Here is a 288,358-nt window from a genome sequence, read left to right on the forward strand (position 1 = left end):
GGAAGTTCCAGCTCCAAAATTAGCGCGTCTGGACATCACCAGAAACAGAGCTCTCTCAATAGCAGGACCACACCTTTGGAAAGCTGCCTGAAGCAATTTGCACAGCTTCATCTCAGAAATCCTTTACGAAAGCATTGCAGGCTTACCAAGCCAATATGAATTCTACTTAATCAGTTTTTTTAAACGTTTTTATTGACGTTGCACTGTTATTCTGTATATACAGTAATGTGAAACTAAGGTTATGCATGTGTTGATGAAGTGTACAGGTTATAAATTTTAATAAATAAAAAAATCACACACACACACACACATATATACAGATACCCCCGAGAGTGACACATCCCCCCTTCCCTTCCAAGCAACCGATTCACCTTGTGCCCCATCTTGAACTATGAATGAGAGTGGGATATAAATCCATTTATATGAATAAATAGCTGCTGGCCCACCCCTCAATATCTGCCCCCTGCCTCCTTCCATCCCTTCACTAGTATCTGTTCCACCTTTCCTCCTCCCCTGTCTCCTTCCCCAATTTCTACCCAACCTGCCTTCCTCTTCATCATTTTTCTGTATGTCTTTCCTCGCTCCCTCCCCTGTGCCCTACCTATTCTCCCCATGCCCCCCTCTCTTCTTCCTCCCTTTTGCCTGTCTCTCCCTTCCTCCCTGTCTCACCGTCTTCCCTCCATGCCCCCTCGCCGTGTCTTTCTCCCTCCCTCCATGTGTGTTTCTCCCCGCTTCTTACAATTCTGTGCTTCTTTTCCCTCTACCCTCTGTCTGTCTCTCTTTTCCTTCCTTCCTGCCTACTTCACTTCCAGGCCGATACAGTACAGTGCGCTCCGCCACGATTAGACGCGCTAGCTTTACCCCTTATTCAGTAAGGGGTAATAGCGCGTCGAAAACGCGCGTCCAACCTCCCCCGAACCTAATAGCGCCCGCAACATGCAAATGCATGTTGATGGCCCTATTAGGTATTCCCGCGTGATTCAGAAAGCAAAATCTGCAGCCAAGCCGCACATTTTACTTTCAGAAATTAGCGCCTATCCAAAGGTAGGCGTTAATTTCTCCGGGCACTGGGAAAGTGCACAGAAAAGCAGTAAAAACTGCTTTTCTCTGCACCCTCTGACTTAATATCATGGCGATATTAAGTTGGAGGTCTCGAAAGTTAAAAAAAAAAGTTTAAAAAATAAATAAATAAATTTGAAATCGGCCCGCGGCTCGAAAACCGGACGCTCAATTTTGCCGGCCTCCGGTTTCCGAACCTGTGGCTGTCAGCGGGTTTGAGAACCGACGCCGGCAAAATTGAGCATCAGCTGTCAAACCCCATGACAGCCGCTGCTCCTGTCCAAAAAGAGGCGCTAGGGACGCGCTAGTGTCCCTAGCGCTTCTTTTTGCCGCGGGCCCTCATTTGAATACAGAATCGCGTGCACAGGAGAGTGGCCTGTGCGTGCGCCAGTAGAGCGGGCGTTTGCCCGCTCTCCCGCGACTTTTACTGTATTGGCCCGTTAAGTAGTTCTTGGACTCCTGCACCCCCTTCCCCCCTCCTCAGCCTAGCCCACAGTCATGGGAGGGGAGTGAGAGGGCCCTTGCTGATGATGATCTGGGAGGAGCCAAGGGAGCTGTATCAGAGGGCTGCGCTGTGCCCCACCTCCATGTCTCATGGCTTCCACTCAAAGCATGGGTAAGGAATCAGGGGCGGAGCCAAGGGGAACAACAACATTGCTCTATGCTGCGACAGCATGCCAGTTCTTTTCTGCCTCCCTGCCTCAACTCAGGAAGCACTGCAGGGGAAAGGAGTGACTCTCTGACACAGGGAGCCTGCTGCTTTAATTCCAGTGTCTTCTTAGAACCAGGCTCATTGGGAATCGGGTGGGAGTCAGGGCTGCTTGGTTGGGAGTGAGGGAAAAGGCCTGCAAAAGCAGGAGTCTGCTGCTGAATGTGGGAGGCTTGAAGGCTCTGAGTAAGGGAAGAGCTGGAAACAGAGGGAGGAGCAGACATACTTCCAGAGAAAAACACTGGGGTCAAGAGTTATGTTAAAGTTTTGCAGAGTTTGAGGAAGACAAAGGGATAGAATCCCCAAACATTTCCATTCAATTTCTAAGTCAGCCAATCCACGCTTACATTTTTTTTTTTTTTAGTTCGCAACCCAAAGTATTCATTTATAGGCACAGACAATAAAAACTTTAAGTAACACTATGCATTGAGTTCTCACTTGAAAAAAAATGCTTGAGGGAGGGTTATCTCAGTATTTGTGCCCATCACCCCTAAATCTTCTGTCCAGGAATGCTAAATACTTATGAAAGAGCACCTCTGTAGATTGTTACATGCCAACATTTCACAACCTGATGCAGAATAACAAAATCCAGATGGAGTGACCTAAAGGAGATAGTATATTCCTATGAAATGACCTGCATGAGGATCAGATTACAAAAGTGTAAAATCAAAGCTATTTTACCAAATGTTTACTGCTTAATAAAAGCCTCATGCATTTTTCCCCATATAATAATCATTGCTCACAGCCAAAAAAGTGAATTTCATATTGCTGAGAGAAATGAGAAGTCTCTTAACACAGCAGGTATTTTTTTTTGTCTGATTTGGAAATACTGTATTTGCAAATTTTAGATAAGAAGTTTGTTTGTTTCGCCTAGAAGCAAAACTGCTTCTAGGCGAAAGGTGCAAAAGCCAGATGTTTGTGCAGCTGTAAGCACTCCCCTGGATTGAGGACTGTTTAGTTTGAGCTGGGATGTTTTCCGGCTTGGGAACTGAGATTTCGTGTATGGGTGTACGTGCATGGCTGGTTGTTTAGTCCCAGGACGCTGCCCCCAGATATGAGGTCCTCTCTAACAAAGTGTATTTGATCCTGGGTAGGCTTCTTGGACATTTGGTGCACAAGCTATGTGAAGTAATCTTCCATGAGTGGGATAGCCGCAACTTATCCAAGTAAGTTCAAATCTGTCCATCTAAATAGCAGGAAAGATGCTACTTAGCCAAATAAGTTGAAATTTAGCTAGATAAGTGTGCCCAACTCATATACCTGCGTATTTCCAATTTAACAAGAATACACGCATAGATTTTTATTGCATTAATTTGATGCCTTTACCCCTTTAAGTCAACTTTTACACATGCAAGTCAAGGGATTTTATAATGTGCGTGGCAATGAAATTACCAGTAGAGATATACAGTCATATGTAATGAAATAGGAAATGAAGACGAGATTTCCTATTTCGTTGCATTTCTTGAAGTAAAAAAAAATGAAAGGGGAAGTGCATAACTAGAAAAAAAAAAAAACCCGCCACAACCCTTCAAATTTAAATAAATACAAACTCCCCCACCCTCCCCGACTCCTTCAAGACTTGGTCCTTGGTAGTCCAGCAGGGGTCCTGGGAGCAATCTCCCGCTCTCGGGCCGTCGGCTGCCAGAAATCAAAATGGCACCGGTGGCCCTTTGCCTTTAGCATGTGAGAGGGGCTACCGGTGCCATTGGCCGGCCCCTGTCACATGGTAGGAGCAAAGGATGGCCTGCGCCATTTTTTAAGATGGTACCACCCTCTACTTTAACGATATTTACGATCACCTCATCAGATATTGAGCAGAATTTAATATAAACAAGTAAAAGACATAAGTGCATCACTTTGGCAGGTTTTAAAACAGCAACATATTTATGTAAATGTTGGTGCTGCCCCAGAACGCCCCTAGCATGACCCTTTCTTACACGTGCAAAGTTATTCACGACCCGGATTTACACATGAAAGTCGCAGTTTTGAAAATATCATGTATTTGTGTGTGCGCTACTTTATGCACACAATTGCTAATTTTTGTGTGCAACATTTGAAAATTCACCTATTAGATTGTAAGGTCTTTGAGTCAAGGAATTATTCTCCCTGCATTTGCTAATAATGTTGTAAGACACTTAAGTATTATTTGGAAATGTGGGCCAAAACTCCAAATAAGAATAAAGGCTTTTCCCCTCCTCCTCCTAAAGCCGAGTCTATCTGCATGCTGACCCACAATATTGCAAAACCAGACCTGAGAGGCAGAGACCAGAACTGGCATTGTGTTTATAAGACTTACTTTCTCCGTACATAACTTTTATTTCTTTTCTATATCTGCACATCTGTCAAGTGGGAATGGCTGAGAACTGAGTTTTGAGCATTACTGTGCTGGTAGGAGGGTTTCAGAATGAGATGGCTCGAGTGGCGAGGACCGATTTTTGAATCATCATTGACTCACTCCGATGGCTTCAAGTTTTTTCATATTTTATTGTCATTGTGTGAAGTTCTGCTTTAGTTGCATGCATGTAAACATATAATAAGCACATGTTATACTCCCCCCCCCCTCCAAACTCATATTCTGGGCTTCTTTCTCCAGGTTGATGTTTATTGACAGCCCTCAGATTAATATTGGGCTTGGCACTCCGTGAAGCCCTGGATAGATCTCGCATTACTGCAAAATGTGTTTCTTTCTTTTTATTATTCTGTCACCTTGATCGTTTCAAAGTGGTTTGATGTGGTACAGAATGTTTTAACAGAAAAAAACAAAACACAAAAGCTGTGTTGGGCCGGGCCTGTGGCACAGGTGACTCTTGCCCTCAAGCTGGCAGGGTTTGGATGTGCTACAGAAGTGGCACACCTGAGCCGAGGATGGGAGAGAGAAAACAGCTGCTGCTGTTGCTAGTGCAGCGACGCCTTGAGGCTGGGGAGGCTACCAGAGTTCCTGAGCATGCTGTCCGGGGTGGGGAAAGCTATATGAAGACGGGTAAGAGAGGGATAAAAAGAATGTAAATGCTACCATGTTGGGAGCATGTGGCACAGAGAAGTGGAGGAGGTGTGAACACATACAAACAGAGGGGAGAGGGAAAGGTGCGAAGGCACGCTGGGACGGGTAGGAGTGGAGCTGGACTGGTGACAAGGAAGAATAAGTGAAGGCACGTGGGTGGGGTGATAAGGCTGGGAGGGAGAGAAAAAAGTAACCATAACCAAAACATCTCTTTTGAGACTGATGTACAGATTTTAAATAATTTATCTTGGTTTGGGGGAGAGGGACATTTGATTTTTCTATTCCAGTGGCCCATAATTCTATAATCTGGTTCTGGCTGGCAATCAAAAATCACTTCTAACTAGGGAAGGAGCTGCTGCAGTGAACAGCTCTATTTCCCATGTCAAAATAATTGCCTTTGTGTTCTTTTTTTCCTTCCCAGATGCAGGTTTCACATTGCTACCAAAGCAGCTGTTTGACTATTTACTGCTAAGAAAATGTGAAACAAAGGCCTGTTTCTAAACTGAAATAGGTCTTTCTTTTTCTTTGCTTGTTTACATGCTGGGTCTATATTCAGTATCCAAGATTCGCCTGGATTCTGTCAACACATTGTTCAGCTTCTAGTGTTATCCACCATCCATATTGCCCGTTGCCAGGATCACAGCTGCAGTGGCTACTGTTATTTACATTGGGGCTGATGCAATATTTGTGCAGAGAATGCGGGCGCTCGGTGTTGAGCACCTGTTTTCCCTAACGCGTGCCCAGCCATCTCTCTTGGGCGCGCGATGCAATATTTTAATTAGGGGTCACGCAAAAAAGGAGGTGCTAGGGAAGTTTTGTGTGTCCCTAGCATCTCCTCGGCATTGGGCACACAGGAGAGGTGGCTGTCAAGCAGGTTGGGAAAATGGATGCTCAATCTACGAGCGTCCGTTTTCTCCCACTACTGGCATAGACATACACAAGATCCACAGCCTGGACTGTTTATCTTGTCTGTGTATATTGGGTGTCCAGTATTTTTTTTTTCTTTTTACAAAAACATTTTTCTTTCTTTCTTTCTTTTTTTTTTTTTTAACTAAATCTGCTTTATTTGGTTCCTCCTACTTAGTATCGCTACGATACTATTAGGAGGAATCATATTTTTTTTTCAATGCGTCCTTCAGTGTGGCATAAACTTTTCCACATTGCAATGGGTGCATTGACCATGCAGGAAATTCAGGGATTAGCTAATAGCCTCATCTACATGGAATTCACATGTGATGAGCGCTATTAGCTACACAGCGATTTGGACACGCGTTTTGGACATGCTAACCCCCGTATTGCACTGGGGATTATGGATGCGCGTCAAACTATGCACTAGCCGCTGAGCATGATATTGCATCGACCACTTAGAGAACTATTTTATGAGGAAGCAGGCAAGGAGGTGACTCCGATATCGGTGCTCAAGTTCAGCTTGTTAAAAACTAGATGCACTCAAGGGTTTTCTCCCATTTTAGGCCTGATTCATCAGGGTGTTTTCCCATAGACACAGAATGGGGGAGGGGAAGCCTAATAAATCAGGCTCATGCTTAGTACATACGTCCCTTAATGCTCAACAATCAGAGCTAAACTGCCCCATTATTGATATCATCTTAATTTAACTACGGTGGTTCTCTTACATGGGGTCATTTTCAGCACTGCCCAAGTTGATGCAACGTCTGCAGGTACTCTGTGGACTTTGCACCAGTTCTCAAAGGGAAAGCACAAAATATTTTCCCTTTTAAAATGACCCTGGGAACAAGTATCCACATATATTAGATATGCACCTGCTTTTTGGGTGTATAACACCCAAGGCAGGGCACATAAAATATGAAAAGGTGCTGAGAGATTCCAAGCATTTGGGGATCTGAAATGTGGTCGAACAGATGGAATAGTGGACTGGGCTCAGAGGGTTTTGTTTACTGGGCAGAGAAATGTCTTCCCTTTGAGGATGAAGAGATCCCCCCTCCCCACCAAATTATTTGGCTTCTTCAAACTTACATCAGATCCTTGACAACCTCCACCTCAGGCAAACCCAAAATATTTCAGTACACAACTTTGACTAGTGGTTCCAATAATGCCAAAGTTGATTAAACAAACATAGGTTGCTTTCTAACAATTCAAGTCTCTACCCTGCTTCCACAGCAAAAGTAGGCAGACAGTAGCAAAACCAAACAGTACAACAAACTCCTCAACATAGGAAATTCATTCATGGCAAAACCAACAGTTTATCAGTAACAAGATGAGTTTGGGTACTTGCCAGGTTCTTGTGGCCTGGATTGGCTGCTGTTGGAAACAGGATGCTGGGCTTGATGGACCCTTGGTCTGACCCAGCATGGAAATTTCTTATGTTCTTACTTACTCCATTCTTGCAAGTGCGATAAATGACGAGACTCTGAAAAGCTGGCTGTCCTCTTTGGTGGTGCTCCCATGATTCCTCTCAGGGGCTCTTCTAAAAGAAACTAGGTCTTACGTTTAGGCATAGAGTTTTGTCATTACTCCCTCCATGGAAAATATGTATTGTCTCTACAGGGAGCAAAAACACACAGCCACTCAGCTGAGAGCTAGAAAGAGACATACAAAATGGGCTAGAAAAAGGGAACACACCCCCTGCAAGTCTCACCTTTTATATCAGTAGATGTGACCATATGGCATCTTCAAGACTCAATACAACTCATCTTCCATGGGTAGAGGTTAAGCATACATTAGGTGGAGGTTAAAAGGTGGAAATATTAGTGGCATATAGACCAGAATTAGGGCCTGGGCCACACATGGGTACTTTTTGAGATAAAACATGGTTCTGAAAATGCAAAACTACGCATGCTGTTGCCTTCCATGACCTAACTCAGCCCCAAGCTTGCCTGATTTTTATTCAGGGAAAGACTAGGCAATTTTCAGACAACCAGTTTACCCAGATAAATGGCTTCTAAAACTTGCCTTGATTTTTCAATAATCAGCATCAGCTATGTGAGTTTCTTAAATGTCAATTTTTTTTTTTAGACTAGGTTGAGCAATTATGTATAAAAAAAAACATTAAAATGCTTGCTATTTTATACATTTTTCTACAATTTCTTATTCTAGGAACGATGACTCCCTCAGTTGCACTCTGTGCTTTTAAAAGCTTCCACTCTTCAGCAGACACTCTGTAGATGTATTAGCTGTGTGCCAGAAGCGGCGGTTCCTGAGAGCATGCCAGTGCTCTGGTTTATTCAGACCTGTAGTTGTGAGAAAGATTATACAGCAGACTTTCAAAAATGAAAAAAAAAATTGGAATGAAACAGGCATAAAGAAGGGGACAGGCACAGATATTCCTGTGGTTAACTACCATCCGGGTAACGCAGAATGGTCAATGGAAACATTTTGTCTTGCACTCAAGTTCTAAACCCTAAGATGGGAATTAGTATGCAAGAAAAGGAAAAGTTGCAAGTGATATTTTCCACAATTGGCAGCTTCCTCAGAGGATTTGGTTGGAACTTGGAAAGACTGTAGTGGTCTGAGAGGCAAAATCCATGAAGTATCTTAGTTTTGGCTTTTCCCTATAACAGCATGCCACTGAGAGATGTCAACCATCTGTTGACCTGGAGATTGCTAAATGACTTCCTTCCAGCTTTCCAAACAGTACAATGCTATTAATTATTTTAAAAGATTCTGCACTTTTCAGATGGCCTCAGTTAAATAATTTGGGAAAAAACAAAAAAAACCCCAAGCCACCATGCAGGGTTCACTCACCTTAAAGAGTTTGCGCCTCCATTTGGCAAAAGCATCCCCTAGTAACTTTTCTTGAATATCTGTTTTCATAAAATGGGATATTCATCTGTTATTCAGGTAGTTTTTATATGCTGAAAACATATTTGGGCCTCCAAAAAGATATGCACAATGTGCAGGAGGCGGAGCCTGCATATACTCACCATCATCCGATTCTGCCTTCTGTTTTGCTCACAATTAACAATTCACTCTCCTAGCTATAGGGGTTTTATTTGCCTCCCAGAGGTAGGAGTAAATCTAGCTCGACTCCCTTTTCCCTGAATGGATCTCCCACTCTATCCCACAGAAAAACACATGATTTCCCACTTGTTTCTTTTACTCTCTCCTAGTCCATCTGAAAGAAAGCCAAAACAAATGCTCAGGAAAATGGTCTTTTTTTTTTTCCATTTTGGTGCCATTTCCGCCCTCTTTTAATGTGGCAGTCCCAATAGCACCACTGCACATCACAGTGCTTGTCTCTTGAAATGCAGCACTTACACTTCCTACCTACTGCACAAACAACTTCACATGCTATTTGCAAATGTCTCTCTTTTCCCACCAAATTCATACCTTTTTCTCACATTTTCACCACCACACCCCATCAGGACCTGCCCAGTACCCTGGCACCCACGTTCCTGCACTTCCACCCAGCACTCAGGCCTATGAGCCAATAAGCCTACCAAATGACCACACAAAAAAGTAATCTTTATTTGTGGTCTCTTCCCAGAGGCAGACTCAGAGAGTCCTCTCTTTGCCTCCAGGAGGGGCTTCCTACGCCACTCAATGCTCCTGAATATAGAGCATCAGCATGCCTGGCTAATAAAGAAACAAAAAAATAAAATAAAATAAAAACAATCACTATGGATGCCTCCCAAGCAAATCATCAATCAGTAGGAAGGTACTCAGCACACCTTCAACAGCAGCATCTCTTCCTTTACTATAGCAAACCCAAATGAATACATACATGTGTCTGCTGATGGCATGACTAGTCTGCAGGATACTGGTCCTTTGGAAAGGATATCGTGTGCTTTGGGTAGTCAGAGGAAGAGAGAAAAAGGGAGACAAAATTACAAGAAGAAACTTGAAGAAAGAATGAAAAGGCCAGACAAATAGAAGAAAGCAAATACACAATGTAACCAAGAAAGGCAAAGAAAAGCAGCATGACAGACATTACTCAGTATCTTCATATAGCTTTGGAATCCTGGACTAGCCCCAAAATCCTCAACCAATTGATTAAAAGAATAAAACACACCTCATACGCTTAATCCAACAGTTAATCTATGAGAATTAGTTTATGCCACAATTATGCATATTAAGAGCTGAAGGGACTTATTACAAATGTAGCTACTATAGCAGGCTTCCTAGCATTAGAGACTAGGGATGTGAATCGTTTTTCAACGATTAAAATTATCGTCCGATAATTTTAAAATCATCTTAAATCGTTAAAGAACACGATACAATAGGAATTCTAATGATTTATCGTTAAAAAAATCGTTAATCGGGGTAGTGCGCACTAACGGGAGTTAGTGCGCACTAACAGAAAATGATACAAATTGACACTTTTCAGGTCAGTTAGGAATGAATATGTATTCCTATTGGCTGGCTGCCCTCTTATTTATTGATGTTACCAAGGTTCCCACTGAGGTGATGGTTGGGGGGATGGGAAATGGAAATGGTTGGTAGCTTGACAAAAAAAGTAATGTGATCAGTCAATGTGACTAGAACTTGTGCCTATCCCTGATACCGGGAGTGTTGTGATCTTCCTGCACACAGTTCCCTAACCCTGATACCGGGAGTGTTGTGATCTTCCTGCACTCAGTGCCCTAACCCTGATACCAGGGGTGTTGTGATCTTCCTGCACGCAGTGCCTATCCCTGATACCGGGGGTGTTGTGATCTTCCTGCACTGAGCAGGGATACGGCACTGCATGCAGGAAGATCACAACACTCCCGGTTTCAGGGTTAGGGCACTGTGTGCAGGAAGATCACAACACTCCCGGTATCAGGGATACGGCACTGCGTGCAGGAAGATCACAACACTCCCAGTATCAGGGATAGGGCACTGAGTGCAGGAAGATCACAACACTCTCGGTATCAGGGTTAGGGCACTAGTGTGTGCAGGAAGATCACAACACTCCCGGTATCAGGGATATGGCACTGAGTGCAGGAAGATCACAACACTCCCGGTATCAGGGTTAGGGCACTAGTGTGTGCAGGAAGATCACAACACTCCCAGTATCAGGGATATGGCACTGAGTGCAGGAAGATCACAACACCCCTGGTATCAGGGATAGGGCACTGCATGCAGGAAGATCACAACACTCCCGGTATCAGGGATAGGGCACAAGTTCTAGTCACATTGACTGATCACATTACTTTTTTTGTCAAGCTACCAACTGTTTCCATTTCCCATCCCCCATATATTGTCAGTGGGAACCTTGGTAACATGAATAAATAAGAGGGCAGCCAATAGGAATACATATTCATTCCTAAACTGACCTTAACTGACCTGAAAAGTGTCAAATTGTATCATTTTCTGTTAGTGCGCACTAATCGGAAAAACCGATTTTTTAACTAAAAAATCGTGCCAAACACGATTTTCTTCTCCTGCCAGACGATTTTGATTGTTAAGACGATCAAACACACGATTCACATCCCTATTACAGACTCAAGCACTACTACGGAGCAATTTGCCTTGGTAAATATATTCTCAGGTATAGAGAAAGTTCTAGTTATCACCAATAGCATTCAAAGTCATTGATTATAAAGCCCTAATTATTCACCTGAAGGACCATGGACTTACAGGCCCAGTTCTAGTCTGGTTCAAATCCTTCCTCCAGAACCAGGCCCAAACTGTATTGTTGGGATCAGCATTATTACAACCCTGCACTCTCTCTTGTGGAATGCCACAAGGACCTAACCTATTCAATATCTAGATGGTCCCCTAGGTAAACTTATCAGAGATTATCAGAATGCCAGTGACAAAACTGTTGCCAACCTGAATGCATGCCTGTGGAAGACCTATGAATGGCTGAGGGCAAAATAAACTGAAGCTAAATCCACAAAAAAACCGAAGTTGTGGATATGGAAAAATTTCCCTGGGTACTTAGATTCCATGGTGACTCTCAAAGGGACAATTCCATCTTTCAGCTATTGAGTCTGCAGTTTAGGATTTGCTCCAGACTCCAATCTTACGCTGGAAGCTTAAGGACAAGCAGAATCTAAACCAGCTTTCTTTCAGCTCTGCCAATTATGTTATTTCCATCCCTTCATTTTCACCTTTGCTACACTCATCCAGGCTTGCATGATTTCCTGCCTGAATTACAATGAAGGGAAAGCTGGAGATCAGCTGGAGTCTACCTTTACAGTATGCCTCTACCATCATATTCTATATCTATAATAAAGTTAGAAAGTAGAGAACTTAATCTTTTTGTTAAATAATTGGTGTAAGAAAAATTAAACAGAACATTTCAACTCTGCTCCTTCAATAATTTCAGCCTAATAGAAATAAACACTACCTCAGCCTCCTTACAGTAAGGCAGTAGTTAGAATTATAAATCTCTTTTCAAGTAATACATTGGACTTTAATATCAATATCTATTCCTAATTTGTATTTCTAAATGTTTATGCTGATTTATTTGATGTGATATTTTCTCTGAATGTATCTATATTGAAATTGCATTTAAAATTAATTAAAAAAGAAATAAAGACTGCCATTCCTGAACCTATGATCCAGATGAGAGCTTTAGCTGAATTTGGATCATCTCTGATAATTAGCACCTCATCTAATCTCCCCCTTTTCTAGTTGAGATATCCTCCTTTCTGATATTTGATTGAAGCAGTAGGGCAGTTTTAATATTAGCAAATTCACTGCAGAACCAGGGACGGTAACTTTGAAATAGTCACATAGGTGCATATGTATGCCCAAATGCCAGCTCGCACCTAAGGACATGGCCATATTATAATATATGCACATATATGCACACATGGTATAAAATAGGTTGTACACGCATACATGTGCTCACAATTTTATATGGACACACGTGTGCTGACAATTACCAGTTTCCCCAGTTTGTTCCCAGTTCAGCCAGGTAAAGGATAGGAAATTCTTAACCCCTTAGTTAATTAACCTCCCTTTTACCCTGTTAGCCCCTACCCTTAAAACTCGACTGACTAGCCTAGTTTTTTTTAATTTTAGGACTTGCATGCCATCTATAGCAGAAGTAAAGTTATGTGGTAAGGGACCCCAGAGCGGGCTTGTGTGCTTAAGTATTTACACGTTGGGGTAGATTTTCAAACCAGTGTGCGGGTGTACATGTGCGCGCACTACCTGGTGCACACACATGTATGCCCGATTTTATAACTTGCGCGCGCAAGGGGCTTGCGTGTGCCGACGCCCGCAGGCTTCCCCCATTCCTTTCCCCACCCCTTCCCCCTCCAGTCCTACTCTAACCTCCCCCAAAATTGATGTCAAACTTTTTGCCACACTGTGCATACTCAGCACGCCCTATAAAACGCAACACAGGGTTTCTCTTTAATCGTATAACATGGAATTAGATATAAATGAAAAAATAGGAGAAACCCAACTCTGCGGGGTGGAGGGCGGGTTTTGTGAGGACTAACATCCTGCTGTCTTCTGAGAACACATGTTACAAGTAAGCAATTCTGCTTTCCCAGAGGACAAGCAGGATGGTAGTCCTCACACATGGATGAATCTCTAGCTCCCCAACATAAAACGGGACTAACAGACACCCAAACATGGTGCCAACAAACACAACAGTGATGCTGCTGGTAACAGATGGGGAAACAACCTGAACCCAAACAACGGGCCCTAGGCAAGAGAGGGTTGGGTTCTACATCTCAAATTCCGAAGGACAGATTGGTCAAACCTACTGTTGTGTCAGCCATCCCTCTTCAAGCAACAGTGAGATGTGAAAGTGTGGAGAGAACCAAGTGGTCCCTCCACGGGAACTGCTCACAAGTGGGCCACCGATGCTGGCATGGCTTGTACATAATGAGCCTTAACATGACCCCCAAGATGTAGTCCTGCCTGGATATAACAGAAGGAGATGCAATCTGCTAGCCAGTTTGATAGTGTCTGGCAACAGCAATGCCCAACCTATTCCTATCAAAAGAAACAAAAAGTTGGGTGGACTGTTTATGGACTTCTATTCTCTCCAGATAGAAGGCTAAGACTTGCTTGCAGACCAAACAGTGTAGAGCTCATTCACCTTGGTGCGAATGGGGCCTGGGAAAGAATATCAGCAAGATGATGAACTGGTTAAGATGGACATCCATCACCACCTTAGATAGGAACTTAGGATGCATACACAAGACCACCCTGCCGTAATAAAACCCAGTGTAAGGTGGTTAAGTCACTAAGGCCTGGAGCTCACTGACCCTGTGCACTGAGGTGTCGGTCACCAAAAACATGACCTGCCACATCAGGTACTTCAGGTCACAGGTGCGCAGCAGCTCAAAAGGAGCTTTCATCAGCTAAGCTAACACTATGTTGCGGTCCCAAGACACAGCGGGAGGCCTTAGGGGAGGCTTCAATTGAAGCAGGCCCCGCATGAATTGTCTAATTATAGGCTATACAGAGATGGGCATACCATCTACACCATGGCAGTAAGCGTCACGTGCACTGAGATGAACCCTAATGGAGTTGGTTTTTAAGGTAGCTTCCGACAGATGTAGAAGGTAATCAAGCAGTTTTTGTGTGGGCAGGAGAACAGATTAGGGCCTTCTAATTACACCACACAGAAAACCTCCTCCACTTCAGTCCACAGGACTTTCTAGTGGAAGGCTTTCTAGAAGCCAACAGGACCTGAGACAGATCCTCTGAGCAATCAAGTGGTTACAGAATTAACCTCTCAAATCCAGGCTGAGAGCGATAGCGCCTGGAGATTGGGATGTTGCAACCTGCCTCGATCTTGCCTAATGAGATATGGGCAAGTCCCCTGACTGATCGAGATTAGGATGGACAACTCCTGTAGGAATAGAAACCAAACCTGTCTCAGCAAACAAGGGGCTATGAGGATCATAGTCCCCTTGTCCTCACAAAGCTTCAAGAGAGTCTTCCCCACTAAGGGAATTGGAGGATATGCATATAAAAGACCCTTGCCCCAATGTCGGGCCAGGGCTTCCAAGGCTGGATTGCTGTCTGTCCTGTACAGGGGGCAGAACCGAAGCAACTTTCTGTTGCAAGGGGACACAAAGATCCACATCTGGACTCCCCCAGAGATGGAATATCCGATTCGCAACCCCCTGGGGTTCAGGAACCATTTGTGGGGGTCTGAAGGCATGAATCAGTCTGTCCGCTAACATGTTCTCCATCCTGGCCAGGTACATGGCCCTAGGCACCATCACGAGGGACAGGGCCCATGACCAGATTTAAAATGCTTCCTGACACAGGAGATACAAGCCCATTTCTCCCTGCTTGTTGACATACCACACTGCAGCCTGTTGGTTTGGATTAGGACAACTTTGTTGGACAGTCGATCTCTGAAAGCCCATAGCTCATATCTGATCATCCAGTACTCCAGGAAATTGATTTGGCAACAGTTTCCTGGGCAGACTAGAGACCCTGGGTGCTGAGCCATCTACATGAACTTCCCATCCCATGGTGGACATATCCATGTTTAGGACAATTTAGGTTGGATGACTTTGGAATGAGATCCCCCATTCCAGATTTGAAAGTACCCACCACCAGGACAGATCCCAGAGGGATGATGTGATTTCTTTGCATTCCTGAAGGTTCTGTGAGGTCTAGAGCCACTGTGACCTCAAGGTCCATTGCACTCTGCGCCTGTATAATCGTGCCAAGGGAATGACATGGATGGTTGTGGCCATATAGCCCAACAACCTCAACATGTGCCAGGCTGACACCTGCTGGCTCTGCTACGATGGTTGTTAAAGTGATGGCCCTTTGATGAGGCAGGAAGGCCTTGGCATGAGCCATGTCTATCAGGGCTCCTATGACGTCTAATTGAAGTGATGGGCTGAGATGGAACTTCGGGTACTTTATGATAAACCCTAGGTGACTCCAACACCTGGTTAGTCAAGCGCATGGACTGGATGGGTCCTGCCTGAGACATGTTCTTTACCAGTCAATTGTCCAGATAAGGGAAAATATGCACCCCCAGCCTCTGGAGGTGCACCGGTACCACATCCAAGCATTTTGTGAAGACCCATGGGGCTGACGTTAGCCTGAATGGCAATACTTACTGGATTGGAGATACATTGAGATCTTCCCCAGTCACCGGAAGTGAGAGTTTGCATCCTTCAGACTGAAGGAGCATAGCCAATCCCCTTTTGCAAAAAAAAAAAAAAAAAAGGGGGGGGGGGGAATCAAGGTGCCTAGGGAAACCATCTTGAACTTTTCTTTTTTGACAAATCTGTTCATGGCCCTTAGGTCTAGGATGGACAGAGTCCTATTTTCTTTGGAATCAGGAAGTACCTGCAGTAAAATCCCCACCCTCTTTGCCCTGGTGGAACAGGCTTGACCAGTCTGGCCATTAAGAGCTCTATTAAAGTACCTCCTGATGCATTAATGACCCCCCCCCAAATGGACTCTTGAGGGCAATTTGATGTGACACTCAATATGTTCAATCAGATCCCTCATCCCGGGTACAGGCAACTGGACTACGCTCCTATGACCCACTCAAAACACCATCCCTGGGGAGGAGGAGGATTATACTTCCTCTGGCAAAAGACTTCCTCTGTTCTGATCTCACCACCCTCCTAGCCAAGGAGAACTGATACGGAATGCTAGCAGAGAGTTGGTGGAGGGTTTCATGGTCGTCCACGAGCTGGGCCACTGCATCCCTCACCTTATCGCTGAAGAGATTCTCCCCAGTACACAGCATGTCAGCATGTCGTTCCTGTACCTCTGGTAGGAGATCCAAGGCCCGCCGTCATATCATTCTTTGGGTGCCTATTCCTGCTGCAGAGAGACCTCGATGCCATCTCAAAAACATCATTGGTCACTCATACCTTGTGTTTCCTACACCACAGGTCCTTATGCACCTGCGACGAGGGTGTCCTGCTGCTGCTGAGGCAGCTGCTAGGCCACATCCTGCACCTACTTCCATATGAGGTTGCTAAGGCCCTAACAGAGTGTGCTGTCACACGGTGTTGTAGCAGAATGCCTGCTTGCTGGTAGCAAAATTAGATACAGTCCACTAACCAGGAGGTAAGGGTCTGTTTTCCCACTGGATTTCCCAATTTGATGTTATCGAAAGAAACAAATAATTGAGTGGACTTCCTATGGGCTGACGTGCGCTCTAGATAAAAGGCTAGGGCACTTTTGCAGTCAAGGGAATGTAGAGCCTTTTCTCCTGGGTTTGAATGGGGCCTTGGAAAGAAAGTAGGTAAGATGATGGATTGATTAAGATGAAAATCCGACACTACCTTTGGTAAAAACTTAGGGTGTGTATGGAGGACCACTCTGTCATGCAGAATTTTAGTGTAAGGCGGGTAGGTAACTAATGCCTGTAATTCACTAACTCTGCGAGCGGATGTGATAGTGAGAAGGAAAATCACTTTCCAGGTAAGATAGCAAAGATCGCAGGAGTGAAGAGGCTCAAACGGAGGTTTCATGAGCCGTGCTAAGACTACGTTAAGGTCCCAAGCAGGGGCCGGAGGACGCAATGGAGGTTTCAGGTGGAGGAAACCTCTCATGAAGCGTGTGACTAGGGGTTGTGTCGAAATAAAGACATCTCCCATGCCGTTGTGGAAAGTGGCTACCGCACTGACATGAACTCTTATAGAGGAAGTTTTCAGGCCTGATTCTGACAGATGCCAGAGATCGTCCAGAAACTTTGCGGTGGAACAAGTGAAGGGGGTCTATGGACATGGACGTGCACCAGACCGTAAACCTTTTCCACTTAGAATGATAAGACCATCTTGTGGAAGGTTTCGTGAAGCTACCAGGACTTGGGATACCGACTCTGAAAGGTTAAGGGGTTGAAGTATTAACCTTTCAACATCCAGGCCGTCAGCGACAGGGCCTGGAGATTGGGGTGGCATAGGCACCCGTAGTTCTGAGTTATCAGAAGCGGATCCTTCCCTAGAGAGATGCGCGGCAAACTGATAGGTCCCTGAGGATTGGGAACCAGACTTGGAGTGGCCAGTGAGGGGCTATCAGAATCATTAAGCCCTTGTCCCTTCGTAACTTCACAAGAGTCTTTGATATGAGTGAAAGTGGAGGGTATGCGTAGAGGAGACCGCTGGACCACAAGAGGGCAAAAGTGTCCCTCGGCTGTGAGTGGCGGCTGCGAGTGAGGAAGCAGAATTTCTCTACTTTGCGGTTGTGGATGGACGCAAAGAGATCTATGTTTGGATACCCCAACGTTGGAAGATTGTGTCTGCTATCGTAGGGTTATGAGACTATTCGTGCGGATGGAAGGTTTGACTCAATTGATCCGCTAGATCATTTTTCACGCCCGCCAAGAAGGTCGCTCTGAGGTACATCGAGTGGGAAAGAGCCTACGCCCATATCTGTGCAGCTTCCTGACACAGAAGGTAGGAGCCCATTGCCCCTTGCTTGTTGATGTACTACATCGCTACCTGGTTGTTGGTTTGAATCAGGATGATCTTGTTTGAGAGGCAATCCTGAAAGACACTGAGGGCATATCTGATCGCTTGAAGTTCTAGGAAATTTATCTGACGTTTGGCTTCCTCTGGAGACCAGGGACCCTGAATCTGTAGGCTGTTGACATGAACCAACCTAGATTGGAGGCGTCTGTCGTTAGGATAACTTGAGGCTCTGGAATCTGAAAGGGAAGTCTTTGAAGGAGATTGGAGAGCTGCATCCACCAGGCCAGCGACAGGCTGAGCTGCTTAGTAACGTGGACAATGCTGGACTTTGGATGGTAAGCCTGAGTCCACTTGGACTTCAGAGTCCACTGCATGACTCATGGCGAGGCGTGTCATTGGAGTGACATGTACAGAGGATGCCATGTGACCCATAAAAATGAGGAAATGCCGAGCTGTCGAATAACGGCGATTCTGGAGGCATTGTGCGAGGGATATGAGAGTATGAACTCGATCCTGAGGGAGAAATACTTTTGCCTGCATTGTGTTCAGGTCGGCTCCTATGAAGGATAGGGTCTGAGACGGAACTAGGCTGGACTTGGGGTTGTTGATCAGAAACCTGAGAGACAGCAATGTATGGATAGTTAGACGTAAGGAGGCTAGTGCATCCCTTTGAGTCGGAGCTCTTATCAGCCAATCGTCGAGATAAGGGTAGACATGGACGCCTTGACATCTCAGGTAGGCCGCGACCACTATGAAGCACTTGGTAAAGACTCAAGGAGCGGATGCTAGGCCGAACGGTAGTACCCGGTACTGAAATTGCCGGGGGCTGACCAGGAATCGAAGGAATTTGCAGTGAGACGGAGTGATTGAGATGTCTGTATACATGTTCTGCAGATCTAGAGACCAAAGCCAATCTCCTCTTTGTAGAAGAGGCAGTAGAGAACCCAAGGTCACCATCTTGAACTTTTCCCTCTGTAGATATTTAAGGCATGCAGGTCTAGTACTGGATGAATGCCCCCCTGACATTTTTGGGATGAGGAAATACCTAGAATAGAACCCTTGCCCTTGCTGGGAGAGGGGCACTGGTTTTATTGCCCGGGATTTCAGGAGGGTTGAAACCTCCTCTTCCAGAAGAGAGGAGTGGTTGTATGATCCCCACGTCGGCCAAGTTGGGGAGATTGCTGGTATGGACAGGAAGCTGAGGTGGTAGCCTTGGATCAATACAGCAAGTACCCACTGATCCGAAGTGATCGTGTGCCATATGTTGGTGAAGGGCACAACAGACCACCGATGGGTTCGGACGGTAGAGGAGGTTGGCTTATGCTCTCCGAAGAGTCAAAATCCAGCAGCTGGGCCCGGTGGAGGGGTTGGCTGAATCTTCTGAGGCCGGGATTGTCTGGCTTGACCTTTTTGATAAGGTCTGGAGGGGCAACCTCGAGTAGCAGGAGGATAATATCTCCGTGGCTTGAAGGATGGCCGCTTAGAATCACTTCGGAATGTTCTCTTAGATGTGGACGGGAATCAGTAGGCACAGACAAAAGCTGGCGTAACGTCTCATGGGGGTCTTTGAGCTGTGCTACAGTCTCTTGAATTTTGCCCCCGAACAGATTATTACCAGCACAGGGCAGGTCAGCCAATCGGTCCTGTACCTCTGGGCTCAAGTCAGAGGACTTTAGCCAGGTCCACCATCGTGCACTAATTCCTGCTGCAGACACCCTAGAAGCAGTGTCAAAAATATCATAGGCAGCGTGGACCTCGTGCTTGCCAGCATCTAGATCCTTCTGAGCCAGAGCATTTGGCTGATCCTGAAGCTGGTCGGGTAAAGATTCAGAGATATCCTGGATCTTCTTGAACAGGTCTCTGTTATACTGGGTCATGTATAACTGGTAGGAAGCAATGCGAGAAATAAGCATAGATCCATGGAAAACATGACGGCCAAATGCGTCAAGGGACCTCTGTTCTTTTCCTGGAGGAATGGAAGAATGAGGTTTAGAATGTCTTGTTTTTTCTGGGCTGACTCCACAACCACAGAATGGTGATCCAGCTGTGGTTTTTGGAAGCCAGGGGCTGTCTGTACATGATAGGTGGCATCCATTTTTCGATTTACTGGTGGTACAGAGCCTGGATGCTCCCAATTTCTCTTCAGCAAGTCCTGGAGAACTTCATGAACAGGTATGGACAAGATCTCCTTGGGTGCATCTACGAACTGCAGTACTTCTAGCATTTTATGTCTGGAATCCTCTTCTGTCTGAAGTTGGAATGTTATGACTTCAGACATTTCCTTTATAAAATTAATAAAGGATAGGTCTTCTGGAGGAGAATGTCTTCTCTCCTCAGGGGGAGACGGCTCTGAAGGTAGATCATCAGAATCCTGGGAAGAATCATCGGTCCATGGATCATAAGGTTGACCACCGCCTCCCATAGATCTCCAGAGGGGAGTAATGGTGCTATTCCTGAAGGATCAGGCCTAGGCATCGATGGCGGCACTGATTGAGGACGATGCGGTATCGATGGGAGAATAGGCACCGATGGAACCAGTGACATCAACGGGTGAATTGGTGGCAAGATGGCGGTATCGGTATCTGTGTTTCTTCATCTTCTGGCGACAAAGGTATCGGCATGGAAGGTGGTGGACATACCGGTATCCTCGTTTCCACCGGTGGAAGAGCACCGATCAGAACATCCAGTCTGCCTGTGAGCACCATGGGTATTGGGTCGGTGACTGGGGCTGGCATCGTGTCGGCACCAATGGAGGTTGAAAGCCCTGCAGTGCTTTACCAATGGCCTCTTGGATCATCCGATCCAATTCCTCGTGGAAGCCTGGGGCATGTAACCCCAGCTCTGGAGTGGGAGGCAATACTGACGTAGCCGGAGGGTCCACCAGTGAAAGTGGAGTTGCGGCTCCCTGCATCAATGAAGGTGGGGAACGCCTCAGTGATCCAGTCGCAGAGGAGGATGGGGCCTTCTCTGGATGGGATTTGTCAGTGGCTCTGTCGACGCCAATGCAGAGGGCTTGCCTGGATCAGCGGACTGAGCCTTCCGATGATGCTGTTGACGCTTTTCATGATGTTCTCCTCGGTCCTTCTCCTGAGGTGATGAGGAAGAATTTGACACCTTCGGAGTAGTCTATGCTGGTCAGGCAGCACCAGTGTCCCGCTGCTGGCGAGAGGTTGATGGCACAGGCTCATACAAGGTCGAAGCGGTCGATGGAGTCGGAGGTTTTGACTGAAAAAGAAACTCCATCTTCTCTGAGTGGGCCTTTCGGCCCTTCGGTGTCATTTGGGCACATTTTGTGCAAGTTAGGTCGTCATGGTCGGACTCCAAACATAATACACAAACCCTATGTGGGTTTGTGATGGGCATTGTCCAAGGACAGTTGGGGCACTGACGAAAACCCGACGCCATGGCTTCGACAAAAATTTAGCTGCGGTGTGGTCAATGGCCAGTAGGTCCTGAAGGGAAAACTCGATGGGAATCGACCACAAACGAGGGTAAAGCCTTACCTTTTGACCGCGGAGTACGGAATCGATAGGGGGACCCCTATGGGGTAGAAGTTTTTGAAAATTTTGAAAGAAGTTCCGTGAGGAAAATTCTTGTCAGGAATCTCTAGAGAGCTCCTTAACCTGCGTGGCTACTGCTGCGCGGAAAAAAAGAGACTGAAGGGGGACCCCTGCTGGATGCAGGGTTAGTGCCATGCTGGGCATGCCCAGTAGGTGCCAGTCATGTTCCGTAATTGGGCTCCATCCTGATGATGTCACCCATATGTGAGGACCACCATACTGCTTGTCCTGTAAGAATAGGGAAATAAATCATTGGGGGAGGGGTGAAGAAAATAAGCTGGAATGACTGAGAAAGAGGAAGAAGTGGAGATGCAGGCTGGGCTGAGGAAAGTAAGAAAGAGAGACAGGTGGAAGGGCAGACAGACAGGCATGGAGAGAGTGGTAAGTTAGAGAAGACGACAAAATGAAAGACCACAAAAACATTTGGAAAAATATGAGATCAAATAACATTGAGATGGAGAATAAGAAAAGAAGGGCCACACAGAGAAGTACCATAAATTACACTAGAGACAGAAATAGGTTATAAACTTGTTTATTTCATTTTTTTCTGAGAATTGTTTTTTTATGATTTTTCCCACTTAAACCTGAGAGTTTGCCAAGTGATCGGAGGCTCCTCACTTGTTAATATCTGAGGGAAGTCTCTTCTGAGGCTATATCCCTCAGTTTGTCTGCTAGCAGGGCTGTCATAGTAGAAGCAAGCAACTAGCTTCCCTTTTTCTCCAAGTGCTTGAACATATCACCTCTGTAATGTGCCTAAGCTCAGACAGTCATATTGGGCAGGAGACTCACTCCAGAGTCTACTGCACATCATTAAACAGTCCTACAGCCAAGTGCTTCCTCAGTACTAATTAATTCAAATTGTGTTTGGTTCTTAAAATCAAGTTAGACTTCTTGGCTCAGGCTTGGCTTGGCTATCTTATTTTCTGACTTATTTACCTCTAGCTCAGAGCCAGAATCATCGATTCCTTCCACTGAGCTGGGCCCTGGATCATGCCATATGATGTGGCAGACCTCAGAGAGATCAGATTGAGCTGGGATTGCTGCCTCTTCCTGCCGAGCTGGGCTTTGCATCCTGTTTCTTAGCAGCTCAAGCTACTGACATCACAGGATGAAGCAGCCAATTACTGGGCAGGGAAGAGAGTCAGGGGAACAATGTATAAGAAGTGCAACATGAGACAGAGTAAGAGGCACAAAGTGGACACAAAGGCACACTGCTCTTCTACTGTCAGCTGGGCTCCAATTTCACTACTAAACTAGGAGAAATGCCCATCAAAGTTATTCAATTAGCCATCATTACTCAGATTTAATTTAATTGGTGAGTAGGTGATGGTAAAGCCAATCAACAGCACATCCGACCAGACAGAGTATTATAGGACCTCAGTCTGTGCTGGTTAAGTTCTTCTTTTGCTGAAAGCTTTTTTAACCAGTGCTAAGGTAGAAACTGATGCATGGATAAGCAAATTCCATCTTAAACTAAGACTAAGTTCTTGTAAATTTTAGGCTGCTTGATCTGCTCTGTACTCTTTATATGGCAACACAAAACCAAGTTTCGCACATTTGTCTTGGCAGGAATTGTGTACGTTTAACATTTTGTTTTAAGAAACTTCTATCACTGCAGCAGCAATACAAAAGGCAAGTAATAAAACATCTGTAAAATACAATGATCTAAATATATTTCCAAATAGAACAGATTTAGAAAATGCTCTTGAAAACATGCAGTGATGGTTCACATCCTGTTAGAAATTATAACTATACTGCAGTCTCATTAAAGAGAAGAATTGTCATTAGTCATAAATATAATATATTTAAATGCCCATTAAAATGTATCTCTGCATTTACATGGCACCTTTAACTAGAATACCTTAAAAAAACCCTTTTAATAGCATTGTGCATTTGATTTCAGGGATTGAAAAATCTGGATTTTATACTAAGTGATCAAGTCACTAAATGGCATGTGAAAAGAATGAAGTATGTTCCAAAAAAATTGGCATTTGCTGTTGATTCGTTAAGTTTAGATGTACAGGGCGCACAAGGTAAAAGGGCCATGATAAAGGGAGCCTGTTAGCATGGGCAAACTGTCAAACTCCCCAATGCTAAACAGTCCAAAGTGCAAGGGATGGTTAGCATGGGTAATCCAACATTTGCCCCCTCTCCCTGATACAAAAGCAGCTCCTTCAAGGTCTGGCCGAACCTGCCCCCTTCTTCCCATGTAACAAAGCCCTATCTGGGGGCACCTAAATTCCCTTCCTTTGCCTAAAACAACAAAATGCCCCTCCAAGGTCCATTAATTATCTTCCCCTTTCCCCTCAAATACAATAAAAGGCTGTAGGTTTTCATCTGTGTTAATTTGTTAGCATTCACACTAAATCATGGCCTAACACAAAGTGCTGGTGGCCCTTAGTGACTAAGCTCCTAAATGTGTACATAACACTATTATGTAGAGATTTTGTATTGGTGCTTTTATGTCATTTGCAGAAGTTGGTATCCCATGGTTTCCTTCAAAGCTGCTACTGAATCACCTCAGTGTCCTAAAATGGTTTTGATACTTCACCTGAATAATTTTATATTTCTCACAAATGAAGCATCGTTAACAGTTGTGGGCTAATTATAAAAAAGTAATTCCATCTCAGCCACTAAACATACATGCAACAAATAAACATAACATAATGGCAGATAAGGACCATAAGCCTATCTAGCCTGCACAAGGTAGAGCGTCAATGCACTGAAATCATATCCAGAAGTTTGACCCCTTGTTCAGGAGAGGCAGTTCACTATTATTTGATGGAGCACCAACAGTCTCAAAAAATACAGGGAGGAAGGCTTTCCTTCAGTTTAAACAGGTAGTAGCTTTAAGAGCGTCTTTCTTCTTAAAACTCCCATGCAAATGCATTATTGTAGTATCAGGGGACTGGGTTTATTTTCTCTGGCCCTTTACATCTTGAGTAATTTCTTTTGGATGAGACTGAAGTGAATTGGATTTTTCCTTTTGTTTAGCTATGTGTTAGGTTCTAGAGATTTGGCTGTTAAGATCTGCGCCAGGCCTAATCTAGGAATTTGTTAATTTGTTTTTTTTCTTTTATTTCTTATGTTCCCTTCCCTTTAATGTGGACTATACATGTAATTTTTTTTTTATAATATTGTGTTTTTTGAAATTTCCTGGATTAGTAACTGTTTTTTGCATGTTTTCCGTGCATCTCTCATGTAATATTTGAAATGCTAATAGTAAATTAAAAAAACATTTACACAGGATGAAAACATAAGTTTAGTTTATAAAAAAAAATGTAAACACCCTATATTATTTAATCAAAATTCTTGAAATACATGAACACTGCTAGAAAACGTTAGGATTCCTTATTATTATTAACAGTTTAGACTTCGCTGGTATTAAGGAACATTTTGAAAGAAAAAAAAGGTTATAATACATATTATATATTAGGGATATTTTTATATTTGACATTTTCCAATTACTTTCAATGCTTCTTGGTGCTTAGTAAAATCATATTTGATACAAAAACGCTAAAAAGAAAACAAATTGCAAACAGATTTTTTCAGACTTATCCAGGAAACTGCCAAAGGAAAAAAAAAAACCTCAAGCCTTGATTATTTTTTTTTTTACACTGATGAAGGAAAAAATGCATGTAAAAATATTAGTGTAGCAATAAGATTCAGTTTTAACAGAACTAAAAATTATGATTCCATTTTAATACATACACTGCAATTTGGACATTCCAAAAATCATCATTTATCTTATCTCCTCTTTGAAATACATCCAGGTTGAATTTTGGTAAGCAATGGCAAGTCTCTGCTCCACGCACACACGATAACCTGAGCTTCAGTCCCCTCTGAGCGGAAGCCCAGACAGCTAACATAAGAAAACAGATCAGAAGACTGGCATGATGTGTTTCTCATAACGTCCAAAATTTGTAATTTAGTTTAGAATGAAATGTGCAGCCTGCTTGATCATGGATGCAGCTGTGTTTAGTTCTTCATCCGTTTGTTCCACCGTTACCACTACCCTAATACTGTGAAATACAAAAAACAATAGATGTTATAACAGGATATTGTGAAATAGTAACTATGTGAAATATTCATGCATAGGCATAAGAATTACAGACTACCATATCGTCAACCCAGAATGCTCACTTATGCCCAAATTTTCAAAGGCTCACGCATGTAAAGTAGGGTTTACCCACGTGGCCGGAACTGCATTTAATAATGGGCACGGCCATGCTCTAAAATCCTGGTACATGCACAAGTACCGGGCCCTGAAAAAGGGGTGGGCTGGGGGCGTGACTGAGGCCGGCTGGGACGGCGGCCATTAGCTGCTGTCCCGGGGAAGCGCATGCCGACAGCCAGCCGGCACGCGGAAACTAATTCACTCCAGAGAATCAGTAAGTGGTAAGATAAAAAAAGTTTTGAGTAGCTAGGTAGGGGTTAGGGGTCAGTGTGGCGAGGGGAAAGGGAAGGAAGGTTAGGCGGGGGGGGGGGGGAGGGAGCAGACTGGGAGGGACCTGGGGAGGCCTGATTGCATTGCTGTGCGTATTATTTGAAAATTCGCCCCCTGCACATGCACGCAGCCATCTGATTCTATAACATGCACACGCCGGGAACCATGTGCACATGGATGCACGTGGTCTTTTTAAAATCGACCCCTTAAGAGGGTAATTTTTAAACTGGCGCGTAGTCGTACATGTACATGTATTCTTTAGCCCACGCTCAAGGATGCATATATGTGCACGTTATAAAATAGCCTGGCCGTGCTCATGTGTGCTGAATTTTAAGTGGGCGCGCGCCTCTGCGCACAAGTCCTGCATGCCAACACGTTAGCCAGTTTTACCAGTTCGCTCCAGTTCGCCCAGTTAACAGCTAAGTCCTCCACCCCGGTTTTATAGCCTGTACACCCCCAATTACTCCTGACCCTTTAAACCCCTCCAAAATGGCTTTTTATATTTTTTTGCATTTACAGGCCATCCATAGCAGAAGTAAAGTTATGCGTCAGGGGGCCTCAGTGCACGCCAGGTCGCTTAAGTATTTACATGCAAATTTCTGATTAAAGTCCTGAAACGTCCATGTACTGCCTATGTCCCACTCACACCCTGCCCTTTTTTTTGAGAATTCCGAGATGTGCGCGCAGCAGCATTTACGCGCATATCCAGGTGGCTCTTAAAATCCGCTCGGCGCATGTGAGCCCGACATATTTGCATGTCCCCTAATTAACGTGTGTGTAGGAATTAAAATTCATCTTTTATTTTCAGCTGAAGACATCACCACATCTCTGTTTTTTTATTCCCCATTTAGTTTGAAGGTCTCCTCAAACCCGATTCTCACCAGTGCCGTGTCACTGATGATCTATGAATTCAACCAATTGAAGGAGACTTGCAATACAAGTAGCTTGAAGAGCTTTTAGAAAAGGGTTACTTGATCTAATATAGAAAGAACCATTATTGTGCATGAAATGCCTCACAGTATAAGAGTGATTAACCATCTTTGAGCTATTAATTGTTTTCAGGCTTGGTTCCATTATGCTACATACCAAAATCTATATTATAAAGTTTACTGCTTAAAAAAAATCCCTCTCGTGTTTTTTTTTTTTTTAAATAATAAAACACAAAACATTTATAAAGCAGAGGAAAGTAAGAGGAAATGAGGGAGAACGTGTAATGTTCATATTCTATCTAACCAATTCAGGTTGTAATAAATAGACCCTTTCAACTAGAATTTCTGTATTATCTGTAGAAACTATTCCTCTCCATGCCAAAATCTGATTTCTGTGTTACAATAATGAACTTTGCCTTCAGCTTCAAGTTTATTTCTATAAGATGAAAAAAGGGAATATTATGGGACTTAATAATTGCGGCTCTTGTGTACCTTCACTAGTAATGCTAATGGAAAAAACTCAGCTGATCTAAACAATGACAAATAGCACAGGTAAAGAAAAGCAAGTTTGCTTACTGTAAACGGTGTTTCTGTAGATAGCAGGATGAATTAGCCATGCTGTCATGGGAATTGTCCATCAGGGCCCGGGAGGCGGAGCTTCAAAGTGATGTCAGAGCTTTGCTCTGAGGCTGTGCGTGGTTTCCCGCACTGGAATTGACTCTCCTCAGTCTGTGATAAAGCAAGCATGGTCGTGAAGGCGAAAGTAGACTTCTCAGGGAGGAGGGTAGGTCAGCATGTCTAATTCATCCTGCTATCTACAGAAACACTGTTTACGGTAAGCAAACTTGCTTTTTCCCGTCGATAGCAGGGCTGAATTAGCCATGCTGTCATGGGAGTCCTAAGCTCCACATCACGCTGAGTTAAAGTGTATTAGTCTTTGTATGAATGAAGCGTGATGAAGGTTAAGTGACAGTCGACTTAGTTCAATCTGTAGATAATGACTGTAGAATTGTTCTGCCCAATTTGGCGTCTTCCGTTGTTTGCTGATCTAAGCAGTAATGGGAAGTGAATGGTTGAAGAGAGGCCCACATGGCCGCTTTGCAAATATCCAATGGTGGCACTTGTCTGAGATGAGCCAGTGAGGCCGCTACTGCATGCACCTGATGCGCAGTAGGGTGAGAAGACAGTTTGGACTGATGTTTTTCGTAGCAGAATTGTATACATTGAGTAATCCAGCTAGAGATGGTGCGTTTAGCTACTGGAAATCCAGAAGCATTCGGGTTGAAGGACAAAAAGAGTTGCAACATCCTGGTAGGTGAGTGGGTTCGCTGCTTGCCAATGCTCTCTTGCAGTCAAATGTATGCAGAAGTTTCTCTCTTTCGTTTTGATGTGGTTTGGGAAAAAATGTTGGAAGTTCAATTGATTGGTTGAGGTGAAATTGGGATATCACCTTTGGTAGAAATGACGAGTGAGTGAGTAGGCGTACCTTATGATGATAAAATTAGAGATAAAGGCTATAGTGTACTAATGCCTGTAATTCGCTCATCCGGTGAGCCGAAGTAATTGCTGTCAGAAGAGGACTTTCCAGCTAAGAAATTTGATATGCGCAGAGTCCATCGGTTCAAATGCAGGTACCATCAGTTATTCCAGAACCAGGTTCAGATTCCAGGGTACTGGAGGCTTGGAGACCAGAGGTAAAAAATGTGTTAGTCCTCGGACAAATCGAGAAACCATTGGGTGAATTGAAATGGGTTGACCATTATGAAGTCTATGGAAGGCAGCTATCGCACTGAGGTGAACTCGGACCGAAGCTGTAGCCAGACCTGCGACGTATAAGGTGTGCAGATAATCTAATAACATGTCCGGTGCACATGTGAGCGGGTCAATACCATTGGACTCGCACCATGTTGCGTACCATTTCCATTTGAATTGATAATTACGTGGATGGTTTCCGAGATGCCAATATTATCTCTTGTACTGTGATGGAGAAAACCTTGTTCTGATAGAAGGAGCCGCTCAACCTCCAAGCTGTGAGATGTAGAGAAGCGTGTAGCGGGTGCAGGAGGGTTTCCTTGCTCTTGTGAAAGAAAATCTTCTCGATCTGGTAACCGAAACGGTGTTTCTGTGGACAGCCGAAGAAGGTGTGTGTACCATGGTTGACGAGGCCAGGTTGGCGCCACGAGTATCAGGTGCATCGCGTCCTGCATGTATTTTTGTAGTTGAATCGGAGGAAACGCATACATAGGTGGTTCCGTCAGAGTATGAGAAACGCATCCTGGGCGTCCCTGCATGGGCTTGGCCACACGGAGCAGAAGCGAGTCACTTTCCTGTTGGATTCGGTGCCGAAAAGGTCTATCGATGGCCTTCCCCACTTGTGGAAGATGGTCTCCGCTACTTCATGATGGAGGGACCATTCGTGTGGATGAAAAACACGACTCAACCTGTCTGCTCGAGTGTTGGCTATGCCTGGTAGGTAAGTTGCCTGCAACTGAATTGAGTGACAGTTGGCCCATAGTAAAATGGTGAGGGCTTTTCGGCAAAGAATCCATGAGCCCGACCCTCCTTGATTGTTGATATAAAACATGGCCACTTGATTGTCCATGTAAACCATGACGCAGTGACCTTGAAGATGGGAAACAAAGGTTCGCAATGCGTAACGTATCGCACGTAGCTCGAGGAAATTGATCTGATATGACTGTTCCTGCAGAGTCCAGAGGCCTTGAGTCTGGAGTTGCTTGAGATGAGCCCCTCAGCCCTTGCGGGAGGCGTCTGTGGTGAGGACTGCATTGTGTAGCAACAGAGTGAATGGAGCTCCCTTGGTGGGTGTCTGCTTTTGTAACCACCAATCCAGCTCTCTGGTCATGGCTGTTAATGATATTTTCCATGTTAACGGTTGAGAATGCTGTTTCCATTGTCGCTTGAGATCCCATTGGATATGTTGCATGTGTAGTCTTGTGTTGGACACCGCATGAATCGATGCCACCATATGCCCCAAGACTGTTAAGACCTAGCAAGTGGATGGCGACTTGGTGGTTTTGAGTTGCCTGAAGAGCTGGTGCATGGTGTGTCTTCTGTCATGCGTCAGGAAGACTGTTTGGTTGTGTCCAGAGAGGCCCCTATGAATTGGATCTTTTGGGTAGGTTGTAGGCTGGATTTTTGGTAATTGACAACCAGTCTTAATTGGTTGAGGCAATCGATTGTGTCGTGGAGATGTCGCAGATGTGGGGTGGACGCCACAATCAGGCAATTGTCGAGATAGGGAAAAATGATGATTCCCTGTTGACGGAGGAATGCCACCACCATTGCCATGCACTTTGTGAACACCATGGGTGCTGTCGATAGACTAAAGGGAAGTACTTTGTATTGAAAGTGCTGGCTGTTGACTTGGAATGACAGGTATTGCCAGGAGGAAGGATGCATCAGAATATGAGTGTACGCATCCTTCAGATCTATGGAGCACATCCAAGAGTTGGGTTGGATCAGGGGTAAAATGGATTTGAGAGAGATCTTGAATTTTTCCTTGACTATAAATTTGTTGAGGTCTTGGAGATCCAAGATAGGACAGAGATTCCCGGACTTCTTGGGTATGAGGAAGTAGGGGGAGTAGAAACCCGTATTCTGTGTGGATGGAGGGAGGCAGCAAATTACTTGTTGCTATAATAAGGAAGTCACCTCCTCCTCCAACAGGGTAAAGGTTTGACCTGTTCTCTCTGGATATTAGGTGAGGGAGGGGCGGCAGGCATGGGAATGGAATTTGATAACCTTGGCGGACAATGTCCAGCACCCACTGATCCGATGTGATGTTCTCCCATTGCTGGACGTGTGAAGTTATACTTCCGCTAATACCAGTTGTGATGGCGGCATGGCTATTTTTAAAAAGACGAATTAAGTTTAGTTGAAGTCGTCGATTGTTGAGTTTGGGGACGTTGAGATCACTGAGGACCCCTGCGGGTCTGGTTTGGTTGGTTTTGCTGACGTGGCGGAGGTTGATATGGTGGTGGGAGATACAAAGCATAAGGTCGATATGCCCGTCGTGAGAAAGGTTGCCGTCTGGGTGGGGCATAATATCTGCGCGACGAAGTGTATAATTGGGGTGTAGTGAAAGATTGTACTGCTATTGATTGCTCCTTGAGCTGGGCCACTGTCTCCTGAAATCTGGTACCGAACAAATTGTCGCCTCTACAGGAAAAGTTGGTCAATTTGTCATGTACATCTTCCCTGATTGAACTTGTCTGAAGCCATGCCACTCGTCATGCTGCAATTGCGGCTGCAGACGCCCGTGAGGAAGTCTCAAACCTCTCGTAGACTGTTTGTAGCAGATGTTGTATGGCTTCTTCAATGTCTTGAATCGGGTTAGTACCCAGGGAAGATTGGTCCAGGAGTTGTGAATTGTCCTTGATCCGTTGTACACATTCAAAGAGATATTGGACAATGTAGAATTGATGGTGGTTAATGCGGGCTGCCAGCATGGTCGCCTGGAAGGCATGCTTCATAATTTCGTCTAAAGAATGAAGATCTCTACCCAGGGGAGTCGCAGAATGTAGCCTGGACTTTTTCGCCCTAGTCATCGCTGATTCAATGACTATAGAAGCATAAGGTAATTGTGGTGGAGTGTAATAAAGAGATTTTTGATTCTTATATTTGAGGTCGGTTTTCCTCAAGACTGCTGGGAGTGTGAAAGGGATCTCCCAGGATTTTTCAAGGACTGTGTCAAGCACTGAGTGCGCCAGCAGTGAGGTAGAATCCGTTGGAAGGATGAAGATCTTCAATAATCCTAGGATTTCGACCCTAGGGTCTTCTGAATATTGAGAATAAGCATCTTACCCATTTTCTCCAAAAATTTGGGATAGGTGATATGTTCCAGCGGGGAATAAGGTTCTGCAGGTTCCTCTGCTGGGTCGGAAGGATATCCGGTGGAGGAGTCAGGAGATGGCGGTTGAACCTCTGGAGATCGTGGCACCTGTATTGGTACAGGAGACAGGACCAGAGGTGAAGGTGACCTCGGGCGTGTTGAGTGCACAGATGGTTGTGGAGATGCTGCTTCACTGCTAGGGGAGTAGGTGGGAAGCTGGAATGAAGCCTACATGACCTCAAAGAAGCCTGATAAAGCTTGTGACAGGTTGAAGAAAGCTTCCTGTGTCAGAGGAGGCATGGGTGGTCGAGGCGGTGCTGTTGGACGGCTTGTCGGCACCACCGCCAGCAGGATATCAGAGTCTGGTGCAGGTCTGTGTTTAGATGTGTGTGATACCTTGGACAACTTGCTTTTCTTAGAGAGTGGCTCTTAAAGTACATCTCCCGTGGAACGGTGCTTAGAGGCCGAGGACAAGTCCGAGAACACTTAGAGCGATGAAAAGGATGACGAGGGGGGAATGGGAAGTCATCAGAGGGACCCTTTCCTCTCCAGATTTTGACGATTAATCCGGTGACCCCAGTCCCAGAGACAAAGGAGCGGGTCCCCGTGAGATGAGTGGGGCTGGTCTAGTAGGATACCTATGGATTGGTTGCTCCCTGTCCCTCTCTGTCTTCTGTGCGGGCGGTAAAGGAGATTGCATCAATGGTCTCGATGAGGCAGTGCGAGGTGTCGACAAATGCGTCGTCTGCGTCAAGTCCTCACCCCGTGTAAGATGCAGTATGCGTCGTCGAGCGACATGGCGTCGGTGCCCGGGTTTTGTGCCTCGATGGCGGCTCTGGCTGCGTCACTGTAGCATGTGTCAGAAGGTGCGTTGGCGCCGTGGTCGACGCACAGAGTTTTTTCCTTCGGCTCCAACGGTTTCGGCTTGTGCGCTGTGTGCGAAGGCGTCGTGCCGATCTGTGAATGAGGTGGTGCGTCGTGCGTCGGGGACTTTGGCACATTGGGTTTTTCGTGAGTGTGCGCCCCTGGCTTTGGCTGTCTCTCCGACTCATCCGACGCTTCCCGGCTACGGTGTGCTTTGTGAGTAGGGTCCCGACCCCGGGGCATCTCCGACTTGTTCTTCTGCCGGCGCTCACCTCCAGGCCTGGAGGTAGAGGATGCTCAACGCTTCGGCGGTGGCGTTGGGACGGTAGGCCCTGGGGAAGAGCGGGCTTTGAATGGTGGGGCATACGAGGGGCATGCTGAGGTCTGAAGTTCCACGTGCGATCCAGCGCACGGAAAAACAGACTGAGAGTCGATTCCAGCACGGGAAACCATGCGCAGCCTCAGAGCAAAGCTCTGACATCACTTTGAAGCTCCGCCTCCCAGGCCCTGCTGGACAGTTCCCATGACAGCATGGCTAATTCAGCTCTATCGAAGGGAAAAATCTTTTAGAGAAAATACTCAGATAAAGGTGAAATTTAAAAGCCCCAAATTAGGGAATGCACAAATATGTTGGGCCGGCGCCCATCGAGCGGATTTTAAAAGCCGCCCAGATATGCAGGTAAATGTTGCTACATACACAAATGACATGATCTGGGCAGGGCATGCGTGTTCTGGCGTTTTAACCTACAAAAACATTGCGCGTAAATACTTACACGCACTATTGTCCGCTAGGGTTCCCTGCCACGTAAATTTACTTCTGCTACAGATGATGTGTAACTTCTAAAACAAATTTTAGGTACATCAGCGGGGTTTTTAATGGTTGGGGCTAACAGGAGGGGAGGGAGGCTATTAAACTAGGGGGTTTGGAAGTCCTATCCTTTAAATGGGCAAAATGGGAACTAACTAGGAAAATTGGCAATGGCGTTGGCGTGTGTCTTTTAAAATCCCCTCACTTACGTGGTAGAAGCAGCATTTGTCACACACACAGGGGCATGTCCACTGACAAGTGAGCGCACGGTGTGTGCGGTCAGACTATTTTATAACATGTACGCATATATGCACCGTGTCCCTGGGTGTGGGCCGATGAATGTGCACACACGTGGGTTGGTTTAAAAGTTACTGGCATAGTGAATTTAATTGGTATAAACAAAAATCTCAATCAGCAGGAGAAGCAGCTGTGGATAACAATAAAAAAAAAAAGATCATTTCACAATTCTTATTATAGTACATTTACAAGAATCTATTCCTGTCTAGATGCTGAACAAACTAATTACGCAGTTTCTATCGTGTACCTCCTGAAAATCCTGTGAATGGGGAAACGATCGGGATTAAAAATGTAAAATCTTAAAGGCAACCTACTTTTAAGGGACAGTGATTGAATTTTAATATACAGGATCTGGTGCTGCCTGTTAATAGTAAAACTTAAGAGACGAAGAAATAATTAAGGTAGTACAGTGACAGCCACTGACCAAGGACATGAGGTAACTGAAATAGGTGAGAAATGTGATGGCCCAAACTCCTTGTTTTGCATTAGGGTGGGTGAACTTTGCTCAGTTCATTCTTAGTTTTCTTGCCTTTGAGTTGTTGCTTTACCCTTTCATTGTAATTCAGCAGGTTTTCTTTATTTCCACTTTAGTTTCTTTCATGGTATTTCTCCCTCCTAGGAGTAATATTAATTTTTGGTGTGATGCTTTTTTTTTTGTTGACTTACACATTCTCTCTTACACATCCCATTTCTGTTCCCCCTTTCCCCACTCTCTCTTCCTCCATTTTGCCTTTTATTTGTTAAGTAAGCCTTTATTCTTGTGAAAATGCAGTTCTAATCCTTAGTGTTCCTTTGATAGCCTTGGTTAATTTTTCCCATAAATATTTTAATACATCTGTTTTTGTTTTCGATACACCATATAACCACTTCTCTCATTATTGCTTCTGGTGGTTGTTCCTCTGTTTTTGCTCCATTTAACATTTTTTTTTACAAGGACTAAAAGTAGGATGTGATGTCATGCCGAAAAGCAGAGAAACAAACAAATAAAATGCATTAAGAAAGATGTACTGAAAGCCATGTATTTCCTGAACAAACCTTTAATTGTATTTTATTGTAATCTAGATATATTTCCATTAAAATAATGCAAAACAGCAAAAAAACAAAACAAAAACAGTGTTCTACCAACCTAGGAGGAGGGAGATATTTCTCTTCTTTGTCCAAATAGCGAGCCTGAGTTAATGCAATTTTTCTGTCCATGCACTAGAATAAAGTAATTTATATAGAGAAAACAATTATTGCTACAATCATAAAGCCAACATTAATATAAAATAATTCAAATCAGCTAATATTAACTGAATGGAAAACATTACAGCAAAATAAATGGAATTGAACACTGTATGGGGCCAAGCGCACTGTATAACCCGCAGTCGGACGCGGGTTAAATAGGCGCTAATCCACCCCCTAATGCAATAGGGGGATCAGCGCCTATTTAACGTGCGTTCCACGTGGAGTGAATGAGATAGCGCTCGTTACATACAAATGCACATACAAATGCATTCACTCCAAAGTACAGAAAAGAAAGAAAAACTGCTTTTCTGTACTTCTTTAAAAGTTAAAAAAAACAAAAACCCTTAACCGCAGCATTCGAAGACAGATGCCGATATGCTCGGCGTCTGTTTACATAACAGGCAGACCGCCAGTACCCGCAGGGTCACGTTAGCAAGGAGGCGCTAACGTCACGCAAGCAACCCTAGCGCCTCCTTGCTAGCGTGACCCCCTAATTTGTTTACAGCATGGCGCCCCCCCTTGCGGGTGCCATGCGCATGTTAAGAAAGCGGGCGCTGAAAAGGCAGCGCCTGCTTTCCGTGTGTATTATAGCATTGGCCCCTGTGTGTGTCAGCGGCAAGGAAGGGCGGAGTTGGGGGCTAGGGAAAGTGGCATCAGGGAGAAGGACTGAGAAAAGAAGAAAACATAAATATATATTAACTCATTCATTTATTTTCAGGCATTCTAATCTAGTACTTCTTTTAAATAAAAATTAGTTTGAAACTAAAACCCTGTCAAGCTCAAATATTAAACTACAACTATATGATGTCATTCATATGCTGCTCTGTAACCATTAGAAGTAGATTTAAGTTGTATCATCTTATCAGCTAGGATAGTGTACATCCAAAATCTTTTCTCCACTCCCAGGATAGTCTTCTGCCTGCTGGGAGCTGTCGGGCATTCAGAAAGCAACGCATAACTAGACTGGCATGTGGCCTTGATCTGCCGGATATCAATATTGTAATAACTGTCTATATAATAGATCTCGTGCCAAAAATTAAGGCAGAGTTCCTTTCATCCAGATTCCCATTATCCAGAAACTACCGGTTCTTCTATAATCAGTTGCTCCAGCCGGCCTTTTTGTGTGGTTCATGGTTTCAGATCAACTGTTTTAATTTCAGGGTGATCTGCAGATGAAATGTGAGAAGCACCCTGAGGTTCAAACAGCTGATCTGAGACCATGAACTGAGTGGAAGGGAGAGGTCTTGGCAGTCAGCCAGAACAGGTTATAAAAAACCTGGGTCGGATCAGACCAGGGAGAGAAAAAAAGGAAGCGGCTGGCAAAGGGGGAAACTCCTTTTTCTGGGAAATTTATTTTATCCTGAATGGCCTTGATAGAGACCATTCCAAATAAAAAGGTACTCTTATAATAATAACTTTTGAATTAGAAAATATTTCCCATGGTTTTAACACAACTACAGATGAGTATTTTAGCATAACTTTCATTTATCTTCCACAACAACAGAGAAAAAGGACATTTGTTTTCTTTAAAGTGTCTTGGAATTCAGTTCAACCAAACTGTCAAAAATTATTTTCTGCTTTATAATAAAACTGTGGTTGTATTTTTCAAATTGTCTCAAAAAAGCATTCACCACTTACTCAAATTTCTTTAACTAAATGCAGCATTAAGGTAAGCATGATATAGGACTGTCATATCACCAGCTCAAGGCTTTCATTGGTCAAGCAAACTTCTTGCTGGAAAGTGGCTCATTTTTCAATGTTTCTAATGTTTTTTAAATTCATATGAAAACAATTACTTTCCTTTTAAGATTTATCAAACTTACATTAATACTGCATTTAGTTAAAAAAAAGATTTGAGTACGTGATGAGTGCTTTTTTGAGATAATTTCCTTGTGCATTCATTTCTGACTCTCCTTTTGATTTGTATTTTTCAAAAGCCATCTAGGGAATGCAACTCCCTCGATCCCCTTCTTCCAGTACACATCACACTGACACCTCTTGATAACAAACCCTCATTTCCAGCAAACTGAAGTCTTGGCCCCCAATAGAATTTTGATACGGTATTAACTACCAGCCAAATTCCAGTGTAAAAAATTCCCTTTGGAATACATATATAAGTTTCCAGCTTGTTTTGTTTTTTTTCTAATGAGAGACTGACTGCATTTCACTTGTCCATGCATAATATTCACAACTTACATAATCTACAATTCCCTGCAGTAACTTCATATCTCGCTCTCGGGATCCACTGCTCTTTTCCAGCTGTAGGTGAAACGCTGGAGAAAATGATTCACCCACTACACGCAGACCAGAAATGCTGAAACAACCAAATGTTTCATGTTTATACACACATACAAACATATGCATGGTTACTTGATACTCCTTATGAATAGTTTATGAACTGTAGATTTGTATAATTACACAAGGTCTTAAGACACAAACAAGAAAACACAAACCAGCTTTCAAATTAAATAAAGTTGATACTCCATCCATAAATGCTGGCAGTAAATTTTTCAGATGGGCTATAAACTGTGCTCAAAGGATGCAGGACAACTTTAATTGTCAATGTCTGTGTACCAGTAACTGCAATACTGAATTCCAAGTACTATAATAGTGTGACTGCTCCTTTATAAACAACAAAACATATACAGACTTAAATCAATCAGGTCAATGGAAACAAAATTCTGTTCTTATCAAAACAGTTTCAGAAAATTATTAAAGCTTGAAGATCAGGACTTCTGAAGCATGTCCTGAGCAGAATTTTACATGTGTATATGCAACAAAAATATTTTATCTAATATATTCACAACTTACTTCAGTGAAGTAAATTTAATGCACAAAAAGTGTGCATCTATATAAGGGCTTCCCAAACATGTGCTGGTCACCGCACAACCATGTTTTCAGGATATCTACAATGAAAACGTATGAGGGAAATCTGCATATATATTGGATCGCCATGCCATGCACATGTATCTCTTTATTCACTGTGAATATCCTGAAAACGTGACTGGATGGATTAGATAACATTTTCTTTGCCCCTATCTTTAATAGAACACAACTCTCACACACAAGAGGTTATGTTAAACAGTGTTCACCATCTGAATACATAAATGTTGCTTAGTAGATATAGCAAATGTTGCTTACCTGTAACAGGTGTTCTCAGAGGACAGCAGGATGTTAGTCCTCACATATGGGTGACATCACAGGATGGAGCCCAATCACAGAAAACTTCTTTCAAATTTTCCAGAACTTTGACTGGCCCCTACTGGGCATGCCCAGCATGACACTAACCCTGCAGCCAGCAGGGGTCCCCCTTCAGTCTTATTTGAAAGCTACAGGTAGTGCTGAAAAATAAAACAACAAAACGTTACGAACCCAACACCGCGGGGCGGCGGGCGGATTTCCTGAGGACTAACATCCTGCTGTCCTCTGAGAACACCTGTTACAGGTAAGCAACATTTTGCTTTCTCACAGGACAAGCAGGATGGTAGTCCTCACATATGGGTGAGTACCGAGCTGAGGATGTCCGAACAGCACCAAATGTACCCAACGGCGTGCAACAGGCACAACAACTGGGGTGGAATTTGGTAGAGGGCATCCTGAACCCCACCGGGCAGGCGGAAGGGTGTTGGTACGTCATGTTGGAAACGGGTTACGCAGGACAGACTGGCCGAAGATGGAATCTTGTCTTCCAGCTTTGTCCAAGCAATAGTGGGCTGCGAAAGTATGGAGAGAACGCCAGGTGGCAGCCCTGCAAATGTCAGGAAGCGGCACCGATCGTAGGTGCCGCTTCCTGACATTTGACATTAAACTAATTAATAGTTTTATTGTTAATGAAGTTAGCATTTTATGTAAAAACCATTCTGTTTATCGTTTACTGTGTTTAAACTGTTAATCTGTTATATGTAAAGCTGGTTGCTAATTTATTGTTTCACTGTAAACCGAGGTGATGTATTGCTATACGTACCTCGGTATAAAAGAATCCATAAATAAATAAATAAATAAATAAATACTGAAGTCGCCATGGCCCTCACAGAGTGTGCTTTAACACGGTCTTGAAAAGGAATGCCTGCTTGCTGATAGCAAAAAGATATGCAGTCCACCAACCAGGAGGAGAGAGTCTGCTTACCCACAGGTTGCCCTAATTTGTTGGGATAGAAAGAGACGAAGAACTTAGTGCTCTTCCTGTGGGCAACTGTACAGTCTAGGTAGAACGCTAGAGCCCGTTTACAGTCAAGGATATGCAGAGCCTGTTCCCCTGGATTGGAATGGGGCCTGGGAAAGAAGGTAGGTAGTATGATGGATTGATTAATGTGAAACTCCGAAACTACCTTAGGTAAGAACTTAGTGTGAGTGCGGAGTACCGCCTGGTCCTGCAGGAGTTTAGTGTAAGGCGAATAGGCAACTAGGGCCTGTAACTCACTAACCCTGCGAGCAGAAGGGATAGCCAAAAGGAAAAACACTTTCCATGTGAGATATTTTAGGTCACAGGAGTGAAGAGGCTCGAATGGTGGTTTCATGAGCCGACCGAGAACCAGGTAAAGGTCCCAAGAAGGGGCCGGAGGATGTAAAGGGGGCTTGATATGGAGCAAGCCTTTTAAAAAGCGTGTTACGAGGGGTTGCATCGATATAGGAACATCTCCAACACCTTTATGGAAGGCGGCTACCACACTGACATGCATTCTGATGGAAGAGGTCTTTAGACCTGATGCTGACAAATGCCAGAGATAGTCCAAAAACCTTGGGATTGTTTATTTATTTATTTAAAATCTTTTCTATACCGTCGTTCAGTGTACTACCGTCACAACGGTTTACATAGAGGCACATATAGTAAATTGTACATGTATATGTACCTATTATAAGTAGAGGGGGTGCCTTGTAGTCTCGGTAACAGTCTCGGTAACATAGATTGGACAGGAAAAGGGATCAAGGGACTGTGAAGAGCACCATGATGTGTACTGTTCCCATTTATAGGAATAAGATTTTCTTGTGGAAGGCTTCCGTGAAGCAATCAGGACACGAGAAACTGAATCTGAAAGGTTAATTGGTTGAAGGATTAACCTTTCAACAACCATGCCGTCAAGAGACAAGGCCTGTAGATTGGGATGGCGTAGGCATCCGTCGTTTTGAGTGATCAGATGCGGGTCCGTTCCCAAGGGAATGTGCCTGGGATGGAAACATCCTGAAGTATGGGAAACCACATTGGCGTGGCCAGTGAGGTGCTATCAGGATCATGGTTCCCTTGTCCTGATGCAGCTTCATGAGAGTCTTCGAGAGGAGAGGAAGTGGAGGGAATGCATAGAGCAGACCGGTTGCCCAGGAGAGGGAGAACGCATCTCTGGGCAGAGCGCGCTCGCTCCGAATGAGAGAGCAGTAGTTGTCCAATTTGTGGTTCTGAGGGGACGCAAAGAGGTCTGTCTGGGGGTATCCCCATTGTCGGAAGATTGAAGTCGCTACCGAGGAGTTGAGAGACTACTCGTGCGGTTGGAAGACGCGACTCAGTTTGTCTGCCAAGACATTATCCATTCTCGGTAAGTAGGTGGCCCTGAGGTACATCGAGTGGGAGAGCGCTTCCGCCCAAATCTGTGCAGCTTCCTGACACAGAAGGAAGGAGCCTGTGCCTCCCTGTTTGTTGATGTACCACATGGCCACCTGGTTGTCCGTCTGAATTAGGATGATGTGATTTGATAGGCAATCCTGAAAAGCTCTGAGAGCATATCGCATTGCTCGAAGCTCCAGGAAATTTATCTGGTGTTTGGCTTCCTCTGGACACCAAGATCCTTGTGTCTGCAGATCGTTTATATGGGCTCCCCACCCGAGGTTGGAAGCGTCGGTGGTGAGGATGAGTTGAGGATCTGGCACTTGAAAGGGCAGTCCCTGGAGGAGATTGTTCTGATCTTTCCACCAGGCGAGAGACAGATGGGAGTGAGTCGGTGATGTGGACAATGGTCGACAGAGGCCGAACAGCTTGAATCCATTGTGACCTCAGAGTCCAATGCATGAGCCTCATGGCCAGGCGGGCCATTGGTGTGACATGGACTGAGGATGCCATGTGTCCTAGAAGGACGAGGAATTGGCGAGCTGTTGCTGTATGCTGAGACTGCAACTGGTGAGCGAGAGAAACGAGGGTTAGCGCTCATTGTTGAGGTAGAAAGGCTTTTGCCTGCAAGGTGTCCAAGTCTGCCCCAATGAACGACAAGGTTTGAGATGGGACTAAGTAGGATTTTTTGTAACTGACGAGAAATCCTAGAGAAATTAGAGTGTATAGGGTCAAGTTGAGGGACGACCGAGCGGCTTGCTGGGTTGGTGCTCTGATTAACCAGTCATCCAGATAGGGGTAGACGTGAACACCTTCTTTCCTGAGGAAAGCTGCGACAACTACGAGGCATTTGGTAAAGACTTGTGGTGCCGATGCTAGGCCGAATGGAAGCACTCGGTATTGGTAGTGCTTTGGGCCTACTAAAAACTTGAGGTACTTGCGATGAGCTGGAGATATCGCAATGTGGGTGTATGCGTCCTGAAGGTCCAGAGAGCAGAGCCAGTCTCCTCTTTGCAGAAGAGGTAGAAGTGAGCCCAAAGTTACCATCTTGAACTTTTCCCGTTGAAGGTACTTGTTGAGAGCACGTAGGTCCAGAATTGGACGAACTCCCCCGAATTTTTTGGGGATCAGAAAGTACCGGGAATAGAACCCTAGGCCTTGCTGTGAGAGTGGGACGGGTTCTATTGCTCTTAACTGGAGAAGAAGGGAAACCTCCTGCTCCAGCAGGACAGAATGGTCAGATGCTCTCCACACTTGCAGAGGTGGTGAGTCCGGTGGAAGAGCAAGAAAGTTTAGGTGGTAACCCTGAGCAATGATTACTAGCACCCATTGGTCGGTTGTGATTGATTGCCACATGCCGTGAAAGTGGCACAATCGACCTCCCACTGGTATGCTTGGCAGAGGAATCAGGCTGCTGCTCCCCAAGTGAAAGTCAAAAACCTGAAGCAGGCCCCGGCTGAGGAGCTGCTTGCGGCTTTTGCTATTGGGCCTGGCAAGGCTGAGGTTTTTGATAAGGCCTCGTAGTTCGGGACCTTGTTGGTGGAGGATAGTACTTCCTTGGATGGAAGAATGACTTCTTAGAGTCCTTCCTTAAGGGGTGTCTAGAGGGGAAGTCAGAAGGTATCGCTGAGAGCTGTTTAAGGGTCTCATGATGGTCCTTTAATTCAGCCACTATTTGCTGGATCTGTTTACCGAACAGATTGTCTCCTACACATGGTAGGTCAGATCGTCTATCTTGTACTTCTGGTCGAAGGTCAGAAGATTTGAGCCAGGCCCAGCGTCTTGCCGAAATGGCAGTCGCAGACACTCTAGTAGAGGTGTCGAAGATATCGTAAGCTGTTCTTATCTCATGCATTCCTGCCTCAAACCCCTTGTTGACAAGGATTTGAAGCTGTTCTTGGAATTGGTCAGGCAGGGTTTCAGAGAAGTCCTGAATCTGCTTGAAAATGACCCTGTTGTATTGGGTCATATACAGCTGGTAAGAAGCAATTCTGGAGATGAGCATGGCTCCTTGGAACACTCGTCGATCAATATTGTCTAGGAACTTGTGTTCCTTAACATGAGGGGTAGATGAGTGAGGCTTCGTCCTTCTTGCTTTCTTTTGAGCAGATTCTACCACAACTGAGTGGTGGTCGAGCTGGGATTTTTGAAAGCCGGGGGCTGACTGTACTAAATAGGTAGTGTCAGCTTTTCTATGGACTGGGGCAACGGATCCAGGGTTTTCCCAGTTCTTTTTGAGGTCAAGAAGAACTTGATGAATGGGAATAGACGTGATCACTTTAGGGGCATCCAGGAACTGGAGAAGCTCCATCATCTGGTGCCTGTCATCCTGCTCCGTCTGAAGCTGAAAAGGGACCAAGTTAGACATTTCCTTCACAAAATTAATGAAAGAAAGGTCCTCTGGAGGAGAACGCTTTCTACTTTCAGTAGGAGAGGGAGGTGAAGGTAAGTCATCGGTGTCTGTGGAAGTATCATCACCCCAGGTGTCATAAGGATCAGCAGACTGACCTATAGGACAAGAAGGGGGTTGGATACCCGAAGGCCCCGGGTGAGGCTCCGAGAAAATCGAAGGAATCACCGGGGACGCCCTGGAGGGCATCGGTGCTGGCATTGAAGGCATCGATGGTGCCGATGTGTTTATCGCCCCCGATGAATGAATCGGTGGCGAGGGACGACATAGCATCAATGGATGAGGCAATATTCCTGATGGAGGAATGCAGAACGGTGTTTCTCCACCCGATGAAGCTGTCAACGGGGAGCGCACCGGAGCCATCGGAGACCCAGGAATCACCGGTGGAAGGGCGGTCATGAGCGCCTCCATCCGGGATAGCAGCGGTGCCAGCGCTGCTGAAATCGGGTCGGTGACCGGTTCCACTCTCGGTGCCGATGTCGGTGCCGGAGGAACCTGGAGCCGTTGCATCGCCTTGTTGATGGCCTCCTGGATCAGCTGGTCCAGTTCTTCCCGGAGACCTGGAGCAAGCAGCCCCGGCTCCGTGACAGAAGAGGGAGGCGGAGGCACAGTCGGAGGGACCACCTTTACAGGCGGAATCGCGACTCCCAAACCCCGATCGGGTGAGGATGGCCTCGATGTCCTGGTAGCAAGAATGGTCGGTGGCGGTTCGGACGGTGGCAAGGTCGATGACTTCGCTCCCTCGACGGTCCGAGACTTACGATGCCGATGTTTCTCCCTACGATCCCCTCGATCTTGAGGGGGAGTAACGGGAGTCGATGGCGGACAGTCACCGGACGGTGGTCGATGCTGGTGCGACTTAGACGGTTCCGATGACATCGATGCGATGGACGCTGTCGGGGTGTGAGCATGGAAAAGGAGTCCCATCTTCTCCATTCTGGCTTTGCGACCTTTTGGTGTCATGTGGGCACATTTGGTGCAAGTCAGGACATCATGCTCATGGCCTAAACACAGCACACAGACTCCATGAGGGTCTGTAAGAACATAAGAACATAAGAAATTGCCATGCTGGGTCAGACCAAGGGTCAATCAAGCCCAGCATCCTGTTTCCAACAGAGGCCAAAACCAGGCCACAAGAACCTGGCAATTACCCAAACACTAAGAAGATCCCATGCTACTGATGCAATTAATAGCAGTGGCTATTCCCTAAGTAAAATTGATTAATAGCCATTAATGGACTTCTCCTCCAAGAACTTATCCAAACCTTTTTTGAACCCAGCTACACTAACTGCACTAACCACATCCTCTGGCAACAAATTCCAGAGCTTTATTGTGCGTTGAGTGAAAAAGAATTTTCTCAGATTAGTCTCAAATGTGCCACTTGCTAACTTCATGGAATGCCCCCTAGTCCTTCTATCATTCGAAAGTGAAAATAACCGAGTCACATCTACTCGTTCAAGACCTCTCATGATCTTAAAGACCTCTATCATATCCCCCCTCAGCCGTCTCTTCTCCAAGCTGAACAGCCCTAATCTCTTCAGCCTTTCCTCATAGGGAAGCTGTTCCATCCCCTTTATCATTTTGGTTGCCCTTCTCTGTACCTTCTCCATCGCAACTATATCCTTTTTGAGATACGGTGACCAGAATTGTACACAGTATTCAAGGTGTGGTCTCACCATGGAGCTATATAGAGGCATTATGACATTTTCCGTTCTATTAACCATTCCCTTCCTAATAATTCCTAACATTCTATTTGCTTTTTTGACTGCTGCAGCACACTGAGCTGACGATTTTAAAGTATTATCCACTTTGATGCCTAGATCTTTTTCCTGGGTGGTAGCTCCTAATATGGAACCTAACATTGTGTAACTACAGCAACGGTTATTTTTCCCTATATGCAACACCTTGCACTTGTCCACATTAAATTTCATCTGCCATTTGGATGCCCAATCTTCAAGTCTTGCAAGGTCCTCCTGCAATGTATCACAGTCTGCTTGTGATTTAACTACTCTGAATAATTTTGTATCATCTGCAAATTTGATAACCTCACTCGTCGTATTCCTTTCCAGATCATTTATATATATATTGAAAAGCACCGGTCCAAGTACTGATCCCTGTGATAGACATGGTGCGAGTACAGTCCGGGTACCGACGAAACCCTGACGCCATGGCCATAGAAAAAAAATCGAGCCGTGGTACAGTTGACGGCCAGTAGGCCGCGAGGACCAAACTTGACGGTAATCGACGGAAGATGGTCAAAAACTTACCGGAGTACCGCGGCCTGAGAAAAGTTAGAGGAGGGACCCCTGTGGGGCAATTTTAAATTTAATTAACTCAGTGAGGAAAATTCCTGTCAGGAATCTCTTCAGAGCTCCTAGACCACGAGGCTACTGCTGCATGGAAAAAAGAAGACTGAAGGGGGACCCCTGCTGGCTGCAGGGTTAGTGCCATGCTGGGCATGCCCAGTAGGGGCCAGTCAAAGTTCTGGAAACTTTGACAAAAGTGTTCCGTGATTGGGCTCCATCCTGTGATGTCACCCATATGTGAGGACTACCATCCTGCTTGTCCTGTGAGAAACATTTTATTCACTGATTAGAGAGGAGAGGTGTCAAAGCCAGGAATTAATTATGGACACTCCTTGTAAATATTTTGTTCATGCTGTAATCCAAATTTGGTTTAAAATAAGGTTAACCCTTTCTCTGCTCAGGTTTCTGCAATCTCCCATGGGCAAATTAATTTTGTGCTTCTGTGCAATAAAGAGGGTAATTTTCAAAGGGACTTCTGCAGGTACAGTGGTGCTTTACTCACAGAAATGTCCCTATTGAAAATTGCATATCCGATATTCACAGAATATTCTGTGCACACATTCTCAAGCCGATGCTATATCAGTGCACGTTAAAGGAGTGCTCTTGATTGAGCGCCCACCTTCAATGCACACCAATCCACCTCTCCAGGGCGCCCAATGCAAAAAGCAAATGGGCTGCGACAGTAAAAAGGAGGCACCAGGGGAAACTGCACACCCCTAGCGCCTCCTTGGCAGTGGGCACCCAGGAGAGGTGGCTGGCAGCTGGTTAGGAAAAAGGACACTAAAATTGAACACCCCTTTTTCCTAACCTGACCCCCTTTTAAAAAAATTTTTTTTTCCTGGGACATTATAATTTTGTTGTTCCTCCAACTTAATATTGCCACAATACTGAGTCGGAGGAAGTACATAAAAGCAGTATTTTCTGCTTTTCTGTATACCTTTTGGGCTCCGCCAAAATTATTGTCTGCTCCGGGCAGGTGTTAATTTTGGTGAGTAAAAATGTGCGCCTTATGTTTTTCTAATTCTATACAAATTAGAGATTTAAAAAATTGATGAAACAGTTCCCCCCTCACCCCCAAGATTTTCCTATCCATAAATCCCCCATAAGCTGTGACAAAGATGTGGAAGTAAAACTACTTTGCAGTAATGATGCTCCAGTTCAAGTGGAGTTACTGGTGAAGATACTATGCAGAAACAAAAACTGTTTTCTGACACCCTAGTTTTTCTAGCATATGAAAATATAACTTGTGCCGGGATGCTTAATTGTGAAGATTTTGATTTTATAGAAAAAAAATGACAGAGTTGGTATGTGACTATTTATAGATAGTCTGGAAAACACTATTGAGCATTTAAGATCCCACCTCACTTTTTCCCTGTAATGCTCAAGGCTAAACAATAAAACATTGTCACCAGTTATTTTTTCTGAAGCTAGAATAAAGTACAATTTCAGAAATAATGCATTTTCCTCAAAAATGTTTCTTTCTTAGTCATAAATTCTCTTGAATTAGAAGAAAGGAGTGGAGTAGGAGGACTTTTCAATAACAAATGCTGCAATTTAAAGGAAGGTTATATGTAAGAAATGTCTTCCTGTTGCAGACTGCACCTTCAGTTCCTGAAACCCTTACCTTGTCTAGCTTCAGAAAACATTATTTGTGTTACAGTGCTCCATTCTGTAGATACTAGTTCCATGAAAAAAACAAGCAAACCCCAAAGGCTTCGTGTCTGAGGCTATTCTGAAATGGTCTGGGAATCACTGCTGGCTTTTCCCAATAGAAACTATCTCTGCACAATAAGAAATACATATTACAAGTTATATTTTCTGAAACACTAACTGAAGATTTTAGGATATGGTGAGATATTCCCTTCCAAAGTAGACTTAACTATTAAAAAATCCCCCCCCCCCAAAAAAAAAAAAACCAAAACAACCCTCTTCCAAATTTACAGCATTTAAAAAGCTTGATTCCCCCCATTCCCACATAAGATTCAGAAACCCAGTAATAAGTGGTTTACAGTGGGCTTTGGCAGGATAAGGCCTGTGACACAGAGACACCCTCTCTTCCCAACTGTGCAGCCCAAATGTTCACCCCCACTTCCACAGAACATCCAGAAACCCAGGAATAAATGGATTACAGTGGGCTCTGGCAGGACAAGATCTGTGACACAGACACCCACTCTCTCAAATAGCACTGGTACAAAATGCTTTCTCTGTACTGGAAAATAAAGATGCTCTAGCAATGGAGGCTGAAGTGGTATCTGCACCCAGAAACCCATAACACTATCAAAAGTCATAATAAAAACGCCATTTGCTGGGAAACTCGATCAGAGGCACTAATTTGGGAATTTATATTGAGGGGAACACAACAGTTAAATGCTTTCCAGGATCCTTAGCTGGTAGAAATGCTAACCTGATAATCACTGCAATTAAAGAAGAAAGTAAGGACTCTGAAATAATTATCATCATTCATCTGGGGAGCAATGAGCTTGCTAGAAAAACAGTATCCAAACAGTACAGGGAGATTTCCACACTCTGGGGAAGCAGACTGGGCACATGGCAAAGATTATTGCCTTTTCAGACGTGTTCATGTAAAGGGGAAGGAAAGTCTAACTCATACAGATAACTTCAATACATGGCTTAAGGAAGGTAGACTGGGATATATTGGGGGCTGGGTCCATGTATGGAACACTTAAAAGCTATGTCCATGGCAGGAAAAAGGATCCTAAGTGAAAGTTTCAAACCATATATCATTTAAACTAGAGGATGGAGACAGCAGAAGGAAGTCTGAATGTCATCCCCAACAAACAGAGGAAGTGGATGGAAATATTAACAAAAATCAACTCAAAAGAGCACAAAATGTGTCCAAGAAGAGCAGCAAACTGAGGGGACCTTTCACATGGAATGCTTTGAGCAGGCCATTGCGGCAAGAGGAAAAATACTGCCTATTTAGGAAAAAGTCAAAGGCTGAATTTTTAAGTAATTTTATATAAAATGAGCATTGTTTTATTATTGTAACTGCTTATTTGGTTTATGCTGTGTATATTGATTATACTCTGCACTAATCATATATTTAGAGGTAACAGATTTATAAGTGTCATGAATAAATAAATACGTGCTCTTAGGGTAGATAAAGCCATTGCATTCTTTCGCGCCCGCTTCCCACACGCCAGAGATCCTCCCGGAGCCCATAGGAGGCCGCAGATCGGCACTTGCTCCCTCTCCCAGCCATGAGGAGTTGACCAGCGAGCCGACCAGGCCCGCGATTGGACCCCGCCTTGCCTGCCTTCTACAACTGAAGACGCTGCCTACCTGCTTCGTCAAAGATGCGCAGAGGGACAGAACTATTAAATTGCGCCGGTGAGCAGCAGGCGCTGCGCGCCAAAGGAGCGCAACCAAGGGGCCTGCCCCTTAGTGTGCCCCTTTGTGCTGCTCCCTTCGCTCTCTGTTCAGCCCACATTATTTTTTTTTGCCCTTAACCCTTGTCTCAGCTCCCCTGCCATCCTCCCCCAACCCCTCCCCTTGCCCCCTCAACACCTACACATTTCCCCACTATCCTAAACCCCTAACTTCCTCCTGGAACCTCACCCGCCTCCCTGCTCCCTCATTGAACCACGCCTAACAAACCTTCCCCATTAAAACTCCCATCACCTGGCCATCCTTCGACCACCCCTCCCCCCCACCTTCTCCACTACTCCCGTACTAGTCACTACATACCACTGATTAGCCACAACCCTCCTATCATCTTACCTCCCTATACCCCTCCGCCCAATCTCTCGTGCACAGGCACCAAGACCACCTCCAACAACCACCACAATCCATCATCCTCCAGGGTTCAAGATATCATGGAAACAAAGCAAATCCTCAAAATCAAAACCCAATCCCATGCCCACAAGAATCCTTCTAAAAGACTAGCCATTCACCCCAGATCATTAATCCCAATTCTGATATCCCCTATGACCCAACTGCTTGGCCTCACTGTTTTCTCACTAATACTATTCAACGCACAATCTCTTGTAAAAAAAAAAAAACTCCAATCTTAAATGACATCTTAACAGACCACAAGCTCTACATTTGCACCATCACTGAAACATAGCTCAAACACACAGACATAGTCTTAACTAACCAGCTTCCGACTCACCTCTATGACATCTCAATTCCCAGGAGGGGGCCAGCTCTTAGCCTCAAAGAGAGCATGAACTGAAGCTTCAAAACACACACATACAACCCCAATTTTGAAATAGCCTATTTTTAAATCTAATCAACTGCAAATTTGTCTAGTATACATCCCTCCAGGACTTCTGGAATGCAATACCTCCCCTCTAACTGAATTCATCACTGAAAATATTGACATGGAGACCCTTGCCATCATACTTGGTGACTAACTTACACGAGGACACCTTTCCCCCATCCCCCAATGGCGAAGCTCTCCTAACCACCCTAACAGCAATTGGATTCAAACAAATCATAGACTCCCCTACTCACAAAGCAGGTCACACCTTAGACCTAATTTTCATAAACTCACACATACAAACCTCTAATCCTCTTACTTGCACACCTGACCCATTGTCCGATCACACTCTCATTCACAAAAATTTCTTCATTAACAAAGCAGACATCCCCACACCCAATCACACATCTACAATCCAATTCAGAAAAACATGCAAGTCCGACGACTTGATCGAAGCGCTTCCAGCCACATTAAACAACCTCGACTTAACTGACACTGAGTCTGCTCTTTCAACATGGAATGACATTACAAACAATATAGCCAACAAGCTCTGCCCTCTAACAACCAAGGAAATAAACCCATCCCATCGTAACAAAAACGCATGGTACACACCCAAATTAAAAAATATGAAACACACCCTCAGAAAAATAGAAAAAAAATGGAGAAGTAATCGCACCTTCCGTCTTCTAACCTCCTATAAAAACACAATTACAGAAATTACACAAAGCACAATTACACAAAGCACAATTACAGAACTACAATTCTCAAAACTAAATGTGATTTTTACGCAAAGAAAATACATGATTTCCAGTTCAACCCTAAAACCCTCTTCTCCTATGTAGCTGACCTAACAAAGGCAGCCACCCCTGCAATATCCGACATTGAGTCCAAAACCAAATGCAACGAGCTTGCCCTCTTTTTCAAAGACAAAATCTCAAACCTAATGTCAATGTTTCCCCAACCACCTCAGACAAAACTACCCTACCCAAAAACCCACACGCCTCCCTTAAAGCATTCAAGAGTATTTCCTCCTTAGAAATAGAAACTCTCATTAGAAAAATAAACCCCACATCCCACCCATTAGATGCAATCCCAATAAAAGCACTAAAAGCTATTCCAAACATAATATCCAAACCCATAGCCGAAATCATAAACACATCCCTAGCCCACGGAAATGTTCCAGTCATGATAAAAGGCGCCCTAGTCAAACCCCCAATAAAAAAAACCTCATCTAAACCCCTCAGATCCAGCCAACTTCCTTGCCGAACCTCTTGAAAAAGCAGTAAACAGACAATTTACCGAACACCTAGAAAAACACAAAATTCTATACCCATCCCAATTTGGATTCCGCAATTTCTTCAGCACGGAAACCCTACTTATCTCACTCTATGACACAGTTCTCTTAGGTTTAGACAAAGGCCAATCCTACATCCTAGCAATGCTAGATATCTTCTCAGCCTTTGACACCATTAGCCACAGGATTCTAATTGATAGACTAATAGAAATTGGCATAAATGGTAACGCTCTTCGATGGTTTGAATCATACCTAGAAAACAGATATTACAAAGTCATAATTGGCAACAGTGAATCCGATCCCATCAAACTCACCCAAGATGTACCACAAGGCTCCTGCCTATCCTCCATACTCTTCAACATATATATGCTCTCCTTATGCAAACTACTAGCCGACCTAGGACTCACACATTTCATATACGCTGACGACGTCAAAATCCTAATCCCCATCACTGAATCCATATCCAAATCACTCCAACTATGGGAAACGAACCTAACCACCAACCATCTACTCACGCAAATGAATTTAGCACTAAATGCTACCAAAACCGAGCTCCTAATACTATGTCACAAACTAAACAACAAAATACTAGCCGACAAAACCTCCAATCAAACCAAACACCTAATTACTCAAGATGTAAGAAACCTTGGTGTCAATCCTAGATAGCGAATTAAGCCTTAAAAAATTCATAAACACAACAATTAAAGACTATTACAAATTACACATTCTTAAAAAACTAAGGCCCCTCCTGCACTACAGTGATTTCAGAACAGTTCTCCAAGCTCTAATCTTCTCCAAAATAGACTACTGCAATTCATTATTATTAGGGCTCCCTGCAGCAACTATCAAACCCCTGCAAATGCTACAAAATGCCACAGCCAGAATCCTCACAAATACCCGCAAAAATGAACACATTACCCCTATTCTAAAAGACTTCCACTGGTTCCCAATCCAATGTAGAATACACTGTAAGAGTCTAACACTCATACACAAGACTCTGTAAAACAAAGACATACTCTGGCTCATCTCCGCCTTCCATTTCCAAAGCCCATGAAGAAACACCAGATCCGCCAATAACGGAACACTACATAAAGCCACACCCAAACTTACACACCTCACCTCAACTCAGGATCGAGCAATATCCCTTGCAGGCCCCTCTTTATGGAACACCATGCCACAAGATCTAAGGCTAGAACCAAACACCCAAAACTTCAAAAAGAAACTGAAAACCTGGCTGTTCAAACAAGCCTTCACATGACCCCCGCACACCCCAACAGCCACCCCCAAAAAAGACCCCTCACATACTCTATGCCCATGCATAAAATACTTGCTCTCTTCCCTGAACATGATCATTAAGATACAACTATCTATTTACTGTTTACTTTTTCCTATTATGTTACACTACACTTGTTAGAATTCTTTTTAATGTTGTTCCTCTTCTCTGACCACCCTCAAACTCCTCCCTTCCTCTATGACCTTACTGTAATTTATCTACCCTGAAACACGGGTAAGCTTTTAAGAAATGCGTTCAGATGTAACTTCCTTTCAGTTTCCGCTTGTTGCAATGTGAACTGATGTGATGTGAAAACGAATGTCGGTATATAAAAGCAAATAAATAAATTATTTGCTACTGTATTTACTAATGAGGATATTGGGTAGATATCAGTTCCGGAGATGGATTTCAAGGGTGAGGAGTCAGATGAACTGAACCAAATCACTGTGAACCTGGAAGATGTAGCAGACCAGACTGATGAATTAAAGAGGCGCAAATCACCTGGACCGGATGGTATGCACCCCAGGGTTCTGAAGGAACTAAAAAATTAAATTTTAGATCTATTAGTTAAAATTTGTAACCCTTCACTAAAATCATCCATTGTACCTGAAGACTGGAGGGTGGCCAATGTAACCCTAATATTTAAAAAAGGCTCCAGGGGCGATCTGGGAAATTGAGCCTGACTTCAATGCTGGGAAAAATAGTTGAAACTATTCTAAAGATCTAAATCTCAGAGCATATAGAAAGACATGGTTTAATGAAACACAGTCAACATGGATTTACCCAAGGGAAGTCTTGCCTCACAAATCTGCTTTATTTGTTTGAAGGGGTTAATAAACATGTGGATATAGGTGAACTGGTAGATGCAGTGTATTTGTTATACTCCTCATGAAAATCCAAAGTCCCTCATGAGAGGTTTCTAAGAAAACTAAAAAGTCATGGGATAGGAGGGGATGTCCTTTTGAGGATTACAAACTGGTTAAAAGACAGGAAACAGAGAGTGGGATTAAATGGACAAATTTCTCAGTGGAAAAGGCTAAACAGTGATCTATACATGGACCGGTGCTTTTCAATATATTTATAAATGATCTGGGAAGGAATATGACGAGTGAGGTAATCAAATTTGCAGATGATACAAAATTATTCAGAGTTAAATCACAACAACCTCAAGGGAGGTGAGAGAAGCCTGGGCAGAGCCAGTGACTGAGTATTAAATTGGGGCAACTCGAGGAAATAACTTTGGGAAATGTCTGGACTGCACTGAAAGCTAATTAAAAGTCTCTGAAATTAATAGCTCAAACCACAATTGAAGCTAAAAATCAGACGAAGATTAACAATAATTTGATTGGAACATTTAACCTTAAGATTGAAAACCATGAACAAAGATTTTTGTAAAGTCTGATACAGTAATCGGGAAACGATTGGAAAGAGTTGAAAATAATCAATGAATATTGAACTTAAGGATAATAAATTTTCCTGTCGTCAGAATGATACCACCAGCTGAATTATTCAAAATATATATGAAAGATTTTGAAAATTCCTGAGTCAGCGCTACCAGTGTGCACTAAGGCATACTATCTACCCCAATCGGGACCTGAGGGTGAAGAGAGGCATAATCCATCTATGGATATTTCCGAATTGTTAGAGTTGTCAGTAGATACAGAAATTAAATAGAGGATAGTAACATTTGCATTTATATCTGATCGTAATTACATTTTGAAATTGTTCTTATGGAATAGATTAGCCTCTTTTTATGGTGCTCAAGTCTGGATATATCCTGATGTGGTTAAGATAACACAGCAACATAGGAAAGAGTTTCTAGCAATGAGAGAAAGGGTCCTTAATTTAGGTGCCCGATATATTTTAAAATATCCAAGCAAATGCTGTGTTAGATATTTAAATACCTAACTATGTATTTTTCGAGCCAGATCAATTAAAGGAATTTCTGTTGGGCTACTCACAAAGAGCTCCCGGAGAGGGATCGACAATAGTAAATAGGCAAGCTCTCCTATCTTATACTTATGTTGTATTGCTTACTGCTTTCGCTTAGAATTCTTTTGCCCCCATAATTCCTATATTTAGGTACATATCCTTAGTATGATAAAGTACGTTTTGATGCCTGTAATGTTATAAAATAATATGAAGGATTATAACCCGTATTCCATTTAGAAGAATTCCATGTAATTATGTGAAATTTGAAAATTAAAAAAAAATCTCATGAGAGGTCTAGAACGGGTAGATGTGAATCGGTTATTTACTCTTTCGGATAATAGAAGGACAAGGGGGCACTCCTTGAAGTTAGCAAGTAGCACATTTAAAACTTTTTCTCTCAACACAATTAAGCTCTGGAATTTGTTGCCAGAGGATGTGGTTAGTGAAGTTAGTGTAGCTGGGTTTAAAAAAGGTTTGGATAAGTTCTTGGAAGAGAAGTCCATTAAGTGCTATTAATCAAGTTGACTTAGGGAATAGCCACTGCTATTACTGGCATCAATAGCAAGGGATCTACTTAGTGTTTGGATACTTGCCAGGTACCTGTAGCCTGGATTGGCCACTGAGCTTGATGGACCCTTGGTCTGACCCAGTATGGTAGTTTCTTATGTTCTTAATGTATTTGTGCATGATTTGCCATATGTGTGCATGCTGCTTGTTATATTTACATGCATTTTATAACCTGCAGACATATCTACATAGGTTATGAAATACCTGAGTAGATTTCACACAACCGCGTACACGCTTATTATGGGCACATGCACAAGTGTATCCCCTTAATGTGGACAAGTGGAAAGCGATGCACATAAGGAAGAGCAACTCAAATTATAGCTCTGCAATGCAAGGTTGCACATTGGGAGTCACAATCCAGGAAAAGGATCTAGATATCGTAAATAATATTTTGAAATCTTCTGCTCATTATGTGACAGCGGCCAAGAAAGTAAATAGAATGCTAGGAATTATTAGGAAAGGAATGAATACCAAAACAGAGATCATCATATTGCCTCTGTATCACTCCATGGTGAGACCACACCTTGAGTATTGTGTGCACTTCTGATTGCCACATTTCAAAAAAGATATTTAGAAAAGGTAGAGAAGGGCAACCAAAATGATAAAGAGGATGGAAAGGCTAAAGAGACTAGAACTCTTCAGATTGGAGAAGAGACAGCTGTAGAGAGATATGATAGAGGCCTATAAAATAATGCATGGAGAAGAAAGGGTAAACGTGAATTGGTTGTTTACTCTTTCAAAAAGTACAAAAACGAGGGAACACACAATGAAGTTACTAGGTAATACATTTTATACAAATAGGAGAAAATATTTTTTTACTTAATGCATAAACTCTGGAATTTGTTGTTGGAGGATTTGGTAAAAGTTGTTAGTGTTCCTGGGTTTAAAAAAAGTTTGGACAAGCTCCTGGAAGAAACGTCCATAAACAATTAAGATGGATATGGGGAAATACAAGCGCTTATCCCTGGGATAAGCAGCATGGAATCTATCAAACTTTTAGGATCTTGCCAGATACTTGTGACCAGGATTGGCTATTGCTTGAAATAGGATATTGGGCTTGATTAATCTTTGGTCTGTCCCAGTATAGCAAATCTTAGAAAGGGATTCATTTATTTAAGTGTTTTATATACCGTCATTCCATGTAAGAATCACTAGTTCATAACAGTGTACAGGTTTGACACTCATAAATAAATGGTGAAATACAGTGGGAGGCACACATATATAGAGGTAGTAAACTAGGTAATAATTTAGAGGCAAGGGGGCCCTTCAAGGCAGATACAATATAGGGTAGTATAAAAGGGTTAAAGGGGGTTAGTGTTATGGGGGTATTGTTCAGGACATATTTTTGATAACTGGCTCATGGTGAATTGGAGGTTTCTGTCAAACAGTAGGCATTTTTTAATAGCCAGGTTTTCAACTCGTTCTTAAATTTTTAAATGTCTGTTATTGTTCATAGGTTCTCTGCATAGAGTTCCATAGTTTTGGGCCAGCAATTGATATCGCTCTCTCTCGTTTGTGTTAAATGAGAGTTTCTTCTGTTTGGGATTTCTAGGAGTCTTTGTTTTGCGATCTGAGCATTCGTGGGAGAATATGTGGTTTAAATATTATTCCCATTAGATTGTTGTTCTGATTAAAGTTATTGAATATTATTGTAAGTACTTTGGAAATTATTCTTGATTGTACAGGAAGCCAATGCAGGGCAATCAGAGTAGGGGTGATGTGGTCGTATTTCCTTGTTCCAGACAATAGTCTAGCAACAGCATTTTGTAGTAGTTGCAGAGATTTTAAGTGACTAGTCGGGATGTATGGCATAACTGATGCATAAGTATTGTTACATATATAACCCCTTTCTACGCATACACATATTCTGTCATTGCTATTTCTTGTGTTTCCATTTATGGATTGCTCCTGCAACAAGCTTGAGGATATTTACATGAAAATGAACAAAGATATGCCAACAACATAACATATAATCAATATAATACGAATAATAAAACACAATAAACTAATATGTAAAACCTACCAGAACAAAGAAGGTCAGACAAAACCTCTAGGATAATTCTACTTGAGAGCAAGTTGGGCTATACAATTCTTATATAAATCAAGCTCTATTTTAAGGAAACACAACATTAAAGTATCCTGCCACAAGTTAATTTATTGCTTTCACAAATTGCAAGCAGGCATAAGCATTTATTTATTTTTAAGGAAAACTTGGTTTCCCCAGTGGAAAAAGTACTTGTGCAGTAAAGAATTCCACCACAAGTTATTTTTATGAAATTAAGACTAAATTTTGCATACAGGTATGACAACTTTCTGATGTACAGTTTTGTTACACATAGCCCCTCCTCCCCTCCCCCAAACCAAGAATCATCATGAAGTGTAGTAAATTAAACACAAAGTTCAGTTCAGACAGGTATGGGTGAAAAACTATTAAAACTGGGAAAGCAGAGTAGCTTACCTGTAACAGGTGTTCTCCTAGGACAGCAGGATGTTAATCCTCACATATGGGTGATATCATCAGATGGTGATATCACATGGGTGATATCATCAGATGGTGATATCATCAGATGGAGCTGGTATGCTGCTATACGTGCTACCAGCATGGACTCTTGATAGACCTTCTTCTCTAAGGTGTCCAAGAATCGTTGCTCCTTTCCTGGTGGGCAGAAGAATGAGGTTTTTGTTTTTGAGCTTTCTTTTGAGCGGATTCTACAACTACCAAATGATGAGGTAGTTGGGGTTTCTGTTACCCTGGAGCATGCTGCACTAAATAAAAGGGCAAAATACTCTGATAGACAGGCCCTGTTGGCATATAGACCTAAAAAACAAGAACCCAACTTAGTGTGTGTGCTTAAACAGACTACAGCATTTCAAGCTATTGCCAAGTCCATTAGAACACATTGGCACATATTGGGCATTCATGATGTGTTTCAAGAACCTCCAATGATTGTTACCTCTAGGGGTAGCAACATCAGAGACTATCTAGTACATGCCCAGTCACGTACACCATTGAACCGAGAAGTGGTTGGACATTTTAAATGCAACCAGTGTGGCCATTGTGACACTTGTATAGAGGGGGATGAGTGGCAAGATCCGGTGTCTGGTTATAAAATCAGGAGGAAAACACACACTACCTGCAATTCCAGCTATGTAATATATGCTTTATGGTGTAGTTGCCCTAAAGTATATATTGGAAGAACAACACGAAATATAAAAATCAGATTGAATGAACGTAAATCTCGATTACAGACACGGACATTAACTGCTCCAATAGTTCCACACTGTGTTCAAAATGATATTCGTTTTCACAGATAAAATGGACTATCATAGATCAAGTAACAATTTCCTCGCGGGGTGGTGACCGCAAACATTTATTGGATGTAAGGGAAGCTTATTGGATTTTTACTTTGGATACACAGTCCCCAAGGGGATTAAATGAAGATCTGGAGTGGAATACCTTGTTGTGAGATTATGTTAATTCGTAAAATCCACGTAAGCACGCTGTACAGCATCTTTGATGATTGGTCGAATTTGAAGCAGCTTTGTGTGAATAAAAGAGAAACACCGCTTTGGGCTTTAAATTAAAATGGCGACCATGTATTTGGCGATTTAAAGTGTGTGAAGACGCCGAACAATTTTCAAATGGTGGATTAAAACTGCTGTCCCCTGATGAAGAATCCATGATTCGAAACGAGGCCTTGTCGGGATATGGACATGGAGTTAACAGCTTAAACGTGCACAGATAAGTGATGGGAAAGTTCCCTGTTGTAAAATTGAAAAAATCATGTGTCTGCGTTACTGAGAATTGTTCCGGTGCTTGTTGAAAAATAGGAGGTTCAATGAAGCCCTATTGCGGGTGAAAAAAATCCCTTCAAAAAAACCCCTAAACACAGATAAGTGACGGGGAGGTTCCCAGTTGTAAAACTGCAAAGAAATTGCGTGTCGGCGTTATTGAGAATTGTTCTGGACTTCTTGAAAAATAGGAGTTTTGAAAATAAACCCAATTGTGGGTGGAAAAATTTTTGAGGAAAAGTTTTAAACTATTTTTCATTAAATTCAATCACGTTAAAAATAGAAAAAATATTCACGGGTTGGAGGAGGTTGGTTCGTGATTAAAAATGCCATACATTGCTGGATACAATGAGATGAAATTATATGAAACCTTCCTCTTCTTCCCCAAAAATTTTTTTTTCACCTTGGTGGTGAATAAATAATTGTGTTTGATAGTGGTTTTGAAACAATGAGAGATTTTTTTCTCCTGATTGCAAAAAGTCAGAAAAATTCATTGAACATTGATCTAAGGTGATATCAGGTTATGTGCACTAAATAAGTGGCATTTGTTCTCCGATTCACTGTTGGGACTGAGCAGGGATGTTCCCACATTCGTTGTTGCAATTCTAAGAGGACTTGATGGATTGGGATAGCCATAATTTCCTTCGGCGCATCCACAAACTGCAGTACTTCTAGAGCCTTATTTCTAGTATCCTCCTCTGTGATCAATTCAAAAGGGAATTGTATCTGCCATTTCTTTGATAAAATTTGTAAATGACAAATCTTCTGGAGGGGATTTCTTTCTCTCCTCTGGTGGAGAGGGCTGTGATTGCAGTTCCTCTGACTCCGTGTCCATGTCAACATCCTTCCAAGGTGTATATTGAGGATGATAAGGGGAGTCTGTGTCCTCTGGTTGGACATGATGCTTTGATTTAAATGCAGCTTTTGTTGGGATGTGTTTTGGCATCGTTGGAAGTGAGGGCATCAATGGGGAATCGATGGGCCTTGATGGCATCGGTGGAAATCGATGCCTTGTATCCCCCGATGGACCTGGATGGATTGGCATTGATGTATCTTCGAAAGGCATGAGGATGTCTTCGGAACTCGATGTTGATGAAGCCCTGATGGTCCTGGGGCAGAATTGGAGTCTCCACCGTCCTCCTCCAATGATCTGGGAACCGGGATGGCTGGAGTCACCGGTGGGTGTATCGGCATCGATGGCGTCGATGGCTGCATCGATGGGATTGTGCCGGAGGAAAGGCTTGTAGTAAGGCATTGAGTCTATTCAGCAAAGGCTGAAAAATTGACTGTTCCAATGCCGGTACCTATGGCACTGTCAGAGGCTGTAAGTTCCTCAAAGCCTCGACGGCGGCCTGTTGGACTAAAGTAGTCACTTCTTCCCTTGAAATCGTGGCAGTGTCCACTGCCACTGGGGAAGGTACTGCTGGCGCTATTGGCACTTCCACGATGATTCGTGGTGGCACATCCTCTGACACCAAGCCCGGTGGAGAGCACCGCAGTTCCTCGTGTACAGCCAGTGGAGTTGGCTCTAGTACATGGACCTTCTTAGGCATCGGCTCGATGGATTTCGATCCTGACGTCGATGGTTTACCATCCGCTGGGCTGATGGATCGATGGCGATGCCACTTCTTTTCCCCGATGACTCTTCAATACTGAAGACGATGCTATCGATGATAACGATGGTGCCGGTGACGGACGGTCATCAGCTCGTGTTTCACCTCGATGTTTAGTTACTGAGGGAGGTGTTTCTCTTGGGGACGATGTTGACGATGACGATGGAATCTTTTTGAACAATTCTTCCATCTTATCTAAACGGGCATGCCTGCCCTTCGGTGTCATCTGGGCACAGGTTGAGCAAGCCTGGACGTCGTGGCCTTCTCCAAGGCACAGAACACATACATAATGTGGATCAGTAATGGACATAGTCCGGTTGCAATCCGGACATTTTTTAAACCCAGAGGCCATGATAAAAGTTATGGCCTAATAACGGTCGATGACCGGCGAGAATCGACGGTGAGGTGACCGGAATCGATCAAAAACTATCTGAAAAATGTACTCACCAAGACTATGTCGAAGGGAGACCCAATTATGAGAAAAAATGTGACTGGAAATGTGAATGAAAAAGTTTTCTTCCCTTGAGAAATGTGAGGGAATTCTTTTTCCAGAGCTCCTGAACTGCTTTGCTACAGCAAGGCGGAAAAAAAAAAGAGACTGAAGGGAGACCCCTGTGGCTGAGAATATCCTGGCATGCTGGGCATGCTCAGTAGGCCCACAGTGCCAGTCAAAAGTTTCTAGAAACTCTTGACAGAAGTTTTCCGTACCAGGGCTCCATCTGATGATGTCACCCATATGTGAGGACTATCATCCTGCTTGTCCTGGGATAAAGACTGATACTTCACGCATATCCAGCATAGCTCTCTGCTTCAACAGCAGGGGGAATGAAGAAAGTGGATCTATATACAGACAACAACCAACAAGGACTGAATTACATAGTCTGGGTAAACAAATAAGCATGGGTGTAGCTTGCTTATTGCAGCGGTTAATACCCCTAACTAATTAAGCTAGATATTTCACTTAGATGCAGTTCCAACTCTGCTCTCTACATTAATGGTGGGGGTGGAAGGGAAATAGAACAAAAGGTTACTAAGAGCCAAGAGTAACAGATAAGTATGAGAAGAAGAAAAAAGTGCAAAGCTTGCTGGGCAGACTGGATGGGCCATTTGGTCTTCTTCTGCCGTCATTTCTATGTTTCTATGTCATTTTGGCCCCCCCCCCCCCCCAAAAAAAAAAAAATCTTCTGTCTAGAGATGTCACTGATTTTATGTGACCTTGAGCATTAGTACAAGAAGGATTAAGGGGGAGATGCTGGAAAGGCACACAAATGCATTAGCCCCCGGGCACCGGAGACCCTTAGTAAGCCACTGGGTGCAAACCATATGGGGCTGCAAGCGGCGGCAAAGAGGAGTGGAGATTTGGTGGGCCGCGAGCAGTGCCCAACCTGCTCGCGACCCAGAAAACCACACAGCCAGTTGCGTGTTCGAGAATGATGTAGGAGTCGGGGCCGAGACTGGAGGGAGGGAGGGGGCGCGCAAGGGAGAAGGCTCGCCTAGGGCGCCTAATCCCCTTGTACCGGCCCTGCACACCATTATAAAAGTGGATCTCGTGCCCAGGAGAGGGAGGCTGGCTGGCAGGCAGGCAAGCAGGCAGGACTAGTACAATATATTTTACTGGAGGTAAAGGGGTTAAATTAACTTCTGATGTGGCACTTCAGCTTGACTGCAGTTGTCAGTTTGCTTCTATAATGTCACTGACCATTATGAAGACATCTAACTGATATCAAACACATTGCATTGGCCACAGATGGTTCGTTGCACAATTGCATTCCTTTGTCCTTAGTACTTTAGCAGCGGCTAAGTACTAAGGATAAACAAATGCAATGCACGTAATTTGCTGGAATCTTGTTTAATCATTATTTAATAACTAGCATATAAAACCTTTATTTTAGTATCCTCAACCTAGATCTAGCTAATGCTACTGACTCTGAATCATCTTCCATGAGAAGCTCATGAGGCCTTGGTTTGAGATTTATTGCAAGGCTTCTCAAATCTCTCCTATTGACCCCTTAAGGCAGTTGGGTTTTCAGGATATACAACATGAATGTAATGAAAAGAAAAAACGAAATATCCTAAGCCTCTAATATATGCACATTTATCTTATGCATATTTATTGTGGATATCCTGAAAACCTAACCAACTGTGTCACCAGTATAGGTCTGGGATGTTTTCATTTAAGGAAAAGTCCTATGAACTCTTAATTGGGTTTATGGGTTAAGATGGGACAGGGGCATAATTGATCATAAACCCTTGTGACTAACACCTGGAGGATGCTCCATTGATCCTGTTTCCTCCTAAGAAGTGACCGCCACCAGTCAATAGTTCTGGTACAAAAGTGACATGCACAGCTACTGCCTAAAACACTGCCAATATGTGATGTTTCATCATGACAGATGAACTACAATAACTTATATCAATGTGACTAATCTCAAGGCTTACCTTTGAAGAATCATTTTAATAATAAACCAATCCAAAATAAAAATGTGTGGTTGCTTTCAAAGGCTAGGTAATCTTTAAGGCCTGAAATTTACTTCCATTATGTGCCCATGAGAAAAGACTTAAAAAAATATTAAGCTGTTAATTTCTGCTTATTTCTAATCTAGCAAGTAATTGTTTGAGAGAATGTAGCTCACAGAACACAAGCTGTGCTAAAATTTACACAGCAGGGCAAGAATTCTCACAACAAATTTTTTGGTGGCCACAAAAGCATCTGTTGGTGATTGAATTTGAGAAATGGTTCTAAGCAAAACAGAAAAAAGTAGACAGATCAGCATCCTCAATGTTATACACAAAAGTACATGGGTCACTATCCTAACTGAAAACAAATGGAAAAGCTTATGCTAGGGGGGTCAACATACCACTACCATTACACTGCTCCTTAGAGCATGGCCACATCTAGAACAATTATTCCATGTTTAACAAAGCAAAATTTCATTTCTGAAATTCTGAAACAGCTCTATAAGTTCACACAAAAATAACTGCACAGGAAATCTCCTGAGACACATGGACGATTTCCACGGCAATCGGTTTGAGATGTCAGATCCAAACTCTTTCCAGGATTAAAAACAATTGTGCTCGTTAAGGGGGAAATTCTCAAAATGCCCACACTGCTGCAAAGTCTGCCAGAACTTTTCATGTAGGCATTCCAGGGATACCCAAAGCACGGCAACTGCATAAAAAAACATAAGAATGAGTTCAGGGAAAAAGTTTTGAAAATAGGGGTTATGGTTATAAGTGCTTCTCCATTATTAAAGAAAGTAAATGTATTCCTTTTAATTTAAAAAAAGGTGAAAATTTAGGAATATATATTGGAATACAAATGAGATTTTGAAATAAGAACTGAAGTGAAAGCAACAGAACCAAAGATTAAGCGTTAGCTAGCACATCTGCTTTAATACTAGCACAAAATCTATTTGTTTTGTCAACATATAAAATAACTATATCTATCTATATCTATACACACAAACACAAAGTGTACCAAGAAAATGTAAACATAAAATTCTATGGAGCTAGTCAGGTTAATTCAGGGGTAGGTAATGCTGGTCCGAGTGCCACAAACAGGTCTGGTGTTGAGGATATCCTGAATAATTTATTCATGAAGTATGTTTGCATATTCATTGTGGATATCCTGAAAACTAGGCAAGCTGATGGCACTTGAGGACCAAAGTTGCTTTTACTCCTGTGCTAATATGTTAGAAAATATAAATCTTAGCAGGAAACGGTGATGCACCCAACCATCAAGATGTCAGTCAAGATAAAAGGAGGAAGGGTATACTCAACTCAAAATGTCCATGGTATTTGCAAAAAGTGCATTTTAGTTTTATTAAACAGTACTTGTGGGCATGTTACTGTTTATCTTATGAACAGAAATCCCCCGACACAGGCCGTGTTTCGTAAGAACTGCATCAGGAGGGAACCTTACAAAGCCAAAACTTCTCCGGTCAAATAATGATTTAGATGCTAAGCTCTTATCTAAAACAATTAGCAGTCTGGCTGACATGGACCAGGGTTTCCAGTGTCAGGGGGGATCGTTGACTCCTGTACATAAGATATTGCCTGCATGCTGTCATGCCACAAAAACTGTTTAATAAAACTAAATGAACTTTTTGCAAATGCCATGGACATTTTGGGTTTTCACCCTTCCTTCTTTTATGTTGACAGAAAACATAACATCTCCATAAGTTGACCCACTGCAAGTTCCAGCAGATTTTGTGCAATACCAGGGGTCAAGTTAAACTCTGAGGCAAAAGAATCAGTTGAAAGCTTTTCTCTGTTATTCCATTAACTAAATATGGTAGTCCCTTTCATAGTTGACTATCACTCAGATGCTCTCGCCTATAGCTGGAAGCATCTCGCTTGAGTCAGATATATCCAATATCACAAATGATAGCTTGGACCATGAATCAGTTTAGGAGGAAGAATGAGAAGGTCCGACATGCTGCAACTTGGCATTTCTTCAAAGCCTAAAAAATTGACTTTTCATTGCTTTATACTTTTTCTTTTAAGTCTCCACACTCCCTCCCCCTTTATCTCTATGCTCTTGTCTCCCTATTTCCTGCACATTTAAGTTCAGTGCTGAATAGTAGGTACTGTTCTTTGAAATGTCCCAGGAGTCACAAGGCCAGTCTTATTTGTAAGAAACAGGAACCTCTGATTTCACTTTCTAAAGTTGCATTGCTTTAAATAAAACGTACAGTTTTCAGGGACTTAACTGAGAACATTAACTTTGTTTAAACACACCACTATAAGGAAAGCAATATGGGGACCAGATTTGGTGTTACAGCATTATGGAAAAACTTTCCTACAAACAAATGATTGTTAGGGAGCAGTGGGGTCTGTGCAAATGTCCCTGACTACCTCTTTTCCCAACTCCTCCCACCAATAATCACACTAAAGTGAGAGAGAGTGTGAGTGTGTGTTTGTGGAGGGGGGGGGCTTCAGTAGGCTTGTTTCTCCTTTGCCTTTTCTTTTAAAAACAAAGCAGAACATGTGTAAGGTAAAGGTCGCTTCAGGTTAATCAGATTTTAAATGCCACCATAAAGCATTCCATTTGACAATGAGCTTGTACATTTGTATATAGGAGGAGAAGACAGATCCTACCCCTTAACTGTAGGAAGATATAAAATTTAATTTCTTGCCTGTCATGCTCTAACTCTTTCTGATGCTTTCTAGTAACAAGATATTAAACTTTTGCAGTGAATTAGGAATATGATTTACTTCAGAACAGCTAGCTCTCTGGCATACTATAATGTTCTTGCAGTCTAATATCTTGATTTACTAGGTTTTTTCTTTCTCAGACACAGAATGGAAGAAAAGACTCAGTAAATAAAGACCCAAGTTAAAACCAGTGTTACTAATTAGTAAATTAAGATGTACCTTGGTCCGAATGGGGTTATTTGAATCTATACTCCTCCTAAGTTGTGTGCTATACAGAGCAACTCCTAGCACCACACATCTGCTCATGCATTTCCAGTGCAAAGTCCATGCAACAGAGTAGATTTCCTCTTAGGTAAAACAGGACCTAGATCATGAAAGTTTAATGATGATTTTTTTTCAGAGAGCAATTTGGACCATAAACACAATCAAAACTTTCCTATCTATAAAGAGAAAGTAAGTAAGAAAAAAAAAGTGTAAATGTTAACATATGTCTTTAAAAAATAAATTGTGATATTTTGGAAGAAGAACTCTTTGCAAAATCTTGTTTTTCTAATCTTCACTGATATGCATTACCAGGGTCTAGTCAAAGTAAGTTAAGCATAAACTATAGCCACTGTGTGCAGACATCATGAATATTAAGTGCAGATATCCTGAAAACTAGAACTATTGTTGGCCTGGGGGGTGAGGGAGAGGGGGGATTGCAAGTGTTTGACACCTCTGATCAAGATTAAACTCTCAAAACGTATTGCCATGAAGACTTATTGCTCGCATTTTAAATACATGCACTGAAAAAAACAAAAAATGAACTGTGATAAGAGAATTCACAATAGTACTAACTGTGCACTGCTCCTCATTTCTAACCTAACAAAGAATTGTGCAGTCTTGTAAATCATGTCAATATTATCCATCACATGAATTAAGGCATGATGAAAACAACTTTTCATCAAATGCTGTCACATGTAAGTATTTAGGACTGTTTTCCAAAAGGTTGTTCCACATTTTGTTTAGTCTTTTTTTTTTTTTTTAATTCTAAAACTAGGGTCCATATATACTGGAACCTTCTCTGACAGTTACACGGTGTTAATAGCCTCAAAAATGTTCAAGTTCACAGAGGTGTGACCTCCTTTTCCTGAAATCATTCTACCTGTTCTTCCTCATAATGGGTTCTGCCAGACATTTCAGAATTTGAAGGGCAATATAACCCCAGCTTCAGAAGAAAAATGTTTTGGAACTCAAAAGCTTCCCTAACGCTTCCTGATGCTTTTTCTAAGCATTCAAACAATGAAAAGCAGATGATTTTTTAATTTATTTTTTTTTAACAATGTGGAATTTCTGCTATGAGATGGAAGTCTCTTGTCAAAGGTCTCTCAGAACAGAAAGCTTTTACGGTAAGATCTTAGACTCCCAGTGGGATGTTTATTTGACCTAGGAGCGGAAAAATGGAAATCCCACACTAGAAACAGATGGATTTCTCTATGTTCGAGGATGCAAATGAAAGGAGAGGAAAAGAGTATTAATAATAATTCAATAGCTGTAGGAATACACAATGCACTCAAGACTGTTGTGATGGTAGTCTAAGCACAAGTACTATTTATGAAGGCACTTTAGGAACACAGATTTAGTGTAGTAGATGGACAAGTAAAAATTTGGATTAATTAACCATCTCTGCGGTCCTGTAAGCTGACTTTCTAAGGGAAAACGCCATCTGATATTTCCCTTTGAAAATCCAGAGGCACCTAGTGCTGTGGGGATTCTTTACCCCATATGGTCTGCATGTGTAAAATATGCAGGGTAAGGCCAACAGAGGGATTTCAAAATGAAATACCTTCCCTAACTCCACGCCCTCCAGAGCTTCTCCTTTTCCCTACAGAGGGGCCTTCTCTGAGGATAATCACCTGTTTACCTGTGGAGAATCCCTCTGAAAATTCCCCTCCTGTATAAAACCTTTTCCTTTCCTCTGTCAAATGTTTTACAGATTGTTCATCAATGTTTAACTCAGGGTTCTAATAGGAGAAAGTGTGTTCAGTTTTGAAGGACAGAGATGGATTTGATGTTGATGAACAAAGCTGTTAGGATCAAGATATAGAGGTTCGGTGGGGATAGGGGAAGACAACCATCACTCTCATATTTAGGCTTTGAAGCAATATTGTGAACAGGTAGTGAAAAGCATGTAAATGCATGTCAGACTCAGCATTTTAATGTAAAGCATAATGCATCTTCCACAGTGTAGGCAGTATTCTAATAGTCATACTGGAGAGAAAAATGGGTTCTCTGTAGGCAACTAAACCTTTCACTGGACCAACTTAAGAACAATCTAGAAATACTACAGGACATGAGCTTCTTAGATCACAAGTCCTCCCTAAAGTGTCACATCTGAAAAAGGGATCTATATGATTTATTCTTATGCTGGTCGCAGTCTACAAAGAATCCAGTGCAAAAAAGAATGTGAAGCAGTTTTGGGCTGACTTGACCCCTTCTTTGTTGCTTACTATGGAGCGCTTTAACATAAGAAAGTTCTTGATGTCTCTGCCATATAAATATATAAACACTTTACAAGAAATATGATTTCCATTTTAAAGATTGTATACATTTTTACATATCAGGTATCAAGAACTTTTAACTTTATTTCCTAATATAACTACCATGATTTTACGATTTGTGTTTTGATATGCAGAAGACTGGCTACCTTTTCTCTTGGTACTGCCTACTTTATTCCATTTGTTAACAGACATTTTCAGCAATCATATATAGATTTAGATGCAGATATAGTTTGTAACAAAGCATGGGTGGGTAAACCTTTTGAACTACAGTCCCCTTTCCATTCAGGCAATTGGTTGGGGTCCCCAAGATATCTTACTTCACACACACACACACACACACACACACACACACACATATATATATATATATACATACACATACACACAGTAGCTTGCAAATGTATTTGACTTCCTAAAGGTCAGCAGATATGTGGATTACACATGACACTTATATAGATTGTTCCAGACAGTATGTTTATTGCAAACCAGTATGCTCTTAAAGTAAATGTTCAGTCATAATTCATTATTTCTCTGCATTTTTTGTAAAATAAAATTAAAAACTGAAAAATGCTTGCATAAGTAATTAACCCCTGTGCTGTGGAACTCCGAGTTTAAATAGATGAAAGATGTTGCTCTAACAATTGGCCTCTACCTGTGAATCATTAAAAAAGGTCAGCTTTTCTGGATAAAAGACCCCCTAATTCCAGTACCATTGGTCAGACTGCAAAACTAATAAGAGAAAATATTTTAAAAACTAATAAGAGAAAATATTTTTTTACTCAATGCATAATTAAGCTACATAATTCTTTGCCAGAGGATATAATGAAAGCTTTTAGTATAGCTGCATTTTAAAAAGGTTTGTACAAGTTCCTGGAGGAAAAGTCCATAACCTATTAATAAGGGAGAGTTGCAGAAATTCACTGCTTCTTTTTGGGATAAGCATCTTGAATTCTACCTAACCCTTGGGATCCTACCAGGTATATGTGACCTGGCTTGGCCACTGTTGGAAACAGGATACTGGGCTTGATGGACCTTTGGTCTGACCTAGTATGGCAAGTCTTATGTTCTTATGTAATCTTAAAGAAAGCTGTGAAAATTTAGATCAAAGAGCATTTTAAGGAAATTAAAGATAAAGTTACAGATATTCACAAGATAGGAAAAGGTTACAAAATAATATCCAAGTGCTTTATAGTCCCAGTGAGCACTGTTTGATCAATTGTGAGGAAATGGAAGCTGCATCATACTACCTAGACATTGCTTAGACAAGGTCGTCCCTCAAAACTCAGAGTGACAGCAAGAAGGAAACTTGTGAGGGAAGCCACAGAGGCCAACAATCACTTTGAAGAGCTACAAAGTTCAGTGGCTGAGACTGGAGTGGAGGTGCACCAGTCTACTCTATCAAGAGTTCTGCATACAACTGACCTGCAGGGGAGAGTGGCTAGAAAGAAGCCATTACTGAAGAAAAACCACATCCAAAGCACGTCTGGTGTTTGCCAGAAAGCAGTGACCCAGCTAAAATGTGATATATGGTTTTGGGGTCAGATGAGAAAAATTGAATTTTTTTGGCCAAAATTCAACATGCTATGTGTGGCGCAAACCTAACACTGCCTATTCCTCAGCAAACACCATCCCAAAAGTAAAGTAAGGGAGTGGCAGCATCATGTTGTAGGTACGCTTTTCTTCAGCAGGGACTGGGCATCTTTTTAAATGATCTGGTGTGCTTTTACTAGTTTGGCAAGATCAAACTTTACTGATGTATATCAGTGCTGGATGCAGTCAGCTATCTAGTTGGAGAGAGTGCACTTTGACAGATGGGGCACCCAATCAATTAGGGTCAATGGAGATGAAATGCTGTGAAACCTAATGATGCAGCAGATAGAGCAGCTTTTAAACTAAAACAAGGGGGAAAGCCAACCGTTACTTAGCAGTGAATGGTTCGGAAGAATATATCTTTGAAGGATACTAATGTAACAGGAGAGTTAGGGCATCCCAACAGAGAGGTTCCAATAAAAGCAAATGTAGTTCATGTGCGTATAAGAAAAGAATTACCTGAGCTAAAGAATTCCAAATTATCCCTATCAACTGAAAAGTAGGTTGTTAATACAAACAAAAAACACACTTTGAAAATGTCTGTATGCCAATGCCAGAAGTCTAAAAAGTAAGATGGGAGAGTTAGAGTGTATAGCAGTAAATGATGGGATAGAAATAATGGACATCTCAGAGACCTGACGGAAGGAAGATAACCAATGGGACAGTGTTGTATCAGGGTACAAATTATATCACAACGATAGGGAGGATAAACTTGGTGCGGGTGCGGCACTTTATGTCCGGGAGGGTATAGAGTCCAACAGGATAAAGATCATACCAGAGACTAAATGCTCAGCAGAATCTCTATGGGTAGAAATCCCATGTGTGTTGGATAAGAGTATAGTGATAGGAGCATACTACCGTCCACTTCGCCAAAATGGTCAGATAGATGATGAAATGCTAAGAGAAATCAGGGAAGCTAATCAATTTGGCAGTGCCGTAATAATAGGAAATTTCAATTACTCCAATATTGACTGGGTAAAAGTAACATCAGGACATGCTAGAGACAAAGCATGTCCTGATGTTACTTTTACCCAGGATTTAGTGAGAGAGGTAATGGTGGTGGGGCCACTTGGAAATAGTGATCATAACATGATCAAATTTGAACTAATGCTGGAAGTGGGACAATATGTAAACCTACAGCTCTAACACTAAATTTTCAAAAGGGAAACTGATAAAATGAAGAAAATAGAAAAAAATTGAAAGATGCAGTTGCAAAGGTTGAAAGTGTACAACAGGCATGGACACTGTTTAAAAATACAATCTTGGTAGCACAGTCCAGATGTATTCCATGCATTAAAAAAGGTGGAAGGAAGGCCAAACTATTACCAGCATGGTTAAAAGGTGAGGTGAAAGAGGTTATTTTAGCCAAAAAAAAAAAAGCTTAAAAAATTGGAAGAAGGATCCATCTGAAGAAAAAAGGAAAAAAGCATAAGCATTGTCAAGTGTAAAACATTGATAAAGCAGGCTAAGACAGATTTTGAAATGAAGTTGGCTATAGAGGCAAAAAATCATAAAAACTTGTTTAAATATATCCAAAAAGCAAGAAACCTGTGAGGGAGTCGGCTGGACCATTAGATGACCAAAGGGTTAAAGGGGCTCTTAGGGAAGATAAGGCCATTGCAGAAAGACTAAATGAATTTTTTGCTTCCTTGTTTACTAATGAGGATATTGGGGAGATACCAGTTCCGGAGATGGTTTTCAAGAGTGATAAGTCAGATGAACTGAACCAAATCACTGTGAACCTGGAAGATGTAGTGGGCCAGATTGACAAACTAAAGAGTAGCAAATCACCTGGACCGGATGGCATGCATCCCAGGGTTCTGAAGGAACTCTAACATGAAATTTCAGATCTATTAGTTAAAATTTGTATCCTATTATTAAAATCATCCATTGTCCCTGAAGACTGGCTAATGTAACCCCAATATTTAAAAAGGGCACCAGGAGCGATCCAGGAAACTATAGACCAGCGAGCCTGACTTCAGTGCCGGGAAAACTGTGGAAACTATTCTAAAGATCAAAATCACAGAGCATATAGAAATACATGGTTTAATGGAACATCGTCAACATGGAATTACCCAAGGGAAGTCTTGACTCACAAATCTGCTTCATTTTTTTGAAGGGGTTAATAAACATGTGGATAAAGGTGAACTGGTAGATGTAGTGTATTTGTTATTTAACTACTCTGAATAATTTTGCATCATCTGCAAATTTGATAACCTCACTTGTCGTATTCCTTTCCAGATCATTTATAAATATATTGAAAAGCACCGGTCCAAGTACAGATCCCTGAGGAACTCCACTGTTTACCTTTTTTCATTGAGAAAATTGACCATTTATTCCTACTCTGTTTCCTGTCTTTTAACCAGTTTGTAAACCACGAAAGGAAATTGCCTCCTATCCCAGGACTTTTTAGTTTTCTTAGAAACCTCTCACGAGAGACTTTGTCAAATGCTTTCTGAAAAATGCTTTCTGAAAATCCAAATACACTACGTCTACTGGTTCACCTTTATCCACGTGTTTATTAACCCCTTCAAAAAATGAAGATTTGTGAGGGAAGACTTCCCTTGTATAAATCCATGTTGACTGTGTTCGATTAAAACATGTCTTTCTATATGCTCTTTGATTTTGATCTTTAGAATAGTTTCCACTATTTTTCCCAGCACTGAAGTCAGGCTCACTGGTCTATTGTTTCCCGGATCTCTTCTGGAGCCCTTTTTAAATATTGGTGTTATATTGGCTGCCCTCCAGTCTCAGGTACATTGGATGATTTTAATGATAGGTTACAAATTTTAACTAATAGATAAGAAATTTCATTTTTGAGTTCCTTCAGAATCCTAGGATGCATACCATTTGGTCCAGGTGATTTGCTATAGTTTGTCAATCTGGCCTACTATATCTTCCAGGTTCACAGTGATTTGGTTCAGTTCATCACCCTTGAAAACCATCTCCAGAACTGGTATCTCCCCAACATCCTCATTAGTAAAGCAAACCACTCTGGAAATGGAAAATGTAATAGATCAAAATGGAAAACTCATGAGTAGCAATTAACCAGAACTGGATAGTATTCACTCTAGAATTCTTATAGAACCCAAACATGAAAATACAGACCTATTACTAGTAATCTGTAACCCATCATTTAAAATAGCTACAGTACCTGAAGATTAGGGGGTAGCCAATGTTGCCAATCTTTAACAAAGAATCTAGGGGTGACCTGGGAAACTATAGACTGGTAAGCCTGATGTTGATGCCAGACAAATGGTAGAAACTATCCTTAAAAACAAAATTACTGGTCATCTAGACAGACATGAATGGAGGAAGAGTCAACCTTGGTAAATTAATAATCTGCTAAAATTATTAGATTTTTTGAAGGTGTAGACAAAGATGTAAAAGTGAGCAGGTTAATATAGTTTATTTGGATTTTCAAAAGGCATTTGATGAAGTCCCTCATGAGAGACTCCTCAGGATAGTAGTGTTCTACTGTTGATCGGTAAAATCAATCAAACTGGTTAAAAGACGGGGAAACAGAGTAGAACTATATGGTGAGTTTTCAAAATAGAGAAAAATTAATAGTGGAGTGCCACAGGGGTCTGTACTGTTACATTCATTAATGATGTGACTAATGGAGCAGATCACACAAAATTAATCAAAGTTGTTAAACAGCAGATTGTGAGGAATTGCTGAAGGACCTACACATCTAAATTAAATTTAAGGGTGAAGTGGTGCACACAGGGAAAAATAATCCCAACAACAGGTGCACAAGCTGGGTTCCATATTAGAAATCACCCAGGGAAAGGAGCTAGGAGTCCTTATTAACAATACTTTGAAATTCTCAGCTCAGTATGTGGCAGTGGTCAAAAAGCAAATTTGTTAGAAATTACGGTGGCTATAGAATGCCCACGCTCACTTCCAAAATGTTTGCTTTTTGCTACCATACAGCCTGAAAGTAAAATGCGTTAAAACAATGTTTGCTCCATATTTCTACACGTCCTATCTCGCAAATGACATAATTCCTTAGAAAATGAATTATAAATAAAACATGGAATAGCTTGGTTGGCTAAGTGTCCACCCCTATTATACTTTTATAGCAATCTTAATTACTTAACCAATTACGTGACCAATCACCTTCAAAAGCACAAACCAAGTGGATTGGGCTCCACCTATATTAAACTGTATTGATTCACATGATAGAATAAAATCATCAGTTTCTGTTGGTTCCATCTGCTGGGTAGTGCATTTCAAAGTAAAGACCCAACCATAAGTGCCAAGAAGCTGTCGAAAGATCTCCAGGACAAAGTTGTGGAAAGGCCTTTGAATCAGTATAAAAGAAATGCAAAGTTCTTGAATATTCTCTGTAGCATGATCAAGACAATTATTAAGTGGAGGGTGTACAGCACCACCAAAATGCTGCCTTAGATCAGGTTATCCTTCCAAACTGGATGACCAAGCAAGAAAGAGACCAATCAGGGAGGCAAGCAAGAAGCCAATGGCAACTTTAACAGAACTACAGGCTTCTATGGCCAAGAATGGTCAAAGTGTACCATTCCTCAAGAAAGTCCATTCTGAATCCCATTTGACGTATGTAAAGATAGCTACATTATCTCCTTAGTCTAAGTGGCAAAATATTTTGTCATCTGATAAAACTAATAGAGCTTTATGGTCTGAATGCAAAGTATTACATTTGGCGCAAACCGAACACAACACATTACCCTGCGAACCCTATCACTATTGTGAAGCATGGTAGTGGTGGCATCATGTTATGGAGATTTTCTCATCGTCAGCGACTGGGGCATTTATCAGGATAGAAGGAAACAAAGAATGGAGAAAAGTAGAGAAAAGTACATGAGGAAGAACTGCTGCCTCTACAAGAAAGCTGAAATTGAGATGGAAGTTCACCTTTCAGCATGAAGACGAAGTACACAGCTAAAGCTATAATGGATTTCCTAAAGAACAAAAAGGTAAAATGTCAGATTGGCTTAAATCAGAGCCCAAAACTCAAGCCAATTAAAAATTTGTGGCACGACTTGAATAGTACTATCAATACTCCCCGAAGAATATGACAAAGCTTGAACAGTTCTATAAAGAAAAATAGTCTAATATTGACTAATCTAGTGCAAAGCTGGGAGGCCTATCCCAACATATTCATACTGTAATTGCTACAAAATGTGTTTTGACCAAGTATTGACTCAGAGAGTTGGAAACTTAACTGTTAGATTTTAGTTTTGTTTCTTTGAATGTGCATATACTTTGTCTCACAATAGAACTTTTTCCCCAGACAGGTGTGCAGTATGCTATATTGAGAAGTGGAAAAAATTCCTCATTTAAATGCATGCTAGACTGATGCACTGAGAAAAAATTGAAAAATGTTCAAGGGTATGTAAACTTGATAGCCACTATATTTGGAGAGGAATGAATAATAAAACAAAGAATCTCATCAATTTGCTGTAATGATCCACAGTGTAACTGTACTTTGAGTACTGTGCGTAGTTTTGATTGCCCCCTCTTAAAAAAGGCATAGACGAATTAGAAAAAGTACAGACAAGGGCAACTAAAATGATAAAGGGGATGGAACACATTCCCTTATGATGAAAGGCTAAATAGATTTGGGTTCTTAATCATGGAAAAGAGACAACTAAGAGGAGATATGCAAGTTTATAAAATCATGAATGGGACAGAAAGAATAAATAGTAAAACAATCAGACAATCCAATAAACTAACAACCAGTAAACAAATAGCAGAAAGTATTATTTCACTCAACAACCAAGCAAGCTATGGAATCTGATGCAAGACCATGTGGTCATGGCAACTAGCAAAGCGAGCTTTAAAAGTAGTTTGGGCAAGCTCATGGAGAAAAAGTCCACGAACAATGATTAACCAGGTAGACCTGCAAAAGCCATTGCTTATCCCGGGGCTGAACGACGAAAAATATATTTTTGGGGATATACCGGGTATTTGTGACCCAAACTAGCCACAGTCAGGCTGCTGGACTCAATGGATTTTGGTCTGAGCCAGCATGGAATCTCTTATGTTCTTTTGTGCTTATCAAATTAAAAAACAACCACCCTTTGAAATCCAGTCAGCCACCGGGTGGCTGGCAAAATTAGCCAGACTGATCCAGTTAATTTAGCTGAGGTATTCAGCAGCATATCCGCACTGCTGAATATCCCAGCTATCATAAAGTCAGCTGGATAAACTTAACTGCTCTTTAGCTGTCCTAAAGTTATCCAGCTAACTTTGCTGGATAACAGCGATCTGCCCTGGAAAGCCCCTGGACCACCATTAACAGCAGAATAACTTGTTATATGGCTAAAATGTTCTGTCAGTCTGACAAGATTTTTCAATCCTGGCATTTGTCTGGTTAAGTGCCAAACTTAGACCAAAGCGCTGAATGTGAACCTCTAAGTTTTCTCAGTAGTTGTTTTAGAAAGCCAAGTTAAATATTTTGTATATGGAATAACACACTGTTAGTAGCTGGTAGTCCTAAAGATATATATGCACATCTCTGCTGCTGAAGCCACCAGGTCTTAGGCCTTAATCGACATGTATGCATCTTTGTAACTTTATACCTTGTCATGTTATTCCTTACATAAAAAGGGCAAGGTCAGACTGTTGCCAGAGGAATCCTGCACTCTGGCTAGAAGCAACATTTAGAAAAGCAGAACATTTATTTCCAAGAATTACTCAAGGGCCCTGGTAACCCAAGATTTCTCAGTGAAAGCAACCAAAACTCTGTTTTCAGCTATTTTACAATTTGCTAACATATAATAGTACCCATATTCAGAAAAGGATCCAAAAGAAAAGCAGACAAGTATATGTTGGATAGCCTAACATCAGTTCCAAGAAAAACACTAGAAACTATTATTAAAAAGAGATGGCTGGAAAATTACATAAGAACTTAAGCAATGCCACGCTGGGTCAGACCAAATGGTCCATCAAGCCCAGCACCCTGCCAGTGGTCAATTTAGGTTAATAGCAAGTACCTGACAGATACTAATGGGGAAAGTTATTTTGTGTTGTTCACTCCCAGAAGGGGTAGCAATTCCTAAGTCTGCCTAATTGTTAATCAGTCTGTCCTCTAGAAACTTGTCCAAACCTTTTTTAAATTCAGCTCTACTATTAACGCGGATCACATCTCCCCTGCAACAACATTTCACAGCTAATTTTTGCTTTGACTGAAAAAATACTTTCTAAACCTTGTCTGAAATATGCTACCATAGTATTCTCTCGTCTCAATACTATTTCAAAGGGTAAATAAAATTGTTCTCTATTAAGTTGTTCCACATCAATTAGAATTTTATAAATCTCTATTCTAACCTCTTTTGTTTCTTTTCCAAGCTGAAGAGCCCTAACCCATTTAGCTTTTTAGATAAAGGAGCCATTCTATCCCCTCTTATCATGTTTGTTGCCTCTCTCTGTACCTTTTCTAGTTATGCTACATCTTTGAGATAGGGGAAGCATAATTGTACAATCAGGGGCTGTTCTATAAGGCAGCAGGGTGAGACAACTGCCTCAGGTGGCAGAATTTTAAGGCGGCAAAAAATGTCCTTCTCAGAACGCTGCTGTGGTGTCTGCCTCACACTCATACCGGGAACTCTCCGGATTTGGCCCGGAGACTCCGGAATTCTGAACGAATTGCTGGGTTTCCGGGCCAACACCCAAAATCTTCAGGGCCCCTGCTGCAGAAGGAGAGAAAGGGCCTGGAGCAGCACAGGCTCAAAGAGGGAGGAGTATCAGCACCTATGCCCCCAGAAGAAAATGTGAAGCCCGGTGCTGCGCAGAAAGAAAGACTAGCAGAAGCGGCGCCCTCCTCCGCAGGAAACTGAAGACGCAGGAGGAGGAGCAACAGTGTTGGGCTGTGCGCTGAAAATAAAACAAGGGCAGAGTGGGCTGACACTCCAGGAGGAGGAGGAGGAGGAAGTGGAGCGCATGTCTCGTGGGCCTGGGGAAAGAGGCGGCTCCTGTGGCTAATGAGAATCAAGGTGAGAAGAGATAATGAGAGTGCATGCGTGTATGGAAGAGGGAGAGAAGTGAATGAGTGTATATGTGTGTATGGAAAAGAGAGATGGGGGGGGGGGAGAGAGGGTGGGCGGGGGGCACTATCTCATCCCTCACCTCAGGCAGCAGATTGCCTTGAGCAACCCCTGTGTACAATATTCAAGGTATGGTCACATCCTAGATTTACATAGTTATAGTATGATATTCACAGTTTAGATCTACTCCTTTTGAAATTATTCCTGACATTTAATTTGCTTTTTTGAATGTTGCTGCCCAAGATTTTGGTAATATTCTGGAGAGTTAAATGTACTTCTTTGGACTGACAACACAATGCATCAAAAAAAGGTTCAGGATAGGTACAAAAATAGTTGATTTCCTTTAGCCCATTGTGAAGGAATGTTTGTTCCTAACTCTAGGATATGATCCTTGGGACCATGGTAGTTGACCACTAGAGGGCTCACTTGCGTTTCAAAGGGATTGCCCAGTCATTTCCTCCACCAAGAGGGGCCAAGTATAAAGGACAGACAAGGAAAGGTAAGTAGCAGAATAATACCAGGAGAAAGAAAGCAACAAAAACCCTGCAAGGGGAAGGAAATTTAAGAGAACTGAGAAATTATTCTGTTTCTTATGAGAATTTAAAACCAACTCTTCCCAAACTTTTAGCCAATGTAACCCCATTCTAGCACTTGAATACTCACAAGATCCAAAGATGACCAAAACAAATTAGCAGAGGGACGGTCTCCATCCAACGATCATGCCACTCTAGCTGATCCCCTCTCTCAACCTCCAGTCTCTCCAGTAGAAGCTGTCTCTCAACCTCCACCCCCTCCAGAAGACCTCCTCTTAACATCCTACCTCTAAGGTGATCCCTTTTTACAACCCCCAGCTCCTCTCATCCTCCAGCCAATCCCCTCTCTCTACGCTTCTTCAGCCTTTTTTGCATATTCCCAGCTCATCCTCTCTCACCACTAAACTCTTCTTATAACTTCCAAATGATCCTCTGCCATTCCCTTTCTCTTATCCCATCACCCATTCCTCTCATCCCTATCCCCTCTCTCACCTCCTAGCCTCCCCTCCAACCCTTCTCTCACACCCTACTCAGTTGATTTTCTGTAACTCCCTCTCTCTCACCCTCCAAGCCAATCCCTCTCCACCTGATCAAACCCTCAAGCCTCTCTTGAATCTGATCCCTCTCTTCAAACAGCCCTTCCTCCAAGCATCCCACCAGTTGTCAATCCTGAGGCCAAAGGCAGATGGCAACTGGTGGGAGTAGAGGACAGGTTGATGACGGGGCACCATTTTTCTCTCAGGTTCAGTGATGAGTGAAGAGAGAGGAGCAGAGGCAATATCCACTACCATGCACATTCAGCCTTTCCCTCTCCTCATGGCTGGCCCCAAGCCTGATGGTGATCTGCAAGTGACAGTGGCATTAATAATGAACGGCAGCAAAGGACCTGTGAGCTAATGGAAGCTCACAGGTTCTGCAGCAGCCCTGTTCCCTCCTTGCATAGGGCTTACTGTTATCACAAAAATTCATGCAAGGGCAAGTCCCACATACTCCCAAGGGTCCCATGCTGGCTTCCACTAACTAATGATACTGCTACCTGAAAAGTGCTGTTTAAGGCACTTGTGACTACAATTGAAGATTCTGTGACCCCCATATGGGGTACAGCGATATATGTCCCATTATGTCTGCTGAGGGCAGAGGAGAGCAACCTCTGGAAAAGGAAACCCCAGACTGATAAAAGGCAAGAGGCTCCCAAGAGCAGGTTATAAACAAAAGACTACAAATCCCAAAGTGCAGAAAGAGTTAGTGGAATTATGGGTTTTGGGGGGTAGGGTTTCCAAGAGTAGAGCAGGTGGAAATCTCAAGAGCCTTTTTTAGATGCTAAAGGGGGTTCTTGTCCACCAGTGGAAGGAAGACTTCTCAAACGTGTCCTATAAGGTGGGTTGACTGTTTCATTAAAAGAGACAATGACTAGATTTTTCAACTGTTTAAGGGTTGGAAACTTGCTGGAATTCTACAGCAGGGGAAGAGAATAAGTAAAGGCAACGCTGTGCATCTAAGGCTGTGTTTGGAATTTTCTAGAATTTCTGCAGCAAGGGAGGAGAGCAGCTGCAAGAAAGGCTGTGCAGCAACATAGAACTGTACTCTAAACTTGCTGGAATTACTACAACGGGGAAAGGGGAATAAGTAAAGGGTGCACCCTACAGCTATCTAAACCAGTGTTGGGAATTTCCTAGAGTTGCTCTAGTTGGAGTGTAGGGGTGTTTTGAAAAGGTTTTCCTAAGAAATTAAACTAATTTAGTGCAAGTGAAGAAATTAAGATCATTGCAAGACTATGAAATTATACTGGTCAGACTTGTAAAAATATCCAAGGCTAATGAAATACTAGAATGTATACTGAAGTGCTAGAAAATATGTAAAAGGTTAAAAAGTATGTTACAATTCATTTTTGCTTTCTGGGCTCAATTTATATGAATCACATGACTTACAAGAATTCAATCCCATCAGCAAATATGAGAAAATTATAATGCCAACCAATTAGGAAAATGTTATGCAAATAAACTCACTCACTCACTGGTGTGTAAATTAGAGGTGGTGACCTATTTAACCCATTGTATCACTAATGTTCTCTGAGACTGCTCCTGAATTGACTTTGCTGGTAGTGGCACTTTCCTGGAATGTTCTATTTATCTCTTTCAGCTGCCGGTGTTAAGTGTAAAGCAGTGTTGGGAGTATAATGTGGAGCCCTATCCAGGAACACCTGGACTTAAACTGTGCTGAATTTTGGGTCTAACAAGGTTATTTTAGCTCATTGCAGCTATTTATGCATGGGTCCTCTAACTGAAAAGCAGGCAGTCTCCTTAGGCTCCTCGCCTACCACCATGTATCCTCCAGAGCAGCGGTTCTCAACCGGTGTGTAGAGGCACACTAGTGTATCGCAAAGCACCGGCAGGTGTGTCGTGCATCCGCTGCTCTTCTCCCCCCCCTTTCACCTCAGCGAGACGAACACTACTGCTGTTCCCGCCCGGGCTATCAGCACATTCAAGCCCCAAGGGGAATAGCAGCAGTGTTTCTGAAAGCTGGCAACAGGAACATGACCTTTTCTTTACCGGGCACGTGGGAAGAAGAAAAGGCCATGTATGTATGCTGCTGCTGCTGCAGAAATTGCATCCAAGGCTCTCCCCGGCCCCACTACACTCAGCAGTTTGCCTGTGCTGCAATCATCGCAGCACTGAGCAGTCAGCTGAGAATATGGCCGCCGGGATTTCCTGCCACGCTGCTGTTGGGGAAATCCATCCATTAGCTGCCCAGAGCCAGAGCTGAAGATCGGCACTGGCTGGTCACACTGCCTGGACCGGTCTCAGACCTCCCCTTCTCTCGCCAGCGTGATACCAGCAAGAAAATATAAAAATAATAATCAAACTGCAAAAAAAATAAAAGGAGAAGAAAAAGCATAGAATTAGATTCTAGGCTGACTGCTCTTTGCCGTGATAGCAGCACAAACAAACTGCTGAGTGCTGCCTTCTTGTCGCTGCAGGGCGGTGGGAGGTCACTCCTGCTGCAGTTCCCAGCCTGTCAGGACTCTGCTTTTAATAGCAGCATACCGGCTACCTTGTGCTGTAGCTGCCATGTGTGCCGTGGGTGAGGGTGGGGGTGAGTGAGTGAGAGTGAGCCAGCATGTGTGTAAGTGTATGAGAGAATGTGTGTGTGTGTGTAAGTAAGAGCGAAAACGTGTGAGAGCAAGAGACTGCTCAGAAAAGTCACTGATGTGTGTGAGAGAAAAACATTGGTCAGGGAGGTGTCTGGTGTGTGTGAGAAAGAGACTGGTCAGAGAGATGTCTGGTGTGTGTGTGTGTGAGAGAGAAAGAGATTGGTCATGGAGCTGACTGGTGTGTGTGTGTGTGAGTGAGAAAGAGATTGGTCAGGGAGATGACTAGTGTGTGAGAGTATGAGTGAGAGTGTATGAGTGTTAGACTAGTCATGGGCCCTAAAGAAGAAGAGCATGAAGACAGAGCTTCAGCAGCCCTTGCTGCTTCTGGTATGTGCTATTGGCCTACAAGGGAAAGGAGTAGGAGAATTACTGGAGAGGGTAAGTAAAGGTGGCTTTTTAAGTTTATCTTTCTTGATTGATGCCATTTTAATTATTGGGTATTATGTGATGTGTCTGCTGTTAGAAATATTTTATTGGTGCTTGGAGAATTTTTAATAATTCTGAACATTTTTAATGATTGGATGTTATTCCATTTATATTCTAGTTTTAGAATTATTTTATATTTCTCGAGGAAAGTATAAATACAAATCTGGAGACAAAAACTGAACTGGAAACAAGAAGCCAAACTCTGATTGTAGTACAATGCCAAAACAAAAACATTAGCTTTATGGTCACTTTATTCTGTATTTGGTGAGGGTCTGTCTGTGTGACCCAGCTAAGGGTGTTCTGCGAGCTTGTAGTTTCCTGGTAGGGATTTATAGCAGCTTGGCTTGTTCTGTTTTCCTAATAGGAGGTGTATCGGTGTTTAGGGCCTGGTGTAATTTTTGCAGTGCTGCCTTTTCATAGGTAGGGTTGTTATTTTATTTATTTAAAAATTTTTCTATACCGTCATTAAGTTAAATACCATCACAACGGTTTACAGAAGGGCAGTTTGAGTTCCATAATGCAGGTGCAACTTTGTGCGCATTATTGCAAATTCTGGAAGTCTGTTAGGTGCTGTATTTCTGTTTTGCACAGAATGCAGAGTGGCTTTTTTGGGTTTCCATATTTGTAATTTGTGGTCCTTCTGTACTTGGTGAAGGTCGATTCTATGTGTGTGTGAACGAGGTGAAGTATTTTACTAGCATGTAGGCATTTATATCAATATTATTTGTTGTGTTTTCTCAATAGAACATGCATTGGTGGTAAATTACTGTTTTTTCATAAGGAGGGCTATTGCACCTGGTAGGAGTGTGTGTTTATATTGCTGTTACTGAGATGACACCAGAAATATCTTTTTTGTATGGTTAATTGAACGGGAAATGTCCTAGTTCTGTTTTGTAGCCATTGTTGGGGGGTCAGGGTGGATCCTATAGATAAAGAGTATATGTTTACATTTAGCCCTATGACGATCATGTGTTCAGTGGTCATGCATGTGAGAACCATCTGTCAGGTGTGTCCTGGCAGAAAAAAGGTTGAGAACCACTGCTCCAGAGTGATGCAGACTTCTCTTCAAACCAAATCTCCTGCATGGAATCACAAAGCAGCAACCACTGGATCACAGGCCTGGCCCCATACAATTACTTTTACTGCAACAATAAAAAAGTTCACTACTTACCCTTGCAAATTTTTGTGTATTCTATTGCACTTTTCCTTCAAAATTTGAAAAATCTCTGCCAGAAAAAAAAATCTTATTTACCATATTTGAAAACTTCCTGTGAAAAAATTTACATTTGTAGAAACTTACAAAGTGTAAAACATTAAAAAAAAATATAAACAAAAAATTGTAACTTATGACATTATAGTAAAATTGGTTATTACCTGCTAATTTTCATTCCTGTAGTACCACACATCAGTCCAGACAAGTGGGTTTTGCATTCTTACCAGTACGGAAGGCACAGAATAAAACTTTTCAGGTACTGCTACATAACAGAGAGTGCCACCTGTAGTCCCTCAGTATTGACCTGTACCCAAGCCGAGATGTCTAACTTAACAAATCCCAGGAAACTCTGAGTGAGCAGAGACTCAAAGCTGGAATCCCCTAAAACTTGGCCCCCTTGTCTCAAACAAAGAGCATATTAAAGTATGCACACGTCTAATAAATCTGTATATGTTACATACCATCTCAGCAACATCCAGAAGCGAGGAAGTCTTTCGAAAGAACGGACTGGGTCTCTGGACTGATCTGTAGTACTACAGGGATGAAAATTAGTAGGTAATAACCAATTTTCCTTTCCTGTGTGTATCCCAGATCAGTCCAGACAAGTGGGATGTACCCAAGTCCCTCTATGCTGGGCGGTAACTTAATAGACTCGTGCGTAACACACTTTCCCTAAAAGACACTTCCTCTGCGCCCACACATCCAAGCAGTAATGCTTGGTAAAAGTGTGACTAGAAGACCACGTCGCCAGCTGGCAAATCTCCTGCAGAGAAATCTGCTGACACTCCGCCCAAGAGGTTGCCTATGCCCTAGGGGAATGCGCTCTCGACCCTTCAGCCACCAACTGACCCTAACATATATAGGCCAAAGTTATCGCCTCTTTCAACCATCTTGCAATCGTGCCCTTGGAAGCCTTATTCCCCTTCCTGGCTCCACTAAACAGGACAAACAGATGATCCAATTTCTGAAAGGCATTCGTCACCTTAAGATATCGCAACAGAATATGCCACATATCCAATAAGTGAAGCTCCCTCACTAGGGAGCATCCGGAGACAAATTCAGAAAACCTGACGGTCGAGCTACCGGCCTAAGATGAAAAGAGGAAATAACCTTAGGCAAAAAGGAAGGAACTGTATGCAATGAAACCCCGATCCTCTGTAAAGTGCAAGAAAGGGTCCCTACACAACAAATCTTGTAGCTCAGATATCCTTCTAGCTGAACAGATAGCCACCAAGAAAGCCTTCAGGGTTAAATCTTTTAAAGAAGCCCTTCTAATTGGTTCAAAGGGAGGACCACACAGCACCCGAAGAACCAAATGAAGATTCCAGGCTGGACAAATCTTCCAGACCGGATGACGCAGATGCTTTGCCCTCTTGAGAAAGCGAGCCACATCCGGATGAGACGCCAACAGTCTTCTCTGAACTCTATGTCGAAGGGACCCTAAGGCTGCCACCTGAACCCAAAGGGAATTATAGGTCAATCCCTTAGCCAAGCTGCTTTGCAAAAGGCCAAAACCTGCAGAATGTCTACCTTTAAAAGTTACACCTTGTTCTGCAAGCACCACAATTTGAACACTTTCCAAACCCAGACATAAGCCAACATGGAGGGCCTCCGCGCCTGAAGCAAAGTAGTAATTACAGGCTCCGAGTATTCCTTCAAGTGGAGCCATCGCCTCTCAAAAGCCAAGCCACGCCACTAGACACAAGCGATCCGCCCGGTCTGAAAATATGGGTCCCTACCGCAACAACCCTGGCAGATGGGCCAAGTGAACGGGACAGTCTACCGTTAGATGAACCAGGTCCAAAAACCACGGACAATGTGGCCACTTGGGCACCACCAGAATCACTCTTTCTGGATGAAGCTCGATGTGTCGCAATATCCAACCTATGAGAGGCCTTGGGGGAAACACATAGAGTAACAGATTTGTCAGCCACGGCTGAATGAGAGCATTGATACTCTCCCTCCAATGACTGAAAAACCGAACCATCTTCGCATTTCCTGGAGTTGCTATGAGGTCCAACGCTAGCCTGCCCCAACTGGCCTGAACCAAGGTGAAGGCCTCTGCCGACAACTCCCATTCCCCCGGACTCAGACGCTGTCAGTTGAGATAATCCACTCACACGTAGTTCAATCTGGCCACATGGGACGCAGCTATTTCCACCAGATGTTTCGCCGCCCAAAGAAACAGTTCTTGCACCTCCAGAGGACTCTTCGGTCTGCCCTGACGACTGATGTATGCCACTGTCGTCTCATTGTCAGAGAACACTTGCACCAACTTCCTTTGAATAAGCAGGAGAAATGCCAGCAAGGCCTTGCGAACTGCTCTGGTTTCCAGATGATTGATAAACCAGGATGCCTCTTCTGGCAAGCACTGACCCTGGGCCGATTTCCCTTGACAAATCACCCCCCGACCTTTGAGGCTGGCGTCCATGATCACCACCACCCAGTCAGGCACTTTCAGATCCATCCCTTTCTCCAGATAGAGCCAAGACAGCCACCACAAGAGACTGGACCTGGCATCCTCCAGAAGCAGTAAAAGAAGCTGAAAATCCTTCAAAAGCGAATGCCAACGGGATAACAGAGCCTCTGCAGAGGATGCATGTGAGCAAACACCCATGGAACTAATTCCAGCATAGAAGCCATGGAACCCAGGACCTGTAAATAATCCCAGGGAACCAGAAGTCACAGCAGACAAAGCACCTGATTCTGCAACCTGACCTCTCTTTCCGTAGTCAGAAGCACTTCCCTCTCCGGGTATCGAAGCACGCTCCCAGACATTACAAAGACTGTGTTGGCACCAAATGACTCTTCGCCAGATTAGTCACCCAGTCCAACAAATCCAGGAGCTGTAGGTCTCGCTGCACTGAGCGACAATATTCCACTTCCGACTTTACTCAACTAGCAATCGTCCAGATACGGGTGCACCAGGATACCTTCCTTCCTGAGTGCTGCTGCCATTACCACCATGTGAAAGTCCGCGGAGCAGTTACTAATCCAAGGGGAAGGACCCGAAATTGGAAATGCTCTCCCAGAACCATGAACCTCAGAAACCTCTGGTGTTCAGCCCGAATGGGGATATGGAGGTAGGCCTCTCAAGCCCAATGACGCGAAAAACTCCCTTATATGCAATTCCGCTATCACCACGCATGTCTCCATCCGAAAACTGAGGGCAGCATTTCCTTCTGCGGATCGAGAAAAGGCTAAAAAAGTCCCCTCCTACTTGGGGGCCACAAAATACACGGAGTACCATCCCTGCCCTCTCTCCTGAGGGAGCACCAGAACAATGGCGTGTAGGAGCTGCAGCTGTTGCATAGTATCCTGCACAGCCTCCAGCTTGGATCAGGAGATGCAGTGGGAAATTACAAAGGTGTCCCTGAGTGGACAAGAAAATTCTAAGGTGTATCTGTCTCTTACCACCTCCAGAACCCACTGGTCCACTCCTCGCAAAAAGGGGCAGTCTCTCTCAAATAGCCTCCAGAGAGGAGCAGACCAGCCCACCTTCATTGGCCAATCTTACTTCAGCCTCCCCTTGGGCATCACAGCCCACCTTCATTGGCCAATCTTACTTCCGCCTCCCCCCGGGCACCACCATCCAATGGAGGTCTATGCTGGATTCGAAAGGACTGCTGCCTGCCAGAGCTCTGTTTTTGCACTGCAGGCAAAGGGCTGCTGCTGAAATGAAACCTCCTCACATCTCTAAACAGAGGTCATGGGGGAAAAGTCTCCTTGGAGGATTTCTAGTCCTTGGGTAACTTATTACCCTTCGACTCCCCCAACTACATCACGAGTTGCTCTAGATCCTCTCCAAACAGCAGCTTGCCCTTGAAGGAGAGGTTAGATAGCTGGGCTTTAGACCACACGTCCTCTGGCCAATTTTGCAGCCACATAAGCCTCCGCAGTGCCACTGCAGAGACCATAGACCTGGCGGAAGTCTGGATCAGGTCTCACAAGGCATTCGCCACATAGGCAACTCCCGCTTCCGAGCGGGCAGCTTGAGCTCGTGTGCCTTCTGCACCCAGCACAAGCAGGATCTCTGCATCAAGATTCTGCATACTGCCGCACAAAGGCTTAAAGTTGAAACCTTAAACAGCCTCTTCAGCAGAACCTCCAGCTTCTGATTCTGGATATCTTTCAGCGTGGCCGAGCCTGCCACCGGGATGGTCGTTATCTTGGTCACTGCAGACACCACTGCATCCACCTTGGGAACCTTCCACGACTCCAAGGTCTGTTCTGGCAAGAGATATAACTTAGCAATAGCTTTGGCTACCTTCAGGCCCACTTCGGGAGACACCCACTCCCGATCCACTAACTTCTTCATCTTCTTAGGCAACAGAAAAGCATTAGGGGGTCCCCGCAGCCCTTCCAGAACAGGATTTACCCCTTCATTGTCCGAATCTTCCTGCGTGACTTTAACCCCCAACTCAAACACCTGGGGAATTAGCAGACCCAGCTCCTGCCTATGGAACAGCCTGACCACCCGATGATAGAAGCCCTCTGTGATCGGGAACTCGTCCAAAACCTGCATTGGATCCACCATGTGCTAACAGGGTCTTTTTGTCCATATCCACCAGACTTTCCTGCAGAAGATTGGGATCAGCTGTCTCATCCGATGTGTCTCCCTCCACAGTGGATCGTCCGAGCCCCAGGATCCCTCCCGATCCGGCCTGCTTCTAATTCCTAGGCTTCTTAGCCACCTGGGTCTTCCTGGGTAAGGACCTCTTGGCTCCTGCATCCTTCTTGGCCAAATAGGCCTTATGGAGGAGAAGGACAAAATCCGTTGAAAATGCCTCTGGATCCGAAGAGGAAGGGTCCTGATACGCATCCCCTTGAGTCTCTTCCCCTTCCCTGTCAACCAACAGGACACTGTTCAGTGGGAAACAGCAGGGGATGGAAGTCCGAGGTTCTAGAGTAGCAGCCTGACTCCCACCATGTGCAGTCAAAATGTCCGCCTGCTCCTCTGACACCCCCAGGGTCTCCAGAACCAACCCAGTCGACCTTGTGCTCCGGCCACCCCCCGAGGGTCCCACGGAGGTCCAAATCCCTCTGGATACACACTCCAGGCAAAAAGCAGTCGTGCTGAGACACGTCCGGTTTGAGCCAGGCGGCAGCATGTCTGTGCGATCAGCCCTAAAAATAGCCCCTGCTGCTGATACTGTCGGCAGTGCACTCCTGATGCTGCCACAAACCCCTGGCTTGGCGGTCGAACAAACAGTGGTCCCACTCACCCAACTCTGCCTCCTGGCAGACAGGCTGATCAGTGATGGATCTAGCTTCCTAAGCAGCCTCTTCAAATTTATATTTATTTTTGTTTTTTAAAAGGAACCTAAGCAGAAAAAAAAACAAAAAGACACTGCAAGCAAGGAAAACTAAAAGAAATACTTCTCCGCCTCTGGATGCCAGGTGGAGACGCTGAAGGTAGCAAGGACCTGGCAGGTGTGAGGAAACCGGGACCCCCGGCTGTCACCCTCCAATCTAAAGGGTCGAGCTGGTTCAGGGATCACCAATCCCTCGCTTGCCCTACTCCACCTGAGAGATGGCCCACGAAGGAACCTATCACCTTGGGGAGCCTTCCTGTTAGGAATCTTCTCTCTTCTTCCTAAATTTTTTTCCCCAAACTCCAGACTGCAGGTTTGCACCTGTACCATCTGCTGGAGACAGAGAAATACTTAAGGACTGCAGGTGGCACTCTCTGTTATGCAGCAGTGCCTGAACGTTTTCATTCTCTGTCTCCACCTGCTGGTAGGGATGCAAAACTCACTTGTCTGGACTGATCTGGGGTATGCAAAGGAAACAGATTCTTTGGGAAGAATCTACATTTTCTCAATGACCATACCTTTTGCTTGTAAAAAATGGTACACAAGACATATACCCTAGAGAAAAGGCAAGATGGGGAGATATGATAAACATTTAAATACCTCAGAGGTATGAATACATAAAAGGTGGGACTCTCAACCAAAAGGAGACTCTGTGATGAGGGGTCAATGGATGAGAGTATTTATTTACAGAAAGGGTATGACTGCATGAAAGGGTCTCACAGTGGATATGGAAACAAGGACAGTATCTAAATTTGAGAAAGCATGGGACAAGCACAGGGGATCTCTGGGAAGCGGTAGGGGTTGAAAAACTGAACAAATATGTGGATGGGCAGACTAGACAGGCCGTATAGTCTTTTTCTGATGGCAGAACTGAAATGCTTAAACAAAATCCACTAAGGAGTGCAAGAAGACTCTAGGTCCAATAATTTCATTTTCAACATTGTTTATTTATAGTTTTAAAGTTCCAAGGAGCCACTCCTATTTTAAAGTAATGCACAAATAAATGACTGCTTCAGGGTCCCCCGACACGGACCCCGTGTTTCGCCCGAAGGCTGCGTCCCTCGCCTTCGGGCGAAACACGGGGTCCGTGTCGGGGGACCCTGAAGCAGTCATTTATTTGTGCATTACTTTAAAATAGGAGTGGCTCCTTGGAACTTTAAGACTATAAATAAACAATGTTGAAAATGAAATTATTGGACCTAGAGTCTTCTTGCACTCCTTAGTGGATTTTGTTTACGAATTGTGGAGTGCAGTATTGCTCCTTCTTTATATTTGGAGAACTGAAATGCTACCATTCTTCCAGACATTTAGTTGCTATACTTCCAGCATGTCTGTAAAACAGTTAGCTGGAAAGACCTTACTGCTCCATATAGTTTAAAACTGTTACTAAGAAAGCTTCACATCTTGAAATGTTCTCACATAAGCATGTTCTCACAAATGAAAAGGAAAACTAGATTAGCAATAAATACATCAAACATGGGAAAAATTCCAAAAGGAGAAAGAAAGGCTATCATCAAGTTTCAGAAAAAGCTATATAATCAGTTTCTATAAATAAATTTATGAAACTGAACAAATTTTGCAATTTTACAACCTTCTAAATTTAATTCAAATGGTCATAGCACATGCCAGGCTCCCAACTGCATCACCCCCACCTCCTTTAATTCTCTTTTACCAAAGAAGCATATACATTGTTCTTTTCCAGTCCAACCCACTTATGTGCTAGATCAGAGAAACCTACTAATTCAAGGAGGAATGGACTCGGCCCTTAGATCAGCGCTAGGAATGCTGGCTAGGTGAGGCGTGCTGAATATAACATAGTAATGGCGGCAGAAAAGGACCAAATGGTCAATCCAGTCTGCCCAGAAAGCTTCTTGTGGTATTATCTGCTGCACCATGTTTCTCTTAAAGGTAGCAACTGCCGTTCCATCATCCTGATCAGTGCTGCTCTTTCATATTCAGCATACCCCAGGTCAGTAATGTTTGCCCTATGTTAGAAGGGGAAATCAGCATTCCCAGGTTCAAAATGTTCCACAGCATATCAGCGAACACTACATTGGCTTCTATATTAAATGTGGCTACATGAAAATACCTGAATTTTCTTCCATGATGTTAAGGGCCTCAATGGCAGCCGATGCTAGCAAAGGAGGCAAAGAAGCTGAGAAGCAGTAACCTTGACCTGAAAGCCTCTGAGACAATGAAAATAGAAACCATACATTAAAAGTCATGGATGAAAACATTTGGAAAAGTTCTTGATTATTCACATCATCTTTGATGAGGAACTAAATTATTCAGGGAAATATTGATAAAGAGAAAGTTGATAATCTATTCCATTACTATGTTACTAAGATTAAAATAAAGAATATTTGAGAAAATGGGAGTACGTCCTTGTTCTAAAAAGCTGCATGTTTTAGAAAGGCCCTTTAGCATAAGCAGCCTTTACTTATGACTCTTCGGGCTGTAATAGTGGTTACCAAAATTCAGTTTGTCTCTAAATTAGTACCAAGACGGTATTAAAGGGACCATCACATCATACCCCCAAATACAGCTATGTTTTGAGATCATCACATCCGTTTTCAAGGGGATTTTTGAATGTTAATAATACTGGATAAATGTTTTCTAAGTGATACTATAGGATATCCAAGTGAAATCTTTATAGGCTGGAGCAGGAACCATGGTTCAAGTTTACACTGGCTTCCAATAGCCTGGAGATCTAAATATAAAGTGCTAAGCATGATTTATAAACTGTTACATAATGATTCAAATCCCTGGCTGGCATCCACACTCAGAGATTTTCACCAACTCATCAACTGTGCTCTATGGACAAAAATCTGCTAGACGTCCCTACAGCGAAAATAGCTAGACTGGAAGTTAGACAAAATTTAGCACTCTCTGTAGCAGGCCCAAGAAATGGAATCAGTTTCCCGAAGCGATACGTGATGCGTCTTCTACAAGCGTTTTCAAAAAGGCATTAAAGACCTACTTATTTGAACAGGCATTCCAGTAACATAATTAAAATTCATAATAACCACAGTCACTAATTTCCTAGGGAAGATTTTTCAAGATTCTACAGAAATTATGTGCCATATTGCACAAATCTGAACTGATTTGCATATTTATGTTTATTTTTATAAGGTATAAAACAATATAAATTAAGTTGTTTTCCAGTATTTCTTGTGTCTGGCTAATTTGTTTTTGTTTTTGAGGGGAAAAGGGCAGAGAGAAGTGAAAGAGAGTGTATATGAGAGTGTGTGCGAGAGAGTGTATGAGAAAGAGAGGGTAGGGTAAAGTAGAGATCAAAAGGGGATCTTGAAGAGAGATGGAGAAGGGGTCTCAGGAAAGAGGAAGAGGGATAGGAGATCAAGGCACAGGGAGAAGAGAGGAGGGCATCAGGAAGCAGAAGGAGAATTGATTTCAAGGAGAGGAAGGCGCATGAGTGAAGCAGAGATCTGAGATCAAGAAAGGGAAACCCTACTTCCTTCTGACACTGAGCCCTTCTCTTACTCACTCTTTGCCCCCCTAAAACCCCTCTGATCCCCTCAAACACCCACCTCCAATCCTCACCCACATCCCATACCCCCTCCAATCTCCTCATTCACACATTACTCTTCATTCCAACCTCCTCACACTCTTTCCCACTTCCTCCCTTTCTTAACAGCATTCTCTCCCATATCCTCCAACTATTCCTCACTTTCTTCCCTCACTCACGCTATCATCCCAAAGATTCCCTCATTCGCCCCATTCACTTCCTCTCCCCATCTCCCCCCATTGACTTCCCCTCCCCTGATCCCCTCGCTTATCTCAATTCACTTCCCTCTTGACACCCTCACTCACCCTCATTTGCTTTTCTCCCCTCACTGATCCCTCACTCACTCTTCTCCTTGCGGACTGGAGGACCGCAGCACTGCAGCACCTCGGGCTGCATTCTCCTTTTCCTCCTCCTTTGCTGCCAAGGCTGGTGTGTTACATTTTCAAACATGCAGTTTAAAGCATGACACTTTGGCCCAAGAAACAGAGGAGGACATTGGCAGAAGCGCTGCACTGCCGCTGTCCTCCTATCTGATAAGGAGGCCCTATGGCAGACTAGTCAGGTTCCTGGCCCCTTAAAAAATAAAGAAAACAGTAAGAGAGTATGTTACAATGTAAGCATTTGAAAAATTTACCTTGAGAAAAGATAGTTTATAGCACGTTCCAAAATTAGCAATTAGCCAGTAGTAGTTTATGCAACACTGACATGTCCTGTGTTCCACTAATTCTACAACTACATAATATTGCTTAGATTTATTATGCAGGTGTCAATTTTGAAAGGCCATTGAAATTCCTGGCAGTTTAGCAGTATGATATACAATAATTCCCCATATTTGAATGAACATTTTTTTTAGCTCCATAGTGCTGTCCACTTTTCAGCACAATAAGTCATTTCGAAAAGAACATCCTCCACATCTTTGTAGAAAAAAAGAGAAGATACTGACAGAACTAAAAACAAGTAAACAAGTATTCTTTTAATCCCCATTTATTAACCCCCCATTAGAAATTTCTACTAACTTCACCCCTCCCCAGGTGGGCTGCCAGGGTGGCATCAGTAGTCCTTGAGGACCTTCAGGACTGGAGAGGTTCTCCCTTCAAGATCCGCCCTCAGTGCTGCTGGTTGCTTGGCAACAGCTGCCATTCTAGCAGTGACCCTCCCTGGGCCTCTGCTGTGCTTGATGGAGAATCCAAACATGGATTCCCAAAATCAAAGCAATGCGGTCTGAGCTATAGGGTCAGCCCAGAAGAGATTTATTTTATGTTCTGATAAAAAAAAAAGACTGCATTACTTGGTGGTCAATTACAAAAGATCTTCCGCAGCAGAACCCTCCAATGGATGCTAAGGCGTTCTCCATGTTGGCACTTATCAGGTCAATATCATCAATCTGCAATCCGAAAAAAGAGAAGCCTGCATCAGAGAGAGGAGGTAACTGGATATTTCTCCAATTTGTAAATTATCTTAGCTCAAAATAAAGAAATATACAGACTCTAAATGTTATAGCAGGAAAACTCTGCATCAGATCAAACTTTATAGAACAATAAACATTTTAGTGAAAAAAGATTTATTTTTCTTTTGGAAATACACAAAAAAAATATTCTGACTGAAAGATACATTCATGTTATAAAAGTAACTTTTTTTGTCCTCTTGCTCTTTTGCGTTTGCACCTCAGTTACACCCAACTCCTACTGGGCTACGGCATTATAAGCCTTCATTAGCAACTACCTGGGAACTACCTGCCGTGCAGTCCATGTGTTAGCATATAGCTCCTGATAGGCTATAGGGTCTTGGGGTGCCTGTGACAAGGGAACAAGTGTTTCTCATGGCCCATGCCAAGCCCTGAAACATGGAGAAAGTAATTTAACATAAAAATGTATTTTCTCCTTTTAAGGGTTTAAAGTGCTTCATTTTAATGTAATACATCTGAAAGCGGTTTTCCAGTCTAGCCAATATTTTGACTTTGCTCAGTTCAAATGCTTCAAGATAAAACTCAGTTCAGGTCTGCAGACCAGCTTGCATTCCCCTTCTTCATGTCAACCTCATGCAGAGTGGATTTACTGAAACAAGTTAAATCAGTCAATAAGACAGACCAGGCCAGCTTAAGTCCTACTTAAATTGTTTGAAAATGAATAGAATGAAATCATTCACTTACTTTTATTCCAAAGTGCTCCGTGATCCCCCTTCCGTGCTCTCCCAGAACCCCAAAAGAAAGGCTTTCCTCCAAGAAAATCCTCACCTTGTATTTATACTTTAATTTTACCTGCAGAAGAAACTAAACTCAGCAAAAAAAAAAAAAAATCCCATGGCATTGGATATATAAAATAAATCAAGACACAGTCCACTAATATTTGACAGCATATACATACATGTGTGTTTCCCTTATTTTGGAAACTATGATCTTTAAAACTGCAGAGAAGAGCTATGAACTAATTAAGGACTGTAAACGGCACTGTTAATTCCACCATTATTTTCCACCTCAGATCATCACTTCACATACTTACATAAATAAGTGCAGCATTCTAATGAATTCCACTACACAGGACCTACTCTAGATTTTATTTTATTTAAAATGCTTCTATTCCTCTACCTCCATAAGATGCTTTCTAATGTTATGCTAAAAACTTATTTGCAGCCTTCCTTCAGATTCCTAGAAAGAAAACAGGTAAGTGAAAGTAGATCGTTAATATACTGCTCTAACTGTGCAAAATGTCCAGGTTCAACATTTAACCTAAATCTCCTAAACTGGCCCCCTCAGCAGTCACTTACTAGTTTTGTATTGCTTACACAGGGGTAGATTTTAAAAGGTTGCGTGCGGGTGTACATATGCGCGTGCTACCCGGCGCGTGCACGTGTATGCCCGATTTTATAACATGCATGCGCAGACGCGCGCATGTTATAAAATCCTGGGTCAGCAGACGCAAGGGGTTGCACAATTGTGTACCTTGCGCGCGCCGAGCCGCGCTGCCTTCCCCCGTTCCCTCCCAGGCCGCTCCGAAATGGGAGTGGCCTGAGAGGGAACTTCCCTTCCCCCCCTTGCCTGACCTTCCCCCCGGACCTTTATTTTACCTGGCGCGCATAACCTTTTTAAAATCCGGCCTACATTTTATCAACTTTAGCAGTACAACATGGTGAGCAAGCATCAGGGTGGACAGTGACCAGGGTCAATGGCTGAAATACATGATTAAGTTAAACATGCTGTGCTGCCAAGGTCTTAGTGCAGTGGTTTTGATAGCAGCCAAAGCTACCTTCCAGTACTGTAGTTCCCAACCTGGGGTCTGTGGACCCCCCAGGGGTCTGGTGAGACAATCCCAGGGGTTCCTCCAGAAGTGATGCAAATACGTTTAGTTAGGGAGAAAATAAGCAGGCTGCTACCACAGGCCAGAAGAGTGAGAGTGGGGGGCCTATAATAGACCCAAAAACCTCACCCCACATTGCTGCACACCAGGAGGAGGAAAGTTAGAGAGGGGTTGTTCGCACCCATTAGAAGCCTCAAAACACATTGCCACATGTTTGGCAGAACTGGAGAGAGAGGCCAGATTGTAAACTCCACTGCTGCACTTCATGAGGATGAAGAGAAAAGAGGCCAACTGCAGCTGTTAGAATCTTTGCAGCCTCTGCTTCACCCAGAGGAAAGCAGAGGAAAGCTACGTTATCACAGGGTTGAGAAACATTTCCTACTACTGACAGGAGAGGAGAGCTGCACCAAAAAAGTGAGTAGAATGGCTCAAAGGAAGAAAGAAGGAAATAGAACTGAAGTTGACTTTATGAGGGGAAAGAGGGGAAGAAGGAATGAGACAGGAATGAAGAAATGGAAGATAAAGAAAGGACAAGAATCCATGACTGACTTAGTTAAGAGGAGTGAATGGATGGCAGCCTATCAGAGGAGAGAAGGAGAGTACCCCCAGGAATCATACTGGCCAAAAGTAGAGAGGGAGGGAAGAAGAGAAAGATGACCACCAAGGAAGAAGAGACAACAGACAAATTTGGATATGATAGTAAATACAAAAGTTATTTAGGGGCAGGACAGACAGACAGACATGGAGTCTTCTTTCCTTTGAAAAGTAGGCTATTGTTTTGCTTTTTCTAAAAACTAAATTATTTTGTCACTATCATTTTCTGTATGTATTTGTAAGAATCGTAAAAGCAGACTAAAAGGGAGGTCAGTTTTCAGGGAGGGTAAGTTTCAAAACCTTTTGTATGAGTAAAAACTTGTTTACCAATGTAAAAAGGCCCTTTGAAAATTGCTGTTCCCTGAAACTGAAGGTAAAAGGAGCTACCCTGCAAACAGCATACATACTTTTACCTGTGGATAAAAAAAAGGAGCAGGGTTAGGCCAGGGGAGAGAAAGTACCTGCAGAGATTTAATTCTGACATCCTTGTGCATACTTTCACTCATGTACTTTGTACCTGCTTCAAAAGCAGATACAAAATACCCAGGTACAAAAGTACTGGCTTTTCCCCACCGGCCTGAGTTTTCAAAAGGAAACTCCACAGGCAGTTTCCCTTTGAAAATTAGATTGCAGGCCTGCAGGCACTGGTGCTGATTTTCTTCCAGGTCATACCAAGTTACCAGCCTGGAACCTTTTTTTTAAATGTACTTCCTTTTCCCCATTGCAGTGGGATTGGAAGGTGGAATGGCCTCAAACTTCAATTATAAGGGCAATTTGTAATAGCCTTGGAAACTGCCCTCCCTATGTATTCCGTTTAGATCATAGTTTTATACATTATGAATGATTCTGGAGTGCATATCATTATTTCTTTGTTATGGCATGCAAAAATTAAAGAAAAGTGTGTGGAAGTCCATGAAACGTTTTGAAGCTGAAAAAGAGGACTGTGCTCCCTGAAAGGCTGGGAACCCTGTTCTGGTACTTCTAGATACATCAGCTGCATTTGTCACAACAGATCACTGTATATTATCAAAGCAGCTGGAAGGATCGGGCATAGTAGGGCAGGTCTTGAAATGAATTCATTTATAATTAACAGATCACAGCAGATAAGGATAGTTAATAGTACTTCTATTTGGAAACCTAATAAAACATGGCTGCCAAAAGGACCAGCACTCTCTACTACCCTGTTTAATATATATATATCTGGCTCCATTATGCAAACTCCTGTGGGGGTCTTGGTTTAAACTTCCGTATATATATATGCAGATACTACACAGTTTTTCATTCTACTATGTAATTCAATATCTCATACCTTTAAACTACTGGAAATGTATCTATCTGCAGTGCAGACATGGCTTTTTTTTTTTACAATAGACTATCATTAAACCTATCAAAACCAGAAATAATCAACATTTGATGAAGAAATCCCTCTTTTCAAATTTGGTACTCACAAAATCTGTTTCCTCGTATGTCCGTGATCTGGGAGTACTGCTAGACAATAAGCTTACTATGAAGGTTCACATTCGTTCCCTAATTAAATCTGGATATTACAAGTTGAGAATGTTAAGATGGTTATAACCTCTTTTGGAACCAAAAGACTTTTGTACAGTACTTCAGACCCTTATAGTCTCAAGTATTGATTACTGCATCTCATTTGTTTTTGGGCCTAATTAGCAGTGCTCTCAGATAATTACAGATCTTACAGAATTTTGCAGCCTGGGTTCTAACCGGTCACAACAAATATGATCATCTTTTTCCAATTCTTTCAGTATTACATTGGCTCCCGATACAATTCTGAATTCAATTTAATACATAAAATCCTCACTAATGTAGGCACAGTATGGCTTGGAGTATCATTACATATGTATGCTCCACAAGATCTCTCAGATCAACTAACAAAGGCCTTTTGGAGATCCATTCACTCCACCATGCTTATCTTGGTGAGGTTACACATTGAGAGATATTCGTTGTAGGCCCAAGTTTATGGAAGATGATGTCAGAATACCTTAAGAGTGATATCTGAAGACAAAACTTTTAAAAAGCATTGAAGACTTGACTATTTAAGGCAGTGTAAGTATAGATAGATAGGGGTGATTAATGTCTGTGATATTACCCTTAAATGAATAAGTTAAATGAATAAAAATTAGATAAGCATTTTGTCTCAAACTTTTATGAATGTATATTTACAATGAAAAACTATGAATATTTTTTAAACTTTTATAAAATGCCATGTTCAATGGAGAAGCAGTATGTAAATAAAGAAACAATGTCTTAGCACCAAATACCTCTCTCCCAAAGGTTATTATTGGAAATATAAACTCCACCATGAAGCTCTTTAGAAAAATATGCATTTGCTCTCTGCAACCAGATAGGAAGGTTTTACAGGCACATGCCAGAATTTAATCACTGAAGAATCTTGCTTCTGATTTGGCAACAGGGTTGCGTTCCTGGTACTTGTTTTACAATGCAGGTAGAAGACAGACAGTAACCATCTTTAATTGCCTTGAGACAGAGAGAAAAAATACCCCAGTGCAGAGGCATCTCCATGGATCATAATTAAAGGTAAGAGGAAAGATTAGAAGAGAAACTGGGAAAGTGCACTTTCCTCTCCTGTGCTGCGTTTGTCACAGAAAATCCAGTTATTGCGTCAGCTGACACCTCTTTTGATGTTATGTTTAGGCAAGAATCTTGCAGCTTAGTGCGCCTACTCTCTCATAGCAGAACAGGGATAGGAGGCATACTAATGGAGAAATTACTTACCTGATGATTTCACTTTCCTTAGTGTAGACAGATGGACTCAGGACCCAATGGGTATAGTGCGCTCCTGATAACAGTTGGAGACGGAGTCAGATTTCAATCTGACCTCAGAGCTACATATACCCGTGCAGGAGGCTCTACTCTTCAGTATTCTCCTCGAAAAGCAATTGTGGATATATGTGTATTTGAATAACTTGATTAACTTGGTTAACTTGAATAACTTGATTAACTTGAACTGGTTGACTTGAATTCTAGCTGGAGACCACCAGTGCACTCAACCAAGAAAAGCCGACACCTGGTAATTATGGGTGTCTTAACTAGGGGTAAAGCGTGGCTTACCCGTACTTGTCTTGCTCTTTGGGACTGTCACCCGAGGTTCCCGTATTTTGAGGCAGCCGGGGGTGGGATACTGAGTCCATCTGTCTACACTAAGGAAAACGAAACTATCAGGTAAGTAATTTCTCCATTGCACCTACGCCATTAAAGGGTCTATTTCCAGGGACAGCTGTTGCCTTCTGGTTTCTCCCTGGCAGTTGATGTAGGCCACTGTTGTGGCATTGTCCGACATGACTCTGACCGATTCTCCCCGGAGTCTGTGACTGAATCACAGGCAGACTAGTCTGACTGCTCAGGCTTCCAGTCGGTTGATGTTCCATCCAGACTCTTCCTTGTCCCATTGCCCCTGGGCCGTCAGCACCTGGCAGTGGGCTCCCCACCCTCGTAGGCTCGCATCCGTGGTGAGCAAGACCCAGGTCGATGGGGATAGCCTTACTCCCTTGCTCAGATGGTCTTCTTGTAGCCACCATAGGAGCTGGATCCGTACATCCACCGGTAACTGGACCAATGGGATGTACCGGTAACTCAGGACCAATGGGATGTACAAAAGCTACTCCTGAAGCGGGTGGTGCATCCCATTGGTCCACCAGTAACTCAGGACTGGTGGGATGTACAAAAGCTACTCCTGAAGCGGGTGGTACATCCCATTGGTCCACCGGTAACTTAGGACCAATGGGATGTACAAAAGCTACTCCTGAAGCGGGTGGGAGGCTGTCCGTGGCACACTTAGTACTGCCCTTGCAAATGCTGTGTCCTCCCGGGCCTGAACATCCAGGCGGTAGAACCTCGCGAAGGTGTGAATGGAGGACCATGTCGCCGCCCAACAGATATCGGCAGGTGACAGCATCTTGGTTTCTGCCCAGGACACTGCCTGGGCTCTGGTGGAATGGTCCTTGACTTGTAGAGATGGTGCTTCCCTGCCTCTATGTAGGCCGCCTTGATTACTTCTTTGATCCAGCGGGCTATGGTTGCCTGCGAGGCCGCTTCCCCTTGTTTCTTCCCGCTGTGAAGGACGAATAGGTGTGACCTGTCTTTCGTACAGATTCCGACCTTTCCTAGTATTGGACTAGTAGTCTGCTGACGTTAAGATGGCAAAGAAGGCGAGAGTCTTCAGAGTCCTTATGCTTGTCTGGAGATGGCAGCGACATGGTTTGGTTTAGATGGAAATGAGAAACCACCTTTGGAAGGAAGGAAGGGACAGTGCGTAGCTGTATGTATCCCGGTGTGAATCTGAGGAATGGTTCCTGACAGGATAGTGCTTGAAGTTTGGAGATGCGACGGGCTGAACATATTGCCACTAGGAACGCCATCTTCAAGATTAGAAGCCATAGAGACAGCCTGTGGGTAGGTCTGAAGGAAGCTCCCGCTAGGAAGCCTAGTACTAGATTGAGGTTCCATAGGGGTACCGGCCACTTTAGTGGAGGTACGATTTGTTTGACACCTCTCAGGAAGCGGGAGACGTCTGGGTGTGAAGATAGACTGATGCCGTCCACTTTGGCTCTGATGCAAGCCAACGCGGCCACCTGAACCTTGATGGAGTTGAGACAACCCCTTCTGTAAGCTGTCCTGCAGAAATTCCAGGATCATGGGGATTTTGACTGCCTGCAGAAGTATGTCACGGTCTTCACACCAGGCTTTGAATATTCTCCATATTCGTATGTAGGTTAGAGACGTGGAGAACTTGTGGCTCGGAGCAAGGTGTCGATCACTGCCCCCGAGTAACCGCTTTTCTTCAGGCGCGTCCTCTCAATGGCCAGACCGTAAGAGAGAATAGAGTTAGGTCTTCATGGAGGATCGGTCCTTGCTGGAGCAGATCCCTCTGTGGGGGTAGGGACGGGGGATCCCCTACAGAAGTCTTTGCATGTCTGCATACCACGGCCTTCTTGGCCAATCCGGGGCCACTAGAAGTACTAGTCCCCTGTGGTGTTCTATCTTGTGGATGATCCTGCCCAGTAGTGGCCATGGAGGGAAGGCATACAGCAGGTCTTCCTGTGGCCAGGTCTGGACGAGGGCATCGATCTCCTGGGATTGTGAGTCTCGTCTGCGGCTGAAGAAGGTGGGAATTTGGGCATTGGACCGGGTTGCCAGAAGATCCATGGCTGGAGTTCCCCAGTGGTTTATTTTCAACTGGAATGCTGTGGTCGACAGCATCCATTCCCCTGGGCCTAGACTTTCTCTGCTGAGGTAATCCGCAGCGACATTGTCTTTTCCTGCGATATGGGCGGCTGAGATCCCTTGCAGGTTTGCTTCCACCTACGCCATTAAAGGGTCTATTTTCAGGGATAACTGTTGCCTTCTGGTTTCTCCCTGGCAGTTGATGTAGGCCACTGTTGTGGCGTTGTCAGACATGAAGCTGACCGATTCTCCCCAGAGTCTGTGACTGAATCACAGGCAGGCTAGTCTGACTGCTCAGGCTTCCAGTCGGTTGATGTTCCATCCCGACTCTTCCTTGTCCCATTGCCCCTGGGCCGTCAGCTCCTGGCAGTGGGCTCCCCACCCTCGTAGGCTCGCATCCGTGGTGAGCAAGACCCAGGTCGATGGGGATAGCCTTACTCCCTTGCTCAGATGGTCTTCTTGTAGCCACCATAGGAGCTGGATCCGTACATCCACCGGTAACTGGAGGCGAACGGCGTAGTCCTGGGACATCGAGCTCCATCGTGACAGTAGGGAACGTTGTAGTGGTCGCCTGTGAGCCCTTGCACATGGGACGACTTCTAGGGTCGATGTCATGAGGCCAAGGACTTGGAGGTAGTTCCATACCGTGGGTCGAGCGCCGTTCACCAGTTTTCTCAACTGGTCCATCAATTTCCTTTTACTTGCAGGGGGAAGGACGACCTTTTCTTGTTGGGTGTCGAACCGGACTCCCAGGTATTCTAGTGATTGTGAGGGCTGCAGGCAGCTCTTGGTTGTGTTGATGACCCACCTGAGATTCTGCAGTAGATTCTTGACTCTGGTGGTTGCCTGATGACTTTCTTCTGTAGATTTTGCACTGATGAGCCAATCGTCCAGGTACGGGTGTACGAGGATTCCTTCTTTCCTCAGTGTCGCTGCCACTACCACCATGATTTTGGTGAATGTCCGAGGGGCAGTAGCTAGTCCGAAGGTTAGCGCCCGGAACTGGTAGTGGCGGTCCATGATCGCGAAATGTAGAATTCGCTGGTGGTCGTGATGGACCGGGATGTGCAGATAGGCTTCTGACAGGTCCAGGGAGGTCAGAAATTCTCCCGGTTGTACTGCCCTTATGACCAAATGTAGGTTTTCCATGTTGAACTGTGGTACCCTCAGGTAGCGGTTGACAGACTTGAGGTCCAGGATGGGCCGGAACATTCCCTCTTTCTTGGGGACGATAAAATAGATGGAATAGTGCCCAGTGTTTTGTTGGTGCGTGAGCACCAGTGTTATAGCCTCTAGGGAGAGCAATTTTGTCAGTGTGGTTTCCACTGCCGTCCTCTTGGAGGGGGAGTGGCAAGGGGATTTCACAAATTTGTCTGGAGGGATGCTGTGGAAGTCCAGATAGTATCCCTCTTGAATGATGGTTAGGACCCACTTGTCAGACGTTATCTCGATCCATCTTTGGTAGAATAGGGAAGCCTACCCCCATGGCTTCTTCCTGTGGATGGGTCTGTTGATTTTCATTGTGGGGTGCGGCTGGGGCCTGGACCTGAGCCGGCTCCCCTCTTATTGTGTTTGTTCCGAAAGGACTGGCCCCTGCCTGCGGGAAGAGGTGCTTGTATGTATTCTTGTATGGTCTAAAGCGCTGTGATCCTCTGCCCTTGGATGTTCGGGAAGAGGGGCGATGGCTTCTTTTGTTCTTGTCCTCCGGTAGCCAAGGTACTGGGGATTCGCCCCATTTGTTGGCTAACTTCTCCAGTTCACTTCTGAACAGGAGGTCTCCTTTAAAGGGCACTCTCGTGAGTTTCATCTTGGAGGTCGCATCGGCTGACCAGCTTCGGAGCCAGAGTTGTCTTCTGGCTGCTACAATGGATGAGACGCCCCTGGCTGAGGTGCGCACCAGGTCGGGCGTCGCATCCGTGAGGAAGGATATCGCTGGTTCTAATGTTTCGACGGGTGTGGTAGTGTTCCTGGCAAGTGATAAGCAGGCACGTGTCACCACGGCACAGCAGGCAGCGATCTGTTGTGATATGGATGCTGCATCAAATGACTATTTGAGGATGGATTCCTGATGTCTGTCCTGGGCATCCTTGAGTGCCGCTCCTCCTTCGACTGGAATAGTAGTGCGCTTTGTGACAGCGCAGACCATGGCGTCCACTTTGGGGAACACCAGGAGTTCTTTGGCTGAGGGTTCCAGTGGATATAGGGCTTCTAGGGCCTGTCCTCCTTTGAAACTGGCCTCTGGGCATTCCATTCCAAGTCGATCAGTTGTTGTACGGCCTGCAGCCATGGGAAATGGCATGAGGCCTGACGGAGCCTGACGCTGTGGCGCTTGTACCTGGGATGGCCAGCTCCTTCAGGCTCAGAGACACGAGGTCTGGTAGCTCGTCTCTGGAGAAGAAACACATCATGGTTCGGTATGGTTCCGTTCCTGGAGGGATTTCTCCTTCCTCCAGGAAGTCTGGTTCTTCCTCCGAGGTGTCCGTGTCCCCTAAGAGGAGGCTTTTGTCCGGAGGGGGCACGTCTCGGGGAGGCCGAGAGGGGCCTGGAAGGTTTTAGTCTTCTGGTGGGAGGCTGTGGCTGTGTCACCAGTGGCACAGACTGTGCCTGGACAAAGGTTTGCAGCCCTTTGAAGAATTCTACTCAGAAAAATGTTCCTGGGTCCATATTGAAGCCAGCGGCGTTCCCTGAGGGGCCCAGCTGAGTAGGGGCCAAGCCGGGGATAGAGAGGTCCGGGGTACTATCGTTGGTGGAGCCGGATTCCTCTACTGGCCGGGGGGGCCTTGTCCTGGTTCCCTTAGGGCCTCTTCTCACTGCAGGCACAGGGCAAAAGCCACTTCATGTTGTGCAGCTCTCAGGTGGCAGGCTGGGCAGAGAGCTTGTCCCTTGGCTTTCTTGGCCGGTGGTGCCATGATTTGAGCGCGTGGAGTCTATCAAAACTAGTTTGTGCGCCTATATGCGAGCAGCAGTAGGCTTAGATATGCGCTCCGGGTGCGAAGACGTGCGTGCAAGTCGCTATGTGTGCCTAGGGAGAGATGTGCATGCCGCTGTGTGCACCGGCTTAATTTGTGCGCCCGGTGCCATTGAGCATGCTGCTGTGCACCCAAGTAGTTTATGCGCCCGGCTCAATTGTGCGGACAATACAGCAATCAAGGGGGGGGATATGGCAAACCCCGCCCCCCCGGAGGGTTTCCATGAGAGAGGACCCTCATACCGAATCGGGGTCTAGCCCAGACAGGGCTGTTCAACCCAATGGGACAGATGCCGGAGGGCGATCTGTGCGGCTATCCGAGCCTCGGAGACCTTAAGTTTTCTACCTTACCTTGTCTCGGTGCTTCCTGGTCTCGTGCTGGGCGGTCTCCGGCTGCGGGGGGAGAGGGAAATACCTTCACTGCTGCGCGCGGTATTGCACCCGCTGCCTCTCAGCCAATCCCGTTCCTGGGGGCTAAGTCCACACCGGGAACCGGCTACCGGACCAAGGCTTACCTCTGAGGGATCTCAGAAATCACCTTAGGAATTCTCGACTGGGGGAGGAACCTTAGGTATTACCACAGGAGAGCAGGGATCGTCTTGTAGAGGTAAGATTTTGGAATTTTCTTTCTTCTTTGGTTTGGATTTCCTAACGCTGTGCAAGCATGTGTAGAGTCCCAAACTCCTGAGGAGACTGAGAAATACTGAAGAGCAGAGCTTCCTGCACGGGTATATGTAGTGCTGATGTCAGATTGAAATCTGACTCCGACTCCAACTGCTATCAGGAGCACACTATATCCATTGGTCCTGAGTCCATCTGCTACACGCTAGGAAACATCCCTTGCATTCACACCAACCCCCCCTCTCCACACACACACACACACAGACACACCCCTGATGTGCTGCAATTTACCTGTCTAACACCAACACTACAGCAAGAATTTCCACTCTTTCCCCTTTTCCCCATTTTGCAGAGGGTGTGTATGTAGTTTTGCCTCTATAATATTGTATTTGTTCCTTCATTCAAAGGTCAAAGAAAAATTACTGTAACCACTTACCAATTCTGGGAGAGGACAGATAGCTCCAGTATTCATGTATAACCCTTCTACCACGATAAACCTTCGTGTTACACGTGCCTTACGAGGATTCTTCAGAGGGAAATAGAAAATATAAAAAAAAGAGAGTCTCAATTTAACACATTTTTAATTAAGGAATTTAAATACAAAAGAAACAAGTAACTTCCATGACTGGCAACGTCTCATGAACGGGGAAACACTGATTGTGCTGCTGAAAAAAAAGCTGTCAAATCAGCCTGTCCAGTTCAGCCAGGATTTCTTTCTTTGGGGGGGGGGGGGGGGGGGGGCAGGGGTATGTGTGGGGTAATGTCTCCAAATGGGTTTGTTTTGCGCATCACAAAAGAAAAGTCCAGAAAAGTGCAAACAAAGCAAATTATATGAAAACAAAACGTTGCAAAAAAATGTCTAATAAATGCCACTTGTTCAAATGGTGTATCTTACACAGAAAAACCTTTTATATTTAAAAAAAGATGGACCATCATAACAGTCCGCGGATGCTGAACATAAATCTTATTCAGTATTTTCATCGCTAAAGGTCATAAATAATCATCGGTCCTTGAACCAAGTCCTTTTGAAAATTTTAAAGTTTTTTCAAATGCTTACAAAAAAATATATACTTCCCTTTCAATGTGCTCATCATCGGTCCTTGAAACAAGTCCTTTTGAAAATGTTTTTAAGTTCTTTTAAATGCTTATAAAAAATATACTTCCTTGTTTCAAGGACCAATGATTATTTATGACCATTAGCGGTGAAAATACGGAATAAGATTTATGTTCAGCATCCGCGGGCTGTTATGATGGTCCAGCTTTTTTTTTTAAATATAAAAGGTTTTTCTGTGTAAGATACACCATTTGAACAAGTGTTATTTATTAGACTTTGCTTGCAACGTTTTTGTTTTCACATAATTTGTTTTGCACATACCATTACCAACAGTGAACCTCACTCATATACAGCTGGTGAGCTGCAATACCAGTGCTGAGCATCGATCTCTGGAAGACTTTCTTCCCAAAGTTGTCCAACAGTCTAAGGTCCTTAGAAGGGAAGGGGGTAATGGGTGTGTTGGGAAAACCTAGTTTTTAAGCCTGTTTCAATACAGATCCTACCATCACAACTACCCTAAATCCAGGAGACTACCCCAAATCCAGAGGCTATTGATCTCCACACTTAAGGTCCAGTTTCCTGTCTATTGGGGGGGGGGGGGGGGCAGGAAGCTAGATTATCCCACATTCTCCTTTGCAGTACCCGCAGGATTGAATGGATCAGGATCACTGCAAGCTTGGAAGGCGTTTCCAAAATCCAAAGTATCCCGAAGACCGTGGAGTCGGGATCTATGTTCTTATTCATGTTGCCTCAGGTCACCTTACCCAGTTTATCAAGGGATTTGGAGTACAAGAGGTTTTCTATTGGGGAAGAATGCTCCAGTAGATCAGGAAAGGGGTCTGAGAGGAACCCTATAGATCCTTCCTCTGAACCAAGAGGAGGAGGTACACTAAAGAACATAAGATTTGCCATACTGGATCAGCCCAAAGGTCTATCAAGCCCAGTATTCTGTTTCCAACAGTGGACAAGCCAGTTCACAAGTAACTGCAGAGATCCCAAAAGGGTTGACACTACCTAGGTGGTGCAAGCACAGCCCAGGTCCCGGCAGGCAGCAGATGAGACAGGGTGCCACTGGATCCAAAGGGTACAGGCCTTCCAAAACCCGACTCACTTTGAAATTAGTCTCTGGGGCGCCCCACTCAAGATCAATTAATTCTTGAATGGCTTCCATCATGGGGAAAAAACAAGAGGCCTTACGCAAGGAAACCAAAATGGGATTTTTCTTTGGCACAGCGTCTGTTCCAGGACCGCCAAACATTTTCAAGGTCTGGGAAATGAGAGCTGGCAGCTCATCTTTATGAAAGAACAATAGCATAGTTCCATACAGTTTTAACCCTGGAGGAATTTCACCATCCTCAAGGGAGTCCAGATTGGTATTATCATGAATGCCATCCAGACCTCCATCGCGAAGTCCCTCTGTCACATTAGTAGTACTCTGGTACGGTTCTGACCTGTGACTCTCCTTTGGGAGTATTAGAGAGGGCTGAAGATTGTGACTGGAGAAAGAATTGCAATCCATGGAAAAACTCTTCACAAAAAGAAGCATCCAATCCAGGAGGTACTTGAGGCATACACATTGAGCTACATCCCCTACTGAGGAATCGGTTAGGGGCGTTCCAAAATCAGGCACCCCACCTGAGCTGTCTGTACACAGGCTTATATCCGGCTGGGAAGAATCAGGTTTAGTGAAATCAAAAGAAGGATATTCTCCCATAGCCTCCAAACAGCGTTGGCACAAGTTAGCAGGCACTCCTGGCTGAGATGCCCGGATATGATAGGCAGTGCAAAGAGAAAGATGATTAGGTTTCTTAGGCATAGGCACCATTACGGCCGACAGTGGGCTTAAGCAGTGGCCGGAGGCATGTGTCTAGCTGTTTTGGTTTTTTTTTTGGTACGTCCAAAAACACTAGACATCCCAATGCCTAGTCATCCAAAACTTAGTTCCATAAAAACAATTTAAGCGCACAATGTAACTTGGGTGCACAGGTAAGCGTACAGCCTCTCAAGGCGCCACTTAACTTAGACACATGGAATACAAGCCCGACTAAGCATCCAAAAACTGGACGCTCAACCTGGATGCCCAGCTAGATGCACACACCGAACTGACAATCCTGTGGAGGGCAGCCTAAGACAAGCGCGCAAAATGCCGCTGCGGCCTACCATGTGGCATGCAGCGAAAAAGCCTCAGAATAGGTCCTAGCCTACAGAGGCTGCTCAACCCACCAAGCTGCCCACGTCCCTCAACCTCACATGGAGCAGGACGAAAGTCAGGACGGTGCACAGAGCACGGAGACCGGGAAAAAGGAGGAAGCCCTACGCAACAAAAGCCTCCCTTTTTTTTTTAAACTTACGTGAGCTCAGCCTTACCTGGCTCAGCTTATGTGAGCTCAGCCTTACCTGGCCGAGTACAGAGAAAGGTCTCCGGCTGCTGGGGAAGTGGGCATATGCTGTCATCACCGTGCTCGGTGTCCTGCACCTGCTGCTTTGAGCTGCTTAAGCAGCTAAGTCCATACTGGCTAAAAAACCAGCTATTGGACCAAGGCACTCATCTGATTGACCATGGAAATCACATCAGGAATTCTCAATTGGAGGAGGGACCTTTTGATATCACCGCAGGAGAGCGGCGCAATGTAATATCCTTAATTCTCCTTTTACAAAATGAAGCAATCCCCAGTAGATAGATGCACATCCACCATCTGCTGGAGATGGAGAATACTGGCAGGCTGTCACTGCAGGGGTGTATATATACTGTGATGTCAGTTTGCTCTGTCTCCATCTGCTAATAGAGGTGCATAACCCACTTGCTCTGGATTTATCTAACTAGATGCTAAGAAAGTTCACCTTTCCTTAGCCATTCCTCTGTCAGCTTTTGATCTACTGGATATGACTCACTTTGACTGTTGGGAGCAGCAGTGAAGTAGCTCTGGCAGCCATGGTATCAGAACCCACACCATTCCAACTTCTCCTGTCTCTTGTACTTATAGAGGGAGTTGGTCTATCATGATGGGTTCATGTGCATCTTTGCCCCCTCTCTATCTGCTTTAAAACTTGGAAGAGTGGCTGGTGGAGCTCTCAGTGCTTTCCTAACTCTTCTTTTGGCCATGAGTCTTCTCCATGTCCATACTGTCTGCTCTGTGGAGATTGCTCTGCCACACGACATTTTTGCTAGGTGTCCCTTAGCAGTCAAAAGGTTGGGAAACTCTGCTGTAGCCAATTACTTTTCCTTGTTTACTGGTACAAATTTTTAAAATCTCTTATTTTACAAATTATTTCCTCTTCCCCATGTGCACTGGTAATTTATCTCTCTCTTTCTACTCACTTGAATTATTGTCCAAGCTTAAGGACAGAAATTGATATTGGCCATACACTTTTGTACTTCAGCGCTATTTGATTATTTAGAAGTGTTGATGCTATTAGATATGTTTGGAGGCCTAACAGTTGCTCTACATGTGTAATCTATTTCTGTAAGACCCATACGAGCAGCAGCTTTTGAAATGTATAATTTCGGCATATACCAATTCTCATAGATTACCTGGTGGATATGAAGGAATTTTCTTATTCTTACATCCAACTATGTGGAAAATGCAAGCTGTCTGTGGTAGTATGCTTTGGCACCAAAATGTTTAAATAATGAGGAAAATTATTTGTATCTCAGAGAAATAAATGATTAAGAATATCCAAATTTGTTTTTTGCGGGCCAAGATGGCGCCGGTAGCGTGACGGGTCTGAGCGTCCTGCTTACCTTCGATAACGTTTCCTGCGAAAGAATGCCTCATTCTGCCCGCAAAAGAAGGGCCAAGGAGCGGCAGGCCTCGGACGCAACAGAGGCCATTCCAGTTGTGGGTCCGATGGACGCTCATCTCCGTTGTAGGACAGAGGTTGGGGCAGAGAGCTTGCTGAGCGATAAGAGGGGGGAAAGAGGAGCCCTCCTTCACTCTAGGGCTGATGACATCACTCTCCCCTGGGGCGAGATTGCCACCAGCAAACCCTGCCGTTAGGCTCCTGCAGGAGCGAGGAGGCTCGAGGTTGCCGAAGGACATCAGCCCAGTGAAATCTCCTCAGAGGCATGTAGCCCTGCAGAAAGTCATTGCGACTCAGCAAATCATCTCGGGGGCTGGCGAAATACCTACCAGAGCAGCAGGATCATGGCCTGGAGACAGCCTAGCTGGTTTTCCTACTTTGCAATTTAAAACTTTGGTAAGACTACAAACGTTTACACTAGAGCTTATTTGGGAAGCTATTAATGATTTAAATAAGAATATGGACATACAAATGGGTGTATTGATGAACTCAGTGAAAGATATAAAAATTAGAGTTGATAAAATAGAAGAAGAAAATACTCAAATTAAAAGTGAACAGTCAAATCGGATCTGGGAAAGGTAAATTATTTGCAATATGCTCTAGTTAAGGAAAATTAGACTTTACAATTTAAAATCGAGAATATGGAAAACAGTTCAAGCAGTAAAAATCTACGTTGTATTAATTTCCCTAAGCTTCCGATGACAACACCATCTCAATTCTGGCGGAGATATTTAATGGAAGTGCTTAAATTACCTGAAGCCACATTACCTATTATTTCCAAGATATATTACCTTTCACCATCGAAGAAGGCCAGGGGAATTAACAATGGGAATACTGCAATGCAGGAATTGCAACCAGCAGAACCACCAAGTATTGATGTTTCTGCAAAACTAGAAGATTCTGAAAGCAATTTGGCGAGACCATCAACATTGATTGTGACTTTTTTATTATTAGAGTCGGATAAAGACTGGGTGTTTAGAAAATATTTCCTCAATAGATCAGTGGAGTTTCTGGGGTGTAAAGTCTAGATGTTTCCGGATTTGTCCAGGCAGTCCCAAAAACATAGACAATTTCTATTGTTAAAACCTCAAGTAGTGCAACTAGGGATTTTTTTGTACTAACGCTTCCTTGTAAATGCCTAATAAAGCATAGAGGTATATCATATATATTTTTCCAGCCATCTCAGCTAACAGAATATTTGGTAAATAAAGGTAGACCGGAGCTTAGCTCTTTACCAGGCCCTGATTAAGGGCACTCTTATGGTGGAATTTAGATCTCTCAAAGAATTGTAACTGTCCTATAGCTAAATTGCTTTGTTATATTATATTTCCTGAAGTTGTGTAATCTTGAACAAAATTGTGGGCTTGTTAGACAGGTATGACAGCTAGCAATTTCTGGCAATGTGATGTTTTCTTGAAAAAATTTTTGTTTCTATTGTACTACCTGTATTTCTATTCAAGTAATGTTTGCTTGAACAATATGCTTGTAAAAGATATACAGATTAAAAAAAAAAGAGAATATCCAAATTTACTAGTAATAGGCAGGCTACTTATTTTTAAAACTGAATAAATGGGATGTGATAAATGGTTCACACAGAGTTTTCATAAGAACATAAGTTGCCATACTGGGTCAGACTGAGGGTCCATTAAGCCCAGCATCCTGTTTCCAACAGTGGCCAACCCAGGATACAAGTACCTGGCAAGTACCTACACATTAAATAGATTCCATGCTACTGATGCCAGTAATAGCAGTGGCTATTCCCTAAGTCAACTTGATTAATAGCAATTTATGGACTTCTCCAGGAACTCTTCTAAACCTCTTTTCAACCCAGCTAAGCTAACTACCTTATCCACATCCTCTGGGGATGAATTACAGAGCTTAATTGTGTGCTGAATAAAAAAAAAATTGTTTTTAAATGTGCTACTTACTAACTTCATGGAGTGCCTTCTAGTTTTTCTATTATCTGAAAGAATAAGCAACTGATTCACATTTACCTGTTCAAGTCCTCTCATGATTTTGTAAACCTCTATCATATCCTCCCTCAGCTGTCTCTTCTCAAAGCTCAACAGCCCTAATCCCTTTAGCCTTTCCTCATAGGAGAGCTGTTCCATCCCCTTTATTATTTTGTTTGCCCTTCTCTGTACATTCTCTAGTGCATCCACATCTTTTTTGAGATGCAGTGACCAGAACTGAACACAGTACTTAAGGTGTAGTCTCACCATGGAACAATATAGAGGCATAATGACATTCTCTGTTTTATTCACCATTCCCTTCTTAATAATTCCTAACATTCTGTTTGTAATTTTGAACGCTGCAGCACATTGAGCAGACAATTTTAATGTAATGTACACTATAACGACTAGCTCTTTTTCCTGGATGGTAACATGAAACCTAACATCGTGTAACTACAGCATTAGTTATTTTTCCCTATATGCATGATCATGCCATTGTCCATGTTAAATTTCATCTGCTATTTGGACAACCAATCTTCCAGTCTCACAAGGTCCTTCTGCAATTTATCACTATCTGCTTGTGATTTAACTACTCTGAATAATTTTGTCTTCACATTTGAATATTTCAGCCATCGTTCCCCTTTTCAGATCTTTTATAAATATATTAAAAAACACTGGTCCAAGTACAGATCCCTGAGGCACTCCACTGTTTTAACTTTTTCCACTGAGATAACAGACCATTTAAACCTACTCTTTGTTTCTTGTCTTTTTTTTTTTTTTTAATTTATACTTTATTGAATTTTCAAATAAACATCAAAGTATACACTTTATAAAGAAACATGGTATCATACACGCAAAAGTATTTAAATTAAAAGGAAAAAATTTAACACAGGTAATTCTATTACTTAGCTACCCAGTAGACCACCATAAAACGAGGTGGATAGAAAACAGAGGAGAAAGGTAATATTACATCATATTCAAAAGTATTCCCTGGATACCCACTTAATTTCTAATATGATGAGTACTAAATGTTTTCAAGCTGTAACTGAGCTCTTTTTGATTGTATAAAATCCTTTAACTGTTCGGGTTGGAAACAAATGTAGCTATCCCTGTTGTATTTCACCGCACACTTTCAGGGAAACCTCAGAAAAAACGAAGCTTCTAAAGCAAGTGTCTCCTGTTTCAACGCCAGGAAGCCTTTTCTTTTGGTTTGTGTAGATTTTTTTTCAAGTCGGGGTAAATTCTGATCTTTGCTCCCATAAATAAAGCATCCATTTTCTTGAAATATATTTTCATCACATCTGCAAGATCTTTCTCATTATGGAAAGTGATCAATAATGTGCATCTTTCAATTATTTCAAATCCTGAAGATTCAAGGAACTCTGTCAAGTTAGCAAAGTCTCTTGGGGTTTCTTGTACACGTTGTCTATTATTATTTGGTAGGAAGTAGACTCTATCCAGGAGTGGGGTGCTTTGAGAAGGAAATTCCAGTATTTCAGAAAAGTACCTTTTAATTGTACTTCGAGGAAATTCCCCCACTCTGCTGGGAAAATTCAAGACACGTAAATTAAGGTGTCTTAGCACATTTTCAATATTTTCTATTTTTTTATTGATGTTTCCACAGTCCTGAATAATAACATTCTGTACCGATTTCACTTGCTTTATTTCATTTTCCATCCTCTCGAAATTCCCCAAGGCCTCCTGCTTCTGTACCTCGAAATTTTTATTCAAGGAGTCCATTTGTTGGGAAAGCACATTCATTTTAACCGAACAGTCCCCAAAGGATTGCGCTATGGACGATGTCAAATTCCAAAGCGCATCTAAAGTCACCACCTCAGGCTTTTTTAAGCCTAACATTGCTCTGGTAGAGGGACTAGGGAAGGCAACAGGCCTCTCCTCCTCCTACTGCCTGTGCCGCCCCTCCCTCCTACTTGAACTCACCGGGCAGATTCCCTTCAGTCTCCTGAAGGTTTGTTGCAAGGAAATCCTCCGACGTAGCTCCCTCCTCCTGCGAGGCTTGTAACCCAACTTCAGAGCTCAGCCTCGAGTGCGGCGTCAAAGTTTCTCTGGCAGCTGGCGGTGGCCTCTGAGTGGGCTTAGCGACACTTCATCCGAGGTTAGGTCGGCTTCTCCTCCCAGCGTCCTAACAGCTGGAGCGCTATTCCCCATTTGTATGGGTATCGCGGTGCACTGGGATCGTCGCCCTCCGTTGGCGGGGTATCGGAATCATCTGTGTCATCCGTATCCACATCCGCCTCATCCGGGTCCTTATCCGCACCTGTTCCCGTGGGTGGGGCTGATCCGGATCCCGGTAGTGGCCCCTGAGTGCCCTCCTTACTCTGTTGCCCCTGATCCATAGGATGGTGCCCTGGATCAGCGGCCCTATTGAATTTCTCAGGAGGATGATCGAGGTTCTTCACCGCTGTGCGTTTGCGGGCCAAGAAAGCTTCGTGCATGAGCAAGATAAACTCTGGGGAAAACCCCTTCGGGGCCCCCTCCCCTTCCGGAGACACCACTGGAGGTGCAGCACTCGCTCCACCCAGGAGATCCTCCCCTACAGGAGCCAAAATGGGAGGGGGGTCCTCCTCCCGTGATTCTAGCCCCGGGGAGTTCCCGGAGGTGGGGCCTTCCGACCCCGATAATTCCCCTGCCTCCTTAGCACATTCGGGGCATAAAAAGGCTGCATCCAGAGCCTGCCCGCGTGTGCCACACAATCAAGCGTGGGCTAAAAATAGGTAAAAAACCTTGCGCGCTGTCAGGCCGCAGTTAACCAAGCCGGTCCCCACTTGAAAACGCCGCCGTGAAATAAGGATTAAAATTTAAACTCACCCCTTCCCTTCTGCGGCAGCCCGGAGCTGAAGGGAAATGGAGCTGACAGCCTCCCCCCACACAGCCTCCGAGGGCCCATCCCACCGCACCGACTACTTACCTCAGAGCCGTTGCCTCAGACCGGAGCACCAAAAGAAACACTTTCCTCCTGTTGATAACTTTTTTTTTTTTTTTTTTTTTTTAAATAAACTCTACTAAAAACAGGAGTGCTCTAGCACGGACGAAGGGAGCAGCTGCAGCACTGTCAGTGTCGTGTAACTAGGAGCCCCTGGCCTGCACACACTGACCCGGAGTGGGCGAGACCCTGACAAGGATATCCAATCCCCCGGATGCCTGGCTTCCACTGAGGGATGGCCCACGAAGGTGCCTAACACCTCAGGAAGCGATTGGAAGGAAAGGAAAAATTCTGCTAACTGAAAAAATTCAAATTAAAAAACTGTAGGAGTGCATCTCTGCCATCTGCTGGAATCAGAGAAATACGGAGGGACTGCAGGTGGCACTCTAGTATATATGGCAGTGCCCAAAGCTTTGTTCTCTGACTCCATCTGCTGGTAGGGATGCACAAACCACTTCCTCTGGACTGATCCTGGTATGTACTGGGAACTCCCATTATTACTGTATTACCAGTGTGATTAGTCTCCTAATTTCTCTTAGCATTTCACTGTCTGTCTCAGCATTTTGGCTAGGTGGACAGTAGTATACTCCTATCACTATACTCTTCCCCAACACAAAAGGGATTTCTACCCATAAAGATTTGATTGTGCATTTAGCTTTTGCAGGATCTTTATCCTGTTGGACTCTATGCTATCCTAGACATAAAGCGCCACCCTGCCACCAAGTTGCTCCTCTCTGTCATTGTGATATAATGTATACCCTGGTCTAGCACTATCCCACTACTTATCCTCCTTCCACCATGTCTGTGAGATGCCAATTAAGTCTATGTCATCATTCACTATTATACACACTAACTCTCCCAACTTACTTCTTATACTTCTGGCATTAGCCTAACAACATTTCAAAATATGTTTTTTGTTTGTATTAACATTCTGCTTTTCGACAGAAATAAATTGGAATCTTTTAGCTCAAGGTACTTTGGTTTCTGATACAGTTTGCCATTTTCTGTTAAATCAGTTGCTGTTGGGTGTCTTTCTACACTTCCACATTCTGTGTGTGATTTATTGTTAAGTTCTATTGCTCTTTTACTCTATAACCCTATCTCCTCAGCACTCATTGTTGCATCTTTTCCTATTGCTGGAATAGGACATTTGAGCACTATTGAAATGAGATTATTTCCTCTTTTCATTCATTTGTACTTTTGTTCTACTACTACATAGAACCTCAGTCTCACCAGAATGCAAAGCAACCACATCATACAGGGCAGTAAGTGCTGAGGACAGGAAGTACACCAGACCCTGGGTATCCTGTGCCAGCTTCAGGGTAGATTCTCCAGCAAGGGCTAGAAAAGTTAATAGTACAGTGAGATCTTGTGACAATTCTGTGATGTTCTTGCATAAATTTGCATGCAATTATATAAGAAATACAAGTGCTGTATTTCTCCAACCTGCTGTGCATTTAATTTTGTTTGTGCTTTTCCATTTCACCTTTCTTTTTTTTTTTTTTGTAACTTAAATTTTATTGAAACTTTCAGAATACAACACAAAACATGCCCATGGTCATACATGTCAACGTCTAGAGTACAAGCAAACAACTAATATATTCCATTGAAACATCACATCATGACATCAGTATATGGCTCTAACAGTTCCATAAAATAGATTGTGTTGCCTCTTAAACACTCTAAAAGTACCACCCCTCCCCTTCCCATCCCTCCCTCCCCCAACCCGTCCCACCTAGTGCATATGTGTGAGCGAATACCATTAACCAAGCATGCTATCTCCATACGCTTAGCCTTGAAATAGAAGTATGCGTGCATACGTCGCAGGTACTGACCTGAATACCTATATCTATTTGGTGTGTAGTGGAGAGTGAACCATACAGACATATCTGTCAGAAAACAGTCCATCAGACAATGGAAATCCTGTAGATCTACAGTAACCCCTCCATGGATCAAGGGCCTCCCGCTGAGCACCGCCACCCAATCTACAGTCCATCTAACTGAGATTATGCGTAAAACACTTCATACCAACAGGTGTTTAATGGGTTTCCATGTTGCTATATGAGCGGACACCTTGCGATGCTGAAGGGCAGTGAGATACGCCAGCCTATGGTGAAGTTTTAAGCGACGCAGCAGGTCCTCCCTAGTCGGAAGAACCGCGGTCCTCCAGCACTGCGCCACTGCCAATCTTGCCGCGATTAGCCAGTAAAGACTTAATCGCTGTTGGAATTTATCTAGATTTTCCAATGGAGCATTAAGCAGCGCGGACAAGGGTGTCAGAGTGACCTGTCTTTGAAATACCTCAGTCATCCACTCACCCAGCGAGGTCCAAAACAATTGTATGTTCGCACAGCCCCACCATATGTGAAAATACGACCCAGTCTGTCCACAGCCCCTCCAACAAAGGAGATATGGACGGATACATTATATGTAATTTAGTGGGGCAAAGATGCCAACGATAAAGCAATTTATAATTATGCTCTTGCAACCTAGCTGAGATTAATCCTCGAGTGGCCCGTTGAAAAATTACAGTTTGTAAGGATGGGGAAATTTGCTCCCCGAAATCCTTTTCCCAATGAGATAGCACCGAGTTCACACTATTCCCATCAAACGTGAACAAGGAATATAATTTCGATACTACCTTAGTGAGAGAATCAGCTCTGGAACACATATGCTCAAAAAGGGAGCGGGTGCTGCGGAGTTTCCCCGAGGAGCTCAAAGACAGTATAAAGTGCCTGACTTGACCGTAAGACAGGTACAAAGTCTGGGGCAAGTTATATGTATCTGCGATATGCTGCCAGGACAACATTTCCCCTCCTTGTAAAAGCTGGCCAATGGTTTTAATACCCCTTGCCTTCCATAGGTGAAAAGCAGAAGTTTGATATCCGGCACTAAATTCCACATTGTAGTAAAGCGCAGACTGATAAAAATATACACTGGAACCCAATATCCGACCTCTCCACCTTTCCCAGACTTGGAGCTTGCATTTTAAGGACCAGGGCATACAGCGCACAGGTAACCAAGAGGATCTCGGTTGCCAGGGAAGAGCTGCCACAGGCATAGTGCCAATCATGGACTGTGCAGCTAAAACCCATTGCTTTTGCTGGGCAACGCGATCTAAATCAATAATAGCTTTTAATTGCGCACTAGCATAGTATGCAAGAAAGTCAGGTACCCCCAAACCACCATGCCTCTTATGCTGAAATAGAATCCGTCTAGCTACTCGTGGTGGTCTACGGCGCCAAATGAAATCAAAAATTTTCTTTTGGGTCTTTCGGAGAAATGCGGTAGGCAGCTGTATTGGCAGGGTAGAAAAAAAATATAGAAATCTGGGAAGGACATTCATCTTAATAATAGCAATTCGACCTAGCCAAGAAAATTGGCCCCATACCAGGTGTCTAAATCCCTATCGATTTTTTTTGAGAGAGGGACGTAATTCAACGTAAATAGCTCAGAAAGATTGGCATTTATTAACACTCCTAAATATTTTAACGCTTTCTTCGCCCATCTGAATGGAAATCTTTGAGAAATGGCGTGTACCTCATCGTCCGACAGATTTATATTTAATAGTTCAGATTTGTCGAGATTAACTTTAAAACCCGACACTTTGCTGAAGTTAGCTATCTCCTGTTCCATGCCCGCTAAGGATTGTGCCGGCTGCGTTAAGGTAAGCATGATGTCATCTGCGAAGAGGGACAACTTGAAATTACGATCCTGCAGCTGCACACCCATAATGTTGTCTGCCAGTCGTATCCTTGTGGTGAACGGTTCTAAAAAAAGCGCAAAAAGCAGAGGGGAAAGGGGACATCCCTGCCTGGTCCCCCGGCCAATAACAAATGAATCCCCATAACCTCCGTTTACCTTTACCCGGGCCTGAGGTTGGTTGTACAACTGGGTTAACCAATTTATAAAAAAAGGTCCAAAGTTCATTTTAGCCAGTGTGTGAAAAAGAAAAGGCCAGTGGACCATGTCAAACGCCTTTTCAGCGTCAATAGCAAAGAGAACTGTAGGTATACATTCCCGCTTCACCCACCATATTAAATCCAAAATCTTCCTAACATTGTCCGCTGCCATGCGCTGCGGTACAAAGCCAACTTGATCAGTGTGAACCAGATTAGGTAAAAATTTATTAAGTCTTAATGCGAGAACTCGGGCCATTATTTTTAAATCTTGGTTGATGAGTGAGATGGGGCGATAAGAACTGCAAAGGGACGGGTCCCTCCCCGGTTTTGGAAGGACAGTTATTCCGGCGGTATTGGTCTGAGCCATGATAACCTCCCCTTCTCTAATGGCATTAAAAAATTCGGCCAGGAGAGGCGCCACAGCGTCTACCATTTTCTTATAGTATGCGCCCGGCAGCCCATCCAGCCCTGGGGATTTGCTATTTTTTAGGGACTTAATCACTAGAGTCACCTCCTCCACAGATATGGGCTCATCCAGCTCTTGTTGTTGTATAGCGGACAGTTGTGGTAAAGTCAGCGGGTCCAAATAAGCATTAATGTCCTCCTCTGAAATGTGGGACTCAGCACTATACAGAGACTCATAGAACTCCTTAAAGCACCGGCCTATTTCTACTGGGTCCAATGTAAGCTGATTTGCAGAGTTTTTAATTTTGGGAATCACACTTTGCGATATCTGATCCTTTAATTGTCGTGCCAATAGTTTGCCGGCCCTATCACTTCCCTCAAAAAATCGTTGCTGGGACCTTTCCAAATTAAACACCACTTGTTTGTCGTCCATTGCACTCAGTGACAACCTGAGTCTCTGTAGGCGCTGGTATACCCGGGTAGATTGAGTGGCGTAATGGCTCCTAGTCAATTGTGCAATCTGATCTATTAGCGTGTCCCGTTTAAGTTCCCTCTGTCGTTTAACAGCTGTCGCTCGAGCTATACATAAGCCTCTTATAACTGCCTTGGAGCACTCCCATAAACAGCTAACGGAAGTATCCGAGGTTCGATTAAGAGTGTAATATTCACTCAGGTGTTTGGACAGGAGGGTAACAAAATCGTCATTATGTAATAGGGATGTGTTAAGCCTCCAAAACACCTGGCCCCCTTTACTGGGCTTGGAGGAAAGCTCTACCCAAACCACCCCATGATCGGACCAGGTTATAGGTTCTATGTCACTCTTCCCCGATCTCAGCAACAGACAGGTGTCCACTAAAAAGAAATCAATACGTGAATACGTATTATGCGGTTTAGAATAAAAGGAATAAGCACGTGAGGCCGGATGCTGATGACGCCAGACATCCACAAGATGGTGCGTCTGCATGGCAGCACGCAGGATATTCCTGGCCCTAGAGCCCGGCGGGTGTTGTGCACGGGTGCCATGGAAGGAATTATCCTGTGCTGCATTAATGGTGAGATTGAAGTCTCCTCCCCATATAACGAAACCTTCCCCATGAGTGTATAACAACTTGCGCATCTCGGAGTAGAAGGGCGCCTGCTCATTGACAGGAGCATATATAGACAGTATGGAGAAGACATCACCCCCCATTTTTATTTTAATAAATACATACCGCCCATGCGGGTCTATCAACTGCTCCACTAAGTCAAAGACTAGAGCAGCAGACAAAATAATTCCAGTGCCGGCATACCGATTACCTCTCCCCGCAGCCGCATGGAAGATATGAGGATAGCCCTTGAAATACAGAAAACGTTCATGCCTTTTCCTGATGTGAGTTTCTTGCAAGAAGATAATGGATATCTTCAACCTGTCCAGATCTCTCTGCAAGCGATAACGTTTCCCATGGCTACCCAATCCCTTGACATTCAAGGAAGCTACTTTAATTGACATTCTCCCAATGTAAAAAGACTAGCTGTTTTCAGCGCAGGTATGCTCTTAACGTCAGTTAGCATTATCTCAGTAAGCCTGCATAGTGAGAGTGAACTGCTCTTTGCATACCCCATGTAATCTAATAGCAAGTGTAAGGCTTGGGCCTGCACAATCGTAGCCAGGTATGGGACCGGTTTTCCCCTATCTCTTAAGCGATCCGTGTCCTCCTACTACGGATCCCGGCTAGGGGAGCTCACCTACTCAATCAAGTGACCCTCCCTCTCCCACCCAACCCCCTCCCCCCCGTTTATGAATGCGAATGAAGAAATACTATAAAAAACACTCAAAACAGATATAAAACTGACAACATAGGAAGTCCTTATCTGTTAACCATGGGTAGAAACAGTTCGGGAGCACCGACGGGACAGGAGACTCGAACTGGAAGTTCTGTCCCGCGCCATTTTGTGGCGTGCCAAAATCCAGAAGAAACAGGTAAGGCCCGTCAGCCCTGATCCGAAAGTGCTTCCTGAGCAGCTCGATTATTGGGGTGCAAACGTCTCCGACTTCGGACTACTTTCTGCCACTTGCTGGCCCCATCGGTTTTCTTTTTCGCCGCTGGCGTGGGCTCCATGGGTACTTGAAGCGGTATGCCAGCTTCCCGAAAATGAGTCACTGCGTCCGCCATGTTGCGCACGCGGTACAGTTTACCTCCATGTTGGAATGTAAGCGCAAATGGGAAATTCCACTGATATCGCACGTCAGCCAGCCGGAGAGCCGCAGTGGCTGGCCTTAAATCAAATCTTTTTTTGAGAGTGCTGGCTGCTAGGTCGTGGAAAACAGCGACCTCCTGACCTTCCCAGGTCCACACACGCTGCTTATGCGCGATCGCCATAAGTTGCTCTTTCTGGGTGAAGCTGTTAAAGTTCATAATAATGTCTCTGGATTTGGCATCTCGGCGAGAGCCCAGCGCTCTATGAGCCCTCTCTATGGTCAGAGTCTCTATGATCTCCTCTTTGGACCGCGGCGGCTCACTGCCTGCTTGCAGAAATAAGAATGCACAAAAGCTGGTAGCAATGTCCTTGCAATCTGCAAATTCTGGGGTCTCCGCGACCCCCCGAAGTCGTATGTTATATCGCCTGGACCTGTTCTCGAGGTCCTCGAGTTTATCCGCCAAGACAGACATTTCAGATCGGGCGTCCAGATCGTGAATAGTAAGCTCTTTTATATTAGCCTCCTGTTCCTCAAGGCGCACTTCGAGTTCGTCCACGCGAGTGCCGAGCGCCATGAGGTCTTCTTTCAGCTCAGAAAAAGAGGCCAAAAGTTCCTCTTTGTGCGCTTTATTTTCGGCTCGCAATTCTATGAACCAGTCCCGCATGGTGGACTTAGTGGGCAGATCAGCTAGGGTAAGTGTCGGTTCCAGATTCGCCTGCGGCGAGAGGATCGGTGCCTCCGTTTCCATCTCCGTTACAGCGGTTCCCAGGCACCCTGTAGGGTCAAGGCCTGCAGATTTCAGTTCCTGCGCCGAGCGAGTAAACGAAAATCTTTGCAAGTCGTTTCTCTTTCTGGAAGTCATCAGACCCGTATCTCGCTCCAAAGTAAATATTTAGCGCCTCGCTTGGGGAGCTCGAAGCGATGATTTTGAGTGTTTTAATCCCGGGGGAGTGTGGAGCTAGCGAATCAGGTGGCCATCTTGTTTCGTGGCGAACAGCGCCCCCTTCACCTTTCTTTTTAAAAGGAAAAAGCTTGCTATAGCTTTTTTTTTTTTAAATTTCCATTTCTTCTTTTACCATTCTTACCCGATTCTCAGTCACTACAGCCTGGTTTTTCCCTCCTTCTTAAAGGTGCTGCTTTTTCTTTCACCTGTCTTTGTTCTCTCAGAATCCTTATCTCCCTTCCGTATCCCTCCACTTTTTTATGCCTTTCACCCCACCACTCTTCTATCTCTCCTCTAGTCTTTCACCCTTTGCTCATTTCTCACCCTCTTTCCATCCCTCTCCATCATCCCTTCTCCTTCACCCCAAACAGATAGCTAGTATGAGCAGAAAATGGAAACAGTAGGACCTCTTGTCTTCAATTCTACAGATAACAGAAACATCTGTGGCCTTTGCTGCAGCATATCAGAAGCCTTTGGTATACTGTGTAACAGCACAGAGAAGAAATGGGATTTAGCAGAAAAAGGTAAAGTTACAGAAGCTAAAGCATCACTAAGAATAAGGCTCAGACAGGCACTAAAGTGCAAAAAAAAATATATATATATATTTTCCCGTCATCCTTAAGTAAAAGCAGTTTGGATGGCTCTCTTGTTTTCTAATCAAAAGTTTTTAATGAAAAAATTACACATTTTTCCTGATGCATAAACACAATTATCCTTTCATTTCCCCCTCCCTGCTTTCTCCAAACCCATTATGTCCTTCTGGCATCCTCCCTATGAGAATCCAACACCCAATAATCATATTAAACTTCCTCTAGTAGACAATTTAGGTGGGAAAGTTTCTGTAGTACAAGATCTTGGGAATTTGTTGGTCAAAGGTCAAACTTTCTTACAAAACAAGATGGAGGCACTTGAGAACATTGTGAGGCTGAGAAGTTTTAGGCTTATTAATTTTCCAAAACATAAAATGGTGTCACCTACAGATAAGTTCAATATCTGGCTGAGGATCTCAACCTTCCAGAGAAATGATTTCCTCTGGTTTCAAGGGTATATTACATGCTGCTCTATAAGAAGCTCGACGGGAATGTACCTGAACAGTCTTCTCTAAATGTAACTAATCTGACTGCTTTGCTGGAGAAATCTGTAAGTGAAGATATTTTTTCCTCTGCATTGATAGCCAATTTATTGGTGGAGTCTGTTTGGGATTACCTGCCAAGACAGTATTTCCACAGAGGAAACTGTTTTGAAGGTTGCTATGTTCCCCAATGCTGCCAAGCCTACTCAATTTAGAAGGAAGTGTTTTCTACTTTTAAACGTTAGGGTGTTAACAGCTAGGGGACTTTTATCTGGTTACATTTTCCCTACAAATGAACTGTTAAACTGGCTGGAATTAAATATGTTTATGACTCTGCTCAACTCACTCAGTTTAAGCAGCTGAAGTAGGCGTCACTCTGCACTGAATTGATCTCTCCTGCCTGAAGAGATTTTTTATGTTTGCTTTTCATGCATTAGGATGAAGGTATTTTTCTGTTTTTCTTCTGGCATTTGATAGCTCTATCCCCACATATTATGGACTGGAGTTGGCAGTGGATTTGCTTTGAGATAATTTTCCTGTTTATATTGTTTCTTGCTAACTTTTCCTATATATCTATTTAATATATTATAATTGAAATTTTCATAAATAAAAAGTTAGAACATCCTCCGTTCTTCAATTTCTTCAAGATTCAGCTCTCTTAACTGTCAAAGAATTTCTCCAAATATTTTGAAGATTCTCCAGAGTACTTTTTAATTTTCTCTATCACTTTTTGCTATGTAGCAGAATACAGGTCCATCTATTCATGACACATCTTTGAGAAATTGAAAAACAAATCGTAATCAGCTTTTCAAATGTATTTCAAGGGCAACCTCATACTCATCCATAGAACGGAAACTTGTAGTGACATCCCAGAGACCTAAAATTCAACCGAGGGCTAAATTCAATCTTTAGTTATAAACCATGCTTGCAACAAAGCTGCCCCCTCCTGACCCCATGGATACATTCCATATGTCTGTGTGATGTATCACTTTGAAGTATGCGGCAATGCATTAGAAAAACATGGATCCCAGGTGTGCACTAGATCCAGAAACCAAAAGGAATTCACCCGGAGAATGCGCAATAGTTGAAGTTCCTTTATCCTTCCTGTCCCTCCCAACAATAAATCCTGAGCTCCAGCAATAAGGCTGCCTATTTGTCTAACAGAAACTTGCTGCTTCTGAAGAGTCAATCTAGTTCTACAAAGTAGCAGGTGGATCAGTAGGCAACAAGCAGCAGAGACAAAAGGAAACCTAGACAAAATGTTTAGGATAACTTAGAGGGAGAAGGTGGCACAATGCCTGAATAATTTTTTTTTTTTTTTTTTTTTTAAATAATTCAACACCTGGGAACTAACTTATTTTAAGCCATACTAGTGATCTGTACCTAGAATCTGGTAGGTACTTATCCACCTCACAAAACCCCACACTATTAGAGCTAATCACCTATTTAATGACAATTTATTTAATTTTAACTCATTTCTTTAAAAAATAAGCTAAGCAAACCATGACAACTTATCAGTGTGTTTCAATCAAATGCTTGAGATGGGATCTCCTGATTAGGGTAGCATGACTAGTTTCATAATTTGGCAACAGCGGCACTATACCAGGACATGAAAATGCCATGCAGTGCTTTTGATGTTTGGTATGATTGTGGTGACAGTATTTCACAGATCCATCAAATTCTGCACCAAAATCCCGTCCTTAGTCCTGACAAAAGATGGAGGGGTGCAAAAGCATTCCAAGAGAAAAACCTACAACTGCTGCTACTATACATATGTAGTGCTGTAACAATCACATACAAAACAGTCCCTACTCCGTGGAGCTTACAATCTAGCCAAGACAAACATATATGATAAACAAGAGTCTATAGAAAGTATCTATTGTAGAGAAGTGGTTAGATTTAAAAGCAGCCTCACATTGTTCCCCATCCACTTCCACATATAGTTCAAGCTTCTTTTACTCACCTACAAGTTCATTTGTTCTCTAGCTCCTCATTACTTCTCTTTTCTCTCCCTTTACCTTTCCTCATTCATCAGGCAAATTCACTGTTATCTGTGCCCTTCTCCTCCACTGCCAACTCTGCACTTCCCACGTTGCTGGATCAAACTTTCTCAGTCAGTATGGCATGCGTGCTTTTTAGCCGTATTCAAATGCAGTTATAAACAACTTTTGAGGCTGTTTTTAATGTTCAAACTGTAAACAGTTTGAGTTTATAACTACATTTGAATATGGCTAGAAAGGAAGTATACCATACTGACTAAGGAAGTTTCTTGCAGGCATATGGCGCAGCAAGGTGGTAAGTGCAGAGTTGGCAGTGGAGGAGAAGGGCACAGATAACAGTGACTTGGCTGATGAATGAGAAAAGGTATAGGGAGAGAAAAGAAAGGTAATAAGGAGCCAGAGATGAATTAATTTGTACTGAGTAAAAGAAGCTTGAGCTATATGCGGAATTGGATGGGGAATGAGTGTAGAGACTTCAGAAGAGAGCTCATGTGGTCATAGTATGTTGAAAGATAAGTCAAGTGTCTGAATTTTGAATAGACTACAGTGGAGAAAGTTAGTTTATTGGGAGGCCCAAGAAGAGCAAGCTGCAGTAATCTAAGCAGGAGGTGATGAGGATGGATGAATGATTTGGTAGCCTGCTCAGAAAGGAATGGACAAATTTTAGAAATGTTATAAAGACATGACACACTTCAGCAGCATTTTGGATATGTTCAGAGAAGGATAGAGAGGCACAAATGACCCCAAGGTTGTGTGTTAAGGGAACTGGGAGAATGAGCACTATTTACATAAAGAGAAAAAGGAAATAAAAAATTACTCCAAAGCATCCTACCTTCTGATCTTCAACTTCTTGCTCCTTCAATAACTGTTCAAGGTTATCCATATCATTATGTTTAAAATACTTGATGTTGCTGCGAGATGCTTGTAATCCTTTTTGAATAGCAAAACAGGCTGCTTCATCTCTACCACATTAAAAAAAAACAAAAACATCTATTAGTCTTTAATAACCAGACCCTTCACTGTATTTATCCAAATATTTATGCTCTTCATTAGATGTTTGATCATCTCTTTTAGGAATATTTTGGTTTGGTTTTCTTATAACATCATCAATATAGATTCCAGAGGCTATCCTTTGGGCTCTTTGAGATACAATTTTCTTTTCCAAAACAGACAATTTCTTGAACTTAATTGCAGATAAAGACCAAATTGGCCCATCCAGACTACCCAGTTGAGATCCTTCCACTTTGGGTAGTAAGCATATAAAAATTTCCATATGCAACCAAACACCAGCGACATTTCCTGCTCCCATGTCTTTAACCTGACTTCTCAAACTTTTTCCTGCTAGTTCCCTTCATACCTGTCCCAAGCATGCCCAAGATTCACTAATAGGCCATTTCAAGCCTTATCTTCAACTTTCATTCTTTAAAAAAATGACAGTTAATCCAAGACCCAATCCAGACACCAAGGGCATGACAATATTCCTTCTACATTCTGCAACCTTACATTTTATAGCTTTGAAAATTAAATGCCCTGTGGGATTAATTATTAACTCTCTACCCCCCTCCCCCCCACCTCCAATCACTGGTGGGACTTCACAGAATTATCTTTAAACTGTGTGTATAACTTTAAGTACAGATAGTACTAAACCATAAAAATGAATACGTTTGGTTTGTGCACTCAATCTTAAAATCTGTCAGTGTAGACAGCGATTTCAAATGACTAGGTTTCACATTTCCTTGTAAAAGTTAAACGATGCTGCAAGAGCTTTGGGGTTTGTACAAATGCAGACTAATTTGAAGTTCATGAAAAATAACATTGCAGACAAACCAAATCCAAAATGCAATTATTTTAGTTAAAATATTTTTATACAACACTAAGAAATATAAGATGGAACAGTGCTTGGCGCTTTATGTCATTCATTAAATCACTTTTCTTTTCACCCAAACATTGATCTTGATGACTGTTAAAACAAAGACCTGCAGCGACAAAGAGTTAAGGTACAAATGTCTTGTACACAAGTCACAGATCTAATTTATCAGATCTTTAGTCTGCTCAATGCAAAAGATTATCCTTCATTTGAAGCCTGTAAAGCTAGAATCTCTATGATACAGTTTTTAACAAGCAGCCAATTGAACATACTATAAACATAACAGCGAATACTGCCTTAACTAGTACAGTACTGTCATTTTCTACATGGAATAACTGGATCAAAACAAACTTCATTTGAACAAATAAAACCATATTTTCCCTAATGTAAGGATCCTACATATACAGGATTCTTTCCTTCAGCAGAACCTTAAAGGGTGCAAGCAATGTTGGGATAGAAATCTTTTCTTTAGTTCTTACTGAAACAGTGATCAAGAACCAAAGCGTTAATAACTAGGAAATGTGTGTTGCCATTAGCAGTCTGAAAATTTTGATGTTTAAGGGGTGAGGGGAGGGCAGGGAAGTAGAGGAACTAAAAAAAACAAAACAAAACTGCATTATAGCTTTTTCCTTTCCTCATTGTTGGTTTCCAATGGTAGTATTGACCTTTGGGCCAGGCATTTCCTGTTCATTAATGTCTTGTTGAGCTAAGGGCATGGGGGCTTTAACTTCTCACAAAGGGCATTAATGAAAAGGAAATGCCACTTCAAAAACAGAGTACCCTCTGCAGTCTTCCAAAAGTACACATGGCAAGCAGATAGAACCAACCTGCATCAGTTCAAAATAGGACTGTCAAACTATTATTTTTTATTTTTTTTTACATTTGTTTAAGGTATTCCACCCACATTCTGAAAGAGTTGTGTTAGCAAGAGCTGCAAATTATTTCCCTCACAGAATCTGTTGGCTAAAATTATTTAGAAAACATCATGCAAATGACACTGTATGACAGATTCCAAGCCATGTGAGAAAGCAAATGTATTACCTGCAAACAGGATGAATGAGCCCTATCAAGTGAGTGATTTCATCTGATGGTACCGACATGGAACCAGCTTTCAAAAAAAGCATTTCCAAGCATGTACAGAGTTCACGTGTGCAATTTCTCTCTTGTGAGTCCCACGGTACCTTCCTGAGCTTAAGCTTTAGCTAGGTAAATGACTCTCCCTCTCACACACATAGGCTCCCTCTCTCTAAAGCACATACATTATCCCCCCCTCCTCCCCATACAGGCTACCTCTCTCTCGCACACACACCCTCATGTAGGCTCCCTTTCTCACTCGCATACACACACACCCAAGATACCTATTATCTCTTCTTTCATATCCCCCCTTACACACAGACTCCCTTCTCTGTCACACACACACACACACATATCCTCACACAGGCTCCTCCTCTCACAAATAAGCACCCTTACTCCTTCACTTCTCTCTCATACATGCAATCACTTTTTCACACACACACACAAAGCTCCTAATTTCTCACATATATGCACATTCCTTCACAATCTCCTCACATGGGCTCCCTTATCTCTGGCACACACATACACCCTCACATATGCTCTCTCTCACCCCCCTCTTACACATAGGCTAGCAGTCTGTCTTACACTTACACACACACACACACTCCTCTACATACTCTCACCAGGGGCTGATCTATCTTTGTCGCGAGTGGGATGGGCTCCACTCACAGCACGCTGGGGGGCCTGCTCCAAATTCCATGCAGAAAATGGAAATTTCGCTCAGAAAATGGAAATTCCGCATTTCGCAGTAGCTTAGAATTCCCCCAGGAGTAAGGTGTGAACAGAAAACCAAGTAGCTGCTTTGCATACATCTTCAATAGAAGTGGCTTGTAAATGAGCCACTGAAGTCACCATCGCTCTCGCCCGATGAGCCTCAACAGAGTCTGTAATCTGTAAGCTAGCCAGAGTGTTACAATGTGCTACAGTCCGCTAGCCAATTAAGACAGCATTCTCTTAGCAATTGCTCTTCTCAATTTATTGGGATCAATGGACATGAACAGTTCAGAAGCTTAATGATGAAGTTGAATCCTTGTGAAATACACTAAGATGCTTTTGCAGTCTAAGGAGTGAAGATTCAGTTCTCCTTTGTGTGCATGCAGTCTTGGAAAGAAAGCTGGCTGCACAATAGCTTGGTTAACTGGAATGCAGATACCATTTTCAGAAAGAACAGAAGGCCTAGCAATAGCATGCATGGAATGGCAGTTGCTGTTATTCTTAACAGAAGGCTTGGGGTAGAATGCATGGAATGGCAGTTGCTGTTATTCTTAACAGAAGGCTTAGGGGTAGCCTGCACGAAGCGGCAGGTGCTGCTACCCTTAAAGAAGGCATGGGGGTAGCCTGCATGGAGCTGCAATTGCTACTACCCTAAAAAACTTGCTAGGAAGACTGGATGGACCATTTTGGTCTTTATCTGCTGTGCTGCTATGTTAATCTTGTTGTGAAAAAACTGCAGGTGTGGACAAGTAGGAAACAGAGTTTATAATTTGCTTACTCTTTGTGCCGAGGTGACAGCCACGAGAACCACCACTTTGCAGCTGAGAAACTTCACTTTCACCAATTCAAGAGGTTTGAAGGGAGGTGTCATGAGCTGAACCAAGACAAGGCCAAGATCCCAAGGCACTAAATGATTACTGACTGCAGACTTGGAATATCACAATCCTTTAATGAACCTAAAGAGTGGAGAGAGATCAGAATCCCCTCCACCTAGTGATGCTATGCTGCAACAGCACTGAGATGAACTTTAACTGAAGGGGTGCCGAGGCCTGAGGACGAGAGGGAGCGGATACAATCACATCATTCAGGCCACAGGAGAAGGGATCCAGATGACTGGACCCACAACAAGCAGAAAAAATCTTCCATTAGAAACTAAGATTTTCTGGTTGAAGGTTTCCTAATCCTATTCCCTTTTTATTCTATCAGGCTACATTTGTTTATAATCTCAGCAAAGCTGACTTTTTGTTTTCCAAGAATGGTCTACTGCAATGTAACTATTGTTGTTTGTTTTGTCTCAATTTTATGAGTGTTATTGTAATTCACCTAGAACAGTTGACAGGAAACAAACACTCCACTTTTCTGGATAGAAGTAAGAAGGAGACTACAGGAAAATTAGTTCTTACCTGTTAATTTTCGTTCCTGTAGTACCAAGGATCAGTCCAGACTGCTGGGTTATGCCTCCCTTCCAGCAGATGGAGTCAGAGTAAAGCTGAAAGCACCCCCCATATAACCTGGTGTGCCACCTGCGATCCCCTCAGTATAATTAATATCAAAGCAGAATGAATGGCTGTTATTATAATTATCTTATTCTTTTATACTTAAATGCATTTTATCAACCAATGACTAGACCAAGTTAAACCTAAATCCGTTGAAGAAGTAGAACTTGTATGAATGTCTAACGAAAAAACAACTAGAATTATAACTATGCTGCAGTCTTGGAACAAAATCTGCCAAGAGAAATACAAACAGCTGAACAGACTCTCCTGTCAATGGGCAGGCGTCTGGACTGATCCTTGGTACTACAGGAACGAAAATTAACAGGTAAGAACTAATTTTCCTTTCCCTGTACGTACCAGGATCAGTCCAGACTGCTGGGATGTACCCAAGCTGCCCTAAAAGGGGTGGGACCTAGAGAGTCCCGCGCGAAGCACACTACTGCCAAAAGAATCCACCTTTGGATCCCGTACATCCAATCGGTAATGTTTAGCAAACGTGTGCAAGGATTTCCAAGTGGCCGCCCGACAAGTCTCTTGGGGCGAGACACATTGGCTTTCTGCCCACGATGCTGCCTGTGACCTAAGAGAATGTGCCTTAAGACCATCCGGTACTGGGCATCCGCGATATTTGTAAGCGGAAGCAATAGCGTCTTTCAACCAGCGGGCGATAGTAGCTTTAGAAGCCTTGGTCCCTTTCTTAGGACCGCTCCACAAAACAAAGAGATGATCAGACAAGTGAAAAGGATTAGTAATTTCCAAGTACCGCAAGAGAACTCTATGGACATCCAACTTCCTCAAATCCTTATCCTCATCAGAGAATGCCGGCAACTCGACTGACTGGTTGACATGAAATGCCGAGACTACCTTTGGAAGGAATGAGGGCACTGTCCGAAGAGAAATCCCCTAATCAGAGATACGCAGAAAAGGCTCTCGACATGACAAGGCTTGGAGCTCCAAAACCCGTCTAACTGAACAGATAGCCACGAGAAACACCGTTTTAAGTGTTAAATCTTTCAACGTAGCCCGCTTCAAAGGTGCAAAGGCTACGGAGAACCAAATTTAAACTCCAGGACAGACAGATCGCGCACACTGGCGGCTTCAAGTGCTTGGCTCCCTTCAAGAATCGTGTCACATCCGGGTGTGCAGCAATGGAAGTACCATCAACCTTACCCCGAAAACAGCCCAAGGCCGCTACCTGCACCCGGAGCGAACTGTACGCCAAGCCCTTCCGTAAGCCATCCTGCAAGAAGGCCAGAATGTGAACAATAGTGGCCTGCCGCAGGGACAAACTCAACCCATGGCACCAAGAATCAAACACCTTCCATACCCGAACGTAGGTGATAGATGTAGAAGTTTTTCTTGCACAGAGAAGAGTAGTAATAACCGCCTCCGAGTAACTCTTTTTCCTTAATTGTCGCCTCTCATAAGCCAAGCCGCTAAGCAGAAGCGGTCGGCCTGATCGAAAAATACTGGACCCTGCTATAGTAGGTTCGGCAGATGACCAAGGCGCAATGGACCGTCCACCGCTAGGTTGATCAGATTGGCAAATCACGGTCTTCGTGGCCACTCCGGGGCTACCAGAATTACTGGCCCCTGGTGAGATTCTATGCGACGCAAAACCTTCCCCACCAACGGCCAAAGAGGGAACACAAAGGAGAATGTGTGCCGGACAAGGAAGGACCAGGGCATCCACGCCTTCTAAACCGTGGTCCCTCCTGCGACTGAAGAAACAGGCCGCCTTTGCATTCAGACGAGTCACCGTTAAGTCTAGATGGGGGGGTCCCCCACCGGCTCAAGATCAGCTGCAGCGCTTCCCCGGATAGCTCACATTCTCCGGGTTCAGCCGCTGCCAGCCGAGGAAGTCCGCCTGAACGTTGTCGACCCCGGCTATGTGAGATGCCGCAATGCGGGCCAGATGACGATCTGCCCAGGCCATTAACATGTCCGCTTCGTCAGCCACGGGGCGACTTCTTGTACCCCCTTGACGGTTTATGTAAGCCACCGTGGTCGCATTGTCAGAGAGAATCCTTACCGCCCTGCGGCGGACCAGCAGTAGAAATTGTTGCAGCGCCAGACGGCTCGTCTAATCAATTGATGGACCACTTCGTCTGTAACGACGTCCAAAGACCCTGCACTGACCTTGATTGACAAACCGCCCCCCAACCGGATAGGCTGGCATCGGTTGTCACAATTATCCATTGAGGATTCTCTAGGTCCACCCCTTGAAGTAAGTGATCTGGAGTGAGCCACTAATCCAGACTGGATCTGGCCGGTTCGAGAAGAGGCAATGGCAGGTGGAACTCTTCCGACTTGGGATCCCAACGAGAAAGTAGTGCCCTCTGCAAAGGTCTCATATGCGCAAAGGCCCAAGGAACCAATTCCAGGTTAGAGGCCATAAAACCAAGAACCTACAAATAGTCCCACACCACTGGTGTGGGGAGCGACAACAGTCGCCGAACCTGAGACATCAACCGGTCCATCCGCCCGAGAGGTAGTGAGACCTTGCCCATGACTGTGTCGAATCGGGCTCCTAAAACCTTAAACACCTGGGATGGAATCAGGTGGCTTTTTGCACAACTGACGACCCAGCCCAGGGACCGCAGGCGACGCAAAACTGAACGAACCACTGCCCTGCAGAGGATTTCTGATTTCGCTCGTATGAGGCAGTCGTCCAGGTAGGGATGTACCAAAATCCCTTCCCGCCGCAGGCTCGCTGCCACTACTACCATCACCTTGGTGAACACGTGGGGAGCCGTCGCCAACCCGAAGGGCAGAGCACAAAACTGGTAATGTTGTTCCATGATCATGAATCGCAGAAACCTCTGATGGTGTTCTTGGATTCCTATGTGGAGGTAAGCTTCCGTCAAGTCCAAAGAAGCCAAAAACTCGCCTTTGTGGACTGCCACAATGACCGATCTCAACGTCTCCATTCGAAACAGAGGCACACGCAGCTCCCTTTTGACTTGTTTGAGGTCCAAAATCAGCCGAAAGGAGCCCTCCCCTTTTTGGGTACCACAAAATAAATGGAGTAGCGACCAGTCCGGCATTCTGGCCGGGGAACTGAAACAATGGCTCCTAGAGCCCTCAACTGGGATAAGGTTTGGAGAACAACTTGTTGCTTCTGCTGAGGTCCGCAGGGAGATACCAGGAAGAGATCCTGGAGAGGACGAGCAAAATCCAAAGCGTAACCGCGACTTATAATATCTAGAACCCACTGGTCTGAGGTAATCTTGACCCATTCCTCGCTAAACTGGGATAGTCAGCCCCCGATCTTTGGAATGGAGGAATGGGCCAGCGCCCCTTCATTGGGTAGATTTATTGTTGTGGGCAAAGGCATGGGAGGCTCCAGCACGCTGAAGCCGTCTGCCACGAAAGGAATATGCCCATGATTGTGCCCATGTAGCCGACTGCCTAGGGGTATAAGCAGAAGAACCCCCTACCCGATCTGAAGCGGCGCTGTCCCCGAAAACGGCCCCTGTAGTTACCGGGCCGACCTGGGTTTGTCCTCCGGCAGCTTATAAACCTTGTTGTCCCCCAAAACTTTTATGAGTTGCTCGAGTTTGTCTCCAAATAACAGTTTACCCGGGAAAGGGAAAGAACCCAGCTGAGATTTAGAAGAGGCATCCGCCGACCAGTTACGGAGCCATAGCAGGCGCCTTGCGGACACCGCCAAAGACATATACGATCTCCTTCGTACTGAGTGCCGAAGTACGAAGGAGATCATATGTCATATATATATATCATATATCAAACCACCAAAGATTGCTTCTACAAATTACATATTCTGAAAAGAATTAAACCACTTTTCCACGCTCAGGACTTTAGAACAATCTTGCAAGCAATAATCTTTTCCAAACTAGATTATTGCAACTCATTACTACTAGGCCTCCCAGCTTCTTATACCAAACCCCTACAAATGGTTCAGAACTCCGCAGCCAGAGTCCTTACAAATTCCAGGAAAATGGACCACATCTCCCCTATCCTCAAAAACCTCCATTGGTTACCAATCCACTATAGAATCATGTACAAATCCATCAACATCATATACAAGACGATCAACCAACACACGCAACTCGATCTACAAATACCATTTAAAAAATACACTTCCGCCAGACCCATCAGGGAAGACTACAAAGAGTCACTCCAAATTCCAAATGCCAAAACCTACCAACATAAATCCTTGAGTCTCAGAGCCTTCTCTTCAGCAGGTCCAGCTCTGTGGAACTCTATCCCACCTGATTTGAGACAGGAGCCATGCGCTCTAACATTTAGGAAAAGACTAAAAACTTGGCTTTTCAAAAAAGCATTTCCAAGCCTTGAATAAAACCTCCACTCATCAACACAAACTCGTATGCAATAACTGGATCTAAATAAGAATCCACCTACCATAAACTTACACTCATTATTACCTGCTGAGTTTTTATCATATCATCACCATGCACTACTGTGTCATATTTATTCTCTTTGTTACTTATTTTACCGTTTCATATTTATGTACCGTCACATTTATTCACATAGGCTTATTTATTTACTCTGCTATACTATTACATTAATTGGATGAAATGTAAATATTGCATTGTTCAACCTCTCCCCTCTTCCAGTTCCAAGTTAATTTTCCCTGTTTTATTGTAACTTTCTCACACCCTGTAATTGATTCACTGTATTTAAAGTTCACAGTTTTATTGGGAATATTGTTTATTACGTTACGCTATGCTTTACACACATTGTTATTTGTAAACCGGGTTGATGTGATGCCTGTCATGAAACTTGGTATAACAAAAATAATAAATAAAAAAAATAAAATAAATCATACAAAGCATCTGCCATATAGGCTACCGCTGATTCCCTGCTCAGCCTCTCCCGGGGGAAGGTCCTGGGCCGTGAGCATTTGTTGAACCCAACAGAGAGTAGCCCTCTACATGAGGCTGCTGCTCTCCGTTGGGTGTGCGGGCTGCTACTGCGGCCCGCACACCCAAGGCGGACACCTCAAAAATCTGCTTGAGCAACACTTTCAGCTTCCTATCCTGGAGGTCTTTGAGAGCTGTGCCTCCTGTCACCGGGATAGTCACTAGGAAGCGGGTAAAGTTTTTCCATGGCCCTGCTAACTCTCAATGAGGCCTCAGGAGTCTCCCACTCCTGGGTCATGAGCTGGAACAGCTTTGGATGAAAAGGGAACGTTTGGGGTGGAGCCTGAAGCCCCGCTAAAACCAAATCTCCTGGAGAGGTATCCGGCACCTCCTGCGGGACGGGAATCTCCAGTTCCTGAAGCACATGTGAAATTAAATGATCCAGTTCCTCTCTGCGGAAAAGACGGAGCACCTGCAGATCATCTCCCTCCCCCGGGGTGGCATTGTCAACCGCATCGCGTAGGTCCTGGGTGAAGGGGTCCTGAGTCCCCGGATCCACCAGGGCAAGAGGGTCAGGCAGTCCAACCCCCGGATCAGAGCGAGGCATGCAAGGTTCAGACCCTTCCCTGGCCCGTAGAAGCCCTAAGAAGCTTAGTCTGGCTAGGAGACTGGGATTCCCAATCAGTCTCCGCTTCCATATATGCCTTATGCAAAAGTAAGATAAAGTGAGAAGAAAACGGGTGCTTCCGCTTTAAGGACACCCCCGGGGAAATGGATGGAGGAGGAGCAGAGTCTGAAGATAAACTGCGCGGTCGATGTGGATTTAGGGCCGGCGGGGATAGAGGAGGAGGGAGATCCTCTCCCTCCTCAGACAAATCAGCGTCCCCGTCTGATGGGGGCAAGATGGCCGCCGCTCCCGTGCTGATCGGGAGCGAGCCAGGCCTCTGCCTCCCAGCTGTCTGACCACCGCGCGATCCTCGCGGCTGTGGAATGGCCACCCCCCGTGCTGAAATTGATCATTGCGAAGGCCCCTCGCCCCCGGGAATACACCGGGAGCAGAGGCCCGGGAGAATTCTGGCAGGCTACTGCTGAGGAAGAAACTCGGCGGGTTTTTTTTTTTGTTTGTTTTTTTTTTACTACTCAGCCCTCACTGAAAGGCCAGGCTAGGGGAACAGAGGAATTGTATAGTCTCTGAGGAGGGGGAGAGTGACCGGCCCACTGGTAAGTTTCCCCCCTCTGCTCACCGGGCTATTGCACAGAAACTCTGAGAAATTGGCTGTAGGGCAATGCCCTGTCTCGTTTGCCTGAAACTGGCTGCTTTACATACTGGTAAAAGGTTTGCAGAGATCAAATTAATCACACTTTTTTTTTTTTTTTAAATGATCTAGTCAAAGGCTCGTTTGGTTAGAAATCAAACCTGTCAGGACAAGTCCCCAGGAATTTAGAGATATTCAGGACCGCAGGTTATGCCTCTCAATCTGCTGAAGTCAGAGAAATACTGAGGGATCGCAGGTGGCACACCAGGTTATATGGGGGGGGGGGGGGGGGGTGCTTTCAGCTTTTCTCTGACTCCATCTGCTGGAAGGGAGGCATAACCCAGCAGTCTGGACTGTTTCTGGTACGTACAGGGAATGTTTGTTCAACATCCACTCTGTGAGGGCCAACAATTTCAGGCTTGGATGGAAGAGGCTACCGCCTTTCCAGGTGATAAGAGTCTAGAAGAATCGGAGGTATAACTGACAAACAGAAGAGGAATGGATACCACACTTGTCATGGCCATGCCGGTGCTATGAAGATCATTCTCACCTTGTCCCAAATGACTCGTTGGACAGTTCTGGCAGAGTGACTTGATGCTCCTTAATGAAAGCCAGGGGCATCTTTGCACCACAGGTGCCCATCATAATATGAATGGCATTGACAGCAACAATGCTGTCCATGGTGCCCAGGCACTCCATAGTGCAGACAGTGCTGATGACATCAGCTGGCACCCATGGCACTCAGAGACTAAGACAACTCTCAGAGTCAATTTTGCCTGCAGTGCTCCACTGTCTTGATGACATCCAATAGAGTCAGCAGCGTTCACAGCGCTCAACAATGTCAATGGCACCCATGGCGTACTGATGGCATTGTCCTACATCACCTGGAGGTGCTTTTCCTCCATGGTGCCCACAGTGTTAGATTGCATCAATGGCACTTGACGATGTCTGACAGCACTCGATAGTGCTCAGTGTCGCCACCGCCCATGGCACTTGGTGTCCATGGTGCTCAATGTCAATAGCATTCATGGCACTTGATTGTGTCGAGGGCGTTCATCACGCTCAACTGCATCAAGGGTATCCATGGCACTCCATTGTGTCCAAAGTGTATGGCACTCAAATAGAGTCCATGGCGCTCGATGACAATAAGAGTATCCTATGCACCAATGGCACTCTATGGAATCCATGGTGCTCTATCGCACCTGATGGCAACAATGGTGCCACATATTGCATCAATGGCGCCCATGGCACTAGACGACATCCACAGTGCTCGATGCTTCAGCGTCTGACCATCTGTGCTCTGGCACGTGTATGTACGAGCAATTTCGGGCATGGCACAAATAGTGAAGCAGCAAAGCTGATTGCACAGGTTCATGCTTGCCCTCTCTTCAGAGGAGACTGCACTGCCAAAGCAAGCTGACAAGCAGGAGGGGAGGCTAACATCATTGGCACCAGAGGTGAAGATTACCTTGGGCCCATGGAGACTAGTTCCCAGGAGCGTGGGGGAAGATGAGCTCTCCTCCCCACAGGAAAAGCCTGATCCTGGATTCGTCATTGTCTAAGCCTCTGTTGATGCACAGCAGTCGGACGAAACATCCTGGAACTCCTGCTTGGATGGGAACTCAGGCATGTCCTGAGGCCAGAGGCCTACTCCGTCCACACACAGACTGCATACTGCTAGTCCCATGAGGCATCTGACAAAGGCATAAAACAGACAAATTAAAGAGAGAGCATAACAAAAATATGCTGCAGATGCACTATTATTTATTAAGGAGAAATGAACATCTGCCAGGCTGCACAGTGCACTAGGCCCACAATGCAGCCAGCAGAGAGGCTTGAAAAAGAAGAACAAAATAAATACAGTAAAGTATAAAAGGAAAAAAGAAAAAGCTGTGGAGACAGAAAATACTGAAGAGCAGAGCTTCCTGCACGGATAGATGTACTGGTGCTGACGTCAGATTGAAATCTGACTCCGTCTCCAACTGCTATCAGGACCAATTGGTCCTGAATCCATCTGCTACATGCTAGGAAACAGATTTTTAAAATAGCAGGCCCTACACTGTAGAACAACCTGCCTGAGGATATTAGGGCAAAGAAAGAACCACTTTGCTTTAGGAAAACTCTCAAAACTTATTTTTTTCCAGTGGTATTTCCCTCTTAAGGCCCCCTCTTACAGTTATAATGCAAGTTGGGAAACCATAATTGTTAGACAGAACATTTTTGTCAATTCCTGGTAATTCTTACTTTTATATGTCAGTGAAGCATTTTATAGAAACATAGAAAATGATGGCAAAAAAAAAAACAAAAAAAAACGGTCCATCCAGTCTAACAGTAAGCTTATGGAAGCATCTGCCGCACCATACAAGTCACCCCCTTACTTAGTTTCCCAAACCATCAAAGTCCAGGCCCTTTTTGGTTGCTGCCCAAGTCCAATTCCCTGTTACCTCTTGAGGTTGAAGCAGAGAGCAACGTTGGAGTTGCATCCAAAGTATCAGGCATGTTGGTTAAGGGTGGTAACCGCCACACCAGCAAGTTACCCACATGCTTATTTGTTTTCTAAGACCGTAAAATCCAATGTCCTTGTTGGTTGCTGTCTGAATCTAATCCCCTTTTCCCCTCTCATTATTGCAGAGAGCAATAATGGAGTTGCATCAACAGTGTGAAGACTAATTGGTTAAGGGTAGTAACCACCACACCAGCAAGTTACACCCATCCACTCTTTTCTTTGTGTACATCCTCTAGCCTTTAGGGATCCACATAAACATAAACTGTTTGTTAATTAATGATTATATATGTATAATTGTAATCCACCAAGATTTGCAGATTGGCGGAATATATAAATAAATAACTAAAATCCTATTTTACCAAAGTGTGTTAAATTTCCACACCAGTTAAGGTCAGCCCTTATTACCAATCCTACCCTCCCTTTCAGAATGATGACACTTTCTGCCGCCCTCTCGATCTTGCTGATTAATGCCCAATCAATATAAAAAAACATCCTATTATTTATGACCACCTCACCTCAATAAAGCCAGATTTTTTTTTGTCTTACTGAAACACGGTCCTCAGAAAATGATATCGTATTATTAAATCAATGCTGACCCCCTGACTAGGAATATTTTTCACAGTCTTGAACCCATCTGTGAAGGGGAGGATTAGCCGTATTTTATAAGAAATTCTCGAACCTTGCACTCTCTCCAAATGACCTGCCTCCTCCATATGAAATCATGCCACTAACTTCCCATACCTTCAACTTTGTCCTAGTGCACTGCCTGCCAGGCCTACTGGCCCATAACTTCTTCCCACTCACTGAATTTTTCAACTATACATATATTGATATTGAGAATACCATCATAACTTCCACATGGACCAGACAACCCAGTCTCATGCTTGTGCATGGTTCCTAGAGTTGATATCTGCATACGGATTGGATCAAATCATTTCACACCCCACCCACAGAGCTGGTCATATCCATGACCCTGTCTTTCTCAATCCAGTTCATTTTTTCACTAAATGCTACTAACCTTGTTATTTCTGTGGTCTGATCACCACCTAATTAATATGATGTTAAGATTACCCTCCCCTGCCCCTATAACTGCAACGAGACCGCTTCATAGGTTAAGACATGGGCACATTGACTCTGATCAATTCAAACAGAAGATTTCTTTGATATTTGACCATTTGACAGATGATACGTTAGAATCAATGATTGACTTATGGTATACCATCCTGGATGGTGTTATCTAAGAGCTTGCCCCTTTAAAATCTAATTCCCAACAGTGCATTATAAAGGCACCTGGTAACACAATAATATGGTAAAGAAGGCAGATAAAGACCAAATGGTCCATTCAGTCCTCCCAGCATGCTGCTCATGATAGTAACTGCTGCTTTGTGCAGTTACCCCCATTCCTTCTATTAAGGATAGTAAATTCTGCACCATATAGTAATATAGTATACTCACTCGTTAGTAATCAAAAATTGTGAATTGCATAGATCGAAGCAGAGATGGCAAAAGCTTCCACCTGCCTACAATATGAATAGCTACCAACTACTTCTGACACAATACAGAAATTTGATTGTAACTAAGAAATCTTAGTTCACTAGCCGCATTAAAGCACCCGGAAACAACTGTAAAGAATTATTCTATACTATCAAGCAGCTCATCAGCCCATCATCCTGCCACTGGACTTACCTTCCCACTGAATCTATCCCAGTTTATGCAATTCATTTGCTACATTTTTCAAATGTAAAATTGCTAATCTGTGCACCTCCTTTCCTTCAACTGTTCCACTGGTTCCTAACATCTTTCCTTTGGCTTCTCAAGGCTGAAATGAATTACAAAATGTGTCTCAGACTGAAATAGAGCAGATAATGAACAATTTGAGCTCCTCCACATGTGCTCTTAATCCATGTGCCACTGAACTTCTAAAAACCATTGACTTTGCTAACTTTCGCCTCATCTCTTCCCTTCCGATTTTGGCAGAAATAATGGAATCAATTGTTTTAACACAACTTATCCAATTATCTGGACAATAACACTATACGTAATCAACACCAATTTGGATTCAGAAAGCATCATAGTACTGAAAAGTTACTCCTCTCTATCACTGATACTCTGAATAGAGGGTTTGACTTAAGCTACACATATATGTTCCTACTACTCAACATCATTGAAGCATTTGACTCCCTTAATCATAATATTATTTGTCTATCATATATTGGGATTAGTGGCTCAGTTTTATAATGGTTCAATTCTTATTTATTTATTTAAAGGCTTTTATATACCGATGAATGTTGGGAACATCTCATCGGTTAACATTGAACAAAAAATGCAGTTAGACGAGCTTTACAGAGAACAATAAACAATGCACATAAAATTGAACAAAACTGGGTAGGTAGATAAAGGGGGCAAAACAACTAGGGCGAACTGCAAAATTAAACTGAACATAATACAAATTACATATTACAAATTACAAAAATGTGGAATCAATATATAGTTGAGTAAATTTAATTAAATACCAACGGAAAGTCATATAAGTTAGAATAACAGAATTCAGAGGGAAAATGTATGTAGTTAAGAGTAAGCTTGTCTAAAAAGGGAAGTTTTCAGATTCTGCTTAAATTTTTTTGGGCAAGGTTCCTGACGCAGGAAGGATGGGAGCTTGTTACATAGGACAGGTCCCGCCAAAGATAATGCCTGAGTTCTAGTGGAAGCGAGTTTAAACTGCTTAGGGGAAGGGATGAGAAGTGTTGCTTTATGTTGCTGTCTTGTGGGTCTGTTTGAGCTGTGAAACGTAAGGTGCTCAGTGAGCCAGTGCACGTTTTGTTTGTGGAGTGCTTTATGGATAAGGGTGAGAGTTTTATATGTTATTCTTTCAGCAACAGGTAACCAATGAAGGTGTTTTAGAACCGGGGTGATGTGATTGTTTTTGTGTGTGTTAGTGAGGATCCACGCTGCAGCATTTTGTAGTAATTGCAGTGGTTGCAGTGTGTTTTGGGGTAAACCTAGGAGAAGGGCGTTGCAGTAGTCGATTTTGGGTAGAATGAATGCTGAGGTGTAGTAAGGGTTTGATTTTTTTGAGGGTGTGAAGTTTAAAATAACAGGTTTTGAGTGTGTTGTCAATGTATTTTTTGTAGGTGAGATGGCTGTCAATAGTGATGCCAAGACTGCGCACATGTTCATTGGAAAAAGTAGGGGAGAGAGGATTATGGCCTAGTTGCAGGGAGGAGGAAATGCTTTGAGGAGTGATGTGTAGTGTCTCTGTTTTGGCAGTATTGAGTGCTAGGAAGTTGCGTGTCAAGAGTGTATTAATCACCATTAAGGTGGAATTCAAGGTCTCAGTAGCTTTTTGAAGAGTGTCATTAACAGGAATAAGGATTTGCACATCATCGGCGTAAATGAAGTGCAGGAGGCCTAGATTGGATAGCAGGTTGCATAGAGGGAGGAGGTAGATGTTAAACAGAGAGGAGGAAGGGAGGAACCTTGGGGGACACCTTGTGGCAGGGGGATAGTTTTGGAGGTGCAGTTGCCTATTTGTACACTGTATTGCCTGTCTTGTAAGTAGGATTGAAACCATTGCAGGGCTGGTCCTGCAATGCCTATATCTGAGAGGTGTTGAGCAAGTATTTTGTGATTGACCATGTCAAATGCAGCTAAGATATCCAGGAGGATCAGAATATGTGATATGCCTTTATCAAGACTTTTGAGGCGGTAATCGGACAGTGAAATTAGTAGAGTCTCAGTGCTGTGGTGTCGCCGAAAGCCGAACTGCGATCGTGCGAGGATGTTGTGTTCGTCTAGGTAATCAGTAAGTTGCCAGTTGACTGCCGGTTGACTGCCTTTTCAAGGATTTTGGCGATAAAAGGTAAATTAGAAATAGGGTGGACGTTGGTAAGGTCGGCGGGATCAAGTGTCGGTTTTTTCAAGATAGGTTTGATAATGGCATGTTTAAGATTCCAAGGAATGATACCAAGTGTAATGGATCTGTTGATATTTGCAATGGGCTCGGCAATGATGTTGGGGATAGTAAGGAGGGTCTTGGTAGGGATGGTGTCTGAGGGTTGTGTGCATGGTCTCATTTTTTTTTTTTTTTATTATAGATTCAATTACCACTGAGGAAATGGTGTCAAGTGCAGAGAGTCTTATAGAAATGCTATCGAAATGGCAGTCAGTAGAAACTTGGGTGGAAGGGAAACGCGACATAATGTTGCTTATTTTCATGTTGAAGAATATAGCTAGGGCTTCACATTTTTCCTGTTCATCGATAACTTGAGAGCAGCTAGAATTGGATTTAGTTAGGCTGTTAACTAATTCAAAGAGGGCTCTAGGATTAAACTGGTGGTGGTGGATTCTATGCGCATAGAAGTCTCTTCTATAGGTATGAAGTCTGTTCTATAGGTATGAAGGTGGTTTCTGAAAGTAGTGAGTGACGCAGAGGAGGGATTTTTTCGCCATTTTCTCTCACGTTTTCTGAGGTTGCATTTTATGGTTCTTAGCTCAGTAGTATACAAAGGTTGCTTTTTACTTTTAGATGGGTCGATTAGGCGCGTTTGTGTGGGGCAAAGCTCTTCAGCAATGGTGTTAGTAAGGTGATTCCAAGAATCAAGGGCAGTTTCTGCGTCAGTGAGGTTGAGTTTGTTGAGCTCTAATGCAAGGGCTGATACCAGGTCTTCTTGCTTGCAATTGCGTCTGAATTGGATAGATTTTTTGGGTTGTATGGGGGTGGGGGGGGGGGGCTGTTTATGGAGCAGGAGATATCGATGCGGAGGTGATCCAATCATGGAATAGGGATGCATGAGGGTAAGTTGGATTGAATGAGAGAATTGGTGAATATAAGGTCCAAGGTGTGGCCTGCTGTGTGTGGGGTTAGAAATTAGTTTCTTGAATCCTAGGGTGTCTAAGGCTGATAAGATGGCCTCACATGAGGGTGTGCTAGGTGTTGCATCAACATGAATGTTGAAGTCTCCAAGGATAATCGCTGGAAGGTGAATGTTAATGTGTTTAGAGATGTACTCAATTAGGATGGAAGGATTCCTTTCAAGGAGACCTGGTGGAGCATAGGCAAGGCAAATTTGTAGGTTGGGAGCTGTGAAAAGGTAGATTTCGAGTTTGTGTGGTTGTGGAATGGGTTTCTGCGAGATTTTAAAGGATTTTTTAGCTGCAAGTAAGAGACCTCCTCCTTTTTTTTTTAGGTCTGGGAATCGAAAAGATGTCGTATGTCTGGATAGTTGGTTGATAATGGCGGTGTCAGATTCTTTTAGCCATGTTTCAGTAATGGCAAGAATATCAGGTTTGTCATCTGTGAGGATGTCATAGATTATTGGTGTTTTTTTGGAGATGGATTGTGCATTGAGTAGGAGGATCGTGAATGTGGTGAAACCAATTGTGTTATAGGAGTAGTCATGATGGGTAGCAAATTTCTGTGTCTTTCCAATGGGATTTCACAGGAGGGGATAAGGGGAACCCTAGTATACTGTTTGATGGAAGGGATGAAGGTGGTGTGCATAATAGGCGCAAAGGGGAGCGATGGAATCTAAAATAAAAGAGGACGCAGAAGATTTGCAGGGGGGCAAGGGAAATGAGCAAAGAAAAGGGAAGAGGGGTTTCTTAAGGTAACAGAGGGAGTGGGGTGGGAGACCCAGAGAGAAGGAGGAGGTGGGAGTGGAGGTGACAAAAGAGTTTACAGGTAGTATGGCAACAACATATGGTAATATTTATAAGGTTAGAGCGGTTGTAGTCGCAAGAGTCTTTCGCGAAGCTGCAGTAGGTGAGTAATATTTTCTATGTTAGCAAATGTTGAAGAATATGTAGGGCTTGGGTAGCACTTTCAATGTAGGGTTCGCAGACTTGGGGCAGGTAGTTCCGGTGATTTGCTGCCACCAGATCTAGTGTTAAATAGGCACGAAATGGACGCACGAAGGGGCGCACTAAATAGGCCGCTACTGCGGCGCCCGGCGTGCGGCGCCGCAGTAGTGTGCCCTGCTTTAAAGGGTTGCTTGCCCTTCCTCCCAGGCACCTACATAGGCATGGCTCCCGTCTCCTGATTGGAGGCTGGGGGTGGGAGGGCAGCAACAATCGTCGGCGTGTTGCTTTTCATCTTTTCTTGTTTGAGGGTGGTGGAGGGGGGTAGCGTCTCTTTTTGCGTTTTTCTCAGTGGGGTCTTTTCGTTTTCCTCTTCCTCTCTCGTCTCACTCCAATCGGCGACTTTCTTTCCCTCTCACGGTGATTCTTCGTCTCTCTCTCTCTCTCTCTCTGTGTCACTTCCGGTTCGGGGGAGCCGGTCAGGTCTCGGGACGGCAGAGGCCTCGGGTCACTGGAGCAGGTCGGGACGGCGCGCTGGAAGGCCTCGGGTTGCTGGAGGTGGTCGGGACGGCGCGGTGAAAGGACGATCTGGATAGCATGCCCTGCTTTAAAGGGCTGCTTGCCCTTCCTCCCAGGCGCCTACATAGGCACTGCTCCCGTCTCCTGATTGGAGGCTGGGGTGCCCAGGGAGGGTGGGAGGGCAGCAACAACCAGCGGCGCGTTGCTTACTTTTGTCTTTTCTTGTTTTCGAGGATGGTGGAGGGGGGTAGCGTCTCTTTTTGCATTTTTCTCAGTGGCGTCTTTTCGTTTTCCTCTCTCCTGTCGCGTCTCACTCCAATCTGCGACTTTCTTTCCCTCTCACGGTGATTCTTCGTCTCTCTCTCTCTCTCTGTCACTTCCGGTTCGGGGGAGCCGGTCAGGTCTCGGGACGACAGAGGTCTCGGGTCGCTGGAGCAGGTCGGGACGACGCGCTGGAAGGCCTCGGGTCGCTGGAGAAGGTCGGGATGGCGCGGTGAAAAGGAAGATTTACACACTTACACCCAGAAAATTGCCATAGCAACCTGAACCTCAGCATGCCTATGCAGGATTCATCGCTCTCTGAGGCCTTATTCAACATCTAACTTACACCCTTGGGCCAGCTCCTATCTACTCTTGGCCTATCCTATAAACTATATGCAGACAATATCTAGTTTTTGTTCCTCTAGAATCTTCTTGGTCCACCACTTCCCATGTTGCTTTCATTTGTCTTTCTACAATTAGGAGTTGGCTTCTTCATAATCAGTTATCCTTAAATGTAAATAAAACGGAAATTATAATCCTAGGATGGTCAATACCAGATCTCATTCCTGAGACCATGACATTTGATAATTCAAACTTCAAAAAAATACATAACCTGGGCATAATTCTTGACTTCACTCTCACAATGTACAGACAGATAAAAGCTGTAACTCATGCATCCTTCGCCAAACTTAAACTTCATTCTGGACCACTCTGATTTTAGAGCAGCTCTATAAGCACTATTGCTTCTCAGCCTTGACTACTGCAACTTTGTATACTGGCTTACCACATTATCATCTCAGACCCCTTCAACTAGCTCAAAATGCAGCAGCTCGTTTGATCTCTGGAATACATCTTCATGTTCATATATCACCGATACTACAAAACCACCACTAGCGCTCCCTATACAGCAACATATACAATACAAACCAGCGGGTATAATACACACTTTGCTCAACAATGTTACATCTTCCAGGATCAGTTCTACCCTCAGACTACACACTTCCTTAAGATCTCTCCAGTCCTTATCTCAAAGACCCTTCTCCTCATGTAGCCCAGTTGACAGTTACCCATGAAAGAACCTTCTCTATATCAGGTCCCTCTTTCTGGAATTTCCTTCCATCATCAATATGTTCACTCAAAGAATTTTAAAAGGCCCTAAAAAAACACACCTATATAGAGTAGTCTTTTCAGCTGATATGGAGCTGCCTCAGTGTTTACCATTCTGTAACATGATATGGCTCATGAGAGGTGGAGACAATGAGCGGTATACAGAAAAAAGGTGAAACCCACATTAGTAGACAGTATAGCGCTGATTAAGTTCATGGAACCTTGTCATAGCTGGCTCAATAGATGAGACTTAGAATAGAGTTGATTTCAACATATTCATCATTTATTCACAGTTGCTTGAAGAGAAAAATGTTTTGGGTCCCCATATCTCTATATTCCGTTGTGATTCATCTTCTCTGTTGTATGTCATTTAACTTACTGTGTATGTATTATCTGTCCTGAACTTCAGAAAGGTGGGAAATAAATATTTAAAAAAAAATTAAAAGAAAAAAAAAGCCTCACTACAGAATTCCACAAAAATACTTTTATCTTATTTGGACAAGTTATGAAATACAGCTAGGAAGAAGACAGTCACAAAAGAATTTGGTTGTTTAATAAAACAGAAGTATTTTTAACTATGTCCAGCTCTTGTGGATGTGGATTTTGCAAGTGCCAGAAGTTGAGACTGCACCAATCCTACAAAAACTGGCCATTTCATAAAGTTCTTCTTTCATAACAGAGGCCCACTGAAAAGTAGGACTAGCGAAAATAGGAAAATATTTCAGTGTTGGTATTAGGCCTGGACTCATTCTCATGCCAAAAAGCTAAGTGTGGCCTATTCTGTTCATCAAAGACCCACATTGATCCATACTTCCTACCTGTTCTGTGGTCATTATCCCATTAAATTTTATCAGGGGAAAAATACTCAACAGGTATGCAAAAGCGCTGACTAGAGACCCAGACATAGCTGACAAAAGTTACTATTCAGAAGCAATAACCAGGCTTATGATTCTTTTTTTTATACCCTGTCTCCCCTTCTAATGAGCAATGCAGCCCTGTACATGAGGAAGCATAAAACCCGCAGCTATCAATATCATATTGTATGTGCTTGGAGGCTGACTTTAGAATATGTCACTCAGAGAAAATGCTGTAATCATCTTAATGAGATAACATGACTAAGACAGGGAATATTTAACAAGTTCTGCACACTGCTGACTGCAAGAAAAATTTTGTGTAAGCAGTGGGTCAAATTTCTATAGCAATATTTACACAAAAATCTACAATTAAACATTGTTCGGCAAGTTCTGCTAAAACTAAGCTATTGAAAAAAGTCGCTGCTCTCAAACTACAATTCAATTTTATAATGATAAAAAACCAAACACAAATAATCAAATTGCCAAGACGTGGGAAGATCAGACTTCAAAATGGAACTTTATGCCTGTGCATGTCTTTTGTCAGAGAGAATAACTGTCTGCTGGCTCCATTAATTTCCCAGTACAGTTGTTTTAATGCATGAAAAACACATTCATTACCAATAGTTATGTTTGCAATAGCACTCCAGTCACAAGAAGGGCAGGACAAAGCACTGCATGGAAAACGAATGGCTTGAACCAATTTGACTTTCCGCATGTGACTCCAATTTAAAAGCAATGATGAAACATCTCATGTTCACTAGTTCTGTTCATTGCAGATACTAAATACAAGAACACTGACTATGAGACAAGAACTGGAAAATCAATCTCCCTCAAGTAGGTGGCTGATCTTTAAAAAAAGAAAAATCATCCTAAAATGTAACTATCTGGCGGCCTATGTTGTTAAAAAGCTAACAAAGATAAAGTAAATTTCAACATTAAAAAAAAACCTTGGCAGGAAACAAAGTTGTTTTTTTTTTTTTATTAACAGGGAAAATCTAAGTCCAGGATCTCAAGGGTGGACAGAACTTACACAAAAACAATGTCTCCTCTCTTTGAGTAAGCAGGAATAGCACTGGCAATGGTGGCAAAACCATAAGAGTAGATAATAGCCTCCTCGGTCTTCATAAATTTGGCTAGCCGGTCTTCCAACTCCAAATGCACATCTGGGGGAAAAAGTGCCAAAAACCATTTTAGCCAGTCTAGTTGTATGTTATTCCTTTTTGGCAAAATGAGCAACAAAGAAAAGTGGTGGCTTAGCAGTCAGCACTTACACTTTCAGGTCAGAAGATTATAGACTCAAGTTACAGAACATGTTAAATCCATGCTACCAGTATGCAAGCAGGCTGGCTGCTCTGCTCTACTTAAATAGGAATTTCTCTCAACACAGAACAGAAAGAGACTACTACTGGAACTGGAACAAAATAATAAAAATAAGATCCTCTTCTCACAAGCTGAAAAAGTAACATATCAAGAACAGCTCACATTTGAAGCTTGAGCCAATGGTAGAAAAATTATATATTTATATCTGAACAGGAAAAACTGCACCAGAAATGCAAGTTCTGTTTTTGCATCATTTACTAAATTCTTTCCAGGAGATTAATTCTCTCTATTGCACACACCCACCCCCACACCTATATGTCTATATTTTATACACAGTTACAGATAGTATATGCTAACTACATTACTCTATTTTCATATACCAATCCTTTAATACCTGGATTAATCAATCTACCATTGCTTCATGCATTTTTCACATTGAGAATCTACTCCAGGATGAAACATGTAACAAACTTCTTTTAGGTTACAAAAAAAAAAAAATGTAATTCTGGAATTTACTACAAAACATGTAATTCAGGACTAAATTCCCTCTGGTCGCCTTCTAGAGGGACTCCAATTTACAACAATAATAGTTCCATAACTGTCCCCTCCTCCCCAAACAGCGAGTCTAAAACAAAAATGCTTATTTGCTACTGGGTGGGTGTGTACAGCATTAGCACATACACACAACTGCAAATTATCCAATTCCAGGAGGGAGACATTTTTGCCATTCCTGGTTGTGAACTTACATCCCAAAGCAGTGGGTATTTGTAGTCCCCGAGTCTACCCATTGTAATCAATGCTATAGGTCCCATAAAGCATCAGGATGGGGATGTGAAATCCAGGACTGGCCTAAAATCTCCCTCCTGCGACTGGGTAACTTGGCAGCTCTGCACACACTGTCAGATGGACATGCCACAATCATTTGAAAGCTTGGAATGTTTGATGTATTTAAAGATATTCTAGCTCTTTACCTGGCTCTGTCACCTAAACCTGCAATCACAACAGCATGCCCCAAGTTGAAACAAATACATATCAAACTAGCAAACTATATAATCTATTCTGATCAATTTATCAGTTCTGCAATTTGACAGTTTTCTTCATTTCTTGTTTCATGATTTTATCTTACGACATAACTTTATACATTTCATGGAGGTTTTGGAAATAAAAATGTATTAAAGAATTAAAAAAAAAAAAAGTACAAACATGATCAAATTAATATAAAGGAATGGAAAAAAAAAATATTGGAATTTCTAAGAGCATGGGATAAGCCCAGAAAATCCTTAATTGCGGGGAAACGAAAATAAACCCAGAGGTCCATATTCAAAAGGTAGCCCCTTAGTTAAGTTAGCCAGATTGACTTACTATATCTGACTAACTTATCTGGGATATTCAGCGACACACCTATGCCACTGAATATACCTGGACAACTTTAAAGTTAAATGGATATACTTATGTGGATAACTTTAAAGTTATCCAGGTATATTCAGGCTAATTAGCCAGATAAATATAAACATAACCACTTATTTCGCTTAAGTTAGCCTGATAAGTAGCTCCTCCCCATTATGCCCCATCTCGTCCACAACTTAGCCAGCTAACTACTTAGCTGGATAAGAAGTTATCTGGCTAAGTGGCAGCTGCTGAACGGAGCCGGTTATTCAGACGCTACCACTTATCTGGCTAAGGGACACTGAATATTGACCTCACAATTATTAGGAAGTGAAAATGGGCAGACTAGAGAAATCTTAACCTAACAAAGCATGTTTATCATAAAAGTTTCAAGTTGGTTGTACTGAAATGTTTCCTATGTATGTCTAGTGCTACTGTTACCATGCTGAGTTTCCTTGGCATGAAAAACAGACATCTACAATTAGAAATCTTAGAGATCAATATTCAAAATGGTTTGTCTGGCTAAGTTTGGGTCTTAGAGAGCCAAGAGGTTTAAATTTGTCTCCCACTGTCCGGGTAAGTTTCAGCAGGATAAGTTGTTATCCAGTTAAAACTTATGCATATAAAAAGAGGCGGCATACTGGGCAGTGCTTAAACTTAGCACTGATTTAGTGATACCTGGCTATCTGGCTAAGTTTAGCTGAGTAAATCTATCTGTGGTGAAAACAGGTCTAAAGTTAATCCAGAATACTTTAGCCTTCACTGGCTATATTAAAACATTGCTGGTAAAAAAAAACCCAAAACCACCACACACACACACAACCTTGTGGGGCCTTCAGGCCTAATCTTCAATCCTCCACTCTGCTGAGAAACTCAAATTTAAATCAATAACAGTGGTATAACTGTCCTCCCTTCCCAAAAAGACGTTAAATATTTCAGGCCTCCCCGACCAAATTCTTAAAATATTTGTGGACTCTGGGACTCCTGCTGAAGTCCACCCTCCCAGCACCACAGAAACCTCCATGCTGCTGGCATGAAGGTGAGATCATAGCGCTCCTGGAGGTGGAGGCGGGGTGTGTTTATGATGATGCTGGATAGCGTGGGAGGGTTCCAGGTCATGTTTCGAGTTAGCTTTATGAGGTCTACAATGTTTAACATCTTTTGGAGGGGGGGGGCTGCTTGCGGGGAAAGGAAGTTCAGGTACTATTTATTTATCAAATTTTCTATACTGTCATTCAGACGAGCCATCACAGTGGTTTAAAGCTTTTAAAATACATAAGATAAATACATACAATTAAAGCCTAAATTGTGAATAGTAATGGGATAAAAGAAACAATTATTATAACAATTATTATACTATGCCCTGAGTTTCTCAGTGGGACGGGGGATTGGGCCTGCAAGCTCACAAGGTGGCTCTCTCTCTCCCACCCCAACCAGCTATGTTTTAAGATAGCTGATTAAGGCTAAAGTTATTCGGGTATACGTATCCGGATAACTTTAAACATAACCAGGTATATTCAAACACAGCCAGTTAGGTTTGAAAGTTATCCGGATAACTTTAGGCGAGTATATTCAGTGAGGCATTTATGCTGCTGAATATCTCAGACAACTTAACCAGCTAACTTTAGCAGGATAAGTTGTCCGGTTGCACTGTTTTTGAATATTGCTCTCTTATTCTCCTCCTGAACTGCATGTGATGAAATCACTTTCTGGAGCCTGAAATAGACCAGCTCACCTAGAGGCCTGGGACAGAAAGTCACTAATTTATTAATTAAAATAATAATAATAATAAAGACCCTTTTGAGTGTTAGGGCAAATTACCCCTTTTGTCTCCTTCCTGGCCAGCCCTGCTGACAAGCCCTGATTCAGTGACCAACAATGCAGTACTAGGAGGAACTCCTGAGACTCAGTAAATAAACAGTATGAAACAGACTGCTTTTAGCACAGCCAACCATGAAGCTGTTCCTCTTATGCACAGAGAAATCTAATCACCTGATCTATATAATCAAAGGACCTCTTCATAGCTGGAAGAATAGACAAACATCTATTGAGATTAGAAGAAAGGCTTTTTAATTTTTATTTTTTTTTTACTTTCTTTTGAAAGAGTTCATTTGTTTACATTCTCAGACAATTCTACCACCTCAGCAAATATTTACAATAGTAATTCCAAGATTAAAAAACATGGTTTTCACAATAACTTCTCCCATTTTCGGCCAATGCAGATTGCATTTCCAGCACATGATATAAAGCAGCTGCTCAACCCAACAACCCTATACTTGGAGCATTATGTAACTCTGATTGGTGCATTTAATTCTAACATTATCACAGCCCCTATCTGAAAGATTTGCTTTTTTAAATCCTTTCCTGCAAGCCATATTTCCTTGTTGCTTTCAGGAGATATGGTCTAGAGCAGGAGTAGGCAGCTCCAGTCCTCAACAGTCACAAACAGGTCTAGTTTTCAAGATAACCACAATGAACATCAAAGAGATATTTACATGCACTGCCTGCAAATCAATCTCATGTATAATCATTCTGGATGTCCTGAAAAATCAGACTTGTTTGTGGCACTCCAAGACCAGAGCTGCCTACTCCTGGTCTAATGCTTAATGCATGGAGCAATGGTCTTGTTAAGCTGTGCAGCAAAGCAGGACCGCTCTGAACATCTTACTCAAGGGGCATTAGCTTCTCATCCACTTCCATTGCCACAGCAATATGTTATGCTGGAGTGAACTGCTCCCAGTCCAGTGCCTTCAGAAAGCAGCTCTGCATGAGTCAAAGGGTAACCTTTATCCAAAAAGATCTGGCATTCAAGACTGCTGACTTGGATGTTGAGCCTGGGAACATCACCTTATATTTTAAAAAGCATCCTATAGACTAGTCCCCATACTTTACACTCCAGTAAAGCTCTGTGTGTGTAAACTACTATATTGTAAAGCGGGTTTCCTGTGTGTTGGTTACTCCAAGTGGTTTGGGATTTTGTGCCCTACTCATGCCATGGTGCCAGTCTAACATCCATTTGGAGGATTTATTTTTCTTCTGAATGGTCTGAGTGTTTTAAAATGTTGACACTGTGCTGCAGTTTATCTGCACATGTGTTCACTGCTTTGGATAATCTCACTGAAGAAGAGGTATACAAACTATTTTACATAAGCTATTTTAAATAAAGTGCATTGGAATTGTCTGATGAAAGATGCTACATAAATCAATTACTCTTCTCTGATTAAATTACTTTTCCCTCCTATTGCTTCCCAAATACAGGCCACTGCTTAAAAAAATGGGAAGGCAGCAGTTCTGGAAAAAGCCAGTGAGGCTGTGATGCTAGTTCAGCAGCACTCTCCACAACTGCAAAGTTTATTAGATTGGATTATGAGCCTCTAGTCACATTAAGATGATTGTTATTTTTGTTTTTCTTAGTATTTCTAACAGTAAGATTTTTCCCTCTCCCCTTCCCCAATTTTGTATATTCCCCAGTCACTGTTGCAAAAGTACTCTGACCCCAAGTCTCAGATCATGGTATCTGCATGCACCTCATGCCAGGTCAATAGATTCAGCTGTTGCATGATAGCTGGGATTAACTCCCTTCACTAAGCTAAACCTGAACACTTATTTATCCATTGGAAAATATGAGTCATGTCTGCAAGCATGTGAACTTCTAAGGTGCGCCATCATCACTTCAACGTAGTTCATCAAGATTCAGGCTGCAGCCTCGAAACCAAAACGCAGTGCTTCGGGGGGGGGGGGGGGGGGGGGGGAGGGGCGTGGCTGAGCAGTGACCAAGATGGCTGCTTGATCTAGCTGCTCTTTCAAGATCCTTTTTTGATTTCTATCCTACGCACTGATAATTTGTTATGACCAACTTATCCCTTCTGCCTATTTCCGCGGGGTATTGTCAGGATCAAAGTCCGGAAAGATGGAAGCCACTTTTGCAGAGGCAGCAAGCATGAAACATGCAAAACAAGCCCCCCCCCCCCCCCCCCCGATGCCACAGAAGGTGCCGCATGTGAAAGCGATGGCTTCGGCTAAGATAGTTCTTTCAGAGCTCAAGCAGCTCAAGGACGTGCTGCAGGTTAATACTGACACGATGTTTGCAGATATTTCCATTCTAATTCCTATGTCCTTGCAAATGTCTACTTTCCAAACCAGTCTAGATGATGTCGAATCTCAGACAGCATCTTTGCTGCTAGCAACTGGGCTGCTCCCTTAACTTACCTAGAAGGTGGATCGTCTGCAAAGGGATATGGAGGACCTTGCCAACCGCAACTGTCAGAACAACATTTGGATTCTTGGTGCCCTGAAGGATCAGAGGGCTCTGGTATGATAAGCTTTCTCACCACTATGATCCCGACATGTCTCCAGCTCTCCTTTGAGTTACCTTTCAAAATTGAACGGACATACCAGATACCATCCAGGCCTACTGAAATCTAAGTTTCCCAGACCGGTAATTTTTAAGGTACTTCGCTATCCACAGGCTTTGGCGATCCTTTCGGCAGTGCACTCTTGTGCGCCAATTACATATCAAGGAAATTAGATTCTTTTTATCCAGACTTGGCCAAATCTACTACGGCAAAACGCAAAGCCTTTTTGGCCCTGCGTCCTCACATGCAAGCCTTGGGGGCCTGTTAAGGCCTTCTTTACCCTGCGCGCATTAAAGTGGCTTGCCATAATCAGACCCGGTCTTTCGACGTGCCTGAAGATCTCACAACGTTCCTTACCTCTTTCAAAAAAAGGCAGGCCATGGTGACCTGAAGGAGCAATCCCTGACGTGTGAACTTTGTCTTTTTCTCCAGTTAGGAGCACCATCTTAGTTTCCTTTTCGGTGGATGCTGGGAAGGACCGGTTGGACTCCATGTTGATGTGATTTACCATGCTGTGATCGGCCTTGTCGGAGGCTGAATTTCCTTTTCCTTTTTTGGATTTGTTGGTCTATTTGTGCATTCAACATATCTTGTGTGGTTTTTTTTCTTTTTCAATGGATCTTGTTTGGCTATTGGCCTGCCTAGAGGCTCATTTTATGCATGTTGCCAATTATTTGGCTGTGGGTACTTTCTTTACCATTTGTATCTTTCTCTGTTCTTTTTTTCTCTGATTTGTCTTTCTTTAGGGTTATTTTTGTATGACTCCTTTGTCACTGTATTCTCCTTATTACTGTTTTTCTCAGCAGGTTGTGCTTTCTATACTTCCTTATAGTATTACTATGGCTATTGCTGTTCCTTCCTTGCAGATAATTTCTCTTAATGTCAATAGTCTTTCACAAACTATTAAATGGAAAAAGATATTAACGTATCTACAATCCCTGAATTATAATGTGGCTTTTCTACAGGAGACTCACCTCTCTTCTACAGAATCCCTTAAACTAAACAAACCTGGGTGGATGAGGTTTTTTAGTCCCACACTACATAAGAAGAGAGTGGTGGCCATTTTATTTCATAAAGAATTGGGGGTCCATGTCTCTCAACATATTGCTGATTCGGGTGGTTGCTGGGTTACTGTGCTGGCACAGCTGGGAACTGAATCTTTGGTATGTTTTAATCTTTATGCACCCAACACTGATCCTGATTTTTTCTATGCTCTCTTTACTCAGGTTTTGGGGATGGGGCCCGCTTCATTGGTTATCAGGGGTGACTTTAACCAGCCTCTGGATCCTCTTTTGGGTAAACAAACAATCTTCTGCCAGACTGTCTTATACCAAAACACACAAGGTTTTACATGATTTTATTGACTCTTTTGGTCTGGCCAATCCCCGATAAAAGATTACACTTATTTTTCCCCTCCTCATCTCACGAATTGATTATTTATTTCTGGGTCCTTGGTTCCCGTTCCCCAAGGCCAATCTGCTGCTATTCATCCTATTCTGGTTTCAGACCATGCAGCAGTCTCCCTGATTCTCACACTGTCCTCCTCATCTGCACAAGATCATATATGGAGGATTAAATTCAGCCTTAATGGCTGATCCCTTCTTCTCTGATTTTCTCCATGAAAAAACTGATGACTATTTTTTGCATAATATCACTTCTAATGTATCCTCTTCGATGGTTTGGGTTGCTTTTAAAGCCACTATTAGAGGTGAGATCATAAGCTGCAGTATCCACTCTCGGAAAGAGCAGCATGACGCTCTCTCCTCTTTACAATCAAAGGTGGCTAGTTTGGAGAAGGACTATGTTTCCTGCCCCACTCCTATTACTTGGTTTTCCTTAGTATAAAGCACGTTATGTATACAATAAGCTTCTAAGTTCCCATGTAGGCAAACTTTTCACTTAGCATGCCTAATATTATGCGGAAAACAACAAATATGGTCATTTATTAGCCATCTATCTCAAAAAGAAGAAAGGATAAAAAGTGTATTCATGCCATTAAATCTCCCTCCAGTGAGGTTTTACTTTCTGATACTGATATTCTGAATGCTTTTCGTGATTTTTATTCTGATTTGTACCAATCTGAATCTTCATCTCCTCTCTCACAGATTAATCAATCAGTTTCTTTCACAGCTCTCTCATCCCTCCCTTACTGAAGAACAACGGACGCTTTTGGATGGTCCTCTCTACACTCTGGAAATTGCTACGGCTTTGTCAGCTCTACGGACGGGGAAGGCTTCGGGTCCAGATGGTTTTACAGTGGACTTCTATCGGACACTCTGTCCTAGGAAACGAAGTTAAAGTTGCACAGGCAGATGCAACAGCCTGCTGGCAGGTGCCCCTCTTTTCCAATCATAGAAGAGAGCTTGTCTCCCTTACCAACCCCACCCCTTTCCCAAAGAAACCACTTTTATATTATTGGAAAAGCAAGAGGAAGGGGAGATCCTGCAGTGGGCTGGTAACCTCCCGCACATGGGGCCAGTGGAAACATTAGGTAGACAAGGCGCTTGCCTAGAATACCACTGTTTTGGGGTGGTGCAGCATTGAAAAGATCATAGGGATTGCTTCTACCTTTTCTACCTTGGAAGAGGAATTCATGTGGACCCCATGGACAGGAAGGAGGCGGTGTAATAGCAGCAGTCAGAAGGAATAGGCAGGAGGCCAAGCAAGGTGGGCCCATGCAGCCCGAAGAAAGAGGACCAGGAGGCAGAGTAGCCATTGACCTGAATGGCCTGAAGAAAAAGCAGTCCCGTCAGTTACATGGGCCAAAGAAAGAAGCTACTGCAGCTTCTAACTTCCCGAGGAGAAAAGTGCTAGAGTATGTGTATGTGGGCAATCTCAAGGAGCATTATGGAGAGCAGAGGATTTTTAAAATACTTTTTTTAATTAGTTTTAATGATTGGGTATTATTTGATGTGTCTATTTTAAAAAGTATATTTTACTGGTATAAGGAAAATTCTTAAATTTCCCAATCAATTTTCAATTATTTATTTTAAAATATTTCTATTCACCCATAGCAAAAGAACATGTTAAACGGATTACAATATCAAAACTTCTAATTTAAAACATCAACAAAATACAATACAATAATATAAACATAAATTAAGAAAAAGCTATTTGAAACAACATTGTCTTTAGCTGTTTATGAAAGACTGCAATGTTATCTTGTACCCAAAGAGTATCTGGCATATGATGGACCGCAAACAAAAAACGCCCGTTGGCATGTTTCAGAAAGTTGTGCTAATTTAACAGAGAGAACATCCAAAAAGAATTTTCCTTGTGAATGTAATATTCGAGATGGTTGGAACAGTCTCAAATTAAAAAGATAATTTGGGCCTTCCTATTTCACAGTTTTAAAACCAAAGCTAACACATTCAATATGCTGCTTCACTGGAAACCAGTGAAGCTCTTTTAAAATTGCTGTAACATGATCCCAAGGGCGTCTGCTGCAATCAGATGGGCAGCACAACTGGATGTTATTCTTTTCATCAGCTGTTTTGAAATATGTTTTATAGTTATTGATTTTATTGTTTGATGTTTTATGAGGAATGGTAATTTTCTGTTTTTCCATTGTTGCACTACATACAGAGTCTGGATTGTTGTGGTTTCCAGTTTTTGTCTGTAAGTTCCTATTTATACTTTGTGGTCTCTTTATTCTGAATTTGATGAGGGTCTCTCTGTGCTCTGCATGTGTGATCAAGGTGTGGTATTCTACTAATATGCAATTTCTGTGTAGGGACCTTTAGCAGCCTGACTTGTTCTGTTTTCCTAATAGGAGGTCTATTGGTGTTTTAGGGCCTGGTGTAATATTTGCAATGTTGCTTTTTCATAGGTAGGATTGTTATTATTTGAGTGTTGGTAGTTAGTGTTTTGGTATGATTGATTTATAATTACAAGATAGTAAACCTGTTTATTCAAGGCTTTTTAAGGGCCAAGCACACACTCAAAACATGATAAAACACATATGACAGACATATTGCAAGTGTCCTGTTTGCATCACAGCAATGAATGTAAATATAAATAGACATGTTGAAAGTGATAATTTGACCTAAAAACTCTGTACTTTGAATATCCTTTCATGTAAAACCTGTTTTTATAAATGCATAAACTTTTAATTGTGTGGGCCACAAGGTTTTAAGATTTGCCTATTGTGCCTAATAACCTTGCACCAGCCCTGCCTGTATGGCATTTATTTGCAGGTGGGGGGTGGGGAGTTTGCAAAATCAAGCTGGTGAAATTTAGGACTGCTCTGACTCACTAAATTGGTCCAGCCAAATTTACTATGATAATCAGTGCTAACAGGCTAACCAGCTAAATTCTGAAACCTGGTCCTCTTTTAGGACAGCTACATTTGTGTGTGTGTAATGATTTTACCCACACAAAGTTAGCTAGATTAAAAAAAAAAAATGGTGGGATGGGGCAGATTTTCAACAAGGAAAACTTACATGACTAAAACTCAGTTTTAGAAGGATAAATCTTTTGAGTATCAACCTCATTGAGATCCATACTCAAAATGCTTGCTCAGGCTACATTCAGACACAGGCAGACAAACCCAGAGTTATGAATTTCCTGCCTCTCTGAACAGGTAAGTTTTAGTCAGGTCAATCATTACCCGGACTAAATCTTAACTGGCTTTAAAAAAAAAAAAAAAAAATGGCTGTGAGGCAATACTCCAGTGGTAGGGCTTAAACTTAGCCAGGTAGTGCTGATATTCAGTGCTATCCAACTAAGGGCCCTATTTACTAAGCATGTTCCCACAGACACAAAATGGGAGACAATCTTTAGTAAAGATGTCCATAAGTCTGGTTATTCAGATACATTCATATGGTGACTTTAAACCTACCTGGTTAAAAAACCCCAAAACAAAACAAAAACCTTTGCAGGCCAACCATGGCCTAATCCCTCCCTTCCCCTCCCCCAAGTTAAGGAAAAATATAGAGCAGCCCAATCCTCCCTGCATAAAGATGTAAGAAGCCCCCCTCCAAATTCTCTAAAGTTTTCCATGACCCCCATAGGAGGAGAACTTACCACCTCCCCAAGTGTTATGAAAGGGCAGCCTTCAGACTGTTTTCACACTCCTTGCATCCTGCTCTTTTAAACATTTTGGGCCAGAAAGTCACAATTCTGTGCATGTGCAGCCATGATTACTCCCTTCTCCCACCCACCTAAAGTGAAAACCATTGATGACATCCTCCCCTACTCCCAAGATTCCTACCAGATAATGGAGCAAAAGCCTAGTTGGGAGGACAGAAGCTTTCATCCTACCAGTTAAGCATCCAAGGTTGCATTGACAGTACACTAAGTGCTGCTGTCAAAGGAACACTGGACCCTTAAGCCAGGAGGACAGAAGCTTGTGTCCTCCTGGCCAGGTTTTCACTCCTTTACCAGGTAGAACTTCTTGGGAAGGGGGATGGAGGATCTTTAGGCTGCTGGTAGGAGGTGTCAACCACTGCATGTAATTGGGGATGGGGGGTGGGGGGAGAGGGCCGGGAAGAGCAGCTTCCCTCTGGTGTCACACATTTACATCATAGGGAAGATTAAATCTCTCTCTTCCCATGCTGGTAATGGAAAGCTTTGGAAGGGTTTGCGAGGACAGGGAGGAGGTATATTTTTAAGCATTGAAAAGGGAATTGGGACACTAAGCCCTTGACTTTTTTTTTTCTTTAAGCTTATGGGATGAGGGAAAGGAGGAAAAACTGGGTCACTACTGACCTGCAAGGGTAAAAATATTATTACAAAGGGCTTGCCCTTCTCCCCAAAGTATTTGTTTCAGTTAACTTTAGCCTAGTATATGCAGAGGGAGACTTGTCCTGCTGAATAAAAAGTTTATCTGGGTAACTTTGCACAGATAAACTTGCCACTCATTGGTCTAATGAATATGGACCTTGTTGTGTAAGAATATAGGGATCCATATTCAAAGCATTCATATAGATAACTCAGAAGTTATCCAGCCAAATGATCATTTGGATACTTAGCCAGCTAATAAGTTATCCAGCTAGAATTCAGCTGGCCAAGTTAGGGGCATTCCAGGGGCGTAACTGGGAGGAGTTGAGTTAGCTAGCTAAGTTATCCAGTTAACTGATATTCAAAGTTTGCCAGCTAATTTAGCCAGCTATGTCTGGTTGAGCCAAAGAGCTGACCTAAAGTTAGCTGGATATATTCAACAATGCGGCTGCACTACTGAATACACCTCCAAAGTTATCCGGTTAAGTTTATCAGGTTAAGGGGGTCACATATTAAGCATTTTTGCTCTAGACACAGAATGGAGGAAAAGCCTTAGCAAATCTGGCCCTAACTTTGCTATTTGGACAGTGACCTCATAAATGCAAAGCTCTATCAAAGCAGTCTATTGAAGCTGCTCTTAAAAAAAAAAAAAAAAAAGTTGTTATGCCTGACTATTCTTAACAAAATAATAATTAGCTAATTTGCGCCATCTCATTTATCAACCCCAAAACAAGAATCCACCCATTTCTTTTCTAACATTCTAATCAATCTATGAAATGTCTCTAACTGAAGAGAGCCTGGGGGGCAGAAGGCTAAGATTTCTTTCCAATAGCCTTAATTACGGCAACCTCATTTAAAAATTTTATCAAATAAGAATTCCCTATTTCAACCAGATCTTCAATCGGCCCATCACCACTATCAAAACCAGATGCCCTTCATCTAGCAAAAAAAATGGTCAGAATCTATCTTGCACCTATACTTCTTCCCACTCCCATCTACTTCCTCTATTAAACCCTCCCCTACATAAAACCAAAAACTTTATGACCTGACCAAATATCTTCCTCCTCTCCCCTTCACTGCCAACAACTAGGTTCAGAATATATGTCCCCTTTATGAGCTGGAAACTGTACCAATTGCATATATTCAAATGCCACTAAAGCATCCAGAAATCGATGGGCCAACCTATAATTTACCTGTGTGTAAATTAAAATCATCCACAATGATTACATTCAGAAAATCTACTGCTAACTCCTCTATAAATTCAATAAGATCCTCCATCCTAATTAGGTTAAAACCAGGAGGTGAATAGACCAGCAAAATCCCTACCCAATCCCTCCTACCCACAGCACTGAACACATATTCAGTTTAAATCTTTTTTTTAAATTAAAGACAGTCTCTTAAATGTATATACACAGTATCAAGATACACAAACTGTAATATTTAAGAAAAGGGAACAAGAAAGAAAAGAGAAGGAAAAAAAAAAAAGGAGGGAGGAAGAAGCTGGCCACCACCAGTAAACAGACGAGTATTACAATGATTCAATATATCTCTCAAGGGGCTTCCATACCTGCACCCATGTAGACAATCGATTATACTTAGCCGCCATTGCCTTTTCATATTTACTATACAAACCTACAGAATTTCACCAAAAATGAGTGAATAGCAAATCACTATGCTTCCAGTTGGCAAGGATTATGTGCAGAGCTACTGTTAGTAAAAAATCAAGTAGCTTACGGCATGGGGAAGGGAGGCAAAGAGACTGAGTTGCTCCACGCAGTATAACAATACAGTAAGTTATAGGGCAGGAGAGTCCTAATATTGCCGAGATCATTGTCCAAATATGTTGCCAAAAAGTGAGCACAGTGGGACAAAAAAATAACGTGTGACAAAGTAGCATTAAGAGAAGAGCAGGACCAACAAGCATGCGAGTTGATTAAACCAGCATGATAAAGTTTTCAGGGAGTCCAATGTTGCATCCGATCTCAGATGGCTTCGACCTCTGTGCCTCACCTGTCTTCCTTCTCTCTCCTCAAGCCTTGGGAAGAGGTTAGGATTTTTCAGCTTGGAGAAGAGACGACTGAGGGGGGATATGATAGAGGTGTTTAAAATCATGAGAGGTCTAGAACGGGTAGATGTGAATCGGTTATTTACTCTTTCGTATAGTAGAAAGACTAGGGGGCACTCCATGACGTTAGCATGGGGCACATTTAAAACTAATCGGAGAAAGTTCTTTTTCACTCAACGCACAATTAAACTCTGGAATTTGTTGCCAGAGGATGTGGTTAGTCCTTAAAAAAGGATTGGATAAGTTCTTGGAGAAGTCCATTACCTGCTATTAAGTTCACTTAGAGAATAGCCACTGCCCTTAGCAATGGTAACATGGAATAGACTTAGTTTTTGGGTACTTGCCAGGTTCTTATGGCCTGGATTGGCCACTGTTGGAAACAGGATGCTGGGCTTGATGGACTCTTGGTCTGAACCAGTATGGCATTTTCTTATGTTCTTAAGATGGCTGCTGCCGTATCTTCATGCCGCTCTCTCTGGTGTCCCCGGATCGGCAATGGCGACGGTGTTCGCCATGATATTCCTGAGGGCCTCCTAGGGTGCGCGCGCCACCATGTCTTTATCCACGTCATGGCGGGAACCTCCGGGGTGTCCCCTCCGAGTGACATCATCACATCCTGGTATTTAGCCTGCCCTTAGTTTGCTAACAAATTGAGTTAGCAAGGAATGAATTGCCAACAGTCTAAGCTGCTCTGCCGCTTCCCAGCTGCCACAGGAAGCTCTCTCTGCCCTTCGGGGTATTTCTTCACTAACCTGGGTACCAGCTCCTCGGGGGCCCTTCTGCTCTATTTCAGGTACCTATCTTGGGATACCGGGTACTTGCTCCTCAAGGGCCTGCTCTCCCTAATCTGGTGCCTGCCGCTGAACAAGTTCTGCCTGCCAGGACCTTCAACAATACAGCTTTCTGCTTCAGTGAGTACTAACCCTTTCAGTCTGTCTCACCTTCAGCTTCAGCGCTCTGTCTCTTCATCCGGGACCTGTCCCTGCTACGCCCCGCTGCCTATCGCTTACTCGAGTGTGAGACCGGTCTCCTCTGCGGAGGACCTCTGGACTACTTCACTGGGTTTCCTTCACTGCTGCCCGCTCCCCGGGCAGTACCATCGAGCTGTACAATAAATACAACTTCTCTGTGTCTGAGTGTATAGAGTCTAGCCTAGTACTGCGGTTCCTCCTGGGGCTCCTCCCTGTGGGAGTGGCCGTCACCGCAGTACCTAAGAATCCACTCCAACACCTCACAACCATAACAGTCCACACTGCTCTATGCGACACAAAAAAGGAGGTTTGGATCAAGCTGGAAGATAGTGATATGCAAACAAAGACATTCCAAAATGATCCCAATTCACATGTCCTGACAAATCGGCAAGCTCAGACAACCATAACGTGTGCATGCCCCACAAGGGCTGTGGAAAGGAAGAAGATTTTAGAAGTTTGTAGAGTCTAGAGGCAAGATGGCCATGAAAATCATAGTCCTGATAAATTGTGAACAGAAAAGGTGAGTCATCAATAGCCTTAGGAGATAAAGAAGCAGCATGCAACACACTTCAAAGTTGCAACCAGGCATAAAACTGAGATGCAGGCAAAGAAAACTGCTCCTGTAATGTAGGGAAGGATAAGGCACCTCTAATGTACTATAGAAGAAAGGAACCAAATCCCAATACGCTGCCAAATCTGCCAATTAAGCGAATGGCTTCCCACTAAAATTAAAGGATTATGCCACAGAGGGGCAAATCAGGAGAAGCTCCATTGAGAGGCTTTGGAGAAGCAACATTGTTCAAATTCCCAAAAGGCTCAGTGTAAAATAGAATAAGAAGAATGGAGAGGAATAAGTGAAATCCCTGGGAAACTTTCGGGTGGGAAAGGGAGAAGGAGTAGCTTTTCAATGGACAACCAATGAAGGTAATCTGGAGGGGTAAACCAATGCACAAATAAATGATAACCTTGTTGGAGCATAAATGCTTTGTGATATAAATAAAAATCTGGGAAATCAACTCCACCATTCTTCTTATCTGCCTTTAATTTGGATAATATGGGGCACCTTGCTGCACCAAAGGAACTGTGATAGAAGCCTTTCTACTTGATGGTAAAATTCTCTAGAGAAAAAAATGGGGATCATAGAGAGTACATAATTCACACGAGGTGCAAGAACCATTTTAATGGTATCTAGTCTGCCCCTCCAAGATAAGTGCAAGAGAGACCATTGCAATGAAGCATCACGTAACATCTGCAGTAGTGACGACTCATACTGAGTAATAGTGGTTAGGATATCTTCATAGAAACGTATGCCTAAATATGTAAGGCCTTGGGTCACTTTTTGTATGGGGTACTTAGAAAAATCTACCAGAGCTCCCAAAGTGTTTAAGGGGAGCATCTCAGTTTTATGCCAGTTAATTTTGTACCCCAAAATAGCAGAATAAGTAGATATTAAGGCAAGTAAATTAGAGAGCGAAGACTTGGGGTTTGCCAGAAAGAGGAGAATGTCATCCACATATGCGGATAGTTTTAAGTTTCTTCCCCGATAACTCCTTCGATATTACACTCTTGCCTAATAGCTAGCAGTAGAGGCTCCAAAGCCAAGTTAAACAATAAAACAGAGAAAAAGTGCTAGCGGCACGATTATTAATATATAGAAAAGACGACAGGGATTTATATAAAAATTGTACCCAAGTCAAAAAAGTGGGGCCAAAGCCGAACCAGTGAAGTGTATCAAATAAAAATCTCCACTCCACACCGTCTAAGGCTTTTTCCACATCTAGGGAAAGAGCCACAATTGGGATGTTGGCTAAGAGGGCTTGCTTTTGAATATGGAAAAAGAGGCGTGTATTATGGGCAATAATTTGATTCTTGATAAAGCCAGATTGGTCTGGATGTATTAGTGAACACATGATATGGGATAGCCTTATAGCCAGAATTTTTGCAAAGATTTTATAATCTGTATTTAATAATGATATAGGCCTATAGTTAAGAGACAGATTTGTCATCTCTCACCAGCTTTGGAAGAGCTACTATACAAGCTTCTGTAAAAATAAGCAGTGGAAGGGTGAGATATCATTAAAGAAAAAAAAAACACATGTAAGTGTGGAATGAGTTCCTTCTTGAATACTTGATAGAAGTCTGTATTAAAGCCATCCAGCCCCGGAGCCTTTCAATTTGAGAGACTGGAGATAGCCACACCTATTTCTTCCAAGGAAATAGGTCTGTACAGGGATGATCGTTGTGACTCATTGAGAGTAGGATGAGAAAGACTTGAAAGAAATTGTTTGATGACACTGCTTGAAGCTGAAGACTCTGATCGGTATAAGTTTGAGTAGAAATTGTGAAAGGCATATAATATTCCTTCATCTGAATTAAGTAGATGACCAGAAGATGACACCCTCGTTTATCAGTTTCTTATCTTTCCGTCACTTGAGATAGGAAGATAATAAGTGTCCACACTTGTTCTCAGCGTAATAATGGGCCTCTTTATGGAACATGTATAGGCCTACTTGTGAACTCAGTAATTTATTATACTTATATCGAGCTTTAAGGAGATGGTTCAAAGTAACAGATGAAGGTGACACAATATGAGACTTCTCAAGAGAGGCAATTTTGGATTGCAAGGCATTAAGAGCAGATAGTTGAGCTTTTTTTTGTTTGATACTAAAACCGATAATATCGCCTCGTAGAGTAGCTTTAAATACAGTCATTACAGAAGAAAAGAAAACATCTGGGGTGGTGTTGTGTAGAAAATATTCTGGAATTTTGTCCTTGAGAATTTCCAAAAAGGAGGTGACAGCCAACAAGGTCGAATTGGATCTCCACTGGTGATCCACCATCACAGGAGAGGACAATCGGTACATGATTGATACCGCAGCATGGTCAGCTATCAAAATAGGGTAAATAATGGCAGACTGCAATGAAGGCACTATTGCATGAGAAATTAGGAAATAGTCAATTCTAGAGTATGATGAATGCAGAGAAGAATAAAAGGTAAAGTCTTTATCTGTAGGATGTATCATATGCCAAAGGTCTAACAATCCAAGGGAATCCATAAAGCTGCGTAGGGCTTTGCAAGACTTAGAGATGGTGATCCTGGCAGCAGACTGTCTAAAAATGGATCTAAAGGTTGGTTAAAATCTCCTCCAACGATGTACTTTGAAGAGCTTATGTCCAGAAGCTGAGCAAATACTTTGTGGAAGAAATCTGATTCATCCGCATTTGGGGCATACAGATTAAGAAAAGTAAGGGGTTCATTGTTGATTAGGGCCTGTGCAGAAACCCACTGGCCGTCCATATCAGAAATATAATTATCTGTGCCCCCAAAATTTTATTAAATAAAATGGCAACTCCTCCTTTTTTGCACAGAGCGGGGCTATAAAGTACTTCCCCCTATCCACAGTTGTTTCAATTTAAGTGATTCAGAAGAAGAAAGGTGCATCTCTTGAATAAAGGCCACATCAGCATGGAGGGATTGTAAATATGTAAGTACTTAATAGGGTATGAAAGTCCGTTGACATTCAATGAGACCACATTGATGGTGCTAACAGATGATGCCATGATGGGTAGTTTAAAAAAAAAAAAAAAGTAGGCGATTGTGAGTGGCAGCAGCTCCTACCCTCTTCACAGCAGTGAAAGTTTGGTAGAACAAGATCTGTTCCTTGACACATAATCTTAAAAAGAAAAGAAAAAAAAGGAGAACACACAAAATATAAAAAATTGAAAAATCAGTATAGATAAATAACTAAGCCAAAAAAGCACCATATAATAAAATGAGCCTCAGGGCAAGCCGAAACCTAGCAAAGTCCCATAACTCAACACCCATAACACTGTACAACTAAAACCCGCATTCATAGAACCTGTGGGTTGTAGTCGCGGCCATACCGCTAATGGATATAGTGAGAGAACATATTGAATCCCCAAAAAACTTTGAGAAGACAAAGACTGGCAGAAATCATCTGCAAACTTCTCAGTAGAGAAATACTTCTCTGAAAAAGGATTAGCTGAAACTAACAAAGTTCAAGTAACCATGCTTTGAGCTTGCTCCAACGACGAGATAAACTCATCCAATTCCTCCTGAGTATGGAATAATTTAGTTTGGTTGTTGCAGGTAATTCATTTTGGCCAGGTAAAGCAATCCATATCTGACCCCAAGGGCTTGAAGACAAGATTGTAAGACCAAAAAAGCTTTCCATCTAATAGCCGTGGTCTTCAGAAGATCAGGGACAAAAAGAAGCTAATTACCTTGGTAAATAATAGGCTTCTTGCAGCAGCAAGAATGGCCAGAGTCTGAGGATAACGTAGCACCTTGAAGATAACAGGTCTAGGAAACTTTGCATTACAAAGCGGCCTAGACAGCACTCTATGTGCCCTTTCGTTTTCAAAGGGGTAGTCGAAAGTTACCTGCAAACACAATGGAGGAACCAATTTTGAGAGAAAGTCCACCAAGTTAGATCCTTCGGCTCCTTCCAGGATACCGAGGATTCTGATATTGTTGCGACGATTGTGGTTTGAGAGGTCTCCGAAGTCCTGTTGTAGCTTCTCTACTATGCGTGAAATCTGAGGGAGAGAAGCGGTGGTGAGAAGTAACGAAGAAGTTTGTGATTCGAAGTCATGTAATCTCGATTGAAAAGCTGACATCTGTTGGGTCACAGATTATAAATCGCCACGGATGACAGATGTCACAGCAATATTAAGTTGAATCATTTCTTTTAATTGTTTTAATTCTGTCAGCACTAAATCCACCAACGCCATTGTTTTTGGTGGTAGCAGCTTCTCTGGAAATGGTGGATCCTACTTGGTTCTTTTAGAGCCCGATGAGGCTGCGAAGGCTGCTTCAATTTTGCCAGCTTTGGGAGTAGACATCGTGGGGAGCTGCAAAACTTAGCCAGCAACTGTCACACAACAAAAAAGCGGGTTTTAGGAAACATTAGCTATGGTATCTTGCAGAGCCATGGGGTTAAGCGGCCATCTTGGTCGCTGCTCAAGAGCCCCCCCCCCCCATGAATACATATTCAAACAGGACGAGAAGATATTTCACCAAACTAATAGGTAACATTCAAAACAAAATCAGAGAAAATATTTTTTCAGTCAGCGCATAATTAAAAAGTGAAATTTATTGCCAGAAGAGGTGGTGAAGGTAGTCAGTGTTCTTAGGTTTAAAAAAAAGAGTTTAGACAAGTTCTTGGAGGAAAAGTCCATGTACCATTACTAGCCATGTAGATATGGGAAAGCCACTGCTTTTCCTTGATGATGAGCAAGGAGGATTGGATCTACTCTTCAGAATCCTGCTAGATACTTGTGACTTGCATTGGCCACTGTCAGAGATAGGATGCGGAGCTTGATGGACTTTGGATCTGACCCAGTATGGCATTTCTTTCTGATGTTTGTTACATCCTTAATTATTTAACAATTCAGCAACAATTTGACTTTTCATAGAACTACTTTCATTCTACAAACGGGTCTCCATCTCCATTGTAAAGGGACCAGTTTTTGTAAACCAGCTGCACACTAGGCATGTTGCATACCATAAATCTATCTGGAGAACTGCTCTTAAAATCTGAAATGGCTGAATGTGGTAAAATTTAGCATGAATCATGTTTACAAACAGGAATAGATCTTTTAATGTGGGATGTGGTATGTAGGAATAGTGTCTTTTGGAATGTCATCAAAGAAAGAGCAGGAAATGTAAAACAGCTATTTTAATATATAGTGAAAAAATTTGTTTTCATGTTTTCAAAAAATAAATCTTTCAATAATATATTCACAAAAGCTAGCTAGATGCATCAGCTTGTAACTACTATATGCAACAATTAACGCTTAAGCACAAAAATGTATACCAATGCATATCGGCACTCAAAGCTAGTCTGCATCAGGGATTCATCAATATATAAAATCATGTATCATTTAAACATTTTTACATTTAGCATATCTAACCCATTCTTCCTGGGGAAGAAAAATTCCAAGTACAATTACTATAAAGAATCATACAGAAAACTCATCTTTTAACCACAAACTATTCAAAACATATCTCTCCCTCAGTTACATTCTAAAAATTAACTATTCATGTCATTCAAACAGAAGCAAAATGAAAATAACCATATTATGAAAGGGGTTTATAGAGCAGAACCCCACAACACCATGCCCGGTCCACCTTAAACACCCAGAATGGGAGTCCAGGCCACAGGGCATTTCCTTGGCATGCAGAATAAGAGGCCAGGCCCAGAACAGGAGGAGAACGCTCCAGAAACTACACAAAACCCTGTTCATGTGAATGTCTGACTTTTACTGTAGTACTGCTGAGGTAAACAGACTTTTGCTGCTTTTCTGTTGTGAATAACAAAGGTATTTTCTGTTTGAAAAGCCAGAGAGTCTAGGCCATTTCCTGTCCTCCAGCATTGGGTCACCCAATGCTATCGCACCATATCATGTGCAAAGGAAAATTAGTTCTTACCTGATAATTTTCGTTCCTGTAATACCACGGATCAATCCAGACCATGGGTTAAGCCCCCGTTCCAGCAGGTGGAGACAGACCAGAATTCTGAGGCTAGCCCATATAAGGACAGAACCTACCCAGGAACCCTCAGTATAACTATTGTCAAAGCAGAAAGGTATAAGATCAAGCAAGTACCAGAATAAGTAATAAATATAATATAAATATCCAAATAACCCAACAATTGGGTCAAAAAAACTGTGTAACTAAGCGCTCTTGTACAACTACCCCTATCATCATAAAGATGCTTCCGGTGCCTTAACAGTAAATTTCAGAAACATATGATGCAGGAGACCAAGAAAAAGACAAAAATTCCTGTAAGAAGGAAAAACTAGAAAGGAAGAAAACAACAGGAATGAAATTGAGCGGATAAGAGAAGAACGGGCGGGTGTCTGGACTGATCCGTGGTACTACAGGAACGAAAATTATCAGGTAAGAACTAATTTTCCTTTCCCTGTACGTACCCGGATCAGTCCAGACCATGGGATGTCTCAAAGCTTCCCTACAAAGGGTGGGATCCAGACAATCCCGCTCGAAGAACCTGTCGACCAAAGGAACCAAAAACTGGAGCCTGAACGTCGAGGCGGTAATGATGAGAAAAAGTATGAAGAGATTTCAAAGTAGCCGCCCTACAAATTTCCTGAGACAACACAGATTGAGTCTCCGCCCAAGAAGTCGCCTGAGAACGCAAAGAATGGGCTTTTAGACCATCAGGAACTGGCCTGCCCTTGCAAATGTAGGCTGAGGAAATCGCCTCCTTCAACCAGCGAGCAATAGTAGCTTTAGAAGCTTGCTTACCTTTGTTGGGTCCACTCCACAGGACAAACAAATGATCAGAAAGACGAAAGTCATTGGTAACGTCAAGATAGTGCAACAAGATCCTTTTGAGATCGAGACGGCGGAGATCGCTACCACCAGAGGCAGAGATCTCCTCCGGTGAAAAAGCGGGAAGTTCAACAGACTGGTTAATATGAAAAGATGAAACAACCTTAGGTAAAAAGGAAGGAACAGTCTTTAGAGAAACACCGGAATCCGAAAAACGCAGAAAAGGATCCCTACAGGATAGAGCTTGAAGCTCGGAAATTCTCCTGGCAGAAGAGATAGCAACCAGAAAAACAGTTTTAAGAGTCAAGTCCTTAAGAGTGGCACGACGAAGAGGTTCGAACGGAGCTGAACAAAGAGCATGAAGCACCAAGTTTAAATTCCACGAAGGACAAATAGACCGAACAGGCGGGTTCAGATGTTTAGCACCTCTAAGAAAACGAACAACATCAGGATGAGAGGCGACCGGACGACCTTCGATGGTGCCTAAAAGAGAACCAAGAGCAGAAACCTGAACACGCAGAGAGCTCACCGAGAGACCTTTGGAGAGGCCACGCTGAAGAAAAGAAAGACCGCCACAGAGGGCGAGCGAGCCGAAACACCCAACTCTTCACATACATCTTCAAAAACCTTCCAAATCCTAACATAAGTAATGGAAGTTGATTGCTTACGAGCCCTGAGAAGGGTGGCAATAACCTCATCTTTATATCCTCTGCGTCTCAAACGTCTCCTTTCAAAAGCCATGCCGCTAGACAGAAGTGATCCGCCTGATCGGAAAATACAAGACCCTGGCACAGAAGATGGGGCAGATGACTGAGACGAAGAGGACCATCCACCGAGAGATTCACCAGGTCCGCGAACCATGGTCTTCGAGGCCATTCTGGAGCCACGAGAATGACATGACCGCAATGGAGCTCTATTCTCCGAAGGACTTTCCCCACCAACAGCCACGGAGGGAACACGTAGAGAAGAACGTCGGAGGGCCAGGGAAGAACTAGCATGTCCACCCCTTCTGAACAATGCTCCCTCCACCGGCTGAAGAACCGTGGAGCCTTTGCGTTGGCTAGCATTGCCATGAGGTCTAGGTGAGGGGGACCCCACCTGCGCACAATTAGATCCATCGCTACGTCCGATAACTCCCACTCGCCGGGATCGAGATGCTGACGACTGAGGAAGTCGGCTTGAACATTCTCCCTCCCTGCAATGTGGGAAGCCGCCAGACGATCCAAATGTCTCTCTGCCCAAAGAAAAAGCTTGCTGGTCTCTAACGCCATCAGACGACTCAGAGTTCCGCCCTGTCGGTTTATGTAAGTTACGGTGGTGGAATTGTCTGATAGTACTCGGACAGCTTTGTGACGAATCAGAGGAAGAAAAAACTTGAGGGCCAGACGAACCGCTCAGGCTTCTAAGCGATTGACGTGCCATCGAGATTGGGAAGGGGACCAGAACCCTTGAGTCGTTTGAGATTGACAGACAGCCCCCCAACCGGAGAGGCTGGCGTCCGTCGTTACTATGACCCAAGAGGGAGTCAAAAGAGGCATTCCCTTGAGAAGGTGAGCCGGGGAAAACCACCATTGTATGCTGGCAATGGTAGAGGCAGTAAGAGGGAGAATCTCCTGATACTCCTCGGATATCGGCTTCCAACGGGGTAACAAAGCTGTTTGTAAAGGACGCATAAGAGCAAACACCCAAGAAACGAGATCGATCGTGGAAGCCATGGTTCCTAGAACCTGAAGGTAATCCCACGCCGTGGGAAGCGGGAGAGTGATGAAAGTGTTCAACTAATTGATCAAGTTGAGTGTTCGTGAGTCCGAAAGAAAAACTTTCCCGACCCGAGTGTTGAAAAGGGCGCCCAGAAATTCTAGTTGTTGAGAGGGTCGAAGAGTGCTTTTGGAGAAATTGACTATCCAGCCGAGAGACGTGAGAAGGGCTAAAACCCTGTCTACCGCAAGAGAGCAGAGAGCGGCGGACTTGGCCCTTATCAACCAGTCATCCAGGTAAGGATGGACCAGAATTCCTTCCCGGCGAAGAGCTGCTGCAACGACCACCATGATCTTTGTAAAGGTGCGGGGAGCAGTGGCGAGACCGAATGGGAGAGCCCGAAACTGGAAGTGCTGACCTAGAATCTGAAAACGAAGGAATTTCTGATGTTCCTGACGAATGGGGATGTGAAAATAAGCCTCCTTCAGATCCAAAGAAGCGAGGAATTCCGCGGGACGAACCGCCGCTATCACCGCCCGCAGGGTTTCCATCTTGAAACGGAGAACCTTGAGGGCCTGATTGACCCTTTTGAGATCCAGAATGGGACGGAACGAATCGTCCTTTTTGGGAACAACGAAGTAAATTGAATATTGGCCGGCGCCCCTTTCGTGAACTGGAACCGGAACGATTGCCCCCAATTCCTGAAGATTGAACAAGGTATGGCAAACCGCAGGCCACTTGGAACGGCCGCAAGGGGAAACGATGTAGAGATCCGGCAGGTGTCTGGCAAAATCTAATGCGTAGCCGTGCTCTATCACATCGAGGACCCAGAGGTCGGAAGTGATTTTGGCCTACTCCTCGAGAAACATGGAAAGACGCCCACCTAAGTTTTGTGCGGAGGAATGGACCGGCCGAATTTCATTGTGGGGTTGACTTAGAGGAAGTGGACTGCTGATGGCCATCTCGGAAACCACGACGTCCACGAAAGGAATGGGACCAAGACTGAGACCTGGATACTCCTCCCCTGGGAAAAGAACCACGGGCTCTGTTGACATAACGGCGATTCCCCCTGAAGCGAGAACGAGTCGGGACAAAAGACTTCGACTGTTTGGGACGGTCCTCTGGCAGCTTATGGACCTTGTTTTCACCCAAGGACTTAATAAGCTGTTCCAGGTCCTCACCAAAAAGCAACTTGCCCTTAAAAGGAAGATTGCCCAACCGAGCCTTAGAGGAAGCATCAGCAGACCAATTGCGCAACCAGAGAAGACGTCTGGCAGATACCGCTGAAACCATAGCTTTAGCTTGGGCCCGAAGCAAATCATACAGAGAATCCGCCCCATAAGCAATAGCACCCTCCAAACGTTCAGCTTGCTCAGCCTGTGCAGACGGGAGGTCCTGGGTGCTGAGTAACTGCTGCATCCACCTAAGGCTTGCCTTCTGCATGAGACTGCTGCAAATTGTCGCCCGGACACCAAGAGCTAAGACTTCAAAAATGTGCTTTAAATAAAATTCAAGCTTATGGTCTTGTATATCCCGTAAAGCTGTCGAACCCACCACTGGGATGGTTAGTGTGCTTTGTCACAGCGGTGACAGACGAATCCACCTTGGGAATTTTTAACATGTCCAAGCAGTCCTCAGGGAGTGGGTATAGCTTATCCATAGCTCTCCCAACACGAAGTCCAGACTCAGGAGACTCCCATTCCCCGAGGAGGAGCAAGCGGTGCATAGGATGAAAAGGGAAAGAACGCGGTAAGGCCCTAAGTCCCGCCAGGACAGGGTCCGTGTTTAGAGTCATAGCTGCAGCCACAGAATCCTCTGGGGGGGGGGGGGGGGTCAATTCCCAGTTCTTGAAGAACGAAGGGAATAAGAGGCTCCAATTCTTCCCACCTAAATAAGCGCAGAACACGCGGATCATCACCCTCTAAGGGAGGGGGGAGTAGAATCATCATCATCCCCAACATCGTGAGGGTCGGCCCCCGGGACCACGCGAACCCTAACAGGGCCTTGAGGGTCCAAAACCTCCTCAGATGAAGGCCTAGGAAGAATTGGAGGGGGGGAAACAACAGGAGGGGGGTCCATATCCCTTTGCAGACTGGCCAGATATGATTCATGCATTAAAAGTACAAAATCCGAAGAAAAACGGGCCCAGGCCAAACTTTTTGCGGGGGGGGGGGGGGGGGGGGGGGGGGGGGGTTGGAGAGGTGAGGGGGGTCAGAGCCAGCACCCCGAGAGCGAACCGGGTGCAAAAAGCGAAAGATTCGAGTCCCCTGCTCCCGGAGAAGCAGGAAGAGAAAAATCCAACATGGCCGCCACAGCCGCGCGATCCCGGGACGAAAAAGACTTGGCTGCACGGCGGGGAGTTCTTCCCAGAGGCTTATTTGCTGGCGGTTCGAGAGAGGGACCTTCACCCCCCGAAAGGCACCGAGAACAAACCCCTTCACGGGAGAGTCGGGAGGCCAACTCTCCACAAGCAGTGTAGCAAAATGGCCGCGGCATGAGGCAGGAGCCGCGATACAATCAAGAACAGCTGAGCCGGGAGCCCCAGAGGAGTTAGGCGGGAGATTGAACCCCGCTCTCTCCTCAAATAATAAAACTGCTGCCTTAAGGATAAAAACCTTTCAATTTTATATGTATTCTTTATTCGTTTTTTTTTTTGTAAAAGAACTGTATGACTAAAGCTCTGTGGAAAAAGGTAATAAAAAAGTTTTAGTTCCTCACAGAGTCAGGGGAATGAAAATCATCCCTGAAAGGCACATCCGAGGAATAGACCACTCGGGGCACGGCAGCAGTGGGGAGAGGGACTGGCACCACCAGTATCACCCACACAGGTCACCGGGAAGAGAACCTAGGCTGATAAATATCAAGGGGCAAAGCCCCCCTAGGAACCCCAAGAGCGAGGGAGACAAAAGTGTCTGCCCTAACACAGACAGAGGAAAAAATTCTCAGTGTTTTTTTTTTTTTAAATTAAAGAAAGCAAAATAAAAAGTACTTGCGTGAGCTTGCCCTTAAGAAAGAAGAACAAAAACCCAGAGGGCAAGCTAAACAGGGAACCGAGGGTGAGATGTTCCAACTGCTGGAGACAGACGAATACTGAGGGTTCCTGGGTAGGTTCTGTCCTTATATGGGCTGCCTCAAAATTCTGGTCTATCTCCACCTGCTGGAACGGGGGCTTAACCCATGGTCTGGACTGATCTAGGTACGTACAGGGAACAAAGCGTTTATCCATCAATATTCATCACGGGGAAAAAACAAACTTTTTTCATACACATCGCCAGTGGACCACAGCACGCGATTCACTCTCTGGAGTGAACACAAGCCCCAATCGCCACCTCATGGTAAAGGAAGAACAAAAGGCAGAACCCATACTGTAGAGTCTTGATCAGAAAGTCCAGGTTCTCTTCAGAATGCAGAAAACTGTAGTCTTGGTAGGTTGTGATGCCATTAAAAAAAAAAAGACTCAGAAGAAGAATTGCATTACATTAGCTTTCAAGATCACACAGATTCCTTGAGATCTGAAGAGACATATGTAGTCTTCAAAACTCATGAATTGTAACGTTCGTGCACTGGAGTATCCTAGGTCTGCTGGGGATGCTATGTAGGCAGTGTTTAAAGCTGCTGGGGAGGAAGGGAATCATGGTCATTGTTGAGGGCTACATCTGGTGAGCAGATTTAAGGCCCAGGATTGCTCGGCTCCTGGCCTCAGTCAGACTGGAAACAGTAGGAAGACAGGTCTATTAAAATAAGAGGAAAATCCCCCGGTAGTTGTGAACGATTCTGGCTCCTGGTGTCAGAATCTGTTCCAATTGTCTGGCGGGAGAAAGGAGGACCTACTGGGCCAAAATAAAAGCCCCTGAAGGAGACTTTCAGTGGGAGCATCAACGAGCTTTAGGATATACAGTTTTTGCTTACGAGGATTTAAGGGTTGCTGCCTGTAGCACTTTACAACACAATTATGTTCACAAATAAAGATGTATGTATTAGCAGATGACATATTTACGTTAGAGGTTTGAAACCTTTTTTGTATTAAAAAAAATGCTGTACTTTTCATTTGCTGCTTGTCTTCTTACATTGTTGGATTATGCAGTTTGAGAGAGAATCCAAAAAACATATTTTGTTGGAATCTTGCCTAATTTGATTGCGTTTTCTAGAACATGCCACCACTGCTCTAACACGCCATTTTTACATGGATTTAGTTATAAAGCGGCAAGAACTTGTGGTGGGAGTTTGGGCCTGATCCCTTCAGAAATGTATCCGCATTCAAAAGGCAGTGCTGGGCCAAGTGCTATAGAAGAGGAAAGCCTGCCAGCAGCCACAAGCGGTTTCTAATTTCCAGAACAGAACACAGCATCTTGCAAAAATTCAAGTATGTCTTGTCTCTCAGCTTGGGATGAGCCAACAATACAAAAAAAAGCAAAGTGGCAAAAAGCTCAGGCTGCTGGAACACTGCAGGGGCTGGAGTTTGCCGCTTCAGCTTCTTATTACAGCAGATGTGGCAGTTCGAGACTTAGGACCTCCCTAGAACCCCTCATTATAATTACAACTTTGGAATACACTTGAATAAAAATCAGTGCTGCACAGTGCATCCCCAAATGAGACACGGCATGGAATTATGAAATGATAGACTGCCCTCTTCTGGTTAGGCCGTCAGGAAGCTTGGCACTGAATTCTAGTACTCCGGTCCGCAATGCACAGTATCACACTTCCTGACAATCGTACTATTAACAATTTTTGGTGGAGACCTTTTCCATTAATGCATATAACTGACTAGAAAGTAAAGAGGCTTGAACTACTTTTAAAATATGAAAGCACATGTGTGATGAAAAGAGAACAACACTTACCAAAGGTGCCATAAAATCCTCTAGGGCCACAAGTACCAACACCGTATTTTTTCAAGGATGCTAGAGCCACACTCTGCAGAGAAAAATGCGTTAAATCAGTACCAGCCAACTCTATTACCAATGTGTGTGCTTCTATAGTATCATATGGACTTTTACCCTGAATCACAGAAACATGAGGCTCTGCGCGTGACAACAATTCAACAGAGCATCTCGCAAGCAACACAATTACCCGATGCACTACCAAAAAATATCTGACACTTACATGAGTGTAAGTTTTATTTTCTGTATGAACTGAAATGTTACTACATTCAGAAACACTTTCAGACTTATAAAAGTCTAACCAGAATTTCTCTGTTGTAGGATTGTCCTTAAAATTCAAAAGCTGCCCAAGATTTGCAAATGCTAGTCAGTTCACACTAGCAATGTTTGTAGGTGGTGTTACTGTAAACTGATACAGGCCTATATGTATATGCAAATGGCCTACTGAAAGGACCATTCACACTGCAAGAATCCATAGAATGAATGAGCAAAAGAACAAGCACTTTAGCACAGTAATGTCCTGTACAAAAGACCCTCTGATTTTTTTTTTTTGCCTGCTTTCTCAAACTAGCAGCCAAAAGCAGTGATTTCAGCATACAATAATTAGTGCAGAGTTGACACATCAGCTAAAAAGCAGAACTATGGGGTGGAGGTAGGGGCAATGTATGCAAGTCAGAAGAAAACACCATTCTTGGATCTCCCTGAGCTGCAACCCAGACCTCACCAAAGAAAGAGCTGCTTTGTTTGAACAGCACATATATACACTATGAGGGTTATATGCAAGAACTCTGCTGGCACACTGCCGATGTGCTGGAGACTCAGATACATATGAACTACTTAAAGTAATTGTATTAACTACATCTAGGTTACCTAAAATCTTTAATTTGCATTTAAAAGGCTGGTTAATACAAAGTCCCCTTCTGGGGCCAGCCCCTTGGCTCAAGCTACAGCACTTTGCTGTCTGACAGTGCAGACCAAGCCTGGGCATTAAGGCCTAGGGAGGGAGAGAAAGCAGCTGCCACTACAGTGGCAGTGCTTACTGGCAGCGGTGCTGAGAATATGCCTTTAAAGAGGCACCCTGGGGCAGAAAGTGGAGGGCTTTTTTTTTTTTTATGGACTGTGGAAGGGAAGAGGAGAAAAAGTATAAAATGTCTTTCACCTCATATAACGAGGGCCTTTTCCTTAAAATAAGGCAATGAATGCCTGGAAAAAACAATTTTCATTACATTTTTTTTTTAAGTTTGTTTTAAAGTTGTACACACTGCTCTGTGCCCTGGCAGAGGTTAGTCTATAAATGCGTGAAAGGAGACTGACATATGGCTGCATGGTGCATTTCAGGGCCGTTTCTCAGCTGTATTCGCCAAGGTCTTCTTGTTCCTAGCTTTAGGAGCTGACAGGGAAGAAGCCCATCTTGACATTTAGAGATGCCCACCCATCTCTGCTTTTTGTGGCAATTGATCTTGAACCACTGAGAAAGGAAAGTAATGCTGAAAAGTATAACAGTAGCCTGCCTGCTTTAAACTGACTTGCACTTACACTTAATTTTATTCAACATTTATGAAATGGATCCAAAATGATCTTAGTACTGCACTAAGGAGTGGCATTTTCCTTCCCTTAGAATTAGGTAAATTACATAGGAAACAGGAAACCAAGGGCCAGAAAACCACATAATGCTTAAGGAACTGATCTTATTTAGCAAAAGTCTCAGTTATTTGACCTTAGTAGACTAAATCATTTTTTTTTTTTATCAGTTGCTACTGCTTTAGACAGTTTAGACCATTCAAAATTGGGAGTTCAAACAAAAATAAAATCATCCACATATTCCTTTTTGGTTTTCACTTCTTTTTTTGGATGCAGAGTTAAGTGTTTCAAGTTTTTGAAATCTCCTGTCCTGAAAGCTGCAGCATTTCCAGCTCTAACTTACTCCAGGTGCTGCTGTGGTTTCACAACAGTATACTCTGCAGTACTAAGCTGACATTACCTAGGGAGAGACCAGGAAACTTTACATACAGGGAAGGAGAGACGTGCTCTCTCTATAGCAAAGTGCATGCCCCACTCACAAGAAAATGAGCTACAAAAGTGGGTTGCAAATGTTTACCTAAAGCACTCAGGTATGTTTCCATGTATTTCAAAAATAAAGTCAATACAGGAACTATCTACTTTTTGCCAAATAGCTATCTCCAGTTCTAAACATCATGCACTATTTTGCTAATACTAAATCATTCCAAAGGAATCAGCATTTTTAAGAAAAGGCATCCTTAGCATTTCCATACCTGCATCATTAGAAAATACCCCCTCCCCCCAAAAATTTATATACACACACATTTTATGCAAAGCTGCCTTAAGACAACAGCAAACAAAATTCTCTTATTTATTTAAAGCTTTTTATATACCGAGGTATAGCTAGCTGCCTTCACTCTGGTTTACATCATCAACAACCATTACATAAAACAGTAAGTGAACTCAGAGAACGTGAGCAACACGATTATTCCTTATTACAATTTACAATTTAACACAAAACACAACCTTACATCTAACAGTAACTGGTCTGAGTAACAAAATTAAAAATTAAAAAAAAACTAACCAAAAATTCTCTTATTATTGACATATCTAATCAACATTACACATTGTCTAAGATAAGACAGTAAAACATATCAGGTAAACAGGGGGGGGGATCTAATCATGTGTAGTATGTAATCTATAGGCTTATTTTAACGCATTCATAGTCCTAGCTTTATGTTCGCTATTGCATACCCAACGAAGGTATGTATTATTATTATTAATAAGTATTATTATTCTTATGAAGTCTGACATAACAAAAAATGAATGCAGTGGCCTGGAAATTATACTACCCTCTGCTGTACCTGACAGTATTGTGGAGAGCATTTTCAAGGAGATCTAATCACCTAGCTATGGAGTTAGGTGTGTATATTTGCAGGCGTGAAAGTTACCAACCACTAGACAGCTGGATTTAGCTACTCAAAAATTAGGCATTCCAGAAGCAAGGTTGGAGCAGGAAGACAAATTAGCAAGCCAAACTTAGGAGTAGCTATTACAAGCTTGAATCTGGCCAGCTAAGTTTAGCTGGCTAACTTTAAGCCCATTTTCAGCCAACATCTGGCCAGCTTCAAGGCAGATGAAAATCAGCTTAAGATAGCCAGCTATCGTTATTGCTCTCCTCCAGGCTGAATATTGGTTCCTATATTCCTGTTGATATAACTGTAGTGTATAATATATAATAGAAAATAATGTGTGGCAAACAATATACTGGTCAATATATACTAACAAAAGATTTCTATTTGTGAATGCATACACATCAGTGGTACATAGTTCCAAGCACAAAAGGATTCAAAGTATGAAATGAGGACCCCGACACGGCCGTGTTTCGCATCAGGGCTGTGTCAGGGGGGGGGGGGGGGGCCAAACCTTCCATAAGTCTATAAATCCAAAAAAAATATAAATAAAATATTGAGCAGGATGGTGACCACATAATTACATAATATACACATTTAAGGAACTTTGGTAAGGTTGGAAAACAGGGAAATGCAAATAAACATACAAATCGAAGAGCACATTTCATACAAAAGTATAACAAAAATAAAACATAATGAATGAAGAATCCAGTAACTGCAACCAGCTTAACAGGAGTACCAAACAACAAAGCAGGTAGAACTGACCAAAACCACCTAGGAGGTGTAAGGCAGGACAAAGAGAGACCAGTTGAGACTAAAAACTCCTGAAAACTACTCAGCAGGTTTTCACCAAACAAAACTAACTTCATTCCAAGAGGACAGGGGGTAAAGGTCAAAGTTAATGTTGGAGGATTCTGCGGCCACTGATCATCTTGACAAAGTGAAGGAAAAACAGAAAAAACAAAGAAGCACTAGGTGAGCAGAAACATATATAGTTTTAGATAGATAAATGGAGGACGCTGAACAAAAATAGGATACCTGAAGTATAGCGCACAGCGTCAAGTTTTAATGAAGGGCCGTAGTCAAAGGAACTCCGGGATCTCCACCCCGGCACGGGGCGGGGATTTAATCTAAAACAATATTAGGGGAAAGCATCGAAATAGCCTTAAAGAGTGAAACTCGTGAAAGTATAGACTCAGACAAAAGCCGGCAACTGCGGGGTGAAAAACAGAGGATCAATAATATAACAAAGGTGGTAAGGGTTCAAAACGCAGGTGCACCACCGCTGCCTAAGTTAGATGAGCTAATGTGAACGAATACGAGTTACCAGGACTACAAAGAAGGTGTACATGTGATTACAAGGTATTTGTGTTTCTATTATTTTTCTCAGATTACACTGTTTTGGTTTGTGAACAGATTGAAGAGATGAATACGTGTATCGGCACACTAAGCCCCCAGCACTCTATTATTTATTATCTTTATCATTCTCCTCACTTTTGGCAACCACTACTTGAGCCTGTATCTTGATATCTTTTTTTATAACCTTTTCTATACACCTTCTTTGTAGTCCTGGTAACTTGTATTCGTTCACATTATCTCATCTAACTTATGCAGCGGTGGTGCACCTGTGTTTTGAATTATTCAGCACTGGCCAGTTAAGTAACTTAGCCGGATAGGACTAATCCAGCTAAGTTACGATGAATATTCAGAGGCACAGCAAAGCCGCTGAATATATGGATATGTGTGCACACTTAGCCAGTTAAGTCTACCCAGCTAAGTTTAGATCTGCTCTATGGGGCATCTAAACTTAGACATAAACTTATGCAGCTATCTCGCTCTGCCCCCAATCTGCCCAGTACACGCTTACTTTTTGTGCATATAACTTTTAGCCGTACAAGGGACTTATGTGGATAAGCGGCGACCATTGTTCGTAGGTGCATATTTAGTGGTTGCTACTTAGCCGCATACGTCCCACTTATCTGGCTAAATAGCGCTGAATGCACTTTGAACACTGGGCCCTAGATTTTTTTTTTTTTTTTGCCTACTCATGTATGAACATCTCTAAATTTCTTTTGTTTTAAATTTATTCTTTATTAAATTTTTTACATCAAATGTTATAAAGAAAGAAAATCAACTATATCAAGCAACTACAATTCTCAACATACAAATAAACAATTAGAAATATTTGAAGAAGTCCTCATAACAAGGGGACAGCTTATTAGGAAAAATAAAGCAAATAAGGGAATAATTAAAAGAAAAGTAGCCCTGGATCCAACCTTGGCCACAATATCACCAACATATAATTAAGCTGTCTACTAAGAATACTTCAAGATGTGCGGGGCCCATAAAGATGAACGTATGACCCTGTAAGTTTATCACACACTTACAGGGAAACTTTAGGTAGAATGAAGTCCCAATAGCCAAAACCTAAGGTTTCAACTGGAGAAACTGTTTCCTTCTTAACTGCGTCTCTCTAGAGATGTCTAGAAATACCTGCATCTTTTGTCTGCAAAATAGACTGTCCTTATATTTGAAATATTGACAAAAAAATCCGAGTTCAGTGCAAAAGTAACAACGAAGGTAGCTCTTTTTGCTAAATCATAGGAAGAGGATTGAAGGAATAATGAAAGATCAGTACTAGAGAAGGGCATTAACAAATCCATAGTCTCCTCCTCTGGACTTAAGATCACCCTTTTAGAAGGTAAATAAAAGCAGTTGGACAATAAGAAATTCCTACCAGGGGAAAAATTGTAAAACCTCGGTTACGAGCCTGGGGAAGATCCAAGATAGCTCGTTAGAGTGAGGACGTGTAACGTCTCTCTCGCCATCTGTTTGCAAAAATTTTACCTATGCCTCACTCGGGGCGAAAACGGAGAGCCCATGAGAGGCTGACTATGGAGGCTTCTATGGGCAATGTAAGAGGGCCGATGGACGCTCACCTCCTCAGAGGAATCGGATTGCCGAGAGAGGAGTCGTAGGAGGATAGCTGTGGAGACGCTGTAACAGCCGGCGTCCTCCATGACTCAGTGACATCGCTCTCTCCGGCAGAACGAACAGCCCCTGTGAACCCAGCAGCAAGTCGGACGACTAACCTGGAACACTCGGAGGTGCTTCCGGGTCACGCCAGGGAGAGGGCCCCACAAGGAGCTGAGGGAGCTCCGGGGAGTTTGGGACCACCAGTAACCTCTGGGACGGAGGGCGAAGTGCCTGATAGAGGAGAAATGCAGCCTTTAGAAGAGTTAGTTTCCTGGCAGCACGGCGGGGAACCTGAAGAAGATATATTGCAGGAAAGCTACCCTGAACCACCTCCAATGGTAAAGCCAGAATCTTTTTCTCTCGAATCCATATGGACAGCAATAGAAACTTTGAATAAAAATGTAGCTATACAAATTAGACCTCTCATGAAAAAAATGGGTCAAACTGAGTTACAGCTGCAAAAGTTAAAAGAGCAAGTTACAGAAAATAAAAGGGAAGTTGCAATTCTAAAATCAGATATGGGGGAAATGAAAAAGATGAATTATGGAATGGCTAAAGATAATTCATATTTATTAAGAAAAATGGAAAATCAACAAAGAAGCAAGGACTTACGACTGATTAATTTCCCCAAGAAAACTACAGCTACACCAACAGAAATGTGGACTAAGTTTGCTCAAGGGATACTGAAAATTCCACAGGCAGCTTTACCCCCACTGACTAAAATTTTCTATCTCCCTATAAGGTAAAAAATTCCGACTGAAGGAAATGAGATGCACCAGTTATCCCCACTGAACTTATCCACAATTCTTGAGTCGTCTATAGAGGAGGCGGCCCATCCTGCACCATTAATTATTTTGTTTCTATTAGACTCTGATAGGGATTGGGTTCTCAAAAAGTATTTTCGTAATAAATCTGAATTATTTCTTGGTATGAGAGTACAAATTTTTCCGGACTTTGCCAGGGAGACGCAGTTTAGGAGGAAGCAATTCCTAGAATTAAGAGCGGGTGTTGTTCAGATGGGTGCCAAATTCTCTCAGGTTCCCATGTAAATGTCTAGTTAAATTTAAAGATTTAACATATACTATTTTTTAACCTTCTCATTTAGAAAATTTTATAAAAGAAAGATCTATTACTGTACTAGGAGGTTGCTCAAATCCAGAGCCTGTATAACCTCATTTAAGGATGAAGTGTTCTATAGAATTTATAACTTTTCCTCCCTAGCACTTTCCTTAATGTATGGCTTTAATTTTCTCTTAGAGTAAGTCGTCTCCTGTGTAGGATCTTCCCCGACCTAATTGTGGGCTATGAATTGTAAGACAGAATTATATTTCCTGTATTATGTAATATTTGTTTGTCATTACTATTCTCTCTTTAAATGTATACAATTATATTCATTGTAAAAACTCAAATAATAAATTAAAAAAAAAACCCTCGGTTACATATTTCTTAAACATTTTATTATCTGAAATAATAGGAGTTTGAGGAAAATTCAGGAAACAAAGGTTCCTAGATCACAATTTATTCTCTGTTTCACATTTATGGCAGTGAAGAATGTAAATTAGTAACTGCCCCAGAAAATGCATTAACAATCTCTAAGACAACTGTTCTGTCTCTAGATCAAGTAATTTAGAAGTTGCTCCAGCTGACTACTCACATAGCTGGTTCACAGTATTGGACAGAGTAGACTCTATCCTAGAAATCGCTGTCCAACTGTCTCTCAAGGAAATCTCGACTGACTCAGTAGAAGTACTCATCTCAGCTCTCTCGGATGACAAAAACTTGCACAGGAACTAGGACAACACATGCAGATCTAACCACTGCAGTTACATCCTTTAATATAGGTGCCACCGACTCCCTGTGCAGCAGCAGGAGGAATTTCAGTAATCATGTCACCCTGCACTACTTGAGGAGTGCTACTCACACTCAAGTACGTTAGTACTAGAATCCTCCAGTAAAATACCTGACAAAATTAAAGGCTTTGGCGATGGAGTTCACGCTTCCGGTGAAAGAGAGGTCTCTGCTAATTCGGTACAGAAATGTACTTGCAGTGCTGAATTAACCCTTTGAACATGTAGGGCCCATAAGCCCATGCGTTAAGGTTGGTGTAGATGACAAAAATGAAGGCTTGCCTTTCCTTTTCTTCCTCCTCAAACCGATAGAGGAAGAAAAAAAAAATCAGCATAAGGGGCATGCCCCTTTGGTGCAGTGCTTAGGCGTGACGCTCTGCATCGCTTCTTCTAGGCCCCTGATGGAAGGAGTCATTAACAGCAGCTGTCCATTGCTGTGCCTGCAGCGTCTGCCTCCAGGAAGCCTCCGGGGTCCTGGGCATTGGAAAACTGGCTGGCCCCGGCCATCTCTAAATACTGTTTGTTCCAACTTAAAAGCCTTGTCCTCGCCTCCTCACTCAAGCCTAACTAATGGCCTGGGACACTTTTCTATGCCTTGTGTGGATCATGTTTTTTCACTGTTTTGAGGTTTATTTATAACAAAAAATAAATAAAAAGCTAATTAACCAATTTGCAGCTGATAACCCTACTGAAGAGGGTGTTTTCCATAGATTCACAATGTGCCTTTATAATGTGAACCAACAGCAGAAAAATACTCATGGCAAAAGGCCATTAGTGAGAATCCATGAAAAATACCTCAATTTAGAAAATCACCAGCCTGCTGGTCCACCTTACATGACTCAATCTAGCTCAAGAAAGAGAAGGCAAGGCAGCAATGGAGTCAGAAACTTGGGTTAAGATTTAGGATGATCAGTTTTAGGTCTTGGCAGGAAGATAAAATGAGAAGCGGTGCCCACACACGGGAGCCAAGAAGAGGGAACACTGCAAATCACGGCTTTAGCATCTGAAGAGCAAAACATGGCTCATGCCAGAACAGTACATTAAAGGAGGTTTTAAAGTATGTGCAAGGCTCTAATTATAAGCCTTAGACATATGTTATGTTTATTTATAAACACACCAACCGGATTTAGGGACTCACCTTAACTCTTTCATTATCCAGAAGACCAAGGAAATTAAAAGAAGCAAAGTTTACACATTCTTTACCATTCACCACAATTTTGTGGCTTGGAGGGCTACAAAAAATAAATAAATAAACAATGAATTAATACAGGCAATACAATCATTCACAAGTTAGTTTTTAAAACAATAGTAGCTCAGTGGTTCAAAGAGTCAACTTGCTGTTTCTTGGTTCTGCAGCTTTGGTAGTCTTTTTTTGTTTCATTTCCATTTTTTGTCTTACTGCATTTCTTATGTTCACACTTGTAGAATAAATGTGTACCTTTCATTATGCAAATGTTCATTTTTCAGATCTTTCTTTCCCAGAGCTCACTCTTTAGCTGATCAAGCTTTACCAACCGTGATTATCAGCCAAGTGCTTGGGGCACCTTAGCTAGTTTGGTTTTCCGGATATCCTGAATGAATATGCAGACCTATAGTGGCATGCATATTCACAGCAACTTTTGCAATAAAAATGTTTCCCATAGCTACAGAATGAGAGAAAATCCTTTATGAAGAAGGGCCCCTGTGTACAGACTGAAAACCAAAGCTGCTATGGTGCCTCCAAGGACTGGGAAGAACCACAGCTTTACTAGCATCATCTCTACCTGCAGAGCGTTTTGAAAACAATGTAGCACCATGATTTATTAAGATTCTGAATAGTGTAGGTTCTTTAAGCTAGAAAAAATCTCAAGAGGGTCAGCATGAATATCACCTCAAAAATTTGTATCAAAACAATTATTTAAACTTAAGGAATTATCTACATTCTTATGCTAGTATAGCTGCTCTAAATATAAAAACAGATGTTGTCAGTGGGGAGATGATCACTTCGTTCACCGATCCCATCCTACCCTTCCCTTGTTACTAAGGTTCTCTGTCAACAAGCAGGAATCAATCAGCCATAACGCATGGGCGACATCATCTGAGGGTGCCGACATGGACCCAGCTATCAGAGTTCAGGTAAAGTATTTCCAAAAATGAGCAGGAGTTCCCGTGAGCAGACACTGCCTTTGTGCCCCTCAGTCTCGTCATCCAAGCCACTTCATGGACATTTTCTCAGTCTGTTTTATTCCTACTTTTTATAATTTTTGCCTTGGGTTTTTTTTTAGCTTGCAAGACCCTCTTTTCATTGCTGCCCTGGCAGCCTCAACAGAATTTAAAGTTCTACTCAAAATAAAATACATTCAAGGCTAAAAAGCAGTCAGCAGGATTAAGGCCTATAGGTGAGGGTGTCACATGTCTGTCACATGGTTTGCTGTCACTGCCTGGGCCATGATGCTCCCATCTGTGGACGCAGCAGTGCCATGCCTGGAAGATGGAAGCTCTGCGGAAGGCACCATCAGGAAAGTCGCTCCATTTCCCAGAACAAAGCCTCTTCTGGCTTCTGGTGCCATCGAAAATAATCTGTCTCCCTGACACGGACTGATCCAGCAAGTCTGTTGGGAAGGCACTCCCCCCACCCCAAGGCACCAGCTTCCAACAGGTCAGAGGCTGACTGTGGTATGGTAGCAAAAGGACTAGAAGAGGCACTGAGAAGTGTGCCTAAGTGGTGCGAAAGATCCTCTCCAGAGTTGCCACCCTTGGTGTGAAAAAGTTAGCACTGGATGTATAGCTCCGCTGAGGCAGTTTTCTGATGCCAAGAAGAATATCTGCTCCCTCAGCAAAGGTTGCTTCATTTATTTTCCAGACACAGAAGATACCCATGGCACCAAACTACCCATTTTACTTGGAGGCCCCAACCCCAGTGTCATCCGTCTTATGGACACCAAGTGCACTCTTGCACCCCAGGTAACATTGGTTTCAGAGGATGGCACATCACTTCAGGAAAAGCACCTATCTAGAGGGGGAGGTGCAGGCAGTATCCTTGCTGGCACCTTAATCCTGAGTGGGCCAGATGCTTCAGAGATCATGGCTCTCATATCGCTGATCACACATTCTACACCACCTGCTGTGGCAGTACTCAGTAAAGATACATTATCTGCTGATACCCAGATAGGTTTATTTCCTCCTACTCCAATGCAGAGGGTTCCTCAGACTTGGTTAAGAATTTCTTTGCCTCACTAAGTCCAAAACACCAAAGAGAGAAATTGGAGCCTCTTCTATACAGAATGGAGGAAATGTTTCCATAGAGTGGGGGCTCAAGGAGTCCCCAGGAGGTCCAGGATTCTCTGCATGGATTTCTACTGGTGGGACCAAAGTCCCCTGCCTGCCTTGACCAATTTTGCATCCTCATGAGTTACAGGGGGGAAGAGGTGGAATCAGCACATTTGGTGTTCCTACCTGTCCTCTCTCTCTCTGAGGTCACCTCCTCAGCCTCTTTGGGGTCCTGGTAGAGTGCCCTTGTATGGTCAGGTGAAGACAACATCACATGGATTGCTTAACACCCTTTATCGGACTTTCCTCAACTTACTTTTCCTCTGGAAGATTTCCGTTATTTTCGCTTTCTGAAGAAACTGATGAAGACATTATCACCCTGAGAAAAGAACAGGACCCAAGAATGGATGTGGTCAGCTTGTTACAATTTCTGCAGCTTCTTGCTGATTCCATGCCCATCCTGGTGCAAGGCTTCTGGAAAGATCTCAAGATGCAGATATGGCAGGCACCCATGTCGTGCCTTCCGGTTGCCCACAACATTAACTTGGAGTCTAGGCTCCCCAAGAATTGGCGTGGTCCAGTTGCTGCACCATTCCATTGTAATCTGAAGGAGTTTTGACATATTAGGGAAGAAAATCTTCCAAGGGTCCAACTTAGTGCTTAGATTGTACCTCACTGTTCATGGCGCAACATTTACATGAATTTGTGCAGAAGCTGAAGCCCTTTACAGAAGTGAATAATCCTAAGCAGGCAAAATTCCAACTTGCCTTGGAGAAAAAGGAGGGTGGGAAGCATTTAATTTGATTTGAGTATGAGGCCTGTGGCTTGAACCTCAGGAGTTTCTATAAGAGTCAGGGGTTCAACACTATCTTGGCTCAATTCATGAAACAGCCCTTCAAAGTCAGTCGACTTGAAGTTTCTCACATGCAATGTGGTTCATTTTTGTGGCCATCACTTAAACCCAAAGAGTAAGAAAGTTACAGACTTTGGTTACCTATACACCATACCTGCTGTTTTTTCACAACATGTATATGGGCTGTGGAAATCCGAAAGAACTGTATTTGATTGGGGGTGAAGGGCTGATTTGCTCGGAGCAGGAGAGAGACCTTGGGGTGATATAGAGTCTAACGATCTGAAGTCGGCGAAACAGTGTGATAAAGCGATAGCTAAAGCCAGAAGAATGCTGGGCTGCATAGAGAGAGGAATATCGAGTAAGAAAAGGGAAGTAATTATCCCTTTGTACAAGTCCTTGGTAAGGCCTCACCTGGAGTACTGTGTTCAGTTCTGGAGACCGTATCTCCGAAGGGACAGAGACAGGATGGAGGCGGTCCAGAGAAGGGCAACCAAAAAGGTGGATAGTCTTCATCGAATGACTTACGAGGAGAGATTGAAGAATCTAAATATATATACCCTAGAGGAAAGGAAGAGCAGGGGTGATATGATACAGACGTTCAGATACATGAAAGGTTTTAATGATCCAAAGTCAACGACGAACCTTTTCCGTTGGAAAAAAAAATCAGCAGAACCAGGGTCAGGATTTAAAACTCCAGGGAGGAAGACTCAGAACCAATGTCAGGAAGTATTTCTTCACGGAGAGGGTGGTGGATGCCTGGAATGCCCTTCCGGAGGAAGTGGAGAAGACCAAAACTATGAAGGATTTCAAAGGGGCGTGGGATAAATATTGTGGATCCATAAAGCCTAAAGGTTGGGAATGAAGAGAAAAGGTATGGGGGTGGCTTGTAGGAATAAACACTGTGGATCTATAAAGCCTGGAGGATGGGAATGAAGAGAAGAGGTATGGGGGTGGCTGTGGGAATGACGGCTACTACCTGGTGATTAATACCTTATTCAATAAACGTTCACACGGTTAATGAGACTCCAACATTGCTCTATGCTTCAACGGCAAGAGGAAATGTGGAAAAGAGGATTTGCATTCAGGCAACAAACAACAAGGTAGCACAGAGTCTGGGTAAACAAATAAGCATGGGAGTAGCTTGCTTGCTTGTTGCGGTGGCTACTACCCCAAACCAATTTAAGCCTGTTACTTCACTTGGAAAGCATATCCAGCGCAGCTCACTGCTTCAACGGCAGGGGGAATGAAGAAATAGGATTTACATCCAGCCAACATTTAACAAGGCATTGATCCGAGCAGTATGAGTATACAAACATCGGGGTAAATTGCTCGAGATGACTATTACTACCCTCAAAAATTAAACCTTATACTTCACTTTGATACAGCTCCAACACTGCTCTCTGCATCAAAGGTGGGGGTGGAAGGAAATTAGAATAAAAAAAGCTACCAATAGGGGCCCTGAACTCAGCGGTCGGAGTAACAGATAAGTATGAGAATATAAGTGTGAAAGCTTGCTGGGCAGACTGGATGGGCCTATTGGTCTTCTTTTGCCATCATTTCTATGTATGTTTCTATGTATGAGCCCTAGCATATTATTTCAGGAGGACTTGACCTTGCCATCAAGATTCTCAACAATGTGTGTCCTTTGATCCTAGTAAATTGGGAAGGGCAGTTGCCCAAAGAACTCTAACTGGCAAGCAGACTGTATGGCACACTGTTACGCTATGGCTGGCTTACAGATTATATTCTGTCAAGGCTCATCAAGCAACAACCATGGCACCATCAATTGCTCATCTGCGAGCCACTGCTATTGAAGATATGTTTGCATCTTTACATCCCATTACTGTCTGGACAGCATGTCATGGAGAGACAGTAACTTTGGACAAGCAGTTCTGCACAGCCTGTTCAACCAGTACCACTCTCCACTGGTGGGGTCAGAGTAGTATGTTATGTAGTTTCTCCACAATACAGTCTCAGCTTGGGATTCACCTTGTGTTATAACAAGATTCATGTCTACCCTGTCAACAGAGAAAGCAAGTGTACTTTTCTGTAAATAAGTAGATCTATATTCAGCCCTTATGTGGCTCTGGTAGCTAGCCAGATAAACTTAGCAAGCTAACTAGTGTGGTATATTCAATAGTGCAGCTGTGCCACTGAATATACCGGGCTATCTTAAAACTAGCCAGATAGGTTTATCTAGCTAACTTTAGGACAGCTGTATGGGACACTTAGAGTTAGCCAGATAAGTGATCTGGCTAACTCTGAATACTGGAGTCAGCAGGATAACTTATCCAGCTAACGCAGCTCCTCCCCAAAATGCCCCCTGATTTATCCAACCAAATTCTAACCAGACAAATTATCTGGCTAGAATTTAGCTGGTTAAGTGGCCAAATTTTCATTTAGCTGGATACTTTCTTAGTTATCCGGCTAAATACATTTGAATATGGACCTCAACGTTCTCTGTAAACAGCAGGATGAATCAGCCATATTTTATATCCACCTGTCTCCCTGAAGTGTCGACTACCTCACTAAAGCTTAAGGTCTGGAAGACACTGAGGGGCTCATGAGGTAGCATCCACACATGGGAACTTCTATTCATGCTCAGAAAGACAATCTGAGCTCGGTCTGTGCTGGCACCATCTGAGGGTCTATGGAGACCCCATTTACAGATAAGCACACTTGTTTTCCTTGGTGCCCATCCCAAGCATGCTTGAATTCTGTCAGTTCTGACTCCTACCACCCTGCTGGAAGTCTGTTCTGTGTGTCTGGCAATTTCTGAATTAAGTATTTTCTCACATTTCTTTTGAACTTCTCTCCCTCCTGCTTCATACAAGGACCTTTTGTCCATGAGTTTCTTATCTGATATCAAATAAGATCTTCAAGCTTTGTGGGGCACATGTGGAAAGTAGGAATATGTGACTGTAAATGTTTTAAAGTTGTAATCCACTTAGTTTGCTTGAATACTGGAATAGGCGGAATACAAAAGTATTTTAAATACTCATCTAGTAGCAGTTTTAATTTTTAAGCCATTATAATTGTATATAGTTTATATTGCTCTCCTGCAAATCCACAGCAAACAACTGGATGTGTGTTGCATTGGTATTTATTTATTTTGTTTTTTAGTTTGTCCAGGATGTGCAATGTCATTTGGGAAAACAGAACCAATACAAACCAAAGAGGTAAATATGCAGCTGAGTTAGTCTGCGACTTTTTCAAACATGGCTGCTTACAGGCAAACTGTAGTGAAGTAGATGACATTATTTAAAAGTTATGATGTACCACAAAATGTAATATGGTTCACGTATCACTAATCTGCCATGTGGACCTGTGAAATAATACATGAAGGATGCAGTTTTCTTTCATGAAAACAGATTATTTTTAAATCAGTTTTCAAAGTTGATTCCCCTTTACATAAACAACTGCCAGGATGAGCCACATACACTAAAGAATTTTTACCATAGATTCAAAATAGCAGAAACTCTTTAGCACATCTGGCCCATGGTGTGCTGTGTGGGATCAGTTCCTGGTTTGGTCTGGCAGAATACCTTCACTTTCAAGTTATTTCCTTTCTTAGTACAAAATATTCAGTAGGGAGTGCTTTTGTACAGACCTGACAAACTTTAGTATAGATACCCCTGGGATTTCACCATTAACAAAAAAAAAAAAAAAACCAGTTGTCCAGTAAGAGTCAAAAACCACAGATTAACACAAAGACACAGAAGAACAGATTTCCCAGCAGCAACCTGTTTGCCGAAATGATTTGGATATGGAGCAATAATAAATATCGTGCATTGTTTGCAATGCATCCTGGTACGTTTTGCCCGCATGCATTTCAGCCAGTTATCAAAATGGAAACTATCAACCTTTCCCTTTGAAAACTGGCAGCTGCAAAGCAAATGCACTTAAAGTGACCATATATTTTGTATTTATTTGTGTGGAAGGCAGAGTGAAAGCAAAATAGCGTGTGTACGTTTGAAAATTCCATATTTGCAAGCTGTTTCCCTCACCAGACTTAAACACACCCAAGGAACACACACTTGTAATCCGGCTAACAGCACACGTACTGTGGCAGCCCACATATACTTTTAGGACGGCAATTCTTCAACAAGACTATTTACTAGGGTAAATGGTTATGAAAATTGCCCCTATAAAGTGTTCACTATGCCAGTATTGATGGCTGCACAACCAGTGATTATGTGGTCATCCAAGTCAGCACTGGAATTTTCTGGTTTTTGATATCTGATTCAGCAAAATTAATCTTAATTACTTAAAAATTCATAAAGTGAAACACAGTGAGGAGACCAGACCTGGGATGAAATTTAAAGGAAATGGAGAATAAGGAATAAATATATAAATTAATTTCTATTTCAATTCACACACATTTTACATGCTTTAGGACTGGTCACTAGTGGCATATGCTTGGTGCAGTAGAAGTAATTTCCCCAACATTTTAATTTGCCTGTTTCCTGGCTCCCCTCAGCTGATTTTAGAGGTTTTTTTAATGGACACATTGGCAGCAAGAACAAAGATTTTTATAGAAACATAGAAATGATGACAGAAGACCAAATGGCCCATCCAGTCTGCCCAGCAAGCTTTCACACTTATTTTGTTTTTTCTCATACTTATCTGTTACTCTTGGCCCTTATTAGTAATTTTTTGGTTCTAGTTACCTTCCACCCCCATTGATGTAGAGAGTAGTGCTGGAGCTGCATCTAAGTGAAGTATCTAGCTTAATTGGTTAGGGGTAGTAACTGCTGCAATAAGCAAGCTACTCCCACGCTTATTTGTTTACCCAGCCTGTGCCATTCAGTACTTGATGGTTGTTGTCTGAATATAATTCCTCTTTTCTTTATTCACCCATATTGCTACCTTTACTTTACCAAGAATTAATTAAAAAAAAAATTAAGTGGTTCCTCTTCAGCAGCTGATGTTGAATTTATATTGGGTATTAAGTTGCATTATTACGCTCTTGGTGATAAACACCACACTAAAACGTTGATTTACTAGGCTGCAAAGTGTCCTGCTGGAAGCCAAAGTCACTATGCATAGAGAGTCCTTTGTTTGGCCTGTGGGCAAGGGCTATGGCCCTCATAGCTTCCGACCACTTTTTACACTGGTACTATGTCAGGATAATAAGATTAAAAGCTCAGGTTGTCGAGTTATCATTGGACAACAGGAGAGCCAATGTCTAGTCGTGGCAGCTCACGGAGGACAGAAGCTCTAGAAAGAAAACACTGAAAGCTTAATATTTTTCTCTGTGCAATAACAATGGAAGCAAATAAATGGAAGCAAAAGAGCTTTCTCTGTGCAATAACAATGGAAAACAATAAACAATAAACAATAACAATAAAACATTTTTCTCTGTGCAATAACAGTGGAAGCAAATAAATGGAAGCAAAAGAGCTTTCTCCACAGCAGGTCCTAAAATCTGGAACACTCTCCCATCAGATCTCAGATCAGTGCAATGCTCCACTACATTTAAAAAACGACTCAAGACTTGGTTATTCAACCAAGCTTTCCCTTAACATCAACTTGCGGAATATCCCTGCCAATGATCCCCTCCGTGGGAACACGCTAGAGAACTATATAGACCTTCTCTAGAAATCACATATTCTTTGGCAGTCTAATTATCTAATAACATTATAATACCACCTGTTTAGCTAGACTACATTAGGCACCGTACCTTTTAATTATGTTATTAACCCCATATATCTTAATCCAAGTTAATTCGACCTGTTCATTGTAAGACATTTACTTGTCATTGTTATTGTTGAGAATGTAAACCGAATTGATCAATAATTCTGTTATTGGAAAGTCGGTATAGAAAAATGCTAAATAAATAAATAAATAAAATAAATAAAGTGACATTGAGCCAGCAATATATGAACCAATATATGAACCAAGAGCTATGCTCAAAACACAGAAGTTACAGTGGAGCTGTAGCCTAGTGGTTAGAGTGGAAGGCTATGACCCAGGGAAACTAGAGTTCAAATCCCACTATCGCTCCTTGTGACCTTGGGCAAGTCACTTTACTCTCCTTTGCCTTTTCTACAAAATTAGATCGTAGGCCTGCAGGGGATAGGGAAATACCTTGTACTGGCGTGAAACGGGAAACCGGGCTCAGGTGGACGAGTGAACCGGGCAAGATCTGTTGAGGCAGCTCTGTCAGCCTGCTGCCGACATTTGGGGGAAGATTAGGGGGAGTCCGGCCCCTTTTGTGACTGTGCTGCCAGCGGGAGTAATGAGCGAGAGATAAAAAGCTTTTGATATGCAATGGCGATGAGATTAAAGGCCAGTGCTAATAAAGGCGCCCATATTCATCATCGCCTTTAATCTCATTGCTGTTATGAGGTTCAGCTGTTCTTCATCCTCACTTTTATTAAGCCGCGCCTTTCTTCACCTGCGCTCTTTTATTGAAGCCCTTTTCATCTTTACCCTTTCTTGCTCATCCTTATCAAAGGATAACCCGAAAAACAGAACATAAAAAATTTCAGAGGGGGGCGCTCTTGAGCAGCAACCAAGATGGCTGCCTAATAATCTCGATGCTCTGCCAGATCTCACATTTAGCAGCTGAAAACCCATTTCAATATATGCTAATTTTCACTGGAAATACCTATTAAGTATCTCCAAGGACGTCTACTCCTAAGCTGGGGAAGATTGAGGCCGCTTTTGCCTCAAAACGGGCGAAATAAGAACCACCCACACCGGAGAAGTCAACTGCACCAAAAACTATGGTGTCCGTGGACTTAGTATTGCTTGAACTGAAGCAGCTAAAGGACATGCTACAACTTAATATCGAGGCTACGACGGCGATTCGTGGCGACTTACAAACAATGGCTCAACAAATGGCAAGTTTCCAAAGTCGACTTGAGGATGTGGAATCGCAAACCTCCTCACTCTTATTATCAACCGCGTCATTACCGCACATAAACCGGGAGGTAGAACAGTTGCAGCAAGAGGTTGAGGACCTCTCTAACCGCCATTGTCGCAATAACCTATGGATCCTCGGGATACCTGAAGGCGCTGAGGGCTCTGATGTGATCGCTTTTTTGATAAACATGATCCCCACTTGCTTGCAAGTAAAATTTGATCTTCCATTTGAAATTGGAAGGACTCACCGGATACCATCCAGGCCTCTGCGCAATTCCAAATACCCTCGGCCTATTATATTCAAGGTATTGCGTTACCCCCAAGTTCTCGCAATTCTTGCAGCGACCAGGAATAAACCGTCTGTGCAATTTCAACGCAATTCTATACTTTTTGGTCCGGACTTTGCTAAAGCCACGGCTGCTAAACGAAAATCATTTTTAGCCTTACGCCCAAAATTGCATGCTCTAGGAGCTCAATACGGCCTCCTATACCCGGCGCAAATGAAAGTTACCTATCGAGATCAAACTACAGTTTTTCACCAGCCCGCACTGCTGGAAGAATTTTTAAGTCCCAGGAAGCGGTGAGCGATATGGTTACCTGACTTGTTGGATTTTATTTTGGTTGCATCATCTCTGTTCTCCTTTGGGTGCCTCATGAAAAGCGACATTCTCACATTAGTCCCATCCTGGGCACAAGATTTCTTTTCTCATGGCGGACATCCCTGCTTAGGGGTTTCAGTGCACAGCACTTGCTGAATATTGACTTTGGTTTTTGTTTTTCCATTTTACTTCTCTATTGGTTGTTTCTTTCATCTGGAATTCATCTGGCATGAGCTTTGAGATTCTGGCAACCTCTGGCCAGACAGAAGGCTCTTTTGATTTCTGAGGCCTATTATGGCTCTTCCTTTCTTTACACATTTGCTCAGTTTTATACTACATGTAGTTTTTTCCTTTCTGGTTTTTTTTTCTTCTCTTGCTGGTTTCTCTGGTTTGCTCGCACTATTTTCCTCACATTTTTACAAACTTTTTTCTCTTACCACACTTTGATGCTATGGTCCGCCGACCATTCCCAATACCATATTCACAATTATGGCATCAGCTATTAGTTCCATCACTCTTACCTCTCTAAACGTCAATGGCTTTTCACACCCTATCAAGAGGAAAAAAAATTGACCTACTTGCAATCTCTCCACACAGATATCGCCTTTATCCAGGAAACGCACTTCACCGCCTCTGAGTCGCTTAAACTGAAGCAGCAATGGGTGGGCCATGTTCTTTATAGTTCAGCCATACAAAAGAAAAGGGGAGTCGTCGTATTACTACATAAAAGATTGGATGCCCAAGTTCTTCATCAAGCCACTGATGTGGATGGTCCCTGGCTCCTGGTTCAGATCACCATAGCTCAACATTCTTATACTCTCCTCAAAATCTAGGCCCCCAATGCGGATGACCCTGATTTTTTTCAATCTGTTTTCACTCAACTGCTGTCCTTGAATTCATCTTTCTGCATCATTGGTGGGGACTTTAATCAAGCCTTGGACCCCTTCTTAGACAAGAAAACTACAAGACCCATCATCTCTAAATCTTGCAAGACACTGCTACACTTCCTTGATTCACTTGGACTATCAGATCCATGGCACTTACTTCATCCCACAGTAAAGGATTACACTTTTTATTCTTTTCCACACTCCTCCTACTCCAGGATTGATTATTTCCTCATCTCATGCCAGCTGGTCCTTGCAGTACAATCTGAGTCCATTTGTCTGATCCTTGTCTCTGATCATGCAGCAGTGACTCTCAAACTTGAATTGTACTCTCCCATAAGGATTGATCATCAATGGCGCTTTAATTCTTCTTTTTGGCAGATGCTTCATTCATTGCTGATCTTAAGCTCAAAACTGCAGAATACTTCAAACTGAACTCCACTCCAGATATCTCTGCAGAAATACTTTGGTCCACTTTCAAAGCTACTATCAGAGGTGAAATTATTGGACATTCTATTTGGCTCAAGAGGTCTCAACAAGCGGCCCTACGTGTCCTTTGGGAGATGGTCTCAGCTCTTTAACAGGCACACGACGCTTCCCCGATGGCAACTTCCTAAACATCACTTCTTAAGGCAAGGTACCAATACAACCAGCATTTAAGTGCACAAGTTTGTCTGGGACTCTCATACCAAGGCTCTGTATTATGCTGAAAATAATGTGTGGCCGACTGCTGGCTTCGTACCTCAAAAAACGATCAGAAAAGAAGCACATTGCCACAGTGCTTTCCTCAGCCAATCAACCATTAACCTCTGATGTGGACATTCTTCAGGCTTTTCGTGATTTTTATGATACTCCATATAAATCAGTCTCCACCTTCATCAGAAGGGATTCATCAGTTCTTAACCACGATCTCCCATCCTTCACTTACGCCTTCTCAAGCATCTACATTGGACGCTCCTATTTCGCAGGAGGAGATGGCTTCGGCCATTTCATCTTTAACTGGAGGGAAAGCACCAGGTCCTGATGGCTTTACCACGGACCTCTATCAAATGTTTAAAACAGACCTTATCCCTCACCTCCATGTATATTTCTCTTCTCTGCTGTCTCATCCAGGTATACCTTCTAGTTTTACTGATGCTTGTGTAGTGGTGATTCCAAAGCCAGGGAAGGACAACACCAATGTCTCCAACTACAGGCCTATCTCCCTCTTAAACACAGACTATAAAATGTTTGCAAAACTTTTAGCCACTAGACTCTCCCATTTGATGTGTTCCCTTATCCACCCTGATCAATCAGGTTTTATTAAGGACCGCCTGATTGCCAATACCTGCCTTTTCCTACATGTGCAGGAATATGCTTCCACCCTGTCACTCCCGGCGATAGCTGTCTCCCTTGATGCTGAGAAAGCTTTCGATAGGGTAGAGTGGCTGTTTTTAATTTCCACACTTCAATGGTTTGGTTTCGGCCCTAGCTTTCTCTCATGGGTCCAGTTCCTGTACAATTCCCCGTCTGCTTTCTTATACATAAATAATCAAGCTTCCCAACGGTTCACTTTACATAAAGGTACCAGACAGGGGTGCCCCCTCTCCTCTCTTTTGTTTAATCTGGCTCTGGAACCACTACTCCTGGCTATCAGACAAACTGCGTCCATTGAAAGTATAACTATAGGCGCTGAAACCTTTAAACTCTCGACGTAAGCTGATGATGTCCTTCTCTTCTGGCTTAATCCTGACTCATCCTTAACTTCTCTGTTCACTCTCATTTCCACTTACTCATCGGTGTCTGGCTAAAAGGTCAACTGGCATAAAACTGAGATGTTGCCCTTAAACTCATTGGGTTCTCTCACTGATCTTTCTCATTTCCCTATACAAAGTAACTAATGGCCTCAAGTACTTAGGTATCCTGTTCCATATGGACACGGCAACCACCATTGGTTACTGTGAATCACTGGTATTGCAGCAAGTCCAAGATGCTTCTCTCCACCGGTCCCCTCTCCACCTATCTCGGTGGGGGTGGTTAGACACTATTAAGATGGTTCTCACCCCCAAAGCATGTATATTCTATCCATGATTCCCATCTATTTCTCCAGGGATATTTACAAGCATATTGACCAAATTCTATCACTTCTTATGGCGCAATAAAGCCCCTCGTATAGCCCTTTTGAAATTGAAATGTGCTATCCAGTGTGGTGGAGTAAACTTCCCGGACTTTTACTCTTATCATCAGGTGTTTATACTTCAGCAAGGCTACCGTTATTATGCTTCTCCATCCCCCACCTCTGTTTCTCCACGGTGGCTCCTAATAGAAAGACAATTACTTAACCCTTACCCTATGGAATTCTTCCCTGGGGTGCCTCTGTTGTCATGACATGTGGTTAATCCTATAATCCGTACCCTCCATAGAGCTATTTCGGAATTTGATCTCACCTGTCCACTGGAATTCCGTTCCTAGCGGACGTCTAAATTTGCCCCTCTATGGCGTAACCCCTGATTAAAAATCACTGGCCACCCCCTCAATTGGCCCTTGGGCAAAGCCAAGGGATATGGTTTTTCTCCTCTATCCTCCAGGATAATTCCTTAGTTCCCTTTATTCATTTGCAAGAACAGTATACTTTACCGTCCTCTCAGTTTTATGCCTGGCTTCAGTTGCGCAGTACCCTCCACGTCTCTCCTCTGTCCGATTTGGTCAGTAAGGACTTACCACATTTATTAACGATATATCATTGTTATGGTGCTCAGGGCCACTTAGCTTCCTGCTTCTATAAACTAATTAAAGTTAATTTGTCCTCTCGTTCCACCGCAGGTTTGTGCTCTGTATGGTCATCTGAATTTCCCGATATCTCACGCCTGGTTGACTGGAGATATATATGGCGAGTATCCACCCGCATATCACTTTCTTCCAGTCTAACCTAGACATCCTTTTTTGTGTTGCATAGAGCGATTTGGACTCCATGAAACTTGCTTCTGCACGGGAGGAGCAGCAAGTAGAAAAATTTAAAAAACTGGGGTAGTTAGGAAGGTGTTAGGGGTCAGGGTGGAGAAAGGAAGGGGAAGAAAGTTTAGGCAGGGGGTTAGGAAAGTTTTTTCCCAGTCCACTCCTTAAGTGAAGTGGACTGGGTGGGAACTGGGGAAGGCCCGATTGTGTCGCTGCGCATATTTAGGTAAAATTCACCCCCCTGCATGCGCCGTACATGCACCTGTGAATTTTAAAATCTGGCGCGCATGCATGTTATAAAATCAGCACGTCCATGTGCGTGCGCCGGGAACTGTGCGCTCATGGACACACACGCGCGCCTTTTAAAATCGAACCCTAAGTAAATTATGTCAAAAAATAATTTTGGCAGCACCCCTGCCTTCATAAATAAGATTGACTAATGAAGCAATCCAAACTTTTTCCAACAGTGGCATCACTGATTCAGGAGATCTAATTTGCAAGCATGCTGTGAAACCAGTCTCTCTTCACAGTTACTAACATTTTCAGGCAAGATGCTGCATGACAAGAGCTGGTAGAAACAGAAGCATAGATTACTAACTCTGGTCTTGATTTTCCCTGAAAAGTCACTGCACACACGAGAGGAGAACCTTCAATCTGACACTACACAGATACAGGATCACAGCATATTATTGCACCTCTGTTTATAGTCAGATTACATCTAGAATACTAACCTCAAACTATTATTCGTTCATGATTGTAGGATGATTGTCTTCCCTAAAACCAATCACTTTAAGACAGAGGATCTTCCAAAAGATGCTCAGTCTGTGAGGTTACTCTATAGCAAGTGCAACAAGATGCCCAATGTAGTATTTCAGAGGTTATTCCTTAGCTGTTTAAATGTATAAAAGCCAGCTCAAATCCCATTGCCACCCATCCTTACAGCTGCTATTTTGTAACAGAGCTGTGCAAAGAATCTATGAACAAGAGAGAAAATGTTCCCTAGCTGAACCAAATATATATTCACCACTAATGTAATATATCTTTTTAAATACCATGTTTCGGAGTATAGAGAAATGATACGATCTGGAAAGTATTATGTGGAAAGGTTGGGCACTTATTCTATTATATGATCAAGGTATAGATCATGTGCCCTCATGGTAGAAGTCCAATTGGAAAGCAGGAGAGCGGGCAACGTGTCTACACTGTGCAGTACACCTCATTCTGGCACAAATTCAGACTTTACAGTAGTATAGATAATGTAACTTTATTGCGGATTTGTACAGGTAAATATGTCTAATTTTTAGGTTAAATTTCCCATACCATATGCAAAACTAGTGCTTTTCTAATTGCCCAGGTTCCACTCATTACCCACTTACCAAATGAGGTGTCCTGTACCATGGCTAGTGGCCAAGGCCCCTCGAAATGCCTCTCAGATATTGGAATCTCCTGTGTGTAGTCTGTGCCTCCTCTGGACTCGGATACATATGGGCTGATTGTTTGCCAAAATTTCGGTCTCAGCGTCAGTTCTTTTAGGATGTTTTTCTCAAGCAAAAAAACAAGACCACGGGTCTCTCATCTTATTGGTTGGATCCGAATATGTATCTACACTCCTTAAAATGTCAGGACATTCAGTTTGTTTTAGGTCAGAAGAGATCATGGTGGTGCTTGCAGCATCACATGCTTGTTTATTCCTTCTCATGTTGTAAAAGGGGTGGTAGAAAGGCTCTGGATATGAGGCCTTTCCTGACTGGATGTTCCTCATATAGGATATATATAAGATGCTTCTATTAAAACATACAGGCTAATACAGTACAGTGCGCTCCGGAGCGCACCGTTAGCCTGCTCTTGGACGCGTGTTTTCCCTTACCCCTTATTCAGTAAGGGGAAGAAAACGCGCGTCCAACCCGTGGCACCTAATAACGCCCTCAACATGCAAATGCATGTTGAGGGCCCTATTAGGTATACGTGTGGGATACAGAAAGTAAAATGTGCAGCCAAGCCGCACATTTTACTTTCAGAAATTAGCGCCGACCCAAAGGTAGGCGCTAATTTCTTCCGGCACTAGGAAAGTGCACAGAAAAGCAGTAAAAACTGCTTTTCTGTGCACCCTCCGACTTAATATCATGGCGATATTAAGTCGGAGGTCCCAAAGGGTAAGAAAAGTAAAAAAGAAAAAAAGAAAAAAAAAATTTAAAATAGGCCGGCGGCTGTCGGGCCAAAAACCAGACGCTCAATTTTGCCGGCGTCCGGTTTCCAAGCCCGTGGCTGTCAGCGGGCTTGAGAACAGACGCCGGCAAAATTGAGCGTCGGCTGTCAAACCCGCTGACAGCCGCCACTCTGGGTCAAAAGGAGGCGCTAGGGACACGCTAGTGTCCCTAGCGCCTCCTTTTGCCCGTTTCTACCGCACCACTTAATTTAAATACAGAATCGCGCGCACCGGCGAGCAGGTATTCACCCACTCTCCTGCGGACTTTACTGTATCGGCCTGATAGTTCTGTAGTTTTCATCAGCTGATCAATATTGGCAATTACTACAACTCCAGGCTCTTTTCAATCATGATCTCAGTCCAAGTTCCACGAAGCTTTATGTTTGCTTTGCTAGTAAGAGTCCACTTACTTCAAAACCTTATTTTTGCAGCTGAAAACTCAGTTTTAATTATTGGGAAATTTTCTCTTGGTAATCCCCAATGTTTCTCTGGTTTTATGGGAGGCTTATAGGAATATTATTTATTTATTTAAACATTTTTATATACCGGCATTAGTTATGATCATACCGGTTTACAATAAACGAGTTTAAGTTTGAAATTACATTTTAACAGGGAAGCTAAACTGACCTGCTAATTTTCATTCCTGTAATACCACAGATCAGTCCAGACAAGTGGGATTTGCCTCCCTACCAGCAGTTGGAGTCAGAGAAACAAATATTTTGAGGCATTGCTACAAAACAGAGTGCCACCTGCAATCCCTTCAGTACTGACCTGTACCAATCCAAGATATAACCCTAAAACCCCTTTCTCGGACTAATAAGGAAAACTATAGGGTTGGAAACCCCCAAAAACTGGAGCCCAAAACACTCCCAAAAACTAAATCTGAAAAACCCAAACCATGATCAACTGCCCAAACACCCTGAAACAAACCAAAGAACAAAACAACCACAAATGTGGATAATACAAAAAATAGTTGATTATTCAAAAAACCCACATTACTACAATTGTAATTTACCAAGGATGTATTGTTTAATTGTTCAACCCTTCTATGACCCACACCGAGTTCAAAAAACATTTTAATCGAAAAAAATTTTAAGAAAAAGATTTTTGCAATTTACCTTTGGTACAGAGAGAGGCACTACAATCTTTAATGGGTTGCGATGAAGTGATCATCAAAACAGCCGATAAGGGGGGGCGCTATTGTTTTACAAGATCGCATAGCATATGAGTGTAGGTTGATTGACCATCTTAACACTGCTTTTTTTTTTTTTTTTACAGCAAAATACAACATGAGCCAACTACCACATTACAGAACCAATTGAAGATGATCATTGATCCACCTAAATTCTTGACTGAAAAGGAGAAAAGTTTTTTTAGTTGCCAAACATCCAAGGGTCCCTTTGATTTACGCTCTTCCTAAAATTCATAAAGATCTAACAACCCCCCCTCCATTTGGCCAATTGTCTCCTTAAGGGGAACTGTGTTAAGAGCCTCCAGCCATCTTTGTAGACCGGTTTCTACAACCATTGGTAACACAGAAACCTTCATATTTGAAGGACACAATCCACTTTCTAAACAACTTGTCAGAGATTGAGGTGGGGGAGGAGCCTGTGTTATTGGTGACAATGGACATCCAATCTCTATACACATTTAGATATTGTTTCAGAAGCTTTGAAAATCACAAGGGGACGGCTAGGATCTCGATGGACTTTTTGATTCAGTTGACAGAACTTATTTTGTTTAACAACTATTTCAGCTTTAAAAATGTTTTATCACCAAGACCACGGGGTCCCTATGGGGGTCTTCATTGGCGCCTTCAGTAGCCAACTTGTACATGGCTAACTCTGAAGAGAAATTTATATACTCTTCTCATTGGTGGTCTTACAATACCAGATGGTATCGGTACATTGATGACATTTTCATCATTTGGAATTCCTCTAGGGATCATTAGAAGAGTTTGCAGTTTGGGTGAAGTCCTTGGATGAACACTTGTGTTTCACCCATCAGTCCAGTGAAACATCGATTCCATATTTGGACATATTGGTAGTTATACAGGGACAACTTTTGATCACCACTGTTAATAGGAAACCTACTGACAAAAACAATTTGTTACGATATCATAGACACCACACTTCCTCTTTCAAAAAAAGGGCTCCCTGTTTCTCAATTCTTTCGAATCAGACATATCTGTTCCTCAAATAAGGAATTTGAAAAACAAGCAATGCTGCTACCTGACAGATTTAAGACCAGAGGGTATCCTTCGAAGGTAGTGAAACAAACTTATAAAAGAACTAAATATAGTGATCGGGAACAGCTCTTGAAATACAGAGTTTGTAAAGATCAATCATGCTTGGTCTATGTGCTGCAGCAGAACACTTCCACCACTGCGATAATATCTTCTATTATGAAACACTGGCACATCCTTGCACTTTATGATGTTTTTAAGGAGTTTCCGTTGTTTGCCACCACCCAGGGTGCCAACATCTGGGACAAGATAGTGAGGGCAAGCACGATGAACACTAGTCTCATGTTTACTGTACAAGGGGGCCATCACAAGTGAAGTTTTTGCGGTAACACGATCGAAGGAGAACATTGGGTAGACCCCGTGACTGGATATAAGGTGGAATGTTCATGATCAGAAAAAGAATGTGGGCAACCTGTATGGTACCCTTTGATTCAATTTTATGAAACCACCACCACTCTCTTAAAAACCTTTTTTTGATAAAAAGTTTTTTGAACTCGGTGTGGGTCATAGAAGGGTTGAACAATTAAACAATACATCCTTGGTAAATTACAATTGTAGTAATGTGGGTTTTTTGAATCATCAAAAACCCTGAAAGGCAAATCAACTTGAACCACCAGTTGGCAAAAAACATAGTCTTTCGGCAGTGATGGGATGGGGCTCTGGACTAAAATGTGGTATTACAGGAACAGAAATTAGCAGGTAAAAACCAATTTTCCTTTCCTGAACATACCCAGATCAGTCCAGACAAGTGGAATGTTCCAAAGCACCCCAGACTGGGCGGGAACCTGAAAGGCCTGCATGCAGAATGCTCTCAAAGAACGCATCTTCCTGTGCCCTCATGTTTATGTGGTAATGTCTGGTGAATGTATGCAACGAGGACCACACTGCAGCCCTACAAATCTCCTGGGATGACAGCAACTGACATTCTGCCCAGGAAGTGGCTAGCGATCTTGTGGAGTGCGCCTTCAGCTCCGGCGGAACTTGATGGCCCTTACAAATATAGGCCGTGCAAATAGCCGCTTTCAACCAAAGGGAAATGGTAGCCTTAGAGGCCTTCTCTCCCTTCTTCCTGTCCCCATACAGGACAAAAAAGTGATCAGAGCGCCGGAACTATTTGACAGCTCCAGATAATGCAACAGAGTTCTCCTCACATCCAAAAGATACAGTTCCTTGCTCCTAGGAGAATCCTTAGACCACTCCGGAAAAGCCAGGTGGTCTACCAATTAACATGAAAGGAGGACACTACTTTAGACCAAAAAGAGGGGACCGTCCGCAAGGAAACCGTCATGGGAAATTCGCAGAAAGGGATTCTTGCAAGACAGAGCCTGTAATTCCAAAACGTATCTGGCCGAACTGAAGGCCACCAGGAACAGTGCCTTCAGAGTCAAAGCCTTCAGTGTTGCTCTCCTTAAAGGCTCAAAGGGAGCCCCACACAAAACTTGCAAGACCAAATTAAGGCTCCAAATTGGGCATAACATCTGGACCGTAAGTCGCAAATGCTTGACCTCTTAAGAAACGAACCACATCCAGATGCGACACCAAGAACTTGCCCGGCCATTTGCCCCTAAGAGAGCCCAAGGCTGCCACCTGAACGCGAATGGTACTATAGGAGAGACCCTTAGACAAGCCCTGCTGCACAAATTCCAAGATGAGAGGAACCTCCACTGACAGGGTATGCACCTGTCTCTGAAGTAATTAAGACTAAAATGCCCTCCAGACCTCAATATACGCCAAACTAACAGGTTGACATGCCTGGAGAAACGTGGAGATAACCTGCTCCGAATACCCTTCCAGGCTCAGTCGCCACTTCTCAAAAGCCAAGCCGCGAGACAAAAACGTGATCCTCTTGATCCAAAAATAAGGGCCTCTGACGCAGTAGCTTTGGTAGATGAGCCAGCTGAAGGAATCCAACCACCGCCAGATGCACCAGATCCGCAAACCACAGACTCTGCGGCCACTCAGGCACTACCAACACCACGGAACCGGGATGCGCCTCTATACGCCTCAGAATTCAATCGACCAGAGGCCAAAGAGGAAACACATACAGCAGGCTTCCTGAAGGCCAAGGGCACAGAACATGCTGCAGAGGTCTCATGTGTGAAAATGCCCATGGAATCAAATCCAATGTGGATGCCATGGAACCAAGCACTTGAAAGTAATCCTAAGCCATTGGCAACGTAAGACGAAGCAGGCATGTCACCTGTGCCTGCAACCTCCTCACTCGGTCTTCCTAGTACTGAATAGAGCCCCCAGATATTCCAAGGACTGGGTCAGAACCAGATGGTTCCGACATATTTATGACCCAACCTAGTGACTGCAAGGTGTTTAGCACCCGCTAAAGCTACCTTTCGCACTCCTCCTCTGACTTTGCTAAAATGAACCAATCATCCAGGAATGGATGAACCAGAATTCCTTCCTTGCGTAGGGTTGCAGCCACCTCCACCATCAACTTGGAGAAGGTTCGTGGCGCCATTGCCAGTCCGAAAAGAAGGGCCCGAAACTGAAAACGCTGACCCAGCACTATGAAACAAAGAAACTTCTGATGGTCCATCCGAATCGGAATATGAAGGTATGTCGCCGTCAAGACCAGGGACATCAGGAACTCTCCTTTGCGAACTACTGCTACAACCATGCAGTGTCCCCATATGAAAACATGGCACCAGAAGGCCCTGTTCACTTTCTGCAGGTCGAAAATGGGATGGAAGGTACCCTCCTTCTTGGGAACCACAAAGTAAATGGAGTACCTGCCCTGCCCTTGTACCTTCCACGGCACGGGCACTATAGCACATAGATCAAGTAACCTTTGCAGTGTCCACCACACAGCCTACCATTTGCTGTGAGACACCATGTGAGACTCGAGAAAGGCCTCCCTAACAGGGCACAAAAATTTGAGAGCATAGCCATCTCTTATGACCTCTAGCACCCAACGATCTGAGGTAATCCTGGTCCACACCACATAAAAGCTGCCCCCTACGGCTTCCATGCAGCAGTGGGACACCCTGGCTTCCTTGTGTTCACTTTCCACCACTGGCCCCTTGACCAGCACCATCCCTGGAACCTCTACGAAAGGACTGCTGGCGGTTGCCTGTCGACTACGCAGACGCATTGGAGGTGGTCCTACCAGACCAAAATCTCCTCAAATCCCTTAACCGGGTTTGAGGCGGGAACACCTTCTTATTAGTGCACTTATCCTCAGGCAGCCTGTTCCCCTTAGATTCACCCAACGTCTTCATCAGATGATCCAAATCCTCCGTTGAGAAAAATTTCCCATTGAAAGGGAGATTACACAGCTGAGTCTTCGACCACGTCTGCTGACCAATTGAGCAGCCACAAAAGCCTGCGGGCCGCCACCACCGAGACCATACTCCTAGCTGACGTGCGAACCAAATCACAGAACGCATTGGCTAAATAAGCCACCCCAGCCTCTAAACAAGCTGACTGCAGGGTACCATCTCCTGTCAAAGCCGGATCCTGTGCTTTCTGCACCCCACACAGACAGGCCCTCTGTATCAAGCTGGCACAAAAGGCGGCGCAAAGACTGAGTGCGGGGACCTCAAACATTCGCTTTAGGTGAATCTCCAACTTGCGGTCCTGCATATCCTTGAAAACGGCAGCCCCCTCCACCAGGATGGTTGTCTTTTAAGTGACTGCCGACACTGCAGCATCCACCTTCGGTACTCACAGTATGTCCAAATTCTCTTCCATCAGAGGATAGGGCTTCCCAACTTCCTGATCTTCTTAGGTCAGTGAAAAGCACTCAGGGGGGTCCCCTCAGCTCATCCAGGAACGGACTTACCCCTTCACCATCTGACTCCTCCTGAGTCACTTTATCCCCCAATTCCTCCAAGACCTGGGGAATAAGAGGGCACAGAGTTCCACCTTCTTAAATAAATGGACAACTCGAGGATCATCCTCTTTCGACCTTTCATCTGGATCCGGGTTGCCCTTAGCTACATCCCGGTCCAAACCCAGTGCCACAGGCACGTCAGTGTCTGGAACCACCCCCTGGTGGTCCAAAGGGACATCCATGGAGTTCCCCCCCCCCCCCCCCCATCCCTGGAGTCCACCTCTGACTTCACCCGACGCAGTCCCAGACGATGCAGTAGTTCCCTGGACCCACCTGCGGCCCTCTTAGGCTTCTTTGGCATGGATAGAGGCGGCCAGACTCTCGCCTGCTTCCTCTTGGCCCCCTTTCCTTGCCAGGAAGGCTTTATGCATCAAGAGGATAAATTTTGACGAAAATCCCTTAGGGCCATCCATCCCCTGCTCCAGGCTGTCGTCAGAGTCACCCCCCTCATCAGAGTCCCCCTGAACCACAGAAGAAAACGGGGGAGGGGAATCTCTGGGTTCCCTAGTTAAATAGGTCTCCTGCCCGTGGTCCTCCATGGACCCAGCCGCCTCGCTGAGTCCCCCGACCCCTCGGCCACCGATACAGACGTCCCCTCCGAAGGGCAGGAAATCCACTTTCCCCAGTGTGCCCCGGCTGAGAAACCCTCCTCTCCCGAAGCGCAACCAGGACAGAGGGAGCAAGAATTCAAGCATGTGGACTCCAACCCACACACACATGGCACACTTCTCTGCGCAGTCTGAGCGCCATACCACGTGCTCCTTCACCAATGGCCGCCCTGCGGCCTGCAAACACCGTTGGCCTTGATTGCTGCTCTGGCATGCACTTTTTTTTTTCTTGTAAACCACACTGCCCCATTTCCCACGGCGTGGAAAAATCAGCTGGGCACTGCCGCAGAGAAGACCGCTGCTCTCCGGCCTCAGCAGGGTCCAGAGACGCATGGGAAAATAAACACGTCCGCACCAACTGCTGCCATGCCTGGCAGCAAATGCTGCTCCCCGCGGGACACACACGTGGACTGGCGCAGTAGTTACCTCCTGTCTGCCGAGGCCTGCAGCCCTCGCTGCCTCATGGCTGTACCTTCCGCCCTCCAGCAACCAGCTGTTTGCCTTTCTGCTACTTTCATTTTCTTTTAAATTTAAAATCACAGATACAAAGGCAAAACACACATACAGGGATACTTCCCTGATTCTGGGGGCTTGCAGACAGAGGCCTCGGAGGCCCTGAGGCAACTAGTCCCCTGGCTTTCAGGGCCCACGGCACAATGCGGACAAACACAAGGCAGGGTTCCCCCCCCCCCCCCCCCCGGATGCCCGGCTCAACCTGAGGAATGGTCCACCAAGGAGCCTAACACTCAGGGAGCTTCCTCTCTTTCTCTTTCTTAATCTCAGACCGCAGGGTTGAACCTCTATCTGCTGGAGTCAGAGAAATACTGGGGGGATGCAGGTGACATGTAGCAGTGCCTCAAAGTTTTGTTTCTCTGACTCCATCTGCTGGTAGGGAGACAAAACCCACTTGTCTGGACTAATCTGGGTATGTTCAGGAAGTCAATATTCTTCTGTATGATTTGTGTATTCAAAAACTGTCCAGGATTTTAGGGGCTTTTGGTAAACAAATAAGGAAACCCTGAGATGTGTCTTATCTCCTTTCATATCAATTACTTAGTTCCCCCCTAAGCACTTAGCATCTTTTTGGGAGGCTGACAGAATGGATTGTGCTGTGAACAGCAGAGAGACCCCAAACGTTTTGTAGGCGTCTGCAAGTAGTAGCTGAGAAAGATCAATCTTTCTATCTCTGCAGTCTGAAGCAGGAAGGCATAGAGACTGCAGTGGATGTTGTGTGCAAGGGGACTGGCTGCAGGCCCAAAGGAAGAGGTTTGTAGGCTCTCTCCAAATTTTTGGAGCGCTAAGGAGGGAAAAAGTAGCATGAAACTTTCCATTCCAATTTCACAGTGATGATATGGGAGAGGGCCTCGTATAGTGTAAGAGCAGCAGGAAATCTGGTGATGCTGCAATACCACAGAATTTACAGGAGGACCCTGCTGAGACCTAAAAATGGTGCTGCCAAGCCCTTCCATAGAAACCTATACAGTTTACAAAAACAAACTTTAAGAGGAAAAGGATTCAAACTAACCTCGGAATGTGACAAGTCTGGAAGGCAGCCTTTCTAAATGTATAAACTTTAGCAAAGGTTTAGATTCCCTCTGAAGAATTTTTGTAAATCCTTTAACAGTGAAATTGTAAACTGAACTAGGATGAGTATTTCTGCCACCTACACATACCTCTGAAATAGCACAGAGTAGTCAAAGGGTACAGCCTCCTCTTAAATGTGCAATGGGCTGCTTGTACACATTCTAGCTCTGCTTACCCCCAGAGAGTTTCTATTTTATTTAAACCAATGGACCTTAAAATCATCCAGTTTATTATTTACACGGGCATGCTCACAGCCATAAAATGAATTTAGACAGGACTAAACTTTGATTTTCATAACAGCAGTTCATAAATTGTATTTTTAGTGCCTTAAAGGGGAACTTACATGCTTAAAATGGAGTGCTTTCATCCTGCTGAGCAATAAGCTGCCTACAATTTTGAGTAGAACGCCCCTTTAAAAACTGCTTTTTAAACCCATGTAAAAAACATTTTCTACTGAAGCAGCCACATCTATCAGTATGTCTGCTTGCACTATATATACATAGCCTCCATGTTGGCCTGTATACCATGCAACAGCAAACCTTTTCCAGTGTTCCTGCTTATGAAATCAGCACTACTATCAGTTGAGCTTTATACCTTTCAGTTATTCACTATCACAACCCTCCTCTTTTCCTTCATCTTTATAGCCAGAACACTGCTCTGGGAAACTGCAGCAGCTGGAAAAATGGTTAGCATACCACATCTGCAACACAGGAAAATACCTCTGCAAGGAATAGCTCCTTTAGTCTTGCAAGATGCTCTAGTGGAAGCCATCGGGTACTGGCAGATTGGCACATTTTCCACGAGTTAGCACTGGGGACTTTGCAGGGCCCTTCATCTGGAATAAACAAAAACTGGACAGACAGGACTATGCTTACCCTGAAACAATGTTATAGTTGAGAGCAGGATGGTCTTTAGCGACAGGAGGAACAAGAGGCTCTGGCTGCCACTCCTCAATCAACTCTTCCTTCTCCTGAATGAAGGGAATAGAAAATAGGTATTTTACTTCAAGCATAAATGAATGTTTAAGATTCCCTTTTCTGCTGAATATTATCACACAGACACTTTCATTGAGATAAGACTAACAAACTGTGAAATAACCATTTACTTTCATTTCAGGTAACCTCACATCAACCTTTAAAGTGGCCCGCCAGTGAAATATTTAACTGACATAGAATGCAAATGAGAAGGATTAAGTAGTAGGGAAGGTACCTTCTATTGTTGCCAGCTCCTGTGACAACTGTAAAATATTAATACATTCATAATCTATAGTAAGTAAGAACATAAGAAATTGCCATGCTGGGTCAGATCAAGGGTCCATCAAGCCCAGCATCCTGTTTCCAACAGAGGCCAAAACCAGGCCACAAGAACCTGGCAAGTACCCAAACACCAAGAAGAACCCATGCTTCTGATGTAATTAATAGCAGTGGCTATTCCCTAAGTATAATTGATTAATAGCCATTAATGGACTTCTCCTCCAAGAACCTATCTTTTTTGAACCCAGCTACACCAACTGCACTAACCACATCCTCTGGCAACAAATTCCAGAGCTTTATTGTGCATTGAGTGAAAAAGAATTTTCTCCGATTAGTCTTAAATGTGCTACTTGCTAACTTCATGGAATGCCCCCTAGTCCTTCTATTATTCGAAAGTGAAAATAACTGAGTCACATCTACTCGTTCAAGACCTCTCATGATCTTAAAGACCTCTATCATATCCCCCCTCAGCCGTCTCTTTTCCAAGCTGAACAGCCCTAACCTCTTCAGCCTTTCCTCATAGGGAAGCTGTTCCATCCCCTTTATCATTTTGGTTGCCCTTCTCTGTACCTTCTCCATCGCAACTATATCCAGACCAGAGGTGGGCAAACTACATCCCATAGGAGATTTTTGTCCAGCCTCTTGCTGGTAGCCATAATTTAGAGGCCTCAGTTTTAGCAGTGGCAGACTACCGGTAGCTGAGTGCCATGCACTAACTCAGCCAATTGTTAAAAACTACTGCAGCAGCTTGCATATGTTACAAGCTGGGTTGCTTCTGACTACCAGTAAGGCTTTCAGCTTCTACATGATGTCCCACCTACCACCACCAGATTCTATGGCACCAGTCCCAGCTGTGGTGCAATTCTTACAAAGGAATATGCCTATCAGCAAGCCAATGTCTACCAGCTCATAGCCTGCAGGATTAGGGCAGGCTAGATGCAGCCCCGGCTTCAGTGCCGCACACTGGTTTTTCGCTACTGCCACAACTGTGGCCTTCACCCAAGGCTCTACTGCTTGATCACTGCTAATGCTGGACCCACCTTCTGCAACTGCAATAGACTCTCCCTTGTGACCCCCTACAGTAGCCTACTTCTAAGCATCCCACAGCCTGACATACCATGGCCCAGAAGTTGACAAAACAAGCTTTAGGCCTGTGTGACCTTCAGCCCCACTTCAACATATATTGGTTGGAAAGAGAGGCTGAAGGGGGATAGAAAGGAAAGAGAGAAATGGGGTGGGGGAGAGAGTGATAAAAGCTGGAGTAGTTGATATATGTGTGTAAGACACAGCTAAGAGCTAGTGTGCAAGTGGAGCAGAGATGAAGAGAGACTATGAGTGGGAAGCTTGGCTCTACCATTTTGTTCTTTTTCAGTCATATTTCTCATTTGCCCAAAATACCTAAACAGCATCTATTAAGAAAAAACAGTTGTCCTGGTCTTTAATTGGTAAAAGATGCCACAAATTAACCTAGGTTCCAGCTATATTTCAATTACATAACAGCAAATAACCGTACTACTAATTGAAAGTTTGACTCTCAGGACTTTTCCCCTCCAAATTCTTCACTGGCCCCTGAAAACAACTCCACACCCAAAGCTAGCCCCCCAGCCTTTAAAAATGTAATCCACCCCTTAAATGGACAGTAAGAAAAACAGATTCCTTCAACATGCAAAACTATTTTACTACTTAAAGTGGCAATATATTTTCCATAGGGAATGAGTCTCTCAGAACCTACATTCAGCCTGCAGCCTTATAGGCTTCTGTAGTAGAGGAAACAAGATGAAGAAGTGGCTTATTTCAATGGCAAAAAAATTAAGATGTTCAAAACAGAATAAATCCGAATCAAAATTAAATAGTATTGCACTTGTACCAAGGCATGACTTGCTTTGAAAAGATTAATCACCAACACAACAGAAAGCATCTGATATGTATTAAGTTAAGTCATCTCAACCACTGACAAAATCCTGAGAGACATCTTGTTTTGTTGTACGGCAGAAAAGCCACACTAAGCCACAAAAGGGAGGGAGGAGCCTCTTTAAAAGAAATCCCTGGGTATGAGATTTAGATTGCCACAAGCGTGGGCTTCTGCCTCCTTACTTTTTCTGTCAGGTCAGAGCGTTCTTGAAGCTTGTAGGTCTTGGAGAAAAGAAGTCTGATTATCCAGAGAATTAGAATGCCTTCCAGAATAAGATGATATGCAGGAGCCTGGAAAGGACAAAAAAAAAAAAAAAAGATTCAAAAGAAAATATTTTTAGCATGTAATTAACATGGCTGTATAGATCCTGGAGAAAACTGGAATCTTTGTAGGCCATGATACCTTTTACTGCACCAACAAAGATATTGGAATACTGGACCATGCCAGACCACAGAGGCCCCCTTCTTTGGATAAGCTTTCAAGGTCACCCTTCAGAGACTAAGTTCTATGACCTCGCTCATGTTGGTGACTTTTAAAAGAACCATACAATATTGAACAGGAACTCGTTTCTTACAAGCACTTAACATTTCTAAATAAGACTGTGATAGGTACTTTGTGAACTGGTCTAAAAAAAAAAAAAAAGAATCCCACAAAAGGATCCTTCTTAAGCAAGGGTCCACTGTCCTTTAAACAAAAAGGCTAAGTTGGAACCCACAAAACATTCAGTCATAGAGCATTATTTTAGAACAAATTATTTCCAGGGGAGCTTTTAAAATATTCAGAAAACTCAGGCATTAGCCTAAATTTTTATTAGCCAGGGCAAAATTATTTTTCTTGTAAAGCTTTTGTTCTCTGTTTTGTTTTATGAGTTAAAAAAAAAAATATGCGCTTTTACTCAGATTTTTGTTTTGTTATTTTTGGAAATATTTTTTGCTTGGATTTTTCTGTTTTAAGACAAATTGTTTGGGGGGGGGGGGGGTTTTGTCTTTATATAAAATTTGATTTACTTATATTCCCCATATCCAAACAAAACATTTGCTCAATGCAGATTACATAAAAAGGGAATGAACACTTCCAAAAATTACAGTATAAAAGTAAAATTATAGTACCAACATTACATTATAAGAAACCTTTGCATAAATAATTTAAGAATAAACCATACATATTAAAGTCAATTCACTTAGAGAATACAGATATCTGTAACTTACGCAGAACATAGGCAAATACCGTCATGAAAGGGGATATCACCTCAAACAAAACCCTCCGACCACCACAAACGTATAAAATGGTGAGATTACTTACCTGATAATCTCGTTTTCCTCAGTGTAGACAGATGGACTCAGAACAAGTGGGTATAGTGTGCTCGTGCTAGCAGTTGGAGACGGATCTGACGTCAGCACGGATACATATACCCCCACAGGAAGTGAAGCTCTTCAGTAATCTTCCTTGCAAAAGCTGTTATGGATATATGTGTACTGACGATCAATGAAATAGTGAAAACAGGATTCCCCTGACCGATTGATAGGAACTGGAGACCGCCAGCATTCCCAACCGGAAGGCGTCGACACCTGGTAGAGTGGACGCACTCATGTAAGAAGTGATAAGGCTTACCTTGAATCGGTGAAACTAATGTACACTGGCAGCCGGGCGGGATGCTGAGTCCATCTGTCTACACTAAGGAAAACGAGATTATCAGGTAAGTAATCTCACCATTTCCTGTCGTGTAGCCAGATGGACTCAGAACAAGTGGGATGTACAAAAGCTTTACTCCCGGACTGGGCGGGAGGCTGCCTGAGGACCATGTAAGACTGCCCTCGCAAATGCTGTGTCCTCCCTGGCCTGGACATCCAGACGGTAAAACCTGGAGAAGGTATGGAGGGAGGACCATGTCGCCGCTTTACATATTTCTGCAGGCGACAGCATCCCAGATTCTGCCCAAGACGCTGCTTGGGCTCTGGTAGAATGAGCCTTGACTTGTAGAGGCAGTGACTTCCCGGCCTCTACGTAGGCCGCCCTGATGACTAATCCAGCAGGCAATAGTGGGCTGTGAGGCTGCTTCTTCTTGTTTCTTCCCACTGTGAAGGACGAACAGATGGTCAGTCTTTCGTACTGTTTCTGTCATTTCCAGATATCTGGGCAGCAATCTGCCAATATCGAGATGGCGTAGCAAACACCCTTCTTCTGATTTCTTCAAACCCGCCGTGGTTGGCAAGGATATGGTCTGATTGAGGTGAAATTGTGAGACTACCTTCGGCAAGAAGGATGGAACCGTGCGAAGATGGATAGCCCCTGGAGTGATTCTAAGAAAAGGATCTCGGCAGGATAGTGCTTGTAGTTCCGAAATGCGGCGTGCTGAACACACAGCCAGAAAGAACACCATCTTCAAAGTGAGAGAATGGAGAGACAGGCCCCGAAGGGGTCTGAAGGTGGATCCCGCGAGGAAATCCAAAACTATGTTGAGGTTCCACAAAGGCACTGGCCACTTCAGTGGCGGACGAATGTGCTTGACTCCTTTCAGGAAGCAAGAAACATCTGGATGGATGGCAATGGTCTTGCCATCCCTCCTGGGACCATAGCAAGACAGCGCAGCCATCTGAACCTTGATGGAGCTTAGGGAGAGACCCTTCTGAAGCCCATCCTGCAGGAAATCCAAAACAATAGGGATTGTGGTCGCATGTGGATTGGTGCCGTGAGCGTCGCACCAGGCTTCAAATATTCTCCAGATCCTTACGTAGGTGAGGGAAGTGGAAAACTTGCGAGCTCGGAGGAGTGTATCTATCACCGGCTCCGAGTAACCTCTTTTCTTCAGCCTAGCCCTCTCAATGGCCAGACCGTAAGAGAGAATTGAGCTGGATCCTCGTGGAGAATGGGACCCTGACGGAGCAGGTCCCTGAGAGGAGGCAGGGGAAGGGGTTCCCCTGCCAGTAGTCTTCTCATGTCCGCGTACCAAGGTCTTCTTGGCCAGTCTGGTGCCACCAGAAGAACTAGGCCCCGGTGCTTCTGAATCTTGTGGATAAGGGTGCCCAGCAGGGGCCACGGAGGAAAGGCATATAGCAGGGTCCCTGGAGGCCATGGCTGAACCAGGGCGTCGATCCCATGAGAGAACGGATCTCGCTTGCAGCTGAAGTATCTGGGTACTTGAGCGTTGGACCTGTCCGCTAGTAAGTCCATGTCCGGGATCCCCCAGTGATCCACAATTACCTGGAAGGCTGTGGGTGACAGCTGCCATTCCCCCGGATTTAGGCTTTCTCTGCTGAGGAAGTCTGCCGTGGTGTTGTCCCTTCCGGCAATGTGGACGGCGGAGATGTCCTGAAGATTCGCCTCTGCCCAAGCCATCAGCGGAGCTATCTCGAGGGACACCTGTTGGCTTCTGGTTCCGCCCTGTCGGTTGATGTATGCCACCGTGGTGGCGTTGTCGGACATCACTCTGACTGCTCTGTTCCGCAGTCTGTGGGCAAATTGCAGGCAGGCTAACCGGACTGCCCGTGCCTCTAGGCGGTTGATGTTCCACCCTGACTCTTCTCTGTTCCACCGCCCTTGCGCGGTGAGTTCTTCGCAGTGTGCTCCCCATCTGCTCAGGCTGGCATCTGTGGTGAGCAGAGTCCACGTGGGGGCGGACATCTTCGACCCCCTGCTTGTGTGGTTGGACTGCAACCACCACCGTAACTGGGTCCGCACTCCGGCTGGCAGAGGTAGATGCATAGAATAATTCCGGAAGCGAGGGCTCCAGCGAGAGAGCAGGGAGCGTTGTAGAGGTCTCATATGGGCCCTTGCCCAGGGTACTACTTCCAGGGTGGATGCCATGAGGCCGAGAACCTGCAGATAATCCCAAGCTATGGGCCGGCTGGCTCCCATCAAGGACCGGAGACGCGTTTGAAGTTTTAATCTTCTCTTGGTGGTGAGACTGACTGTGTCTGCCTGGGTGTCGAACTGGACTCCCAGGTATTCCAGAGACTGGGAAGGCTGTAGGCAACTCTTGTTTAGGTTGACTACCCATCCCAGGCTTTCCAGAAGGGCGATCACTCTGTTGGTTGCCCGATGGCTCTCCTCTCGTGATTTTGCCCTGATCAGCCAATCGTCTAGGTAGGGATGGACAAGGATTCCTTCCCGTCTGAGCGCCACTGCTACCACTACGATCACCTTGGTGAAGGTCCGTGGCGACGTGGCTAGCCCGAAGGGCAAAGCCCGGAATTGGAAGTGTCGTCCCAGAACCTTGAAGCGTAGGTAACGCTGATGATCATGATGAATCGGGATATGTAGGTAGGCTTCTGATAAATCTAAGGCCGTGAGGAATTCTCCTGGCTGTACTGCGTTCTTGACTGAGCGCAGAGTTTCCATGCGAAACCTCGGGACCCGTAAGTATCGGTTGACTGACTTGAGGTCCAATACAGGCTGAAAAGTGCCCTCTTTCTTGGGTACCATGAAATAAATGGAATAATGCCCAGAATCCATTTCCCGTGCAGGTACCGGGATTATGGCTTTCAAGGACAGGAGCCTCGCCAAGGTAGCTTCCAATGCTGCCTTCTTGTGGATCGGACACGGAGATTCCACAAACCTGTACGGAGGGAAATGATGGAAGTCCAGATAATACCCCTCTCGGATGATGGCGAGGACCCACTGGTCCAACGTAATCTCGACCCATCTGGGGTAGAAGAGGGTTAACCTGCCCCCTATGGCTCCATCCCCCGGATGGATCGGCTGATTCTCATTGGGAGGCGCGGCCGGGCCCTGAACCCGAGCCGGCTCCCCTCTTCTGCTGCTTGGTCCGAAAGGACTGGTTCCTGGCCAGAGGACGAGGTGCCTGGTAGCGACCCCTGTAGGGAATGAAGCGTTGGGAGCTTCTACCTTGGGAAGGCCGTGGAAAGGTGCGCTGGTTCCTTTTGAACCAGTCTTCCGGCAGTCAAGGTATTGGAGAGGCACCCCACGTGCTGGCCAGTTTATCGAGGTCGCTGCCGAACAGGAAAGCACCCCTAAAGGGCATTCTGGTGAGGCGTGTCTTCGAAGGAGCATCAGCTGACCAATTCCGTATCCAGAGCTGCCTCCTGGCAGCTACAGAAGATGAGATCCCCTTGGCTGTTGTACGGACTACGTCGGATGCGGCATCCGTGAGGAACGAGAGAGCGGACTCCATGTCCGCTGCTGGAGCATTGTTCCTGACCTGTGACAAACAGGACCGCGTCACCACTGTGCAGCAGGTTGCGATTCGCAAAGACAGAGCTGCCACCTCAAAAGTCTGTTTCAGGATAGCGTCCAGTCGCCTGTCATGAGGTTCCTTGAGGGCCGCCCCCCCTTCAACTGGAATGGTAGTGCGCTTGACCACAACGCTAACCAAGGCGTCCACCTGAGGGCACGCCAGCATCTCCTTGATTGCCGGATCCAGGGGGTACATGCCTATCAGGCCCCGACCCCCTTTGAATGAGGCTGCTGGTGCAGCCCATTCCAGATCTATCAATTGCTGTGCGGCTTGCAAGAAGGGAAAATGGCGGGCTGTAGGACGAAGACCTTCCAGCAGAGGGTTCTGTGTAGATGGCCCCATAATGCTGGGGCCAGTAATATCCAACTCCGCCAGGCACTGAGATACTAGGTCGGAGAGATCTTCCTTGGGAAAGAACCGCCTCATGGTTCGATATGGCTCAATCCCCGAGGGAAGTTCCCCCTCCTCGGAGGGTTCTGATCTGTCCTCTGAAACATCAGGGTCCGCCTGAAGCGGACTGCCCAGAGGCGGGTGTGCTTTTCCACGATAAGGGCGCGAAGGTCCAGGGGCAGGATCCGCTGGAGCAGCAACAGGAGCAGCAGCAACAGCAACAGCAGGGCCTGGACGGGAAGCTGATTGCATCTGTACAAAGGCATGGATCCCCTTAAAGAGATCCACCCAGGAAATGGAAGTGGTCTCAAGTCATCGGGTTACCAAGTCCCCCGGGATCCCAGGTTGGTCGAGACTGCCCGCGAGATCCGGGGTGGCCCCTGGGGAACTGTCAAACAAACCTCGGTTGAGACTGGTCCTGGCCCGAGGCTCCCACTGCCTCCTCACATTGGGCACAAAGGGAGTCTGGCTCCTCGCTATGCGTGGCCCTAAGCTGGCATGCTGAGCAGAGGCCGAGGGCTTTCACGCCTGAATTCAGGAGGCGCCGCCGCCGGGGACACCGGGGTGTCTGAATGTTCCATCGCTGAAGAATATGCGCTCAAGAATATGCGGCAGCAATATGCGCTCAATACAATATGCGTTCAATAATATGCGGCAGCTATATACGCGTAATACAATATGCGCCCAATAATATGCGGCAGCAATATACGCTTATTAGAATATGCGCCCAATACAATATGTGCTCAATACTAAGCGGCAGCTATATGCGCTCAATACAATATGCGCTCAATACAATATGTGCTCAATACTAAGCGGCAGCTATATACGCTCAATACACTAAGCGCTCAATATACTAAGCGGCAGCTATATACGCTTAATACAATATAGGTGCCTATCATGGGCGCTCAATACCTTAACAAGGCCGACAAAATGGCGACTTCTGCGGCGTGCCAGATACCGGCAACGCCACCGATCCTCGTACCTCGGAGACCAAAAATAAGAGATGTACGCCTTACCTGATCCTCGGCGCTTCCCGGCTGGAACCCGGGCGGTCTCCGGCTGCGGGGGAGGGGAAATACCTTCACCGTCGCGCTTGAGGAATGCACCCGCTGCCTCCCAAGTCCACGCCGGGACCGAGGCGCCTCTCAGCCCGACCCAAGCCCTTCTTGCTCGGGGGCTAGGTGCCTGCCGCGATTCGGCCACCGGACCGAGGCCTAAACCTCCGAGGGATCACGGAAATCACCTCGGGAAACTCAACTGGGGGAGGGACCGAATGGTATCACCGCAGGAGTGCAGGGCTCGATGTTCGTGTAGAAATTTAGTAAGTAGAAAGTAGAAAATAGAAAGTAGATTGGAAACACGCTCAGCGAGCGTGCAGGCTCTCCAAACTGCTTTGGAGACGGAAATTACTGAAGAGCTTCACTTCCTGTGGGGGTATATGTACCCGTGCTGACGTCAGATCCGTCTCCAACTGCTAGCACGAGCACACTATACCCACTTGTTCTGAGTCCATCTGGCTACACAACAGGAAATAGCCAATTTCATAGAGGAAATCAACATAAAGCAAATCCCAGAGAAAAATCTAAAAACAGCAGCCCTATTTATATTCTACCTTTGGGACTTGTAGGTATTTTCTTAGCCCTCACAGTACTTACAAATTCTAAAGGCCTCATTTAAAAAGCTATTTTAGGCCCTTTACCGCGCAGTAAACATCTTAGCACAGTGATAGTTTCTTTATTTAAATCTGAATATCTTTCATTATTCAGTCACTGGCACCACACAAATGCACACTAATTGGCTCATTCATACCCTAAAACAAGCAAATCCAATAACACCATTTACCTCAAAAATTGCAAGCTGCAAATCCTGAAGCTTCCAAGGCCATGTCTTAAAGGGGCTAAGTGGCCCTGATTAACACCCTTCCTGAGGTGCACAAAAGACCCCAGGGGTGTCCACAGACCTCCTATCCCATCACCTTCCAAGACAGGCCCCATCCCTCAAAAAAAAAAAAAAAAACAAAAGAAAAAAAAAATCAGACCCTTGGAGGCCAGGCTGCCCACTCTTCAATACTTACACTAGAAGCCCTATTAGTGCAGTGGGAGCCTACAGTGCTACCTAGGCTCAGAGTCCAGCAGCCATTTTTCAGCATGGACTCTGCCTTTGCTTCTATCAAATGGCTAGTGCCATTTTCAAAAAGTCGCCATTGGGCCTGAAGCCAAGGAGGCACTGCAGGTGCCCACACCACCACTAGGGCTTCCGTTTTAAGTACAGGCGATGGGTGGAGTCTGCCTCTGAAGTAAACTATTTTTTAGATTTTGGACACCTCCTTGTGTGGCAGGAGGTGAAAAAGACATCCAGTGCAACTCTCTGAGAAGATCAGAAACCCTACTCCTCACTTTCTTTCCCATAATCACATGCACAGCTGCCCTTTGTAACAACTCAAGTATGTGAATGGAGATCTTGGGTAAATCTAAATAGGCTGTGATCTCTCCTTTCTTCCAGCCTCTCTTTTGTTCAGGCAGGAAGCAGCCTCTCCTGGGCCCAAGCCAAATCCAATTTTTAGGTGATCTGGCACCCAGGAATTTTCTACCCCCAATTATATATAAGGTACTGCAAAGGTTGCCAATACTGCTCACTAACACTGTCCCGTAGTATAGATCTGCCATAGGACTTCATCAAGAGTTGCATCTCAATACCAAGTGGCCAACTCTGTATTGTGTGCCATTTCAAGTTAACAGATGACGAAAAACTCTGCCAGTATGCATGGGAGTTATAAATAAAAGGAAGCTTAATTTCTAATAAAGGACAGCAGAAATCATTAATTACTATTTGTTATAGTTAATGCAATTTTGGTGCTCATAAGAGATATTGGACACCAGTCCTAATGCTGCCTTGCCTTCTTTGAGAATGGAGAAATTGAATCATACCTGTTGATTTCCTTTCCAAGTCCTGCTAGTCCAGTCCAGATTTGTGGATTTACTCTGCCTATCAGTTGATGAAGACAGAGGATGCACCCTTTTTCCATGACATCACTGGTTATAAGGGAGGTGCAGAATAGGCTCTTGTCAATATGCTTTTGTTAGGATATGCGTTTCAGAGTAGGCTCACAAGCTGATGCTATAGGGTGCGCCCAGCCTAGTGCTCGGGTTTACTTGCGGTTGGCCACGTGTTTGGGGTGCACAATAAACATCCGATGCAGAAAAGAGATTAGCACGTTTGAAACACATGCCAACAAAAGCATACTGGACAATGCCCATCACATTTAAATTCCATGTAAATGAAGACATTAGCTATTAATGCCCAACACACATTTTTGTAGGTGGTGTGAAGTTAACTCACAGTCAAGGGGCTCATAAGAACATAAAAATATATGGTTCTGTGTTGCAATAAATGCATCCTCCTCCTTAGTATCATCCCAACTATTGAATTTACTGCTTCCAGTGGAGAAAAATATATGTTCCTTGACTTGATCAAAAAGAAGTACAATTATTATGGTCACACAATTTAGACTTGTAGCAATGGCCACCTGATATAATAAACTTCAACATTAAAATCAACAAAATCTATGAACTTCAGCAAAATAACCAAAAAGAAGCACACTCAAAACAGATGCTCGTATTAAGTGCCGTTGCAATGGTTGCCTGATGCAAGAAACTCCTTTGAGCATCAAGAATGCACAATTCTCCCTCAGCATGCCCTTTTTTACACTGCCCCAATTTCACTTTCATTTAAATATTGCATCGGGTGCACAGAGGATGTAGATGTCAGTGTGTTAAGAAACTGGGCGCTCAATAAGAGCACCTGTTTTGAGCACACATCTTACTGCATCAGCTTGTCAGTCTTTGATTTATCTACCTGAACCATAAGTCTATAAAAGGTGTATACCCCGGCCTCTCAATGCTATCCATTGTAAATTGAAAATGTAATGCAACTGTTAGATAAAACTTGTTTTCCAACTTATCTTGAGGCGACTCATAGAAAAATATGAAAAGAAATCAAATGTTTATCAATCAATCAATAAATGAGATCCATAAAGACAGTTGCTGCATTTCCAGGAGGGGGCTGGACTGGTCTAACTGGACACAAGGAAAGGAAACTACTAGTTACGATTCAATTTCTCCTTCCTTATCCCTCTAGATCAGTCCAGCCTAGTGGGAAAAACCCAAGCAAAAACTAGTCAGGGTAGAAAAGATGTAGTTGATCAAAAGATAACCAAATCATAGGATAAGACTAGGAAAGGGTTCCTGCAAGAATGGTCCTGCAATTCTGAAATATATCTAGCAGAATAGGCAGCCACCAAAAATACTTTGTAAGGAAAGGTCCTTTAAAGAAACTTGTTTCAGTGGTTCAAAGTGTAAACTCACCAGAGCCTTGAGAACCAGATAGAGGTCCCACTGAAAACCAGGGCTATGAAAGGGCTGCCGGATATGTTTAATGCCCCAAAGAAAGTGGACTACATCTGTACTGAAGTCCCTTTGCAATAACTGCAACCTGAACCTTTACAGAATTAAATGCCAACCCTTTATCAAAGACTCTCTGAAAGAAGGCCATAGTAGATGGAATGCCTACCCCCCAAGGGGATACCAAAATCTGCATAAAAGCTTTCAAAGAAGCACCAAACATGAATATATGCCAAGGTGGAATTCTTGTGGGCTTTTAACATGATTGAAACAACTAGGGAAGAATATCCCTTCCTATGCAGGTGAGCCCTTTCATGAGCCAGGCCATAAGTGAGAATGGTGTAGCAGAACTGGTAGTGGGCAATACATCAGTAGACCATAGATTTCGGGTAGCCAGAAGGGCTCAAGCTAATTGTCTTACCAGATCCATGCACCAAGCATTCTTGGCCAATCAGGAGCAACCAGGACCATCATGGAGGATTGGTCCTCGAATCCAGGGATGACCAAGTCCTGTCCTCAAGAGCCACAAACAGGCCTGGTGTTTCAGGATATCAATAATAAATATGCATGAGAGAGATTTGCATACAACGGAGACAGTGCATTGTAGCTTTTTATTATGTGAAATTAAAACAAAAAAAATAGTGTGTTGAAGCGATTCAGTACTTTTATGTACAAGAATGTTAAAAAAAAAAAAAAAAAAGCCCAAAAAAACCAAATTCCAGACAATCAAAATGTCAAACACAAAGGAATCGGTAATCCAACAAACTTTTTCATAAAAGCTCTTCCATCAAAACAGCAGATGTTTTGTAAGTCATAGAGTCTCTGTCCCGGTTCCCGCTATTTTATTGAGACTTGGCGTCCTTGATACAAAGAAATGTCATTTAAACTCCCCTGAAGAAGCTGCGTTTCTGCAGTGAAACATCGGCCGCTGTCGGGGCGGACTAAAGTACATCAATTGACGGGATATAATGCAAAAATAATATAACACTGTTTGGGACACACAGTTACAAATATTTGTTAAAGAATTCGGCATTTCAATTTGTTTATAAGTACTGTCATCTACCCGCAAATGATTAGAAGTCCGGGCGGTTCTGACTCAGAACACGCCGACAGGCTTGCTGATGCGGCGTCTTCATAAAAATAAGATTTTCCTTGTCATTCTGTCTATGACTTACAAAACATCTGCTGTTTTGATGGAAGAGCTTTTATGAAAAAGTTTGTTGAATTACCAGTTCCTTTGTTGTGTTTGACAAGAATGTTTTAAAACATGTTTTGTTTTGCACTTTTTTTTATTATATTGATATAAAGTCTATTCATAACATTACTACTTGTAGGGGTTCCCTGAGTGAATTCCCATTCTGACTTGACCATTTGCTTCAAAACCTTATGGAGGGGAAAGGCCTCTGAATCTCCTCCAGAATGGGATCTCCCATGGTGTGGGAACCAGCAGGGAGCTATTTTAATTTACGTAAAGAGCTTTGTATGCCCAGGTGCAAATAATAGTGGAACAAAACAATTACCAATAAATAAATGAATAAATGTGGATCAATATACTATAAGACTTTTTAGCCATGAAATTAAAGCATGCTGCCTTGCGTCTTTTTCTTAGTCTGCTTAGTAGTAAACAAGCTGAGATAAGAACATCTGTTGACTGTTGGAGAAGGTCCAGTGCCTGAACTGTCTGGACTCATGCAGTAACAGGATGAATCATAAAGCATAAATCTTGCTGAAATTGTAAATTCTAATTAGAACTGGCCTAGAAAAACCTGAATTATAGCCAGAGAGGAGAGTATAAAGTTAATGGTAATTAGCAGTGTCCCTTAGATCTCTAGAGGGAGAGAGCCATTAGCCATCCCATGGTCTTTCTCCGGACCTGTGTCCCTCAATGTTTTCACAGATACGTTGACTCACAATAGGGGGACTATGAGGGAGGTATCTTTATCTCTTATTATTTTTCATGCTGTTTGCCTTTGTTGATTTATGCAATATTTACTGTGATTCTGTTTGCCATTGCTGATTTTACCATATTTTATAATATTTAGTAAACCAAATATTTGCTTTTACAAATCTGTTGTGTGTTCTTTGACATAATTACCACCACTCATCCCACCATTTACATATTTTCCTCAACTTTGGAGTCTGACATCCTGAGCACAGTAACCACTCAAGTAATGAGGGCAGAAAGCTCCTGCTTACAAACGAATCTAACAACCAAGGAACTTTTTTTCTCAGAGGTACACGCCAGTTCTTTCCAAAGGTCTGAAGAAAAAATAGACAGAAAGTCATCAACCAACTCCAATCCCCTAGAGGACTCAGGCGCAATAGAGGTGCCCAGGCAATCTGCTACCTCTGGGGGCCTTCCTTGACCGCTTTGGAGACAAGACGTACTGGTCCAATCAACTTCCCAGCCTAAGAAAAGAGTACTCCCACCAGGCTTCTGCACAGTGCAGAAGCCGGGTACGTAACCAGCATGAAATCCGGCGAAAAACATGCACCTGGGGGGGGGGGGGGGGGGGGAGACACAGGCACCAGCTCCTGAGGGGGCTGCTGGCTGCTACCTCCCTGCTGAGAGAAATACAGATATGGACGCTGCACCTCTCAAAGTAGAAACCTCAGAGGGTCAAACTGGGGAAGGCTGGAGATGTGAGTGTTATAAGGCTGTAATATCTGCCACTGCTGCAAGACGATTCACTGCTATCCCTGCAGCTAACTGATCCCCTTTCTCTGCAGGCCCTGTGAGAAAAGGATCACAGCCAGTAAATCGATGGCAGAAACAGAAGACTCCTCATCCCAAACATCAGGTGGGGCAATAAGAGCCTGTGCTGCTGGAGATGCACCTACAGCCACAATTCATACTGGAAAAAACAGGAGAACAGACAGTAACACAATGAAAGTGTCCCCAGCAAGAGGGAGAAGATCTTCTTCTGCAGATTCCCCTTCAACACTTACCCTTCTCAGGAAGCTGCTGCAAACCCTCCGCTGAATCTAGTTTCTGCCTTTTTTTTTTTTTTGGTAAACTTTGTGTGATATTTGCAGCAAGCAAAAGAAGAAAAAGGAGAGGAGAAAGAGGGGGGGTTGTCTGAGAATTCCCACATTTGCCTCAATAGGGGGGAGTCCCCCCTTCCCAAGGCTCCACCAGGCCAGAGGACACTTGACCAGAACTTTTAGGATGCCTGGGATCAACCCTGAAGATTGTTTGCACAGTAAACAATCCTGCAAGCGCTGCTCAATGATGGAAATCCTCCCTAAGTATGACTGCTGCCCAAGGAGCCAGGCAATGCTTGCTCTGGGAGGGTGCCTAAGGCTCTGGGAGGTTGAAAATCCTGCTGCACTAGTCCATCTGTGTCCACGAATTGCTGGAGACCGAGACAAATAGCAGGTACCTAGTCTGCACCTCCTTTATAGCAAGTGATACTGTCATGGGAAAAGGTTGCATCCTCTGTCTCCATCAGCTAATAGGTGGCATAAACCCACTAGTCTGATCTGGCCTAGCAGGATAAGGAAGTCACAATTTCATGAAGGAACTTGAGCAGCAGAAGAAATGGGCATCATTAGTGTTATCCATCCACCATCTCACGGTTGTACAGTGGAGAAGTTAAACTAAATGACAGTTTCTAAATAATTACTAATATGTGCCCTCAGTAAAGATAAAAACCAAACAAGGAAAACAATTAGAAATGCCATAAGCAGTCAAGTAAAAAAAAAACTAAAGACACACCTTGAACCACAGAGCAAATCATCCATAAGCCCCTGTACAAGACTAGCTGGAAAAACACAATAATGAATGCCTTGGATTATGTTTTGGCAGTGGGGCTTGGCTGCGAGCACCCACTACATAAATTCCTTCTCAAAGCATCTCAGTTCTACTGGTGGTCACTTCCTTAAAATGAAAAAACAAAAACAAGCCAACCAACCTTGACAAACCTTTGGGCAGCCGAGTATATGGGGATCACATACCCAATACAATTGGACATTCCATAATTTTAGCAGTGATTTTCTCCAGATTAGTCTAAGGATTTTGCAGCCCAGTGCAAGGACAACAAGCCAAAATAGCAAGGTTTCAGCCCATTTCAAAAAATAAACATCTAGATAACCATTTTTCTTTCGCTATACACAACCAAGAAGAGAGATGCTATATGAAGGCTTTAAAAAAATGAAAATCATTAACAAAACAGAGAAGCAATTTAAGTTTAAAAGAAGTTCTAGAACAAAAATAGGAACAAAGTGAGGAAGCATGATGTTTATGTACTATTAGTTTTCATTCACATGTAGTTGGTACACCTTTTACTATACAACTTTTCTAAACTGCATGATACACAGCACAAACCTTCTGCATCAATTAAAACTTGAACTTTAAATCACTATTCCGTGGCCTTGACTGTACTAGCAACAGCATGTTACTTACAGCAAGGAATGCATCAGCAGCAATGTTTACTGGGTAAAAATGTGACTACAGCAGTGGCCAATTGTTCAAAAAAAGATACCCCTTGTCAAAGACTTAAATTGAAACACTGTAAACCAGATGTTATACCTAAGAAACAAGTACATGCCTGAACTTGAAATTACATGGTAACATAATAAATAAGAACCTAAGAATTTGCCATAGTGGGTCAGACCAAGTGTCTATCAAGCCCAGAATCCTGTTTCCAACATTAGCTAATCTAAGTCACAAGTACCTGGCAAAATCTCAGACAGTAAATAGATCCCATGTTACTATCACGCAGGGATAACTAGTGGTTATTTCTTAAATTACTTGGTTAATAACAGTTTGACTTTCTCCTCCAGAAATTTGTCCAAACCTTTTTTAAACCCAGCTATGGCTTATGGCCTTAACCACATCCTGCATTAATGAATTCCAGAGCTTAATTTTATGTTGGGTCAAAACATTTTCTCCAGTTTGTTTTGAATGTGCTACTTACTAACTTCATGGAATGCCCCCTAGTCTTTGTATTTTTTGAAAAGTAAACTACCAATTTACATTTACTCATTCTATTCCACTCATGATTTTATAGACCTATAATATATCTCTCTCAGCTATCTCTTCTTCAAGCTGAACAGACCTTTAGTCTTTCCTCATAGGGGAGCCATTCCATCCCCTTTAACATTTTGGTCACCCTTCTTTGTACCTTTTCCAATGCAACTATATCTTTTTTGAAATGGGGTGACCAGAAGTGCACACAGTACTCTGTGCGGCCTCAAAACATTCACCATTTTATTCTCCATTCCTTTCTGATGGCAGATAAACCGAATGGTCCACCCACTCTGCCCAGCAAGTAGCTTATGATAGTAACTGCCGCTCTATACAGGTTATCTCTATGTTTTCTGAGAGTTTGTGCACTTGCTGCTTGTCAACAGTGAAAGGTCTCCCAGAATTACAGGAAGACCATTCAGAACAGAATCTCTCACATAAACAGCTGTGAAATTGGCTCTTTATACATGATTTATGAGATTATCATGTGAATATTCAACAAAGCACTTTATGCTTAATGAAGTCACTGCAGATTACATTTAGATATGAAATATTTGTTTCACTTCTAAAAAGAAATTAAGATCATAGAAGCATATATGACTATATCCATAGCAATTTTCACTAAGGAGTGTTTCATACCTCTTTACTGGTAAGTTATAATTACTCAAACATAAAAAATTAAATTAAATTTAGAAAAAACTCATCTCAAGACTTGTTGTTGAGAGTCTGGGTGGGGTTATTTGTGCCCCAAGTACTGCCTAGTACTTTTCAACAGAGTGAAACGTTCTAAGGCAGAGATTCTATATCTTACTGTAGGTTTGACAAGTTCCTATACACCAAATTCCTGTACACATGGAAACCCCTTGTTATTTATAAATTCCTGTACATTGCACTCATCAACTCAAAACTTGGTGGGAACTAACAGCATGTACATACTAGTTAAACTATTGAAAAGGACCACAGCAAGACAACTTGGATGCCGAATTAAAGCAAGGGAACCGGTTTGCTCATCTACTCAGAATACTCCATAACAAAAGAGGAAAGGCAATCAAACTGACTTGGATAAGGGGTAAAATCCTGCAAGTGATCAAATATATATGAATGACTACTGGCAAGGGAACCGGTTTGCTCATCTACTCAGAATACTCCATAACAAAAGAGGAAAGGCAATCAAATTGACTTGGATAAGGGGTAAAATCCTGCAAGTGATCAAATATATAATGAATGACTACTGGCAGATATTCTTAGCCAAAACAAAGCAGATGGGACCAGACTGAGGAACATAATAAAAAACAAACATTAGGCTACACTGAGACACTGCCAAACGGGTATCACTCCTAGAGTTCTCCTATGAAAATAAACCAAGATCATCTGAAAGCATCTATGAACCACCTTCTCAGAGCTTTTGAAAAAGACAAACTGTCTCCATGCTGTGCCAGATACGGGTGGTGACGGAAGGGGGGTGAGGGGAGGCAGGGGAAGGAGGCTGCTCGCCCAGCTCAGTTGACAGATGGTTATAATAAACGCGTTTCATCATTTCAACGGGTCAGAAAGGGACAAAGAGACCTACAGTGACGGCACATTTAAACCTCTACTAACTCTCCGGTAACCGGTAGGGTGACGGCTCCCGTTATCCCCACTTCAGTCGCAAGGTAGGCAAACGAGTTATTCCATGAAGGCACAATCGTATCTCCGCTGCCCCCCCCTACACCACTACTAGGAAGACTGGAGAAACTGGTAAAAAGACTTGCAAGGGCCGGTGCCACCAAGATGGGGAGCAGCGTGGAGACTAAAGCCAGCCGCTTGGAAGTTTCACTTCGGAGCAGCGCCAGCATCTCGAAGGCTCAAGCGAACCCCAACTTCACGCGGCCAGGCCGGGGACTTTGCTTTCCCGCCGGTCCCGCCGCCGCCTCCGGCCCTCACCTCATAGAAAGCCTGCACCATCTCCACCAGCACCCACTGCTGTCCCGTCGCCATGTTCGCGCTTCCGGGTCGGGCGGCCGTGGGCAGTTACGTTTGATGACGTCACGAGCCGCCGAGGCGTGTTCCTTCCATCTCCAATGCCTGCGCTTAGGCTGACAGGGGCGGGGCTTCTAGGGGGGAATCCACGTGGAATGCGGAGAGCAAGCGTAAAGTGATGTGCTGTGTTCCCTGAGTTTGTCTGGCTTGGTGGGATAGGGATGTATATACACGTGCACTGTAAGTTACACACTCGCACGTTCACTCTCGAATACAAATGCCCGCTCGCTCACTGTTTTTACTCTTATCCAGTCGCACGCCCGCTCACCGGAGCTGCCAGGTTTGCATGAAAGAGCAAACACTATTTTCCAAAAACACAAGCCCAAAACATGAGATTAAAACTACATTTATTAGAAGGTATTTGTACACAGAAAACATTTTACAAAATACTCTTCTGAGTGTAAAGGAGGAAACAGTGATTTGTAATAGTATTTACCGGTAACTCCCTAAAATGTCCATCAGATTTGTGTGGATTATATTACATTACACAGATTGTTCCAGACAGAATGCACAGTATGCTCAGTTTTGAGCACCTGCTTTCCAAACACGTGCCCAGGCACTTCTCCTGGGTGTGCGATTCAATATTTAAATGAGGGTCGTGCTGCTAAGGAGTCACTAGGGATAATTGCACACCCCTAGCACCTCCTTGGCAGCAGCGCCCAGGAGAGGTTGGCTGTCAACAGGTTAGGAAAACGGACGCTCAATTTTACAAACATCTGTTTTCCTAACCGGTGCACAATCACCGGTTAGGAAAATGTACCCTCGTTAATTAAGCATCCATTTCCCTAACCTGACCACTGGCACATTTAAAACATTTTTTTTTTTTTGTAAACCTTTAAACCTTTTGGTTTCTCTGACTTAATATCGCCACAGAAATTGACATCTGCTCTGGGCAGGCCTTAATTTCTGAGCATACAAATGTGCGGGTCGGATGCACATTTTTTTTGTTTAGATCTGGGGTGAATAACTATTAGCCTCATCAATATGCATTTGTATGTGATGAGCGCTATTAGTTTCATCGGGGGTTGGACGCACGTTTTGGATGCACTAATCCCCTTATTGCATAAGGGACTGTGCACGCGGGTCCAAATCGCACATCCAAACATGGGTTAAACAGTGCGCTGTTTTGCATTGGACCGAGAGTTTGTGAGCAGTCCCTGATGGTTTGCTTGGAGTTAGGAGATAGTGAGGACAGTTTCCTGTGGTTTGTTTTTTTTTCAGGCCCAATCAGAGGAGTCAGGCACATCCTTCTTGGGGATCCTGATCAGGGTCGGGAGTGTATTCTGTCCAGTCCACTCACTGGCTGCTTGGGATTTTCCCTCTGGGTTGTTTTTTCAGATTTTGACAAATTTTCTTGGAGCCTTGTTAGACCCTGGAAACGACCTGGGTTCAGGGCACGGGGAACCCTGTGTCTGGGTTTGCTCAGGTTAGGAAAGACCTGCCCTTCCATACCCTGAACAAGGACGGAGGAGGTGGTGACCTACTGCAAGAAAGAACTCCGGTTTTAAGCTTTGTTGAAAGGGAAAGGACTTGAGTTTGAGATCCAGAAGGAAGATTTTGGCTTCCCCTTCCTTCCTGCATTGATACAGGGCGAGCTGCCTGTTTCCAGGGGATCCCTCCCATCTGGGATCCAAGAGAAAGAGTAACGAGAAACCAGAGAAATAACAGAAGATCACCTAACCACGAGTAAGAGCAAAGTAAAGATCACTAAGGACATCCATCCACGGCCTTCACCCCCTGGGGAGAAAGAGGATTTTACTCTCTGTGCCAAAGATTGTAATTGCCAATTTTACCAGCTTGGAAGCGGTTTTCCACCCAGCTAAGGGATACCCTACCCACCTACAGGTCGATCCAGTAAAGTGTGCTCCGTCGGAGCGCACTGTCACCCTGCTCTGGACGCGTGTTTTCCCTTACCCCTTATTCAGTAAGGGGAGGAAAACACGCGGCCCACCCGCGGCACCTAATAGCGCCCTCAACATGCAAATGCATGTTGATGGCCCTATTAGGTATTCCTGAGCGATCCAGTAAGTAAAATGTGCAGCCAAGCCGCACATTTTACTCTAAGAAATTAGCGCCGCCCAAAGGTCGGCGCTAATTTCTTCCGGCGCCAGGGAAGTGCACAGAAAAGCAGTAAAAACTGCTTTTCTGTGCACCCTCCGACTTAATATCATAGCGATATTAAGTTGGAGGTCCCCAAAAGTAAAAAAAAAAATAAAAAAATTTTGAATTCGGCCCGCGGCTGTCGGGCCGAAAACCGGACGCTCAATTTTGCCGGCGTCCGGTTTCCGAGCCCGTGGCTGTCAGCGGGCTCGAGAACCGACGCCGGCAAAATTGAGCGTCGGCTGTCAAACCCGCTGACAGCCGCCGCTCCAGGCCAAAAGGAGGCGCTAGGGACGCGCTAGTGTCCCTAGCGCCTCTTTTTCCTCGTTTGCACCGCGTCGCCTCATTTAAATACTGGATCGCGCGCACCGGCGAGGGGCCGGTGCGCGCGCCGGGAGAGCGGGCGTTAGTCCGCTCTCCCACGGACTTTACTGGATCGAGCTGTTAGTAACTCCCCTCATGCACACCCTGGAGGGTGGCTGCTTTCTAGTCATGCACAGATAGAGAGAAAAGACTGTAGGAAAAAGCTATTTGTGGTGCAGAAGATTCTGTTAACATTGGCCATCAGTAAAGACTTTTATTTAGGCACTAACCCAGTGACTCCAGCATAGATGTTTGGGCTCAGTACTGCACACACATTGGGAAAAAGAGACACCACCCCCCAGGGGTGCATTCAAATCTCCCTTAGCGCTCCAGGCCCTGGAAGACACACTCTTCCCCTCAAGCCCTGGGGAAAAGAGATCATGAGAGTTAGCCCAAGGTTCCAGCCCCAAGAAGCAATAAATTCTTTTATGGCCCCACTGGAGTGTAACTCACTCCTGAAGGTGGGGGTTACATAAATTAAGAAATGAGTCCAGGGGGACCTGAAGAATGTTGGTTTGTTTGGACCCCATCCAAACAGGTGTTCTGCTGTCCCTAAGGCTCAGCAGGTTCTAGTTTTGTCCTAGTGAATGCACAGACTCCATCTGATGCAAAGTTTCTGTCAGCAATATGTGTTTTAAAAAATGTGTTGCACCCTGCCCACAACATCATTGTTGATGGTGCCCATCCTCTTCTCCCTCCCCTGCTACAGATGTATCCTGCTGGGCCTCCACTGTAGCTGATACAGTCCTTCCCCTGGGGCCTCAACCATTGTCAAGATTTCTCAGCTTCTCCAGTACTGCTGGGGAATTCTGTAAAAAAAAAAAATTCTGGGCACAATATTTTAATATTCTGCCTCCTTATCATCCTGCTACACCAGTCCAGACACTTGGATTTACTCCCCCTACAAGCAGATGGAGACAGAGGCCACACCTTTTTCTGTGACATCATCACTGGTTGTGCCTAAAGTGCAACTTCAGCAAAAGCCTGCGCTTCAAGCAGATGGCAAGACATACTGTTTTGGTGCAGTAGGATATTTGTCTACGAAATTTGGGATTATTCTCTTCCTGGTTGAGCATTTATTTCTTTTTACTGCTCTATGGACTGGCTGCTGGCTTTTGTTACTAGTTCAGTGAGCCCTTCCAGGAGACTCCCAGCCCCAGATGACATTCAGTAGAGTTGAGAGGGTGAGGTATCCTTTTTATACCTTTGACAATGTCCCTCCCCTCCCCCCTTGTCTTTCGAATGTTTGCCCTTCTAGGGTTTTTTTTTTTAAGGTATTTAACAGTGCGCTGGGCAATTTTCTTTGGCAACAGCTCACAACTCATTGGAAAGGGGAAAGTTTTTCTTGGGACATTTCGGGCTGTTTGAGGTCCTCTCCAGCCTTTGTTATTCTGTGCTGTTTTTTAAACAACCATGGAAAATGTCTGGTGACCACGGTCCAAACTGTTCAGCTTGTGGGAGCTGGCACTCTAACAGTGTCACAGGACTCTCCTGTTCAGTTTGTGAGAAGGCTTTGTTTGATACCGATGATGATAATGTTGATGAGTGTTTGAGTAAGGGGCATTATGGCTGGATCTGAACAGGGGCAGGTGTGCTCTGTGTAGTCACAGAAAGGTAGAGATGTTCAGCCACTATCTGGCTGAGATGGTTAGTAGGATATACATACGGTATAACAATATCCAGCTAACTTAGCTGGGATATTCACTGCACTGTTGAATATACCCAGCTATCTAAAAGTTAACAGGATAAGGATGTCCAACTTATCTACCTAACAGCTGGATAAGTAGCCACACCCCTGCCCATCATGTAGGTAGCAATGATTAAGCCAGATAAATAGTTATCTGTTGATGTTGCAGCTGCTGAATGCAACCAACTATTCAAACAGCAGCATTAGATAAGTCCTTGCTTTTCCAGCTGAGTGGCCCTGAATATCAACCTCAGAATGTCTCTAAAGAGTCCAGACTAAAATGACTGATGGACTGGTGTATGGTCCTGTCCCTGGAGATATAATTTGGTCCTCAGGGGATTCAAAAGTTATGCTGGGTCACCTGGAAGGTATTCCAGGCATTTAGGTGGCTAGGAGGCTAAGCGATGGTATGAAATCCTGGAGGAAGACTCGTGAGCTTCTCTCCTTGTATGCATGAGTATATCCAGCTAACTTTAGGACAGCCCTACGGCACGACCAGAGTTAGCCACATAAGTTAAGCGGCTAACTCAGAATATCAAAGCTAGTTGCATAACTTATTCAGCTAACTCCGTTCCTCCTGGAAACGCCTCCTGCCTACCTCCGGCCTGTCTCTAATTTATTGACCTCTGATTATTTTCTAAATTTTATAATAAAATCATAAGATCATCTTGCCTCAGAAATCAAATGCCAAGGATTGAAAATATACTCACAATGTAAATTATATTAAAAGGAAAATTAACACTATTAAGAAAGCATTTATATTAAAGATCACAAAACTGAAGAATCCACAGGTTTCAAACCAAAACAAAAGAAGAAAAAATTATCAAGAAAACTCGCAAAAGAAGATTAACAGGTATATAAATTCAATATAGAAAATACAAAAACAAACAAACTTCAAGTCTCCCTGTGGCATTTTTTTTTTTGAGTTGAGCAAATTACACAGCTGCTCAGGTTCAAAGAAAAAAACTTAACATTTTCAAAATACGGTAAACATTTACAAGTTAATCTGATCAAAAATATAGCCTCTAAAGTGACAGCCTCAGAACACTTTGCAAGAAACCCTGTGAACTTGAGTTGCCCTGGACAGGTCTGGAAAAATCCAAATGTTTTGTCCAGAACCTTTTTTAAAAATGGGCAATACATTTGCCACCCTCCAATCCTTGGGTAACATAGCTGATTTGAAGATGAAGTTGGAGTTTACGAGTAATAAGTCTGAAATGTCATTTTTTTAGTTCTTTCAGAACTTTGGAATACATACCATCCAGACCAGTGATTTGTTACTCTTAAGTTTGTTAATTTGCTCTATTACATCTTCCCAACTGACTGTGATTTGCTTCAGTTCCTCTGAATCATTGTCCTCAAAGAATGTCCAGCATAGGTATCTACCTGATGCCCTTCTCAGTAAAGACTGAAGCAAAGAATTCATTTAGTTTTTCTGCTATGGTCTTGTCTTCCCTGACCGATCCTTATATCATTCAGTCATCTACTGGTCCAGCCAACTCCCTCACAGTCTTCTTGCTTCAAATATATTTGATACCATTTTTATTTGGGGGGTTTTCCTCTCTGATAATCATCTTTTCAAATTCTCTTTTGGCCTACCTTATTAATACTTTATATCTAACTTGCCAGTACTTATTTTCTTTTCTGTTTTCTTCATTTGGATCCACCTTCCAGTTTATGAAAGATGCCCATTTGGCTTTAATTGACCTTTCAACTCACTATTTAATCATGCTGATAGTCGCTTGGTCTTCTTCCAACCTTTCCTAATTCATGGAATACATCTTACCTGGGTTTCCAAGATGGCATTTTTAAACAGCGTCCACACCCCATGTAAGCTTTTAACCTTTGCAACCAATACCACTCTGTAGGGGAAATCCCAATTCTTACTAACAGGACAAGAAGCTAAGATGGACTCTGATTTCAGAAAAAATGGACATTGGCCTGTATGGCTATATTCTGCTCCCAAATACAGAGATGAGAAATTTTGCAGTTGCTGTATACATGACCAGCTTGACAGATTTACAGGCACTTGCCACCTGGGAAGGTGCCTTGTGAGAGGGGAAGAAAACATAAGGACAATTGGTGCTGTGTGAATATGTGCAGGCAGGACACTAGGGGCCCCATTTTATGACTCTGAGGACAATCCCCAAAGCAGGATTTTTCAGTTCACTGTCAGATGTGAACAACTGGCAGTTTTCATGCTGGCCCCTAGCTGAACCTGGAGAAAGAAACAAAGAATTCTGAAAACAGCGTGAAACTACAGCTATCAAAATCTTAATAGTGTATTCACCTGACTATGCATGAACCTACTGAATTATGTATAGGTGAGCCCTTAAAAAAGCACAGGGAGCAAGCACCAAGGTTGATCGCTGCCCATCAAGAAGAAGATGACCCATCCGAGTGCTGCCGGAGCTTCCCTGCACCTGGGGTGAGAGAGAGACTGACACTGTCAGAGGTATCTGCAAGAAGAGAACTGAGCACACTTTGTTGCTGGCCAGTGATAAGGGGAAGCCCTCCTCAGCTCCGGACGACTGTGCCAGCGGGGAGCCAGTATTGCCACCGCGAGAGTCCAGAAACATTTTCCCAGAGAGGAGACTTTGCTGGCTGTCCGCTGCATTGATGAGAATCAGGGGGTTCCAAGCTCAGCTACTTTCACAGAGTTAGAAAGTTAGGTTCTTTCTTTCTTTCTTTCTTTCTTTATTTATTTATTTATTTAGGGCTATTTTTATACCGACACTCATGATACCAATCATATCGTATCGGTTTACAATAAACAGTGGTGCAATAACATTAAAATTAACAACTTCGTGAACAATAGGCTAGGAGCCTTGCAAGCTAGGGTGATGTGATGCAAGAATTAAGGCTGTAATCTGATAAGCCCAGAAGATAAGTATGTTTTGTAACAATTTTCTATTTTTTTTCTTAGTAAGAAGTGCACTACCTAATCGCTGGGTAACTCAGGAATAAAGCATTGCTCTCAGACAAACAGTTGCTGGTATAAGGAGGAGAGTGGGAAGGGGGTGAATTCTGATCCAATACCCCTTACAACTCCTTTTATTTTATTTTATTTTTTTTTTGGCAGTGATTCGAATGCCTGCAGGCCACCTTTAAGGAGCTGACTCACATGAGACATGACCCTGCAGCTAGGGTGGGTTACTGAGCTCCTCTCCCTCTTCTCCCTCCTCCCACTCTCTCTGCCCTACTCCATCCCTTCCCTTGTGGCTCCCTTTTATCCCTCTCTCCTCCCTTATACTCCATCTGTCCTTCACCCTCCCTCCCTCCTTCCTAATGCCCTGCTTTTCTTTCTTCCCTGTTTTTTCTATACCTTCCATCCTTCTCCTTCTCCTCCTACTCCTTTTATCCTTCTTTCCTTCCTCATAGCTCCCTCCGCACCTCTCACCCCAAAGGCTCCTCTCTGCCTTCACTTCCTTGCATACCTTGTGGCTTCCCTCTATCTTTCCCTCTCCCTGCATGCCCCACCCTTGTCCCTCTCCATTCTTCCAGGGTTGCCAGGTTTTTCAGTAGCAGCAAGTCCTATTGTAGTTCTTTTACAAGGCTTTCCTCATAGTGCGCCACTTCTCTTGGGGATCATCTGAGGTTGCAGCAGTTAGGGAGTAGCATAAAGAACAATTTATGTTGTCCTTAAAGGAGAAAGGAGGGACTTAATAAGAGAAACCCTACAGTTTGTTAAACACTTCATTTTCCAATGACTGACTGGCAAAGGGAAAGGAAGAAGGTGCGTACATGGCTTAGCAGTTTTAAATTTTCTTCATTCTCCCTTTCCAGGAGAAACTTAACCTTGCTCCCTAAACTCTCTGGAGCAAAGCTGAAAGTTAGCAACTAAGGTTCTGTCAGAGGTGTAGACACAAAGGAAACAAAACCACATCTAAACTCCTCATAAATCCTAAAACAGAAAAAATAAAGCTATGGTGAAAAGCAGTACTTGGTGCAGCTGTTTATTTTTGCACATAATAAATGTGATGACAAAGTGAAAAAAAGCACTAATGGTTCTTTCAGTTTGTGTGGCTGTCAGGACCTGTTGTTTTATGGTGACTGCAGAATCTGCCAAGCTGAGCTGATGCATTATTTGTACACCTGCTGGCACAGAATTCAAACAGTGTAAGACCATACAATGCATTTTGCTGGGTTAGATGCATCGAGCCCAGCACCCTGTCTCTAACAGTGGCCAGTCTGGGTCACTTGGATTCACCTAGCAGATCCAATTGCTTAGTCTTCAGTCTCAAAGATAAGTGGAGGAGTTCCCTGTGTCCATCTAATACTTGTTTATAGACATTTCCTCCAGAACATTGTCCATACTCCTCTTAAACCTATCTATGCTAGATCATTGACTACATCTTCCAGCAACAGCTTAATTGTGGTTGATGAAAAAATAACTTTTCCACTTGTAAATTTGCTACCTGCTAATTTCATGGAATGTCCCCTAGTCCTAGCTGAAAGGCTAAATAACTGCTCCCTATTTACCTATTCTGCTCCATTCCTGATTTATAAACCTCTATCATATCTCCTCTCAGTCTTCTATTCTCTGAGCTGAAGAGCCCTAGCCTATTTATCCTTTCTTAATAAGTAGGGACCTTTGTGTTTGTTTTCAGTTTCTTTTATTTTTCCTGGAAATTTCAATGCTATAACAAGAAAAAAATCAATGGAAAAATGGGTTTTCCACTGATTTTTCTCCTGTGTGTATTATTATAAAGTCATTTTCCCACTTATTTTTTTGTTACAACATTGAAATTTTCAAGAAAAATAAAATAAAAACTGAAACTGAAGGTCTCTATTCATAAGGGAGCTGTTCCAGCCTCTTTATCAATTTTGTCCTCTTCTGTACTTTTTAAAATTTTGCTTTTTCTTTCTTGAGATGGGGGTGACCAGAACTGCACACAGTACTCAAACTGCAGTCGCATCATAGATCTATACAGAAGCATTATGATATTCTCAGTTTTATTCTTCATTCCTTTCTGAATAATTCCTGTATTCTATATATATTTTAATATTTTATGTTTTATTTTAATTTGTGTATTATTTTATGGATGTATGAGGGAGTATACAGGAAACTCCCTCAGAACACCTTAAGGGACCAGCACTCCCCTTTGACTGGGAAAATGGGGGTGACCCATGGAGCTTCAGATGGGCCCAGAGGGAGGATGAGTCCTTAAAGAGGGCTCAAGAGCAGATACAGAGGATGGATGGAAAGCTAGTCCCTCGAATGCAGGTTAAGGACCCTATTCCACCTTATTTTGTATTGAAAGGGTATCTACTTTACTGAGTTTTGAAGGGAGGTATGAAGGGTGAATTGATAGATTTCCTAGTTTCCAAAATATATCGCTAGAAGGTTCTGCAACCAGCACACAGTCAGCTTTTAAGGGGTCACCTTGGGGTGGAGAAAACCAGAGAGAAGATATTGGTACAGTTAAATTGCCATGCCTACTAGAGATGAGCTTCGTTTTTTTTCTACCGTGTCGTTTTTTGAGTCGGACGCTTCGGGGTAAAGTTCGTTTTTCCTCAGTTAGTTTTTTGGAAAAACGAACAAAAAACTAAGCGGGGAAAAATGAAATGGGCCCAAAAAACGACACGGGAAAACGAAGCTAAAAAAAACACACCCCAAGCATTAAAATGTACTATAATACATTAAATACAACCCCCCCACCACCACCCCGATCCCTCCCCAAGACTTACTAACATCCCTGGTGGTCCAGCGGGGTCCTGCGAGCAATTTCTCCCTCCGTGCCTGCCTTGCATCAAAATGGCGGGCCTGCCTTGCATCAAAATGGCGCCGATAGCCTTTGACCTACAATGTCACAGGGGCTACCGGTGCCATTGGTCAGCCCCTGTCACATGGTAGGAGCAATGGATGGCTGGCACCATCTTGTGCACAAGATCAGGATGGTGGGGGGGGGGTTGTATTAAAGTAAATTTTAATGCTTGGAGTGTTTTTTATTTAAAAAAATAAAATGTGTCCCTCCCTCTGTACAAACCCGAAAAACACATTTTCCCCGAAGTTCGGTGAAAATCCATGTCGGGGTTCGGGGCCCCCGACTCACGACGAATTAGGCAATTTTTTCAAAATTGCCTAATTCATGATAAACGAATGCATATCTCTAATGCCTACATAGACATGTCCAGTTGTATTGCTAGTCCTGTCCTACGTGCCAACTCACAAAACCTGCAGGTGTACAGGCAGCACCTCTCATACCAATGGCCATTATTGAAACCCCTTTTGAAAGGGTGGGCATAGATCTAGTGGGGCCATTAGAAAGTACATCCTAGTGATCCTTAACTATGCCATAAGAGGAAGTACCGCTATCTAATATGAAGATTCTGATGGAGGCAACTGCCCTAATGCACATTTTTTTCAGGACTTGGGTTGCTCAAGGAGATCCTAATGGAGCAGGGGACCCTCTTCATATTCAAGGTAATGAAACAACTCTGCACCTTACTAGAGGCAAAACCTGTTCATACTTCAGTGTATCATCCACAGACTGATGGCCTTGTTGAGTGCTTCAACCAAATGTTGAGGAAATTTGTAGATGAAGATGGCAAGAATTGGGATTTGTTTCTGCAACCTGTGACGTACCTCAGAGCTCAATGGGACTTTTCCCCTTTTGAGTTACTGTATGGAAGGAGACTGAGAGGAATCTTAGATAGAGATCGTGAGACTTGGGAAGATGAAGGTAACCCCAGGCAGAATCTCATTGACTGTTTTCTGATTGCAGGATCACCTAAAAAAAGCTGGGGGGGAGGGGTGGTCCACCTGTCCCTAGCGAAGACTCAAGCTACCCAAGCCCCATGGTCCAAAGAGTACTCCACCCCATGGTCCAAAGAGTACTCCAGCCAGGAGATCATGTCCTTGTCCTCCACCCATCTTCAGAAAACAAATTGTTAGCTCATTGGCAAGGACCCTATGAAATTCTGGAGAAAACAAGGCCCATGGATTACAAAATAGCTCAGCCAGATAAACGGAAGAAAACTCAAATCTACCAAGTGCGGACTGAAACTAAAAGAGGAGTTTGGCACAGAGAACTTCTTGGATATGGACTGAACTCAAGTTTCTTTTGGAGAACAACTCTACATTGCACAGGAAGCTGATTTAAAGCAGCTAGTAGAGCAAAACAAGAAGATCGTTTTGAACCTACTGGGTCGAATCCACCTGGTACATCATGACATCATTATGCCTCTTGGAGTCATCGTACAGCTGCAGCCATATCGGATTCCTGAGGCCAAATGCCTTATCATTGAGACCGAAGTAAAGGAGATGCTCTGGCTCAGAGTTATAGAGGAATCTAACAGTGACTGGTCTTCACTCATCGTATTGGTGCCAAAGCCAGATGGAAGCATCAGGTTTTGTATTGATTTTTAAAAGATCAATGAAGCCTCAAAGCTTGATGCATACCCACTGCCCTGAGTGGATGAACTGCTTGAGCATCTGGGGTCAGCCTAGTATATTTCTACCCATGACCTCATGAAAGAGTATTGGCAGGTGCCTCTCACACCACTGGTAAAGAAGACTGTATTCTCAATGCTGGGTGAACTCTTCCAGTTCATGGTTCTTCTGTTTAGACTCCACAGAGCCCTTGCAATGTTTCAGCACTTGGTTGACTGCATGCTGCGCTCGCATCTAAGTTATGCAGCCACCTACTTGGAAGACATCATGGTGTACAATCTGAAATGGAGGACACATCTAACCCAGCTCCAGGCCATATTAACAAGCCTGACGAAAACAGGACTGACAGCCAATCCCAAGAAGGGCTTCTGGGAGGGCAAGAAATCCAGTACCTCGGCTATACCCTTGGGAAGGGGAAGGTTCAATCCCAGACTCAAAAGGCTGAGGTAATCACTCAGGAGCCAGTCCCACAAACAAAAGCGAAAGTGAGGGCATTCCTAAGCCTCACGGGATATTACAGAATATACATACCTAATTACTCGGAGAAGGAAGAACCTCTCACACAGTTGTTAGTGAAGAAAGCCCCTGAGAAGGTCCAATGGTCCACCAAAGCAGAGAAGGCTTTCCAGGCCCTGAAAGAAGTTCTATGTTCTGAACCAGTCCTGGTAAGCCTGGATTTCATCGAACCCTTTATGGTGCAAACCGATGCTTCAGAGGTAGACCTTGGAGCAGTCTTGGTCCAAGGGATGGATGTTCAAGAACACCCCAAAGCGTAAATTAGCTGGAAGCTAATGCTGCGAGAAAGGTGGTACTCGACAATAGGAAAGGAAGCTTTGGTGGTCATGTGGCCTTAGATGTCTTTCAGTACTACCTGCTAGGGCAGCATTTCATGCTCATCAATTCTTCCTATGGATAATCAGAAATAAGAAAGTCCAATGCAAGGATGATATTGTTGTGCCTGTCTGTCGCAGGCAGCTGTGACTTCTCATGCTCACCTCTTTTTTATCTGCACCATCCATCATTGGGAGAATGGTGGCCTCCGCTAGTCAACACTGACTTCCCCGGTGTCCCCGGGACAGCGTGGGCACTGCCGACCGCCATCTTACTTCTGGCATCACATAGGCCCACACACGCAGGGCCTCCTTAAGTTTACGTCATGGTGGGAACCTCGGGGGCGTCCCCTCCCGATGACATCAGCACCGCTAGGGTACTTATACTGACTGGCCCATTGCTAATACTAGTTACCAAGGAGTTCTCTCGCTTGTTAAATCCGCTTTAACTTAGATCTTCTGTTCCAGACTCTACTCCTGGTATTCGGACGCTCTGAATACCCGCTCCTCGGGGGCTCTTCCATGCCTTTGCTATCCGCTCCTTGGAGGGCCCTCCTGCCTAGGACTTCCGGACCCATTCCTCGGCTATCTCTCTGGGACTTCCTTGTGTGAGTACATTCACTAACTTCTATCAACGTTGCCTGCAGATTCCATGGTGTACCCCGTTCCTCGGGCCACTACTGTCCTTCAGTCTGCCTACGCTACTCATCCTGTGCCTCAGGACCTTGTTACCTCCATACAGAGTCTATGGCCTGTTTCCTGTATCACAGACTGCTACTATCTTGGCACCATTGTACAGTTTCCTTGGCATACCCCGCACTGCGGGCCACTACTGGATCTGCACTCTGAGGTAATTCCACCAGCCTGCAGGAATCTCCTGGTGTACCACGCACTGCGGGCCACTACCGGAGCTTCGTACCAACATCATCATCTGGACTACTGTATTTCCTCAAGGACTGTGTTTATTACATTTCCCTCTCCTCGGGTTATGTATCATCTTTTCTCCCTTAATAAAATCTTGCTTACAGCTGTGTCCTATGTCGCTGAGACTACGCCCACCGACGGTGAGGCCCACAGGGCTCCTCCCTGTGGGCGGAGACATCTCTCATCTCAGCCCGGGGTTCACAACTTCATCAAACCATAAATGATTGCTAACTCCATGGACCCGGCTCAGCTCTCAGCCTTTCAGGCCATCCCTGGCCTGGCCCAATGTTTAGCTGAACAACAACGGACACTAGAGACTTTGACTCATGCCTTCAATCAGCTAAATTCTCAGCTGAACTCTAGAGGAACACCTGACAAGGCCCTCTCCTACAGTGATGCCTGTATGTCTCTCCGTACCCTTGCCAGCGCCTACACACTTTACAGGTGATCCCCTGTTATGTAGGGGCTTTCTAAATCAGTGCTGCATGCACTTTTCGCTTCAACCTACTTACTTCCCAGTCATAGTCTCCAAAACAACCTACATTCTATCTCTACTAGATGGAAAAACCCTGGCCTGGGCTTCACCTCTCTGGGAACGTAATGATCCCATACTCCAGGACTTAACAGGATTCCTCACACTCTTTCGTTCAGTATTCGACAATCCCGCCTGCAAGAATGTCGCTGTATCTGCTCTCCTGCACTTATAACAAGGTACCAAACCATTCCCAAGTGGCGGGCTGAGCCACTGAGTTGTCGCGCCTCCGTGGCCCTAGTGCCGCTGTCCAGCCCGATGCCTCCTGCTTCTTCGTGGCTCCTAGCCACCACCGGGATTTCCTCTTCACGGCATGGAATGCTGCTGCCTGAGTGGCAGGGAAGCCGCTGTCCATCTTCTTCATGGCAGGAACACCGCCAGAGTGGTCTCCCATCTGTTTCCTGTCTTCTGCTCCCCATAGGTGCGGGTGCGCGCCTCAGCTCAGCTTTTAAAGGGCCAGCAGCGGGAAAAGCCCCGCGGCCCTCAGGAGTGACATCATCAGCCTTTGCCTGCCCTATAAAAGGGCTTTGCTTCTTTCCCTCTGGGCCTTCGGATCCAGTCTTCACAGCGTCTATGGCCTTCTTCGGATCCAGGTCCTCGGTGGTCTTCCTGTGCCTTGATGGATCTTCATTCCGTGTTCCTCATGTTCCCGAACTTTGTCTCCTTGATGTTCCTGGTCTTGTCCCTCATTGGAGCTCCCTCATCTCCTGTCTCCTGTTCCTAATGTTCCAGATGTCCCATGTCCTGAGGTGCCATGTTCCATGTTCCTGATGTCTGCTGTTCCTGTCCTGATTCAGTCTGTCTCATCTTCAGCTCTTCGTCCAGTTCCCAGGTCCCTCGTCTGTTCACCTTTCCTGGCTTGCCAGCATCGTGGTCTGTGACCAGCCCATGGGGGGCTGTGTAGGGCACCTCGTGATACAAGGCCTTCTTCTTGTCTGCAGCGCAAGCCTCCAGAAGACTCCTGTCTTTAATGCCTTGCTTCTGAGAATCCTGAGTCTTAAATCCTGTCCCGGTCTTCGGAGTCCCTTGTGCCTGCTTCCGTCCATGCCTAAGACTCTGCTAGAACCTGCTTCGCAACCAGCCAAAGGCAGTTGTGTAGGGCAGGCCTCTACTGAATCTTCGTCATTTTCCAGTCTCAAGTTCCACTTCTTTGCCTGGAGTCTGCTTTGCGTTCAGTGTGGTCCGCGACCAGCCATGGGCAGCTCTGTAGGGGGTGCTGTGATGCAGTTCTCACCCAGTACTTTCGCCTGACTTCTGAATCCTTGCCTGAAACTTCCGAGGAACCTGAATCCTTGTCTGAGTCTTCTGAGTAACCTCAATCCTTGTCCGAGTCTTCTGAGTATCCTGAGTCCTTGTCTGAGTCTTCTGAGTATCCAAGTCTTCGTCTGAATCCTCTGAGTATCCTGAGTCTTCATCAGAGTCTTCGTGTTCCTGTCCTCAGCCTCCATCTGGCCTCACGCACTTGTCATTCCCAAGCGGTGGGACTGGAAGGGCTATCCAGTGGCCGGAGGGCTACTCTCAATACCAGCATTGCGTTGCTGGGTCTCATTGGTGCGTGTAGGTCCAGTGGAGGGCTGAGCCTGCCTTATTCCTGTTCCAGATATTCCTCGCCTTGTCTTCAGTCCAGCCTTGCTCCTGCTCCACCCATGCTCTGTTACGAGCGCGCGCGGGCGCGGTCGTCGTAAGCGGGTGGTGAGCCCTTGGGCCACGGCAGGACTCAAGGAGGAGCCCCAAGCCACACCGTGGGAGGTGAGCTGAGCAGGCATGGTGAGCCAGGCAGGCAGGAACAGAAGCAGGGAGTCCGACCCTCAGCCGGACCTGCATGCCCATGGTAGCCAACACGGGGAAGTTGACTAATGAACGGTCCTCCGACTGTTCCCGGCCCTTTCGGACCCGCCGCAGGGAACGGCAATGGGCAGCAGGCCGGACAGAGGCGAGGGCAGACAGAGTCCTTACACTGAGGACGTGAGACGAGGGCTGAAGCAGACATCCAAGAGAGGCTGAAGCAAGACACTGAAGACATCAGGGCAAGGGCTGAAGCAAGAAGGAAAGGTCCAGGCGAGCGGGAACTCCGATGCTGGGATACTAACATCCGAAGCCCCTCGACTGGCAGAAGCTCAAGAGCCTGTGGGACGAATCCCTCCTGTTGGCCACTCCAGGGCCCAACAGGACAGAAGGCTCAGGAACCAGACGAGGACGTAGGTCAAGGCAGAGACACGAAGACATCCGGGCTAGGGCTGAAGCAAGACACTGTAGACAAGACTGGACGGAAACATGGCACTGTCCATCAGGGCGCCCTACTCAGCCAGCACAGCTAGACTGGTCACGGACCACCCCGTCCCAGACGCGCCCTACAAAGCCCAGGAAGGCTGGTCACGGACCACGCTGAAGAAAGGAGGGTGCAGGGAAACTCCAGGCGAACAGGAACTCCGATGCTGGGATACTGACATCCGAAGTCCTTACGGCTGGCAGGAACAGGAACAAACATCTAGGCAAGGTCAGAAACAGACATCGAGACAAGGTACCATCTAAGCAAGACAGACCACGGTAGACCTGGATCAGGCAAGGTTACAGACAACTGTAGAGCTTGATCCGCAGGCCCCTTGCAAGTGAACAGAAAGTCCTTAAATACTGGCGGTAGAAGGCAACTCCCTGGGAGGAGCTTGCCAGGATCGCCCACCGCTGGTCCTATAACTGGGGTAGAGAGCTGCGGGCCAGCCCCTAGGGAAACGGGCATGGCTGGAAACCAGGAAGTCCAAACGCAGAGGCATGCAAGCCACAGGCACAGCTAGGCCTCTCAGGCCCTGGAGCAAGTCCCGGATGGAACACAGGCCCTGGAGCTGTGTCTGCTAGGCCTCCCAGGCCCTGGAGCTATCTCTCTTGGGCCTCCAGTCCTGTAGTGCTATCTCTCTTGGGCCTCCAGCCCTGTGGTGCTGTCTCTCTTGGGCCTCCAGCCCTGTGGCTTTGAGTCTCCTGGGCCTCCAGCCCTGCTGCTCCTCCTGTGCCCTGCTGCTGCTGCTGCCTGCTGGTTCCAGCTACTGCTGCTTTCTGCTTCCAGCCTCCTGCTTGCTTTTTCGGCCACGTGTGTCCTAGTGGCCTCTAGTTTTTGTCGCCCCTCCTTCCTTCCCTTTGTCCCATGCTTGTACTCTCCAGCACCCTTGCAAGGGGGCGCTGGAGTTCTGTGTTTTTGTCCTTCCCTTCTTTTGTTGTCCTTTTCTCCTTTTCCTTTCAGGGGGCGGGGCGGCCTTCGGCCATCTCCGCCTCCCTCCCTCCCACAATAGAGCAGAGGCATGCAAGCCACAGGCACAGCTAGGCCTCTCAGGCCCTGGAGCAAGTCCCGGATGGAACGTAGGCGAGGCCCTGGCTTCAGAGCGGCCTCTGGAGGAAGGTAAGAGACCTCCTGTAGCGCAGCAGCAGGGGGGATCGCAACATGCTCATATCTGCTCACCTCTCGTGGTGTGTCTTGGGGCTCTTCCCTGAGACGCGCCATGTTCCAAGGGTTCACATCCTCCCTTGAGATGGGACCGCACCTCTGCACTCCTAACAGGGCCTGAAGGGCGCACTCCTTAACAACCAGTTCATAATAAGTCATTGCTTCCTATCCCATGACTTAATTTTCTGGGGAGTGTCTCGTGAATTAATTTATCACCTCCCTTCTGAAAATCCAAATAACATTACATCGGTTGGCTCAGCTTTATCTACTTGCTTATTCACACCTTCAAAGAATTCTCTCTGCTAAATCCATGTTGACTCTTCTCCATTAAGCTATGTTTATTCATATGTCCAGTAATTTTTTTCTTGATCATAGCTCCTACCATTTTACTGGGTACTGACATCAAGCTCACCAACCTGTATTTCCTTGGGCACCCCTGGAGCCCTTTTTGATAATTGGCATTACATTTGCTACCCTCCAGTATTTAGATATAAAAGCAGATTTGACTAGTAGGTTACAGGTCTGTAACTTTTCATTTGAGTTCCTTTACAACTCTGAGATGAATTTATTACTATATAGTTTGTTCTAGCACCTCTTCCAGATTCACACTCATTTGTTTCAGTTCCTTTTAATCATCACATCTCCAACAGGAACAAAGGGGAATGATTTTTAATTCCTTTATTTTTAATATGAAGAACAATGGTTTCCTTCACTTCCTCTCACTTAAGCCCTGGGGAAAAGAAGTATAAACAGACAGACGGGATGAATGGATGAGGGATAACAGGGAGAGAGAGAATGGATAACAGTAGTTTGAACCACTCTCCTGCCTGTTTGCAAAAGATATCCTCACCTTGTTTCTTCTCCATCTGCTCAGTAAACCCCTCTGCTTATTCTGTTATCTCACTCCCCCTGCCCTTCATTAACTGCCCCTAATCCGATAGCATGCTTCCAGAAAAATGAGATTTTAAACTCGGCTTCTCTGTATTCATGATGTACACAAACGCCCACTAGTGATTTGCAATCCATTTGTGTTTTTGTAACCCCACCCTGAGATTAAGAAAACGTGATTTGTGGGTCTTAGTTCATGTTTCTTGAATCATGAGCTTTTGTATGAGCAATGTACTGAACAGCAGGCCTTTAAAAGTTAAAGTAATGTTTTATTAATATACAGGTAGATTTTAAAACATTGCTTGTGCAAAAACGGCCCCGTACATGTGTATGTGGGCCGCACGCTAGCAACGCAAATTTTAAGAAGCTGGGAAGTGTGCGCGTATATACTTGTGTGCGCGTTAAGAATAAGGAGCAGAAAAGGGGCGTGGTATTGGCATTCTGGGGCGGAGCCAAGACGTACATGTGTAACTCCTGAATTTTACAAGGCTGAACATGGCAACGTGTGCCAAGTTACACAGGTAACTTTATTACGTGTCCTGATGAATCGCAAGTCAGAGGAGGAGGGAGGGAGAGAGAGAGAGACTGACACTCTCTATATATCTCACTGTAAGGCAGTGGTTCTCAACCTTTCTAATGCCGTGACCCCGTAATACAGTTCCTCATGTTGCGGTGACCCCTCGCCCTGTGAGGGCGGGGCGAGGGCGGGGCTTTGGTCATATGGGGCGGGGTTATGGATGGGGTTGGATTTTAATGCATACTTATTTATTATGACATTTATAAACAGAACCACCATTCCTCATAAAACAATAAAATTAAGAAACATAAAGCATCAGTTATAATAGTAAAACCATACTAATAAAAGAATATTTTAAAATTACTGATAAATAGAATTTCTATTAATTAAAATCATATACATTTTTATAATTTCCCAAACACCAATAATATTTCAAAACAGCACATATATCAAATAACACACAATAATTAAAACTAATAAGGATTTTAAAAAGCCCCTGCTGTCCATACATGGGAGCTCTTGATTTCCAGTCACCCTGATATTGTCGAGGATTAGGAGGTTATCCTCTCTCTCTCACTCATACTCACATGTCCATTCTCTCTCACACATACACTGTCACATACATACACATTCATGCTCTTATACCCACCATAACCTCTCACTCTCACAGACACTGACACACTCTCAGGGTGTAAGACACACTCTCTCCCCCCCCCCCCCCCCACTCACACACACTCTTACTCCCCTGGATTTTCTCATACACACTCATGCTCTCACTCTTAACTGGCTTCCCTCCAACAACCTAGAGCCTCTCAGATAAAACTCTACGCAGCAGAAATATGCTGATGTTGAGAATTGTGTTATGCAGACTAATCTGGAAAATGCACTAATTTCTACATGAGTCATAATGAATCAGTCCTCAGCTCCAGGCTTCAATTGATTATCCTGGCTCCTTTAATTTAATGTTTGCCAAATACAGTTCATGTGTAACAGCAATCCTAATTCTCCACCAGATCAAGCTGATTCACATCCCACTTCATACTTTGTCACCTCCAGCTGAGTCAAACAATTAATCTAATTACTGCCACTGCTGCCACGTGGCTATTGGGGAGGCGCTGATTGCTGCTATTGGCACTGAAGCCCATTCTGCTGCCTCCTCTGTGCAGGCCCCCTGGGTTTCCACTTCCTCCATGTTGATCTCGTACATTGTGAGATCCGCCATAGAGAAAGTGCTACTCTTGCACATTCCCAAAGATTACATGTACCAATCAGTAAAAAGTAATTTATTTTTTTACATCTGCTTCCCTTTATTTTTTTGCCATTTCCTTTTATATTGCCTTTTTTTCTGTTTCTTTTCTCTCCACCTGTCTTCTTCCCTCAAACACACAGTCAGGTTCTCATTCTCACATGCATTTCTCTCTCAAACACACATACACACACAGGATCTCACTGTCACATGCTCTTTCTGTCATGCAATCATTCATACACACAGTCTCTCACTGGCACAGGCTGTCTGAGTCTCACACACAGGCTCTCTCACACCCCCACATGCTGCCTTGCTCAAGCACAGGCTCTCACTGTCACACGCTGTCTCTTTCACACACACAGAGGCTCTCACATGCTGTCTCTGCAAACACACACAGTCTCTCAATTCACTCTCACACACAATCTCTCAACTCATCTCATACTCGCACACACCTCTCTCTCACCTCTGGGCCTCTTCTTTACGGGTTACTACAGGATGGGCTCTGCAGCGGCCCTAGTCTTCCCGGCCCCGCTGCTCCTCTTCTGCACGCGGCTGACGCGCCTCCTCCTTCCTTCCCGTGCGGCTCCGGCAACATTTGTCTTCCGGGGCAGGGCGGGCAGGAAGTAAGTAGGAGGAGCACCGCGACACGCTCCCTTTTGGGGTTGGAGGAGGCAGGTCTCCAGCTTCGCCCCGCCTGCCCGCAGCAGCCGCGGCGCTGCGGACCGGCAAAAAACCCCCAACGGCCCGGTACTGGTCTGCGGACCGGGCCGTTGGGGTCGGTCCGCAGATCAGTTTTGGTCAAACGACCAAAACACAGGCGACCCCTGTGTTTTGGTCGTTCGACCCCCGCCGGGGTCGCGACCCACAGGTTGAGAACCGCTGCTGTAAGGGGATGTATATAGAGTGTTACATTGATCTGCCTAGGGCGCAAGGGTCTGTAGACCCTTGTAACACTGCCCCTCCCCCCAAAAACCCACCTGAGTTGAAAGTACTTCTCTTACAGTGGGATATATAGAGAGTGTCAGATTGGCCCTTTAAAAGAGTCTCTTTCTCTCTTCTCTCACTCTCTCCATCCATACTCACTTATGAGTATGCACGTAAGGCTCCAACACACATATGCTGTAGGGATATTTTAAATGGTGCATGCACAATATAAAATTGAGCATATATTTTCACGTGTGTTTATGGGCGCACGCGCACACCTTTGAAAATGTACTTGTAAGTTATTCAAGCATTTTATAAATTATTATTGTATTATAACTTTTGTTTATGTATTGTAATTTTATGTATGCATGTGTTAGTCCTAAGAAAGCAGGCTATAAATTCAAGTAGGTAGAGAGCACAAGGTGGGCGGGTTGAAACACCACTTGTTTTGATTTTGCCTGACATTCTGACCATTCTGAAATGTAAAGTCTGGGTTGGGATGTATTGGCCATGCTCCATTAGCCTGCCAACCAGTGATCTGAGTTTTGTTCGGGTTTTGGTTTTCTATGCAGTGTGACGGAGATTTCTGATTAATACAGAGTGCTTTGCTCCATTTCTGTCAGAAAAAGCTGAGTGTCAAAAAGTGAAATTACAAAATGTACCTTTCTGAGTTTTCATGTACAAGTCTATAGTACTTCGGCCCTCTCTAAATGAAAAAAAAAAGTTGAAACTGTCTTTACTCCTGCAGAGATAGCTTTGCTTATTAGAGTCAAGAGTGCTGCCAACCAAGAAAGCGCACACCCCGAGGGGTAGTCTTAAAGGTGAGCAAATATTACTGAGAAGCACTTCAGGCAAGCAAACTGTGCCCAGGGGTATGTGCTGTGAGATATTTAGATTATGTGCTTTGCATGCAAGTTATAAAATAGGCTGATCGCGCATATACAATACATGCACCCAATCTTAGGTGGGCATGCACCTATGCGCATAAATCCCACTTCTACTGCGTGAGTTGGGGAATTTTAAAAGGGGCTCACATCCACACCATTGCCAGTTTTACCAGTTCATCCACCAGTTTGCCCAGTTAACAGCTAGGTCCTCCAAACCTCCATTTTTTGATAGTCTGCACTCCCCCCTTTTACCACAGACCCTTTAAACCTCTGAGAAATGGGTCTTTTTTTTAAAATTTTTTAACTTACACCTCATCCCTAGCAGAAGTATTCTCACACGGCAGGGGAGACAGGCACATGCACATTTCTTCACCACGTCCTGAAATAAGAACATAAGAACATAAGAAATTGCCATACTGGGTCAGACCAAGGGTCCATCAAGCCCAGCATCCTGTTTCCAACAGTGGCCAATCCAGGCCATAAGAACCTGGCAAGTACCCAAAAACTAAGTCTATCCCATGTTACCGTTGCTAGTAATAGCAGTGGCTATTTTCTAAGTCAACTTAATTAATAGCAGGTAATGGACTTCTCCTCCAAGAACTTATCCAATTCTTTTTTAAACACAGCTATACTAACTGAACTAACCACGTCCTCTGGCAACAAATTCCAGAGTTTAATTGTGCGTTGAGTGAAGAAGAACTTTCTCCAATTAGTTTTAAATGTGCCACATGCTAACTTCATGGAGTGCCCCCTAGTCTTTCTATTATCTGAAAGACTAAATAACCGATTCACATCTACCCGTTCTAGACCTCTCATGATTTTAAACACCTCTATCATATCCCCCCTCAGCCGTCTCTTCTCCAAGCTGAAAAGTCCTAACTTCTTTAGTCTTTCCTCATAGGGGAGCTGTCCCATTCCCCTTATCATTTTGGTTGCCCTTCTCTGCACCTTCTAGATCTCTATTATATCTTTTTTGAGATGCGGCGACCAGAATTGTACACAGTATTCAAGGTGGGGTCTCACCATGGAGCGATACAGAGGCATTATGACATTTTCCGTTTTATTCACCATTCCCTTCCTAATAATTCCCAATCCTGCATCTCAAAAAGGATATAACTGCACTGGAGAAGGTGCAGAGCAGGGAGCCCAAAATGATAAGGGGCATGGAACAGCTACCCTATGAGGAAAGGCTAAGGATGTTAGGGCTGTTTAGTTTGGAGAAGAAACCACTGAGGGGGGATATGATGGTCTACAAAATCATGAAAGGACTTGAAAAAGTTAATGTGAATCAGTTATTTACTCTCTCAGATAATAGAAGGACTAGGGTGTACTCCATGAAGTTAGGAAATAGCTCATTTAAAACAAATTGAAGAAAATTCTTTTTCACTCAGCGCATATTTAAGCTCTGGAATTCATTGCCGGAGAATGTGGTTACAGCAGTTAGTGTATCTGGGTTTAAACAAAGGTTTGGGTTATGTCATGATTTTTGAAAACTTAATAAAATTTAAATTAAAAAAAAAAAAGGTTTGGATAAGTTCCTAGAGGAAAAATCCATAAACTGCTATTAATGAATAAGCAATAGTAGCTTGAGATTTATTTAATGTTTGGGTACTTGCCAGGTACTTGTGACTTGGATTGACCACTGTTGGAAACAAGATACTGGGCTTGATGGACCCTTAGTCTGACCCAGTATGGCAATTCTTATGGTATGTTCTTATGTTCACATAAAATATGTGCACGTGCTTAAATTTAATCTGGTTACCTGCTTGATTGCTGGGTAGTTTTCTAGTATGCATGTAAGACGTGTTGTAGAAAAATTGAAGCTTATGTTTCCTATTCCTTAAGGGGTACATTTTCAAAGGCTTAGTTGGGTTCTACATACACAATATAAGGAGATACATGAGAAGAACAACTGAACCTGCCTATTTGTATATGGCTTAAAAATATGGATGTACTTCCATGATATGCGCACTTTTATCTTTGACAGATACACTCTGAAGAGGTCTTGATCAAGGACAAAAATACCTTTTAGCTATGTTAGACATTAGTGCTGCCTTTGACATAATCGACCATGACATTTTGTTACAGAGACTCAAAGAAATCTGTCTGGCGAATAACATGCTCAGTTGGTTTGAATCTTTTTTACAGAATCGATCTTTCAAAGTTAAAATAGGTGTTGATGAATCTGAGGTTTTAAGTTTAACCTTTGAAGTTCTGCAAGGTTCTTCGCTTTTGGCAACATTATTTAACATTTACATGCTGCCTCTCTGTAAACATTTATCGGGTCTGGGCCTTTCATACTATATTTATGCAGATGATGTTGTGCCAGGAGGTGGACCCTTGGCCTAGTGCAGGATTGGTAGGTTCCCTGGTTGGACCCAGAGAGCGCCTGCCACCAGGAGGTGGAGCACAAGAAGAGACAGAGGCTAGCTGGAGCTTCGCCACTAGCAACCCTAGGTACCCCCGGGTTGAGCCCTTGGGTACCCAGGCCACCTGGTCTTAGGTGGGCCTCACAGGATCTCCTTGATAGGAAGTTCAGGGGTGTGCCCTCCTCGATCAAGGGTGCACAATCGATACTCAGACCGGAGGTCCTGGATGCCTGAGAAGGACAGAAGATGGTCTCTGAATGTGTGGCAATGATCAAGGCCAGATTCAAGGAAGCGTGGTCAGCCAATGCAAGGACCAGAGCCAGTAATCAATCCGTGGATACTCAGGCAAAGCAGGGGTCAGTTACCAGTCGTCAGTCCGTGGGTAGTCAGCCAAAGCAGAGGTCAAGTTCCAGGAGACAGTCAGATGTGGTCGAGTTCAGGCAGAGGTCAGTTCCAGGCAGCGTGCAGACGTGGTCAGTAATTGGCAGAAGGTCAGTTCCAGGCAGCGTGCAGACGTGGTCGGTAATCTGGCAGAAGGTCAGTTCCAGGCAGCGTGCAGACGTGGTCGGTAATCTGGCAGAAGGTCAGTTCCAGGCAGCGTGCAGACGTGGTCGGTAATCTGGCAGAAGGTCAGTTCCAGGCAGCGTGCAGACATGGTCGGTAATCTGGCAGAAGGTCAGTTCCAGGCAGCGTGCAGACGTGGTCGGTAATCTGGCAGAAGGTCAGTTCCAGGCAGCGTGCAGACGTGGTCGGTAATCAGGCAGAAGGTCAAAGGCAGGCAGCGAGCAAATGTAGTCAAGGGAAGCTGAGGTCAGTACTGAGAAGACAGTCCAAAAGGTACTACCTGGGGAGACGAGGAGACAGAAGGACGCTGGAACAGAAGGACGCTGGAACAGAAGGATGCTGGGACAGAAGGATGCTGGGACAGAAGGACGCTGGAACAGAAGGATGCTGGAACAGAAGGACGCTGGAACAGAACTGGAATGAAGGCTGGAACAAGACTGGAACAAAGGCTGGAACGAGACTGGAACAGAGACTGGAGTGAGACTGGAACGCAGAGGCAAACTAGAAATCACAAGGATTGACCCAATTGCCAAGGCAAGGAAGTCAGGGCAGGAGCTTCGTGATATACGTCTTTCAATCAGGGTGCACTGTGGAGCTGGGACCCGCCTCTGTCCCTACAAGATGCCAGGTGGTCCGCGCGGATGCACCTAGGGGCAGGGCTGACACCACGGAGGACTCCGAGCCCCGCCTTGAGGCCTGGCTGGAGGGTAAAGGCCCGGCGACCACTGCCGCAGGACGCCGAGGCCTAGCCGTGCTTGCCACCACTGCCAGAGAGGATGACCCGGGACCCCCAGAGGAGCTGGAGAAGAGAGCAGGCCCGTGCGCGGGCCGAGCAGGGACAGGACGCGCAACAGATGACAGTTTTTAATTCCCATTATCAATTCTGTTGACCATGCACTCAATCTTTTGGGAGTTTATCATCTATATGTCACCTTTTACAACATATGAAGTTAAGTTAAATGAAAACAAAACTGAAATACTATTCATCTGTAATAAATTAGACAGAGAAAGAGAGTTCCTCTTAAGTAGACAGAATCAAGATATTAGTTTGACCTCAGAAGTGAGAAACCTTGGGATATTCTTAGTGAGCTTAACATGAAGAGATCAGTAGCAAACATCATAAAAGATGGCTTTTATAAATTAAAATTTTTAAAAAAGATTAAAGCCGTTTTAACATGCCCAAGACTTTCAATCCGTTTTGCAGTCCTTATTGTTCACAAAAATAGATTATTGCAGCGCTCTATTTTTAGGTCTCCCACAATGTACTCTCTGTCCATTGCAACTACTGCAAAACACAGCTGCAAGGGTTTTAATGGGTTTAAAACAATACGATCATATTACACCCGTTTTAAAATATTTACATTGGCTCCCAGTATCTTTTAGAATTCAGTTTAAGTGTCTATGTTTAATTCACAAAGCAACCTTTAATGATAAAAACGAGTAAAAATCAGCTTGCAATACCATCACCAAAACTGGCTCACTTAAATAAAGTGCAGAAGCGAGCTCAATCTTTGGCCGGCCCTCGCATATGGAATGAGCTATCAAGTGAGCTGAGATTGGAGCCAACTTTTTCAAGATTTATTGAATCTAGGATATAGACCCGCTTTGGACAGATCACCTTAAGACTGGTGCTGATACCGTGGTGTGAACTCTCAAGATAAGGGGTAGAGGTCAGTGGTTTTTGCAGTTTGTTTGCATATTGGTGAAAAATTGTTTTGATTTTCATTATGAGGGAATGGACCATTTTCTGATTTTATTTGGAACAGTTCATTTGCATAAAATTATGGTAAAATTAGAAAAAAATGGCACAATATGATTATATTGTAAAGGCTTTGCAGGAGTTAAATATGATTTCAAAGGCAATCTTGCCAACAATTTTAATTCTATGAGTTTCATTGCTTTTACAATCATTTATCATATGTTTGACAGATTTTTTTTTTTTGTTGCAGACATTTTAGTACAGCTGTACATGAGCCATTTGTGTATATCAACTTCATAAATGAGTCGCAAGATTTAAACATTTGAATTGTACTGAAGACTGGGAATAGTACAAGAAACATGTGTCACCTCAGAGATTAATTTCGTAGTAGCAGTAGTATTACCCTCTGGCATGTGTTATCCTAGATTTTGGCCGGTCCTGGAAACCTCGCAGTCAGGTTAGGAGAGAGCACCACTGGGGACACTCAGCCCAGAAACTCAAAGGCTTACCACAACACAGCAGCAGCAGTGATTCATTTATTTTAAACATACAGCACTGAAGCTGTCAAAGTCATAACACTCCGGTTTGGATCCACGAGTAAGTTTATTTTATGGTGGTTCTCATGAATACTGTAACAGCTCCTAAGTGGGTCTCGGATGGAAAATGTTTGTGAACAGGCATGAATTATACTTCTTTGCCGGCTGAAATCCTTCAGGCTTTGACCTCATGCTTTATAGCATGCCTGTGGTTCGTAACTGTCAAAAAGCAACAGCCTGATTGCTGTCATATTCGAGGTTGTAACTTTGGGAGAGAGCTGGGAAAACATGAAATGGCTACAAAATGGTCAAATTCGGTGATCGCACCAGTCAGCAATCAGGTGTCGCACTAGTTCCCTTAAGCGAGTGGACTGCAAATCCAAAGTGATTCAGTATTTCACGACTGCATCTGAGATGCGTTTATTTTGCCTCCTACAAACCGCTATGGAACTTCACCATCACTCTCCCCCCGCTTCGCTCCCTAGAGGTTCCTCTGCTTACATTTTTGACGTGCAGACTCCTGGATTATGTTACTTGCCAGTAGTTTAAGGGTCTTGTTTCCACACGCACTGTGATGTTTATGGAAACAGTAAAATCTTTTGGGCCCCAGCAAAATTCAGGCGACAGAGGACACTCAGCACGCCACATGTCACAAGTGGGTGGCTTTTGATCGGCGCTGTTATAATCCTTGTACTATATTGAACAAAACAAGAGTAGCAAGTTGAAACCTGTGCAGCAATAGCTCCTGATGGATTGTTCTACGTAAATTGTTGGCTTTTGAAAGGTCTTTACAGATTCTTTGCAGTCACGAGAGATATTGCTTCAAAAACCAGATGGAAAATACCTACGTGCTTCCAGGTTTGCAGTGCACTTTTTAAAAACATAGTTGGGGTTGACAGAGTAGACTGGTGGTTGGAATGCAGGTTTGGTTTCTTGAGCAAGTAACTTGAAGCATTTGAACTGTGCTGCCTCAAAACTTTGGCTATGGGTGCATAGCAAGTGTCTCCTAACTTGTTATTGGGGGGGGGGGGGGCACATAGACAGAACATTTTGTGATGCAGTACGACCTGGCCCGGGGCAGAAACAGCCGGGACACAGAAAAGCAGAAGCCGGCAGTACCAAACCTAGCCACCGGAGGGCGCTGAGGAAGGTAGCAAAGACTGGTTCCCTGAACCGACACCTGACCCCTGGCTGGAGAATGAACAGGAACAGGTGGAGGAAATTGGGACTGATCCCTATGACTCAGGAGAGTCCATGGAAGCTGAGGAAGAGGGCGTGCCACCGTGGTGGAGATGGCCACAAAAGCCCGGCTCCTCAGAGTCTCTGGAGGAGGCGATGGAGGTAAGCTGGGGAGAGGAAAGCTCCAGCTGTTCCTCTATGGAGCTGGAATAACCAGGAGGTTGGGGGATGGTAAATCCTAGATGTAGACAAGGAGGTTTGAGAAATGTTGAAAGGATATTATGGTTCAAATGCTGTTTAACTCTAAGCTTGCTAAGGAGGACCTAAGCAGTTAGGCTTGGGAGTTTGTACAGTCAAGCAGGCATTGTTGCAGGGCTGCAGCCGGTGAGGCTACAGGACTCCATTAAACCCTTTTTGTGATAAAAGCTTTTTTCTCTGTGTACTGTTTGGGAGTGTCAGGACTAGGCCTGGCACTCTGACTAGAGGCTGTGAGGAGTCCATAGCAGCGCTGTGCATGAGCTGTGCAAGTGGACGGGACGTGGCATAGGAGCGAAGCCGGAGGCCTGAAGCCCAGCAAAGCCCCACAGCATGCTGAGCGGATGGGCCTGATCGTAACAATTTCAAAACACAAAGAGAACCAGATGAAAATGTTAATAACCCCAATGTCTTCTCCCAGCCACCAGTGCCTCCTCTCTTCCCCCTTCCTTTCTCCTACCAGCATTTCCCTCTTCTCTCTTCCCTTCTGCCCCATTTTATCCCCATTTTCTTCTCCTTTCTCAGTTGTTCTCTCTTCTCCCCCAGCATCTCCTCTTTCCCATCTTCCCCTTCCCAGCATCTCCCGCTCTTGCTCCTTCCTGCAGTTTCCTCAGCCACGTGCCTGGGACTCTTGAATCCATGCATGGCTCTTTGCGTCTTCATGGCTTTCCTCTTTTGCCCCATAGTGGCTCCACTGCAGGCTCGCCCTTTTCTGTTTTTTTACCATGCCTGCCCCATCATGTCTCTCCTGTCTCCGTTGCTTTCTGGGAAGTGGGGGGATACAGGGAGAAAGGAAGGAGGGCTGGATAAAAGCACATCCACTAGGGCATAGTTTTGAAGACCTCTGATGTACAGCACTAAAATATTGTACCATGCATCCTCAAGACAAGAACCACAAATGTAAAATGTACTTGCAGCTACAGCACAGGAAATACGAGAGAACCCCAGGGCGAATATTTATTGAAAAAGCCTTGGCAAGAGCCAATACAGAGTGTGATTGGAGCTCTGAGCATTGGACTCTGGGAATGATGCTAGGACCAGAGGCCCTTCTGGCCACAGCTAGGAACAGGGTGCGGTCAGACAGGAAATTAAAATCAGAACTGCCTATGGTTGACTAGAGAGCTGGCTATCTACAAGTGACGCGAAACTGGTGTTTCTGGAAGCCAGAGAAGCCAGGGCAGCAGAGAACTGACTGCGTGTAAGCAAGGAGGACCTGGTGTAATGAAAATCAGAGCAACAGTGAATACACAGATGTTGAGGAGCTTGGATTATAATCCCTAGAGCCAAGTAACCTGCTGAAACTGTGTAACCTGTCGGGAGGTGGAGCTCAGACTTTCTGTTAACATTCAGGCTTGAGCTTAAAGCCTGGGACCCAAGATGCAGGAACTGGGGTTTACCCGCTTGTAGCTAGAATTGGCAGGCATATTTCCCATTTTGTAGAGAACTGAGTTGCAATGGAAAGTGCATCATATAATCTTGTGCATGACTTAATGAGTGAACCTGTTGCTTGCCACTTGTGGAATGTTGGAATCTCTCTGTCGGCCGGTGTTCAGGTTGAACCTATCATATAGACCTTTTACTGTATTTATTCCTAGCCTTTGCTCTGCTGGAGGAGGAGGGGGGGGGGACACCAGCGGGATAACCCTTCCCTAGTTGGTGTCCTTATGTACCCACGTTTCACAGAAAAAGGCAGGATCTTTCTGTAATTTTGCTCATCAAAGTAAAAAAGCAGTCCTGAACTGAATTATTTCTATTTCTAGAAAACACTGCTTCTTAGCAATTATAAGGAGCAATTAGATCCATTTCATCAACCAATGGCTAAATTGGGAGTGATGTAGTGTGATAACTGCGCAATGTATTATCAAAGTAGATGATGGCAGATAAGACCAATTGGCTCACCCGGTCTTCCCAACTTATTCTGGTCTACCCTGCTAAAGATATATCAAACTGCCAGCCGTAGAAACTTGAGCAAAAAATAAAATAAAATTTACACCATAGAAACTTGTATGAAGATGCAGTTGTATAGTAAGCAAATGAGCTATTATAAATAGACTAATAGTAAAAGCCTGTCCAAAGAAGGGGAAATGCTGTGAAGTGTAGGAAGTAAGTAATTGAGATGTGTGGTAGTAGAGAGCACAAGCTGAGCTCAGATGTACTGTGTGGCACTAGAGAGAGGATTGGAGAATTCAGAGAGAGAGGCAGAGCTGGAGAGTTCAGCCAGAGAGAGGGAGGGAGCTCAATTTCCACATACGGTAGTAGGGAGAGCATGCTGAGCTCGTGTTTACTGTGTGGTATTAGAGAGTGAATTGACTGTTTGGACAGGAAGAGGGGCAGAGCTGGAGAGTACAGCCAATTTCCATATGTGGTAGTAGAAAGTGGATTGGTCAATAAAGAGAAAGAGGATGGAGCTGGAGAGTACAGTGAGAGAAGGGGCGGGGCTCAATTTGCATACCAGCGATGCAGGCATGGGGCAACTTTCCTCTTCATTATAGTAAGATGAGAACTGGAAAATAACGTGGAGAATTCAGAGTATTCCAGGCTCTCTGATAACATTATTAAATGGCATTCTGTTAAATTAAGGTGACCTCTTCCATGAACCTTTCAGTTTTGGATACTGGCTTGTTAGTTTTTTTTCATTTTATTCAACCCTTTCTTAGTTTCTTGCCCAGAGTGATGGTTTGTTTTTCCCTGACACTGGAGAACTACAAAAAAAAAAAAAAGACAAGGCTGACTTAAACATACATCATCTTTTTGTTGATAAAAAAGCAGAAAGACTATTAGGGAAAATATTTTGCTAACCTGTAACTTCCATTCATATCTCCGTAAGGAATTTGACACAGTTCCACATAGGCAACTTGTAAATAAACTGAACACCCTTGGTGTGGGCTATAAAGTGATTGATTGTGTTAGAAGCTGATGGAGTAGAAGACGAGACAGGATAGTGGTAAATGGACTTCGCTGAAAAGAGAAGAGGTTTACCAGTAGTGTACAACAGAGATTGGTCCTTGGACCGTTTCTGTTCAATATTTCCATAAGCAATACTGTGAAAGGACTACTGGGGAAAGGTTTGGTTTTTTGCAGATGATGCCAGAATCTGCAACAGGGTGGACACCCAGAAAGGTGCGGAAATCATGAGGAGAGAAACTTGAAGAATAGTCTAAAGTTTGGCAGCTAAAAGTTAATGCTTAAAAATACAGGACCATGGATTTGAGCTGCAAAAAACCCAAGACGGTAACTTTCAAACCCGCTCGCGGGCGTCCATGTGCGCGCGGTTAGCGGCGCGCGCACGCACATGAACGCAGCGATTTTATAAAATGTGCACGTCGGCGCATGCATCTTATAAAATCCGCTACCCTCAAGCACATGCGCGCACGATTTTAAAATCGGCACGCACATGTGCGTGCAGGTGCCAAATCGCGTGCGTAAGTAGTGGGGGTTTCACTAGATGTGCGTGGCGATGCGATAGGCCCTATTCCCTGTTCCCTCCCAGTCCGCTCCAGAAAAGGAGCGAACTGGGAGGGAATTTCCTAACCCCCACTACCTAACCTGCATCCCTTTTCCCCTAAAACCCTGATAACTACCCTACTTTTTTTGTTTTATAATTTAGCTGCTCTCCAGAGCAGCAGTAGGTTGCGTGGGCCCGTCGGTTCCCGGCATGCGCTTCAGTGGGGCAGTGTCTAATGCTGCTGTCCCGGCCCGGCCACGCCCTGTCCAGACCCCGCCCAGACCCCACTCCTGGCACACCCCTTTTTCCCAAACCCGTTCTTCCGCACATACCGGGAGATACGCGCGTGGCCGTGGGAGTTTGAAAATCCACACAGCAGGGGCGCAGCCCAGCCACGTGCGTATCTCCAGGTTTTCACGCCCGCAGGGCTTTTAAAATTAGCCCTGGAGAGCAATACGGCTCGGGGGTGAAATTTTTATATGCAAGAATCAAACAGGACCTTGTGACGATTGAATCTGATTTCAGGTGGCCAAATAGGTGGAGAAGGTGATGGTAAAAATCAGAAAGATGCGTGATTACATACAGAGATGAATTGCTCAGCAGGAAAAAGAGGTGGTGAGATTGCTCCTATATACCGTCCATTCCTGTTTTGGAATACTGTGTACAATTCTGGAGACCGTACATTGAAAAGGATATAAACAAGACAGAATCAATCAAGAGGATGGCTACTAGAATGGTTATTAATGGTTTTCATTGTAAAACATAAGGGGACAGACTAGATCTAAACATGTGTACTCTAGAGTAAAGATGGAATGGCGAGATATGATAAAGATATTTAAGTACCTCCAAGGTATCAATGCACAGGAGGCTGGCCTATTTCAACACCAGGGAAGCTCTAAAACTAGGGGTCATGGGATGAGGGTGAAAGAGGGTAGTAAATTCAGGAGTAATTTAAGAAAATATTTCTTTACAGAGAGGGTGGTGGATTCATGGAACAGCCCCCCAGTGGAAACAAGGACAGTATCTGATTTCAAGAGCATAAGAACATGCCATACTGGGTCAGACCAAGGGTCCATCAAGCCCAGCATCCTGTTTCCAACAGTGACCAATCCAGGCCATAAGAACCTGGCAAACTGTTACGTCCCGGGCAGTGCCCCGGTCCCTCTACCTACCTCGGGGACGGCCCAGGCCGTTTCGCGGCCTCCTCGAGCCTGCACTGCCTCCGTCGCATCTCTCCCTCCTCGGGGGAGACACCGGCAATCCGCTGCGGCTGGCCCCGCCCCCTAGGCACGCGCGCATGGGGAGGAGTTCCTTTTAAAGAGACCAGCGCGGGAAAACACAAGCCCTGCTTCAGATGATGTCAGACGCTATCAGGGTATTTAAACACTGCTTCTGGACATCTTCAGTGCCTTGCAACGAGGTTCACTCAGTCCCCTGAGTTGCTAGTTGCTGCTTGGATCTTGGATCATCTCTTCTACTTCTGGCTTCTACTTCTGTCTTCGCTTCCACCCCTGGTTTTGGTTTAGACTTCTGACTTCTGGCTTCTGACTCGGCTTTGTTCCTGGACTCCGACTTCTGCTTCCTCCGCCTCCTCAGGTATCCGGCTCTTGCTGGCCCAGGGGATTCTCCTTAGTCCCAGCGGCTTGGGCTCTCACGGGCTCCTCCCAAAGGAGCCGCAGGCTTCCGAGGGTGAAGACTCTCCAGTCTCCTGGGTGCTGCTGCCCTCATCGACCATCTCTTTGGCTGCTTCCAGGATCCTTGGTCGCATAGGGTCCCACCTACGTCCAAGAGGTCCGGGTCCCTACAGGCTCCTCCTGGGGGGGACCTCGGACTTCCAGTAGCGAAGTCTTCTCTGGAGTCTCTCTTCAGCACCGCCTCCCGGCTGTGACGCTCACTGTGGGTCCCCACAGTGCAACATCTGCAGTCTCGGCCAGCCCAAGGGTCCATGACCGTAACACAAGTACCCAACAGTAAGTCTATTCCATGCTACTGTTGATAGTAATAGCAGTTAGGGATGTGCAGAGGGACGCCATATGCTAGGGATGTGAATCGTGTCCTCGATCGTCTTAACGATCGATTTCGGCTGGGAGGGGGAGGGAATCGTATTGTTGCCGTTTGGGGGGGTAAAATATCGTGAAAAATCGTGAAAAATCTAAAAATCTAAAAATCGCAAAACCGGCACATTAAAACCCCCTAAAACCCACCCCCGACCCTTTAAATTAAATCCCCCACCCTCCCGAACCCCCCCAAATGAGTTAAATAACCTGCGGGTCCAGCGGCGGTCCGGAACGGCAGCGGTCCGGAACGGGCTCCTGCTCCTGAATCTTGTTGTCTTCAGCCGGCGCCATTTTCCAAAATGGCGCCGAAAAATGGCGGCGGCCATAGACGAACACGATTGGACGGCAGGAGGTCCTTCCGGACCCCCGCTGGACTTTTGGCAAGTCTCGTGGGGGTCAGGAGGCCCCCCACAAGCTGGCCAAAAGTTCCTGGAGGTCCAGCGGGGGTCAAGGAGCGATTTCCCGCCGCGAATCGTTTTCGTACGGAAAATGGCGCCGGCAGGAGATCGACTGCAGGAGGTCGTTCAGCGAGGGTTCCGGCGCCTCGCTGAACGACCTCCTGCAGTCGATCTCCTGCCGGCGCCATTTTCCGTACGAAAACGATTCGCGGCGGGAAATCGCTCCCTGACCCCCGCTGGACCTCCAGACACTTTTGGCCAGCTTGTGGGGGGCCTCCTGACCCCCACGAGACTTGCCAAAAGTCCAGCGGGGGTCCGGAAGGACCTCCTGCCGTCCAATCGTGTTCGTCTATGGCCGCCGCCATTTTTCAGCGCCATTTTGGAAAATGGCGCCGGCTGAAGACAACAAGATTGAGGAGCAGGAGCCCGTTCCGGACCGCTGCCGTTCCGGACCGCCGCTGGACCCGCAGGTTATTTAACTCATTTGGGGGGGGTTCGGGAGGGTGGGGGATTTAATTTAAAGGGTCGGGGGTGGGTTTTAGGGGGTTTTAGTGTGCCGGCTCACGATTCTAACGATTTATAACGATAAATCGTTAGAATCTCTATTGTATTGTATTCCATAACGGTTTAAGACGATATTAAAATTATCGGACGATAATTTTAATCGTCCTAAAACGATTCACATCCCTACCATATGCTGCATTCGGGATTCATATTCGTTGGGGGGGCATATACGTTGCATTCGGCAAGGGGGCCCCCCGATACGTTTATACGTTAATTCTTATTCGTTTCCCGGCTAAAATTAAATTAACTACAAACCCCCACCCTCCTGACCTCCCCAAGACTTACCAAAACTCCCTGGTGGTCCAGCGAGGGGTCTGGGAGCCATCTTCTGCACTCACACCCTTGGCTGCCGATATTCAAAATGGTGCCGATTAGGGATGTGAATCGTTTTTCAACTATTAAAATTATCGTCCGATAATGTTTATATCGTCTTAAATCGTTATAGAACACGATACAATAGAAATTCTAACGATTTATCGTTAAAAATCGTTAAATCATGTTAGTGCGCACTAACTCGAGTTAGTGCGCACTAACTCCCCGTTAGTGCGCACTAACTCGATTTAGTGCGCACTAACTGAAAATGATACAAATAAACACTTTCCAGGTCACTGAAGGTCAGTTAGGAATGAATATGTGTTCCTATTGGCTGGCTGCCCTCTTATCTATTGATGTTACCAAGGTTACCACTGAGGTGATGGTTGGGGGGATGGGAAATGGAACTGGAAACTAACGAACACCAACAGAAAATGAAACAAAGTGTTCACACTTCCCAGGTCAGTAAAGGTCACTTAGGAATGAATATGTATGTATGTATTCCTATTGGCTGGCTGTGCTCTTATCTATTGATGTTACCAAGGCTAACACTGAGGTAATGGTTGGAGGGATGTGAAATGGAAACAGTTGGAAGCTTGACAAAAAAAGTAATGTAATGATCAGCACTCACGTGACTAGAACTTGTTTGTTTATTATTTTTGTTAGCAGGCACCTGAAATGCTAGTGCATGTTGAATTTGCCAATCACTGTGCATTTTAGAAAGGTGGTCCTGGCTGGAACTGTACACAGTTCAAATATATGTAATTGATTGTTGGTAAGTGTATTTTTTAAGTAGCCACACTGGCACAAGTATGTTTACTTTTCCTCCTACTTAACTCACTAGCTCAGCTTTGTAAGAAGGGCTTCTCTGCCTGTGTGTTGTTTTTGTTTGGTGTGAGGAGAGCAGAAACATCAGATCTTTATTCAATCTACTACAGTCATCTCTTACAGTGCCCTATCCCTATTAATACCAGGAGTGTTGTGATCTTCCTGCACACAGTGCCCTAACCCTGATACCAGTCTGAGACAGCTCCCTCCCTGCATTACTAGTGAGAGGCTGGCTTCACAGACAGGGGGGAGCTGCCTGACCCTCACTCCTGACTTCCCCCATGTCCCAGCTAGTGAATGGTGTGTGGGTGAGGGGGGGGGAGGATGGTGAAGTCTGAGACAGCTCCCTCCCTGCATTACTAGTGAGAGGCTGGCTTCACAGACAGGGGGGAGCTGCCTGACCCTCACTCCTGACTTCCCCCATGTCCCAGCTAGTGAATGGTGTGTGGGTGAGGGGGGGGGGCAGGAGGATGGTGAAGTCTGAGACAGCTCCCTCCCTGCATTACTAGTGAGAGGCTGGCTTCACAGACAGGGGGGAGCTGCCTGACCCTCACTCCTGACTTCCCCCATGTCCCAGCTAGTGAATGGTGTGTGGGTGAGGGGGGGGGGGGGAGGATGGTGAAGTCTGAGACAGCTCCCTCCCTGCATTACTAGTGAGAGGCTGGCTTCACAGACAGGGGGGAGCTGCCTGACCCTCACTCCTGACTTCCCCCATGTCCCAGCTAGTGAATGGTGTGTGGGTGAGGGGGGGGGGGAGGATGGTGAAGTCTGAGACAGCTCCCTCCCTGCATTACTAGTGAGAGGCTGGCTTCACAGACAGGGGGGAGCTGCCTGACCCTCACTCCTGACTTCCCCCATGTCCCAGCTAGTGAATGGTGTGTGGGTGAGGGGGGGGGGGGGAGGATGGTGAAGTCTGAGACAGCTCCCTCCCTGCATTACTAGTGAGAGGCTGGCTTCACAGACAGGGGGGAGCTGCCTGACCCTCACTCCTGACTTCCCCCATGTCCCAGCTAGTGAATGGTGTGTGGGTGAGGGGGGGGGGGAGGATGGTGAAGTCTGAGACAGCTCCCTCCCTGCATTACTAGTGAGAGGCTGGCTTCACAGACAGGGGGGAGCTGCCTGACCCTCACTCCTGACTTCCCCCATGTCCCAGCTAGTGAATGGTGTGTGGGTGAGGGGGGGGGGGGGAGGATGGTGAAGTCTGAGACAGCTCCCTCCCTGCATTACTAGTGAGAGGCTGGCTTCACAGACAGGGGGGAGCTGCCTGACCCTCACTCCTGACTTCCCCCTTGTCCCAGCTAGTGAATGGTGTGTGGGTGAGGGGGGGGGGAGGAGGATGGTGAAGTCTGAGACAGCTCCCTCCCTGCATTACTAGTGAGAGGCTGGCTTCACAGACAGGGGGGAGCTGCCTGACCCTCACTCCTGACTTCCCCCATGTCCCAGCTAGTGAATGGTGTGTGGGTGAGGGGGGGGGGGGTGGGGGAGGAGGATGGTGAAGTCTGAGACAGCTCCCTCCCTGCATTACTAGTGAGAGGCTGGCTTCACAGACAGGGGGGAGCTGCCTGACCCTCACTCCTGACTTCCCCCATGTCCCAGCTAGTGAATGGTGTGTGGGTGAGGGGGGGGGGAGGATGGTGAAGTCTGAGACAGCTCCCTCCCTGCATTACTAGTGAGAGGCTGGCTTCACAGACAGGGGGGAGCTGCCTGACCCTCACTCAAGCAGAGAAGCCCTTCTTACAAAGCTGAGCTAGTGAGTTAAGTAGGAGGAAAAGTAAACATACTTGTGCCAGTGTGGCTACTTAAAAAATACACTTACCAACAATCAATTACATATATTTGAACTGTGTACAGTTCCAGCCAGGACCACCTTTCTAAAATGCACAGTGATTGGCAAATTCAACATGCACTAGCATTTCAGGTGCCTGCTAACAAAAATAATAAACAAAGAAGTTCTAGTCACGTGAGTGCTGATCATCACATTACTTTTTTTGTCAAGCTTCCAACTGTTTCCATTTCACATCCCCCCAACCATTACCTCAGTGGTAACCTTGGTAACATCAATAGATAAGAGCACAGCCAGCCAATAGGAATGCATATTCATTCCTAAGTGACCATTACTGACCTGGGAAGTGTGAACACTTTGTTTCATTTTCTGTTGGTGTTCATGAGTTTCCAGTTCCGTTTCCCATCCCCCCAACCATCACCTCAGTGGAAACCTTGGTAACATCAATAGATAAGAGGGCTGCCAGCCAATAGGAACACATATTCATTCCTAACTGACCTTCAGTGACCTGGAAAGTGTCTATTTGTATCATTTTGAGTTAGTGCGCACTAACTCGAGTTAGTGCGCACTAACTCGAGTTAGTGCGCACTAATCGGAAAAAACGATTTTTAACGATTTTTCAATGAAATAATCGTGCCAATCACGATTTTCTTCTCCTGCCACACGATTTCTATCGTTAAGACGATATGGAAAACGATTCACATCCCTAGTGCCGATAGCCTTTAACCTACTATGTCACAGGGGCTACCGGTGCCATTGGTCAGCCCCTGTCACATGGTAGGAGCAATGGTTGGCCGGCGCCAATCCTTTTTTAAACACAGCTACACTAACTGCACTAACCACATCCTCTGGCAACAAACTCCAGAGTTTAATTGTGGGTTGAGTAAAAAAAAACTTTCTCTGATTAGTTTTAAATGTGCCACATGCTAACTTCATGGAGTGCCCCCTAGTAAATAACTGATTCACATTAACCCGTTCTAGACCTCTCATGATTTTAAACACCTTTATCATATCCCCCCTCAGCCATCTCTTCTCCAAGCTGAAAAGTCCTAACCTCTTTAGTCTTTCCTCATAGGGGAGCTGTTCCATTCCCTTTATCATTTTAGTCGCCCTTCTCTGTACCTTCTCCATCGCAACTATATCTTTTTGAAGATGTGGTGACCAGAATTGTACACAGTATTCAAGGTGCGGTCTCACCATGGAGCGATACAGAGGCATTATGATATTTTCCATTTTATTCACCATTCCCTTTCTAATAATTCCCAACATTCTGTTTGCTTTCTTGACTGCCGCAGCACACTGAACCGATGATTTTAATGTGTTATCAACTATGATGCCTAGATCTCTTTCTTGGGTGGTAGCTCCTAATATGGAAACTAACATTGTGTAACTATAGCATGGGTTATTTTTCCCTATGTGCATCACCTTGCACTTATCCACATTAAATTTCATCTGCCATTTGGATGCCCAATTTTCCAGTCTCAGAAGGTCTTCCTGCAATTTATCACAATCTGCTTGTGATTTAACTACTCTGAACAATTTTGTATCATCTGCATGGGATAAGCACAGGGAATCTCTGATGGAGTGGAATTGTAGAGTTGAACAGTTGGTATGTATGGACAGATTAGACAGGCTGTATGATTTTTTTTCTGCTGTCATATTTCTACAGTGCTAGCTAAGCACTGCTATCAGACTGCTTTAAATTTATTCATCATAATAATATATTTTTAGTTCCACAAAAGCTTGATATTCCTGTCAGTTATTATGGGTACACTTAGTAAGGTTGTTTTTAATAAGGAATTCAGTGCTTTGAAGCTGTAACAATTTAAAGATAGTGAACATGAAGTCCTTGTGCTCTTTCTCCTTTTGGTCTCTATTCTGTGGAATTCAGACATGAGCAAGAAATTATGCACAGGAATGGGACAGAGCTGATTGTCCCACGAGAGGGACCAACCATCTTTCTATGCATTTTTTTTTTCCACAGCAAGAGCATAATTACTCTGCGCTGAATAGAGGGCCACTGTGGCCCAGAACTAAGATTGTGTCAAGTGGAATGGCATCCATTAGAGCAGAGCTTTCCAAACTGTGTGTCGGGACACGTTAGTGTGTCGCCTGCAGTGTGCAGGTGTGTCGCGCAAGCCTGGTCAACTCTGATGCGAGTTTGGGCTTTTTTTTTTCTAGAGATTCACTTTTTTTTTTCAGTTTATGGGTTGCTTATTATTGGGTGATTTTTGCTGTCAATCGCGTTTTTTTGGGGGGCTTGGTGGGTGGAACGAGCCTAGCCATCCTTGCATTGGCTGCTGCTGCCGATGAGGCCTGGCCATGAGGAGTACTGACTGCAAGCAGCAGTGTCTGGTGATCATGGAAGGGAGTGAAGCCCTTAACTGGCAACAATCAAAAAGACGAGGTACATGAGTGTGGGGGCCAGACATGTGCTGGGGGGGAGAGAGATGAGTGAGTGGGGGGCAAACGTGCTGGGGGGACAGACATGTGCTTGAGGGGGAGAGATATGAGTGTGTGGGGTACAGACATGTGCTGGGGGGGAAAGAAATGAGTGTGTGGGGGTCAGACATGTGCTTGGGGGGGAGAGAAATGAGTGTGTGGGGGTCAGACATGTGCTTGAGGGGGAGAGATATGAGTGTGTGGGGGCCAGACATGTGCTGGGGGGAGAGAGATGAGTGAGTGGGGGGCAAACGTGCTGGGGGGACAGACATGTGCTTGAGGGGGAGAGATATGAGTGTGTGGGGGCCAGACATGTGCTGGGGGGAGAGAGATGAGTGAGTGGGGGGCAAACGTGCTGGGGGGACAGACATGTGCTTGAGGGGGAGAGATATGAGTGTGTGGGGGCCAGACATGTGCTGGGCGGAGAGAGATGAGTGAGTGGGGGGCAAACGTGCTGGGGGGACAGACATGTGCTTGAGGGGGAGAGATATGAGTGTGTGGGGGGACAGACATGTGCTTGAGGGGGAGGAGAGAGATGAGTGTGTGGGGGACAGACAATTTGTTTTATTATTGTTTCTCATAAATTATAACAATAACATGAATCTTGGAATATATATTTTTAATATAAATTTAAGGTTTTCATGAGATAGGTTGTGTCGTGAAACATTTTATTTATGTATATATTTAAGGAAACATACATAAATTGTCGAAATATGTTTCGTTCGTTTAACCTTTAACCTCTGGTTTACTAGTAGACTGAATTACTGTGTCCCGAAATTATGTTTGTCTAAAAAGTGTGTCACCAACATGAAAAGTTTGGAAAGCTCTGCATTAGAGTGTGTTAGCTCCTGCTGCATAGACTGCAACAATGTTTTACTGCACAAAGCTTAGCGTTAACAAGACCATCTTCTCTGTGCTGTAAATACAGATGCTGCCACCTAGTGGCCAAGTTTCAGCCATTTATCCTGGCTTGGCTGATAAATTGCTCTCCTTGGAGTGGCTGAAGCCACGTATAGTCTTCCATAGCTTGTGTACTCTGATCCGGGTTAAAGAGAGGCCACCCCAGGGGGTGTGGAGGAGTGTAAAACAGCACGTGCAGCTTGATTTTCACATTCCCCAATTCCATGCTATTTTGTTGCCACTTGGCTGCCCGCACAAGTAGCAATCGTAAAGTCTGCGGATGATTTCAACCTGTGCGCCCGGCGACTGCCGATTTTGACAGGGGAAGAAGCCTGGTGGTTCCCCTCTGAAACCTGGCTGCATTGGAAGTGGGATAAAAAAGTGCCTGTGTGAGTATGCAAACCGCCCGGCAGCTACTCAGAGTTGGCCCCCTTCAATAGGGACATTGTTAGAGGCAATGTTTGGTTGATTAGAGAATCTGACAGGAAAACATATGTTTCTCAGTTCATTTCAAGGGCAGAAACTGGCCTTCTGGAAGAACATGAATTGCTTAATGGAGACATGTTTCTGGTACTGGAAATATCTAACAAGACCGTTCAGAATTGTTGTGTGGTTAAATAGCTTCTTCAAAAAAAATAAAATTAGGCAATGTTTTTGATTTTCATTTAAAATTTTGAAAACAACTGAGGTCCCGGCAGCTCTTTGTTCTGAAACACGACGCCCGTGGAAGTTGAAGCTGGCTCTTGTTTGCGACTCTTCTGGATCTGAAGCTAAAACCGGTTAAAGCGCTCCTGTAACTGCTTGCGTTTGCTTTATATGCGGCATGCATGCATCATGTGTGATGAGATGAAATGTGGGCCTCATGGACCAAGATGGAGGGTGTCAGAAATCCAGGACTGCCTTAAAAACTCCCTCCTAGACCTTGGTAACCTGGCAGCTCTGCACATACTGTTTCTGTAGGCATTCCTTCATAGAGGTGTTTAGGGATTTTAGGAGCTTGCATTCCAGCCTAGGTGAGCACTGCCCCAGGGCTGTAGGGGGTAGATAAGAGCAGTCAGAGCCATTTGAATTTTAAAAGTTGTATCGTCTTCCTGATGCTCTATTTTTTTCCTTTTTCAGGATTTTCTTTTTGAAGATAAAATACAAATTAAATTAAAACTTCAGTTTCATCTGTCCTAGCATGTCTTAAATGGAGCTGTAATTGCAAAAATACATAATAGAACAAGTTCAATTTTAACCACTCCAGCTATTTACCATAAATGACTCCCCTTATTTTGGATATAGTGGTTTGTTCACTTGAACTCGTGAAATAAAGGGGAACAAAAACCATATACCTCTTTTACTGTACTAACAATACATTTCTTCACTAGATAGTGTGAGCTACACTCTCTTCAGGTCAAAAACACAATGAGCAGGTAAAGGCAGAGGCGATTGTTACCTGAATAATCAAGTGAATCACAGATTACAGCTTTGCTTGACCAGAGGAAGGGAGTGTAGCCCCTGAAAGCTAGTTGAGAAATGTATTAAGTTATTCAAATAAAAAAGGTATTAGTTTATTTCTTTGACAACCTTTTATTTCTCCATTAATCTCAAAATCTGATTTACAATTACAGAAATCTGTCACTAGGGGTCAGGGTAGCATTGCACAAAATACATTTTAGCTTGTAGGTAGCTCGTTTAGTATCTCTCTGGCTTTAGCCTGCTCTGTGTTTTTTTATGAACAGAGGACAAATTCTGATCTGGTCAGCTGTATATTTGTCTGTTATGGGGATGGGACTGATAAGGTGGCATGACTGCTGGACAGATTTTAATTTCAAAATCAGAAGTCTTATTAGATCCAGTGATTATTAAATATACTGCATGTCAGATAAAGCCTTAAAAATGTTTTCATCCTAAAATTCACTATAAATATATAGCTGCCTGGACATATAATTATATATTTAAATTAAGAAATTAGGAAGTTGCCATACTAGCTAGGTCAGACCGAGGGTCATCAAGCCCAGCATCCTGTTTCCAACGGTGGCCAATCCAGGACACAAGTACCCAGACATGAAATAGATCCCATGCTACTAATGCCAGTAACAAGCAGTGGCTATTCCCTAAGTCATCTTGACTAATAGTAGAGATGTGAATCGTGTGCCCAATCGTCTTAACGATCGGGTTCGGCTAGAGGGGGGAAAAAATCTGATCGTGGGTGATGTGAATCGGAATTGGTTCTGATTCACATCGTTATTTTTTTTGTAGTGAGGCCCGACCCTTTAAAATTAACCCCTTACCTTCCCCCACCCTCCCGAACCCCCCCCAAAACTTTTTACGATTACCTGGTGGTCCAGTGGGGGCGCGGGGACCGATCTCCCGCTCTTGGGCCATCGGCGCTATTTTGGCTGCCACTCAAAAATGGCGCCAATGGCCCGATAAAAAAAAAACCCACCCGACCCTTTAAAAACGACCCCTTAGCTTCCCCCACCCACCCGAGCCCCCCAAAACATACCTGGTGGTCTAGTGGTGGTGGTCCCGGGAGCGATCTCCCGTTCTCAGGCCGTCGGCTGCCACTCATAAAGATGGCGCCGATGGCCCTTTGTCCTTACCATATGACAGGGTATCCGTGCCATTGGCCGGCTCCTGTCACATGGTAGGAGCACTGGATGGCCGGCGCCATCTTTAAATACTATTAAAAACTGATCCTTTCTTTCTGTGATAAATATGTGCCTAGTTATGTTAAATATTCTTATTTCTTTGTAAAATGATGGATATCCGCATTATATCTTGACAGTTTTTTGTCATAATTATTTGAAAAAGTAATAAAATATAAATTAAAAAAAATAAAGTATCACATGATGCATCAGATCATGATGTTAGTCAATATCTAAATCTATACTCTCTAAAGGCAAGATCAAATTATGCAATCTAATAACAGAAAACATTAGACATAAATGCGGTGTGGTGGGATGTTAATTTACCACAGTTACATACTTCTTCCAACTTCACTGAATGGCTCTTCAAATAATAGTCTCTGATAAAATAAAAAAAATTATTTATTATTGCCCCTTGGGTCCAGTTCCAAACGATCTTTGTAATTGTGTCACTACCAAACACAGGGGCCGATGCAATAATTATCGCGGAAAACAGGGGCTGACTTTTCAGCACCCGCTTTCTTAATGCACGTGGGCGCCATGCGATTGGCAAATTAGGGGGTCGCGCTAGCAAGGAGGTGCTAGAGTCGCTTGCGCGACCTTAGCGCCTCCTTGCTAATGCGACCCCCATGGCGGCTGCCGGTTATGAAGACCGACGCCGGGAAACTCGGCATCGGTTTTCATAACCGGCCGTCTGCCAGTAATAAAAACGGACGCAGAGTTTATTAGCAGCCGTTTTCATTACTAGCAGATGGACGATTATGAAAACTGACACCGAGTTTACAGGCGTCGCTCTTCAATAACTCGGCGGTCTGCCAAGGTATTTTTTTTTTTGTTTGTTTATCTGAGTGATAAATGTGCATCTGAGACGCACATTTATTTTTTTGAATGTGGAGTGAATGAGTAATAGCCTCATTCACATGCATTTGCATGTGATGAGCGCTATCTCAATCAATCTGCATTGGACGGGGGCGCTAATCCCCCTATTGCATTAAGGGGTAGATTAGCGCCTATTTAACCCGCATCCGACAGCTGGTTAAACAGTGTGTTCGTGTGACCGCACTGTATTGCATAGGCCCCACAAAAAGCAATGATCACCACCTCGATTCATCAAACTCCTGATAATGTTCTTCCATGAATATCCAGTTATCCCCAAAAATAAGCTCACAGGGTTAGTTGAAGTGTCCCAGCAACCATAAATTTATTGTGTGGAAATCATAGAAGCACTCGTTGGAGTATATTGTAAACAAGGCATAGTTTGACTCAGACATTTGTGTGCTGCCATCCCACGTCTCACTCTAAACGATATTTATAGTCATGATGCAGCAAGAAAAGGAAATCAGTATTTATTGTTTAATCTGTACTGAACAATGGAAGAAACAGAATATAAAAATAAATAAATAAATCTTGGCTCGCACAGCTCTTAGTAATATACTTCCACAGCACACCCTTATTACTGACATAAGCATAAACTGATAAAAGTTAGTACAACCACCATATCAGTCATAGTCTGATGTTGCAAAAAAAAGCTAATTCAGAACAGCACTTTGAAACAAATCACACATATAGCATTCAGTCTCCAACACACACTGTGGTATTAATTCAATCTGTCCATAAACAGTTTAATTTCTTCCAGTGAAGTAAATACTTGGCTATTATCTTGATAAAATATGCATAGCCTGGCTGAACTTCCGTATCGATCATAGCCTTATGCTGCAGAAAAAAAATAGCAAAGCAGCATATTCTGAAACAGATCTCACACAGCATTTGGACGTCAACTCATACTGTGGTATTAATTGGATCTGGAGGTCAGGAAACAAAAATTAAGTCCACCAGTTTATACTGTTCTCAGGACGTTTTATTATAGTTGCATGATAAGGCAGAGTTCAATGATAAAGAAATATATTAGGGGTCCTCCGTCAAGGACTGCGTTTCGACAAACTGCATTGGGAGGGACCAGATCAAATAGTCATTGTACACACAGAATTTAGTAATGAAGCATTTTCAGGGATTTGTACACATGTACTTGCAAAATGGAACTTATTAAAATATTTATGTTATGCGCGCGCCGGCTTCACCTCTTTCAAAGTGATCCAGCATCTGGTCCCTTGTCTCTGGCGGCTGTGGGCGGCCGGCTCCGTCCTTGGGCCAACCCTGGTGCCTCCAGCTCTGCTGCAGCTCATGATGCTCCATGTTGGGCCTCTCCGCGTGGCCTGTGGAGAGAAGCCGTCCCGACCAGCGCCACACCCGCCCAAGGCATGTGCACAGCTAGTCTTTAAATAGGGCCCGTGGTGGAAACCTGACCGCGGCCCCGGATGATGACGTCGGCAGAGCTCCGGTATATAAGCCTGGGCTCTACTCTCTCAAATTGCCTTTGCAACAGGTCCTCTCGCTAGTCGAGTACTCATTGCCTCTTTATTTCCTTATTCCTGATCCTGATTGCCTTCGTTCCTGTTTCCTTGTTTCTGTGTTCCTGTTCCTCCATCTCACCTTCGGATTGCTGACCTGGTTTGACCTCTGCATTGCCTGACTACTCCGTTGCCTCTCTCCAGCCCCGGACCTCTGCATTGCCTGACTGGACTCCTGCTTAATCTGACCATCCTTTGACTCTCTCCTCGTCCAGACCTCAGCCTTGCTTGCCACTGCTTCCAGATTGCTGCCAGTCCTGATCCCAGCTTGCTTAAAGACGCCTCTTCAACTTTGTCCTGGATGTGGTTCATTCAGGCTTTGGCCTGCTCTTGCTCAGGCGCCCTCTGTCAAACTGTGTTCCTATTGGCGCCCGGGTCTCCGGGACTCCATCTCGTCCAGTACAGACTGATACCTACACTAGTTGCTGCCTCTGGGCTGACCTCGATCCACCCATCGACGACCACTGACAAAGGCCACCTAAGTCCAGCCGGCCCCGGCACCCAAAGGCTCAACCTACGGGGAACGAGGGCTGGTATTGGTGAAGCGCCAGCTGGCCTCCGCCCATCAGCCCTCTCTGCCTGCCGATGGTGGGGACCTGTAGGATCCCTCTTATGGGTAGGGTCAACCCCACCTTGGTCCAAGGGTCCACCTCCAGTGCAACAATTTATAAGCAGCATTTTAGAGAACCTTAATTTTCATGGGTAATGATTCAGATGGACTGAACCAAATCATGCTGAACCTAGAAGATGTGGTAGACCTGACTGACAAACTGAAGAGTAGTAAATCAACTGGACTGGATGGTATACACCCCAAGGTTCTGAAGGAACTAAAAAATGAAATTTCAGACCTATTAGTAAAAATTTGTAACCTATCATTAAAATCATCCATTGTACCTGAAGACTGGAGGGTGGCTAATGTAACACTAATATTTAAAAAGGGCTCCGAGGGCAATCCAGGAAACTACAGACCAGTTAGCCTAACTTCAGTGCCAGCAAAAAATAGTGAAAATTGGTCTAAATATCAAAATCACAGAACATATAGAAAGACATGGTTTAATGGAACAAAGTCAACATGGCTTTACCCAAGGCAAGTCTTGCCTCATAAATCTGCTTCATTTTTAAGAACATAAGAACATGCCATACTGGGTCAGACCAAGGGTCCATCAAGCCCAGCATCCTGTTTCCAACAGTGTCCAATCCAGGCCATAAGAACCTGGCAAGTGCCCAAAAACTAAGTCTGTTCCATGTTACCGTTGCTAGTAATAGCAGTGGCTATTTTCTAAGTCAACTTAATTAATAACAGGTAATGGACTTCTCCTCCAAGAACGTATCCAATCCTTTTTTAAACACAGCTATACTAACTGCACTAACTACATCCTCTGGCAACAAATTCCAGAGCTTAATTGTGCATTGAGTGAAAAAGAACTTTCTACGATTAGTTTTAAATGTGCCACATGCTAACTTCATGGAGTGCCCCCTAGTCTTTCTATTATCCGAAAGAGTAAATAACCAATTCACATTTACCCGTTCTAGACCTCTCATGATTTTAAACACCTCTATCATATCCCCCCTCAGCCATCTCTTCTCCAAGCTGAAAAGTCCTAACCTCTTTAGTCTTTCCTCATAGGGGAGCTGTTCCATTCCCTTAATCATTTTGGTTGCCCTTTTCTGTACCTTCTCCATCGCAACTATATCTTTTTTGAGACGCGGCGACCAGAATTGTACACAGTATTCAAGGTGCGGTCTCACCATGGAGCGATACAGAGGCATTATGACATTTTCCATTTTATTCATCATTCCCTTTCTAATAATTCCCAACATTCTGTTTGCTTTTTTGACTGCCGCAGCACACTAAACCGATGATTTCAATGTGTTATCCACAATGACGCCTAGATCTCTTTCTTGGGTGGTAGCTCCTAATATAGAGCCTAACATTGTGTAACTATAGCATGGGTTATTTTTCCCTATATGCATCACCTTGCACTTATCCACATTAAATTTCATCTGCCATTTTGATGCCCAATTTTCCAGTCTCACAAGATCTTCCTGCAGTTTATCACAATCTGCTTGTGATTTAACTACTCTGAACAATTTTGTATCATCTGCAAATCTGATTACCTCACTTGTCGTATTTCTTTCCAGATCATTTATAAATATATTGAAAGGTAAGGGTCCCAATACAGATCCCTGAGGCACTCCACTGCCCACTCCCTTCCACTGAGAAAATTGTCCATTTAACCCTATTCTCTGTTTCCTGTCTTTTAGCCAGTTTGCAATCCACGAAGTGACATTGCCACCTATCCAATGACTTTTTACTTTTCCTAGAAGTCTCTCATGAGGAACTTTGCCAAACGCCTTCTGAAAATCCAAGTATACTACATCTACTGGTTCACCTTTATCCACATGTTTATTAACTCCTTCAAAAAAGTGAAGCAGATTTGTGAGGCAAGACTTGCCTTGTGTAAAGCCATGCTGACCTTGTTCCATTAAACCATGTCTTTCTATATGTTCTGTGATTCTGATGTTTAGAACACTTTCCACTATTTTTCCTGGCACTGAAGTCAGGCTAACCAGTCTGTAGTTTCCCAGATCGCCCCTGGAGCCCTTTTTAAATATTGGGGTTACATTTGCTATCCTCCAGTCTTCAGGTACAATGGATGATTTTAATGATAGGTTACAAATTTTTACTAATAGGTCTGAAATTTCATTTTTTAGTTCCTTCAGAACTCTGGGGTGTATACCATCCGGTCCAGGTGATTTACTACTCTTCAGTTTGTCAATCAGGCCTACCACATCTTCTAGGTTCACCGTGATTTGATTCAGTCCCACTGAATCATTACCCATGAAAACCTTCTCCAGTATGGGTACCTCCCCAACATCCTCTTCAGTAAACACCGAAGCAAAGAAATCATTTAATCTTTCCACGATGGCCTTATCTTCTCTAAGTGCCCGTTTAATGCCTCGATCATCTAACGGTCCAACTGACTTCCTCACAGGCTTTCTGCTTTGGAAATATTTTAAAAAGTTTTTACTGTGAGTTTTTGCTGTGAGTTTTTGCTTCTTTTCAAATTCTCTCTTAGCCTGTCTTATCAATGTCTTACATTTAACTTGCCAATGCTTATGCATTATCCTATTTTCTTCTGTTGGATCCTTCTTCCAATTTTTGAATGAAGATCTTTTGGCTATAATAGCTTCTTTCACTTCCCCTTTTAACCATGCCGGTAATTGTTTTGCCTTCTTTCCACCTTTCTTAATGTGTGGAATACATCTGGACTGTGCTTCTAGAATGGTATTTTTTAACAATGACCAAGCCTCTTGAACACTTTTTACTTTTGTAGCTGTTCCTTTCAGTTTTTTTCTAACAATTTTTCTCATTTTATCAAAGTTTCCCTTTTGAAAGTTTAGCACGAGAGCCATGGATTTGCATACTGTTCCTCTTCCAGTCATTAATTCAAATTTGATCATATTATGATCACTATTGCCAAGCGGCCCCACCACCGTTACCTCTCTCACCAAATCCTGTGCTCCACTGAGAATTAGATCTAAAATTGTTCCCTCTCTCGTCGGTTCCTGAACCAATTGCTCCATAAAGCTATCATTTATTCCATCCAGGAACGTTATCTCTCTAGTGTGTCCCAATGATACATTTACCCAGTCAATATTGGGGTAATTGAAGTCTCCCATTATTACCCCACTACCAATTTGTATTTTCAGAAGGCGTTTGGCAAAGTTCCTCATGAGAGACTTCTAGGAAAAGTAAAAAGTCATTGGATAGGTGGCGATGTCCTTTCGTGGATTACAAACTGGCTAAAAGACAGGAAACAGAGAGTAGGGATAAATGGACAATTTTCTCAGTGGAAGGGAGTGGGCAGTAGAGTACCTCATGGATCTGTAGTGGGACCCTTACTTTTCAATATATTTATAAATGATCTGGAAAGAAATATGACAAGTGAGGTAATCAGATTTGCAGATGATACAAAATTGTTCAGAGTAGTTAAATCACAAGCAGATTGTGATAAACTGCAGGAAGACCTTGTGAGACTGGAAAATTGGGCATCAAAATGGCAGATGAAATTTAATGTGCATAAGTGCAAGGTGATGCATATAGGGAAAAATAACCCATGCTATAGTTACACAATGTTAGGCTCCATATTAGGAGCTACCACCCAAGAAAGAGATCTAGGCGTCATTGTGGATAACACATTGAAATCATCGGTTTAGTGTGCTGCGGCAGTCAAAAAAGCAAACAGAATGTTGAGAATTATTAGAAAGGGAATGATGAATAAAATGGAAAATGTCATAATGCCTCTGTATCGCTCCATGGTGAGACCGCACCTTGAATACTGTGTACAATTCTGGTCGCCGCGTCTCAAAAAAGATATAGTTGCGATGGAGAAGGTACAGAAAAGGGCAACCAAAATGATAAAGGGAATGGAACAGCTCCCCTATGAGGAAAGATTAAAGAGGTTAGGACTTTTCAGCTTGGAGAAGAGATGGCTGAGGGGGGATATGATAGAGGTGTTTAAAATCATGAGAGGTCTAGAACGGGTAGATGTGAATCGGTTATTTACTCTTTCGGATAATAGAAAGACTAGGGGGCACTCCATGAAGTTAGCATGTGGCACATTTAAAACTAATCGGAGAATGTTCTTTTTCACTCAACCCACAATTAAACTCTGGAATTTGTTGCCAGAGGATGTAGTTAGTGCAGTTAGTATAGATGTTTTTAAAAAAGGATTGGATACATTCTTGGAGGAGAGACCTGCTATTAATTAAGTTGACTTAGAAAATAGCCACTGCTATTACTAGCAACAGTAACATGGAACAGACTTAGTTTTTGGGCACTTGCCAGGTTCTTATGCCCTAGATTGGCCATTGTTGGAAACAGGATGCTGGGCTTGATGAACCCTTGGTTGCCAACTGTATGCGTGTAAGTCTCAAAAATAGCAACTTACCTGCATAACTTTTGGCTCTGCCCCAGAATGCCCCTAGCCTGCTCCTTTTTTTAATGTGCTATATGTGGGCATATAACCTAACGTATGCACTTACTTTTTATTTTTATAAAATAATGATTATACCAATATATATATATGTTAATACCATATATGCTAATTTTACGTGCAGAAGTGCTTTAAAAATTCACCTTTAAGGAAGAATCTTTTCTCATCACTTATAAATAAAGACATACTTGGAAGCAGCTATCCAGTAAAACTGCACAAATATATAAGAATGTTTGAATTGTTGTGCTGTAGGTGGACCCTTGGCCTGGTGCATGATTGGTATGGCCCTCTGGTCGGACCCAGAAAGCGCCTGCCACCAGGAGGTGGAGCACAGGGGGAAACAGAGGCTAGCTGGACCTTCGCCAATAGCAAGCCAGGGTTCCCTCTGGTTGAGCCCTTGGTTACCCGTGCCCCCTGGTCTTAGATGGGCCTTGCAGGGTCTCCTAGAGACGAAGAGTTCCCAGCACGAACAATGGTGCGTGGTCGATGTCCAAGCAAGAATGTCCAGAGGTCACAGGAGGCCAGAAAAAAGTGTCTGAGTGGATAGCAAGGATCAAGGGCAGAACATCAGTCCGGAATGGTCAGCCAAAGCAGGGGTCAGTACCTGTAGTCAGTCCAGGAGTAGTCAAGTCAGGCAGAGGTCAAGTTCCAGGTAGTGGTCAGATGTGGTCAATGAACAGACAGATGTCGGATCCAGGCAGCAGTCAGATGAGGTCAGGAGCAAGCAAAGGTCAGTACCGTGAGATCAGTCCGAAGGGTACTACCAGGAATGGAGATACGAAGGAACAGGAGATGCTGGAACAGGTGACGCTGGAACAGGAGACACTGGAACAGGCAAACTAGAGACACCGGAGTGTACGACCCGATTGCCAAGGCAATTTGCTAGTGGCTGAGCCCTGCTATATATACAGGGCTCAAGTGACGTCAGAATCGGGCACCGCCTGTGAGTTTCCCGCGCTTGGCCCTTTAAAGTCAGGAGAGCTCCGCGCGTGCTAGGGGGCGGGACGACGCCGAGGAGGACGACAAGCCCCGGCGCGAGGAGCGCTGTGAGGTGGAAGGCTCCGATGGGCCTGGGGATGCTCGTGGGCGCCACGGGTGAGCAGTGCTGGGATTGAGAGAGCTTATAGACGGGTGTGCCAGGTGAACAGGCCGGTCGCGGCACCAGCGCGGCCAGGAAGCGCAATACTAATAGCCTAATGTAAGCCGAGCACAAACTCATGTCCCAGACCCTCTAGAAGAAACAAAACAAATAGGCCAGAATGCATTATCAAAAAAGGAGAGAAATAAAGTTTCAAATTTGTCTAGGCACTGTCTAAAAGAAAAAAGGAAAACAAAAATTAAAAATAACTTCAATGTGTTCACCAATAATATGTCTCTTTACTCCTGGGAAGAAAATGACGATTTAACAATAATGAACGTACATTTCTTCAATACATCCAAGAAAATTGAAAATGGAGTACAAAAGTCTTTGACAAAGCATTTCCCAAGGTATCCACTGTTAACCAAAGTCAACTGCAAATCCAAACTAGAGTCACAGTAGCAAGGTCAACAGTAATTCTCCATTGTAAAGGCTAAATAAGCATTCAGAGAATGCAAAAATAACATGGCTGCATTGATCAACTAAAAAATAAGTGGCTTCCCTTGATGAGCCACGTGGAATTTGGCTGGATACTGAAAAGTTATATGCATTTATTCTTTTTTTTTAGTAATGTAAATAAAGTGAAGAGGAAAAAGAGATCATTATGGTTTTTCTAAAGAAGTAGCTGAAAATGTAAGGGAGAAAAGGTTAGCATTCATAAACTACAAGAGATCACTAAAAGAAGAAGACAGGCAACAATATATGGACAAATTAAGAGAAGCTGGGAAAGTAGACAGGAATATGAAAATTTAAACAGAAGAAAAAATAGCAAATATGGTAAATCTTGGGGGGATAAGAATTTTTCTTAGATATGTTAGTGATAGAAGGAAGTGCAAAAGTAAAGGGGAGGAATATGTAAAGGCTGATAAGGAAAAGCAAAATTGCTTAACAAATATTTCTGTTCAGTGTTCACTGTGGAAGGGCCTGGAGCAGGACCACATAAAATAAACACAAATAAGATTGGAAGTGAGGTAAACCTCCATAAAATTTCAGAACAGTGTGTTCGTGAGCAGCTTACAAAACTTAAAGTAGATAAGGCCATGGGCCAGTTGGGATACATCCGATAGGACTAAGGGAACTTAGAGATGTCCTGGCAGCTCTACTGGTTGACCTTGTCAATACTTCTTTAGAGTCTGGAGTAGTATGAAGGACTGGAAACAGGTGAATGTGGTTCCTATTCATAAAGGTGGAAGTAAGGAGGAGGCTGGGAACTACAGACTACTTAGTCTGACCTTTGTGGTGAGCAAACTAATAGAATCACTGCTAAAACAGAGGATAATGCAATTTTTGGAATCCAATGGATTGAAAGATCCGAAGCAGCATGGTTTTACCAGAGGTAAATCTTGTCAGATGAAATCTGATCAATTTCTTTGAGTGGGTGACCAGAGAGTTGAATCAAGGGAGAGCACTATATGAAGTGTGTACTTGGATTTCAGAAAGGCCTTTAATATGGTTCCACACAGAAGACTTATTTATAAATTGATCAGCCTTGGTATGGAACCTAGAGTGACTGACTGGGTTAGTAGGAGGTGACAAAGGATAGTGGTAAATGGAGTTTCTCTGAGGAGGTGGGAGTTACTAGTAGTGTACCTCAGGGATCAGTCCTTGGATTGGTTCTTTTCAACATTTTTGTGAGCAACGTAACAGAAGGATTGTCGGGAAAAGTTTGTCTTTTTGCTGATGATACCAAAAAATTTGTAACAGGATGGCAGCCAGGAAAGTGTAGAAAACATGAGGGATCTAGCAAAGTTTGAGGAAGGTCTAAGATTCAGTACTAAAATATGCACTTAGGAGGCAAAGATCCAAGGGAAAGCTACAATATTGGAGGTGAAATTCTTCTAAGCACAAAGGAATAGCTGTATCTGGGGGTGAATTATCTGAGGATCATAAGTTGGCCAGACAGGTGGATAAAGTGACAGTAAAAACTAGAAAGATGTTTGGCTGCATAGGAAAAAGAATGGTCAGCAACAAAATTTGAGGTGATATTGCTCCTGGATAGGACCTGGTGACACCTCATTTGGAATGCTGTGTACAATTCAGGAGATCTCACCTGGAAATGATATAAACAGGATGGAGTTGGCCTAGAGGGTAGCTACTAAAATGGTCAGTGGTTTTTATTCTAAAGCATATGGGGATAGACCTAATGATCTAAACGTATGTAGCCTAGAAGAAAGGCGAGATAGGGGAGATAGGATAGAGACATTCCATGCAAAGGAGGTAAGCCTTTTCCAATGCAAAGGAGACTATAGAAAGAGCGGTAATAAGATGAAGCTGAAAGGTGGGAGACTTAGAAGCACTCTTCAGACATATTTCTTTACAGATAAGGTGGTGAATATATGGAACAGCCTCCCAGTGGAAGTGGTGGAGACAAAAACTCCATCTGACTTCAAGAAAGCATGGGATAAAAATAGGGGATGTCTAAAGGAATGATGGGGATTATAATGCTAAATTAATTGGACGGATTGGTAGATTGGATAGGCCATACAGTCTTTTTCTGCCGTCATGTTTCTATGTTTCTCTGCCAAAGCAGCAGAGTAATCTTAAATTAAAATTTTGTGTCCTTCATATGTAATCCCGCAGGCTGTCTAAAGGCATGAAGAATCTCAACCTTATGAGCAAAATTTAGCTTTATTATCATCACTGTCATGGTTTCGCCTGCTGTGTAGCCTCACTGTGCCTTTATTTTATCTGCTATGATGCTTCCCCACCAGCAGAGGCCTCCAGTGCACTCACAGTTCTGCCAGTCACATCCTCACTGGTCACATCACACCTCAGCCCTATTTAATCCAGACTGCTCAATATCTCGGTGCCTCTTCATCAAGTCCCCTTGGCTCCCTCACCTGGCCAACTTGTCCATGCTATCCTGTCTTGTCTTGCAGCCTACCCAAACCTCCTGTCTTACCTTGTGGCCTCTCTTGGCCTTTTGCATGCCTTATGGCTTCTCTTGACCTCTTCCCTTGTCACTGGGGTCACAACTTAGGCCGTGGCCCAATGCCAGGTCCTAGGCCAAGACCCAAGAATAGGCCATGGCCCAGGAAATTTCCAGACGACCCACCCCAAAATTACCAAATCAAACGCTGCTTCCTGGTCTGGTCCCAGACCCAATGCAGGGCCCGGCCCGGAGGCCAGGTCTCAATGACTGGGCCTTGGCCTAGGCCAGGGCTCGGGACCAGGCCTGATGCCACAGCCTGGCCTAGAAACTGGGTCCTGATGCCTTGGCCTCAACCCAGACCCAGATTTGATGCTAGGATCTAGCCAGGAGGCCAGATTCTGATGCCAAGGTCTCTGCTAAGGCCAGGGCCCGGCCCCAGGCCTGACGCTATGGCCTCGGCCATAAACTAAAGAAATGAAATAAACATTACACAAAATAAAATTCATGGGGAAGAAGTCTCCCAAAAAGTAAATGATAAACTAAATGCACCTTCTCACCCCTACTAACCATTCCCTGCATTCAGTCTGTGTCTGTATTCATCCCCAGCCCATACTCTGTCCAGCTTCCAGCCGGTACCTGTATTCAGCATCCAGCCGGTACCTGTGTCCAGTGTTCAGATTACAGCCTGTACATGAATCTAGCTCACAGCTTGCATCATGATGTGCAGCTGGAGTCAAGGCCTACCAGCACCCAGAAACCAAGGGCTCATCCTGCGTGGGAGGGGGTTGGAAAAGCAGAAGACAAGCTCCAGTCCTGCCCTGCATCCCTGTATTGCCTCTGTGGGGGTGCTCCCAGACTCCAGTCTGCCAGTTCATGACAACCATACCTGGATGATTAGAGTCAACAGACCTCACGCCTAATCTGTGAGCTCTTTTAAGCTTCAGTAGCCCATGTTTATTAGAAAAAGCAAATTGCTTTGAGAGCTAATTTTCCAAACTCTCTCTCAGATTATTTTACACAATGGACTCAGGAAAGCCCGCAAACCTGAGATTATTGTGACTGGATCAATTCTCCAAATTTCTGAAGCTGTGCAATCTCTAACTGCAGCTTAATTACATGCTTTTGTTACGCTTGCCGCCAGCAGCAGCCCCACGGTGCGGTCCTCTCACCTCTCTGCACAAGCTTCAGGCTCCAGCTCCTCGTTGCTGGCGGCAGTGGGCAGCCAGTCTCGACCTCTGACTCACACCAGCACCTCCGTCCCTCTCTGCTTCCCGGGACCTCCAGCTAGGATGCCTCCACTCCTCGGGCCTCTCCGCAGGCCTCGCGGTGAGACGCCGCTGGCAGTGCTGCACCCCTCCCTAGGCGCGCGCATCAGTGAATGTTTTAAAGGGCCCGCAGCGGGAATCTGACCGCAGACCCGGATGCTGACGTCAGATCCTTCAACACATAAATATTCAGGCCGTGCTCCTCAGTGTCGCCTTTGCAACAGGTCTCCTTGGTCTCCTGTTCCTGGTTTCTGAGTGCTTGTTGCTGCAGTACTTGTTTGTTTGTGTTCCTGATTCTCCAAGTTCCCGGTTCCTGGTTCCTGTTCCTGTTCCGCTGTTGATCTCATCTTGTGTTTGATTGACTTCCTGGATTTGACCAGTGTTTTACCTGATTTCACCTACCTGCCTTCTCCAAGCCTGACCACTGCTTCGCCTGACTTCACCTACCTGCCTTCTCCAAGCCTGACCACTGCTTCGCCTGACTTCACCTACCTGCCTTCTCCATGCCTGACCTCTGTTATGCCTGACCATGCCTGCCCTCTCCATGCCTTGACCATTGCTACGTCTGACCACACCTGCCTTCTCCGAGCCTTGACCATTGTTACATCTGACCATGCCTGCCTTCTCCATGCCTTGACCATTGCTACGTCTGACAACACCTGCCTTCTCCGTGCCCTAACCATTGCTACGTCTGACCACGCTTGTTTTCTCCGTGCCTTGAACTTTGCTATGTATGACTTCGCTTTAGACCCTCTTGAGTCTATAGTTTCACGTTGCATGCTATACCTTCCAAGTGCCGCCTGCTTCTACTCAAGTCTGACAGTGACGCCTCTGTCCCTATCCTCTGGACACGGACTATTAAGGCTTCAGCCTTCTTTTGCTCAGGCACCTTCAGTATCCTCCTGTTCCCTGGTGCTTGGGTTTCCGTTCCGCATCCTATCCAGGATAGGATTACGCCACCTGCTGGCTGTTGTCTCTGGGCTGAACCAGCTACTACTGATACCCAACCTCGAGGCCCACCTAAGTCCTGCTGGCCCCGGCATCCGAAGGCTCAACCCTAGGGGAATGTGGGCTGGTATAGGTGAAGCTCCAGTGGCCTCCAGCTTCAGCCCACTCTGCCTGCTGATGGTGGGGACCCTTAGGCCTTCGCCTACGGGTTGCGTCAACCCTTCCTCAGCGCAAGGATCCACCTCCTACGCAACAGCTATTCTGTCTTGGCGATTCTGTTCTCTGCTTTTTGCAGTTGTTTAGTAATTTCAGTGAGCTGTATAGACATTACCTCAAATTTTTGCTAAATTATAATAAATTTGCCTTCCAAGGCGATCCCTATGCTCCAGCGACCTCACTGATTTGAGAGTCACTCATTGCAAAACTAAGCCTGTCATCTTCCATGTCAGCAATTTTTCCCTCCACTGCGTTGCATTTGTCCTTTTCTTTTCTCATTGTGTTACTACCCTTAACAGAAAGCATGGGAGTAACCTGCACAGAGTGGTAGTTACTACTCTTAAGAGAAAGCTTGGGTAACCTGCATGGAGTGACAGTTACAACTTAAGCAGCTTGCTGTGCAGAATGGATGGACCATTTGGTCTTTATCTGCTGTCATTACTATGTCATTATGTATGGACATCTCAACATGCAAAAAATATCAGGAAGGGAAAAAATGAGTGCCCAGCCTCTTACACAGTACAAGAAATAAAAAAGAAAGGTATGTCACAAAAAATATCTTTCAATTTTGATGCTAGAAAGGGGAGGCCCCAGGAGTGACCAAGATGTAAGTCTTAGCCCTCACAGTGTATCACATGACCCTCAGAACTACTGAAATATTATATGTGTCCATCT

At 44.0% G+C, this 288,358-nt stretch overlaps 1 protein-coding gene across 1 annotated transcript; it reads right to left on the minus strand.

Annotated features, from left to right (window-relative positions):
* Positions 1–24,617: 24,617 nt before the first annotated feature.
* Positions 24,618–230,257, minus strand: SPTLC1 (serine palmitoyltransferase long chain base subunit 1). Its single transcript, XM_029618817.1, has 15 exons — positions 230,050–230,257; positions 213,356–213,463; positions 210,884–210,978; positions 185,268–185,361; positions 176,356–176,428; positions 147,714–147,846; positions 125,219–125,348; positions 104,571–104,660; positions 93,603–93,710; positions 92,742–92,837; positions 90,017–90,113; positions 82,571–82,625; positions 37,227–37,344; positions 34,930–35,003; positions 24,618–25,628 (listed from the first exon to the last, which is right to left on the minus strand). The coding sequence occupies exons 1-15, from the start codon at positions 230,101–230,103 to the stop codon at positions 25,535–25,537; spliced, it is 1,419 nt and encodes a 472-aa protein (XP_029474677.1). The 5' UTR covers positions 230,104–230,257; the 3' UTR covers positions 24,618–25,534.
* Positions 230,258–288,358: the final 58,101 nt, after the last annotated feature.

The sequence above is a fragment of the Rhinatrema bivittatum genome, chromosome 1 (genome assembly GCF_901001135.1).
Source record: "Rhinatrema bivittatum chromosome 1, aRhiBiv1.1, whole genome shotgun sequence".
Classification (NCBI taxonomy): domain Eukaryota; kingdom Metazoa; phylum Chordata; class Amphibia; order Gymnophiona; family Rhinatrematidae; genus Rhinatrema; species Rhinatrema bivittatum.

Bases quoted from the DNA above. Each gene is read 5' to 3' on its own strand.
- SPTLC1 (XM_029618817.1), bottom strand. From the start codon at position 230,103: ATGGCGACGGGACAGCAGTGGGTGCTGGTGGAGATGGTGCAGGCTTTC. The intron at 176,429-185,267 runs GTGAGTCCCTAA...TTTTCTCTGCAG, and splicing joins TGGATAATGAAAGAGTTAAG to AGTGTGGCTCTAGCATCCTT. The intron at 37,345-82,570 runs GTAAGTAGTGAA...TGGTTGTTTCAG, and splicing joins ATACACAAAAATTTGCAAGG to CATTTCTGGTCTGCGTGTAG.